Here is a 255,912-nt window from a genome sequence, read left to right as displayed (position 1 = left end):
AGAAAGAAAGAAAGAAAGAAAGAAAGAAAGAAAGAAAGAAAGAAAGAGAGACAGAAAGGAAGGAAGGGAGGAAAGGAGAGAGGGAAGAAAGGAGGAAAGGAAGGAGGGGAGGGAAGGAAAAAGAAAGAAAGATTTTTTAAAAATAAGAGAGAAAGGAAGAAGGAGGAGAAAGAGGGAAGAGGGAGGGGGAGGGGAGAGAGGGGTAGAGAGGAATTAGTCTTTCTCCAAAAGACGAAGTCTGGCAAAAAGCTGCTGGCAGCTTCATAAGACCACTGTGGCCTGTCGCAGACTGAACGCTTACCTGTGCCAGGATTTCACAGTGTCCCATTTGTACCTTTAAGATATCTTTCTGGATACATGTTACTGTATTATCATTCCTAATTTGTAAATAAGGAGGGAAGATAAGTTACATGGTCAAGGGCACAGAGCTGCCTAGGAGAAGTCAGGATTTGAAATCAGATCTGACTTCCAGACTGCGTGTATCCCTCTCAGATGGATTACAGTCCTGTAATGAGTAAACATGGGCCCCAGTCCTGATGGGAAATTCCTTTAACCTCCCTGCAGCTCACCTATGAAATGAAAGAATGTAAGTTGAGTCTGTACTTTCCTTTCCCATAAGTCAATGGTTTTATTATCACCAAAACATACTGTATTTCTTAGAACGTAAAACACCATTAATTCTAAGACACTCCATACTTCACGCATCACTAAAAAAGAAAAAAAAATGCTGGTAATTAAACTATAAAACAATGCTCTTTACCACTTAGAATTTTAAATATGTACTTATTGAAAGAGCATTTAAACAGCTAAGTATAGATTTTAACAGATATCACACTTGAAGATACATATATACACACACACATATATATATACACATATATATATATACACATATATATACACATATATATATATATGAAAATGTAAGTGACATTAATTGGGAAATATATTCCTAAAACTGGTACCATTCCTAAAGTGGTACCATTCTGAATAACTTTTCACCTCAGAGTCATCAGTGTTCTACGCCGTCAAGAGCATTGGTGTTGCATCATTTCGTTTCTTAAAAAGGTCTTCTATTGTCTCCTGGATGTTCTTCCAAGCTGCTTACCTTCATTCTTCAAGCTTCAATTCAGGCACTTTCTGGATTTTACCAGATGATGTCAACAGAAGATTTTGTAGACAGCCTCATGGAGCTATAACGTCAAAGGGTAGAATCGTGGTCCTTTGTCAGTTTGAGGGCTCGGGACCAATGGCCCTCCTATGTCGGGACCCCCCCACTCAGGACCACCTCTCCACTCCAAGTTACCTCACCATGGGAGACTGTCAGATAAATCTGGGTGCGGTGGGGCCTTCAGCTGAGCACATGGAGGACCCGTAACCAAATCCTGCCTTCCAGCCATCAGCCTCTCCAGAAGCTGAAGCCGAAGAGAGAAGCTTTATTTGTGATGATCTCCTTGTGTGTTCCACAGCCACAATGTCTAGACACTATTTATCGGCAACCCCCCTGGGGTTTGTAAGGAGTACACTCAAGTCTAATTAATCAATCTAAGAGCGTGCACGGTCATTAAAGAGTAACCACAGCTGTAATGAAGACAAAAGGGCACCAGATGTCACCTTTGATCGTAATTGGGGCTCTTTGCCTCACCCTTCCCTGTTCTTTCCTTTCCTTACCTGGCTGCTCCCAGACCTCACTCATTTTCTATCACCTCCCTATGTCTTTTCTCCTGTGATTTAGTGGCAAGCACAGAACTTCCAAGCTTCTGCTGATACTCAGTCCCATTCCTGAATCATCTGGATCAGGGGTCTCCAACCCCCAGGCCGTGGATCGCCAGCGGTGGTCCACGGCCTGTTAGGAGCCGGGCCGCACAGCAGGAGGTGAGGTGCAGGCCAGCGATCAAAGCTTCATCTGCCGCCCCCCATCGCTCGCATTACCGCCTGAACCATCCTCCCCCGCCCCTGCCCCTGCCCCCAACGGAAGAATTTTCTTCCACGAAACCAGTCCCTGGTGCCAAAAATGTTGAGGACCACTGATCTAGATGAGTCGCTGTGTAGGCTCGCTGAGGCCTCTGTTTCCTCATCTGTACTATGGGGGGAATGGTGTCTACCTCGCAGGGTTCTTGTGTGGATCTAACACAGTAAAGTATGTGGAAGTGCTGGGTTCACACTGAGTAGGTGCAGGTTACCCTCATTTCTTCTCTCCCTCTTACCTTTCTCAATCTTCCTTCTATTCTTCTAACCTCTTCCCTTTTATATCTTGTTATTTTCAAAGCCTTTTCCACCTCCCCTCCCTCTTTCCCTTCTGTCCTTCCTCCTTTCTTTCTTTCCTCCATTCTTTCCTTCCTTCCTCCTGTCCTTCCTTTCCCAGGCTTCCTCTTTTTTGCTCACCCTCTCCTTTCGCCACCTGAAGTCATCACATGCACCATAGATCTGAGACTTCTTTGGGTGTCTGGTAAGGCTGGCCAATTTGTAAAAGACTAAAACACAAGAATAGCTCTTGAAGTGGCAAAAATGGATAAAGGTGTTTGTTGTTTGTTATTACAGTAAGACTATCTTTCTCTCACTATCTTGGCTGGTGAGGAATGCACAGTGAAACAAAAGATTGAGGAGGTCAGGAGAAAAGAAAGGGAGCAGCCTCTCCTATTCAATGCCTCCTGTTTTGTACCTTGTGTTTATTCACGTTCACCACAGAGGAACAGATACAACTAACTGTATACTTGGAAAGTTTCAAATATTTGAGCACATTCAATTAGTTCTCAGTGACATGTATGATCTTTGAGCTACAGGCAAATCTAAATAGTGTTTGTTTGTTTGGGTTAGTTATTTATTTACTTTTGAGAGTTACTACAGCTACCTGGGAAGCAATCTCTTCTCTCTGCCTGAACTGTAATCCCAAGTGGTTTTCTGTTATCACAATGGTGGAGTCTGGAGGGGTGAACCAGTCATGTCAATCCCTTTCCTCACTTCCTCGGCCTCCCTTGCGGTTCATGTGACCATGTCGTCTAGTTCTGGCCAATGATATCTACGTAGAGTCTACTAAAGAGTGATGGTTTGAGCGAAAGCTCTTGATTTTCTTTAATAAAAAACAAAAAAAAAAGGTAGATGGAAGAGATTGACAGGCATAGCTCTGTCCTCCTCCTTTTCTTCCTGGCTTAAATGCAGATGTCATAACTGGACCTATAGTAGCCGTCTTATGACCGTAAAGGTCAGGATAATTTCTCTCCAAACATCTTTGAGATCCTGATTCAATGCTTGTAGCCACCTACCCTGAGAAAACTAACCCACCATCTATATACTTAAGCTAATTATTCATGTATTGTTATGGATAAATTATGTCCCCCTTAAATTCGTACGCTGGACCCTCAACACCCAATTGTTAGTATTTGGAGGTGAGGCCTTTGGGAGGTAATTAGGGTGAGATGGAGTCATGAGGGTGGGGCACACACAGCAATAAGGCAGCCTTCTGCACACCAGGAAGTGAGCCCGCACCAGGAACCGGATCAGCAGGTACCTTGATCTACAGTGAGGAATAAACATCTGTTGTTTAAGCCACCCAGCCTATGGTATTTTTTTAGGGTAGCCCTAGCAGACTACTCGAATACTTGTAGCTAAAAAATATAGCTAATCAATATCCTCCTGGCCTTTGGAAAGAAATAAGAGTCCCAACTCTTCCACAATCCAGATCTGAGTGGGAGAGTTATTCTGGACGCATGCAAATGCATTCAAACACCTTCCTGAGAAAATAGCACTAAGCCTGATATACAGTAGGTGCTCTAAACATCTGGTCTCATTTTTCCCGGAAAGTGAGAAGGTGCCCCAATTAGAACCCAGTGAAACATTCTCAGTGCACTAGGCTCTCCTTTCCTAATGTTGAGGTTTGTTCTGCTCCAGCTCATGAAAAACATAGATTCTTCTCCTAACCTGGCTATCTCTGCTTCTATTGCTTCTGTCAGAATCACTGGTCAGGAAGTTACGAGAAGTGGGTCATTTTTCACTCATTTCTTCAAAAACTGTTTGCTAAGCTTCTGCTACATGCCATGAACTGGGGAGAGAGTGGAGAGTAAGGCAGAGACTGGTCCTTGCCCTCAAAGAGCTTTCGTTCTAGTCAGAGAAGGCAAAAAACAAGTACACAAACATCTAAATACGATCGTTGCAGATGGTAAGGTGTCCTCTATGGGAAGTAAACAGATATTTGGGGTTGCAAAATTCTGGGAGCAAGTAGCTTAAGTGGAATGGTCAAGGACCACTCCTCTGAGGAAGTGACTTCTGAGTGAGGCCAGAATGAGGCAAGCAAGCAATGATCCAGAAAGCCCTCTTAACACAGGGAACGCCAAGCACTGGTGAAGAGCAGCTTGTCCTCTGTGCCTTTCCTTCCTGGCTAGTAACTGAGTTTCAGCACCTATTTGTCTTTCAAATCCTGATGCAAATGTCTTCTCCTGGTATCTCCACAATTTATATCCATTTGTCCATCAAGGAATGAATGAATGAATGAATTGCAAGAAGTGCAAAATATTCCAAGTACAACAGGAACCTAGTGAACAAGTTTAAATTAAGTGTTATTATCTCATTTATATGATGCTCCCTACCCCAAGTCACTCATGACCTTATGAAAATAAAAATGATCACTGGAACCATACAAGACTTCTCCTTCCTGTATCTTATGAATTAAATATAAAGAAATGCCTTTCTGTCATTCTGAGTAGTGTACAACTGAAGGCTGTATTCTTTGTTTTTATGGTTTTGTTTTGGTTTTTTTTGCTGTACGCGGGTCTCTCACTGTTGTGGCCCTTCCCGTTGCGGAGCACAGGCTCTGGACGTGCAGGCTCAGCCGCCATGGCTCATGGGCCCAGCCGCTCCGCTGCATGTGGGATCTTCCCGGACCGGGGTACGAACCTGTGTCCCCTGCATCGGCAGGTGGACTCTCAACCACTGCGCCACCAGGGAAGCCCTTGTTTTGGTTGTAGTTTTAAGAAACGTACAGCTTACAGGGGCCCTCAGATAGTGTATCAATTATCTATTGCTGCATAACAAATAACCCCAAAACTTAGGGACTTAAAACAATAAACATTTATTATCTCACAGTTTATGTGGATCACAAATGTAAAAGCAGCTTAACTGGGTGCTTCTGGCTTAGGGTCTCTCATGAGGGCTGGTGCAGCAGCATCTGAAGGCTTGACTCAGGCTGGAATGTTCACTTCCAATGTGGTTCTCTCGAATGGCTGCTGGAAGAGGCAACAGTTCCTTGCTCACTGTTGACAGGAGGCCTTAGCTTCTCCCCACATGGGCTTCTTTATCGGGCTCCCTGAGTGTCCTCACAACATGGTGGCTGGCTTCCCCAAGAGCAGACAAGGCAAGAGAGGGCACGACAGAATGATCTAGACTTAGGAAAGACATACCGCCCTTTCTGCTGCACTCTGTTGGTCACACCAACTGATTCTAACACAATAGTGGAGGAGATTGTGCAAGGGCATGAACACCAGGAGGTGGGCGGTTATTGGGGGTTATCTTGGAATCTGGTCACCACAGATGGGCAAAGAGGAGGTGACTGGATAGGGGTGAGATGTATAGTTGTATGTTTAGTTAGATGTATAGTTTGCTAAGGAGATGTATAGTTTGCTAAGGAAAGAGCTGAAAGGGCCTATACTACCATCTCTGTTACCTATCTGAGCTCCATTCCCCACATTCTTCTTTGTTTCAGACCCCTTGGTCACTGGGGGACCCCGGGTCCTGGCTTAGAGTTAAGCAAGCGATACAGTTCTGGCCAATGAGATATACGTGGAAGTTTTCTATCAAATTCCAGAAAGACTTTTTTCATCTCTGGTAAAAAGAAGGTACTGAGGAGAAACTCTGAGCAATGCTCCTACTTCTGCTTCTACCTTTCTATGTGGTAGAAGAGAATGAATGCTCAGAGATGCTATAACCACCTTGTGACTGGGAGGAAAAGGCACTCTTTGTGCTAGAGTGCCAGCACAAAGCCCCTGATAGAATTAACTTCCTGAACCAAAACAGCAAGTCTCTACAGCCCCGATTCTTGTTGTGAAAGAAAAACAAACTCCTATTTGCTTAAGCCATTCTGATTTGCATTTTGCCGTTATCTGTAGCCAAAAGCATTGCTAATTTGTAGAGGCAGCTAACCTAGACCTGGGAGGCCAGGAAAAGCTTCTTGAAGAAAGTGACACCCATGCCAACAGCAGAAGGATGAGTAGAAAGAGGGCTCCAGGCAAAGTGAATAGTAAGTCCATAGATTCAGAGCGAAGAGAGAGCAAGATACCTTTGAGGAGCTGACAGACTGACAGCAAGAGGAACAGCAGTAAGAGGGGGCCGGAGAGAGAGGCAATAGCCTCTCCTAGAGATGTTTGTCTTCCAGCTTAAGGCATATGAGGGCAAAGCAGAGTCATTGCAATGTTCTAAGAAAGACAGTGACGTGCTTGGCTTGGGGGAAGGGGCGGTGGGGAATTGCTGATCTCTGGGAGATATAACGTTTCAGTCACGTGGGATGGAGAGGGGACTTGGGAGATACCTCACATGAGGATGAGCATAGCGTTGACAATTTGTAAACTAGGAAACTGCTGGGAGGGTAAATTTCATGTGTTTTTTTCACAATAAAAAAGAGTGACATGATCATATTTTTAAATTTAGGATGATCGCAGCAGTTGGAGAAAGGAGGCAGACTACAATAAGAGAGACATGTTCATTCTATTGACATCATCTAGGTGAGAGAGGATGGTAGCCAGAAATAAGAAAACAGCAATGGAAGAGGAGGAAACAAAAGAAAGTTGTGATCTACTTGGTCAGTAGTGAACAGGTCTTGTTTGTGGAGTTGGTGGGGTCGGGTGAAGTCTTCTATACTGAGCATTTGCTATATGTGATGCACCGTCCCAGGTGCTTTATATGAATGACCTTTAACCTTCACAAAACCTGGCGAAGTTGTTATTTCCCCCCATATTATGAAAGTTCAAAAATGCTAAATAACTTGAGCAAGCTCACAGAGCTGGCACCTCGTAGAGTCACAACTCAAGAAGGAGTCTTCCTGACCACAAAAGCAACTCGTTTCACTAAACCACGACTTCGGGTAAACGTAATATTGAATAATTCCACTAAGGAGCTGAGGACTGGACCAATCACCTCCAAACATTTTTTTTACTTCAATTCGCATTACAAAATCCACTTTAAATGGTGCCCAGTGCATACCATGTGTGTGAGTATGTGTGTGTTTGTGTGTAGGTCATGCTCTTCAAATCTACTTGATTGCTAATTATATAATAAGAGTTGAAATATCAAATTGGATAGTGAGAAATGCCATATTAAACTGAACTTTGTTTTGTGAAGTTCAAATAATGTAATTCCAAGAGTTTGATAAGGTATTTTTCTGAAATTTCATCAATTTTTTTTCTGTTCTTAACTTCAGAGGAAGAATTTGGATGCAAAAGAAAGCCTTTGTATAGAGTAGCAAGATATAATTATCCTTATGATTCTATTCTACTCTTTTATTAATTTACTCTTTGAATGCTAATCGTGACCCACAAAGGTGATTTCACAACCCACGATTTGGTTGGAACTCACAGTGCAAGAAAACCACTGATCAGGTGGAGGGGTGAGTTTCATCCATTTTATATGTGTGGATCCTATGCTGAGATACGAATTGATGAGATTTGCTTTGGTGCACCCCCTTTTTCCCTTTCTTTCATGCAAGCCTTCTACAAATCACTTCCAGAAAGGATGAACAGAAAACAAAAGTAGTCTTTCCATCTTTTGTTTTTATAAAAAAAGAATTCCCAAAGAGAACAGGAAAAGTCAGATGGGCTTGGAAGAAACATAAAGTAAGGATTCTCACGAGGCTAAAGGAGATACTCCCACACTGGGTCAGAAGGAGAGAAAGGAAGAGACAGAAAGACAGAGAGACAGATAGGAACAGAGAGAGAGAGAGAGAGAGCTCTTGTGTGCTAAATAATGGCTTCCCAGGGGTGTCCTAAGAGGATCCAGCACCCTAAAGAGAAGGGGCAACGTGTTATGTCAAGCACATGGGCCCGTAAGCTGACCTGTGAAGGCTCTCCTGTCTTCGTTCAAAGGAAGCAACGCAGATGCTGCTGGTCCCATAGGGACCGTGTGATGTGGACAAAAGACGGACTGCCTCAGTGGTGACCTTTATGAATAGACAGCTAAAGACCAGAGGGCACGCATGTTTATGGATGCATACCCTCCTCCCTGCCACCCCCGCCCCCGCCACACACACACCTGGGTACTACACAAGGGCCTGGATATATGGCATCTTCCTGGGAGTAGGAGGGTACAGATGAAAGCCTCAAGAAGGATGCAAGTTAAATGTCTCACAGACTGGGTGAAAACAGGAATACATTGATTTTTGAAAGGGGAGGAGATACGTTTCTTTCACACTTAATCAATGGATTGAGATTCATATACACAGCTACACAAATGCATATAGATGTACTTATGTTATCTATAAACTTTTAGCCTAAATGTTCTACATAGATCCCAAAGATCTCCAGGAGGGTATGAGTAATGCAGTGAAATAGTTTAAAAAATAAGAAGTTTCTGGTGTTAAAATAAGAATCAGGTAGATTTTAAAAGAGAGAGAGAGAGAATAGGGGAAAATGATCTGCTTTGCTTCCCGCTGTCTGATCATTTTGCCCTAAGACTTCTTAAGTGTGTCAAATTAAAAAGCAGGTATTAAACCATGGCCAAAAGAAGGTTTGGTGATGGTGATACTTTTTGTTTTGTTACTACTTCTTTTAGGTCACTTCTTAATAGTTTCTCCAATGAGTTGTACGTGTGTGTGTTCTTATCATCATTTCAGTAAGTGAAGGCTTCACAAGTGATATCACAGTAAACTTATACTCTAGTTAAACCAGAGACAAGGGAATCATCTTTTAAGAAGAAAACAGTGTTTAAGTCTGTCTCCCTTGAAGATTTCTTCCTCTGACTTACCTAACTGATGAATTCCGCATATAAATACGTTGTCTCAGAATTGCTTTCCCATTGATGAGACTGTCTTCTTTCAGGCACCAGAATCCAATTTAAGCTAGTTCCCGCGAAGATCCAAAATGTATACAAAATTTTCCCTCTCTTACATTTTACAATGCAAAGAAAATACATGATGGGGGTAAAATAGACATTTCATTTTTTCTAGTGTATATTCTGCTGCATTCCAGATGAAGTGTGAGTGCAAAGGTTTTCATTCATAGACCATTTCCATGTATAAGCCTTATTTACTTTAGACATTGACTGTCCCTGGAGTTCCTTCAAAGCAGTCAATGCCTTTGATACTTGGTAAGAGCAGTGCTTCCAGGCAAGACAGGCATATCCTTTTCAACGCCCCCGCTCTCCCCGCAGCTTTGTGGAGGTATAATTGAAAATAAAAATTGTGTATATTTAAGATGTACAGCTTGATGTTTTGATATACGAGTTTATCACAATCAGTAATTAACATATGTATCACCACATATAGTTACCGTTTTCTTTGTTTTTTTCCTTCGTGTGTGTGTGTGTGTGTGTGTGTGTGTGTGTGTGTGTGTGTGTGTGTATGAGAGAGAGAGAGGACATTTAAGATCTATCTTCTTAGAAAATTTCATGTACTTTTCCTTTAAGGACTTCCAGCTTTGGAAGCTGCCTTGTCATAAACACCCTCCTTCCCTTTGGAAACAGGATCTCTCTGGTTTCAGGTCCCCTTCCTGAACTGAGTCCATCTTTTCTTTTACATGTGAATATTTTATATGTCTTCAGTGAGTGTTAGGGTTTCTATGGGTATTTTGCAAAGGCCAGAGCTCTTATAAAATTTAAATTCATGTATTAACACAGTTAGCCTAGAAAGTCAAAGAGGCTTTTGAGAGAAACGAACTTCCCTTCTTAAATATATCTACTATAAGTGTGGCCAATGGTATGCAGCAAGATCATAAAACAAATATGTTCTTTTCCAATGGGCCAAAAGGATGTTCTGCCACTTCCACCCTCAGCCAAATGAAGTAGAGGGCAACGATTAATTATTTTGGTTAAATACAATATGTGAAAAAATCTGCTTTTCCACAAACTAGAAATAATGTCAATGGCTTGAACTGAGCAAAACCTAACAGACCCTCTAACCAAACAAGAATTGGTTGTGCTACCTCATCCATTTGGAGTCATCCTACTAGACTTCTCAAAGCCCAAACGTCTTAGAAGTCTCTTATTTAATTTGCATTTGGAAAGTCAAAATATACTTCACATGTTCTTGTCTATCAGTCCTATTTAGGTGAAATGTGTTGACTGCCTGTGGTAACATTTTTATTGAGCACATGGAAGCCAGATTTATACAATCTAAATTTGATTGCTGGAATTTTGCTATCGATGAAATCCTGGGCAAGTTCCTTAACCACATGGAGCCTCAGTGCCCTAGTCAGTAAAATGGGAATAATAAAAGATAGAGAAGGCTCTAACTCAGAGAACTGATGGGATGATTAAATGAAATGGTTGTAAAGATGGTTGTAAAGGGAAAAGTATGCCATCAATTCTTGCTAATCTTATTATTATCTCTATGTACACTATAGTTGCTAGAAACTAAGGGATATGGACCCAGGGAAAATCAGTCTTCTCCTTCAATGAGCTCACCACTTCATGGGGAGAGGTGAGAGAAAAATGGGTAAGCCAATGGGGTAGAGCCAGTGCCTGTAGTAAGAGCCATACGGGAGGAACCAGAACAGACTTTTGAACAACAGAAAAGGAAACCATTAATTCTCACTGGGAATATCAGGAAAGCCTTCGCTCAGAGACAACATTGCTCAGGCTTTGAAGGATCAAGTGAGTAGTGTTTTGAGGGAGGGAAATGGGGGGAATAGAGGGAAATTCCAAGAGGAGGGAACTGTGTACAAAAAGACATTGAGTTGGCAAAATACTGTCTCTGGAACATAGTTAAGATCCAGCCATAATAAATATGCAAGGAATTAAGTGAACTTAATTCACTTAATTAAGGTCCATGAGAGCACCATGAATGAGAGGTCCATTATAGCCTCAAAGCAGTGTGTTGACTTCGCTTGTTTTAAGTGATAATCATTTGGTGGTTTGCAGATTCCCAAAAGCCTCTTGATATGTGTACTGAGCCAATGCTGTCATTCAAAAACAGAACTTGGGGGTGTCTGAACGGCACTGTGTCATTCCAACAAGAAGAATAACATTTGAATCTAATTGTGTCATCTATGCTCTTATTTTCAAATAACATGCCCTAACGGCCCTACAGCAAAGGAACTTTCAGAGGAGTCAGTACACCAGATGCAATGTTTTCTCCCTGATATGTTAGTGTCAACCTCTGAGTTCAGGAAATTCTTTGAGCGTCTTTCTGTAGCATGCTATGCTCATTCATCAGCCTGAGTCATTTTATCTGATTGGGTCCAATCTCCCCCTCCTTGGCAAGCCTCCTTTTGCTGCTGAATAAATCATCCTGGGATATGTCCAGGAGGAAGATTTTCATAGGAAAGTTCCATCTGCATTCAACCCCTCATTTATTCAGGCTGAGCTCTCAGGCTCCCAAGGAGAAAGAATTGAGAAAAAAAAAAGAGGTGTGTCTTCCACTGCCAAGTTTACTAATATGCTCATTAGCACAGATGACTTGGGGCTATGCCTGCAGATCAGGACACAGCTCTCCACACACATCCTGGCATAGGGTCTGCAGGAACCCGCCTCCCTCTCCCACCCAGCCCTCTGCCCTATTGGACTCCCTGCCTCAAGTCAAGATATTGATTACCCACCCTAGAGTTTCAGGAGAGCTGGCCAGGCAGAGTCCAAGGAATTTAGGAAGGGAGAAGCAAGTAGCATTTCTTTCTCGAGGATGTAATACCTGGGATTATTTCATTAAGGTCTAGATAACTGCAAAACCGAGTTTTGGGGGAAGCGCTTTGCCCTTAAGTTCCAGCCCCATGGAATAGTCCAGCTATTCCGGGATACCTTTACTTTGTTAACAAGTTAATTCATCTACAAACTGGGTTAAAGATGGAATCGACCTTCTTTCAATTCAAAATTGAGCACTTAATTTTGTTTCCTTTCTTGAGCGGTGTAGTTGTAGAGTGCAACTCTAAGGGATTAGGATTAAAGGAGTCTTTTCCAGGGTGTGTATGACATCCCAGAAATCTACTGTTAAGGGAGATGGGGGAAAATGTTGAGTCTTCTTTCTACTTTTGGGGGGATTCTATGTGCAAGGTAGTTGACCAGTTCTGGGTTTAAACTGAAACCCGTGTGTGTGGAAAAGAAAGACTTAAAAAGGAAATAATGCAATCTCGTGTTTCTGGGACACGGTGGACACAAATAACCCTGGAGATGGTGTGTGCCTCTGAGGAGGGAGATCGGGAAAGATATTCTTGCCCAGGGCAAGCAAACGGAGGGGAGTTTCTCCTAGGGAAAGCAGGGGAAATCGTCCGCCCAGGGGGGCCTGAGGGAACAGCGTGGAGGTCTTTGGTGCTTTCAAGGGAAGCCATGGGGAGCCGCGAAAGCGCCCAGGGTCTGACGTCATTGGCCATCAGCTGACTGTGCTCAGGGCCAGGGCTCCACCGGCTGAAGCCGCAGTTCCACCGTGGCTCCGCCACATGCAGCCGGGCTCGGGACTAAGGCGCTTCCGGCGGACCCGGCGCCCGGAGCCCCTGCTCGGCCCGGCGCGGGCGCAGACACCACGTGCCCACCGTGTCGCGCCTGGATCTGCCCCGAGCTCCGCCAGGGGCTTTGTCCGCAACTGCTCGCCGGAGCTCGGCGGGCGGGAAACCGGGCTCGAGAGGGCGGCTGGAAATGCCTTCCCCACGCCCTCCGTTCTCGACCCCTACTGTAAGCGGGGAGAAACTTGGCTCTCCGAGGGCCCTCGCATTCTAATGCCTCGCGCTCTCCATTCCTCTGGATTGGTGCAGTAAAGAGACTCCCTCAGGAAGCTGCCGGCCTCTGCAATTGCGGCTTCTTGGGGGTATTTTGCTTTTAGCCCGAAAGTTGGCTTTGCCAAAAGACGCCCCAGTGGGGAGAGCGTAAAGGAGACCCTCTATGCCTTCGCGCTGGGCTCTCGGAGTCCGTGGGCAAAGCGGCTTACGAGTCCTGGCTCCGCACCTGCACAGGACCAAAGCCAGTGCCTAAAAAAGAACAGCGTTGGAACCGGCCAGCTCGGCCAGCTGGAGCGCTGCATCTCCACGCCGGGGGCTTGTCGGGGGCGCCCGCCCCGCCCGACCCCCGAACCCCATCGTCCTCTCCCACGCGGGTCTGCCCGTGCCGTTGCCTTGAAGACCTGGGGCGTCCTGGCCAGATCTGGGCGCCAGGTCCACGCCACCACCGCCACTCCGCCCCCGCCCCGTTCCGGGGGCGTGGCTTGGCGTGGGGGCGGGTCTAAGTCTCCTCCGGTGTCCAACAGCTCAGACAGGTCTCCAAATTCTTCCCTGTCGCCCGGCGCCCGCAGCGCGCTTCAGAGCGCCAGGGTGGCACGCGGCGCTCCCCTGGATCCGGCGGCGACTCAGGCGACTTCCCCGCGGCCTCGGGCCTCCCTTCTCGCCCAAACCTCACACCCGCCGCACCCACCAAGCTACGGTTCTTAGCCTCAGCGACCTGCACCAGTGGCTTCTCCTCGCCCTCGGAGCTGTTGGCTTTGGAGCCCTCCCCACTTTTTTCCTGCCCTCGCCTCCTGCACCTCTCAGCTCCGGGCCAAAGGGATTCCAACGAGCGAAGTGAAGGGGGTGAGAATCTTGTGCTGCGACCCCTCAGAAACACAGCTGGAAAGGCTGACTTCGTCTTGTAGCCGCGACTGGGACCCTGAGGCCCTCCCCCTTCCCCGAGGGATGCGTCGGGCCAGAGCCAGCGCTGCGCTGTCAGTCTTCGCTCAGGAAGTGGAGACAGCCAGAAATGAACGCGGGAGGGAGCCTCAGCACACCCGCACTTCCAAATTAACTGTTTGGTGACTTGTTAGCGCTGAGGCTACCACCTCGCCAATCCTCCCGCTGGGCACCCGCCACCTCACTGTCCCCCACTCCTCCCCCTTCATTACCCCCGCCCCCAGCTCCGCCCCGGCTCCCCATCCCGGCGCAATGGAGTTCTCCGAAGGACTCTGTTCCAGCCAGAGCTGCTAACTTCGCACCCATCCGCGCTGCCGGTCACCCCCGACCAGCCCCCCCTGCAGCCGCCGAGTCGTGGGCGTCCCGAGCCCAGTGCCGCAGCCAGGACCCGCCCGGCGCGCAGCTGAAGCACGGAGCCCAGGCGCCTGGGCGCCTCTTGGAGAGCAAAGGCAACGCCAAGACGCTGAGTCGAGACCCAGCCAGGAAGCCAGAGGCCGGGAAGGGGGCTGCGTGGCTCAGAGCGCCGCGGCTTCTGCGGACAAATAGCCCCCGCTGCCACGCACCCAAGCTGCGCGGGCTGGCGGGAGGGCGACGCGCGAGGACGCAGGGGTCTGCGGCGGTCTTCCAGACGCCCTTTGGCCCGGGGCGCACTATGACCTGACGTGCGGGGACCTCCTGCCCAGGGCGGCTGGGGATAGAAGGGCTCGCCGCCAAGCTCCCACCAGGCCGCCTTTGGGTCTTTCGGGACCCCTTCCCACCGCGGCCTCCCGCAGGTTCTGCGCCTCCCTCCCAGCGGCCCGGCGCCATGGAGCTCTCCGATGTGCGCTGCCTTAGCGGCAGCGAGGAGCTCTACACCATCCACCCGACGCCCCCGGCCGGCGACGGCGGGAGCGGCTCCCGGCCGCAGCGGCTGCTGTGGCAAACGGCGGTGCGGCACATCACCGAGCAGCGCTTCGTTCACGGGCACCGGGGCAGCGGCGGCGGGAGCGGAAGCTCCAGCAAAGCCTCGGACCCTGTAGGCGGCGGCCCCAACCACCACGCGTCGCAGCTGGCCGGCGACTCGGCGCTTCCCCTCTACGCGCTGGGCCCCGGGGAGAGAGCGCACAGCCCCGGCTGCACCAAAGTCTTCCCGGAGCGCAGCGGCAGCGGCGGCGGCGGCGGCAGCGGGGGCGCGGGCGACCTGGGCTTCCTGCACCTCGACTGCGCCCCGAGCAACTCGGATTTCTTCCTCAAGGGGGGCTATAGCTACCGAGGGGTCATTTTCCCCACCCTGCGCAACTCCTTCAAGTCCCGGGATCTGGAGCGCCTCTACCAGCGCTATTTCCTGGGCCAGAGGCGCAAATCGGAGGTGGTGATGAACGTGCTGGACGTGCTGACCAAACTCACCCTCTTGGTTCTCCACTTGAGCCTGGCCTCGGCCCCCATGGACCCGCTCAAGGGCATCCTGCTGGGCTTCTTCACGGGCATAGAGGTGGTGATCTGCGCCTTGGTGGTGGTCAGGAAGGACACCACCTCGCACACCTACCTGCAGTACAGCGGCGTGGTCACCTGGGTGGCCATGACCACCCAGATCTTAGCAGCAGGTCTGGGCTATGGGCTCCTGGGAGACGGCATTGGCTACGTGCTCTTCACACTCTTCGCCACCTACAGCATGCTGCCGCTGCCGCTCACCTGGGCCATCCTGGCTGGCCTGGGCACGTCGTTACTGCAGGTGGTCCTCCAAGGGGTCATCCCCAGGCTGGCGGTCATTTCCATCAACCAGGTAACTCCCGCCTGCCTTGCTCGTCCCCTGACTCCCCGGGGTTCTTTCGAAATCGCTTTTCTAAGAGGCAGGTTTGCCTCTCTCCCTTTGAGTCCCCTCCCCCAGCCCGACACAGAGCCTTGCACCTAGGAGGTCCTGGGTGTTCGTGGGATGCCATTGCTCTAGAGGAACTGAAACTAAATGATCTCTAAAGTTTCTATCATCTCTACTCTTCTACTCTGATTCTGTGAGTAATTCTTTGACATCAGCTAAGAAGTAGTCTTCCTTTTGCCCCTCATACATCCCCCAGGAGCTGCCCTCAGTCTCTGGAGCAAAACACAGAAAGGGAGGGGAGCATCCCGATTTAGAAGGCGACCCACTCCTTAGCAGCTTTACTCATGAGAGTTACAGCAGGGTGTCCTAAGGGACTCTGAGATTCTGAGTTAGGTTTCTCTGTGTCTTTGCGCCACAAATCCTCAGTTCTCGAAGGAATCAACATTTGTTAAACGCATACTAAATAGCTGGTGCTGGGTACCTTACTTAAGCTATCTCACTAAGTCCTTCAGACAAGCCTGTGACGCTCGTTTTTTTTCTTTATTGCCTTGGGGATCTAAGGTGCTATCTTCTCTTGCTACAGGATCCAACCCCAGTGCTTTGAATAAATCAACCTCAGGACTTTTGGGGCTGGTGGAGAGGGGGAGCAAGCATGTCATTGGCAGAGAATGCAAGTTTTGCTTGATTGAAGGGGGTGTTTTGATGTAGATGGTTTGAAATATTTAGGTGGAACCTGACTCTTTAGGTCGCTTTCTCCTTTCTCCCCCTTTCTTCCTATCTTTCCCCATTAAAAATGGATGTGTTTCTGTGAACAAAGTTCTCATTGTCTGTGAATGAGGAGCTAGATGATGACTCTATTGTTTAAATTCCTTGAAATCAATTGATAATTAATGATCTGGCACTTTCTTGGCCAAATGTCTGGTAGGTAACAAGAGAGTGAATGGGGGTAACAGGAGAGTTTTATGGGAACTTCTCCATAAAAATGAGGGAAATGTATCAGCTGGAGTGTTTTCAAGTAAAAAGCTGATGAGAGGTGCTTGGACATCAGAGGCTCCTCTTGCAGTCTGGTTTGAATAGATGGTTCTTAGGATAAACAGGTACAACACCTATGAAAACTGCTCATGACTTTTAGGGCGCTGGTACCGTCAGAGTGCTTTACCCATCATTGACCTGCTGGACTCCTAGTTGATTTGGGATTCTATCTCTTCTCGGATGGCTCTATATCCATTTGCTTAGGTTACTTATCTGGTTGGCTGCTCTTACGGTGCTTTTTGAAGTCTCCCTGGGTAGAGCAAAGAGCATATGAAGTACATGGCTATGATCATCAGGCATGAAATGGGGGGATGAGAGCCTCTGTAAGTAAGGTCTGACCCGTTGAATTTTTCTTATTAAAAACAATAATGAGGGATTTCCCTGGTGGTGTAGTGGTTAAGAATCTGCCTGCCAATGCAGGGGACACGAGTTCGATCCCTGGTCCAGGAAGATCCCACATGCCGCCGCAGAGCAAATAAGCCTGTGCGCCACAACTACTGAGTCTGCGCTCTAGAGCCTGCGAGCCACAACTTTGGAAGCCCACACACCTAGAGCCCGTGCTCCTCAACGAGAGAAGCACCGCAGTGAGAAGCCCAGGCATGGCAACAAAGAGTTAGCCCCCTGCTGGCCGCAACTAGAGAAAGCCCGCGCGCACAGCGAAGACCCAATGCAGCCAAAAATAAATAAATAAATTTATAAAAGAAAAAAAGGATTACAAAAAAACATAATGTTTTCTCAGAATCATCATGAACCTTTAATACCCATATATGATAAAGTCTCAATTTGGGATTATATAAAATTATATTTCAACTGTGTTTCTGAATCTTGTTTACACGTGGATTTGAACCCGAGTGTCCTCTGAATCTCTCCCTTTCTTCCAATTTCTCTCCTTCTGTTTTGCATTTTCTTTATTATGTACCTAGACGTCAGCTGACCTCTCCTTGCTCCTGTTCCCTTTTTTCCCTTTCTCATCTTTTCTGTCTCCTTCTCCTTCTTCCTTCCCCTTCTCTTCTCTCACTATAAGTCGTTTTCATAATGCATCATAGCTATCTGACCATTTGCAGAAAATTCCATTTGTCATAACCCACTGCTTCTCATGCAGTAGCCTTCCTTGGTACACATTACTAAAAGACTTTGTCAAGTAACTTTGGAATAGTATTTAGAATAACATCCTAAGTAGCAAATTATGAATATTTTCAAAGTCCTAAGTATAGAGACACTTTTCTTGCCAAATGAATCCAGAAAGTAAATTTTGGCTCCATATTTGTTTTATGCTCCACTCAAATACTACCAGATGGGAGAAGATTAAAAATAACCCTCAAATGTCTTCCTACTCCCACCCCATCATAAACAATCCTTTAGCGTGAAAACCAGCGTCCTGGTGTATGTATACCAAGCTCATTCAACTTTCTGTTTGGGTAGCAAGTGTAGATGAACAGTCTTTTCATAAGGTGTCACCTTTTGCCAGACTCTGAAGGAAGGAGCAGAGCGCTCTCCTCTGATTTTAGGTGCTGAAAGAACCTTTGTGGCTTTGGTTTTCCTTTGGCGCCCTCTAGAGGTTTAAGTGTCTTTCCTAGACCTTGTAGGTGGATCAAGTAGAGAATTAATAATCGCTTTAAAAAAAAAAAAAGAATCTGTGATTTTTTTAAAATCAGTATTGTTTGGTTTTCCCTGTTTGGTGACATACAAGACATACTTAACACCTGCTAACGACCTCGGTTAGAAACTGGAATAAAATCCTGACTCCTTACCATGGCCTACTGGATCCTCTGTAAGTTGGTGCTACTTCTCTCGCTAATTATATTTCTGTCTCTTCTACTCCTCAGCCTCCAAATATACTCTCTATTTTCTTGTCTTTCAAATATCCCAAGCTCTTTCCCACTTCTTCACTTCTTAGGCTTTGTGACTGCTGCCTAGAACAATTTTTGCCAGGTCTTCACATGACTGACGCATTCTCAATATTCCAGACTCAGTTCAAATGCCACTCCCTAGTAGTGACATGTCTTATTTTCTCCAGAACACATATACCATCTGAAATTATCTGACTGGTCTATATTTATTGTGTTTTTTCCCCCAGCCCCACACCCTCACAAGAATTGTAAACACCGTGTAAGAGCAAAGACATTGTCTATGTGTTTATCCTTTTACCCTCAGCACCTAGAAAAATGCCAGGCACGTGGCAGGCACTTAATCACTGAATGAACAAGAGTACTCACTGCATAAACAATATTAGAAAATAGCCAAGTCCCCTGACGTTGTGTTGGTGAAAGCTTTCTACACACACACACGTAAATGTGTGTAAAGCAGTCTTTTACACGTAAACACCTTTGGAGAAATCAAAGCACAGTCAAAATTCTTTACATCTGTACAATATTTTACATGTAACCAAGAGCCTTTACATACACGATCACATCTAGTGATAACAAACGGATGGTATCATCCTTCACTTTTATTTCAGAGAAGAAATGACAGATTCTTAGAAACTTTAAAGGCACATCCCAATGATGATGAGCCTGACAGGCGGTGAGGTCAGGATTCAAATCCTAGCTCAGAGCCAGTCATTCTTCAGAAACCTTTCAGAGGGTATCCTTCTAAAAACATAAGCATTTGAAATGACTCAAGAGCGAGAGGTACCTGTTTCACTACTCAAGAGAGTAATACCCCGCATAGCCCACGAATTAACATTTAATGAAAAAGCCAAAGGGCAATCCTAAGGGGAAAGTGATTGAATTGCTGGGAACAGGCTCTGTGTAGCTAGCTCATCGTCTTGCTCAGTGGGATATAAATTTACCAACTGAAAGCCATAAACACTGGCGTATCTTCTTTCTCTACATGAATCTCGATTCCCATTAAGAGGATGGCTCATGTTTAACTTAACATTTTCAAGAAGCAGGAAGCTAGAATGAGGATACAGTAAACACACCTCGGCAGGCTGTTTCACTTCACTGAAAATGCCATTTTCAAAAGGAACAAATGAGCTGATAATTGCCTTCTCTAACCCAACCTTGAGAATCGGCTTCTCCTCTTTCCCTCTGGAAGAAAATGATATCTGTGGCTTGACCGGGTAACGACCAAGCTGCAGGTCTCTGCAGATGCCCTGTATGAAGAGAGAACGCCCTGTATTCGTTGATCTGTCGCGTACTTTCCACTGTGGTTACGAGGTAGAACCTTAAAAGGGCCAACCAGGAGGTCCCTTGCTATCAGCAAAGAAATGGTTTCTGTTTTCTCCACTCAGTGAACAGTTAGACGAAAGTCGTGAACTTCCCACCCAAAGAGGTTCTTGTCCAGGGCAGATGTGATCCCCGTGTATTTTCTAGGTCTAAGTGGCACTGGAAATACTGAGGAACCCTGAGAAGGTTCAAAGCCCAATTCAAAGGATTCCTTTTCCTTTCCCCCTGAGAAAGTTCAGCTACAGGTAGCAGTAGGGCTGTAGGTATTCCTTCCTTGGGGAGCCTCACTCATTTCAAGTTAAATCAGCTTCATTATGTGATTCAGGCCACAGACAGTAGTGCCTTTGTCCAGATTCTCTCTACGACACAGAATTTTCCACTTCTTAAACAAATTGTTTCTCTTGCCAGTTCAATTTACCCATCTAAAAATTCATTACTAAATGACATTATGAGTATAAAGAAAATATTAATGATAAGGTTGTATTTGGTAGGTTCTCTCACCAGGGAGATACATTCTAAGCTCTGTTGCTGTAGTTAGCATTCGATTCTGTCTTACCTGCTGGTGACAATAATACGAGCTACCTAACTTTTGAAATTCATCTCATTCTCATTCTTCAGCTCATTAGTGATAAGATGATGAAGATCATTTAGTTATTGGAAAACTGAGAGGCAGCAATATTTAACTACAAAGACTGCTGCATGATGCTTCCCTCTTGGGGATTCTAAAATGTCACAGCTAGTGGCTAATTAGCCCTCTGTACCTCTTGGTGAGGCATAGAAGCAGAAGTGTCAGAATGGAGGTGATTTCTCCAAGGTAGCTCTATGAGCAAAGGCAGCCAGGTATACAAATCCAGGTGAGTTCGTGCTCAAGGTCATGCTGTCAGATTTGAATTTCTCAAGCAGCAGCCTTTTCTTCCTTGTCTTACACACATCCAAACGAAACAGAAAAGACTAGAGCCAGAAGAATGCTAATTAAATCATGATCTTTAAACTTGATTAATAACGAGGGATTTTTAGCTTGCCATTTGGCCTTTAAAAAATCCTTTTGGGAAAAATGCATCGTTTATACCAGGTAAGAGAGTGGTGTATGGTATGAGCAGGTGGGGGTCAGGAGAGAAGTAGGCTTTGCATGTGCTTTAACATGCGTTTCTGATCATTTAAAGGAAGGGTTAACTTCACAGTAAAGTCAAAGTGAGTATAATGGAATTACCAAATCTCTCTCCCCATGTGTAAATTTAAACATATGCGTGTATTATATGTCCTTTGTCTATGTCTGCTAACTCGAATCAAATAAAAGGAATCTTACGACTATTTTTTTTTTTTTTTTTTTGGCGATACGCGGGCCTCTCACTGCTGTGGCCTCTCCCGCTGCGGAGCGCAGGCTCCGGACGCGCAGGCCCAGCGGCCACGGCTCACGGGCCCAGGCGCTCCGCGGCATGTGGGATCTTCCCGGACCGGGGCACGAACCCGTGTCCCCTGCATCGGCAGGCGGACTCTCAACCACTGCGCCACCGGGGAAGCCCCTTACGACTATTTAATGTACAGCAAATGACATGTAATTTAAATCATCTCAATTTGGTATTTGATATCAAGGTAGATACTTCAGGAAACACAAATGTCCATTAAATGGGTGTAACTGGGGTCCTATTTAGCACACCTCACTAGTTATGATGTGCATTTTTTAAAACGACAAATACCTCCATTTCTGTACGTTTTCCTTTGGCAAATTCATATAGGCTTTAAAAAAAAAATAATTGCAACATCCCAGCCTGTCAGAAAATGACTTTCAAAAGCAGATTTGTGTGTCAACATTCCCAAGGGGTTCCTCTGAATGCCCAGAAATGGAAATATTATTCTCTCTTACTTGTGAAAAATACCGAGAGACTGTCCTTTTTGGTTCTCTTTTCCTTCCTTCCTTTCCTTTCCCTTTTTTTTTTTTGTTTTTTTGTGATGGAGAGTAGGCTTTGCAAAGAATATTTTTAATGACATCTGAAATGACAAACTAAATCCCTTCAGCCCTGATCTGTAGACACCTTTGCCCTGGAGTTGCCAATAGGCTTGGCGTCTGTGTATTCAGAGGGAGTTGTAAAATGACGTGTGGTGTGGCCTTTGCAAGACTGCATAATGAATTTGTTTTTCCTCCTACCCGGTAATGTCACCTGACTGGTTTCAGCGGGTCGGAGCATAATTAGGTTGGAACTGGGAAGACTGGGAGGACTTTATTTCTGGAGCAGCTGTTGCTGTGTCATGCTAAGTAGGACAAATACGTTAGTCACATTTACACCTCGATGACTGATGGCATTTTAAGAGCTCATCAAAAATAAGTGAAACCAAGCATTAAAAGGAAAGATTAAAAAAAAAAAAAGTTGATCCCAAATTCAGTGCTGCTGGCAACGTATAATCAAAGGACACTACTACAGTCACGCTGCTGTGACACTTCACTGTTGTCTAAATATTTCTTAGGATGCTAATTTATTCATTTCGCAAGTGTGTCTATTTGAGTTGATGCTACATGTGTTTGTTTTCAGAACATAGGAGACACTTGCAACATTCATCTCAAACCTTTCCTCTCACCGACGAATGGGCACTATATTGATGCTCTGAGAGACCAGGAGGTCTAGAATATGCAGTTGGATGGCGTATCAGTTCCCTAGGCCTATTGCTTTGTAGCATGTTCTTTGCTTTCTGTGGAATGCAAGGTACCCAAAGCAGAATGTAGGCAAATTTCTGGGATATTTAGGTCTGACCCTCAGTTAGCAAGAGAATCAGTTCTGTAAATGATTTCTCCCGCAGCATTTTCTTGGGGCTGGAGTAGAAGAACGTTTGTCTACCCAGCCAGATAATCTTCCCTGTGCTTTCCCAGGAAACATAATTGGATTTATACACGCAAATTAGATCATGTGAGTTTGTTTATGAAGGACTATTTTAAGAAGTCAGGTCACTTAAGCAGTTACTTCAGAAGCCAGCTTTTCTCACTCCCAGATTTTTCACAGTCAGCTCTGCAGGGTACAGAAGAATGCAGGGTAGATTAATTAACCGTTGCTGTCCCAGACATTCCAGGGGAGGCCTGGCCATCTCCCAAGGGGAATAAAACCATTCTACCAGTGAATGCAACTGTGTGACCACCTTCTCAACCAATGAACTGGGATTATAGCTCCATGTGTTGTCAGATAAACCGCATTTCCTTGTTTCTTTGATATCTCTGCACTGGACTCTGGGCACGTTTGTGATTTAGTATTTGAATTGCATTCTCAGCTAGATCACGTCTTTTAATCTGTGTAATACCTTTTGCACATTCATTAGTCACTGGGGTTTTCTTTCCCTTCCACTCCACTTCCTGACTTATATGCCTAACTCGGTGTTATGAATTGCAAAATATCTTTGAAACACAAAATTCTCGTAAATCAGAAAATGATAAAAATGGACATGGTGAAGACGTGAGCTAAGTATGAAATTAAATCGTATTAATGTTTGGGGTTTTTTTAATGAGTAAATTTTTAAAACTGTCATCTTTATATAAAGAGCATACCAGTATAAAATGTTCACACGTAACAAGAATTATTTTGTTGAGCTGTCTTATAAACTACATCCTTGTCCTGTGTCAGCTGGTTTTCCAGTTGACTGGAGTAAACCATTTCAGAATCTTTTCTCCTTTTTCCTGTGTGATTATGTGCTGAATACCCATGATTGCTTATAAAATAGAGATGACTAAGGATTAGGGAATGCATCGTCAAAATGTATGTGTTCCTTTAACTCAGAACATGGGAATAAGAAATGCAGCAAAACAGAACAGGACCAAAAAAAGAAAAAGAAAAACGCTGCAAGGCCTAAGGCTAGAAGAGATATGGTTGGTGTCCTCAGATATTTGGGATACTGCCATGACAAAGAGAAACTGTTTATTTTATGTGTCCTCTAAGACAGAATAATGATCAATGGGTGGTCGTTATACCATGAGAGATTTGGTTCACCTAAAGCTAAGGCTTTGTAACAGATGGACCTGCCCAGGGAGCTGCTTTTTGAAGCGATGAGCTCCCTGGCATGGGGATTTTTCAAGGGAAAGCTGTACAGAAATCTATCAGGGACAGCCTAAAGGAGAATTCCATACAGGGAGGTCTTTTCCTCAAGGTCCTATGGAAACCACCGGTTGCATCTCTAAGCCATCACAGCCGCTTTGCAGGCAGGAAAAAAAAAAATAGGACAAGGAGCAAAGGGCAAGAAGCCAAGATGCCTAAAAGGCATTTGCCCGCTGAGTCGGCCGCCCTTTCGGGAGCTCCTCTGGGACCCCTGCCCAGTGATGTCTGCCTCTATTTTGGGGAGCAGAATTCCGATCCAAGGCCCCTCCATCAGCAAGAAAGGATGGCAAAAGTAGACTTGATTTTCCTGCTTCTCAGAAAATCAGGATTGCATTAGGAAGAAGGGGAGAATGAGGATCGAGTAGGAAGATTATTCAACAAATACTTGTTGACTGACTGTTGGGTTCTGGATTGACACGGCTGTGTACTCCACAGTCAGGGTTGTTGCTGTAATGAGGCTGGTACTTGAATGGATTTGGGGAGGGAGTTTGTGACTCTGATGCAGAGGTAGGAAGGTTTGTATTCCCAGATTCTCAGAACACGTCTGAAACACAGCATTCGGGGAATATTTTCACAAATGCAGGTCTTGGGCTCTTTTTACTCCAGACCTCTAAAGCGTGAAAAATCGAAGCTGCAGTGGATTTCTTTTAAGAGTTGCGTGAAAGGAAAGGTCAGACTTTAGAAAAAATTGTAAATGGGTGTGGATCTTCCTAGGGAGAATGTAAAGGGACCCTGGGGAAGAGTCAGGAGGTCAGTTATGTAAGCATCACCTTATCACAGACTGAAGGCATCCCGAGCCTGGTAACCAGAAGACATGGCACAAGAGAGCATCTGCCTCATGTTGAGAAGGTCGGGCTTGTCTGCAGCTCCAGGCTCTCCTAGTTGCTCTGTGTTCACAGTAACCCCAGCTAAAAACTGAGCAGCTGCCTTGGAGCCCCAGGCAGCCCATTCCCACACAAGGTGGGCAGACAAAGAGCTTAAGCAAGGCTCAATTCCCTCTCCTGGGTACATTGCTGCACTCTGCATTTTCAACTGTCAGAGCAACGTCGTAACATGTCACGTGCCCACCAGGCTGTGAGCCCCTTGAGGTCAAGGATTGTGCCCTTCTCGTCGTTGTGTTCTTAGCGCCTAGCATAGTACCCGGCACGTGGGCAGTTCTAAATATCGTACTCATAAATGAATGGAATGAATGAATATTACATGGCCCCCTCCTCCCCCTCCACCCCGCGCCAACACGCACAGTCAAACAGTCAGTGAAAAGCCAGTGAGAGAAAAGAAGTCAGTTTCTCTGGTCAATACAGGCAAAAGCACACCAAATGTCATCCCAGGAAGTGCTTTGGGCAGAAAGCCCCAAGCTGAGTGTTTGCTAGACCTGTGTTAAGGAAGTTATAGTAGATGACATGAAGAAAAATTCAAATCACTATCCGGATCATTTCCGTCAAAAAAGATAGAAAAGGAAAAAGGAAGTTAAAAAGTCATGGACCTAAATTATCCATACTTATTTGTCCATTCCTGAAACTTTTAAGTGGTCCGGTCCATCCATGCAAAATAGAGTCCAAGCATTAATGAGGGTCTCAGCCCCTCGTTGGCTTCCTTATTGGTCCTTTAGCGCCCTGGCCCTGAATCCCAGCACCGGCACCTCACTCAGGCCGTCTTTGCTTTGTGGTATACTACCCCAAATCATTTCTTTGGCCTGACCTCTCAGTGGCACCCCCTTCTGGTCACCTGTAGATGTTCACCCTCTGGCTTCATACTGGGGCAGTTGTGGGCAAGAGGTGCTCCCACCTTCCTACCTGCCTCCGGCACTCCTTGCCAGCCAGGCTGGTCTGCCTCACTCCTAGGAGGAGAACCAGTTGTCCTTGCTGAGCGTAGTAACTGGACAATTGCTTAGTCTGCCATTTCCCACAGCTTAAAACCTACCACCTAGAGACCAGTTTGTACCCTAACTGGACCAGTTTATCTGTAGACCGCCTAAAGGCAAAAATAAAGCCTGATTTTCCATATTGGAACCCAGTGCAAGTAACTAAAACAGTCTTCATGACATCCAAAAAGGTTATGAGTAAGTCGCCTGTTTTCAGTTCTGTGACGCATTATCCCCCTTAGTTCACTTTCCTGCTGCTGATTAGTTCAAGAAACAAAATCAAAATCAATCAGAGCCGGCTTATTTTCTTCTAAGTGCAGCATCAAACGTTCCCCATTACTTAATGAGTCTTCCTAGCCTACTGGTGACGGTCAGCTCATTTGCGGGTGGGATCATGGGACCAGACAGTCAGTGCCCAATGAACAGAGGGCCCCCTTCCCTATTTATGAGAGAGATATAGCCTTCGTCTCTTACCAAGTGAATAATGACATCATGTGCAGCTCTTGGGGCCCTGCCCAAGCCATTTCAGCCAGAGAGGAACTGTGAACTGTGCCAATGGACAGTGAGAGATATTTTTGAAACTATGTAAGTACGTTTCCTTAAAAACATAGAAACTACAAATTGTCATCATGTTTTTGCCATGAATTTTTCCCAGTGACATTGGCCAGATGGCTTTGGCTTCTCCAGGCACAAGTATCTTGATACCTAAAAGGGTTTTGTGAGTAGGGGGAAAATGCAGAATTATGAAGTTTTTCCTAGTACCCAGACCTAGTTAGATATTCCTCCTTCTTTGACCGCATTACCCCTACCTGCCTGTCCATCCTGCCACAGGCCGTACTGCTGTTTGTCTCCACGTCTCTCTCTCTCACCAGCCAGCCTGTGAGTTTCACAAAGGCAGGGGTTGTACCTGAGTCACTGGTGTGTCTCTACAACTGAGTCTAGTGCTGGTTACATACACTTTTCCTTCTCAAATGCTTTCAGGGCTTGCCCTTCAACTCTTAAATGTTGAGGCTTCTTAAATTCCCATCCCGTACATCTCCCCATCACCCTGGGCAATCACGTCCTCCTTTAGTTGACGACCATGCACCCATGTCCTACATCTGTATCTCCAACCCTGTTCTGTCTGCTATGCTGAAGACCAGCGTATTTCGTGACCTGCTGGACACCTCCAGGCAGCTCAGTCTCAACAAGTCAAAAATCAACTCCCAGTCTCCCAGCATCTCTGTGAAATCCTGATGGTTTCATCTCCCATCGCTGGGATCTGTCCAAATCTCTCCATCCTACTCATTTCATTCTAGGGCAGCATGCCCTCCCCAACGATTTCTCAATTTTTTCATCCCTCGTGCTCCTCCAAGCTGTCCCCACCCCGCAAGGGTGAGCTTCTCTCAAATGCTAGTATTCTCACCACCTCACACCACCGGGTAAGTTCCACAGTGGAATCCCATCACCGGTTTTCCTGGGTACCTCATGCTGGCTTATGCCTGAATGTTTTTCTGGAACAATTCTTCTGGCTCCTTCCTTCCTTGTCTGCCAGCTCAGGTGTCACCAGCTCCAGGAAACCTCCCCTGTGCCCCTTCGTCAAGACACATGCCAGCTTAGGAACAAATGGTCTGGGTGTAATTGTCTGTCTGTTTGAGAATCTGAACTCAGATTAGGTGTTTAATGGAGGAGGGGCAGGCAGATGTTACCAGATTTGACAAAAAGACAAGCAGGTCCTCGAGCAAGATGTTTTCAGTGGGAGAGTGTCGATGTTGAGCCTTGCCCTGCCCCAGACCTACACATCTCACGGGAGGAGCATCAGCGTGTGGAGATCACAGTGCAGGATGTGGATTCAGACCACCTGGGCTAGATCTGCCATTTATTAATTTCAGGACACCCTCAAGGGCCTTAAGCTTTCTGTACCTCACTTTCTTTAGCTGTAAAATGGGAAGAATCATCGCAAGCCAGAAGATCACTGAAGAGATGAAATAATACGCACAATTTAGTATTTAGAGTATTTAGTTCCGGGCCTGGTACAAAGAATCACACAATACCTTTTATGTTTTATTATAACTTAATTTTCAAAACAGTCCCCCTGTTTCCTGGAGTCCTCTGCCCTGAGTGGTCCTTTCCTGGGCTTCACTTGGCAAAACCCACAAACTTTAACGTGCTTTGGGATCACCTGGAGGTCTTGGTGAAACCTTTGGATTTAGGGGGAACCCAAGATTCTGCATTTCCAACAAGTGCCCGGGTGCTGGATACTGCTAGCCTGCCAATGACAATTCGAGGAGAAAGGCTCTGGAATTCAGCACAGACCCCACCTTCTCTGCAGTGGGTTTTCTGACGCTTTACCAAGTGGGTTTAAGTCCCTTAGCTTGCCTCATGCCCTTTACATCTCTCTGTTATTCATTAACTTATTCTTTCATTCAGTCCTTCATGCATAAATATTTATGGAGTACCGCCGCGTGCTGGGTGCAAACAGTAAGGATACTGTGGTGAGGAAAAGAATCCAGAATCCTACTATTAAAGGGATTATAATCTAGAGTAAGAGACACCCATCGATCAAATAGTGACCTAAACACGTGAAAAATTTCAAACTGAGTTAAGTGCTTTTAAGTCAGGTGACCTGGTTTAGTGCCAGGCAGTGACCAGGTTGAGGCTAGTAAGACACCCAGGGTGCAAAGCGTAAGAGGCACTCACTTCAGGTGCCGACTCTGCACTTGTACAACCCTGACAGGAAGTGCTTTCTTAAACTGTACACCCTAGGAACCCAGCTGGCCTTACCCTTGTCCTGGTCCTGGTCTCTGTTTAAAAGAAAAAAACCTGACTTGAACTGAGAGGAGGAAAGTATTCTTAATTAAGACCTGGAGGAGGAATAGAGGTTGGTAGGTGAGACTGGAATTATAGTTTCCTTATTTGTTTCTATTAGTAAACCATATGCACTTTGAGGACAGGCTCTGTCCTTTTGTCTGTCCCTGCAATGGACATTGGCACATCATGGGAAAAGCTTGTAGTGGAGGCTTCTTGAGTCAGTGCCTGGAGAATCATCTTAGCATCAGTATTTCTGCTTCCCTTTTTATAGCTGAGGGTGCTAAGCTCAAGAGTATTACATCATTTCCCTTTGGTCAGTCAGCTAATAAAGGATTTTAACCACATCTGTCTCATTTCAAAGCTGCCCCTCGATTTTATGTTCTTTTAAGGCCATTTTATCTCAGTGAACTCTGCTAGTTTCAGAGGCAATGAGTTAAAAGTAATAAAGGGAAAGAAAAATGAAATTTGTATTCCAAATCGTAGCACTGCGTATAACGATGTTATCGTTCTGTGGAGCCAGGGGGCTGGTACATGGCATTGAAAGTAGCACCTAAGAGTCATCAAAAGGTTGACCTCGGACTTTACATCCAAGACAGAGCAACTTTGTACAGACCACGCCACCTGTCTTGGCCTTGGAATGAATTCCTCGCAGCTCTAAAATTCTATCACTAGGAAATGACTTTTGAGATGGCTCCGCGCTCTACAGTTTGTATTCCTGTGAGTTACAGTGAATGTGTATGTGAGGAATTGTATGCTTTCCTGGTTTATTTTGCTCCCAAGATCAGATAATGACACAGCCCATATAGAAAACATAGCTGGCTGAGGTCTGTAACCCCTGAGAAGGAAGAGAAATCTGAGTAAGGGTATAGCAGACGCTGAGAGAATTACTTATTAGATGGTATTTAATTTCTCCTAGTGGTTTAGTTACATTGACACCGTGCATTGTAAAATTGTATGTGATTTTAGTCATTCAATTTGTTTCCAAGGGAATCGTAACTGAGATATTTAATTGACAGACAGTTGTTTCCTTTGAATATTTAATTAGTGATTTTGTGGAGCTTGTCAGAATTGCCCATCTAGCTTCTACAAAATGCGCATGTCAGCTGTGATCAACAAGCCGTTTTATGTCAGTGTTACCCAGGAGTGATGGAGCTGGGCATCCGTGCAGCCTGAATACCTACAACCTGGGGTCTGGCTTCTGTGGTTTCCTATTCTTTGTCTGCAGACCCCAGGAAACAGACCCCAGGACCTCGAGGAACTAACTTCATCCTGCTGTACGTTAGTCACATCACCTGTAACAAGATGAGGATGTAAGATACCTGCTGTCAAAACTTCACAGTTTATAGATATGAAAGGACTTGATGAATATGAACGATTGTTGAGATGATAAACAGGAGTAACCAAGCACTGGAAACCAGTAAAGCACTGGATAGCAGCAGCAGCAGCAGTAGTAGTAGTAATAGTAGTAGTATTTCTGTAACACAGATGGGCCTGATGTGGTTGGTTACACATTGCCAGGCTGCCTAGCTCTGAGATGGGGCTGGAACTGGCCAAACACAGGACAGCAGTCCATAGGCTGAGTGCCTGATGGCTTATATGTAGAATCTTAAAAAAAAAAATGATACAGGGGCTTCCCTGGAGGTCCAGTGGTTAAGATTCCACGCTTCCACTGCAGGGGACATGGGTTCAATCCCTGGTCGGGGAACTAAGATCCCACATGTCTCTGAGGTGCAGCCAAAAAGAAAGAAAAAAAAAAAGCAAAATAAAATGATATAAATGAACTTATTTACAAAACAGAAACAGACTCACAGACTTAGAAAACAAATTTATGGTTACCAAAGGGAAAAGGTGGGGGGAGAGGAATAAATTGGGAGTTTGGGATTGACATATACACACGACTATATTTAATCAACAAGGACCTACTGTATAGCACAGGGAACTCTGCTCAATCTTCTGTAATAACCTATAAGGGAAAAGAATCTGAAAAAGAATAGATAGGCGTGTATGTATAACTGAATCACTTTGCTGTACACCTGAAACTAACATAACATCGTAAATCAACTATAGTCCATTATAAAATGAAAATTAAAACGAAAACAGTGGGTGAAATGGCAATTCTGCCCTGGCCGTTTCCAGCAATAATAGTCATTTCCCACTAGAAGCAAAAACTGCACCTCAGGATGAGCGGATGTCCACTCAGTTTCAAGCTACACATTACTTAAGTGTTTCACGTACAAAAGTATCAGTCATCAGGAATCACCCCTTTGCCATGTACTTAGAACATTCTTGCAGGGAAGCAAAACCATTTTTTCACTTAAATGCTATTATGTCTCCACACAGATTACCACACTGATGTTTTTCCTCATGAAAAGTCCTTCCTAATTTTGTGGAAGGTGGAAACAAATTTTCACTTGATATCCTGCCCAAAATACCTTGGTTTGAGGTTATGTGGGTGTAAAAAAAGGCTGAAAAGATCATTTTTAAATCTAGTTGATAAACTTAATTTTTTTTCAGTCCCATCTCAGGCACGTGCACATAATTCAAACTGCGAACCTATCCCAATACTAAACAACCATTAAAGGGCAGCAAAATGAATCCATTGTCAATAAAATTAGCAGGGAAACTCATAGTGGGGTAAATATCAACTTCCCGCCAACAAAGAGGATAAACAGAAGAGGATTTAGAAGAGCAGCAGTGTTTTTTTCAAACTAGACTAAGCACTCAAATATAAAACTAATGAAAATGACACTGCAGGGTGGTAAGAGTGGAGGGAGACCCACTCTGCCTCTCTTTGTGCTGCATTACCATTCATCCTCTCTTACTGCTTTGCCGTTCTTCTGCCCAACCCGCCGAGGCACCCCCAAGGTTCCACTGAACACTGTTTGAGAACCACTTCTTTAAAAGACACCCCCCCTTCCAGACACCTGAGGAGGAATTTTATTGGGCTTGCTTTGCTACCACCTATTCCCTGTTGTCTTACTGGTTTACAGTCTTCTAACCAGCAGTGTAGATATCTGATAGCATCTAGGCTCTGGGATCAGTCAGTGGAACAATTTCTAATTTCCAGGATGCTCCGTGTACAACACATTCTTTGTACTGAAGTGCTTTCTTCAAATACTCCAAAATGCTGTCCTTTCCCTATCAGGTACAGTAAAATTCGTGTGACAACCTGATTCTCCAGTAAGTTATAAGGTCCCTAAGAGCAGAGACTATGTCATGTATGTTGAATAAATGAACAAATAAACCATAAAAAATAAATAAATACAAGACCCCCTTCCAAATCTTTGGGCTTTGAGACCTTAACTTAGATGTTCCAAAGGGAGAAGCAGGTAGAAGAGCTGAGCACACTCACATTTGGCAACGCCTCGCCGGTGTGTGTTTTGTGTGGTTCACATGCATCCTGTCCACTCTGAATGGTGTATCTGTGCAGTAGAATTTCAACCCTCATTTCAAAATGAAGAAATTGAAGATCAGAGATGAATTTGGCTACAGTCGTTCCGATTGGGTGTAGCCAAGTGAGGATTTAAACTCAAGTCTGTTTGGTACCAAACATACATGAGTTCCTGCTGCCTCCCCCCCATGCCCCTGCACATGCCAGACCGACATTGAAGTAAATGTATATTCACATTTAATAATGCATGTTCCTGTCACTTATCAACTGTCTACAATATGCTGAACTTGAGGAAGGCAAAGTCAAATAAATATTTCCTGCCCTCAAGGCATTTATATTACCAGAGGCAAGAAAGAAAATTTATCCATCGATGCCTGGGCCGCCTCCTATCGAGGCTCTAGGGAGAGCTGCAGTGGGTTTCATGCCGTGATGCTCTAAAGGTCTGAGACACAGTCTGCTCCTTTACCTGGCTTTCTGTGTGTGCCGCCCGCGCTCAAAGTAGAATTAACACTTAGACAAGAAACTGAGACTGAGAGAAGTCTAAAGTTCTGATGACTTCCTGGTTCCCCAGCCTTCTTCAAAACCAGATTAACGGATACACCAGAAGGAAACGGGAAAAGAATCATTACATAATTTATTAAAATATGCACACCAAGCCCTTATTTTAACCCACATACCTACTAGCAAAAATAAATCTCTTTCTTTCCTGCCTGTGTTTTGAGAGTAATCTAGACCTGAGTTACCCTAAATTGCTTCATATGCGTTAAAACGTTAAGCCATTTGAGGACATGCCTGTTTACCTGGGGCAAGTTTCTGCGCACAGACTGTGCTTCAGACACTGCTGGGTGGCTGCCGACAGGCACTCTTCTTACTTTCTTGCATATAGAACCAGCCTTGGGGAGGTAATGTGACCAGACGTGTGTGTGTGTGTGTGTGTGTGTGTGTGTGTGTGTGTGTATCTATCTCAGGGGTGTGTGTGTGTGAGTTTATATATATATATATATATATATATATATATCAGGTGTGTGTGAGTGTGTGTGTGTGCCTGTGTGCCTTCTTTGTAGCTTGGGGTAGCCAATAAGGTATAAGTGGTACTCATCACTGGAAGGTTTTGGATAGCTTTGAAAAGATGCCTGATTCTTCTGGGAAGTCTGCTTTTTTTACACCCACCCCACTCTAGTCATCTTTCTGCCTGGTAAGCAGATGTAATGGCACCTCCACCAGCCACCTCAGGCCATGAAAAGACCTTGAGGATGGAAGCCACACAGTGGGATGGTGGATCACAAAGAAATAAGGATTCTAATAAGAAGGAAGGAAGGAAAGAAAATGATAATTATGTGAGGTGATGGATATGTAAATTAGCTTGATGGTGGTAATCATTTCACAATGCATATGTGTATCAAAATATCAAGTTATAAATCTTAAATATATGCAGTTTTTATTTGTCAATTATACCTCAATAAAGCTGAATAAAAAACTTAAAAAAAGAAATAAGAATTTTAGGACACTGGTAATACTATTGAGGTCACCGTACCAGCCCTGGACGGCTCATCCCTAGAAATTTTTTTATAACACAAAATAGACTCCAAGTTTGTTTAATCCACTAGTATTTTACTTCTTCATTACCAACATCCAAATGAAAGTTCTAATCAATACTGGCTGCAAAACATATTCATGGTGTATTGACCGATAAATAAACATTGACTACTTCTTGAGATAACATTGCTACTCTTCTTTTGATGACCTGATCATCTAAGACAAACAGAGCCGTTTTCATTTTGTGATTTTTTTTTTTTGAGGTTTGGGGAACATAAAGAAAGACCCAGATCAGATGTTGTGTCATCTGATATGTTATTTATAGCCCTGGAATAAATGCCAGGCAATAATTATGGCTGGAGAAGACTTGTAGGGCTATGTCCCAAGGGAAGAAACTGATGGCTTCCTATTTATAACTCTTTGAAATTGCACTGGGCTTTGTGAGATTAAAAGGCATCCCTGGAGGTGTTTAGCAGAAGCCAGATGCCCATTGTCAGGGATTTGGGGCAAAAGGCAAAGGGTTGAACTAAATGATTTTTAAGATCCCTTCTAATTCGACGCGTATGACTCTGTGACTCTTGGTGTTATAAATAATTGGTTACATGTAGAATAATTGGACTCTAAAAAGAAGTCCAAGAAACCTCCTAAATCTCATAGAGGAAGGGGGGGACATTTACATCCTGCAGTTCCCCTAACTTTGTCCTCTTCCCGGATCTTGATCTCAGTGAATCCAGGGTTCTCTGGTCCATCCTTGCAGTTGCCCAAACCAGAAAGCCCAAGGCCATCTCTCAGTCCCCATGGCCAATCTATTGCAAGTTCCTGACAAGTTTCCCTCCTGAATATGCTCACATCCATCCACTTTATCTCCGCCCCTTTCACTTCAGTGCAGGAGACCCTGTTCCTCATCTGAATCACAGTCGCTGCCCTACACCCAATTTAGATCCTTTCCGATCTACTGTCCCCAGTGTCACCAGGGTGGAGTTTTTCTTATGGGGATGATTGCTGAGAGTCCTTCAGTAGATATCAGTAGCTTCCCATTGCTCTTAAGGCAAAGGCAGAACTCCCTCTTGAGACCCACGTTTTAGATCTGGCCTCTGTCTTCCTCAGGTAATTCCATTCTTCATCTCATTCTCACTCCTGAAGTCATGATGACTTTGGTTCAGTTCCTTGAAAGACCCATGTCTCTTTTTCCCTCTGAGCTGTCTGAGTTTCTGTTCCTCCTTTTCCTGAGAAACTCTTCCCTCATTCTCTGCACAAGGAGCCTTTATCAGGGAGGCTTCCTCTGCCCTTTCTTAGGTCACAACTTAATCACATTTTACATGCCCCCATACTTTTCTTAGATAACACATACCACTGTGCCTGTGTGTGTGTGTGTGTGTGTGTGTGTGTGTGAGAGAGAGAGAGAGAGAGAGAGAGACAGAGACAGAGACAGAGACAGAGACAGAGACAGAAAGACAGAGAGAGAGAGTATTTGTTCCATGTCTGTTTTTCCACCAGAGAGTAGGTATGATGTAATAGGGAATGGGTAAGATTTGCTAGCATACCTGAATACTCTCAGCAAATGTTTGAAAAATATTTATATAAGAATGAATAAATGAATGGGAATACCCAGGGCTGATGTTCAGGGCCAGATGGTAGTTCTGGCTTCTCTAGAGGATGTATTACAATAGATTTTAAGGTCCAAGATGGTGAACTAATTGTGGGTTAGACCAGGGTTCAGATTAGTGCTTCTAGTGGGCTTCTGGTCTCTTTCTTTCTGGTTCAGGTCCTGGGTTAGGCTAAAAATTGCAAATAAAATATTTTTGGTACCAGGAGATGAATAGGAATCATACCAAGGGAAGAGGACCTAATGAATTTGCCAAATTGTAACTCCAGTGATCCTACACAAAACCATCATGCAAGGGTGATGCTTTTCTTTTAAAAGTCCATGTTCTGGTAAAAAATACTCATGTCCTCCACAGTCTTTAAATAGATAGTATCATTAAAGAGGCAAACACCAATTTTATTAAACATAATTATTCTTATCGCTTTTTTCTTATGATGGATCTCAATAATGTTGAGTTATCAAATAAACATATAAGATCTGTTGACCTCATGAAGAGGAAGTTGACACAAATACTGGATTGGATGGCTAATTAGCTAGCTAGATACATGGATAAATAGGTAGGTAGATGAAAAGAAAACGTACATACTACTGGGGTTGATTTTTGAGTAATACAGGCATTTATTTGTCCTCCCAATTTTGGGAATGAGTCTGGGAAGAGTAATGAACATTATAAGTAGGATATAGATTACTACACTTAATCTATACATCTTCCACTGAATATTTATACCAATTCTGCTGGAATACCCCAATGACAGAGAACTCACTCCATCCCAAGAAGGTCTTTGCATTGTGTGACAACCTACTTGTAGAAAATACTGTTTGTTGTTGACATGGTATAGGCAGCTGCCGTATTTTTTGTGTTGCAAAGAGCCAGGACCACCTAAGATATCTCAGATCATTATTTTCATTAATCCCAACATTACCTTTATCTCCATCACCACCATCATCGTTCCTTTTCTCCTCCCTTTTCATCATCTCCACAAGAGCCCCTGACATTTCTGTCGTATTTTGAGCCAGAAGAAATTGTCATTAATTCTGACTGGGGACACAGGAAAATTTCACTGTGGTGGCAGGTGAACTAGGAATTCAAGGGTAAGATTTAGAGATACCAACAAAATGGCATGGTTATAAGGCGAGACCTCCACTGCTGGAAGATGAGATGCCCATATCCACGTCCTCCGCTACATTCTAGTTTTCAGGAAATGTACACTTCTGTATTTCCTCTCAAACAGAAGAAGGTGTTTTGGCAAAATGAGTGAGAAGAGATGCTCTGGAGCTAGAGTGCTTGGGTTTGAATCCTGACACCACCACTCATCAGCTTGTGACCTGGCAAGTTATTTAACCTCTTTAAGCCTCAGTTCCCTCATCTGTAAAATGGGGATAGTTATAGTATGTATCTTATAAGGGAGGTGTGTGCATTAACAGAGGTGATGTGGGTAAAGTCTTGGGACAGTGCTTAGGCCAAATGTGTTACCTGTTACTACGCGGTTTGCAGTGAAAGCCTAGTGAGGGCAGAGACCTTGATTCTTAATTCACCATCATATCTCCAGCAGCTAGAACAGCGCCTAGCACATAACTGATGCTCTGTAAGTAATTATTGAGTGAATGAACAGAGCAACTGGGGAGAGTGACATGGCCAAAATGAAACAGTTGGCAGAAGGCTCAGGCCAAAGCACTAGCGAATAGCCTGGTTAATGAAAATGTATGCCTCTGATATTTTTAACTGTTATTTCCAAACCATTTGATGGAAGGCTGAAAGAATATATTTAATACAAACATCACTTCTCCAAGATGGTGTGTTTTACCAAAAGGAAAAAAAAAGAACTGCCTCTCTTCCTTTGAGTGTTCTCTGTGACCTTTAAAAAATAATAATAGCTAAAGGATTCAGTACTGGAACTCTCTTGAGTCACTATTTTGATTAAATATTGAAGGAGAACATGTATTTCAAAGCCCACTTCTTTCCCATGAACCAGCTACTTCAAATGATCCACTCACTCATACCAAAAAAGTACTTGGCATTTGTAATACAATTTATATTTTAAAGTTTTCTGATATTTAATGTAGCAGATGGTATAATATCTTGGTTATAGAGTTACTAGCAAGTTACTAGCCCTGCTGCTTATCAGGCTTGGAAACTTGGGCTTGAAAGGTTTCTTAATATCCAGACACGGGGCAGGCTACCATCCTGGGGTGTTCATCTCCTAGTGGGATTTTTTTTCTCTGACTTGGTGTACTTCTCTGTCACCATTTCTAAAATTTTGATGGGCAGAGGAAATTAACTGCTAATAGGCTGTGATTGCTAATTGGCTCCGATGCCTGCTCCCAGTGGAGAGTGAGGTCAGAATTGCTGGGGGTCAAAAGTGAGAGCAGTGCCCTCCGGCAGCTGCCTCCAGAAGTTTCCAGGAGATGGTGTGTCTCTTCTAGCACCTGCTGCTTCCTGGTTTCCCATCCCAAACCCTAAAGAGCAATTATGCAAACATATGTCCTGTACTTCAATTCAAAAGCCTAGGCGGGGACTCCCCTGGTGGCTCAGTGGTTGGGAATCCTCCTGCCAATGCAGGGGACACGAGTTCAAGCCCTGGTCCGGGAGGATCCCACATGCCGTGGAGCAATTAAGCCTGTGCGCCACAACTACTGAGCCTGCACTCTAGACCTGCGAACCACAACTACTGAAGCTTGAGAGCCACAACTACTGAGCCCACCTGCCACAACTACTGAAGCCCGCGCACCCAGAGCCCGTGCTCCACAACAAGAGAAGCCACTGCAATGAGAAGCCCGCGCACTGCAACGAAGAGTGGCCCCCTCTCTCTGCAACTAGAGAAAGCTCACACACAGCAATGAAGACCCAACACAGCCAAAAATAAATAAATTAAATAAATTAATTAAAAAAAAAAAAGCCAAGGCGATTGTCTACAGAAGGACTTGGAGTGGGAGCAAGGAATTCCAGTCTGAATTCTTCCAGTCATCTAGCTTGGATTTCTACTGCACTTTATAATCACGGGCATTCCAAGTGTGAGGGGGTGCTCAGGACAACAAAGGTCCCTTCTAATCAAAGGAGGAGTCCTTTCTCCAATGTCCTGGATGGGTTGGGAGGATGACTCAGAGCTGAAGAAACTTTAGGAGAGCTCAGGAGGCCATTTTGTATTCTGTAGGTTCCAGCAGATGGACCAGTGGCTTTTCAGAGGATAACGCCTGGACCGAATGTGTCATCAACGCAGCCCCTCCTCTGCTGCAAACCTAGCATGCCTCCCCATTTCATGCTGGTCAAGCTGGTGTCCCTCAAGTGGTCCACACCACCCACTCTGACCGTCCACCTTCTGCCCTGGGTCCTACTACTCTCCCCCTTGCTCACCCTGCTCCAGCCTCAATCTCTCCTAGAAATTCTTTGAGTATACCCTCCTGGCCTTACCACTGGCTCTTCCTCTGCCTGGGATGTCCTTTGCCCAGAGATCCCTGTGATTCGCTCACCCTCCTCTTTCAAGTTTTGGCAGGAAAGCCACCTTCTTGGGATGAGAGCATCTACCCTGATGCTCTCATTTAAATTTGTAAAACTCTCTCCCACACGGCATCCCCACCCTCACCCCACATTCCTCTCCTTTTTATGGTGCTCTATTTTAAAAACACATTTTTTATACCTTCTACCTCTCCAGATAATTTACTTAATTGTATTATTTACCTCTGCCAGTAAGGCAGGCGTACAGATTTTTTAAAAATGATGTCCATCTTTCACTAATGTATCCCCAGAGTCTAAAACTGTGCCTGGCACGTAGTAGGCCCTCAGGAAATATTTGTTGAACGATGAAGGAAGGGATGGATTTCCATTATTAACTGTGTCTTCTTGTTTGCTCTTGTTCTCAGATGGACACAGGCTTCTTAATCTAGGTGTTAGGATTGAAAGCAAAGTCTTCAGGAAAGAGGCCGGACGCTTGAAATCTGCAGACTTGGATCTGCATTTCGGGCCCAGTCCCCACTACCTTGCCATGTACACGGACAAGGGTTTTCACCTCTCTGAGCCTCATGTCTCTCATCGAAAAATAGGTGTCTTAACCCCCATGCCGACCTATTGTGGTAAAGGAAAAAATATTTTTTATAAAGCACCACGCATCTCGGAGATCCTCAATAAATTTAACTATTATTTTTATAACGGTGACAGCTGGATAAAGCTATATGTTATGAATTATTTAAAGATCAAATAACCAAAATTATAGAGAAGGCAATAGGCATATATGAAATGAGTTTTTAAAGTCTCTGTAAAATGGATTAGCTTATATCTTGTCTGTCATCCTCTATTTTTTGCCTTTTGCATTTATCAAGGCAATTGCTGTGAATGTTTGTTGATAATGGAATATATACTCCACATTATTCCTTTGGATATCTGCATGGTTTGCTTACCTTTTGGGTGGGGGTAGGGTGTTCTGCTCCAATACAACTTAATCAGAGAAATCTTTATTTTTCTCCGTAGAGCTTTTCACCGATGCACAGGAAATGCTATGAACAATGTCCTTTGTTTATTGTCTGTGCCCCATAGGTTGATGAAGGGAGTTGGTCTATTTTGTTGACTGACGTATCCCCAGATCCTAGAGCTGTGCCTACACTTACTGAATTGAAGACACTACTCTTTATTAAGCAATTTCCCAGGAATATAGCTCGAAGGTTTATATAATTGGCCTGTGCCACACGTAGGATGACCATACGTCATAGTGTGCCCAGGACACTCCAGATTTGTGGCTACCCCCTTTCACTCTCAGAAATATCCCAGTTTGCAAAATAAATGATGTTGTCCTGGTAGCTATGGCATCCAAAAGAATTAAGCACGACAATAATCCTTCATTAAAAGAGCACATAGTCTAGATGAGAAAAGGAAAGAAATTACTATTGATAGTAACAACCGACATGTAGTGACTGGTCATCATATGTCAAGGGATCCATGTAATCACCTCTCTCAATCACAACAACCTATGAAGTATATACAGTTATTATCCCCATTTAACGCATGAGGATGCCTGAAACTTAGAGAGATTAAGTAAAAGTCCCATCTCCCCACAGTTAGTAAAAGGCAGAGCTGGGATTCAAATCCCAGAAGCATATCTTTGCCCTACTTGGCTAGAGTAGCAGACACCACGGTGGGGCTTGTCCATACATGAGCTCTTTTTCTCTTGAGGCAATCCTGGAAAGTTAATTGTCCCACTTTTTAAAGCTGGCAAAATAGGCTTAGTTGTGTTCAGTGGCAGAATTAAGAGCTAGACATAGGATAAGCGTAGTTATGAAAAATAATTGCGAACAGGATGGTGTTAGGTATGAGTCACCATGGGCTGAAGGCATTTGATGTTCCTGGCTTCCATAGTACTTTTACTATGTACTGTGTCACAAGGTATGTAACTCAGCCTTATAGACCAAAACACTTGGCACTCACTCATAACCACCATGGACTTAAATGGTAGAAGAACATTTTATTTGATTCAAACATTAAATAAGTAAACTTGAAAAAGTAAGGGTAAACTAAACCCTTGGTAACAGACTAGCCAATGTCTATTCCCTACTGCAGAGGTTGACCCATGTTTGTCCTTCAATAGATTGCCATTTTTCAACTGCTCTCTTCTCTATACTCATCTGAGAAAAGAAATGCTGGGAGACTGCTTTATCCCCCGACCCTGTAAAAATTGTATAGTTGAGAAACTTTATAAAGTTATTCCCTGTAAAGTTACCTTCTCTATGCATTGGACTCCTCAACTTGGATGTAATAAACCAGCTTTTTCATCTCTCCAAGTCTACGTGATACTCCTTTGTAACAAGAAACACACTTCTTTTGTAAAGTAAAGCAGACGATAATTTGACCTTCTTTGGAGGAGTCAGGATCAAGGTTTAGGTGACTTGAGAAAATACTCCAATTTTTGGTGCATACTGTACTTTATCAGAACAGCAGAGACATTTTAAGACAAAACAGGCTCTTAGTGAGGTACTAATTTTAGCTCAGTAACTAATGATGAATCAAAATGTTTCTTCAAACCCAATTACCCAATAAAAATTTCCATAGTAACCAGCACATTACACAACACATCCTTCATGCTCACACCAAAAACTTCCTTAGGAACTGCTGCTACCACCTCCTTGACTCCGCCATCTGCTATGTAGCGGGAAGGAGGAGGAGATGGTGGGGGAAGCTGGCGAGGAAAAGGTAGTTCTGATCTGTGCAAATCGTAGGGAAGAGAGAGTCTCGGGGCAGAGGTATACTGGATAGAAGAACCATCTTCTGTGGAACTCTATACTGGTTTTCACCGTGATCTAGAAATGGCTCAACCCAAGAGCGCCAGGCTGAAGCAAGATGAGAGCTTCAACAAGAAGCCCTCTCCCCTTTCCCTCCGCCTACCCCACATACTGTAGGGTCACCCTCTCTGCTTTTCCTCTGCCTGGAATAATTGTTGCCTGCCTCTTTTATTGGCCAACTCTTCCTCATTCTTCAGGTTTCATTTAAATATTCCATCCGCAGAGAGGTTTTCCCTGAACTACTTGATCTAAGTTAAGGTCCTCACAGAATGTCCCACAAGGAAGGGACCTTGGTTGTCTTATTTGCCATGGGAATCTAAAACAGACATGGAGGCAACCTAGATGTCCATCAACGGAGAAATGGATGGAGAAGATGTAGCACGCATATATGATGGAATGTTACTCAGCCATAGAAAAGAGTGAAATGATGCCATTTACAGCAACATGGATGGACCTAGAGATTTTCATGCTGGGTAAAGTGGGTCAGATAGAGAGGGACGGATATCACGTGATGTCACTTATATGTGGAATCTAATTAAAAAAACGATACAGATGAACTTGTTTATAGGACGGAAACAGACTCACAAGTCTCGAAATCAAGCTTGTGGTTACCGGAGGGGAAACATGGGGGGAAATGACAGATTGGGATTTTGAGACTGGCATATGCACACTACTGTATAGAGAGTGGATAAGTAATAAGGACCTACTATATAGCACAGGGAACTCTACTCAATATTCTGTGGTGGCCTATATGGGGAAAGAATCTGAAAAAAGAATGGATATATGTGTGTGTGTGTGTGTGTGTGTGTGTGTGTGTGTGCGCGCGCGTGTGTGGTTCACTTTGCTGTACACCTGAGGCTAACAGCATTGTGAATCAACTATACTCCAAAAAAATTTTTAATAAACTAAAATAAAACAGTGCCTAGGTCATTCTTTTGAGGCTCAATATATATTTATAAAATGAATGAAGAAAGAAGTGAAGTATCTAAGAGACTGTCATCCTCCTCCTCCATCTAACGGATGGTACAAATTATATTCATTAATTAAATCATTCCTTCAACAAATCTTGGAGGCTGACAACATCAGTGAGGGTTGTGAATGCGTCTTGGTTATTACAGTTTGGGTCCTCTGAGAAGCAGACTCTGAGAGGGAAGTTAGTGTGTCGGAAGTTTCTTAGGGGATGCTTTGGGGATCAGCAGCCTTGGTAGGGAAGAGGAGGAAGTAAAACTAGACAAAGGGACACACTGAGCTGTGATGCAGTTTCAACAGCAACCTCAGTAATCCCGTGGGGAGTTCTGAAGCTGGGATGATGTTTCTGAGCTGGAGTTACGAGCATTTATACCTCCATGTGGATTAGTCTTGGAGAATGACCTTGGGTGAGGAGTCCCTCTCAGCTGAGTTGATCCTCAAAGGATAACAGCCAAGGGCTGTCTGCCAGCAGTAATCCTAGGAGAATGCATCCCTGATTCCTGAAGGGAGACCTAATGGCTCATCCTAAGATACACCACAACTCACCCCTGGGCCACTAGGATCCACATGTACACACAAGTTCTGAGAGTTGTTTTTCTATGACCCTGGTGAGCCTCTCTTCTTTGGACGAGTTTAGAAGAGGACAGTAAATGAGATAAACTACAGTCCCCTTTGCTGAAGCTGGTCTTGGGGCCCCAAATGATATACATGGTCTCCCTCCTCTTCTCTTTGTTCCAGATTCCCCTCACCCCCGGCTAGCATCTCTGCAGGTTTTGGTGGTTTACCTGATGGCACGGTGCAGATTCTAACCCCTCAGGCATTTGGGCCTCTGATCACCATGCCTTTCCTAGGCCAGGGTATAACCCCTGCCTGAATGGTGACTCTTCTTGTCTCCGGCCCCTTGGCATAAGGAGCCCAACATGCCACATTTTTATAGTTCAGTGGGACTATTACTGTGTCGCTTGGTGGAAGTAGTCAACCTGTGGAAAGCTGGAACTCTGAAGCTATAGAATCCAGGGTTTCAGGCTCCCCGAGTGGGTCACTGGGAGTGATGGTAAGTAGGGCCACTCCTGCTTCCCCCCGCTTGTTTCCCAGACTCAGGCATCCCACCTACCAGGGCGTAACATCATACCTTTGATTTGTAGTGTCCCCTGCATCCTGGAGGGTGGTGTCCCATCTTTAGAGGATATTGATTTCAAAATGACACCAGGGTGCTCCCTTATTCCATCCTGGCCTCAGCTTCTAGGAGTGGGACAAGTGATGCAACCACTGGATCCTGCAGTCTTGTGCCCATTCCCACACCCCCTCTGCTACAGAGGACTTCCCCAGGTCTGACACGACACTACTGGAGACACCTATAGTATTCTCCCCAAGCCAGACTCCCCCGCCCCACACACACATTTATCTCCAAAGCTAGAGCAAAGCTACCCCAGGCTCATACCGTCACCTGCATTTTCAGATTTTTGAAGCTAACCCTGGAAGAAGAAGCAATCTTAAAGGTAGCTAAGGCAGGCTCTCAGCTCTCCCATGCCCTGGGTGTCAGGAATGGAGAATGTGGCAAAGGTGGAAATTTCATCAGTGACCTGCCAGTGACCTGACCAGGAGGGTCCATCCAGCAGGGGAGCAATTCACATGAGTCTCAGAGGCCCCGACTGGCCCTTTGCCTCCTTCCAGCCACATCCATAACGCACTTTAGATGCAATGCTTGACAGGCCCTCGATGGAGAGGGAAGAGAATTGAATCACTGTCCGCTTTGGTCTTCAAAACATATCTGATTTGCCTGCCTGTGAATATTTATAGACTTCATTTCCAACACAGCGTTGCCAAATGCCTGTGCCTTTTGCATCAAGAGCCTTTTCCGAAAGGACACCTGATTCTTTCCTGACAGCCAGCAGCAGATGGGTCATTAGTTCCTTTTCTCATTCAAAAAGCATTTATTATTCACCTGCCAGTGTTCCCTATACTGCGAGGGGTTGTGGCCATGAGACTGTGGCTTTTGCAATGTCTGCTTCTTTTGTTGACTTCTTTATTTTCTGTTATACGTGTCATAATGCAACACTTATGCTACTTAGGGGAAACCTACACTACTTTGGCATCACAACTTATACTGAGGTTAGGTTTTAAAAGCTAACAACTTAGTCAAAAGACAGGTTGTAAAATAAATCTCTTAAATGCCAAAAAAAAGTCAGCAAATGGTTGTATCATATCTCAATAACCCAACACAGCCAAGTTTTCCCCCGGAATGGTTGAGCTCCAGATGAAGTATTTGGCTTGTGTTTAGAGATCATGATGTGTGACGAAGATGTAACTTTAAACCTAGTGGCACATCCAGTTCGATGGGGATGGGCACCCTGCTGGAGGCCACAGGCTGAAGCAGGCTGTAAATCCTCAACTTCTCACTCCACGTGCCCATGAACCGACAGCATTGCTCAAACCATTTAGAGTGCTTTACCTCCCCTTCCTGCCCCTTCTTTATTTCTCTTCCCTTCCCCCACCTCTCTCCCTGTCTCCGTCTTTCTCTTTCTTCCTCTTTCTCACCCCCAACTTGTTATTGCAATACTCATAAACTAAATGCACAAATGAGAAAACTCCACTGTGCTATAATTTGTCACGCTGTCGAACTCAGGGTCCAATAGAGAAGCTTCCTCCGATACTCTGGGCACATTTGACAAAACTCTGAACCTGGACCTGGCTCTTGGTTTTCTTTGCAAAGGAACAGTCAAGTTGACCTATGTGGTAAAGCCTCTAGAAGAAGCATCTCTTCCTAAAACAAAATCCATTAATATTGATGTTAATAAGAATTCCTTGATGATGCTGTCTCTAGCTGGAATGTTTAAGGAAGTGTTTTGTGAGTCCTAAAATAAAGAGGGCCAAATATTCTGCAGGTAAGGATTGGACACAGTGACACGGAATGGATTTTGGCATCAGACGTACTCCCAGTTCCACTGTCAAATATTGATTCTGGGGGCAAGTTAGAGGAGCTAAGATTCTGTTTTCTTATTCATATAAAATGATGAAAGTCCTGCTTTGCAGGATGCGGATGAGGATTTGATGACATAGTGGTGCTAGTACGGAAAGCATTCAGCATATAGTAAATGCCTTACTCTCTTGGTCCTCTCCCTGCTTTCACTTCCACGTCTCTCCCCTCCAACCTTACCACCCTGCTTTCCCGCTTTTCTGGGCATTTTTCAGTTCCCCAAATGTTCCCTGCTTTTTCCTACCACTAGGCTTTTCCACATAACTACTTCTTCAAAACACTTTCCCCATTCTTTCCTTGTCTAACTTCCAGTCATTATTCAAGGTTTGGCTTAAATGTCACCTCCTCCAGGGAGTATTCCCAGACCCCCTACCCTCTATTAGACTCTACTGTGATGCACTGTCTTTACTGCACAGTGTCGTCAGTGCTCAAAAGCGTAGGTTCTGAGGACTGACTGGCTGGATTCCAAGAGAGTATCCTGTCAACAAACATTTACTGAGTGACAGCTATGTTTTAGGTATAGGATACAGCCATGGGTGACAGTAGCCACGGCCTTCAAGGAACACAGGGACAAGTCCCGGGAACTGACAGGATGTGCAAGGCAGTATACAGCCAGAGTCTGCTGGCGGGTGACATGAATGAGGGACTGCCTGAAAGATAGGGGACTTTCACGGCAGAGTCCCAAAGAGAAGATGCTGCCACTGCATCTTGAAGGATGCCAGGGAGGTAGGGGTGTGTGTGTGTGTGTGTGTGTGTGTGTGTGTGTGTGTGTTGGGAGAGGGGAGGGGGCAGGGAGACATTGTAGGAAATGGGAACCAATTATGCAGTGACCTGGAGATGTAAGAGGCTTGGTTCATGTATCATTCAGGTCTCAGCAGGAAACAGATAAAGTCTCCTAGGGGTAAGTGAAGTGAGCTCAAGCAAAGGTTTGGGACAGGATTGAGGGAACGAGAAGGCTTGATGAGGCACAGAGGAAGCTGTTTCCACCGCCAGGGGCCTGATGGAGCAAGGAGAGGGATGGTATTACCAGAACCTGGCAAGAGCTGTCATGTTATGGAGGAACAATAGCCATGGCCCAGACTGCTGCAGGATGAGGGATTGCCCCAATCTCTCGCTCTTCCCATCTTCCTGTCTCCTTCTTGAACTAGCCATGGCAGAACCCAAATGGAAGTTGAAGACATTGAGACCCGATGCAGTTCCAGAGACATCAGGCTTTCGGAGCACTGAGCGGGGCACAGAAGGGCAGCTCTTTAGGGGCAAGAAGAGAGTAACCAGCAAAGTTGATCCAGATAACCCCAAAGTATCCTATGTGACTAGAAGCCAGGGAGCACGTACGGGGGAAATAGTTAGAAGAGCAAGACAGAGAGAGAGAACCAAATCCCAAAGGCTCTTCCTTAGTCTCTGCCCACTGCCTTATTCTGGAGACAGCCTGTGTGAAGACCTCAGTAGCGGCTGCCACGTTGGGGCGTTTACTGTGTATCGGGTGGATGCTAAGTTCTTTATGTGTAGCAGTTATATCTCCTTTAACCCTTGTAACCACCCATGAAGGATCATCACCTATTGACCGCTAAGTTATAATAACTTCGATAGTGACTTTTGTGTGTTGTTTTATTTTATTATTGCAATAACCCTAGGTCATAGGGATTTCTTCCTTTTGCATGTGAAGAAATAGTTCACTAGAATATAAGCTTCAGGAGGAATAGACTTGTCCTGTATCCCTGGAGCCAGGTATAGTGCCTGGCACATGTATAATAGGCCATCAATAGTCCTTTCTATTAAAAACCAAAATAGACTGAGAGACTTTCATAGGTAGAGTGCTGGGGTTAAATTCAGACTCCCAAATTCTCAAATCCTAAACCACAGAACCTTCCTAGAATACTTAAGGGGGAACAACCGCGGACATACACTTTCCTTCTTCCCTTGGGTGTCCATGAGACTCTGCTTTAGGCGGTCCAGTGGTTAGGACTCTGCGCTTCCACTGCAGGGGGCACGGGTTCTGCTGGGGGCATAGCTTCAATCCCCGGTCGGGGAACTAAGATCCCACAAGCTGCACGGCACAGCCTAGAAAAAAAAGTCCTGAGAATCTCCTTTCACTGAGGCCTCCCTTAAGGGAAGGCAGCAAGCTGAAGAGCTCACATCCCTACCGTCTCTCCATCCGCAAGCTCGCTCATTCATTCAACAGATAGATCCTGAAGGCCTGCAGTATTAATGGTCTGTCCGTTTGATGAGGGCAGGACCTGTGTTTGTTTGGTCCACCTCCACATAGGCTAGCATGCTGCCTGACCTGTTGGAGGCACTCAGTAAATAACTGTTGACGCCAAGGATGAATGAGGAACAGGATAAGTGTGGGTGCTGTGCAAGGCCCTGGGGAGGTAGAGCTGACAGTGGATGAGATCTGTCACCAACATAAGGGCAATGATAGATGACTATATGAGATACAGTCCAAGAGAGAAGGAAGAAAAAGGGGGGTTGCTTCTACATGGGGAGGGGACCAAGCTGAGTCTTAAGCTCCATGAGTCGAGTAGATGATTGCCAGACAGATGGTGAGGAAGCTTTGGAAAGGGCACACTAAGAAAACTCCTCCTGGTTTTCCTGGGACCATCCAGGCTTTAAAAACAAAGTTCTCTGTTCCAGGCAAACCAGGACAGTTGGTTATCCTAGTACCACTTACTAGCTCTGTGGCCTTGGGTAATTTCTTAGGCTCTCTGAGTCTCATTTTTCTTTTCTATGAAATGGAGCCAATAAGACCAAGAAGGGTTGCTATTGGATTGCCATAGAATAGCATATGTAAAGACCAAAGCCAGGTACACAACTGGAGTGTGTAAACAGAAGCTCTCCTCACATCGCCTTGCAAAGAGGCAGGCGATTCTAAGTGGTAGAGTTACCTCAGCCTGGAAAACAGTCTTGGAGCAATTATTGGCTACTTGGTTTGTCCTGCTCTCTGAATAAAGTGGAATAGACGTTATAAATGTGTTAATATCTTAAGCCACTTTGCGTTAGCATAGTTTATCCTTAAATTTTGAGCTACCACCTGTTATACTTCTCATATTTTTTTAAAATTTAACTTCATCATCTTACCTCATCTATTTTTAAAGGGTTTAATCATTTATTTTTCCTCACCTCCAGTCCTTCCTATTTTTAGTCTTTAACATTTTTACTTTCTTCTTAATGTCAGAGTTTTTTTCAATCCATTTAAAAAAAATCTTACGCTCCTGTTCTCTTATTCTTTTCATTCTATTTTTCAAAATTCTCTCTTCTTGTTTTCTTCTGAAAAGACTGCCTTTTCCCCTCATTACTTTGTCATTTCTCAAGATATTATTCATTGAACCCAGGGTTTTTTATGTAGGTTTTCCATCATTGAGTTTTACTTGTTATCATATGCCCTCTGAGGTCAGCATGCCTGCATCATTTTTGTTTCCTTAGATATGCACTTAAGTTTACTACTTTAATGCTCTGTTACTTTTGTAAACTTCATTACGTACTATCTATAATTTCTTTTTCTAATTCAGCATGTACTACTTATAAAGGGCAAGCAGGAAGCAAGGTCACAGGCTGACAGCTGTGGGAAGAGCCCACGACCCTGGCAGAGATGCTGGTGGTACCTTGGTTCCTCCAGTTGCCCCTACTGAGCCTATGGATCCTCCTTATCGCCCCCACCCCAGTCTTACCTGAGTCCCTGAAGAGTGAGTTTAACCTGGGTGATAAATCTTCCTCGTGCTGTATTACTAGACATCTTTCTCAAACACCACCCTCACCAGGTTGCGTACTGCTCAGACCCTCCGGAGTCACTCTTATGACATAAAAGACAACAAAAGCAGTAATAACAGTCATAACCATACCGTAGTCAATACATATTGAGCAATGATTGTCTTACAGGCCTTTTGCTAATTACTTTTGTCAATTACCCAACAGCATTTTTAGGAAGGTATTCCTATTTTACAGGGGAGGAAATTTGAGGGCCAGAAAAATTAACTAACTGGGCCAAGTTCACATAGCATATAAATGGCATTATTGGGTTTAATGGCTCCCTGCCAGCATCCTCTGCCAGGATCACCCTACTACCTTCTCTATGGAGTAAACTATGAACATAACCATGCTCTGTAAATTTGCATAAAATACAAAAGGCGTTAATACTTCATGGTCCTCTGAGTTATTTCTCAACCTGGAGGAAGAAACTCTGTAATGCATCATTTATTCCAAAATAAAAAAAAATATACTACACCAAAATATATATGTATTGGAAAAAAAAGACGGCCTCATATTTAAATATATATCCAACATTTATTGGTTACCTGTTATCTGCTAGGCACATTCATATATATATTGTATCTATACATTATATAAATCTAGAGATCTAGATATGTAGAGAGATATACATACATGTAGTTCTATGAGGCAAAGCTTTATTCCCATTGTTCTGATGGGAAAGTTGAGGTTCAAAAAGGCAAAAAGTGTCTTGCTTAAGGTTGTATGCCTAGTAAGTGGAGGAGCTGAGGAATGCAGACCCGGGTGTCTGGTTACCGAAGCTCCAGCACTAAGTAGGTGTGAAGGGCCTTGACTGGTGTCTGCCCCACTCACTTTGTCAGGACCCCCAGTGCCCGAACGCCTCCTGGGGGTTGTGGAGAGTATCACAACCTCCCTATATAATTTTTCTAATTCTCCCCTGGGTTCATGCTCCCCTCCTTCTGCAGTCCCTCCCTCTGCTCCATGTGCAGCCCTAAGGCCTAAGTCCAAACGCAGAGAGGCCTACACATGGGCACATTTCTGCAATTGTAAGAATGCCTTATGAAAACACACGGCAGCTTGCCAAGAGCACGGGCTTTGGTGTTAAAGAGCCTGGTGTCAGTCAGCCCAGGCTGTTTAGCTTTGGGCAAGTTACTCTCAGGGTCTTGGTTTTACTATTTATAGACAGAGGCGCACAGCCCTCCCAAAGCTCCTTTCCCTTTACCAGGCTCAAGAACTGAGCCATCCAGTGGCCACATCCTGTAGTCTGTCATGCATGTGCTGAATCCACATTTACTGCTTGAGTGAACTTTCATTGCACTAGTACATCAGGGTACATCGGGGTACATCGGGGGTGAGGTTGGAGAGCACAGTAGTTCTCAGTTCAGGCTCTGGCTCCCATGACCAGGGTTCAAACCCAGCTCTACCACTCGCTCCATTAGTTATCTTGAGCAAATGGTCAAACTTTGAGCTTCAGCCCCCTCCTCTAGACAATGCCCATCTTAGTAGTACCTACTTCATTGGGTTATTGTGAGGACTAAATGAATTAGCACATGCCAGGCCCTTAGAATGAGTCCTGGCATATATTAAGTGCTCAATAAATGCTAGCTGTCTCCTAGAGGATGACACCAGACCCTCTCCAGCTGGATTCATTCACCTAGAGATACGAGTGCTTTACCCACATCTTTCATATATTTCATATACCCATTACATGCTGGCAAAATATTCAACCTTCCTAATGCATTGTCCTGTGTTTATTTACTCAATATACCCTTGTCTCCTGACTGGGTTCCATTTCCTCTGCATCAAAGGTCTCCTTCAGGTCTTGGCCAGCTTCCGCTTGGATCCTGCAAAGTCACACTTCCTGTGTTCAAATCCTTGCCCTCCCACAGTGAGGGCTGTTTAACCATAGACAAGTTACTTAACCTCTCTGAACCTCAGCTTCCTCGTATGGATATGATAATTTTTCCTGCCTCATTGAGATTCTATGAGAACACCCATGGAAATCACTTAGTAAGATGGCCTGCACTTAACGTGAGCTTTAAAAAGTAAGTTATGATTGCTACTGTTTAGTCTCCCAATTTCAGTTTGAGCATCCTCCAAAATTTATGTTGGGTCCTAAAGACAAATCAGGGTACAAATCCTTAAGAAAATAGTTTTCAACATTTTATATAAATTAAGCTTGATGGTATTACCTTTCAAATTCCTGGTTTCCATTAAAATACTGGAAAATACCCAAATGCAAAGTGATCGTATGGATTGCAACAGATCTTTTCTTTATTTTCTTACTAAATTTAAAAAATAAAACTATCTTCAGGGACAGGTCCAATAGTCACTTTCCCAGAGCTAGTCTTTCCATACACACAATAGCACTTGAGTGGATGCTTCCAGAGACCCAGAAATCAATGGAAGGAGAGTCTTTTCCTGCTCTTAATAAAGCAGGGCTCTTCTAGCCTTCAACAGCTTCGACTGTAGACTGTGGAGATGTTCCCTGTACAAAGCCAGCTGCAGAGTAAATGTGCACATCCCTGTGGCATATACTTTGAGTGCAGAGGGGAGGGGAGGTCCCCAGGGAGCCAGTCCTCTCTCCCACCTCCAGTCTGGCCGATTGGCAATGAACAGCAGAGGCTCTTGCTGCAATGACAGAAATGCAAATCCTGTGTCAAATAGGGGAGCTGACTGTGCGAGCCTTTCCCGCTCCAAATAGGGGAGCTGACTGTGCGAGCCTTTCCTGCTCTGAACTCCCTGGCTTTGGCCACAGTGTGGGCACTGTGGCCACTGTCCCAGGAAAGGAAGGGGCAGCCTGGCCCACGTAGAGAACCTTCCATCTCCAGGGCTTGGAGGAAGAGATGGGGGAAGGTGAGGAGGGACTCACCCTGCCCTGGATGACTTTGTGGAGGTCTTCCCACTCAGAGGGACAACTTCCCTCTTCCCAGTCATCACAAAACTACACCAAAGAGGTGGGTCACTGGAATTCACTCATGTGACTGTCAGGTTAATTAGATTTGACAAGTGTTTGTTGAGTATTACAATGCCAGGCCCTGTGCTAAGAGACGAGATACAATGGATGTGGTGTCTGCCCTGCGCCAGCTCAGAATTTAGTAATGTTAGCGAACGCGAGTTCCTGTGGCCGGGGCACAGAGAGGCTGAACAATACCGAAACGTCCGAGTTGGGAGCAGAGAAAGGTTTACTGCAGGGCCATGCGAGGAGATGGGTGGCTTCCGCCCCAGAAAAACCCCAAACTCCCTGAAGGGTTTCCGCAAAGCATTTTTGAGGTAGGGAGGGGCAATGTTGGGTGTTGCAGACTTCATGGTGCAGGAATCCTTTGTCCACTTAGGTCAGGTCACAATGTTACTGTAAAACTCCAACCAAACAAACAGTTATTTTCTGTTCTGCAACTTTTTATCTCTATATGAATGGAAAAGTGTTACACTCTTAAAGGTCAGAGCCTTGAGAATGGGCTGTCCTGTACATTTCAGGCTATAGGCAACATTCTTACCTCCAAGCAAAAGCAACAGAATACAAAGGTTAAAGTAAATGAAACAGACCTAATATGGGGTCAGCTTTGTTCTTCCCTATAGGCTGATATCCCTACAGGCTGATGCACACATATAAAGGAGGTCAAAAGGTGGTGTTATCTGTGATCTTCAGACCATTTTCATGAACGCGTGATTCCCTATGGCAGCCCATGGACCCACTGCAGTAGACGACTCTGGCAGCTTTCTAGAAATAAAGATTCCCAGGCGGCCTCATCCCTGGATATTTTTATTCAGAAGGTCTGAATAGGGCCCGGGGAAATCTGCATCCTTTTAACTCTCCCAGATGATTGGCCTGTGGAGTCAGAATGATTAATTTTCTGGAGGTCACACTCAACTCCTCTCTTTTATCATCTACACAAAATTTATCAGTGAATCTTGTCTTTACCTTTGAAATATATTCAGGGTCTGACCAGATCTCACCAGCTGCACAGTTGCCACCCAGGTCCAAGCCCACAATCTCTTTCCAACGGTATTTTCCTAAAAACCTTCTAGCTTTTCTCCCTGACTCCATCCTGGCACCCCCTAGAGTCTGTTCTCCTCATAGCCGCCAGTGCATGACCCTTAAAACAGAAGGTGGGGCATGCCTCCCGGTACTCAGGATTCTCCCATGCCTTAAAAGCCAATATTCTTATCATGTGCAAGACCATACACAGTCTGACTGCTTGTTACCTTTCAGGGCTCATCTCCTAAAGGTGCCTGCATCCTCCAGTATCCCTCTCTGCTCCAGCCATGGTGGACTTTGAGTGGGCTTCTTGCTTCTCCTGCCTCAGAGCCTTTGCACTTTCTGTTCTCTCTGCCAGAACTGCTCTTCCCAAATATCCCATGACTCACTCCCTCACTTCCTTCAGGTCTTGTTCAAGTATCTTCTTATCAGAGGGTCCTTCTCTGAACTCCCTGTAAAGGAGCAGCCCCATCCCTACTGTATCACTTTCTATCCTCCTTATGCTGCTATATTTGTCTTCTTAGTATCTATCACACACACCGCCACCATGTGTTAAATAGTCCTTCATTTATTCGTTTATTGCCTGTCTCCCACCACTGGAATGAGAGCTGAACTTTATCTCCTTTGCACGTTGCCAGTTCATAAAACCATACCTGACACATAGAACTTGCTCCATACATCATTTTGAACGGATAAATTATTTAGTAGTGAAGGGTTAGGAAGACTTGTTAATGGCAGTTTACAGATATGTAAGGGTAGAAAAATAAAGCATTGATCGACAAATGTTTCGTAAGCGTCTCACGTTCAGAATCTTAGCTCTGGGGCAGAGGTGGCTTACAGGTGGGGCTTACAGGGGTCTAGAGAGAGTTGTAGGTTGGAGGGATTATATAATAGAACCAATCTGAGGCAGTCATAACAATGTCCCCCCACCCCTTTCATGGAACCACTGATCTGCAGCTGCTATAATGGAATAGCATCTCCTTCATAAAATTTACTTTAAAAAAGCAATAATCACAATTTAGGTATTTTTAGGTATTTATTTGATACTAAAATGCAGCAGTAAAGATATTTGTGAAGTCAATTACTGACTAAGGATCAAGTTCCTACATGAGTGGCTGTTTTTGGACTCTCTTCTCCTCCAACGTCTCCACTTTGCCTCCCCTCAGCTTTTGTTCCCCTGGTTCCTGAGTCTTGAACTCTGCTCTGCTTCTGAGACTCTCAGTCACCTCCTTTGGAATTTGCAGATGCCCTTAGGAAGAAAGAGCTCCAGATGCTAGGCTCACCTGTTTGGGTGTAATTCTTCTCGATCTTGACTCCTTATGTTTTGTTTTTTTGTTGATTTGTTTTGTTTTCTGCCTTGTTAGATCTTCACAAGTAAGTTTGTCTGAGTAACCTATTCCTCCTATTTCAATACACACACGCACGCACACGCACACGCACACTTATGCATGGACATATACATGCAAATATATGTATATATTTATTTCCTTTTATTTTAAGCATTAAGATCACACGGAAATTACAGACTAGTGTTTTAATACAGTTTTAAATATTACAGCTTACTTAACGTATCATAAAGGTTTGCTCACGTCATTAAATATTTTTAATGCAATTTTACATTCCCTTGTATACGCCTCAATTATTCAGCCATTTCCCCTGCTGTTAAAAATATGCAGTTTCTACTTATTTTTAAAAACTTTCATTAATAAAGCTTCAATGAACATCCCTTAACAGAAATTTCAGATCCTGTATTTGATTGTTTCCTTTAGATAGATAACTAGAAGTTGGGTCACTGGGTCAAAAGAAATGAGTAAATTTTGCAACATGTTGCCAGTTTGTTTTCCAGAAATACCTAGGAAAGTCCCTCCACATCAGCAATGTATCAGATTGATTTAAGTGTTTTAAAAAAAACTACTGGGACTTCCCTGGTGGTCCAGTGGTTAAGAATCCGCCTTCCAATGCAGGGAACGCACGTTCGATCCCTGTCCGGGGACTAAGATCCCACATGCAACGGAGCAACTAAGCCTGCGCGCCACAACTACTGAGCCTGCGCGCTCTAAAGTCCACGCACCACAACTAGAGAGCCCAACTAGATAGCAGCCCACGCACTGCAACTACTGAGCCTGTGCACTCTAGAGCCCCTGCGCTACAACCAGAGAATCCCGCGCGCCACAACAAAGAGCCCACGCACTGCAACGAAGACCCAGCGCAGCCAAAAATAAAAATAAATAAATAAATACCTTCAAAGAAAAAACAACGCTACTTACCTTTAATTTGAGCCTCGGCTCAAGCTTTTCTGCTTAAATTAGAGCAATATTCCCTTTTATTTTCTTTTCCCTTTTTGGTAGTCTCATTTCCCACATTTAAGTCTTTATTCCATTGGCATTTATTTTGACATATACTATGAGGGGACTCTAAGCCATTTTTTCCAATAAATGACAAATCAGCCTGTTACTGACAATTATTTTTTCCACTGAATCGTTGAGCTGTCTGGATCATATGCAAACTCGTTATGTTTTCTATTTTATTCCACTAATTCTTCAGTTGAGGTTTTCACTATTGCCACAGAGTTTTAATTATTGTCACATGATGGTATACATTACCTTCTGGCTGTGCAAGGACCCTCTGTAATCGCTTTTGTAAGAATTTCTTTAGTATTCTAATTCATGTATTCTTTCAGATACACTTTTAAGTCATCTTCCAAGTTCCAAAGGAAAATTTCACTTGGGATTTTGATTGTTAATCATGTTAAAGCCATAAAGCAATTTGGGTAGTATTTACATAGTTAATAGCTAGCATCCCTTTACTAGAAATGCTTCCCTCCTTTATCTTTTATAAAGTCGTATGCTTTAGCTCCCACATATTTATTAGTGTTGTCAAGGATATTTTTGGTGTTTTACATTATTATTGCTATTTTAAGATCATTAGTCCATCATATCTTGTAAATAACGATGGAAGCATAGGAAAGCTATTAACCCATTCCTTTACTCATTCAGCAAATATCCAGCACTTATTAGGTGCTCAACAGTTAACAGGCACTGTGCTGAGCACTTAGCCACTGTGCTAGGTACTAGGTGTCAATCAAGGGCTAAAATAAATGTCATCCCTGCATTATTAGAAGTAATAATCCAATGTGACAGATAGGCACCAGACAACCAAGTGTGCAAATAAATATATAATTACAAGTTGTGGTAAGTGCACAGAGTGCCGGGATAAAGAATGGCAGGGAAATCCTACTTTGATATAGTGACCAGGGAGTACCTCTCTGAGGAAACTAATAAAGCCAAGAACAGAAGGATAAGAGGAATCAGCAAGGCAAGAAGTGTGAGGAAGAATGTCCCAGGCAGAAGGAACAGCTTTTGCAATGGACCAGAGAGAGGAAATACTTAGAGGAGGAATAGAAAGTAAACCCGATTGGTTGCAACAAAACAAGTAAGAGGAGAAATGGTATGAAATGAGTTTGAAGATCAAGCAGGCTTTATTGTCATGATGAGAAGTTTGCATTTTTCTCTTTTCTAACAGTACATTTATCAATCTATTTATTTAAAAATCTATGTATTGGAATAGGTACCACACTTACGTGTAAAACTATAAACGGTAGAGATGATAAATTTAGGCTTCAGTTTCTGTCTCCAGAATTATCCAGTACCTTAAGGAAAGAGTCTATGCATAGAAAAAGGATAGGAAGTATTAGTCCTTTATTTTTTTCCCCCACTTAATAGTATATATTGGAATGTTCTGTGTTAGTATACAGAAAATTCCCATGTTTGTATCTACATACATATTCAGTTGTATGGCTTTATAATTTAACCAGTCCTCTATTTATGGCCGTCTAGATTCTTTCCAATTGTGTGCTTTTACAAAGAATGCTGGGATAGCCTTTGATCTTTGCACCTGGAGCTCCACCAAAATGGAGTTACTGAGCTGATGAGTATGAATTGATGAGTGTCAATTTTGATATATATTGCCAAACTCACGCATTCACCAAATAGGTATAAGAGTGACTATTTCCCCTGCAGCCTAGCCAGAGTAATGTGTTATCAAATTGTTTATCTTTGACAATTTGACGGGTAAAAAGTGGAGTCATGTGCTGTCTCATATATTCACAAACAACGTATTACTTTAGTTTACTTGTTTTTGAACTTATTGTCATTAGGATCACACTTTTTTCAATATTGTTTTCTCTTCTTATCTATTTTGATTCATACAATAATTTATTGTCACCGCTGAGGAGTATTTAATTATTTCAATACATCCTAAAATATCCATTCTACTATTGGTGGACATTCAGATTATTTCCAGTTTCAAGCCCTTGTAGAAAATGCTGTTCTTAACATTCTTGGGCATATTTGCAAAGATGGCTCTGGGTATGGAGGGGGAACGTGCAGTTTAGCAATGTACAAATTAAACATTGTGCAGAGTCTAAGTAGCAGTGCCAATTCACATTGCCAACAGCATCCTTGCTGATTTGATAACACCCTACTATTTTTTTTTTCTTTCTGGAGCCAACCAGGTAGATGTGGAATGGGTATGGATTTTAACTTAGAGTTCCTAGATTGTTACACTTATTTTCATATTGATAGTCTCTTGTCTTGGAAATACCTGCTTATTTTTTGCCCTGTATTCTATCGGATTGTTTTTATTTTTTATAGATTTATACAAATTCTTCATATGAGCTGAAAATTAATTTTTGCTAGTTATAAATGTTGCAAATATCTCTTCTTATAGTTTTTTCCATTTTATTTATGTTGTCTTTCAATGAATAGAAATGCTTAATTTTATCAAATGTATTCATCTATTTTTATGGTTTGTATTCTTTGCGTTTTATTTTAAAAATCCATTACAGTAGTAAAAGTATTCTCCTAGATTGTCTTCTAAGATTTCATATTTGTTCCTTTCATAGTTAAGACTTTAATCCACCTGCAGTGTATTTCTCTGTATTGGATTAGGCAGGGATTTACTTTTACTTTGTTTCCCAAGTGAATAACAAACTGTTCTAACACCCTTTGTTCACAAGTCCCTCTTTTCTCCTTATAACTACAAAGCACGATTATCAAATTTGTGTGTTTATGTTTCTGGGCTCTCTATTCACATCCACTGGTCAATTTGTGTATCCCCGTGTAAATACCATGAGGTCTTAATCACTGCAATGTTATAACAAGTCTGTTACCTGGTACTGCAAGTCTCCCATTTTGTTCTTCTTTAAGAATATCTTAGTATTCTTTTTTTTCTAAACATTTGTATTGGAGTATAATTGCTTTACATTGTTGTGTTAGTTTCTGCTGTATAATGAAGTGAATCAGTTATACGTATACATATAATCCCCATAAGAATATCTTATGTATTCTTGACTCTTTGATCTTCTATACAAATTTTAGAATCATCTTGAATTCCACTGGGGGTAAAAATACCTACCAAGTTTTGAAATCTTTACTATAGCAATTCTTTCATCTTACAGCATAACATGGTGTACAACCCTCCATCTGGGTCTTATTTGATTATTTTAAATTCAATTTCATTATTTTCTCTGTTAAATTAATTTTCTATCTGTTTATCATGGTTGCATTAGAAATGCAATTAGCGTTTTAATTTGACTTTATATCCAACATCTTTGTTAAATTCTTATTAATCCTAGTAATTTTTCTGTAGAGACTTTCAGATATTCCACATAGATAATTATCTGCAAAAATGAAAGTGTATTTCTTCCTTTCCAAGTTTTATCACCTTTATTTTGTTTCTGTTTTTGTCTTACTGAGATCGCTGGAATTTGAGAATGATGTTGAATACATTTGGAGATAACTATCATCCTGGCCTTTAAGCAAATGTTTTTAACCTTTTATCATTGAGTAAGTTGTTCATTTTAGGTGTTTTTGTCTTTGTTTCTGTAGATATTCTACATAGTGATTAAGAAAGTTTACTCCTAATCGCCACATTTTTTTAAATGAAAGAATATTGAATTTCATCAATGCTGTTTCATCTCAGTGGGATGATTATATGGTTTTTTTTAAAGCTGTAAATGTGGTGAATTGCATTAGTTGACTGGATAATGTTAAACTATCCTCAGATTCCTGGGATAAATTTAATGTAGTCAAACTGAATTATTTTTTCTATGTATTGATGGATTTGATTTAGTAATATTATGTGTAGGAATTTTCTTTCATGTTCATGAGTGAGATTTATCTGTTAATTACCTTTGTGCACCAACTTTATTGGTTATGGTAGCAGGATGCTGCTAGCCTTATAACCTGAGTTGGAGAATATTCCCTATTTTCCTACTCTCTGGACGAGATTATGAAATATTTAAGTTATTTCTTCAACATGTGTTTGTAGAATGCTTTGATGAAGCCATCTGGGCCTGTTGCTTTCCTTGTGGAAAGATATTTGATTATGACTGCATTTATTTAATTTTTCTCTTGTCTTCTTGAGTCAGTTTTGATAAAGATATATTTTAAGAAATATGTAATTCCATTTATGATTTTCATTAGCATTGAACTTCATAATATATTTTTATTATCTATTAATTTCTGCCATATATTTAAATTCTAATTTTCTATTCTTAATATTGCTTGTTTGAACCTTTTCCCTTTTTTTCTTTATTAAGCTTGTAAGAAGTGCTACTGTTTTATTAGTCCTTTCAGAAAAAAGACTTTTGACTTTATTGAACCTCTGTATTTTATATTTGGTTTTTATTTCATTAATTTCGGCTCCTTTCTTATTTTTTTCCTTTTACATACTTTGGATTTATCTGTTTTTTGGGTTTTGCTAAACCTTTAAGTTGAATGGCTAGCACATTCATTTTCAGCCTTTCTTTTTCTTTCTTTAAAAATTTTTATTAGAGTATAGTTGATTTACAATGTTTTGTTGGTTTCAGGTGTACAGCAAACTGAATCAGTTATATATATACTTTTCTTTTTCTAATGAAGCATTTATTATTATATATTCCTTGGTGAGGACTACTAAGTTTTTTTCAGTAGTATTTTCATTATTCTTTAGCTATACATATTTTCCATTATGATATATTTTTAGATCCATGAGTTATTTAGAAGTATTTTAAATTTCTAAACACATGGTATTCTTTTAGTTATCTTTTAAATTGCTTTGTAACTTGATTTTATTGTAGTCATGGACTGTGGTTACATGATACTAGTTCTTTGAAATTTGCTGAGGCTAAGCTAACTTCAGGTCCTATCATAAAATCTTATTTTACAAATATTCAATATGTGCCTAAAAAAGAATTTGTACTATTAAACTTGCATACCATGTTCCATTTCAAGGTTGTTAATTGTATGAGCTTTTCAAGTTGTTTCTATCTTTGTTGACTTTTTAAAAATCTTTATTAACTGCTGAAAATTGTGTTAAAATAGACCATTATAATTGTAGATTTATAAATAATTCCATAGATTTATATCTTACTTTGTATTGGGTGTTTTGAGGCTATATTGTTAAATGTGTCCAAGTTCATACTTCTTATATCTTCCTGAGGAATTAAAACTTTTATACTTACATAGTGACCCTATTTATCTCTAATGATTTTCCTTAAATTCTCTTTAATATGTATTTACACAGCAAAACCAGCTTTATTTTGTTTTGATTTGCAAACTTTTTATATCATTATGTTTTAGCGATGCATTTCTTTTATCTAACTGAAAATCATTATCATAACTGGAGAGTATGTCCCTTATATATAACATTTTACTCTGACTGCTCTTCATATTGTCTTTGGTTTGTTGATATAGCTTCAAGCTTATTGACTCTTTTTTCTGTCATCTAAATTCTGCTGTTAATATCATTCAGTAAAATTTTAATTTCAGGTATTGTGTTTTTCAGTTCTAGAATTTCCATTTTGTGTGTGTGGTTTCTATTTCTCTGCTGATATTTCCTATCTTTGCACTAATTACTAGCATATTTACCCTTATATCATTGAGCAAAGTTGTAAGAGCTACTATGATTTTTGTTTGCTACTTCCAACACCCAGGTCAGATCAGAACAGGTCTATGTGATTATCTTTTCCCTTGAGAAGGGGTCACATTTTTCTGTATATGCCCATGCCACGTAATTTCATGTTATGTTCAGGACATTGTGGATGTTATGTGGTTAAGACTCTGGATTCTCTTACATTCTTCTGGAAACTGTGATTTTTGTTTTGCTGTGCTGTGTTTTAGAAAGTGGTTAACTTGGTTGGCATCAAATGACAATCTTTGTCTTTTGAAATGCAGTTCAAATCTCAGTTCAATTCTTTTATCATCAACTCAATCCTTTGCTGTCTGCCCTGTGCATATGTGGTTCAGGGAAGAGTTTATATAGGAATTTAAGGTTCCCCCTCATTGGTTCTCTTCTTCGGGGGCTTTTCCTCTCACTTTTCAGCAGCCATAGTTGTTCTGAACTCTGTTCTTTGCTTCTTCAGGCCACCGGGGTTTTCTGTTGGAGTTTTTCTCCCCTACACTATACTGAGTGTTACCTGCCCACAAGCTAAAGCCATAAAAAGCAAGAAATCCACACTGTGCTGTTTCTTTCTTCCAAGTGTTGACTCCCTTCCAGAATCTGCCTGCTTTTCTTCACTAGAGAGAAGTTTGGAAGGGGGCAAATGTGAAAGTACAACGTTTAATTTAAGAGTCCAGCCAGGAGATTTTGGAGCCTAGGAGATGGGTAATGGCAATGGAGATGGAAAGCAGTAGACAAATACGACATCTTCTCTTCAGTTAGGAACATCAGGACCTACATGCTACTCAAGAAGAACTGGGTACCAAAGTCAACATACAGTAGTACCATTCAGCTAACGCCTTTCCTGTTTTTTATTCATCTCTTTCTCTTCTTCTCACCTGGTTCCCCAACCCCTTAAGAAGAGGAAGAGAGAAGAAGCTGCCCTATGTTACTTGAGGTTTCCAATCCGAGTTCAAATTCAGACGTGGAGCGAGAGAAGCTTTAAATTGGATAGAGTGGTTGAGGGAGGTCTGAGGAGATGAGTTGACCCCAAGACCTGAATGAAGGTTCTACTAACCTGCTACTTAACATTTGGATTACTACCTTAAGATTTAGATTGGAAATTTTTATTTATTTACTTTTTCTCTTTGCCTGCAAACAGCTCTTGTTTTAACCACCTGACCAGGCTATGTCTGTATTTCTGTTTTAGGTTGTGGCCCAGGCAGTGTTATTCATGTGTATGAACACGGCTGGAATCTTTATCAGTTACCTGTCAGACCGGGCCCAGCGCCAAGCCTTCCTGGAGACACGGAGGTGTGTGGAAGCCAGGCTGCGCCTAGAGACGGAAAACCAAAGACAGGTACCAACTGGAAGGGCCATATGCCCTGGTTGTCACCTAGCCAGTCTCTGAATTACGTGGAGCTTTTTTCTCCCCAGACACATCCTGACTTGCAAGTGTTCTTTCAGAGTTTCTGTCATGGGATTCCAGAGTCTAAAATATTGGGTTGGCCAAAAAGTTTGTTCGGGTTTTTCCATACGTCTTATGGAAATAGTTCTGTTAGACTCACGGGTCAAAGTGAGTTAGGTTTATTCACCACTCTCAATTCATTGTTCCCCACAAGAAATAAAATGATTCTAGACATAAAGTGATTTTCTGACGCTTTTCGCTGACATCTGTGTTTGTGGACAAGGCCACGGTTTCTGAAAACCATTAGCATTCTCATCTTTGACTCTCCTTTTTTCAAACTATAAATTGCTGTTTCAAATAAATTTTTTACCACATAGCAATTCAAATTATAGGAAGCTCAGAGGAAAATCTTTTACATGTGTAGTTCCTAATACTTCATCCTGATTTTCAGAAGACATCATTGAACACAATAAATTTTATGGAACATGATACCAATCCCAGGATAGGGGATGCAGAAAAGAAAGCAAGTTGGTTCAAGGTGGAGACCATGAGTTTTAGTTGGAGGAGGTTAAGATAAAGGAGTTTCTTGGACATCCTGACTGGGTGGATGTTATAAGGTTTTACAAAATAGCTTTGGCCTCAAATGATATGTTTCCCCAAAATAAAATTAGCTTTCAAAAAAATAAAGATTTGCTCCTATTAAAATTATTCATATATTTACAATTAATGCATATCTTTGCCTCTGAAAGTAATGTTCAAATAGGAGTAACAGGAATGTGTTAAAATTGGTTATAGGATGAGCATATTTTATGTTCAACATGTCTATATGCTCATGGGAATCCTATGCTCAATAGATTTATTAGTTCTACCGTACCAGGCTCTTTTTTAAAGTTACGTCTATGGACATATGGTTGTTATTTTAAGCTTTATGCCGTAATGGTTTGAGACATTATAAAGAAATTAGCTTCAAAAAGTGCAACATTTTTTTTCATTTTAACCTGATCGAATCATCAGTAAAACGTGGATCTTTAAAATGAGCAAAGCCAGGTCTGTGTGATAATGAAGGAGGTGGACAGGTAGGATGCAACCTGACAAAACTCAACTCCCACTGCCTTATGTTATTGCCAGGGGCACAGAGGAAACTACTGAATTTCCAGAACCTACATGGATTTCATAGGATTCAGAATTAGGACGTTTCTAAGTTGAAGCCTAAAACGATTATGGAACCTCCTAATAGATTTATTGTAGTTGCCCTGAACATCACTATAAAATAATTTAGAAAAATAACTTTAAGAAAGAAATCACCTTGTACAATAAACATCTCCCAGCATCTTCCAGGTTATATATACATATACATTGTGTTCTTCTGCAAAACAGAGCAGTTGCCACTGGCATGTCACTCTTTCCATGGGATCTATGCCAATTCAGACAGTGCTGCTGTATTAATAATTCATCAACTGTTCTTGATGCTCTGTCACAACCAGAACTGCAGTTGTGGATAAGCTGTCTGGGAAACTCAGTCTTTTATTTAATGTATATGAAATATTGGAGACGCTGAAAATGATTGCCTTATCATACCCATAAGGCTTTTCTTCTTTTCCCATTCTCCAAGTTCAGTGTCTCAGAGTCACTATGATGTAGTAATCTAACACAGTGAAGGGAGCTTCCTCCATCCTCCCTAATCTTTATTTTTTTTTAAGTTGATGGAAGGAAGAAGAAAGTAACACACAGAGGTGAGAACAAGTGACAACTCGAATGTGGTGAAAAGTTCGCTAGAATTCGTTCCGCAGCCGTATTACCTCCTAGTTGGCCACCTAAACCACTTAACTGTCAGTCCTAGGTTCCTCGTCCATACTTGGGACAATATCTTTTATTTCAGCATTGTGTTTGCCTCAAATAAGGTGACATATATAAAGCAATACAAAACTATCAATCAGCCTCATTTTTTTAATAGATGAAATACAAGAAGAGGCTCTTTTGGTGGAAGGTTCTTTGCTCTGAGGATTAAGTAGAATACGCTTTTGGTTTGTTATAGCCCTGTGTGTACAATTCTGATAAAGTATTTGTGGTCTATTGGCCACCCTCTTTCCCTCCCGGGCTAGTATGTAAGCTAGCTGGCTCTGTATCATTCAGTGCTAAAATTACTTTCCATTGATATTGATCTCTGATTCAGGTTTCCATTATCCCTGAGAACTTCCTCAGTGGTAGATGGGCGGAGAAGGCACAGGCTTTCAAATGAGACTGCCCAGGATTTGAAATCTTTCCTTAGTTGCTTACTATCCTAGTGAACGTGAGCAAGCTCTGAGTCTTAGCTGTTCCACCTGTAGCATGGGGATAATAATACCCTTCCTGAAGAGGCTCCTTAATGGTTAAAAGTATTGTGTGCAGAGCCCTTGCAGCTCAGTGGAGTTTTTACTAGCGTGATGGTGTATGATTAATATGAATCAGCCAGCATAGCTCAATCCCAAGGGGACTTGTTTGAGCACATGTTACGGATTGGCTCGTCTCAGGTGAAACCCCGCTTGAAAGTTATTCACACAGAAGGAAATCAGGACGGTGGTTCTCCTCGGGTGTACGGTGATCAGAACTCAGCATTAGGCTCTCGATATTTTAAATGTCAGTCACACATCCAACCCCATTGACATTTTCAGAGCTAATTATAATACCGCAACTGTTAGAAATTCTATAGCATGTGAAGGAAAACATGGCAAGTGCCTAAGTGACAGCAGATCCTTTTTCCTTAGGAAATTATCTCAAGGGTGACTAAACTGCATTTTGTTTTTGCACTTGCATACAGAACCAAGAGGTCTTATTCTACAGAAATGTTCAAGTTTTGTAGGATTTTTTTTCAAGAACTGGCTTTCTCTTGTGGTAGAATACAAAGGAAATATTTAAGTGACTTAATAGGTTCATCAATGAATTAATTCATTTATTGAGGATCTGTTATGTGCCATGAACTTTGCTGGACCCTGGGACTATAATGGTGACTAGCAATCAATTCCTGGTCTTACACAGTTTATGGACAGAGATGGACAACTACACAGACACCTATCTGGTGTTTGGGTTCTACCTAAACGGAAGGTTGATAGAAGGTTAGCTAAAAGAAATGATGCCTGAGTTGACTTGTGAATAGGATTTAAAACTCAGTAGAGAAGCAGTAAAGAGTATGGCATGAAGGTCTCACACAACACATATAAACATCTTGAAGGAAGAGAGAACACTGTCAGGGTACTTACAAGCACTCCCATGATCATTCATTTATTTATTCATCCACCCATTCATGGTGGAATTACAGAGACAAGTAACACTCAGTCTCTCCTCTGGATTGGATGAATAGAATTTTAATTATTGGAAGAGAAGGAAGAAAGAATTAGCAAAGGTACTGATGACAAGGTATATATGATCTGATGAAGGCTGGCAACATTGGGAAGCAGGTTTCCTCTGATACCTCGCAGCAAAGTTGTGTACTTTCTTGAGTACACTGCACTTTTCCACTCAGGGAAGATATCTACTTACTGAGTGTTAACCTGTGCAGTAGGCATTGTTCAATGTGCTCTGTATGTCAAAATGAACAAAATCTGTTACAGATCTCTCTTACAGCATGCCACACTGGATCCGAATCACTGCATGCCTGTTTGTTAGGATAAACTGTCCCTTAAGAGTGACCTATGGTAGCAGTTTCTGAAAACCAGTGAGGAATAAATGGTTCTGAAATGACTGAGATTGTCAATATTTAATAATAATGTTTAATAATGGTTACTAATCATTTTTCCAAAGAAAAATTGCCAAGCAATAGCTAAAGGATAAGTGGCACATGAGCCATGCTTCCTTTTGCTTGGTGGGTCCCACACCATGATGAGATACTTGAAGTCCTGAGAATCAGGCTTTTTCCTTGGATAACCTGAAGTTGCAGGCATTGTTCTTAAGGTCGAGAGCAAGCAGACAGGAGGAACCAGCAAATGCTAAAACTCTTTGCTCAAGGTCTCTTCTAAACTAGGTTTTTTAACAAAGTTCCTTGAAGGTGACTCTCAACTTTACCATAACCCTGTTCCCTCCCATAACACCTGGCACAATACCAGGAAGAAACTACTGAATGGGCCCAAATGTTGACATTTTTAATTTAGATGATCGGCTTCAAGAAGTTGAGCACATGTTGGCTCTTTTTTTCTGGGAGGCAAGGACTTGGTCTTTTTCTTTTTTTTTTTTTAACAATTTTGTCATCAGTTGCAACTAGCACAGAGCATACTAAGCATCCCTTACCTGTCTGGTCTCTTGGTCTCCATCCCCAAAGCCTGGTCTGGTTCAGAACCAGTACACCGTAGGTGTCAAAAGCAAAACCTTCAATGTCTGGAAGATCTGGCTTCCAGTCCTACTTCCTGTGCTTCCTGGCTGTAGGGACTTAGGCAAACTACTCTCCTCTAAAGACCTTGATTTTGTGGGCGTAAGATGATCATAATGGTCCTACCTTCCTCCAAGGCTGTGGTGAGATTAAGGATGAACTGTTCTCAGCCCAAGGCGGAGGATATGCTCAAGGCATATTAGAGAGGATGCTGTGATGACAATGACATTGATGTCACTCCTCTCTGCGGGAAAACCCTTCAATGGTAACATTCCCTCCAAGATAAAATTCAACCCCCCATGCGTGACCCAACAGGTCCTCCAGGATCCACCCCTTTTACTCTCTCCTCACATCCCTTTCCGCCTCCTTGCCACACACATGAAACCAAATGACCAAATCAGCTCCCTGAACTGCTATTTCCCTGCTCTGTGTCATGTGGTTCTTGCAGCCTAGAAAGCCACGTCCCTCTCATTACTTTCAGAGTAATGTCTCTTGCCTGGATATACCGTTCCAGCACCCCTTCCTCAGTGAGGCTTGCTTGTTGAGTTGAAATGTTTTCCTTATACTTCCAACATGCCTTAAAGTTAACTGTATCATAGAACCTGTCATACTTTATAATGTTTACTAGTCTGCATTTCTCTTTTTCCATGGCCAATAAGGACTACTTAAAGGCAGCTCTTCTACATGATTCATCTGATTCTCTGGTATTTATCCAGCACGATGGCTGAAATATAAGATCTTCTGATTAACATTTATTTAACTGAGTTATGTTGAATTCAAATTTTGGCTCCTTTCACCTCCACCTAAACCAGGGTCATGTTGTAATAATTCTTCTGTATAAAAGTAAAGAGACTTGGTACTTCTCTGGTGGTCTAGTGGTTAAGACTCCACACTTCCACTGCAGGGGGTTCCGGGTTGATCCCTGGTCAGGGAACTAAGATCCCACATGCCACATGGCATGGCCAAAAAAAAAAAAATAGTAAAGAGACTTGTGCCCACCGTGATCCCCATTAAAAATTTGGAGGAGGACTCATCTAATTCAGGAGAGCCTTGGACAGGCTGAGAACATGTCTTATACAGACCTGTGAAAGGAATTTTCCATCTGGAAGTTACGTCTTACAACATCTCTCTTTGGGGAGTTAGATTCTAATTATTGTAGTTTTTGTAATCCCACCTCTCTTGCAAATGATCCAAATGGCCCATATTTGTTTTAAATATTAAAATGAATTAATAGTTTTTCTTTCATCTTTGAGAATTGCCGAAACCTACTTATGGTAATCATGGCATTTTGAGGTACCTCCGAAGCTCTGAGGGCCCCGGAATAAAGTTTCTGATGATGCCATATGTTGCAACAGCAGGAAGATTATTATTAAATGCAGCAGATGTTTTAGCTGTATTAAAGCAATTTTGTTTAACTTAAACATCTTTGTCAGACAATATTGGTGTAAGCTAATGGTTTGCACAATAGATTGGGTGAGAAAGTTGGGTTTCTTACAGAGTTTTGAGTTGGTTGTTTGAATGCATGTTGGTGCCCAATAGCATCTAGGGAAGTGTTTTTTCAAGCTCTAGATAACTGTTACCTAGTAAGGCAGAGCCTTGACATTCATTCATTCAAGGAAGAATCAAAGTTGACCTGGAATTTGCAGAACCTCAGAATGTTTGTTTTTTCTGCTCCAGTTAGATAGGTCTTTTCATTATGCGCCAGAAAAACCTTTTTGTGCTATTCTCCTCTTACATTTAAGACCACCCATGTGCCAGGAACAAGACCATCATGTTCATCCTTATCTGATATTAATATATTTCATATTAACTATTCTCTAGTTTATAGTGGAACATTCTCAGTTTCCTGAATATTCTTCTTATCTTACTACACTCGTGCCTTTGCTTATGCTTTTCCCCTACCCTGGTATAAATTCCTTTCATCCCTAAACCTTATCCACGCTTCAAAACTCAGCTGAAAGTTCACCTCCTCCACCAAGACCCTCTCTCTTCCACCTAGCTGTGACCTCCTTGAGTGTTTCACTTGTATATTTCTTTGGGGAATTAATCTCCTTCTACATTCTGCTATGCTCTTGCTGTATTTTTCCTTCTACACTGTAAACTCTTTGAGGATTGGATACATGTTTCATTTGTGCTCTTCACAATAACTGTGGATCCAAGAGGGGGAAAACTCAAGCTAGGAAGAAAAGCAGAGACAATCAACATTTAATGGGTGCTATAATTGTGTTTGCTAAATGTCCGTTCACTCAAAAATAGATGTGAATAAATAGATTTGGGAAACACTCTCCTCCCATGATGTGATTGTTGGGTCCTTGTCCTCCAACCCAGGACTCTGATCTTTCCTTGACAATTAACAACGTTAACTTCCTCCATCTACCAGTCCAAGTTCACTTGTCTCTTATTCCTTTACATAGATGACTTCAGCCTAGGTAGAGTTCCGCCTAAGCAACATTTTAAAAGCTATATTTTGCCTGGAGGCATCTTCTCGATCATCTTACTCCTTGAAAGCTTCTCTGCCTCTGTGCGCCACTTCTTTCGTAGTTTCGTTTCTTTTCTTTCAGGTGTGTTGGGGAGAAAAAGTAAAGTGTTCTTCCAATCACCATCCTCAGCCAATATATAATACTCCACAACTGTACTGTCCAATAGAATTTCCTGTGATGACTGGAAATATTCTGTATCTTTGTTTTCCAAATACCATTAACCACATATAACTATTTAGCAGCACATGAAATATAGTCAGTGTGACTGAGGAGTTGGTTTTTTATTTTAATTCTTTTAAATTAAAGAACCATTAACTAGCCATTTTATCTCTTGTTTCTCTTTTGGGGATTTATCATGACTTCAACCATCACTTCTGGATGGTTCCATGTCAGTATCTCTAACACCATGTTATTTTCTGAGCTCCAGATGCCCAGCATCAACATCCTGCCGGACAGCTTCAGCTGCATCTCCCACAGGTACCACTGGCTCAGCCTGTCCTTGATTCTCTCATCCCCCCAAAATGCATTTTCTTTCTAATAGCACTTCCTTGTACCTGATTCACCCACATCAACTGTGGTACCAGTTCCTGTTGATGCCATAATTCCCTGTATTTACTAACTGTCCCTATATTTCTTTTTCTAACACTATTTAAGTCCTCCCACAGAATAGCTTCCTAACTGGCGCTAACCAGTTTCTAACCAGTGTGAACTGCTCTAACCACCTGGAGTCACTCCACCCTAAAATGATTCTGGAAAAAGAAGCTGTATTTCGCTTCTTCCCATTTTCTTTCTGATCTGTGACATGGGAGACTCTACACATATGTGAGACCTCATGAGAATGTATGGAGCACGAGCTCCTGTTTTCTCTGCATCTATACTTGTCCCTCTCCATCTCACAGAGAGTAAGAATCCCGTGTAATGTATTCGTGTCCAGGCCTTATGTGGGGTAAGAATGCGGATCCTCCTCTCTCCACCGGGAGCCTGCCCACGGAGGCTGCTTTCCTCCCCATAGGGAACCCACTGATTCAGTGAGCCCTACAGTGGCCCAGATGCTCCGTCTCTGGCTGAGGAGCTGTAGGTAGTACAAAAAGAAGGCCTAGGACCCACACTGTTCACTCACTTTGCAGCCACGGCCCCCATCTTTTTTTTTTTTTTTTTTTGCGGTACGCGGGCCTCTCACTACTGTGGCCTCTCCCGTTGCGGAGCACAGACTCCGGATGCACAGGCTCAGCGGCCATGGCTCACGGGCCCAGCCGCTCCGCGGCATGTGGGATCTTCCCGGACCGGGGCACGAATCCGCGTCCCCTGCATCGGCGCCACCAGGGAAGCCCGGTCCCCATCTTTTTTGCTAGTAATAAAGTGTCTTGATTCCTGTCTGCCTCTTGTATCTGTTTCTCAGCAGGTTCATTTGAGAGGTGAGGGATGAAACTCACTCACATCTCAAAACCCCAACAGAGTGTAATGCCTGTCAGGATCATCTTCTTGTGCCCAATTTTGATTATAGAAGATTTCACACTAAAGCCCCCCACGGATTGCTACCGCCTGTAGACTCAAAACCAATCTCGTTTGCGCTGTATCACAACCCATCCACTACTTGGCTCCTGCCTGACTTTTCAATCGTGTCACTTGCTACCACTGTCCTTGTACTGTTACTCTCCATCCAACCCAGTAAGCATGCCGCACACTTCTGTGCCTTTGATTTCTTGCCCTCCAGGTCCAGGCTGTATCCTTCTCTGCCTTTCTCTGCCTCAGGAAGCTAACCTTTGTGGATGCGTCTGCTGGCTCGCTACCTCTAACTGCTCGTCGGGTTTGGACAAGGAGAGGCACTGGCTGGAGACTTGAGGGTGGGAAGGCGAAGAGGCCATGGATTTATCTCCTCACTGTCTACCTGGCTGGATGGTGCACTAACAGTGCTTCCATCTCTCTACCAAAGGCCACAGTTTCTCTCAGGCAGCCAGTTCCTAAGGCTACAGGTTTTTCCAGGTTCCAGGAGTGTTTGTAGCTCTACTCTTCCTAGTTTTGGGGTGCTTGAGCACCCATTCTTGGGTTCCTTAACTCCGTATTGAACTCTTTCATTACACGTTTTGAGGTACCAACTGCATCCCTCCACGATTACCTGCTCCTACTGTTCCCTTTGCATGAGATGCCCATCTCCTTCCATCTGTATTTGTGAGACAGTTTAGCAGAACAGAAAGACAAGGAATCAGAAAAACTCTGCTCCGTCCAATCTAGTAGCCACCAGCCACGTGTGCATACTGAGCCCCTGAAATGTGCCTAGTCTAAATTGAGATGTGCTGGGAGCATAAAATACACACCAGATTTTGCAGACAATGCCAAGAAAAAAAAAGGAATGCAAATTATCTCATTGATAACTTTTTACATATTGGTTACATGCTGATTACACATGGAAATGATATATTTGGGGTATACAAGATTAAATAGAATATACCATTGACATGAATTTCAACTGTTTCTTTTTCCTTTTTTATGTGTGCACCGGCTCATATTCTATTTCTACTGGACAGTGCCAGCTTAGATGCTCATCCCATGTCAATTTCCAACTTGCTCTTGTGACTTTGAACAACTTGTCGAAACCCTTTGTGCATGTTTCCTCATCTCTCAATTAGACATGATAATGCATACCCGAACCCACGGGGGCATTCTGAGAGACAAATAACTTATGTTATTTGCCTGAAAAAGTGTTATTTCAAAGAACTCCACAAATGTTAGGGCTATTTCTTTGAAAATCTCGCCAACACCCCAAACCGATGCTGAGACGTCCTCCCTTTCGAAAGCCTCCTCTGCTGTTTCCAGTCATGAACTACTTCTTTTTCCTTGGCACTTAGATATTTTTACTTAACACGGGTTCTTACCACGCCGCCTAGTGTTGCAGTTAGCACCGTGATCCCCTCTGTCAGTAAGACTTTGAACAGTGAGCAGACACACAGTGCTAATGGCCGTTGAGCCTCCTGGCAGCTGACTTCACGCAAAGGATTTGTGTTTACCCCCTTGCAACTCTTGCAACCCTCTGGCTGCCTAGTTCTTTGCAATCTTTCTAGCACATGATTTGCATCTTCTGGCATGGCAGGAAGAGTGAAAGCTTTGCAGAAGAACAAACCTGGATTTGATCGCTAGTTACTCCACGTCTGGGTGACCTTGGGTGCACAACTTAAACTCTCTGAACGTTGGATCCTTCATCTGTCAAAAATGATAATCTCTCAAGGTTACTGTGAGGAAATCAAGCAATATAGATGAGAGCTGGGCATTATAGTTGGTCCTTGAACTGTTGGACCACCTGGGCCACAGCCTGAGTTTTAAAACAGAACATCCTCCGATTCTAGTAACTATAGTTTTTCTTCTTGCTATTTGTGTTCTTATATCTGGCATCCCCGTGCAGTACTAATTTAAAACACTCTCCTTGATCCCAAGAGAGGCCATCATTATGCACTCATTTGCATACTATTAACATTTACAGAGGCAGTTCAGATAGAAGAACTCAATCACCATCATGGCTCTCAACACCTTTGATCCAGCCGGGAGAAGCTGAAGAGCAGCTGATTAGCCATGTGGGGACCTTTTATCTCATAAATCCTTCTGGGGAATTTTGACTAAAGAAATTGGAATTGGACACTTAACACAACCTAATAACTTTAATGCTGAAGGGAAGGTATGATTTGTAGCCTGGAGATAGTTGAAGGCACATTTCAAAAATGGTAGTAGAATAAACGAGGAGAAAATAAAATATGTATTTTTTAAAAATAATCCATGCTTAAAATATTTTATTTCAGCTGGATGTGAGTATGGGTCCATTGAAGGGAATTCTATACTCTCTATTTTGCATAAGCCACACTCAAAATGGATTGACCATAAAAGAGGGCAAATAATTTAAAAATACTTTTAGAGCAATCTGAGAGCCATTGTAGAATTTTCTTTGTTTCCCGTCTTTTGCAAATTTCATGCCCACACCTAATTTAAAAGCATTTTTTAAGAAGGAAACTGAGAATTTCTTTAAAGATGATACAAATAGATGGAGAGATATACCATGTTCTTGGATTGGAAGAATCAACATTGTGAAAATGACTATACTACCCAAAGCAATCTACAGATTCAATGCAATCCCCATCAAACTACCACTGGCATTTTTCACAGAACTAGAACAAAAATTTTCACAATTTGTATGGAAACACAAAAGACCCCGAATAGCCAAAGCAATCTTGAGAAAGAAAAACGGAGCTGGAGGAATCAGGCTCCCTGACTTCAGACTATACTACAAAGCTACAGTAATCAAGGCAGTATGGTACTGGCAAAAAAACAGAAATATAGATCAACGGAACAGGATAGAAAGCCCAGAGATAAATCCATGCACATATGGTCATCTTATCTTTGATAAAGGAGGCAAGAATATACAGTGGAGAAAAGACAGTCTCTTCAATAAGTGGTGCTGGGAAAACTGGACAGCTACATGTAAAAGAATGAAATTAGAACACTCCCTAACACCATACACAAAAATAAACTCAAAATGGATTAAAGATCTAAATGTAAGGCCGGACACCATCAAACTCTTAGAGGAAAACGTAGGCAGAACACTATGACATAAATCACAGCAAGATCCTTTTTGACCCACCTCCTAGAGTAATGGAAATAAAATAAAAAATAAACAAATGGGACCTAATGAAACTTAAAAGCGTTTGCACAGCAAAGGAAACCATAAACAAGACGAAAAGACAACCCTCAGAATGGGAGAAAATATTTGCAAATGAAGCAACTGACAAAGGATTAATCTCCAAAACATACAAGCAGCTCATGCAGCTCAATATCAAAAAAACAAACAACCCAATCCAAAAATGGGCAGAAGACCTAAACAGAGATTTCTCCAAAGAAGATATACAGATTGCCAACAAGCACATGAAAGAATGCTCAACATCAGTAGTCATTAGAGAAATGCAAATCAAAACTACAATGAGATATCATCTCACACCTGTCAGAATGGCCATCAACAAAAAATCTACAAACAATAAATGCTGGAGAGGGTGTGGAGAAAAGGGAACCCTCTTGCACTGCTGGTGGGAATGTAAATTGATACAGCCACTGTGGAGAACAGTATGGAGGTTCCTTACAAAACTAAAAATAGAACTACCATACGACCCAGCAATCCCACTACTGGGCATATACCCTGAGAAAACCATAATTCAAAAAGAGTCATGTACCACAATGTTCATTGCAGCTCTATGTACAATAGCCAGGACATGGAAGCAACCTAAGTGTCCATTAACAGATGAATGGATAAAGGAGATGTGGCACATATATATAATGGAATATTGCTCAGCCATAAAAAGGAATGAAACTGAGTTATTTGTAGTGAGGTGGATGGACCTAGAGACTGTCATATGGAGTGAAGTAAGTCAGAAAGAGAAAAACAAATACCGTATGCTAACACATATATATGGAATCTAAAAAAGAAGAAAAGAAAAGAAAAGAAAATGGTCAGAAGAACCTAGGGGCAAGATGGGCAAGTTGGATCGTCTTCTTGGCCATCACTCGTATTTTTCTCCACCTTTCTAACCCTACTTCTTGTTCCATTTCTCTCCCGGATTGCGGTAACAGCCCCTTCACTCCCTACATGTTGTTCTCCATGCCACAGCCAGAGTGATCCTTATAAAATCAAAATCTGCTCAGGTCACCTCCATGACTTCTATACTGGATTGAATAGCGCCTGCCCCCCAATTCACGTCCACTCGAACCTCAGAATATGACCTTATTTGGAAGGAGGGCCTTTGCAGATGTAATCAAGTTAGGATGAATTTATACTGGATTAGGAGGAAGCTTAATTCAGTATGACTGGTGTTCTTATAAGACGAAGAGAGGACACACAGAAACACAGAGAGAAGAAACATACAGGGGAAAATACCATGTGAAAACAAAGGCAGAGATTGGCATGAGGCATCCCAGAGACTGCTGGTAACCACCGGAAGCAGGGAGAATGGACAGTTTCTTCTCTACGAGCCCGCACGAAGGAACCAACCTGCTTACACCTTGATTTCAGACTCCTGACCTCCAGAACTTTGAGAGAAGAAATTTCTGCTGTTTTAAGTCATCCAGTTTTGTGGTGACTTTTTCCAGCACTCCTAGGGACTTAATACAAGTTCCCACTGCCTTTAGAATGAAATCCAATTCATTTCTTACCTCTCCACCTAAAACATTAGCTGGATAGAAGTAGCAATAACTAGCCCACATATCGCATTTACTACGTGCTAGATGTTAGACGATACACTTTACGTGTATTACTTTATTTTATTTAATCCTCAGAGCAACCTTATGAGGTGGGTGGTATTCTAACCTCCATTTTATAGATGAGGAAACCAATAAACAGAGAGGTTATGTAATAGCTAGTAAGTTGCAGAGCTAGACCGTCTTGCTCCAGAGCCTGTATACCAACTGTTATGCCATGTGGGTTAATAAAGTCTCCTGGACATGCCACCCTGTTCACAATCTGTGCATCATCATATATCCCTCCCTCCTTTGGGAGGGCTCTTGCCCTCTCTTCCTCACTGGAGACTCTCCAACTAGTTTTGGTCTTAGCAGTAGGGAGAATGCATTGCCTCATGTTACTGAGTATCTAGGGGTAGGTGCACAGATGCCTCACCAGGACTATGGTGTAATCAATGGTAATAAACAGAGAGACTTGGGGAAATCAAATCCGTTTTCTTAAGTAGGGAAAAGTTATAGTGATTCTACCCAGAGAAGCGTCTAGTGGAGGTGCTAGCTTCCAATGAAACCTCCATGAAAGTTTCTCCTGCCAGTGATGGAGTCCAGGAGGCCCAAGAGTAGTGTAGGGTTTGGGGGCAGTTCCCTTTGCTTTTCTCACATGGGATTTTTATGCTCTCCTTTCTTCTCCCAGCTATTCCAAAGGCCCCAGCTTTGCACCTGCCTACTCACCGAGTGCAAGAAACTGATAACCACCGAAGATTATTTTACAAGGGGCACACGCCTCCCAAGCCAGCTTTAGACTCAGAGTTCCATTCCTAACGGGCTTCAGGCACAGCTTGATCCAGGGGCCGTTTAGTACACTTGGCTGATTTCCTTTCACTATTTAGGACTCAACTCAGTCAACAAAATCCAATCAGAATTCCACATTAACCACTTTTTTTCTCAGAGCCCTTTTCAGAGTTTTCATAATAGTAACAAATGTATTGCCAATAGCCAATCAAGTTAGTGCATTATGAAATATAGACCAAGCCCTGAGTTAGGTGCCAGAAATAAAAATAAGATTTTTTTAGATACAATTTTTCAGAATAAACTGGAGTTTGGTAAGTTTGGCACTTTGCAGCTTGACTTGTGTGGCGTGTCTTATATATATGTTGACACTGGGTTGCAAGCATCTTGATCCATGGAGGACTCATACCCGCCCCCCCTCATAATATCTGACTTGGTATTAGACATTCAGAAAGTAACATTGTATGAAATGAATGAAATAATGATTGAGTTAAGGAGCAGTTCCCATGAGGCCCCTTCCCCAAGTAGGAGGGTATTGTTGACAAACATTGAAGAATGCTCTCCCTTCCCCTGTAGTCAGTTGGGTGCTAGCTTCTGCAGAGGTTTACACATCCCACAGGGGGTGTTCCTGTTGAACCCTCCATGCCATCAACTCTTCTTTCTTCATTCCCATTGTCCAGAAGAGTTTGTGGTTTAGCTCTATCGAAGCCACCTCTTTTGTCTATTAATCACCAGGATGTAAATATTTCATCTCTTTTCATCTCTCCAACAGCTCAAAGCATTTCATTTTTCACATCTGTTATCCTGGTATCTCTTTGGAACAGGCAAGAGACAGGTGGTGCCCTGGGCTGACTTCTATCATAATGTCATTAATATTTTATTGCAGTCATTTTCGGTCTCTCTGTCAACTACGCTGCATGCACGGAGAAGGAGAACGCTCCCCTTTTTTAAATTTTAAGACACTGTAATATCAAGCTGGAATGTCTCATCCTCAATAAAGCCCCTCTGTGGAGCAGGTAGAGCAAGATTTAATGCCTGCTTTTATACCTGAAAACTCAGATTCAGAGATATTTATTATTTATTGTATTTATTTTTGGCTGCGTTGGGTCTTAGTTGCGGCATGCGGGCTTCCCTCTAGTTGTGGCGTGTGGGTTTTCTCTCTCTAGTTGTGGCACACGGGTTCCAGGGTACGAGGGCTCTGTAGCTTGTGGCACAGGGTCTCTCTCGTTGAGGCGCCCAAACTCAGTAGCTGCGGCACGTGGGCTTAGTTGCACCACGGCATGTGGGATGTTAGGTCTCCCACCAGGGATCGAACCCGCATCCCCTGCCTTGGAAGGCAGATTATTTACCGCTGGACCACCAGGGAAGTCCTAGATTCAAAGATACTACGTAACTTGCCCAAGATCAGAAAATTAGTAAGCACATGTGGAAAAAAAAAAGACTCAAATTCAGTTCTTCCGAATGTGATTTCCAACATACATATCAATGTCTTTTTAGTGAAAATAGCACGATGCTTAGTCGTGTTACCTGTGTCTGAAAAACGTAGTGAACCTCATGGGAAAGAGCCTTTTAGCACTCTCTAAAAAGACTTTGAAATCCTCAAGCCTTAAGAAGTGCTGAGATTTTCAAGAGGGGCTTCTTAGCAGCAGATTTAGTGCCTAATGTCTTCTGGGCTCACAAATGTGTTCTTTATTCCTCCCATTTGACTAAGTTCCTTTCAGGAGAGCTCAGCATCTTGCCCAAATGTCATATTGCCTTTGGTTTGTCATTTCTTTCCCAAAGAAAACAAAAGTACCTTCCTTTTTATTTCATCATGTTAGATAGAGTTGTTGATGCATCAGACTAGACCCTCAACCAAAGGTTACCATGGGTGTGCTGAGCCTTGGTTAGGGTGAGACGGATGACAGAAGTGTGCATTGCTACATCACGGGCCACTCTGCATTCAAAGAGCTAATTGCTCTATACTATAGAGTGTATTATATGCCAGGTTCTCTGCTAAGCAGTCATCTCGGGAGTGGAGAGGAGTATTTTATTGCTGACATTGTTTAAAACTGCTAATGAGTGGTGATAATAAAAGGCAGAACAACCTTAATCCTGTTATAATTGGGGTTTTTTGGCCATGCTGTGTGGCTTGTGGGATCTTGGTTCCCCAACCAGGGATTGAACTTGGGCCCTCAGCAGTGAAAGCAGGGAGTCATAGCCACTGGACTGCCAGGGAATTGCCCTGTTATAATTATTTTAAATTCTCTACAGACAAGAGACCCCCTTCCTGCCTGCACCCGGTACAGACCACCCCTACTTCCTCCTCTCCACTCCCAGGGTTGAAAAAACATGTCTCACTGGGTCCTGACAATAATCTGATAAGGGAGCTACTGTTATCATCTTACAGATGAAGGAACTGAGGCTTGGAGAGGTTGAGTAACCTGTCTAGGATCACACAGCTAAGTGACAGGATCTGAGTCACAGTCTGTGAAGGAGACACGGCCTCGGTTGGCCCTGTGCACTGGCATCTCCGGGCACAGAGAAGGAATTCAGCAATGACTGAGCAGATGAAAGAATGAGCCAAGAGTGTTGTCTCAAGGTTCCCAATTTGATATATCAGGGAACTACTAAATGAAGGGACCTGAGAAACTCTCAGCTCTTTGAAGAGATTAAGAAAAAGAAAAAAGTCCCCCAAATCTGAATTTTGTGATTCATCCTTTAAATTGCACTCATGGACTATAGACTATGGAGCAGTGCAGGCCACAGTCTATGACTTGACCACTGGGATGAATTAAAATACATCTGATGACTACTGCTATTTAATAAGCACCTACTGTATACCAGGATCTATAAAAGAGGCTTTGTGATTTAATATAAAAAACAATTTCTGAAAGACATGTATTATTATTCCCATTTTGTAGATGAAGAAACTGAAGCACAAAGGAGTTGCTCATGTAAGTTATCATAGTTACAGAACAAATCAGTTGTTGAACTCAGACAGGTTTCAACTCAAGCTTGCCTGATGCCAAAACCCATTAGTCGTTGCATTTCTGAACAGAACCAGAGTCCCGGGGATCTTAGACCACTAACAAGTAGACATGGGTGTTACCCAGACTTTTTTTAACCTCCTTGCTGAATCAGCCAAAAGTGCATGTACAGAGTATTCTTTGTATCTTTTAGGAGACAATTAAACAATAGCTTTTGCATGGCTGTGCTCGCACTTGGCTTTCAGAAACAATAACAGTTCTGGGTGAACATTCCATATAAGCCCTTTAAGATAAAAGTTCAAATGACAAAGTCAGAGTTCGATAAAATTTTTAACTTTTTAATTATTGAAAGTGCGACTGGAGGTTTTTCACCATGTAGCACGATTACCGTTTCACATACTGTCAGCCTTCCATATCCATGGGTTCCACATCCACAGATGCAACCAACCATGGATGGAAAATACTTGCAAGAAAAAATTTCCAGAAAGTTCCAAAAAGCAAAACTTGAATTTTCCCCACACCGACAGCTATTTACATAGCACTGACATTGTGTTAGGTGTTATAAGTAATCTAGAGCTGATTTAAGGTATACAGGAGGATATTCATAGGTTATGTGCAAATACTACAGCATTTTATATAAGGTGCATGAACATCCATGGATTTTGGTATCTGCGGGAGGTCCTGGGACCAATCCCCCTCGGATACCGAAGGACAATTGTATTCTGTCTATTCATTTTCCCCGTTATTTCCTGCGTAATGTCCCTCTATTCTAAAAGCTTTATATTTTAGCGCCCCTATACAATTAGAGTTCTAAAACAATGGCTAAAATACAGCATGCTTGCCAGTGAATTTAACAAACATTTGGCCTGTGGTTACAGTGTGCTAGACACTATCAAATTCTTTTACAAATATTTAAGCCTACACCAACCCTATGAAGTGATGCTAAGATTATCATCTCCAATTTACAGAGGGGAAACTGGAGTACAGAGAAGGTAAGTCACAGAGTCAGGAACGGGCGGAGTTAGGATTCAAACCCAGAGCCCAGCTCCAAGGCGATGCACGTAACTGCCTTTTCCTTCATTTACCTTTACTTCAGATTCCCTGCCCTCCATCCCTCCTGTGAGAGCTAGACCCTTGTTCAGATGCAGGCATCTTATCTATTATGCACCTCTTTCTTCCACAAACATACATTGGCTACCATATTGTACACATAGTTGTTTTGCCACCACGTACCCACTTTTCTGGGACTTCCTTCTCCTGTCTGCACCTAACCCACCCCTCTTATTGGTCACTCCATTAATGATGATGATGTTTATCCTGATCCTGCACCCTGACTAGATGTTGACCCAAGCAGAGCCCCTATGCAGACATGTTGAGTCTTGAACCTAGCATGAATCTTCTCAAAATGGCCAAAGATATAAGGCATAAGGACCAACAGCTCCCAGTGGCTTAGACGTGAGAGAGAAGGATGAAGCTGACCTACAGGAGAAGCAGAGACTCAAGTTTAGGGGCAAGAGTCATTATGGGTCCCTGGGTCCTTTTGTTTCCAAAGTCCAGCCTCGGTTCTGCCCTTAGATTCCTTGAGACACCCAGTATAGTTACGATAATGCCTGATTTTTTTTTTAAGCTTTGTTGAGTAGGGTATCTGTCTTGTCACCAAAGGAATCAGATAATATGGCAACTCTGGAGGTGGAGTAAACATCCTCTTGGCTCTCAGATACTTCACAGTTTAGGGAGGGTGACAGACACCCAAATAAGAATTGTAAAATCCCTTTAGCTGAGATCATCTGGATAGAAGGTTGCTCGGTTAATTGAAAAAGTACATTGAAATTGGGAATTATGAACAATTCAACTTAAATATTTTATTTGTAACTTAAATGTAAAATAATATGTTCATTATCTAGTCTCTTAAAATAATGCCAAGGCATTTTTTACGGAACTAGAACAAATCATCTTAAAATTTGTATGGAGACACAAAAGACCCCAAATAGCCAAAGCAGTCTTGAGGAAAGAAAATGGAGCTGGAGGAATCAGACTCCCTGACTTCAGACTATACTACAGAGCTACAGTAATCAAGACAATATGGTACTGGCACAAAAACAGAAACATAGATCAATGGAACAAGATAGAAAGCCCAGAGATAAACCCACACACATATGGTCAACTAATGTATGACAAAGGAGGCAAAGATATACAGTGGAGAAAAGACAGTCTCTTCAATAAGGGGTGCTGGGAAAACTGGACAGCTACATGTAAAAGAATGAAATTAGAACACTGCCTAACACCATACACAAAAATAAACTCAAAATGGATTCAAGACCTAAATATAAGACCGGACACTATAAAACTGTTAGAGGAAAACGTAGGAAGAACACTCTTTGACATCAATCACAGCAAGATCTTTTTTGATCCACCTCCTAGAGTAATGGAAATAAAAACAAAAATAAATGGGACCTAATGAAACTTGAAAGCTTTTGCACAGGAAACCATAAACAAGACGAAAAGACAACCCTCAGAATGGGAGAAAATATTTGCAAACGAATCAACGGACAAAGGATTAATCTCCAAAATATATAAACAGCTCATGCAGCTCAATATTAAAGAAAGAAACAACCCAATCCAAAAATGGGCAAAAGACCTAAATAGACATTTCTCCAAAGAAGACATACAGATGGCCAAGAAGCACATGAAAAGCTGCTCAACATCACTAATTATTAGAGAAATGCAAATCAAAACTACGATGAGGGCTTCCCTGGTGGCACAGTGGTTGGGGGTCCGCCTGCCGATGCAGGGGACACGGGTTCATGTCCCGGTCCGGGAGGATCCCGCGTGCTGTGGGGCGGCTGGGCCCGTGGGCCGTGGCCGCTGGGCCTGCGTGTCCGGAGCCTGCACATCCAGAGCCTGTGCTCCGCGACGGGAGAGGCCACAGTGGTGGGGGGCCTGCGTACCACAAAACAAACAAAAAAAACTACAATGAGGTATCACCTCACACCAGTTAGAATGGGCATCATCAGAAAATCTACAAACAACAAATGCTGGAGAGGGTGTGGAGAAAAGGGAACCCTCTTGCACTGTTGGTGGGAATGTAAATTGATACAGCCACTATGGAGAACAGTATGGAGGTTCCTTAAAAAACTAAAAATAGAATTACCATATGATCCAGCAATCCCACTACTGGGCATATGCCCAGAGAAAACCATAATTCAAAAAGACACATGCACCCCAATGATCATGGCAGCACTATTTACAATAGCCAGGTCATGGAAGAACCTAAATACCCATTGACAGATGAATGGATAAAGAAGTTGTGGTACATACATACAATGGAATATTACTCAGCCATAGAAAGGAATGAAATTGAGTCATTTGTTGAGACGTGGATGGACCTAGAGACTGTCATACGGAGTGAAGTAAGTCAGAAAGAGAGAAACAAATCTCGTATATTAACGCAGGTATGTGGCACCTAGAAAAATGGTACAGATGAACCAGTTTTCAGGGCAGAAGTTGAGACACAGATGTAGCGAACAAACGTATGTACACCAAGGGGGGAAAACCGCGGTGGGGTGGGGATGGTGGTGTGCTGAATTGGGCGATTGGGATTGACATGCATACACTGATGTGTATAAAATTGATGACTAATAAGAACCTGCAGTATAAACAAACAAACAAAAAACAAACAAAAAACTAATCGTAAACTTTCTTTGGGTTATTTGTATGGAAATATGTTAATATAAATGTTTCAGACATTACATGAAATTTCTAAAAATCTTATATGTTCTGGTATAATGTTATAAGTCATAATTCTAGTTATTACTTTAAAATGTATATCTCAGAAATAACTAAATTTCCTTGTCAACTGCATTATTATGAACTTTCATTAAATCTTTAACCATGGTCATTTTTAAGTCTTTTGTCATTTACAGACAGTTCTGGGTGTACTCTGATGCTTTTGCAAAAATGTTCCTATAAAAGGGTTTCATCTTCAAGGAATTCATGGAAAAGACTGACAAGTACAGGTTTCTGGTAACTGACTATACTGCTGAACTGAATGAATAAGCATTTTCAGAACTCTAATGGAAAACTGATGAATTCATAAAAGTGCTAACAAAAGATCAAGGTGAAAAAAAATTAATTACACAGGACTGAGTGAACTGATGAGGATGATTACAATTTTTGTGACTTTCTGTTTGAATAAAAAAAAATCCCACAAGGACTCAGAGGCAAAAAATATACAAATCAATTTTCACTGCAGAGTAAAGGAGCTGTTACCGTGGAGGATTACTGGACTGAATGTCAATATCATGACATAGTGTGAGTGTGTTTCGTGTTTGGTAATTGTAATCATTGTTGCTTTTGTTGTGGTCGTCCATTTACAATGCTTGGTGTCCGTCTATTTATCTCTTGTAAAAATAAAATACAGGGTGTGTGTGTGAAAAATAATAATAATAATAAGGCCAAGGTATTTTCCTGAGCAGAGATCTACTGCTTCTTACAGAGACCACAGCTAATAGTGCATCAGCCAGGATTTCTAGTTCTTTAAAATGCAGCCAAATATTTAAATGTACTCACAAAATTATCAGAATGACTTCTGGCTTTTTATTATTTTTCCCACTAATTTATATGGCTGGCTTGCCGACATCTAGGTTGTTTGCAATGTTCTAGCTACTCAGTATTACCAAGTCTTTCCAAAGCATTCGATTCCATTTTCATGTCAACGGCACCTCTTATTCTTACTCAGTATTTTTATTTACCATTCATTACCTCTAGAACATTAGCTCTACAAAGGTGAGTAGCATGTCTGGTTTTGTCTACTGCTGGTTCTCCATGTCCAGACTGCACCTGTCACGCAGCACCTGCTCCTTGACATGGTAAATCAGTGAATAAACGGATGAATTACAATCTGAGTTTTAAAGAAAAAAGAAATGGGCTTGAGTCCTCACTATGCACTTACCGAGTGCATGGCTCCAGGCTGCCTCATTTCACTTAAATTCTTTAAATCTCAGCATCTCATATATAATATGCGATGAAAATAGTAACCTACTACAATTAATGTGAGGTTTTGATTAGATACTGGATGCAAAGCACTGGACACGCTACATAATGAGCGATCACTTTAAAGTGAGACATTATCTATCAACCCAGGATGAGTCTCTCATCAGTGCCTGGACCTTTACTGCAGTTAACACTGCTTGGCCTGCAGTAGAGAGAGATAAATGGGAGGTCTCTCGGTTTGCAAGAGCCTGAGAGTGGCGAGTTCTTCCCTAAGCCATTCAGGATAACTGCCCAGAAGCGCTGCCTGCATCAGAGGACTGCCTCGCTCTCTTTCTCTTCTCCACGACAAGCATTTACATAAAGTGAAGATCCTGAACCCCTCACGGTTTTCACCTTGGCTTCCCCCTAAGGGTGCACTGTAGCAATTGTTGCCCATGAAGCCATTTTGATGACGTGAATAGAGTAAGTTAGAGGAGATGAGAGGAAAATCCAGGAGGAGCCACGGATGCACTTGAAATCAACCCAGGGTCCCTTTTCACGCAAACGCAGAAAACCCAGGGAGAAAACGATGTGCAGAACGTGAACACAAAGGCCACCCTGGGTCACAGTCTGGCTTCAGGAGAGATTCTTGTACTTCTGTCTCCAAAGCCAGAAAATGAGATGTTATGCCTCAGCAAGAGTTGGGAATTGTATTAAGGGGCAAACTTTCCCATTTTCTTTCACATTGTGTCTTCAGGGCATTTGAACGCTGTTTCTCAAGCAGTGAACAAATCCGAGGGAAGCAAAAGTGTGCTTTTATAAGCAGACTCCAGGCAATTTCCCATTGCCTGCCAGAAAATGCTTTACAGAGGCAGGACCTGGGGCAGTTGCCAGCAGCAGGGCTAGCCGGAGGCTGGCAAGCCTGGGTGCTGGAGAATTTTGCTATTAAAATTTTATTCTGAAAGTCTCCCATAAAGCATCTGTGTCATACTTGAAGATTGAATGTGCATTGCCAAAGAATCTATTTAACAAATAATTATCCTGTACCAGGGACCGTGGTGGCCATTGGAGGCGTTGCAGTCATGAGCTAGACACAGTCTCCACCTTCTCTGGGTTCACTCATTTGTTTAGGAAATATTTATTTAGCACCTACTGTTCTGAGGCTTCAGGTGCTTCAAAGCTGTGATGAGCACCGACTCCCACCCCTCAGGGATTGCAGGAACAGGGTCACAATTACCTGGGAAGTTGACAGACAGCATAATGAACATGAAATGGACATGAGGGAGACGCCTCTCAGCCCCACGATGGGACAGCTTTCAAGAGAGGAAAAAGCCTCATCGTGTGAAGCTCTGTGGACCCTTCATTAATAAAGCCCTTCCCATGAGGGCAGGGTTGAAGAGAGCAGAGAGGAAGCAGGAGGGAATAAACACCAGGCCCCTCACATATTTTATTTCATTGAATTTTCACGACAACCCTGTGAGGTAGATGTTATAGTTATTTGCCAAATTAGGGAACTAAGTTACAGAGAGGTGAGCCCAATGCTATGTTACTATTAAATGGATAGAGGCAGGACCCAAACTCCAGTCAGACTCAAAATCTGGGGCTTTTCTCATCTCACCACGAATCCCATCCAGAAAAAACGTGGTAAAGGACTGCATCCTGCCACTGCCACTTGGTAACTGTTCAGGTCATGCAGGTAATTTGACTTGACTCAGTCTGTCCGTTAAATAAAGATTATTATTTGTGCCCGCTTATTTTCAGGGTTTTGCAAGGAACAAATAAAAGAATAGATGCTGAAAATGCTTAGGGTCCATAAATATCTATGAAGATATGAGAAACTATGGTGGTTAAAATGTACCCATCTTACAGGGAGCGGTTTGGGGGAGGGATGGAGTGGGAGGTTGGGGTGGGCAGATATAAGCTATTGCATCAATATATAAAGAACAGGGTCCTACTGTATAGCACAGGGAACTGTATTCACTCCTCTGGTAAATCATGATGGAAAAGAATATTTTAAAAGAGAATGTGTATATATATATACATAGATGTACACATATATATGTATATATGTTTAACTGAATCACTTTGCTGTACAGCAAAAATTAACACAGCATTGTCAATCAACTACACCTAAATTTAAAAATTAATAATAATAAAATACACCTGTCTTAAACTCCATTCCACCCTAGAGCAAATTATAGGAAAAAAAAAAAAAAGAAGCAGATTCTTGCCTCATTTCCACAGCACAAGATCGTTTTAGGATTTAGTTCACGTTGCTAGTTAAACAGTTATTTTGTTTTTATCTGCTGTGTTGATCACCATGGAAAAATATTATTCTGTCAAGTGTTAGGTCCCTAATTTGTGGAGGTGTGTGTCTCATTTCCTCTCCTCTCCATAAAGAGTTAATGTCTCTGAGCCTGGTTCCTCTCCTGGGTGCCCTGTTTCAGTGAATGGAGCACAGGCTCCCCATCAACCAAACTCAAAACCTAGTCATCACCACGGTTATGCCCTCTTTCTCTCCTGCCATCCCTATTGGTTGCCAGTCCTATAGATCTTATTCCCCCATCACCTCTCCCCTGGACCACTGCAGGAGCTCCCCCAGCTGGTCTCTGCCCCTACCCTTGGCCCCCTTCTCATAATTCATTCTCCAAACCACAGCCAAGGGTGATCTTTTTTTCTTCTTAATAAATTTATTTATTTATTTATTTGTTTATTTTTGGCTGCATGGGTGTTCGTTGCTGCGCGCGGGCTTTCTCTAGTTGCAGCGAGCGGGGGCTACTCTTCGTCGCGTTGCACGGGGTTCTCATTGCGGTGGCTTCTCGTTACTGAGCACGGGCTCTAGGCGCACGGGCTCTAGAGCGCAGGCTCAGTAGTTGTGGTGCACGAGCTTAGCTGCTCCGCGACATGTGGGATCTTCCTGCACCAGGGCTTGAACCCACGTCCCCTGCACTGGCTGGCGGATTGTTAACCACTGCGCCACCAGGGAAGTCCAAGGGTGATCTTTTAAAACATCAATCAGGGGCTTCCCTGGTGGCGCAGTGGTTGAGAGTCCGCCTGCCGATGTCAGGGGACGTGGGTTCGTGCCCCGGTCCGGGAAGATCCCACATGCCGCGGAGCGGCTGGGCCCGTGAGCCATGGCCGCTGAGCCTGCGCGTCCGGAGCCTGTGCTCCGCAACGGGAGAGGCCACAACAGAGAGGCCTGTGTACTGCAAAAAACAAAACAAAAACAAAAAAACATCAATCAGCTTATGTCACTCCCCTGCTTAGTATCACGCGGTGCCTTCCAGCTTTAGCTGGAATTAAATGCTAACATCTCAGGCAGGCCTGACACATTTATCTACACCTCCAACCTCATTGACTGTCACCACACCCCTCTATCACCACCCTCCAGGCACACCATTGCTCTCTGTTTGTCTCAGGACATTTGCACCTGCTGTTTCCTCTTCCTGGAGCTCCCTTCTCCTTGTACCACACAGGGCTGGCTCATTCCAAACTTTCATGTATCTGTTTACATATCAGTTGCTCAGAAAAGTGATTCCTAACCCCCTATTTGAATCCTGTTATCAGCCATGATACTCTCTGATCACGACCTGTCCTTGCTTGGCACTTGTCACATTTTGTAAGCATGTGTCGGGATGTTTGGGTGTGTGTATTTAATGTCTGTATTCCTTATTAGAATGTAAGCTCCACAGTAGTAGGGCTGTCATTCATTTGGTTCACCGCTGTATACCCAACACTCAGCACAGTGCCTGGCAAATAACAAGTACTCCGTAGATATTTGTCATGTTCGTAGGATGGTACGAAATTAGCAATTCCTCGAGAAGTCAGCCAAGAGCCCCATCACTTCTACACGGTCCATCCACCCTTCTGAGACCCAGTGGTCAGCCTAACAAGACCGTTCCTCGTCAACTGAAGAAAAAATTCACAACCTGAAAGTTGAGAGTTACGTTTTATTCAGCAGACTTTGTGAGGACATCAAGCCCGGGACACAGCATCTCAGATAACGCTGAGAAAACTGTTCCAAAGAGGCAAGGTGGGTGGGAGGGAGCCGAGATATATAGGAGTTTTTGCAACAAAGGACCAGGTAGTTGGAACATCAAAGGATTACTGTTAATTAAAGAAAACCAGATATCTCAAGTTAAGCAGTTTAGCGCTTTTCTATGTATAGGAAGATACAGGAGTCTGGGCTCATTGAAATCATGCTTTTGATATGCAGCTCAGCTCTCTGGGGCCAGCATCCTGTGTTTTCTCATGCTGAGTTTCCTCAGGGTGCACCTCTGTGGGGGGCTGCAGCAGCTGACTGCTAGATGGGCTTGGCAGTGGGCGGGCCGTTTGTCTCCATCCTGGGTTCCCTTTGGGCTCACCGTCCAGGCGGCTGTAACGTAATGGCCTGATGGCTGCAACATCTCTTGTTTACCGATACGGCAGGCAATACTTTAGTTCTCACCCTTACATCTGTGTGTCCCAGGAGCGGCTTGTGCTGTCTGTGCTCCCCCGGTTTGTCGTCCTGGAGATGATCAATGACATGACCAACGTGGAAGACGAGCACCTGCAGCATCAATTCCACCGGATCTACATCCACCGCTACGAGAATGTCAGGTGAGAAACGGGACGCCTCGCCCAGGTCTCTGCGTGATCCCCGTGCTCCTGGCTGCGCTCACCTCATGGCCATGACTTCTGTCTGCCCGAATGTCAGCTCCTTTCTTCAGTTGGTTGAGTAGTTCATTAACTAGTGATTATTCATCAGAGAGTTCTACATTTCCAAATTGAGGCTCGAGAAGAGTGTCTGCAGCTAAATTTGCTGGTTGACTTACCACCTGGCTCCCCTGCAGTAGGCTTGCCTGCCTTTACGTTTTGAGTAGGAAAGGCAAAAGCCTTTTACGCTATGATGGGAAAAATAATTCCAGAATGTGATCTGGAGGCCTCAGGGGTGTTCTTTATATTCCGTGTAAGTGTCTTTAAAACAATACCAGAAAAAGAACTACAGCTTATTTTTCTTTTGCAAACATATTTTTGGTCACTCATTCACCCATCCATCCCTTCTGCATCCACTGGCCCTTCCATCCATTCACACACCCAACCATCCATCCCTTCATCCATCCACCCATCAGTGCCCTCTCTTTGCCCAGCACTGTGCCAGACAATATACCTCTTCAGTGAGACAGACCTGTTTAGAATCCCAATTCTACCTCTTCCTTGTGTATGACCTTGGGCAATTTACATACCTGACTCTCAGAATCCTTCTCTGTAAAATGGACGCTTTAATAGCCACCTTACAGGGGTTTATGTAGATGATGTGAGTGAAGATATATACAAAGCACAGGACTGGCATAAGCATATAGTAGAGCATTAAGCATGTTGTAGATTGTTTCAGACATATTTCCTCGTTGCAAGCAGAAAAAGAATCCAACCCCGGCTGATGTAAAAGAAATGTATTGGAGGGCTACATGGGGGCTCCCAGAGTCACTGGGGAAGGACGGAGAGGCGGGCTCAGGAAATGGGCCGGGAAGAAGAGGAAGGCACAGTCAAAATCACAGCAGGGCGCTAGGCCAGTGAGGACGCTGCTTCCACTGTACCTGAAGAATCTGTTCCCGAGGAATCCGTTCCCTGTGCTACCAGCCCTGTCCCAGACACAGCTGCCTCCTCTGCACCCAGAATTCCTCCGCAGCCCCCAGGATCTGGACTGGCTGCCTTTGTCCTGCCCCACTCTCTGACCCCGCTGCCTCTTTGCATCTCAAGTTAAGCCTGAGGCAGATGTGTCTGACTGGCTGAGCCCAGTCATTCCCCAGACGTGACTAGGACGCAAATATCTGACATTTTCAGCTTGTACAGGAGAACTGTATCTCCCTCCCACCAAACATCATAGGGTGGGAATTTCCCAAACATAGGGGAACATCTGTAGGTTGAACAGCTCTAAAAATGACCAGTGGTACCCCCTTAGTTCCTTTCCTCCTAACTTTGGTAGGAGGGAAGAACAACTTTTCCTTTTCACCGGCACCTCTGGGTGTTTTTCTGGTGTGGCAGGGCACTTATGTGAATGCAAGTCTAGCAGAAGTCTTGATTCTAATGCAACCTTTTAGCACATATATCAGTGTAGGTCATTCGGGATCTCATCCAAGAATTGAGCTACACTGGCTTAGATGCTTGAGTTTGCAAAGAGCCCCTTGTCAAACAGCAACTCTAATAAAAGACGCACTCCAGATCTAGGAATTTGTCCCACAGACAGTGGGAGCTCGTCAATACCAATTCTAGAACAACGGGCTCAAGCCAGTACTAGTCATTATATAGTACTTCTATTATTAAGTAAGCAAAGGACAGTAAGAGATCATAAAAAGAGGAAGACCCGGGGTGGGGATGGAGGTACGTAGAGAAACATTCCTAGAAGGGGTGATCCTTATTTGCCTTCTTTGAAATTGAGTCCGCCAAGTGAAAAAAATAAAGAAAGGAATCCTAGGCAGAGGAATCAGCACAAGTGAAGGCAGAACAGTGAGATAAAATTAAGAAAAATGCAAAATATATATCATATATTTGACATATATGACATATTATGAAATATGTATTGACATAGTATAATGATTCATATCTAATTATAATGGTATGTAATTTAATGAAGTATAATGAAATAAGACATATTATAAAATATATATGACATATTACAAAAGTGTCTGTCACCACGGAGAAAGAGGAGAAAAAAAAAAACGGCCCTTCATAAAGAAAAAAATAAACAAGCCTGCACACCCACGTCAACCTACTTGGGAGCCTTAAGTGCAATAAAAGGCATGTCTGGAGTTCTTCCTGCACTTATCAGTTTTCAGTGCTTCCCTTAGTGAAGAACAACTAAAGTTACTTCTGCACCCTGCACCCTGCCCGTTTATCTTAAATCATCGAACTGAGATTTTGTGCTCCAGACTCTTTTCCAGAGCTTCGCACTGCACTAAATTGAGATTGCGTTTGCTGCCCTGCATTCCCAGCGGTCTCAGCTCGCAGTGAAGGAGCCACTTCTAATGGGAGAAGAAAAGTGCAGAGGTCCTGGCAGCTGGAGGGGCCCCTCCCAGCCGTTCACAGAGGCAGTGGTGGCGAGATGCCCACAGCCCCGCTGGTCCTGGGAAGATGCACTCAACTGGGGGCGGTGGAGCCCCTCCTGCCCATTGCAAGGCTGCTGGGTGCTAAAATAGGACCAGAGATGAAAAATGCAGAAGAGGACGGGCCTTAGCCCGTGTCTGAGAGCAGAGTCGGGCCGGCTGCGACACCCTGTTCCCTAGCCCCCAGAGCACACCCACTGCAGGAAAGGGAGCATTTTTGAAATCATTTCCCATCCTGTCACTGTCTTTGAGGAAACCCACCTGGTTCATTCTTTTTTCTCTGTTGCTTTTTTGTTGGTATGGTTTTGTGACCTTTCCCTGAAAACAGTCTGCTATAAATGCCTAACTCAGTCATGTTTCATAGAGCTCGTTGCATCCTGTCCGGGTAAGGTGCAGTAAGAGGTGCCGCGCCTGGCGACATGAGTGGCCGAGGGTGGACTGGGGCGAGTGGATCAGGGTTTTCATCCCAGAACGCTTTGCATGAGTCCCCTGTGAGACTTCGGTTGCGTCATTTCATCTTTCCGGATCTCCGTTTCCTAATCCAAAACCCAAGCTGCTTGAAATGGACAAAACATTTGGACTGTCAAGTCGATTTCAGCTACAAACATATGAGCCTTCACCAGATTCATTCTGGAGCTCCACATGGCCACTCGGCTTTTTATGAGAAGCCATTTGGGCTTCCAATCCCATCTGCCCAATTCCGCTTCTCTTTCCTTATTCCCCATGTAGTTAAGGCATTTCTTGCGCTAGTTAGGGGAATGCTCTAACAAATAACCTCTCAATTTCAATGATGTAAACTCAATATAATCCATCCACACAACTCCCCCTGGCATATATTCCCTGCCAGTGGGTGATTCAGGGATAAAGCCCCCTGCATTTCATAGCTGTATCACCCCCTTGGGCTGCAAAGTTGTCGACATTCAGCTCTTGGAGAGAAAAGGGTAGAAAAGGCACACCTGCTTCTTTACCACCTCAGCCCAGAAACGGCATCTATCACTCTGCTCAGATTCCATTGATGGGACCTGATTTCATGGCTCCACCTCGATACAAGAGGGGCACAGAGCCCCTGCTAGTGGTCTTTGCTAGTGAGAGGCAGGCATGGATTTGGTGGACAGTTAGCTTCTCTACCAGAGCTCCCTGCCCCCGTTCCTTTTGCCCCCAAACCCCATGCCATGTACATTTGCACACATTTGCTGGCATAACTCAGGCTACTCACTTTCTTGAATGACTGGTTCTTCCCAGCCAGGCCTGTCAACATGTACAGTTATCACATTGAAGCCCAATCCGGCCTCTGTACCCTGACACCAAATTAAATCTCGGAGACAGAGTTTTGGGTGAAGTAGAAAAGAATAGCTTTATTGCTTTGCCAGGCAAAGGGGGCCACAGCGGGCTCCTGCCCTCAAAACTGTGTGTTCTGACCAACCTGGCGGGGGTAGTGAGGAGTTTTGTAGTAATGGCTCAAAGAGAGCGTGATCAGCTCGTGGACACTCTTCTGATTGGTTGGTGGGGAGGTAAGTTGGAGTCGGCATCATCAGCCTTCCCGTTCCACCCGGTCTGGGGTCTACGTGCTTGTGGGCAGCAGACAGTTAACTTCTCCCACCTGGTGGAGGTTTCAGTGTCTGCAAAACAGCTCAAAGATGTTGTTATGTGTATCCCTTGAGGGGGAACCAGGACCCAGCCCCAAGGCTGCACTATTGTTTCTGGACTGTTCCTCCCTTGTCTCTGCATCCCCTCCCTTCCCTGATTAGCAGCGGTTTGAACCTGCTAGTTGGAACTCAGGGAAGGTCATGGAGACTGAGTGAAGCCTATTTCCTGTAATCAAGAAATGGGGGACACAGAAAGGCTTTTGTGCCCAGGAGCCCCACAGGGTCCTGCTTGGTTTTAACATTGGCCTTGCAGACTACCGTTTCACATACAAGCAAAATGCAGTTGAGTGGAGCTAGAGAACTTGGCTTTGGAGGTCTGTTTTTGTGGCCATCTATTAAACACTCTCCGATTCCCAAACATTTCCACAAGGAGTTACATACTCTCCACTTATTGAGGACTATGCCGTGATTTACAAGTGATCTCCTTTCAGTAATCCTGCAGAGTAGCTTTAATGACCTCTGCTTTATTATAAAGAAAATGGAAGCTCAGAGTGATTAAATAACCTGCCCAAGAACACAAGTTAGGAATAAAAGTCTACACAGGGCTCATGTTCCTAATGAGTCTAGTGAATTCTCCTTGAGGACTCTGTTTTCAGAGTGACTAATACGTAACATAGCTTATTTTTAGCCAAATAAACAACTTATATAAGCAAATTAGATTTGACAATTAATATGGCCTCTTCGGTATAGTCATCTGGAAGATTACAAGTTTATACCTAGAGTCAAAAGAACTGACCGTGAGCCCAGCACCTGGGGGGAACAGAATGAACAAGAGAGAACCAGGGCCCTGGTTTCTGCTTCTTGTCTTTTGTTCAACAAACTCTTATTGCATAACAATGACTTAAACCAGGGCTTCTCCATCTTTAAGGTGCACACCAATCACCTAGGGCTCTTGTTAAATTCTTGTTAGATTCTGATCCAGTGGGTCTGGGCCAGGGCCTGAGATCTGCATTTCTAACCAGCTCCCAAGAGATGCCAGCAGTGGCCATAACCACACTCTGAGGAAGGAAGACTCAATTCTGAAGATTTCTGATGATTCAATTCAGGAAATATACCATGAGGCCCACCATGTGCTGGGGGATGAGATACGGAGGTAACTCTCTTCCTGTTCTTTAGCTCGTGGATGGAGCACACTTTGCACACATGATTGTGTTACCAAGTGATAAATGCCATGACAGAGGGGAGCACAGGCTGGGCGGGAGGCTAGAATAGGGGTGACAGGCTATGCTTAGGGAAATCTCCATAAAAGTAGAATCTTAGCATATGAGTGGGGTCTTAAAGGACAAGTAGGATTTTAATAGGTAGCAACAGGAAAGAAACTATGCCAGGGAGCAGGTATGTCATGTACAAACACCAGTGTATAAAGCACAGTGTGTTCAGAAGACCGCAAAAAAAAAAAAAATTCATGATTTTGGAACACTGAACACATCTGAAACTTTTATGCCCTTTGCTCTCAGGGAATCCCATCTCTTCTTTCAATAGACTGCATGTTTCATAAGGGCTGTGGTGGTACTTTCTGTTCTCCACTGTATCTCCAGTATCTGATATATATAGTAGGTATTCCATTTATTAGCTGTTGAATGAATTAATTAATGAAGCTGTCCTGCCACAGACAGATAGATATTAATAGTTTGGGGCAAATGGATCCATAAAGTGAGTAGTTGGACTAGATGATCCCTGGACCCTTCCACTTCCCACCTGCCATGATGATGGCTTACTTCAGAGGTGGTATTACTGTGGTGATAAACAGTGTAGATTCCAGAACCAGCCTGCCTGGTTCAAATCCTAGATTTTCATGTCTGTGGGAGAGTTACTCAGGCTTCAATTTCCTTATCTGTAAATGGAAATGATCATCCTAGGTCCTACCTTATAGGTTGTTATGAGGAATGAACGAGTTCATACGTGTAGAACTCTTAGAGCATATCAAGTCCACAGTTAACACTCTGTAAGTATTGCTGCTACTATTGTTTCAGGTTTCTGTCAACAGGAATTCTTTTAGCCACAAGTAACAAATAATCCAGTTAATGGTCAGACTCTCTTCCTTCTCTGTTACCTCTTTCTCTCTTCCCAACCATTCAATCATAGCGCACTTTTGTACAATAACGATGGAGAGAGCTAATGCATTTACGGAGCACTTACTATGCCAGGCACTGTGCTAAACACTTGCTACCCACTAGTGAGGTAGGTACTACAATCATTTTCAGTAGATAAAATAAAGTATTGGAGAAGTTCATAGTATTCATAAGTGGTGACCTGGGGTTTGAACCCCAGTCTGTCTAGACTCAAATCCTATGCATGTGACCAGCTACTATGCCACCAGAAAGCTGTAGAGGACAGTGGCAGTGTAGTGACCCTGCCAGAGGAAGCCTTATACATTAAAAATCTAAAGGTATCACTCCCACGCTTAAAACCCTTCACTAGCTTTCCATCATGTTTAGGGAAAAGTCTGTATTCATCAACCTGACTAATCAAGCCCTTCCATATTGTTCCTCTGCTCACTTCTCTGACCTCATCTCTCTCTCTCTCTCTTTCTCTTCCTTCCTCCCTCCTTCTTTCTCTCTTTTTTTTCTCTCCCTCTTCTCTCTTCTCTTCCCACCCTCCTTGCTCAATACTACCCTTTGACTAGGTGTCCTTGAATGCTTGCAGAACCCTGGTCCATTTGCTTGTTCTTCCACCAGACCCTAGTATGTGCTGATCTCTCGCTAAGAGCAGCCATTCATTTACTCACTTTACCCATCAAGTCCCCGAGGTCCTCCAAGACTCAGCCTGGACTTTGCTTCACTAGAAAACTCCTGATCCCCCAATGGCTGGTCATCCCCAGTGTGTGTCTTTTTATCACAGTAGTCATTGCCTATGTTGTTTCTGTCTTTCTCTTTGTCAACCCAACTCCCTTCCCCATACTCTGAGCATCCTGAGGACATGCACTGAGGCTTCTTCATCATTTAATACAACTTCCTAGCACAGTGCGTAGCTGGTCACATAGTAGATACATAAATATTTGCTAAAATAATTAAGGCATCATCTAATTAATTAAAGCAAGAGTTTTTAAACTGAGGTCTAAAAATTCTTAATGAGAATCTGAATGGGCTTCTGGGAAGGTACAGATCCCTTGAAATGAAGTGCAAAATTTTGAATACTTGTACGTTTTTTAGGAACGAGAATCCATAAAAATGGAGACAACTTTAAGAACCACTGAATACCAGGGGTGACCAAAGTAAGTCAATGCACATTCCACAGTGCCTTCCGGCTGATTCACCTGTTTCATTAAAACTAGTCACACCAATGGTAGGACACCATTATTTTATGTAACACTAAGAAAAATAATCAAAAAGTTTGACACACTGCAGAATGCCGTCAGTTTCAGAGATGATCAAACACGAGAATCAAGAAAATACAAATACACTTTTTGGTGTTCCATCCTCCCTCTCAGAGGTGTCCCTGTGATTGCGTCAGTCCCTGAGATGGTGTGTTTAGGTGGGTGAAGCAGTGCCCCACCGTGCAGTTCAGCCACGTGCACGATCCCGACTCTGCCCCGGGCTACTAGTAAATGTTGAGCAAGTTTCCCTCCTCTCTGAGGCTCACTTTCCTCATCTTCACAATGGAATGAAGAGTTTCTTCCCCACAGGGTAACTGGATGAATTAACAAGACAGTGTTCATTCAGTGCCTTGCGTTTATAAGGCTTTCAAGGACTGCCCCTTCCCTTCCACCTAGCCATATGCATAGTATCAGACCTCACTTAACTTAGTAAATGTGCGTTTCAGTTAATTAATTATTCTGCCTAAGGTCTCCCAGGCTTGCTACCTATTCCCATAATTTTTGGAAAATGCCTAACTCTGTTTGCCTGCCGTTTTGGGTAGAGGATATGTGTGGCATTGGGCTGAAGATAACGAGGTTTCGCATTCTTCTGTCGCCGTGTCCATTTTGCTCTGTGCTCATGCAGTCTGCTTTGCGGTTCATTGTGAAAATGTAGAGATAATTCATAGTGCTTCATTTTGCTTTCCACAATAAATTGATCTATTCCTAGTGAAAAATTCCCTTTTGTGTTGTTTGCGTTGCCCACACTCCACAGCCCTGCAGAGGAAGAAGGGCTTTCCGTTGCCTATCTTGTCCTTCCTGAACCCCTGGGTGGACTCTCTGCTGAGATGTTTGTTAAACACTGAGGCATTCCTTGAGACTCCCATGGCAAGGAGAGCTAAAATCTCAGACCACACTTGGTTTGTTTGAATCATGATGTGTCTCCCAGGATAGATTAAAATATTAATGTGCTTTTCTTCCCCACCCGATCCCTTCCCTGTTGTCCAGTATTCTTTTTGCAGATGTCAAAGGATTTACCAACCTCTCCACGACCTTGTCTGCCCAGGAGCTGGTCAGGATGCTCAACGAGCTCTTTGCTAGATTTGATCGACTGGCCCACGTGAGTTGAATTTAATTGCCCCCTAGTCTTTGCAGGAGTGAGGGACTGCATGCGGAACGAGGGAAGAGAGGGACTCAGCCTTCATCAGCAATGTCATTACCATTCCGCATCCTGACCCCAGACATGGATTCCTGACCCTCGCGCTTGCTGGGGACCGATGTTAGTTACTTACAGGTCTCGGACGGGAGGTTTGTCAGATTTTCCTAGCTGAGAGACAGCTGGTTGAGTGACAATTAAACCAAAGTCCTTTTTAATCTGCTTTCCATTTCCCCCTGCCTGTGGCCGGGCACCATCCAGCTGCAGCCTCAGGGTTGCTTCATGCAGGAATGACTGCCTGAAGTTTCCCAGCCAACCGCGGCCATCTGGAATGAATTAGTCTCTTCTCAAGGACCAGTGAGCTACTGGCCCATCCCGCCACCATTTTGTTTGACTTAAGAGCTGTGTTTTTAGCCGACCAGACACTACCTTTCTTTTTCTGCTGGCTTGGCCAGAGCTTAAATAGAGAAGAGGTTAAAGGGAATGAACGTTTGCCACCAAAACACAGATTCCTAGTCCTCAAGCCACTCACATGACAGAGGAATGTCACTGTCATGCTATATTTTAGAGTGGGTTTGGGGTTCAAACTGGCATGCCTTAACTTCCTACTTTGTAAAGGGTGTATACTAGTGTCCATTTCACAGGCTGTCGTGAGAGTTTAATGAGACCGCATCAGTGGGAGTTCATTGTTAGGTTATCAAAGTGTCCTATTTTAAGGCTGCCTCACTCCAACAGAGATCCATTCACACTTGCATCTGAGCACCTAGTAGGTGTTGTGTTGGTAATATGGGAATAACTAAAGCACACTTTCCCCCTTAGAGCTAAGTCTAGTCATGGATACCTAAAAAAGTCATCAATGTACAATGTGCTATATGCCATGATGAAGGGAAGTCTAGAGTGCTATGGGAACACAGAAACAACATATAACCCTTGGATCAGAGAAGACTTCCGGGGGAAAGTGATTCTTAGACTGGGTCTTAAAAAGGAGAAAACAAATAGAATACCGTTCATCAATAAAAAGGAATAAATCACCAATACCTGTATCAACATCAGTGAATCTCAGCTGCAATGTGACAAGTGAAAGAAGCCGGACACAAAAGGCTAGACACTTTATGATTTCATTTGTAAGACATTCTAGAAAAGACAAAAATTATAGGGACAGGAAAGAGATAAGTCATTGTCAGGAGGGATGAGGGGTGGAGGGAGTGGACTGATTGCACAGAAGCATAGGGTGAGGTGATTTGGGGAGTGATCCAGTTGCTCTATATGTGAGTGTGACTGTACACATTTACCAAAAAGGTAAATTTTGTTGTATAAAAATTATATACCGGGGCTTCCCTGGTGGCACAGTGGTTGAGCGTCCGCCTGCTGATGCAGGGGACATGGGTTCGTGCCCCGGTCAGGGAGGATACCACATGCCGCGGAGCGGCTGGGCCCGTGAGCCATGGCCGCTGAGCCTGCGCGTCCGGAGCCTGTGCTCCGCAACGGGAGAGGCCGCAACAATGAGAGGCCCGCGTACCGCAAAAAAAAAAAAAAATTATATGCCAATTAGGTGTAGAATTGAGGTGAAGAAGGCAGGGAAGGTCCTTGTATGCAGAGGGGAAAACAAAAATTAAGATGCTATATGTGTAGAGAACCAGAAGAGATTTAGCGCTGCTGAAAGGAGAATTCAAGGTGGGGAGTGGTAGAGGTGAGGCTAGGAAAGTAAGCAAGGACCTGCCAAGGACCCTGCGTTGGAATCTGTAGCTACTGGACAACTAGAGTAGGAGACTGACGTGCGCAGAAGAAGAGGTGGAAACTGAGGTCTCCTCCTGTTGGAAGGGTTGGATTAACCTGAAGGACTAGGAATTTGAAGGTGGGGAAGCATGTGCACCATTTCTTTTTATTGTTGCCTCAAGGGCGGTTGGTGCCAGTTACACATAGTTATTCTACGTTACTTCCTGGTTCTGAATATTTCTGCTCAGAGATACTAAGATGAACAAAAATGACCCTCCAGAGAGGAGTGAGAGACGTGATCAAGGTCCGTTTCTGGTGTCGCAGTAATCCCCATCGACTCAGAGAAAGGGTCGTTGTGTAAAATGTAATCTAAGTTGTTCGGCCAACACTTATTGTGTACCTACTAGGTGCCAGGAACCGTGCAGCGCTCTGGCGAGACAAAACCAGTCCCTGCCCTCAGCGTCTGCTAAGGGAGAAAGACAAGTCCGTAAAATTCACAGGACAGTGTGGTGCAAGCAATAGGCACAGAAGTCCTGGTGGACGGAAGAAGGAACAGTCGGTGCTTGGGGTGAGGAGGGCGGTAACGTAGCACCATGAAGAGAAGAGGCTATACGCAGCTGGGTGTGAGGGAGAGCGGGACCTTTCCCGGCATCAGATTAGACAATGAAGAGCCTTCCAGGCTGAGCCATGATGCAAAGGCAGGAAAGTGTGAAAATGTGGAAATGTGGCTGCTTATTTGGGGAGCTATAAGGAGCTCAAGATTGCTGGGGCACAAAGGGCATGGGAGACTGCAGTGAGAAGTGAGCTTGAAGAGGAAAGGGAAACAGGTCTGGAGGGCACCATGCGACCTTTTAAGGAACGTGGACTTGGTCCTGTAGCCCGGGCTCTTTGCCCTGGTTACAGTGTACATGGTGGGAGATGGGGGTGCACAGCTCATCGAGCCCCAGTGGGCGCAAGAAGCTATAGTCCATCTTCTGGAGAATGAGTCTTACTGAAAGATTTAAAGAAAAAAATCAAATTAAACACATACCAGTGAGGGAGTAAAATTATTATTAATTTTGATCATATTTAACATTCGTAAACTGCCTGGTGTACATTATGTACTAGACTGCGTATTTGCCCTGGATTGCCTAATTCAGTTCTTAAAACAAACCTACAAGAGAGGTTCTTTATTGTTCCCATTTTACAGAACAAGTGACTGAATCTCAAAGAAGTAAAATAATCGGCCCAGAACCCCTGGTAGGTGGTGCATCTGTGATTCAGACCATCTGAGACCAGGTGCTCACTCCTGACCACTGAGCAGTGCCCCAGGCACTTTAGGGGATGGAGCTAGACGTCAGAGATGTATTGCCGTCCATGCCAGCCAACTTGAAGGTTTAGATTTCTAGGGCTTCAGCTATGGGCTGGACTTCAATTAACTGTACAGATCCCCTCTCTGAGTCTCAGTTTTCCTATCAGAATTATAATGAAGGATAAATGAAACAATACACAGAGACTGGCTCAAAATAAGTACTCAGCACCCGTAAGTACTCCGTCACTCCCACTCTACCCCCTACCCCATCCCTACCCACCCTAGTGCATCAGTCTGTTCTACTCTAGGGGGCTTCTATGGAAAAGCTTGAGAAACTCTGCCAGTGAAAACAATTCTACTCACCCTGGAATGAGAAAACCTACTTTAAATGTTTTTGCCCCCAACCTTAGGCAAATCACTTAACCAAGTGGGTCACAGACTTTGCTTCTGTGTAAAAGGGGATTGGACTTGCCTTTTGCGATGTCGTTTAGCGTCAAAATTCTGTGGCTTTGTAATGATCTCTCTCTGCCTTGCCATAATTATTTGCTTTAGATTTTCACTATGTCGTACATCTGACAGAACCCACTTCCCATGTAAATATCATCCATTGCACCTTCCCATTTGTCCACTGCATTACTATGATGCAGGCAAAAACTTCAAAGCCTTCTATTAAAGATCCTCTTAGTGCGGTTGAATTCCTCAGTGCCCTTGTGGCTGCTCAAAGCAGAGTGTTTTTGACCCTTTCTAGTATCCTTGGCAAACTCTAGTAACTTTTGATCTTTGATCTTGTTTTAAAAAAATAAAGTAGTCCTGGACTTCCCTGGTGGTGCAGTGGTTAAGAATCCGCCTGCCAATGCAGGGGGCACGGGTTCAATCCCTGGTCCGGGAAGATCCCACATGCCGTGGAGCAACTAAGCCCACGAGCCACAACTACTGAGCCTGCGAGCCACAACTACTGAAGCCTGCGTGTCTAGAGCCCGTGCTCCGCAACAAGAGAAGCCACTGCAATGAGAAGCCCGTGCACCACAACGAAGAGGAACCCCCACTCACAGCAACTAGATAAAGCCCGCACACAGCAATGAAGACCCAAAAATAAATAAATTAAATAAATAAATTTATTAAAAAAATAAATAAGTAAATAAAGTAGTCCCTATCTACTCCTCTCCCTAACAAATTAGGAATGAAAAATATGTATGCTATTATCGCGGCTTTAAAATCAACATCATTACATCTTAAGCCTTGTTTCAGATTGCTGACAAAACGGGAAGCAACCTAAATTATTGTTACAAGGAACAATTCCAACACTATGGAAAACTAATCAATAGATTTTAAAGAATGAGATAGCTATTTCTGTACCAACATAGAAAGAATTTCAAGACATGTTGTTGCATGATAAAGCATGTCTCAGATCTATAAACATAGTATGATCCATTTATGGCTAAAGAGCATGAAAAATGGTGCATATATATAAACATAGAAATGTATATATTAATGCATAACAGCCTCTAAAGAGGGGAAAGGAGACCAGGTTTCCAGGGTGTGGTGTGTCTGAGGGGGAGAGGCTACTAAAGGAGACTTATCTACAGTTTCATTTTTACTAGGACAATATATTCATGTGTTAATTTGTATAATTACAATTAGATACAGTACTATAAAAAGTGTCATAATTTCTAATATAACTTTTTAAAGTGCATTCGTAGCACTAATGTTTTTGTTCTGAGAGTCTTTTTTCTTTTCATTTTTTTTTCTGATTACTAAAGCAATACTTGTCCATTATGTAAAATTCAAACATCAAAGCTAGAGACAATAGAGAAAGTATGTATCCCTGTAATCTTACCCCTCCTCAAAGATATAACCATCTTTGATAATTTGGTGCCTATATCTCCTCGGTGTTATGTGCATACATGGTTTCATAACTTCTCTGGATTTTTTTCCAAGATTTTTAATCATATCAAAGCCATCAAGATGGGAGGAAAAGGATTATATTAAGACTTACTCGATAAAATTTACAAGACCCTCACCCTACTTTATTTTTCTTTTTCAGTATCTTTTTTCAAAGCAACCTGGCTTTTTTAATGTGAGTTTTTCAAAGCAGTTTCTGGTAAAAAGAAGTTGCTTGGATATTACTGTCAAATCGTCTGACAGCTCACGGGAATTGATCAGAAAAATGTATCTGCAAATTGACAGAACTTGACAGACGAGAAGACAGGCCTTTCATATTTATATTTATATATACATACATGATTGGTATATATACACATATGCATATATACATACCATTTATATGGGGCCCACAGTTTTTCAAGGAGGCTGCCAGCTTCACCTTTTGTTTAGAAGAAAAATGAACCCTGGGTTACAAACATCTTCACTTTCCAAAGGGTAATGAACTATTTTACAGATCTCCTTCCAAAACACATTTTTGTCAGGAGATCTACCATTCTGGACTCTGCCATAATTTCTGCAGTTTTGTAAAGAAAGGGCATGGAGTCCCAAAGTCAAACAGACATGCTGTGAATTGCACTTCTGTCTCTCACTTGCTGTGTGACCTTCACTTCCTTAAGCCATCTGTGAAGTGGCACATGACTCAGAATGTGGTCGTAAAGACTAAACAAGATCAATATAATGCCTTTAACACACAGCCCGGCACATAGTATGTGCTCAATAAATACAACTGCCTTTCCCTAAAGTTTTCCAAAATGTTTTCACCTCTGTTTGCATGGAAAAATCACTGATTTGGAGCTTCTGAATATCATATATAATCCATATCCATTACTTTTTAGCCAGCTGCTCTGTGGCCCAGGAAGTTTTCCATCTGTCTTACACTGAAATTTTCATATCTAAAAACATGGTCTGCCACGTTCAGGGTCATTGTGAGACTCAAAGGAGGAAAGATAAGGCACAGCATTAAATGTGGAGAAGACTCTTTTCAGGTTAGCTGTCACTGGCATTGCTAGTTGATGACCATGCTTACTTAGTTATGTATTAAGGGCAAGGGGACCATTTTCACATGCGTCACATATAGGGAATTGAAACCCACTTATCAGTGGCTTCAGTGACTTATCGAAGGTCAAACAGCCGGTAAATTTGACTAGAATGCGGAGGTCTGATTCTTAGACCAAAGTATTTCCTGCTCTACCCTTTCCCTCCCCCTCCCCATTGTCAACAGGGAGGCAGATCTCTGTGCTGACCAGGCTACCAACAGCCCGAGTCACAGCACGCTCTGCCCCAGAGACCATCTGAAGGCAAAGTGTGGCTGACTGAAGTTGCCAACCCCTCCCTCCCAGCCTCAGTGTTCTCCGCTGCAGAGTCAGAATAAGGGATTTGCTCCTTTGCAAACAAATGTTAGGAAGTTTTAACTTGTGGCCACATGCGAGATACATATATGTATATGCATATAAAACTCGCTCCATCGCTGTAGGCTATGCACAACATATATATATACAGTATAGGTAGTATAAATATGTACAGCAATTGTGCGTGTGTGTATTTATATATATATATATACACACTTCAATGTATTGAGTTTTTATCATTCATTTCATTTAGTGCCAGGAACTTTCCTTTAGTCCAAGAATATGTCTTTTTACTTTTTTGGTGTTAAAAACGCCCTTTCTTTCATAAAGTGATGGGGATAGGTGGTAGTTTGGTTGTTATTTTTGTATGTTGATGGACTTTTCATACTTCCTTGGCAAAGCACAAAACTGAACTCTAGAGAAGCGCCTTGGACCTTCTGGGTTTTTGAAACTTGTCCCGTGGACTCCACAAATCTGGAAACTGCCAGGACCAGTGGGTCAGGTCTCCCTAGTTCCATGCTGGCCATAACAGTCTAGAGCGTCTTAGAAGAAACAAGTGAAGGTCTTGAGCTTCCCTTTTTGCTCTCTTACGAAATTAGTTGCATTGAAGCAGCCAATAGATAGGAACCACACACTCCTAAAAATAACCGCGGGATAGCTGTGCCTGCTATCAGCGTTCTGAAGATCGCATCTGTGCCCATTTGGGAAGGTTGGCAAGGCCCTGGAGATCTGATCCAGACAGGGAAACACCAGAGCCAGTTCTGATTCTCTTTTCCCTGTCTGATATTTGTTTTTTATTGGGAAAGTGATTTCACTTGTTACCCAAACATGATGTCCCAACGCCTGATCAGATTAGGAAACCAGCATGCTGCTTCGAACTTGGCAGTACCAGGGCATCCACTGTGCTGCTGGCATCTCAAGTAGGCCCCTTTCTGTCTGCAACTCCCCTCCTCATGCCCTTGGACTGTGGTTTCCCAAGGACAGCCCCTAACCCACAAAGCCATAGACCCACAGGCACCTAGGGCTTCAAATCTAGAAGACATCTCAGAGTCGTTCCGTCCCAACCATCTACCCAAGGAGACCTGGAGAGAATCTGCCTGTGTCACAGATAGAAATGTGAAAGAACGAGGACAGGAGTCCAAGTCATCATCATAGAGATGGGTGACATTAATTTAACGCCCCATCTGCTGGACCCTATGCTAAGCCTTCACATGCCTCATCTTCCTACATCTTTACAATCACACAATGAGGTCCTGTTCTTATCCCCATTTTATAGATGAGGCAATGGAGGCTCAGAGGTTAAGTAATTTACCTAAAAACACACAGTGAGGATGGGGTGGGGGGTCTAGGATTTGATCTGCAATGGGACTCCTCAGCCAGTGCTTTTAGCCCCTATGCTCTACCGCCCCAAGTTCTCTTTGCTCTGTAACCTGCAAAATCCAGCCTATTCCCATCCAATATGAAAGTATGCACCATTTCCTAGGTACCTGTTGCTCTTTGAAACTTTGTAAGGATCATGTCTTCAAGATTGTGAATCCACCAAACAAACAGGTGTGTCCTGCCTCTCACTGGTGAAGTGATCAGGATAAAAATTGTACCTACCTCCAGGTTCTTGCGAGGGTGCATTCTGTTTAATATATAATAGGGGTTGTTTTAATCATCTTTGTGTCAGGGACAATGCTTGCTTTATGATAGATGCACACCTGATGTTTATCAGTGAGCGAGCATGTGAATCAGTAAATGAATACAAGTATGTACAAGACACAGTCAGCCCCTCTTCTTAAGGTGCCAGTACCGTCGTTGGGAAAGGACTTTATGTAGAGTTGGAACAGTTGGCATCCCTAAGTGATTTATTTTTTAAGTGCTTATTGTTGAGCTAGCAACTGATATAAACTGTTAATCCAGAGACATGTCCCGAGAAGAGATACATCAGTGGGAGGAGGACTTAAGTGTTCAGTATTCCGCGGGGGATTAAGATCAGAAAGCTACCACAGGGCAGAGCTGGGATATGGCCCTGTATCTGTCAAACTCAAAATCCAGTGTTTTTCCACAACTCCGTTCCACCACTGAGCCCTTCAACTCCCCCCTCCAATTTCCTGGGAAGAAAATAGCGGCACATTTCAAAGGTAGAAGCCCCTGATCCCAAGGTGCAGGGCTGCTGACCCGGCTCCCCTCTTTCCCAAGGCTTTCGGAAGCACTTACCCATCTGTTGACTCAGTCCTTCCCTCTCCCCCCTTGTTCCTTCCAGGAGCATCACTGCCTTCGCATTAAAATCCTGGGAGACTGCTACTACTGCGTTTCGGGACTTCCTGAGCCCCGCCAGGACCACGCCCACTGCTGCGTTGAAATGGGCCTCAGCATGATCAAAACCATCAGGTAATTTGGGACCTTCTCCCTAATACCCGAGCCTTTGATGTGCTTGATGGGAAAGACCAAAACCACCCCATCTATCCTTTGCGGTCGATCACGTGTACGTTGAAAGGTGGAGCTCTTTGACTTACTTCATGAAGACCGTATACCCATTAGTTCTCCCATAGGAACCGCTAGCTTCATTATGTTCTAGTTACACCTCCCTTTCAACCCTTTGGGCAACACATTTGTATGACCAATGTCCTTGTGGGGATACAGCAGTGAACATGGTGAGCATAGTACTTGCCCTCAGGGAGATTACAGTGCGGTGGGAAAGATACCTGCATAGATGATTCCAGTACGGTACAATACGCTCTGAGACGAATCAAACCGGGGTGCTCGGGGGCGATAGAGAAGTAACAGTTAGTGCAATCTGGGGTGCTGGAGAAGACTTTCCAGAGTACACATGTCTAAGCTGTTACCTGAAAAGTAAGACATTAGATCCTGGAGGTGGAGTGGAGTGCTTGGAAGATAGGTGGCCATGGGCAGGATTCGGGCTGTGCTGTAGTGGCAGCTGGTGGAGCCTGGGGTGGAAATGGTGGTGACAGGTAGACGGCACCCTGGGAGCATGCAGAACCTGCAGGGCCTTCTAAGCCGTGCTAAGGGGGTGCATTTTATCCTAAGGCCAACAGGAATCACTGAAGGGCAACCTGGCCGTCTTCACGGGTGTGCGGCAAGTGCTTTTGGCTTCGGTGAGTGTAGCTGACAAATAGAGGCTGAATCAAAGGGGGATGAGCTATTGTGGTCAAGGACTTTGGAGCTAGGCTGTTTATGGCTTTGGGACAGAAGCTCAATATTGCCAAAGCTCCCCTCAAGGTTCCAGAATGTTTGCAGATCCTCCAAGCATCACATCTTCCCACGGCCACAGCAAAGGGAGTAAAGAGTGGACACATGGGCAGAAATCTCCGTGGATTATGTCTTCATCTTATAAGGGAAGAAGAGCATTGTTGGAGACAGACCAGAAGACTCTCCTCGTGCACTCACACCTGGGTTGTGTGGTCTGTCAGGCATCCGTGTGGTGCTCGGGAATGTCGGTCTGGATTCAGGTTCAGCCAGGACAACAACCCCTGCTCCGCACCCCCCAAACACACACCCTTCACTGTAGGCTCAGCTTGCCTGCTGGTTCCCAAGAGCAATCCAGGAACAGGCAAGAGGAATCGAAGGAGTTGGACGCTCCCCTTCTAGAACCCGGCCACAGCCAACACAGTGTGCCTGACCCTTCTACTTGCTGACGGATCCCTGACTTTATTCAGGTTTCAGGCAGAGTTCTGTGGACATTGGGAAATGCTGTGAAGTCCCCTAGTTAAGAAGAGGGTACAGAAGCCCTTTTCCTAAATATGATCCCGTTCTATTGACGTGACACTGGTCATTTCCATACTGAGCCTGAAATCACAGTCTGGGTGGGCAGATATGCCCCACGGGTGGGCCCTCAGGGTCCCACCTCTGGAACTTACCCACAACCAGGGCCTGATCAAGGCAGTGAGGTGCTTTGCCATGACGTAGAGGATGAAAATCCAACCATAACCATCCCTAAGACCAAGTAGGCAGGTGGAGAGAGACTGGAAATGTCCACTCTGCTGTTGCCCCCTCTTTCACAGACATGCAGATGTTGCCCCCAGTAGGGACCGTGGAAAAGTAGCCCACCACTCCCACCCAGAGTTTCCTTTTGATCAGCCTTTGGTAGATGGAAAAGGCTGCAGGGGCTTCTTGCTGTTAATTTGGACACTTCAGAGTCTTGCCCTGAAAACTAAGATGAATTGTAATATGTTGACTGGTTTCAAGGGAGGCAGTGGGACCGACACCCAGAAGCCCCAATGCCTTGTACCAACTCTACAGCTGATGAGGTGTGCAAACGCTATTCTGTCCGTAAATCGTCGTTCAACAAATAATTTGTTGAGTTCTACCATGTGTCAGACACTGTGTTAAGCCCTGGAAATACAGTGATGGACAGGTCACTCAGGGGTCCTTCCCTTGTCTGTAGGTGCCCATTAGAGATATTACTTGGAGGCTTGTCTATGAAATGAGGAAGTTGGACTAGACCTCTTCTGAAGCCTCTGAAAGTCTGTGATTTACCAACCATGTCAAAATCAAGTTCAAGCAGCAAAACTTTCCTTTCTTTTTCCTTTCTTTCTCTAAATTTTTAAGATATAATTGACAAAGTTGTATATATTTAAAGTGCATAATGTGGTAATTTGATATACTTAAACTTTTTTTTTTTCTTTTTGGCGGTACGTGGGCCTCTCACTGTTGTGGCCTCTCCCGTTGCGGAGCACAGGCTCCGGACGCGCAGGCTCAGCGGCCATGGCTCACGGGCCCAGCCGCTCCGCGGCATGTGGGATCTTCCCGGACCGGGGCACGAACCCGTGTCCCCTGCATCGGCAGGCGGACTCTCAACCACTGTGCCACCAGGGAAGCCCCTATACTTACTTACACATTTTTAAATGATTATCACAATCAAGTTAATGAACACATCCATCACCTCACGTAGTTATCTTTTTTGATGAGAATGCTTAAGACCTACTCTTGGCAAATTTCAAGTATACGATAAGTATTATTAACTATAGTTACATTACATGTTTACATTAGAACCTCAGAACCTATTCATCTTAAAATGAAAGTTTGTACCCCATGACCAACAGTTCCCCTTTTCCCTACCCCAATCCTGGCCCCTGATGACCACCTTTCTACTGTTTCTATCAGTGCAACTTTTTTTTTAGATTCCACATATAAGTGGTACCATAGAGTATTTGTCTTTCTCTGTCTGGCTTATTGCACTGAGCATAATGTTCTCCACATTCATCCATATTGCCGCCGATAGCAGGATTTCCTCTTTTTTAAGGCTGGATAATATTCCTGTGTGTGTGTGTGTGTGTGTAGAGAAAAAGAGAGGGAAAAGAAAGGAAGGAAGGAAGGAAGGAAGGGAGAATATCTTTTTTATCCGTTCATCCACAGACTTTCCATAAGAGTTCCCATCTTGAACTTAAGCAGAAGATATGCTGCAGAGATGGCATTGCAGAAGAAATAAACATTGATTATCAAAATGCTTTAAGGGGCTTCCCTGGGCACAGTGGTTGAGAGTCCGCCTGCCGATGCAGGGGACACGGGTTTGTGCCCCAGTCCGGGAAGATCCCACATGCCGTGGAGCGGCTGGGCCCGTGAGCCATGGCCGCTGAGCCTGCGCGTCCGGAGCCTGTGCTCCGCAATGGGAGAGGCCACAGCAGTGAGAGGCCCGCGTACCGCAAAAAAAAAAAAAAAACAAAAACGGACAGACAGAACCCTAGGACAAGAACAAGGGTTTTTGTTTTTGTCCTCTGTGCGGGAATCTCCCCACTTTGCCCTCCGCACCCCTGTTGCTGTGCTCTCCTCCGTGGCTCTGAAAGCTCTCCCCCGCCACCACCCCTCCCTCCACCAATGAAGGGGTGTCCTAGTGTGTGGAAACTTTTCCTCCTTCACGGCTCCCTCCCAGAGGGGCAGTTCCAGTCCCTCTTCTTTTGCCTCTGTTTTTTTTTTCTTTTGCCCTACCCAGGTACGTGGGGAGTTTCTTGCCTTTTGGGAGGTCTGAGGTCTTCTGCCAGTGTTCAGTAGGTGTTCTGTAGGAGCTGTTCCAGGTGTAGATGTATTTCTGATGTATCTGTGGGGAGGAAGGTGATCTCCACATCTTATTCCTCCGCCATCTTGAAGGTCCCTCCACGTTGGTCCTTTTGACTGAGATCCAAAGATTGTTTCCCTATACACACACATATATATATGTGGTGTGTATATGTGTGTACATATGTATACGTGTATGGTGTGTATGTGTGTTTGTGCGTGTGCTTGCGTGCAGATGTGTAGATATGCATCAGTATGTGAGCACCTATGTGTCTATACTTGTGTGTGCGTGTGTATGTTTGTGCATATATAGGTGTGTGTGTCAAGGATTTGAAGCAGGCCTTGGTGATGCCTACAATTCTAAACTCAGTCAATGGAGTTGGTGCACAGATAGTTGGTGACCTTGGAAGACATACTGGGGCTTCATTCCTCAGGCAGTGGGAAGTCACTGACACTTGAAGTGGGGAAGTGTCATGTTCTGATCTGGGCTTGAGGAGGGTAACCATGGAGATGGATAACTCTCTCTCCAGTTTACTCTGGATGAGAGAAATCAGAGGCCAAGGGGAATGAAACTGGCTGGGAGATATTTTTGTAACAGTCCAGTAAAGAAAACTAAGGACCTGAAATAGAGCAGTAGCTGTGAAATAGGAAAAGGTTATAATCCTCCAAAGCTGAGACCCCAAGTACCCCAAGACACCATATGTGACATAGAAGTTTAAATTAAATCAAATGTTTATCATTATAGTAAACTTACCTTATCAATTAGTAATACTCTAAGTATTTTGGACAGGGTTCCACTTTATTAAAGATAGAGTTTGTTGCTGGATGTGATCACAGCAATGGTTCCTTGAAAGAGTGACTATAGCACCATGAGATGACTTAAAGGGAACGTACTGACCTTGACCTGCAGTCAGCAGACATAACCTGGTTCCTGCTTCTTCCCATTATTAGGTGTGTGGCTGGGGATGAATGTGACTTAACTTCTCAGAGCCTACATGGCCTCTTCTGTGAAATGGGAATCATAAGATCCCAAATTCAGAGTGTTCTTTTGAAAATTTAAGTAGATAGTATGCATGTTATCACCCTAGAAACATTTTTTAATAGGATCTTGCCATTAGGGCTGAGACTGGACACTGGAAAATTTGACTCAGTTAAGTTACAGAAAGCTATTCTAGTAAAATAATAATAACAATAACTAGGGTTTAATGAACACCTACTACATGCCATCAACTGAGATAAGGGTTTTACATACGTTAGCTCATTTAGTCCTTATAACAATCCTGGGAGTTAGGCAGGGGTGGAGAGCAAAATATTGAACAACTAGTATGGCTAAAGCATGGACTAATCAGAAGAGGCCAGGGAAGCCAATCAGAATGGATGTTAACCATAAACAACCAGTATAGCTATATGGGTACATCCTGACTAAGCTCTGGAATTAGGCTCCTACTTTACCAATGAGGAAACTGGAGCTTACGGAGTTTGGGTAATTGCCTGAAATCACACAGCTGGTCGGTGGCAGAATAAGGGCACCAATCCAGAACCATCTGACGCCAAAGCCATTGGTCTTAACAATTACGGCATCCTACCTCCTAGCTCCAGATTTCTGCAGTTGTTTCTGATGCCTGAAATCTGCCATTGATACCCAAAGGATCAAAGTATAGTCTAGGAGGTCTCACATACATCCTTAATAAGTTAGCAGAACTGACATTGAGAGGGAAGAAAAGTCAGTAAACTTCTGACAGTAACAAGATCATAAGCCTTAATCAAGCCTCTTAGTAAGTTTATTCCATCAAAAAAAAAAAAACACTTGATTTTAGAAACATGATATTAGCTAGATGAATGGCAAAAAAAAGTGATTGAATATAACTTTATTTCTAATAAAGCATTTAATAGCATCTCATGGATGTCTGTTCATAAACTTTAATTAATTAAAATAGGCTTAGATAATAATTCCATTACGTAGATTGAAAAGGGGCTCCAGGTGGCTCCTGTTCACGCGCCCTGGCTCTATTTTGGAAAGACTTGATAGCTGAGGAGACACTAGAGCTGACGGTGGGCTGTGTTATACGCAGTATCTTTATTAATAATCTCCAAACGCTCCCTTGATGAATCTTAATGAAAATTACAGAGCCTGGTCTTTTCAGCACAGTTGCTAAAAAGGCATGGAATGACACCAGAATGTCAAGCAGGAACTGGCTCGTCCCTGATGCTTAAATGGAACAAAGGTCTTAATCCTTGTGACGGGGTTGCCCTGCCAAGCAACGTGGCAGGACGAGGAATGAAAAGCATTCCTCACTGGAGGCAAGAGTGCCCAAGCCCCCTGCATGCCTCGCGGCATCTGTTCCTCCTCCTCTCTCCCTCCTGTAGTTCTTTTTTGCTTTGGCTCCCTCTCTCCCTTACTTCTCTCTCTCTCTCTGTCTCTTTCCTCCTCAAACCCCCTTTCTCACCTTGTTCTGAAAAGTCCCTGACAACAGCATCCGTAAGGCTGCACTTCTCTTTGAAATGCATCAGCGTTGCCTTTAACATGAACAAGTATTCTTTTTGCAAAATTATTGACCATGGTGAAGACTGAAACTATCTGGTAACAATAGCTGATAAAGCTAATGTTGATTGAATGCTCGCCATGTGCCAGACACTATACGAAATAACCTTCCTGACTCACCTCACCTAATACTGACCACGGCCCTGAGAGGAAAATACTATTACTTTCCCCAATTTTCAGACGAGGAACTTGAAATTCTTATAGGATAAATAACTTCCGGCCAATGACACGCAGCCTAAGCAGCAGCGCAAAAACGCTGAGGCATGCTCATCTGACTCCCTAAATGTCTAAAGGCAGGGAAATGGTTAGATAAAGTTTTGCATATTACAAAATAGGGAAATGGGTAACCATTAAGTACCATGACTTACATTAATATTCAATGGCATAAGAAAATGCTTGTGAGTTTAAAGAAGTACGCATTGCAGAGTACGAACACACACACACACACACACACACACACACACACCATTTAGGGCAACCTTAGTTTTTTAAAAATCTACTTTTACAGAGAGAGAAAGACATAGAGCTCAGTGTGGGAAAGGGGTGGCTGGATTGCTTCTCTTGCTTTTCTCTCATGCAGTCCACACTGTTTTTGAACAGGAATCCTGCTCCAGGTTTTCCCATTACCTTTCCACCCCCAAAAGCAGGAGGGTGATGCCGAAGGGAGTGCAAGCAGCAGGAAGGTGTCCAAAGAGCTCTCAGCTTGCAGTCTGGCATTGAGAGGGCCGATCAGGACCCATTACTTCCTGACCTTGAGCGAGTGACTTAACCTCTCTCCGCTCCCGCCTCCTTAGCTGTAAAATGGGGGGAACCATCCTAATGCAATCTCCATAAATACAGGAACTGATTTTCTGATTTGTCTATTTCGTTCCCTGCTTATATCTGCAGAGGACTTCAAGAGATGCTTGTTGAACAAATGAACAAATGAGATAAATGGACTGTATATGTGGCATAGGGTGAGAATGAAACGACATCTTTTATGAAGATAAAAGGCCAACACAGAAGAGATAATATTTACATCAACTCTCTTGGAGCCTCAGTTCCCTCATCTGTAAAATGGAAATTTATAATGCTGATAGATATCTCCCTATCAGGACTGTTGTGGGCACCAGAATGAAGTACTTTGTGAAACTGCAGCTTCCACGCTAGGATAAGACACAGTAGCTTTCCAACTTTTTAGAAGCAGATGGGCCCCATGGTTTGTAAGGCAGGCTGACTCTGAAGTCCAGTAAAGGCTATAGGATAGATCATGGTTGAAGGCAAAGTCGGGCTCCATGGCCGCCATGCTGGCATCTCCCACCCCAACAGTGAGTGACCCCTGAGGTACCCTCAGTGAACTCTGGAATCTACAGAAGGGAGCTTGCTATAGTCTGCTGACTTTTGGAATTAGCTGGCAGAGACTGTGTCATCCATCTATTGGGCAGAGCCAGATCAAACCCCACTGGTTCATGTACCCCTAAGCATGGCTCCTTTTTCAACATAAACCATTCAGGGTAGAGGAAATGGACCACTACATTTAGGCTCACACACCTGGGGTGAAATTCCAACTATTCCACCTCTATATGTGTGACCTAAAGAAAGGAACTTCTTGGAACTCAGTTTCCTAATTTGTAAAATGGTACTGGTAATGGTACCCAGGGTTATTGTAAAGATAAGACTTGACACTTGCACAGAACACCCTGCACAGTGACCGTAGCTGACCTCCATAACTAACTCCCTTGTTTTTCCATTTTTCCCAGAATGTCCAAGGGCACTGTCATCTAGGGAGCTGAGGACCAATCACTCAGTTCTTACTACACTGTAAATTAGTTCATCCTTTTTGAACCAATATATGTCTAGGAACTGCCCAGTTGGTATATGAAATGGATTGGTTGAAGCTATTTAGATGTAAATAGAGCAAATGCAGGCACAATTTTAGCAGGAAAGGGTAGTGTGATCAATTCATAATTTTTTTTTGGTCTGATTCAACCTGTATATAGTTGTATAATTACAAATTGTTAATTTTGTTAATTACTAACAAAAATTAGTAGTAGCCACTATTTTTGAGTGTTCAAACTGCACCAGGTTAAGTGCTTTATATACATGATTTTATAAACTATCCTAACAACTCTGCAAAAATCTAGTTCTCTTTCCCGTTGCACCTAAGAAAACTGGGACTCAGAGACTAATGCAACTAGCGTGAGTCCCACAGGTAGTAAGTTGAGATACCTAACTTCACATCCAGGCCTGCTTTAATGCAGACTCCATGCCCCTTGGTGGTGTTGAGAGTCCTTGCTTTGAGAAGCCCATATCATTCCCATTTTACAGAGGAGAATTTACTTCCTTTGCTCCAGTTTCCACAGCCAACAAGGGGTAGATGCAGCATTAGAACTCCAGTCTCTGCTCCCAGAGCTGAGGAGTTGGATGTACTTCACCCACAGTACCAGTCTGCTACTCTGCTGAAGTTTGTCTCTCTATTCATCCATTTATTTAACGGTGGAGAAAGTCTAATCTACAGATCAATGATGTGTCATTTCTCCAGCACCATCGATGGATTGGTTAATTGGCTAAAAAATGAACCATTTGAAGCATTTCAACTGAAAGAACATTTCTAAGGTTCTTCGTCTTTTATCATATACCAAACACTCATCTTTAATAGTTCAATTAAAGGAAATGACATCATCGCTCTTATGCTGGTAAACTGTTGCATTATTGGTACCCAGCTTGATCTAGAGCTACAAAAAATAATAATAACTATTAAGTGGAGTCTTTATTGAAAATAAATCTTAGCTAGAAGCCCTCCATGAAAACAGATGAGAGCAAAGCTGCTTTAATTGAAAGGGAAAGATGTAGAGGGTCTCCCCACTCCCCAACTGGCAGGGCCAAACACACCTCCGTGGTTCCCCTGGGACTCTTAGAAGCATCTTGGGACAACAAGGGGCTGTAGAGCAAGAAAGGTTTTGAGCTTTGTCCATGAATTCAACAAATACTTCTGAGCACTACGTGCGAAGCGCTGTGCTAAGTGTGGGCACGTGGAAATGAAAGATGGTACCCCTGCCCTCCAGAAGCTCAGAGTTTGTGGAGAAAAAGAGCGGGTGCAGTTGTTTATAAGGCGAGTGATCTATAGGCATTTCTTTTTCTTTACTTGCGACTGACGAGGCACAGCAAAGCAACGGTGGGGCTCTACTTCGGAAAAATTGAAAAGGGACCCGTAACTCAGAGCAGAATTCCCTCCATTTTAGCATCAAGAATGCTCAAAGGCCCCCTCCCCCCTCAAGAACAGATCTTGAAACACATGGAATGTGTTTGTAGTTCTATGCAACCGCTGGGTAGCCTTTCCAAAGAGGATGGCTGTCTGTAAATTATTCATTACTTCTCCGTCATTTCATTCTTCTCTTTTATTAAGTCAAATCCCAGACACAACAAAAAGAAAAACAGTGCAATGAAAAAGTTTGTCTTCTTATGATATTTGTTTTGTAGAAGAAAATTAAAAATCTAAATGTCTTTTCATTAAGATGTTCCAGTGCGTTCCCTGTACAGTGCTAATTGCCTAATGGCATTAGCATGGTGTGCTGTTTAATAGACCCTCACAATTAGTTGGCAAAGCACTTTAACAGCCATTATCTCCTTTGGGGCTCACAAAGGCTCTGTGAGTGAAACAATCAGCTAGAGCTTTATTCTACAACCACTGAAACTCTGGATAAGATTAAGCTATTTGCCCAGAATCACACACCACTCCTTGTCTGTGTTGCAAGGAGTACGAGGTTTGAAAAACAGCAGCCCCAGTTTAGTCTTAGAATCATGCTTACCAGCTATGTGGCCACAAGAAAATAGGTTAACTTTCCTGCAGTTCCTTCATATGTGATAAGCAACCCAGTAGTCCTTAGTATGTGCCAGAGACCATTCTCAACTCTCTACATATCTTTATTCACTTAACCCTGACAATGCTATTATCGCTCCCATTTTATAGACAGAAGTTAGGTAACGTGCCTAAGGTCATGCAGCTAGTAAGTGGCAGAGCAAGATATAAACTCAGGTAGTCTGGCACTAGAGTCCATATTACACCCTCTACTATAGTGATGCTGGGCACACTTTAAAACTAAAATTGTTCGATATTTTTTTTTTTTTTTTTTGCGTTATGCGGGCCTCTCACTGCTGTGGCCTCCCCCGTTGCGGAGCACAGGCTCCGGACGCGCAGGCTCAGCGGCCATGGCTCACGGGCCCAGCCGCTCGGCAGCATGTGGGATCTTCCCGGACTGGGGCACGAACCCGTGTCCCCTGCATCGACAGGCGGACTCTCAACCACTGCGCCACCAGGGAAGCCCCTGTTTGAAATATTTTGAAAATGAAGAAGGAATGTGTGTGCCCAGAGGAAACTCCTGATGGTAGAAATCTTCCTGTTTTCTCAAGCTGCCTCCTCCCCCATGCTTACAGTCAGAGGTCAGTCTGACACAGACCCTGTAAGGTGGCTAAAGTCAACCCATATATCAAATTCTGGTAAAGATAAAACACAAAAGCTATGGATGGAAGTTGTATCACTGTCTTCCTGCTTCCCAGCCGTTGACCCAGCTCAGCCCTGGGATGTGAACTCCAGACACCACTGCTCTAAGGAGTCAGAAGGTCAGGAAGGAGCTTCAGACAAGGCAGTGATGGAGGGACAAGGCCACTTGTGTGTTTGTGATAGCCATGTAGAACATGATAGAACATGAGCTGGAAGGTGGTCAGGCTGAGGCAGGGACCCCAGGCTGAAGCCTGATGGTGGCCTGAACTAGAGTGTTGGTATGAGGAATGGAGAGAAGAAAATAGAATAAAAATTAAAATATTTAGGTTGGAAGTGGAGTGTGCAGTGAAGTGCAGAACCTATAATCTATCCCAGGTTTGTACAGTAGTGAGTAGAGAGAGAGATTGATGCCATTCCCTGAGACAGAAGTTATATAGGATGAGCAGGTTTGGGGAGAAGGGTGATAAGGGCCCTTACACGTTCAGATAAAAGACTAGTAGAGTTTGGAGGAGGAAGGGTATCTTTCTGTTATCAGGAAATCCAAGTAGGCTTCATGGAAGAGGTGGCATATGAATGGACAGGAGTTGAACTTATGGAGTAGGCAAGACCCAGGCTGCCACCCAGGCTAAGGGTGCCTACACTGGCCTTTTACATGTGTCTCTGCATTCACCTATGTCAACAGGTATGTGCGGTCAAGGACGAAGCATGATGTTGACATGCGGATTGGAATCCACTCGGGCTCAGTGCTATGTGGCGTGTTGGGTCTACGGAAGTGGCAGTTTGATGTCTGGTCTTGGGATGTGGATATTGCAAACAAACTTGAATCTGGAGGAATCCCTGGGTAAGCCAAAGAAAAACCCTCTTCTTGCTTAACACTTATCATTTGCTCACTTTGTGACGGTGGGTTTCCCATGTGCAGAATTCAGAAGTATATGTCCAAGAAGCAATTATTTTGGAAGTGACAGAACATTACAACATCATGGAAATATTGGCCTCAAAACTTCAGTGACATTTGTCATAGGCAATGAGGACGGTGAGATGACACTCAGGTGTTCAGGACCTAACCCTGCAAAGCATTGGTTTTCGGATTTGATTTTACATTGGAACCAGAAGAGGAGCATTTTAAAAATCCTGGTGTTCCTAAAAAAAAAAAAAAATCCTGGTTTTCCAGACCCCAGACCACTTCATGTAAAGCAAAATCTGTGCAGAATCTATTTTAAGTTCTTAAAGCAATTCTCATGGGCAGCCAGGGTTAAGACTTACAGACCTGCTATATGACCTTACCCTTCCTTTGAAAACTCAGACATATCTCTGAACTTTCCATGATTTGAAATTGTTTGGCTTTTTATTTTTCTGCTTTTTTAATGTCTGTTATTTCCCCTTCCTATCAATCGCTATTTGTAGGAAAAAAACTCAGCTTACTTTTCCTTTCAATGAGCGAGATAGCCCCCAATTCTAAACACATCTTGAGTAGTGCTAAATACCATGAATACATCATATCATTTGATCTCACAACACCCCACGTAGTAAATCGTGGCTTCCTTGTTTTAATGGGGAAACTGAGGCTCAAAGAAGTTAAATCTGTCACATAAACGCAGCTATTAAGTGCCTCGCTACCCGTCACTGTCTTCCATTGTTAATTTATCAGTCCAGTTTGTTCAAGATTGTCCTTTTATTATGAATCTCCAGTCCCTCTGTGTCCCCAGTGCCTAGCGTGCTGTATAGAACCTAGGAAGAAGGGGGGGAGGCGTCCAACGCCACGGCATAATGATCGATAGTCTGTAACCCGCAGTCATGCAGAACCCATACGTAGTTTGTTAAATCATCAGTAGCTACGCCCTACCCTCAGAGTTTCTGATCGCTGTGTCTGGGATGGGAACCGAGAATATGCCTCCCTAACAAGCTCCCAGGTGATGCTGACGCTGCTGGCCTTGGTACCTCATTTTGAGGATCACTGTTCTCAACCTTTAGTTAAATGAAACAATGTATATAAAGTCCTTTGCTCAGGAAATAGCTGTGGTTGTATTAATGACCCTATGATGTAGCTGTAGGGTCTTGGAAAGACTCTGAAAGTGAATGTTTTTGTCTCAATCCAGCACTGCCATCTACCGCTGATGGGACTTTGATCTAGTTACTTACTCACTGCCTCTGAGCCAGTTTCACTGTCAGCAAAGTGAGGGGAAAAAAAACGCCTTATCACCTATAGTTGTTGGAAGAATGGAAATTATATGAGATGATCCATGGATCAAAGCACATAGAATACATTTGGCTACAAAGTAACATTTACACAAAATAAGTGTTGCCCAACTGTTAGATCTTATTTACTGTCATGACTGTTACTGGTATATCCTGGCATTTAAAATTATCAGAAAGTGTCAGAGTTACCTGACATTCAATATAGGAGAATATTGTCTGAGAACTGACTCATTTCCTTAGAGGGAAATGTAATCCCCAGACTCTCAGCTGCAAATGTATTACTCCAAAGCTCAAGGTAGTAGCAAGGATGAAAATGAACACCTAAAATCCACTTTCTATCAAAGCATTTAAATATTGATTAGAACTTTAGCAGAAGGATCAGGAATAAGTAACGGCAAGGATGTCTTTCAATATGGAAAACATAATATTGATTTAGGATATGCAAATATTAGTCCCCCGAGCGTTGACAGCAGAATAATAAAATGTAGAATCTAGAGAAAATACCAAATGGGGTGGTATTTCACTTGATTATTTTAAAAGAAAATCAGCCATTAGACTTTACGAAACACGACCAGGAGTTTCATTTTGCCTGGGAGAAAAAGACAGCTTTCAAGCACGCAGCTCTGAGCTTGATCTGAGAAAGACTGGGACATCTATTCGTTTCATGGAAGGTCAAACATCTTTTCTATTCTCCTAGGTCAACGCTACTGAGTTCCTATGTATTGACAGAATTTATCATGAGAATATCTTGTAATTAGCACTTTTCTCAAGAGAGCTCAAAACATCTTTCACATGCTTTTATTTTTAATACAGGCGTACTTTGGAGATATTGCAGATTGTTCCAGACCACCACAATAAAGCAAATATTGCAATGAAGCGAGTCACACGAATTTTTGGTTTCCCAGTATGTATAAGTTATATTAACATTATACCATAGTCTATTACGTGTGCAATAACATTATGTCTAAAGAAATCAATATACATACCTCAATTAAAAAATACTTTATTGCTAGAAAATGCTAACCATCATCTGAGCCTTCAGCTAGTTGTAATCTTTTTGCAACAGTAACATCAAAAATCACTGATCACAGATCATCATAGCAAATATACTGAAAAAGTCTGAAATATTTTGAGAATTACCAAAATGTGACACAGGGACATGAAGTGAACAAACGCTCTTGGAAAGACAGACTCACTCAACTCAGGGTTGCCACAAACCTTCAATTTGGAAAAAACGAAGTATCTGTGCAGTACAAAAAAGGGAAGCACAGTAAAACGAGGTATGCCTGTATCTTACCTCACGTTTGAAATCAATGTCTATATACAAGGATACTTATTTGGAAAACATGCAGAATGTGCCTTAAATTAACAGAAATGCATTGTTTGTAGTTTCTGTTTCTTTACATGTCCTTTGCAGTGGATTATTCTCTCTGTAAGCAAGAACTTAGCAGGATGGGTAAGGGGGGTAACAGGAGAAGTCGAGGCAGCACTGAAGAAAATGCATTTGGAAACATCACTTTAAAAAAATTGTTTCCTCGGATATATTGTTTCTGGAATCCAAAAGCCAAGCAAAGTTTTAAGTATCTACCTTATTCATTCATTCAAAAAAGCACTAAAGTCAGCCTAGGGAAATGAATTTGTACTGAATCAGGGAGTAGGAAATTGTGTGGAAAACACAGCGTGAGCATTCTAGGCAGGAAGAATGGCTTGTTCTGAGTTTAGTAGGTGTGAAGTAGCACCTTGAATTTGACGACATGCCAATTACTTGATTAGCTGGAGAGCGTGTCAGAACATGAGCCTTGAAGTCGCAGGGCCCAGAGAGTGGAGGTCTTAGAGACCTTGTTCAGAATTTAAAGTGTACCCTGTAAGCCTTGAGGAGGCATGGAATAAACAACAGAAATAAGATAATGGCATTTTTTAAAATAATCCTAATAATTTAAGGGTTTGTTCTTGTAGCATGTGCAGTGTACCATGCACTGTTTTAACTACTTTACACGAATCAACTCTTACAACTCGTGAAGACCCTAAAAAATGGGTACTATTATTTTTCCCATTGTTATGGGTGAGATAACAGACTCATAGAAAGCTTAAATAACTTGCACAAGCTCTCTCAGCTAGTAAGTGGCAGAGCTAGGGTTTCAATCCAGGGAATCTGGCCGAAGCATCCATGCTTGTAATCACCAAGCTAGTCTTCCCAGACCACGGTGCACCACAATAAGTAGTCTGAGTTAGGCAGTTATGAGAACAGAAAAACTCTTGCCCAGAAGGATTTACCATGTGACATTCCCACAATTCACATCTGATTTTAAGGCTCTTGATGTCATCTGTTGTTTTGCTAAAAAAGAAACGTGACTCTTGAACTATGATGGCTGGTATGAGTCTCTTACCTTGTGAGTGAGCCTAGCCAGCTGCCAGCCTGCACGTATCCACAGCTGTGTTCTCTTCCGCTTTCCATATACACATTACAAGGGAAATGGCATCTTACAGTGGTTTTCCTAAAGGACCCTCCATGTAGCCCTGTGGACTTATAAGACCTGCCTTTGTTCTTCAGAAGATTATAGACAAGTTGAAGAAATAAGGCACAAATAGGTGAAAATTGGAAAGGTAGGAAAAGTTCCAAAACAGTAAGCACTACGTTTGCATGGTGATAGGACAAGAATTGCCATTGAGTTCAGAAACATTCATGGAACTTGTTTTTCCAAAATAATCAACATGACTGAAAAAATCACTGATTCTTAAAAGTTGCTGGGATCAGGCTGACAGTCAGAAGAAAAACCAAAGGAAGTGCTTAAATGTGGCTCAATGGGGCTACGATTTATCAGAGTCTACAGCGACCCTTGGGGTGAAGTTGGTGATAGATACCTGCTCATTGATTTATACTTATACTTTTGTTTTCTTTTATTCTTTCTACTTTTTCAGGGGAACAGATACTGTCCTTGAGGACACGTCCTCACAGCACCCATGCACAGCCCTGATGTTGGGTTTGCACAGGACCGAAAACAGAGATGGCCTTTGCAAGCCACGTCAGGTGTATAACAACCTATGCTTTGTCCACACAGGAGGATTCACATTTCCAAAGCCACACTGGACTGCCTCAACGGTGACTATAATGTGGAAGAGGGTCATGGTAAAGAGAGGAACGAATTCTTGAGGAAGCATAATATAGAGACCTATTTAATTAAGCAGCCTGAGGAGAGTCTGCTGTCTTTGCCTGAAGACATCGTCAAGGAATCTGTGAGCTCCTCAGACAGGAGAAACAGTGGGGCGACATTCACAGAAGGATCCTGGAGCCCCGAACTGCCCTTTGATAACATAGTGGGGAAACAGAACGTAAGTCCTGGCTTGCTTCTTCTGGTTTGCTGTGAATGCATGTGCACCTCCAACCCAGTTGCCTCAGAGAAGACCAATTCATCTTTAACCCTTTCTCTGCTGAGTGCCTTAATCGTAATTGATCAAATGTATCACCTCAGGACAGAATTAACCTACGTATGTCATTTCAGGAAATGCCAGAAATACCAGAGGGTTCCCACCACCCTCTCCTTTTTTTTTTTTTTTTTTGACCTAGCTAAAAATAAATGTCATGTGAAGCTGAATTATAATTTTACCAAAATTAATTACTCATGTTGGAAAGGATAAACCTCATTTTATTAAACTAACAACAAAGGGGGAAGGGCAAGTCCATGCGAATGTAATTTTTTTAGGTAGTTGGCCGGCTAGGAGTACCGAGGTGCCCTCTGAAATTTAAAATCAGGAGGGCATTGTTGATTTGGAAATATAAAAGATGCAAGCGAGGTAAGGATGAGGGCATTTGAGAGTAGTAAGCAATTTCAAAGCCACCCACATAATGCTATTCTTATGTAGTGTGGATTTGCATCTTCCATGAGGGATAAAGCAACAAAGTCAGTACATCAGGTGTAAGTTATTAATCATCAAATTATTTTTAAAAGTATATCTTCAAATACCAGAATCACACTAAACCCCATGAGCTGCTCTGACACTGAGAGGCACCAGAGAACTGAAGTTGATCAAGGGAGAACCAAAGTGGATTCAGAGATGCTCCCCTCTCCAGAATGCTTGTTCAGAGCATGGGCAAAATCACCTGCTCTAACAGGTTTTCCCTTCCCTTCCCTCAGGCCAGGCACATATAGTTGAACTCATGTAAGTTGTGTGACTTCATTGTGCTTTTTTAAAGAAACTAACCCAAGAAAAGCCACTATATAAGGCTTGTAAACAGCTTCTGACATTCTCCCGAGCCAAGGGAAAGCTGACAGTACTATGAAATAAATAGACCAAATTGATAGTGTCTGGGGCTTTATGAAGACATATATGTGTTCATTGTTCTAATCCACAGACCTGAACATTTCTCATTAACTTGTCGTTAAGAAAAATCTGTCTGCTTAAAGACATTTAAAATGGAAAAGGTTAAAATGCTGAAAGTCTTGCCTCTTTATTCTGCATTTGAAAGATTGATGGGGCGCTCTGAGGCCAGGTTAACCTTGGTTTCCTTCCAGCTCTGTGTGAAGGAGCTAAGGATCAATGCATGGACCCCGTTCACTGGTCAAAGATGCAGGTTGAACCCTTGAACCCAGCCCGCATGCCTTGCAAGAGCCTTTAATATTCTTTTGTGGGTGTTTACTTTCCCCCCAAATTATTATGCCTACACAAGTCATCACTGATTTCAATGCCTACCTCTTTCCATCCCTGAATTGGTATGCATGGTACAATTTGCTAGTATAGAATATTACGGTCTTAAATACTTCCTGGAGTTGGTGCATGCCCAGCTGAAAGTACCCTCTGTTTCCTCTGCCTATTGTTAGCTTGAGCCTGAAGGCTGCTTATTTTAAAAAGATGCATGCCTCACCCTGAACACTTCAATAATTCTGCATAAAGTTTTCTCTCTTGGTTTTTTGTTTTTCTTTTTCTTTTTGGTCTTTCCTTTTGAAAAACTCTGTCCGTTCAAGCTGATTGTGGAAATGGGGATAATTCCTAATTGTTCTCATCTCAGTGTGTACCTATCCTTGCTACTAGGAATTGAGAACCCAGAAGAGAGGTAGAGGTGCTCGGTTTTAAGTCATGATTGATTGATCTGGTAGAATTATATAGGAATACTGGAAATATTTATCTGCTGATTTCCTAAAGATATTTACTGATGTCATCAAATAGTTTTTATAAAAGACGTCATTATTAGTCAAAGATTCTTATTCTTGGTGTTTAACCATACCATATATTTCTTATGATGCCCGAGTTTTGCCTGTCTTTGCTATCTTCAACATGAATAATCTCAATTTTGTTTTATGTCTTCATACTTAAGAGCCAATGAATGTATGCTGATATTCATAAATAACCAAGTGGCACTAATAACATTTTGGAAATTATTGAGTCAATTAAAATGGTCACAAGCATCAGAATTGCACTTATGCTTAGCTCTGGAAGTCAGTGATTCATATGTGCAATTCAGAGACATAATGTGTGCCTGGAAGAGATCAAAACTGGTCTGGCTGAGCCTCTGCTCTGCCAAAACACCCAGTCAATACCACAGGAAGCCCAGACCATCTGGGTGTTTGCATAACACAGATAAAACATACTAATGCTTCACTGGGGATTTGCTAGCTAAATTGGCCAGATGTTTTAGTTTCTATTGATTCACAAAGTATGCTTTGAAATATTTTTAACGACATTGGTATGTCATGCCATAATCTGTGCTATATAGACAGCAGATGTTCAGATAGTTGCATTCTCATGTATTCATTCATTCAATAAAGATTAATTGAGCATCTGTTACATGCCAACTACTGCTAGTAATAAAAGAGGAAGGACAGAAGAAACACTTTGGAGATAAAGTCAGCCGGTAGTGTATATGCTTCATGAAGACAGGAATTGTATCTGTTTCCCTTATCACTATTTGGTCCATAATTAGAACAATACCTGGTAAGTAACAGGACTTGCTTGCAGTTTGCTGAATGAATTAATTAAATGATAGATGTGGGTGGTACAGGAGAAGACCCAGTCAAGTTTGACTTCCAGGTTTTTTGCTTGCATGTGACTGATTAGATGGTAGAACTGCCCACTGAAATAAAAAAATAGTGGAATGGAAGGAGATTGGGTGAGAAACACTAAGAATTTAGTTAAGGACGTGTTCAACTTGAAATGCCTAGGAGAGGTCCAGGGAGAGATATCCAAAAGGCTATTGAACACACACTTCTGAAGCTCAGGCATGAAAAAACTATGCAAGGGATGTGAGTCTGGAAGCATTTGAGTGCTAGATGAAGCCATGAGGATGAAAGAGAGAACTGCAAGGAATATGTAAAATAAAACACTAAGAAGGTACAAGACAGACCTCTAGGAACACCAGATGGAGGTGAAAGAGAGTCAGGATCCCGTGACAGAGACAGATAGGAAGCAAGGGGACCAGAAGAGGATTAGGCAATGTGGTATCATGGAAGCCTACAGAACGGAGCATTTTGAGAAGAACAGGGTGATCAACACTGTCCAATGTAGCCAAGAGGTGCAGGAAGATGAAGACTGGAAACTGCCAGTGGGAATTGGATTGGAAAACGTCATTGGCAAGAGACAGATTTGACATAGTGGTGACGTCAGAAGCCAAATTGTCCCAGTTGATAAGCGAGAGCTCTGGATTTCCAAGAACCCCAACTCTATCCCAGTCCCCTCTCAGCTCCCCATTTCAGGAGTCTGTCAGTGGTTTGCAGGAGCAAAAAAGTCACTTAGAATTATTTCTGGCCCCTATCTGAGTCTTCCAGTCCCTGTCTATGCCTGAAGGTAATCTCTTGTTTTTGATGGTGTGCATCTTCCCAGCCCTTATAATCTGTGTCCAGTTAAGCTAAAATTGTTGGTTCAGCCCACTCTTGGACGCCCTGAGCACTTATGCTTTGCATCCCTGACTCCTGACATGGGCCAGTGTTCTGCCCACTGATTTGGTATCCTGGATCCCTGAATCCTGGCTCAGATACCTGTCAGGCTTCCTATGCTCTGAGCCTCTGAATGGAATGAAATTAAGAAAACTAGAAGGCAAGAAGCTTATGATCACAGGTGGACTATTGAAATGTAAGGTTACAAAAGGAGAAGTAGGTAGTTGAAGTACACCAAAAGTGAACATTTTTGACATGGGGGAGGATGTCCAGAAATTTCAAGGCTAAGTTGTTGGAATGAGTCATCAAAATGGTCATTGAATCTCTCAGAATAAAGACAAAATTTGAGATGAAAATGAAGACTTAAGAAAAGGGTCCTCATATGAAAGATTGTATTTTCCCCTTCTGGTTGCATGCTACAACTAAAATCTGTTTGTAAGCTTGAGCTCTGGTTCATTCAATTATTTAACAGATGTTAGTATTCTAGATGCTGAGGATCGAGTAATGAGGGGACAGACTTGATTCCTGTCCTCCAAGAGTTACATTTTAAGGGAGTGGAGAATGCAGACAATTAACCAAAACACAAAAGTTCTGAGAAGGAAATAGAGATGAATATATGACTAGGGGGCAGACAGAATTACTGCAGATAGGGTCATCAAGAGACCTCTGAAAATGTGACTTGAGTGCCGAAAGGACCCTGCATTTGAATAATCAGGAAAAGAGCATTATAGATAGAGGAAACGGCTAGTGCAAAGGCCCTGGGGTGGGAAAAATTTGGTATGTTAGAGCAACAAGGCCCAAGTGGCTAGAGCATAGTGAGTAGGGAAAGAAGGAATACAAGAAGAAGTTAAAGGAGACAGACATTGATCTTGAAAACCTAGTCGACTTTGGATTTTATTCTAAGGGAAGTGATAGAGATATTTTAAGCTGGCCAGTGACATGATCGGATTTAGATGTTTAAGAGATCACTTTAGCTGCCTGTGGAGAATGGATTGTAGGGACCAAGAATGGACTCCTTAGACAAACAGCATCTTTACTTATGATTTACAAGAGGATACCAAAGGGTGAAGCTTTTGTGTTGCTATAAAGTGTATTGTGTAACGATATGAATCATTTTAACTTGATTTTTATGACAAGTGATAATGCCAAGAGAGGTGGAGCCACGCTTTTAGAAGCAAACCCCCTTTCAGAGCCCAGGCGCTGTCCCTCATATATTGAGAAATCATCACCATTGTCCCATCCATCCCCTTCACATTGGTCACAGCATCAGAACCCAGGCATTTTTCTATTACTCCTCCAGACCCTTTAAGAGAATCACCTGGGGGAAAGTACACATTTGGTACTTCCGTTTTCTATATTAGTTGTTTCTGCAGAGTAGAAGTCATTTGGTCATTATTGTTATCATGAAGTTCATATGTGTACTGCGAAGATTGAAAACACAAAAGAAATTTCTGTACAGGCAAACCTCAGAGATATCGCAGGTCTGGTTCCAGACCACCACCGTAAAGCAAATATCACAATAAAGCAAGTCACACTGATGGTTTGGTTTCCCAGTGCATATAAGTTATATTAACACTACACTGTAGTCTATTAAGTGTGCGACAGCATTATATCTAAAAAAACAATGTACGCAAGTGTAATTAAAAAACACTTTATTGCTAAAAAACGCTAACCGTCGTCTGAGCCTTCAGCAAGTCATAATAGTGACATCACAGATCACTGATCACAGGTCACCATAACAAATATAACTATTATGAAAAAGTTTGAAATATTGTGAGAATTACCAAAATCTGACACAGACACACCAAGTGAGCAAATACTGCTTTTAAAATGGCACCAATAGACTTGTTTGATGCAGGGTTGCCACAAACCTTCCACGTGTAAAGCTCGCAGTATCTGCAAAGCGCAATAAATTGAAGCGCGATAAAACAAGGTATGCCTGTGTTCTGCACAGCAAGACAGAAAGCAAATGTGTTTCATTGCCAGGAATATAGACGAATATCCACAGCATCATTAACGCTGATAGAAGTAGAGAGCTTGGGACCAGGTACCGTGTTGGGAGCATTGCTCACTCATATGCTTTGCATTTCATTCTCACATCAACCTTACTGGGTAAGTGTGACGTGCCTGTTTTACAAGTGACAAAATTGTGATTTGAGAGATCAGTTAGTTTTTTGAAGGATATACAGGGAATGAACAACAGAATTGGAATTAGAACCCAGTTATGTCTGACTCCAGAAAACCACATAGTCTCCGTCAGGCTGCATTGCCTCCCCTTTCGGTCCTGAAGATATATGCTGCGTTTCTACCTACTACCTTGTTTCCTGGTCAGTTAGTATTAAAAGGTTGTGTGCGTGTGTGTGAGTGTGTGTATTCACCCTCTGAAGCTAGGTCGCTCTCTCAACAGGGATATTTAGAAATTTTCTGTGAAAGCTCCAGGAAAGGACCAGCTTCTCCTCCAGGTGGCGTTAGCATCCCCCTAACGTCTCATACCCTGAGTGTCCTGATGTGATCATTGTTTGCATGGAAAGGGCTAAGCAGGGCAGTCGCTCAAGTCCACCTAGGAATGAAACAATCATCTGATTTAGTCACACTTAAGACTGCAGAATGTTGACACCAGAAGAAAAGGAAATGTGTAGGGAGTGGGGCTGGCCATGGTGGAAAGCAGGCTGTAAGAACAGATTTATGTTACTATGTTTTTATCAGTCCCAGCTGGGACTCTTCTTAGATCCTGTTTTCTGTATCCACTGGAAGAAAAAATTCTCATCTGATTGCCTTGCTGATCAAAACCATGTTGACCTGTTGCTGAGAGCCGTTTCCTCAGGGTAAACCAGTTAGTCCTGTAAGCTGTGAGTCTCATGATCTTGGGGCAAATCTCTGCAGGACCCAAAATTTACCCATATGATAGTGGGAAGGGCCAGAATGGAAACCCAAGAGAACTGAGTTATGGCCCTGATTTCTCCACTTACTATTGCAAGGCCTTAGGGAACCACGTCTCCCCTCCCAACCTCAGGGTTCCTATCCGTACAATGCCAGAACTGGACTGGATGATCCCATCACTTCCTTTCAGCTCCAACATTGCCCATTCAGTGTCTCAGCCTCAGACACATGCTGGGAGTCTGTTTCTACACTGGTGAGTTACCTACACTTCGGAATCCTGCCACCCAAAGCCCAGAGAACCAAATAATTCCCTGGAAAGTAATGGGGTTATCCAGTTTACAATTTTCCTAGTATAACAATTTAGCATAACTGTCATCCTAATGAACTGTCTTAAAGTATTAATACCAAATCGGAAGCAAGAGTTAAAGCAAAAAAAATTATTGAGGTAAAAATTTCACCTTACTAGGGGATGGAATTGGCCCTTTCTCTCAGCATTCTGGAAAACTGCATTTTGCACCAAACCAAACATCATTGTAAACATCATCACATTTTGCCATTTTTCAGAGTCCTGTTTTCAACATGATCATTATGTTCTCCTGTTGAGAAATATTGATCACTAGGGTTTGATTTCTTTCCTTCTGTTTCTGTCCCTAAAGGTGAGGTGCAAACTAAGTGGCTGACCCCTTCTTTTTGCATATAAAAGTCCAGAAGACAAAGAACACTCTTAGGGCTTCCCTGGTGGCTCAGTGGTTGAGAGTCCGCCTGCCGATGCAGGGGACATGGGTTCGTGCCCCGGTCCGGGAGGATCCCACATGCCGCGGAGCGGCTGGGCCCATGAGCCATGGCTGTTGAGCCTGCGCGTCCAGAGCCTGTGCTCCGCGACGGGAGAGGCCACAACAGTGAGAGGCCTGCGTACCGCAAAAAAAGAAAAAAAAAGAACACTCTTAATTCAAACTCATTTTACTTTTATCATTTGACTTGGGCAAGTCAGTCCCCCCAAGATGTTCATTTGTTTCCTCATTCATTCAGCCACTGATTATTCAACTACTTAATGAACTACAATTTCCCAAGCATTGTACTGGGTGACGAGGTTGGGAAAATGCAGAAGGAGGTGCAAAACTGTCGAGGAGCTCACAGGCTGGTGGTATTACTAACAGGGCAACAGGCTAAGTGGACATCGCTGTCTTTCTAGCAGGACTGAATATTGATCTCAGGTAATCAGGGAAGATCTTCCCAAGGAAATGACTGTTAAGCTGAGATCTATAGACAAGCAGGAGTGAGGCCAACAGTGAGGGAACACGACCCCAGGAGGAGGGAAGCAGTAAGGCCACCATCTCAGCCTGGGTTTTTGCTCCTCAAGACCAAACCACATGCTTCTCTTTCCCCTCAGAGAACTCTGACCTGAAATTTCTACCCCGAAAAATGCCTGAAATACTGGCTATTGGTCTTGTAGAGGAAGCTGTGTTTTCAGAGTTTGCTGCTTCAGTGATAAGCTGCTGAGTATCTAATTGCCGTGTTCAGTCTTGATATACAGGAAACCACAGGCAGATTTTTCTCCATAGGTAATTTCTTTTGAACCATTTTAACATCAGATGAAGTTCTGATGTGCATTGGGTGGGACATCTGTAGGCTTTCGGGGTAGAGACCATGAGGGACTCTGGACATTTCCCTGAAGCCCATCTGCACTCTAACGGTAACACGGCTTTTACAGACCACAGAACTCCCCAGCCTGCTTTTAGCCCTGACTCTGAAGACAGCAGCTGAGTTCAGCCAGGAAGAGTCATTAGAGGGACCTGGTTTTTCACTCTCTTCAGAAAGGCAAATGGATTTGAAGCCTTCCAGAGAGCGTTGAGTGGATTAAGTAGGCAATTTGATCCATTAACTTTGACACATCATCCCCCCTTTCTCTGAAGTTCCAGAGGTAGACTAGGGTGGAAAAGATAAAGGTAGAGAGAAGTTTGTGGCTCACGCGGAACTGCAGCTCTGGAAGCGAGCATTTAAGTTGGCACAAGACACAGCCTGTGGTTACCGCATAGCCAACAACTGGCTGAAACTTTGCTAAACTAGTTGGACTCTTCTTTTACCAGGGATTGACTAGTTGTTTGGGGAGCCGTAAACATCTGAGGAACTGGAACCAATGAATGCAACAGTATTTTAAATATGTGAAGATAAGTGTATAATATTCTAAATGTGTGAAGATAGGAAGAGAAGAGCAAAAATCTGGATTTTTTTCTGACTTATTTCCTCGCTTTGAAAAAATAGAACTGGGATTTAAGTTTTATTAAACTTAATGCCACTTGCTATGCGTGGGCTGAGAGGTGTCCTTGTAAAAGTTCTTCATTGAGCTATGTCAGGATTTTCCCATCTTTTCTCCACCAAGAAGACCTTTCATTTCTCTGCCGGTGCAATTCATATGCATTAAGGTTTTTCTTTCCAAAGAAAATTGCATTTGTATTCCCCTTTTTTAATATTAGTTGGCACGTGTGCCATGACCCACCGTTGCTGCTGCTCTGCACAAGGAAACGAATGGTACCACTGTAAGGTGATTCGGTTCCAGCCCAGAGCAGAGACACTTGATATTTCTGTTGGCATGACCAGCCTCATCTTGGCTTTTAGTGTATGTACTTATTTTTGCTTCGCTTAGGGTCTAAAAGGAGTTACAGTCCTAATCCCTTGGGTATTGATGGAACTTGAAAGCCCCTCACATCTCAAGGATCTCCAAACTACTACTGTGAATTCCAGGTTATGAACCACTAGATTCCATTGTGTCTTTCCCACTTTATGGCTTTTATATCACCTTTAGTCCCTTAAAGGATCTCTTCACACCTTGAGATGATAAGGGCTCTGTATACGTCTTACGTGGTAGCCCCCACTCAGGAGTCCATGTCTTCAGAGTACTTAGATACAGGACTGTTCTTAAGTGATAAACTTAGAAACAAATATTTAGGAATAATGATAGCCAAGAAGAGCTACACTACTTAGATGAATCCAGTAGAAAAGTGTGTGGTAGAAAAGTTAGGATAAGAGGAAGTAGAGGCCACTGAGCAGTTTCTTCTTTTCCCAGTTTTGTCCTACCACTGTTACCCACCAGGGTTCTTGGCCTCCTTAATCAATAGAAATTGATCAGAGGCCAGACAAGAAATTCAGGCAAGGCTTTACTGGGGCCCCTGCTGCAGCAGCGGGGAGCGGGAACAAGTAACAGCTTCCCCTTGCTCGCTCACTCCTGGGGGCGGGGGGATGCGGGCCCGTGAGCTCGTTCCTTATATGGGGTGAGTGTAGGGGTGTGTCCAGGGGTCAGGCCGGGGGATAGCTTGGGTGGTTTGCCCACTCCTTAGGTGGTGTTGTGTGCAGGGGGCGTGGGCAGTACCCCGCTTTTGCTCCCAACCCCCTATTTTTGCTCCCTGCTCTTCAGAAGTGTCATGGGCTTTTTTTGGGTCTTTTTGTATCTTTTGTCCAGAACTTGCCTCAACTGCGGCAGGCGTGCAGTTATTTTTAGTCCCGTATAGTTTCTTTGTATTTTGTTGCTGGAGGAGAGGTTTGTCCAGGTGCAAGCATTGCAGCACTGCAGCAAAGGGTCTGAAGTCCCAGCCGATCTCACCATCCCTGGGGAAAGGTTAAGAGAGGCTGCATTCTTGAAGGTCAGTAAGGTGAGCTCCATTGAAGCCAAATCCGGGAAAGCATCAATCACTAAACTTTTAATTAGTAAATTGTATAGTAAGACCTATAGCCTTAAAGTACCAAATGGGAGCAATTTATCAGCAGTTCTTGATGTAATACGTATGTCGTAGTCCTAAAAGAAAAGAGTTACTTCAGAACCTAAAAAAAGATAAAAGTTCGGTAACTCTTCTATTTCAGTTTTCTCCACATTTCTGTTAAGTAAACAAAGACACACATATAAACATGCACACACATGCGTGTGCACACACACCCCCACCCTCACACATACAGTCATTTTCCCCGTGGCATTGACATTTCTGAAAAATCTACGTCTTTTCTTAAATTAATTTTTATTGGAATATTGCTTTCCAATGTTGTGTTTCTACTGCATAGCAAAATGAATCACTTATACATATACATACATCCCCTCCTTTTTGGATTTCCTTTGAAAAATCTACATTTTTGGTATTCACAAGGAAGCTGAGTCACTGAAGTCCTGACATATGTTCATTGATTTATTTCCTGAGCTGAAATTATCTGATTGCCAAGACAATCCATTGCCCGCTCAGGGGGGTCACTTGGTCAAGTGGGTTAGTAACCACCTCTCCAGACACAGCCTGTGACATTTTGGCCCAGTCATTTCAGTGCTGTGAGTACTTTGATTCTCACCTGTCCCGTGGCCCTGTAAACAAGTGACTGATGTGTCAGCCTCTCAACCCTGCCCCTCTGCCTAGGCCCACCCCGTCCCTCTCACCCACTCCCCCCAACCCTGAGATGAGATCAGTGCTGGCGTTTACACATCTGTTCCACACATTACTATGGATGTGATATTTTAAAAGCTAAAATTCAGTTTTGGCAACTTGCCTCAAACCATGCAACTTCAAAGAGGCCACATCTAACTGGATGTGCCAACTTCTGTTTCAGCCAGTTCTGCAGCAGTTTAGCGACGATGTTTTATTAAAAATGGCTCTAGCGTGTAATGACTAAAGTACAATCACATTCCCAAACTGAGATGAGCATCTTTCTGAGGAATTCAAAGGATAAAGTCAGAGTTAAGGGATCCTGAATTAGCTAATAGAGGACTGGTCAAACAGAGCCAGACAAGCTTCTGGAAGGACAGAATCAGTGTCAGACACCACTTGTCCTGGGCTAACCTGGCTCTGAGGTCCTTGGACCAGACCTTGGGGACAAAATCTGGAATGCTAGAAATTCCTTCTGTGGGCTCTGAGTCCCCTTATTTTGAGAGCTCGGCCCAGTCACCTGGAATTGTGGCTAGCCCGGAAGTTCAGCCACAACTGACCATTTGCCCACCCCTCATCCAAAGAGAACCGAGCCAGCGTGTCTGCGTCCAAAGCCAGTAGCCACTAGTAGGATGAACTGAAGCAAAGAGCAAGGCATTTAACGTCAGGGAAAGTACACTGGGAAAGGAGCCGAGCGCATCTGGGACCTAAACCCCCAAATAAATAAACTGCTTTCATGATCCACCTTATCAATATTAGTCAAAAGGTCAAGAGTAAAGTTGTGGGATTCAGATCAATAGCAAACTAATAAATGCTTATTGTGGGATCTGCCAGAACTCGGGGTACCTCCCCTGTCATTGTTTTGTTCTCTTAATCATAAACAGTTTGAAATTTCGGACCACACAGTGACAAAGGCCAATCAAAGGAGTTTATACATCCTTTATTCCCTATCCAATGCAGCACCCAGACTATATTTGCAAACTTCCAGTTCTGTGCCAAAGCAGGAAGCAGTGATTATCCAAATAGCCTGGGCCCCAGACATATTGTTTGCTCACAGTTGAGCATCGGGAACCAGGCTACAGAGGGGTGCTGGAATCCTGCAGCAGGCTGGCTGGAAATGTCTGGACCATTATTTCAGCAAACAGAGTGGACATTCTGACCCTTGTTATTTCATTTCCTGGAGCAGAAGCTATGAGCTTATTGTGAAAATTATTTAAACCTCTTCCTGTAGTTGTATTCCCTAGACCTCCTCCCACAGTGAGATCTCAAAAAATATTCTGTTGCTTTGTTTGGAAGATAGATTATGATGGCATAAATATCTAAAAAAGAAAAGATAAAGTAAGTAGTATCCCTAAACTAAAAAACCCATCAGGCATATCATTTGAATGTGATATCTCGTTTTCTCTCAGTACAGACAGGAACAGTTGTGACCATCTTGGCTAACACCTCTTGCTTATGAAGACTGGTCTAATTCACTAGCACCTCCATTTTTATAAGAAGGAAATATTGTGTGTGATGGGTTCTGGGGAGCCCTGTGTGGATATTTTCCCAGGGCCCACCCCCAACTCGGTGTTTGCCCAAAGACCCCTTAAAACCTTTTACCAGAAAAACATTACATGCACATCCCAGGAAATCTCTGCTCCCCCATCCCTAGATTTGAGGGAAAAAAATAATTGTGCCACTTTCAAACACAGCAAGCATCCTTTCTGAGACCCTGAATGCCAGTCATTGTGGACTAGATCACTTCAAATCTTTCCCAAGTGAGCTTTCATAAAAAGAGCACAAAAATAATTTTTTAAAAAAAGGAGGAGCCTTCTCTTCTGGGGGTTGGTTGGGGGTTTAGTAAACAGTAGAGAAAATAGAGCTCTAGTGTGTGCACTTGGGGGCCCTTATTCAGGCTTAGCTTTTGTTCCCGGCGATTTTTCTCAAGTCGGCCTATAGTTGTAGGACACAGGAAGTGGGTTAGGGACTGAAAGATAAAAATCCCTGCCTTTTCCACAACCCAAACCCTGCAGGCGACAAGTTTGAAATGGAGCCACAGAGGCCTCCAAAGGAGGCACGGGCAGATGGTGCCGTAGAGACAATGGAAGGATGCTCCGGAGTGAGTTGAGGAAGCCGCTGGCTCTACCTGCTTCTGACTGCAGACTCCAGCCTGAGACTGGAAGCAGGCAGAGTCTTGGGAGAGGATAAGCCATCTCGGCCTGAAAGATGGAGGCTGTTATGAGGCTCTGGGCATCTTCTCTGGGTCTTTCCCAAGCAGCAACAAGCTGGCCTGCAATGCAGGATCTCAGTCACAACTACCTATAGCTAAACTCAAAACTGCCACGTCCATCTCCCAGAGAAGCCAAAAGATGAGGCCCTTTCGCTGATGGCTTTAACCTTACGCTTTATGCTGGCTCGTGGGAAACACTCAAGTGGATGTTAACGCAGGCGCTGGTCCCAGAAAAGGCTGTAAGTTAGTGCTTTCCCATCTGTGACCTCTGGTACCCTAGCAGTCAGCACCAAGAGGTAGTAGTAGGGAGGCATTTTCTGGATTCCAGAAACCTGAGTGAAACCTCCTGTTGACACAGACCATAGGCTGCCTCTGCAGGCTCTCGCTCTTGGCTGGAATTCTCTTTTGGAGTTTGTAGTAATGCCTTTTATCCCCTGCTGGTCAAAAACTAGGCATTTGATTGAATAATAGGAAAACAAACTACTCTTATTTAATACATTCAATTTGGTAAGCAGAGTCTTCCTAAATTTGAAGTCCATTTGGGGGAGAACAGGAAAAACGTAACAGGACTTTTGGTAGCAAGAGATGGAAAACAATGCCCGAGGAAGAGTCTTCCATAGCCATTGAACTTTTCATTCATGCATTCATTCATTTATTCATTCCAAAAGTACTTGTTAAGAACCTACCAAATTTGCCAGTTGCTGGAGATTTTGTTATGGGTAAAATACAGTGCCTGACCCTCCAGGAGATCAGAGCCTAGAGGAACAGACAAATACACCAGAAGGCAGTTACAAGACATCACAGTAACTGCTGTGCTGAGGATACGTGCAGACTCAGAATAGGCTTCCTGGAGAAAGAGATGTCTGAATTGGTTTTTAAAGAAGCAGTAGGGCATGCAGCCTAGCTGCCACACGTTCAAATGCATGAAATGTAATAGACTAACTGTTTAATAGGTCATACTGTGTTAGGTGCCTTGGCTCCAACACAAGGTCAGATGTCGTTTGCACTGGGTCTGGTTCTGTACAGTAGTATACTCAGGGTATGGACAAACTGGAAAGGATTGTGCCATATGTGGAAACCATGTCACCTGTGAAGTGATTGGGAAAATTGAAGCATTAGCCCGTGGAAGAAAACTCTGGAGGGGGGTAAATAGATCTTATTCAGAGATCAGAAACAGATCCACTGGGTGAGAGTTGTGAACAAAATCAGGGAAGAACTTTAGAGTATTGTTTCCCAAGTGGTATTCCATGGAATGTGTAGAGGAGATCCGAGCAAAAACTGTTTTATGGTTATAAAAGTTCGGAAGGTGCAGAGTTTAAAAGTCTTACTTATGTAGAACTTATCAGTGCTTTTATTTCAGTAACGTGTACCGTGAGACTCCAATAGGAGGATATAAGAATTTTTTCATTCAACAAACGGGTACTGAGTGCTTACTTAGTGCCAGGCCCTGGCATAAGCACTCCAAACAAAAAGAGACAAAATCCCTTCTCTCTCAGAGAGTAGTGAGAACGGATGGCAGTAAACAAACAGTGGATCCACATTTCCTAAATCGACTGGTCCACAGAACCATTCTGTAAAGAAACATCCCTTCCTTCTTGTGTTCCTTGGAACAAAATTTTTGGGAAAGAGTTAATTAAGGGGATCTAGTGATGAAAGAGAGTGATGATATCCCCAGATTCCAGCACTGAAACTATGCAAGCTGAGTTACAGTGTCTACAGGGATGCTTTAGAGGGTGTTTTGATATTGGAATATGTGATCCAAAAGAGCTAAAGTGTTTTTGACTCAACAAAACTGGATGTTTCTAGAGAGTACACTTTCAGCCTGAAATCTTACTAGGAATAATTTATTTGCTGACCCAAACTGATTAAGGAATACAAAGGGTATTGCTATCCATGAAGCAATAGGACCTGTAAAAAAAAAAAAAAAAAAAAAAAAAAAAAGTAGGTTGTTAGTGTGTACATAAACTAAAAAAAAAAAAAAAGATTCCCAAAGGAAAGTCTTCTGGTCATAAACCAAATGATGAGCTTAAGAGGATTTATGATGTCCCCCACCCCATTCAAATGCAGTTTACAAACGGATATGTGGATGATAATTTTCACCAGAACCCCCAGACTCACAGGCAAGACCTTATGATCAGAAACTTGGGTTCAGAAGGGACTCTGGTTTTCATTTGGGCTTTGATCTGTGTTAAGCACCTGTGAGTAAGGAAGTAATTGAAATGCCTGAGGGGGGCATGGATCTCAGGATCAATCACCAGGCTGCAGTGTCTTTTTGTGAAGGGACTCAGACGTGAGAGGCCCCCTCAGCTGCAAACTTTGATTTTTCCCAACATTGCTGCTCTGATCTGACCTCCTAAATGTCTGAAAATGCCAGCTAAAGAAATGAATATACACATTGAGTATTGTATATTAAGTATTGTATTTAAATTGTTCATAAAATATATACGATACATATTTGAATATATGTTTCAATGTGTAATTGAATTGAATTATAATTACATTCATAATCATTGATATTCAATTATTCTCCGTCATTTCCCATTTCATCCATTATTTCCCCCATTCTCTTGCCAGTTGCTTAAGCTGTTTATGTGGAAGAACAATCTCAACATTTTGGGAGGTCAGTTTAAGACTGGAATCATATTTGAAAGCCTGTGCTACTTTTTAACATGACTCTGATCTCCCTCACACTAGTCCTGTAAGTCTTAAAGGGAGAAAACCATATTCTATTGAAAATAGCCTGTTGCATCATAGACTCTAAACAGGCAGATAAGATGTGTTACACGTTTGCCAAATACTGCTTACAAGTGAATCACTGTGCGGATATCAGCTTACGGATCTTTAGTGTTAGCATTATCTTACTGGAGGCCAGCACATGGTGAAGTCATCTCAGTGGCCATGACCAGTGGAGACGGAGTATCACAAATAATCTCAAATTAAGCATCCCCCAAAGCCATTCATACTTTTCAGGGGTGCACTGGGGGTAAATGAAAGCAGATGGTTTCTCTTCCTGATTCCAACCTGCTTGACTTACTGAGTTGATGCTGGTCTTCCCTTGAGCATGTATGTCCTGAAGGTGTGAGGTAGGCTGAGAGAGATTGCTTGTCAAACAGCAGGTATAATTGTCATATGTAATTGACAAATGATCAGGAAAGGAATGGCTGAGCATGGACTACCTGCATTAAAATACTAGGGATATAATTGCAAGGAGTAAAAGTAATTGCTTGGGCAAGAGAAGCATTCTTCATCTCAGCATCATTGACATTTTGATGCAAGGACTCCTTCCCAGCTCTTAATTGTAACCTGGTGGCAATGAGGAAAGAAAGAGAGGTGCTTCCAAGTTTATCTCTCACTTGAAGCAGCCCCACAGACAGTCAATAAGGGGCAGGGGAGCTCTGAAAGTAGGAAGTTTTACTGGTCTCTGCCTTACAAAAGTGGTCAATGGCACAGGCACTCAGGACGCAACATCTATTCCTGGTTTTCCAAAGGTCTCCCTACAGACTGCAGTCAATCCCTGATAACATTTTCACCAGCCCCCATCAATATGAGAAAAATGGGGACATTCATTAAGTTAAATGCATTCAGTGTAATGAACAGTCCTTTGTTTTGAGCTTATGTCATTCTTGTTGTAAAAAAACGTGCCCTTTGTTTTATGAAATGGTGGTCATATAGAGGGTTGTAGCTGTGGCAATCACTGCAGCTACTGCTATAATTTATATAAAGCAGTCCAAAAATATTTTTGAAACTCCCCTTCTCTGTGAAATCCAGAGGTCTAAGAGCCATTGAAGGCATGAGGGACTGGTAGAGTGGAAGGCTCAATTTAGTTCAAAGAAGGAAAACTGTAGGAAAATAAAAATTGCAAAGAGAGAGAGAGATTCCTAACTGTGGATCTATGTAGATAGTGAGCTGATTTCCTCTCCTTTCCTGTCATATCCCAGCTCTGAGCATTTTCCAGGAGAGCATTTTCGCATCTCTAAGCCAGAATGTATGTCCAGACGAGGGCAGCTTGAGTGTCTTTTCCACCTCCTCTCCAAGGTAGAAGACTACATTTTGTCATTTTCCAAACTATGTGGAGAGAATTTCTGCCCAAGAAACCAATAGGAGATCCACAGAGGGTGGGCTCCAGTCTCTTTCACCTTCTGAGATGCTGTTCTAACATCATTTAATCCCAGGGCTCAAGCCTTCTGGCCCTACATGGACCCTGCTGTTCAGTTTGCTGGAACATTGGTCCCTGTTTCCCTTTCTCTGCTCCAGCTCTTCTCTTCACCTCTCATCCTGCCATACCTCCCCCTAGCGTCTATCTTCTTCTCTGTGGTAGCCTCCTTCATACTCAGAGCTGAAATTAACTTCAGTGCCCTAAGAGCATATACTTTACTTTTGCGTGTTGGCACATGCAACTCCATCCTTTATCCTGGGGCTGGAGAAGAAGGTTTCCATAAATTCTACCAGTGATGAAGCCCTGCTCAAGAATTCTTTAGAGACTTTGAATTTAGCTTACGTTGAATATCTCCATGAAGCTTAAAAGGAAGAGTCCAACAGGAGGAATACTTATGGAATGGGCTAGAAGTCTCCATGAGAGCAAAGCCCCCGACTCTGGCTCTGGGATCAGAGGATCTGACCTGGCTGCAGAAAAGCTGATGGCTCGTGAGCGTGATTCTCTGAGGCTCTCAGGTACATGAAGGGTTCAGGCAGAAGGACCTCCAAGATGTTCTGTCAGCTCTCACAGGCTGCCATTTGATGATCACACCAACTTATCTCAGTCTAGCCTATGGTCTAACATTGGCCAAGGTGAGAGGCTGGCAGAGGGATGAAGATGCAGTGAGAGTGTACAGAAGCAGAGTTTTCTCTTCCCCTTTACAGATGTACAGCATCCTATACCTCTCCCCAAGGAAATCTTTTGAGGGAGGAGATGAGCATCATTGTCGTTATCTCTCTCCAGCTCCAATTCCCATGTTTTTGGTTGTCTTAAAAGAAGACATATAAAGACGTAAAGAAGACATATAAAGATATAAAGAAGTTGTCTTAAATTGGAGCTGTGAGTGAGCATTGCATTTGGCTAGATCCAGCCAGTTGATCTTGTCACCTGCAGCTAAATTGCCAGGAGACAGAGTCCTCCCTGCCAAATCTGGTGTGTCTTCATCAGCCAGAGCTGTTTCTGCATCCATGTGGCCACACCCAATGACCAACCACGGGGGCTGTGCCTTTCCCCAGCTCCTGCTGCTTAACCTGTGAGATGGTGAGAGGCTGAAACTGCTTTTGCATTTTTTTCCCTAAAGGAAATTAAACACATATATCTATGTGAAGATATAGATATATAATGGTCTGTGGGGGGAAAAACGTTCGTCTAGTGTAAAAATCTCACAATCGTTATCAAGTTTAAGGAGCAGATCCTGGCTCATTGGGCTGTCCGTGAGGAATGCTAAAAAAGGAAATGCAAGCCATTGGCCCCCAAGCCTCTCCACCACCATTAAAGGAAAGACCACATGGAAATGTGGAGTCTACCTGGTTGGAGAGGATCATTTCCATGGACTTTTCAGATCTGTTTTCCCTTCTGCTATTTGTATTGGTTTTCTTTCTCTCATGCCAGGGGTGTGCCTGGTTAGAGAAAGGGTCTTTTAACACGTCCAAGCCGACACCTCTCCAAATACCTGAACCAAGGGCATTCAGTGCACCTACGCAGAGGAAAGAGAAATAGCCCTCTTGATGTGCTATTTTTGCCAGGTTGTGTTTCTCTGAACCAAATGCTAACTTATCAACTTCTGTAGGTTTCACTGAATACAACTGCATGGATTGCTATTACTGTTTGCAATGCAACCTAATCTGAACACATTGCATTTCTTTTTAATCCAAAGGGGACTAGCAGGTTTATTGTGTTTGCATGTGCTTTCCCCCTAGACTCTGGCTGCCCTAACAAGAAATTCAATAAATCTACTTCCAAACCATCTTGCACAAGCTTTGCATGTCCAGTCTGGGCCTGAGGAAATTAACAAGAGAATAGAACATACCATCGACTTGCGGAGTGGCGATAAATTGAGAAGAGAGCATATCAAGCCATTCTCACTGATGTTTAAAGACTCCAGCCTGGAGCACAAGGTAGACCTGGGTCTCCATAGTGGCTCTTTTTTCTGGAATAAATTGTCGTAAATGTTCATGGGACTGGAGAGAGCCCAGGGGCTGTGGTTTTGGTTGGTGTGTTTGTTGTTTCTTTGGTTGGTTTGGTACTGTCTTTTTCTCTTTGAAAATGATGAGTAGACTGAAGGCCATGTAAGGAGATGCTGGTTAGATAAAGAGAGCCTCAGCTTTGCTTTTTAAGGAAAAGATGACGGAAAGAACAAAGGAGTACCTTCCACTTTGAGATTATTAACCCAAATGTCATTGGCACCCACGTGCCTTTGATTGTAGGTGAATCTGCCACACTTGTAACATAATATATGAGGGCACCTGACAACCTAATGCAAGCATTAATGATAAACACTGTCTTTCTTAGATTGGAGACACCTGTTTTCCCATTTTCCCAGTCGTCCACTGCTCAGACCCCCTGATGTAAGGCACAGTAGGTGGGTTGTGGATTCAGAGTTGGGTTCGAATTCCACCTCTGCCACTTCCTTGCTAGGTGACCGTCAGTAAGTGAAGGATTGTGTGAGCACGAAGTCCTCTCTGTACAATGAGGATGATGGACGTGCCTCCCTCTTAGGTTATGACAAAAGGCTCCAGGCAATGCGTTGATCAGATCAACTGTTCAATAGTAGCCCGCATTACCATACTGCTGATGACTTTTTTCCATGCCCCTTCTCCCAGCCCAGCTCCAAACTGCAGAGTGTAGTGGGGAGGTGGTGCTGTCCCTGCTTAACTGGGCTGCTCTTTTGCACGGATGGAGGCTGACAGACCTTCTTTGACTGAGCACAGGAGGTGCTTGGCATCTGCAGGAGCTTCCGGCAAGAACAGCAGGGAATTTGCAAGCAAATTTCAGGAGTTTGATTCTATACTGTGCAAAGCTCCAGTGAACAATTTTTTGTGAGTCTAATCAGCTGCCTGGGAGATTCTGCTTTCCTAGGCTTGGGGAATTCACACTTCTGTGCACATGCATTATTCCCAGCGAATCTCTTTGATAAACTCCCTGAAGGTTGCAAACTCCAAAGTACTATCTTCACCTGTGATTGACCATTTGAAATGTATCATGTCTATGTACTAACAAAACAAAAGGAAAAGAAACATTTTGCCTGTTCAACAGTCCCCCTCAAATAGCAGGTGGACTTTTCTTGTTAGTAATATAACTAAGGGCTTATCGTCCAAATTAAATGGATTTTCTTTCCTGCTTGCTACATCGAAGGAGCTAGGAAGAGCAGGGCGGTCTTGCAAAGAATCTTCTCAATGAGCCTGTGTAAATACCTGTGTCCAGAGCTATACAAAACCTTTTTATTCATTCTTGCTAAGGAGGTACTTGCTTCACTAATGACCTGACCCTTGCAGACTAGAGATAATTTCTAATGTGTTTTATTCAGTAGTGTCTGGCCCGCACCTGCCGGCACCTGGTGTCGGAGGGGGGATGGATCTAGGGGAAGCACAGTGTATCTGAGGTTGATTTCTGTGACCAGCTTCTAGGAGAAGCAGAGGGCAGCATCCTGGATGGACATGCAGGGATGTGGCCACTAGTCCAGCTTTGCATCACCTAGCGTGTGCTCTGCGTCGTGTAGGTGACGGGAGTGAAGGCAAGTGGGCACATCAGCTAATGTTCACTCCCCTCGTGTCACAGAGATGGCCCTCGTGACTCTTGCTCTGAGACCCTCTCCAGGGGCTGCGTTACTGCTGAGCAGAGGATATATCAAAAGTCATAGTCAGTGGGTATTTACCAAATACCAGGCACTATTCTAAGCTGTTTGCGCATATTGACTAACAGTGACAGTATGAAGTAGATGTTATTAGGAGGCTCGTTTTATATTTGCTGAAATGGAGACATGGAGAGATGATTAGGTAGCCACCCAAACTCGAACTGTCAGTAGAAGGGCTGCGATCTGAGCCCACGGTGACCCCAAAGCCAGTGCCCTTGTCTGTTCACGACACTGCCCCTCCCAGGAGCCCTGGGGACTTGCTCTCCCAGGCCCTTGTCCGAAGAAGACAATCCTATGCTAGCTTCATCCTCTTCTCCTTGAACTTTGGATGAGGTGGGAGGCACAGGACAGGGGTTTGGGAGAGAGATCGAGTAAGAAAGGGTCCTAGAAACCTTACCAAAGTAACAGGGTCTTCAAATCCATAGGACTCCAGAGTTAGCGAACAGCATCAGTGTGAATCTGCTCTGTGCCTGGTGTTTCTGTATATCGGTCTACTGCATCCTCAGGGAAACAGTACTATCTTGCTTCCAGAAGAGAAAACTGAGCCTCCTAGAGGTTAAGGAGAGGTCATAGCTCTCAGAACCTGGATGCCTATTTCATAGACTCTGGGGTACCATCAACTGTGAGGTGCTAGATTTTTCTATGCAGCACTAAGAAAAACCGCCCAATGAGCTGTGCTTACACCCTCAAGGTAAAAATGAACAGAAAAAAACCCACCCAGCAGACAGAGTCAGTGAGGAAATTCACATGCCTCTATCTGGGTATTGGTTAGATTAAAAAAAAAGAAGAAGAACTCTCCAAGAAGTTGAATCCAAAATGAAATCCCTGAGTTCACACACTCAATGTGATCTTAAAAAAAAAAAAAGTCAGGCAGAGAATTTAAAATGGTTCTGGATTCATATTGCCCCCTGGTGACCAGCAGGAGCAATCACAAACCTCCCTGGAAGTACTCATGTTTCAAGACTCCTTTGACAGTTAAGATGCTTTCTGATTTCAGAGGTGTTAAAAGGTGGGGTTAAAATTGTGCATCTTAGACTTGTTGAAATATTTACAGTATTTGTGACTCCAGTCTTTTCTCTTCCCACTGCCCTACCCTGCTTCTTGGGAGCAGGTTTGGACCATAAAAGTATGTTTTCTGAAAGGAAAAATGGAAATGGAAAGAATGACTTTACCTTGGAAATTCTGTAGGGAAGAAATTTTTGAAAATTTCTTTTCAAACAGAAAAGAAATTCTGTTTAAACAATATACAGATATAGGAACACGGGAAACTTCTCCACTCCACCTTTATTCGTGAATTGGAGAACACACAAAACTCTTGAAATGTCATCCAGACACTTCCTGGTTACATTAGTTTATAAAAATAAGCATATCTAGCAAGTGTTATGAGAAATGGGACTTTTATATGTCTCCTGGTGTTGCATAAATACTTGTTGAATGAATGAAGATTCAGGTTAAGGAGAATCCTTGAGGAGATTACCTCGCAGCTGGTCTCAGGATATTTTTTGTGAATTCTAAGAACCAAAAGACATGGGTTGGGTTTTTGTTTGTTTGTTTGTTTGTTTTAACATCTTTATTGGAGTATAATTGCTTTACAATTGTGTGTTAGTTTCTGCCTTATAACAAAGTGAATCAGTTATACATATACATATGTTCCCATATCTCTTCCCTCTTGCATCTCCCTCCTTCCCACCCTCCCCTATCCCACCCCTTTAGGTGGTCACAAAGCACCGAGCTGGTCTCCCTGTGCTATGCAGCTGCTTCCCATTAGCTATCCATTTTACGTTTGGTAGTGTATATATGTCCATGCCACTCTCTCACTTTGTCACAGCTTACCCTTTCCCCTCCCCATGTCCTCAAGTCAATGCTCTAGTAGGTCTGTGTCTTTATTCCCATCTTACCCCTAGGTTCTTCATGACCCCTTTTTTTTTTTCCTTAGATTCCATATATATATGTTAGCATACGGTATTTGTTTTTCTCTTTCTGACTTACTTCACTCTGTGTGACAGACTCTAGGTCCATCCACCTCACTACAAATAACTCAATTTCGTTTCTTTTTATGGCTGAGTGATATTCCATTGTGTATATGTACCACATCTTCTTTATCCATTCATCCGATGATGGACACTTAGGTTGCTTCCGTGTCCTGGCGATTGTAAATAGAGCTGCAATGAGCATTTTGATCTGACTCTTGGCAGTGGAGTTTCAGGAGAGACGATTGTCAGGTTCGCTCACTCCCTGCCGTGTCATTTCATGGCGGTTCACACACATACACACAGAGGAATCCTTAGAGTTAAGCTTCAGGAAAGTGTGCTCGTGCCTCATTTGTCTCAGCCAAGTTTGAGCAGCACATTTTCCTTCTGTGTTCCAGGGTTTTCGCATCTGTGAAATGAGATAGTTGGACAGCTCCTAATAGCTTTCAGCAGTCAGTGCTATGAGGCTGTGAATTCCCTAGGGTCATGAGGAACACATGTGCTAGTTTGCCTGGTTTACATCCATTTTCTGAGTGTAATTATAAACAGCACCTCCGTTCACTCAAAAATCACGTGGGTGACAAGTCATGTGACCCAAGGCTTAGACCTTGGCCAGGTTAGAATTAGTGGTTCTCAACATCTTCACTTCCCTGCAACCCCATGAGGTCTCTGGGAAGACCCCAGGATGGGGGACGGGCCCTAATCCCGTCCTCAAAGGTCCCCTCCAGTTCCTCCCAGATTTCACAGAAGAATCCTCCGCCCTTCTTTAGTTTCCAGCTAAAATTTCCTAAGGGAGCTGACAGATCTCAGGGGCAAACAAAGATTAGAACTATGGTAAAGAGATGTAGGAAACATGACCTGTCTGTCAAATACTATCAATCATATTGGAATTTTTTCTTTTATTATATATAATTCTTTTTCTCCCTAAAAAAAATTAATTCATTTTCACCAGCAAAAGCTTATACCAAGCATATAAGGCGAGAAGAAAATGACATCTCTTGTCATCTTACAACCCTGGATAACCATCGTTAACATTTGGGCATCTGTCATGAGTCTTTCATGAGTATGATTCTTTATACTTATCTATGCAATTTTTCTATTAAAACAGGACCATTTTGTACATCGTGCCTTGTAACATAGTGTTAAGCATTTTTGCTTGGGCTTTTCCCCACATTATTAAATGTTTAGTTACAAAATAATTTTTGTAACTGCATTCTAAACCAGTGCATGTTTTAACCATTTGGGGCTTTTTTTCTCTCGGTTTCTCACTATTATAAATTATAAATTGTGTTGCAATGACCATCATAGTTAAATCATACATCCATGTTTAATTATTTTCTCAGGATAAAATCGTAAGAGTGGGTATGAGATGCACATTTTAAAATACTTGACGTGCATTCTGAAATCATGCTCAAAACTTACGCCTATACTTTTTAAAACTTGCCAACTTGATAAGATACAAGCAGCATCTTCCTGCCATTTAAAAAAAATATATTATTGCGGTTGAATGTCTTTCTGTATGTCTTTTATGTTTTAGTCTTTATATTTCTTCTTTTGTGATTTGCACACTTGTCTTAATTGTGCAATCTGCCCATTTATCTTAATTGTGTAACTTAAACTTTTGTCTTAATTGTCATCTTTTATTGTGCTGCTCACCTCTGTCTTATGGATTTGTGTGTATTCTTTATATAGTGAAGAACTTAAGCCCAGAACACTTAACAAGAAGGTGATATTTCTCAGGCTCTGGCCCGTATTTCTCTTCTAGGACAAGACTCTGAATAAAGCTTAGTATGGGGGAAGGGAATTAGTTATAATTATTTATTAATGTTTCCAGGCCAGAGAAACCAACCCAAAACTTTCAGTGCCTTAAGAGAGCTTAATAACATGAAAACACTTATTTGGAGTGACCTCACTCAGCTTAGTGTTACAAAAACAGCGTGACAATCTCAGAATGAGGCAACTTCCTCATCTTGACTGAAGATTAAGATGTTTAATAAATGCTTCAAAATTGATTGAAAATTTATGTTTTGATGTGGGTATTCTAGTGGGATAAGGGTTAAAATCAAACCATATCAATGATGATTAGATTTCCTTCCTTCTTTCAATGCTGATATCTTTCTGTTAAATTCTGAATTTTTTTTCTTTGAGAAATCAGGCCTCCTTCGTCAATATTACAGATTTAGCAGTAAAAAGCCTCTTTGTCCTAGGATAATAGTTTTCAAACTTGAGGATCACCTGGGGCTCTTGTTTAAAGTGCAGGTGACTGCCCATCACCCTGCCCCCAAGAGTCTGATTTTGCAAGGGGACCTGTATTTTGAGAAAACCCTTCTGGGATTCCGTTGTCCTGAGTTGTCAGCCGCCTTTCTCTGTCCTTGGCGGCACATTAGGACTTGGGCTAGTCACTTGCTTCGTGCCTTCAGAGACCAGGTCACACCAGAAGTTACCGAGTCCATACTCAAGGCCAACATGGCCTCAGACAGGCCTAGAAGGAATGTCTCCATGAGCCCCCCAATGCTCCCAGGAGGTCAGGCTCGGGGGTCAAAGAGACCTTGGTTCAAATCCCACTTTGGAAATAGATGTGGGTGCAATGGATTAATTTACCGATCATTATTGGATACTGACAAGTTGGTAGCTTTCCATCACTCAGATGGACACCCTGGCACACGTGAAAAAGCTTCATTTATTTCACACGTGTTTGGTCTTTGCTAAAAGACAGAGGGAAGAACATATACTTGATTACTGAGTAGACATGACTTGAACCCAATTCCTGCGAGATACTGGCTGGGTGTTGAGGACAAGGTGTTTGATCTCAGTGAGATGACGGTGATCATACTACCTGCCCCTCGTTGGATTGTTCTGAAAATTAGATGACATAATACTCATATAATAGGTGTTTGAATAAATGCAATAGTTATTGTTTTCCCTTTCCTCCTAATGAATTCTGTGCCAATCCAATTCTGGGTGAGGCTACACCCTCACTTAAAATAAATCTTACACTTCTAGAGCTTCTTTAGAGAAACTACTTCGTTAAAAAGGGTGGGGGGGAGAGCAGTGTTAATGTGTTAGTATCCCAGGGTACCAGGGTCGTGACTTTCATAAATACAGATTTATATAAGTACCTAAAGGTGTGTCCTAAGCAAGTACACACCTATAGGCCATTGATAATGCTTGCTATGAACCAAGTTCGGTGCTGACAATTTTCAAAACATTCATTTAATATTACTTTTGTTCCATCGGTAGCCACATAAAAACAAGGATGTGTCACACAAGGAAACCTTGAGATAGTCCTTTGGCTGCGTACAAGTGGTTCTTATCTCTGTTCAGAATTTCACTCAGTTTTCTCTATCTTTAATAAAGAAAATCAAAGCTAAGTGGAGGCTTAAGAGATTTCAGGAAAAATGTATCACAGACTTTGAATTGTTTCTTCTTCCCATAAACTCCTATTGGAGTTACAGTGAGTAGACTAAAATAATTAAGGAGGAATTTCAGCAAAGCAAAGAAGGCTAGGCAAATGAATGAATAATCTGATGGATTAAGATGTTGGATTCTGAAATTAGATAATGAGAAAAATGCTTTTGTCTATTTTCGGAGACGTTCAAAATTTGTTGAAACACACCATTTCTTATTTAGATGCAGAGGAGAGGAACATGGAACACTGAACCAAGTGGTCTTTGGTGTTCTGTCTCATTTAACTGAATTAGACACTTCCTGCTCATTTTCATGATCTTATTTTTAAAAATTATTTTGAAGGAATTATTCTGTTATAGGATCAGGTTACTCTTGAGTTTTACTTCTCTAATAAGGCTCAGAATAATAAGAATATTTAGGCCACCTCCTTCAGGTAAGAAGGACAGATTTCAAAGAGACTTAGGGGAAAAAAAAAAAATCCATCCCTATTCAAACAGTAGCTAAGTGAGACTCCTTTACATTCTTGATATTACCTTGTAAAATTCCTGCTATTTCTACACCCTCTAGGTAGTCAAATGATATCAAGGGCCATTTCACTTGTATCTTTTTTATCAGACCAATTAGCTAGCTCCAGTCCCACAAAGGCAGCATTTTCAGAGTCAGGAGTACAAATTTCACCTATAATAATGTAGTGTAGGATGATAGAATTATGATGATTTCAACCTAAAGGTCATCAGCTCAGTCCTTAAAGTAATCCTAGTGTTTCATGTGTGGATATCACCATCACCTATAACCAGGGGCTTCTAGGCAAGGAATAAAGGAAGAGTTATCACTCTCACTGTTGGGGGACTGGGCCAGTCAAGAAAGGAAGAGTCTTTTCTCCCAAGGATGGGAGATTTGGAGGAGGGTGAGCTGGGAGAATGGTGGGTTGGAAACTTTATGAAGTTCTGCTTGGGAAGTCTCCTATGACAATCCATCCCCCTACCAAGGAAGACCATATATTGTCATTATCAAAAATATTTATGTAACATATTATCATTGAGTCTTCTGTCATCTCTGGGATGGCATCCTTCCAGCCTCATTCTTCTGAAGCTGTCCATCTTAAATACATGCTAGCATGACCTTGTGAGTTTACTAACTATGAGGAAATCTACTTTGTTCAAAGGTCAAGTTACTTGGGAAGACATATACCAGTGAGACATTCCTCAGATACACCTGTCACTCGTGGAGTTGTTCTTGAAGATGATTTGGTTAGATGCTAGACACCAGGATAGGGAATATATTCTATTTCAAAATATGAAATTATTGAAAATTAGTTCCTAGCTTTTTTATTGCAATTGCTTTTCACCCAAATGGTCTCATTTAAGGGAGCTCTAGCCAGTGCCATCCTCCATAATGCATGAATTCAACAGAACAGACGTTACATTCCTTCATTCACTCATGCAAAATGAGCAGATTGTCCCAGTTGAGATTCTTCTTTAACAAACATATTAATTTATATTAATGAGAGGTGTGCTAGAAAATTATCATTTTTCAAATTAGATTTATCCAAAGGTGGAATGGGCTCTCAAGTGAGGGGCTGATTTCCCCCATCACACTCAGGCAGGAGTTAATGGCTCATTTCTGAGAGGTTTTACTGAGTGAAATCAGCATTACTAAGAGCTGGACCAAGGTGACAAATAAAATCCATTCCACCTATAAAATTTTTCAATCCACATACACACTTGAAACGAAGACCAGACGAATCATTGTAGTTTGGACAATTAACTAGATTATTGCTATGGTTAGAAGCATCCTCTACATCTGGTAGGGATGTGAGAATTTAGTCAGTACCTTTTAGCTCATAGTCGAAGAAGAGGATCTAGCAGAGCGGGGTGATTTCCCTCCAGCCCACCTAGGAAGATTTTCCGGGCATGTCTCAGGCAAAGAAAGATAGCAAATTAGAAGCTCTGTTCATCACCTCTGCAAGCTAGCTTCCCTGGTCACACCTCTGGGGATGAACAGTCTAGAATGGGCTTTACCTTGTGTGATCACACTTGGGGTTCCAGGCTTCCTTTTGACAGATCTAGGAACCCACAGATCCTCCTGGCTCTGAGTTCATTTATGAATATGCCTTTCAAGAGCGTGCAGGGCCGACATCCCCAGACATGAACAAAATGGAACACAAGTCCTTCCTGTTCCCCTTCCTTAGAAGGGAACCCAAGTCTCAACCTGATCAAATCAAGTAGGAATATTCATTTTAAAAACAATTTTTCAATTATTCGAAGACGGTGGTCCCTCTTATTCTGTTGCATTTAATAAAATCCACTGTATCTCTTCTTTTCTTCCCTGTTATTTGTTCACTCCTCTAGGCCTTAAGGAAAGGGTTCTTTACATTGCATTCCTTTGTGCTGAGGAGCTATTCATTAGTCATGAAAATGCAGCAGTGTCAATTTACTAAACTAATTCATGGGCTGTTTATGAGGTCCATTCTTTGCCCAGATCATGTTTCACCTTCATTCTAATGAAGATTTACATAGACTCAAACTTTTAACCCATTTTCTTTCTTTGTATTGTAAACCACATCACTGAAATACAACAAGACACATGATCGTGCACCTTGTGAAGATGATTTTACCTTGAAAATAGCAAAGTTGCAGCAGTTAGTGCAGCCGGTGAGGCCTTGCACTCTCTGGATTCCGTCCTTACAATCTGTGAGGTCCTAACTGAGTTACTCAGTGATTCTAATCTTCAGATTCATTATCTGCAAAATGGCGATATGATCAATAGGATCTTCTTTAAAGTGCTGTCATGATAATTGAATGAGACCATCCACATAAAGCATGTAGCCTATTGCTCACCTTGCACTAGATATTACTCATTATTACTCAATTTGTTACACTAGATTTTGACCATTTCCTGAATCAACCAAAGCCTTACAGATTGAAAAGTAATAATACAGTTGTTCCTCTGTATCAGCAGGGCCTTGATTCCAGGACCCCCCCTACCCCTCGTAGATACCAAAATCCACAGACACTCAAATCCCTTATATAAAATGACATAGTATTTTGCATATAATCTACACACATCCTCTCCTATACTTCAAATAATCTCTAATTTACTTGTAATACCTAGTACAATATAAATGCTATGTTAATAGTTGCAAATGCAGTGTAAGTACTATGCAGATAGTTGGCAGTGACTGGGAAGTTCAAGTTTTGATTTGGGGAACTTTCTGGAGTTTTTTTTCACGAATATTTTTGATTTGTGGTTGGCTGAATCTGATGTGGAACCCCTGGATACAGAGGGCTGACTATAATCAAAATTCTAATCTAAGCTCTCAAAGGAAGCATTTGTAATTTGTTCCAAGTGGCACGGTCTTTTTAATTGGTATTAATCCCATTTATAGTTGGCTCAGTTACTGTCTTCAGGCATTTCCTGCCCAAAGACACTGATCTAGGAGCCAGGAGACGTGGCTTATCGTCTGAACTTTGCCACCAACCACCTAATTGACTTTGACCAGCTCTTTCCCCTATCTGATTCTCAAGTTCCTCATATGTAACATATAAAGTTGCCAAGTCCTCTTACAGACCAAGGACTCAATGAATTATAAGGGCCCAGTGGTCATTTCCAAGGACAGCTTTCCTAAAGTTCCCTGGAGAAAGGAGAATTCCACCCATTGATAGAGGATCTTTTAGGAAGAAAGGGAAGGAATAAGGACAAAGTCTTTTCCTAAAACAAAAGACTGCATATGAGGTTATAATTCCCCTTTGAAGAATCTTTTCTAACTTGATGGGCCAATCAGTCAGCAACGCTTTGGGGGACCCTACTGAGTACAAGGTATAATTTTGTACAGAGAAATAGAAGACAGCATTCTAGAAAGCAACACTGTGGTTGAAAAGTAGGCTTCAAAAAGGTAACAAGTATAGCAAAAAAATATGTATAATTAATTGATTATAGTAAACACTTATGTAAGGTTACCATGTGCTATAAGCATTGCTCTAAGCACTTTGCATATATTAACTCATTTCATCCTCCCAGCAACCCATACGAGATAGTTTTTATTATTATCCCCCTTTTCTGGATGAGGCAACTGTGGCACAGAAAACCTAGTAAATTTGTCCAAGGTACATAGCTAGGAAGTGTTGAAGCTGGTATTCACATCCGGGTAGTCCAGCTCTAGATGAGTCCATGCTCACCACTAAGGTAGAAAAGAATATGTGGCACCACGTGAGGACAGAGCAGAGACCAGATAAAGAGTCTGCCTATGGCAGGAAGGAGAATACGTGTAACTTAGTGTAGCTGTGAACCAGAGTGATCAGATCTTCGTAAGTCAAGAGGAAGTGAAATGAATTATCACTCAATCTCATCCTGAGCCAGTTAGGAACGTTCTTTCCATAGTTCTGTCTCCTTACATTTCCAAAGTACACTCCATTATGAAACCCAGTATTTTATATTTGATTGGTTTCATCTTCACAAATATTCCTTTCTGTGACTGTGCTAGGCACTGGAGTTCAAACCTGAAAATAAGAGAATTTATTATTAAATTCTAGCATAATAAAATACAGTAAAATGAAAGAGCACTGCAAAACCTGTGAATTGTATTCATTCCCCCGTTTGATAGTTAAGAAAAGTGAGGTTAAAAGGAATTGGCTTTGCTCACAGTGAAACACTGACAGAGTGGAAGATATGGAGGTTCAGCAGATACTTTGTCACCAACCAGCTTGACTTCTGAAGGAAATGAACAACATGAAACCAGATGCAACTTTAGTCTGGACAAATGATGATTATGTGACTTTTTTTTTTTGCTTTGCTATACGCGGACCTCTCACTGTTGTGGCCTCTCCCGTTGTGGAGCACAGGCTCCAGACGCACAGGCTCAGCGGCCATGGCTCACGGCCCAGCCGCTCCACGGCATGTGGGATCTTCCCGGGCTGGGGCACGAACCCGCGTCCCCTGCATCGGCAGGCGGACTCTCAACCACTGCGCCACCAGGGAAGCCCGACATTTTTTTTTTTAAGTCATCAGTTAAAACATTCAGGAAAGGAGTCAGGACTCAGGCTTGGGATCGATAGGAAAAAAACCTCCCCACAGTGAGAATGAGCCCAAAATGGGAAGGAATCCTTTTGCAAAGGAATGAGCTCTTAGGCGCTAGAAGGATTCAAGTTGAGGGTGTTTGAAACCCTAGGATGCCCTGCCCCAGGAGAAGAGAACCCCACTGCCACCAACAAAGCAGAAAAGGTCACATCTGATGATAATCAGCAGGCATTTGAGTAGCCCTCAGGGATATTACGGAAAGGATAGGCAACGGTCCATCATGACTCCAAGATGCTGTGATGATGGAAGTGAAGAGGATGATAAAGATGAAGATGATGAAAAGCAGCAAGAGAGAGATTCGGTACATGAAAAATTATTATTGTTGTTCTTAAAATCTTATTATTGAGCTTCCCTGGTGGCGCAGTGGTTGAGAGCCAGCCTGCCGATGCAGGGGACACGGGTTCGTGCCCCGGTCTGGGAAGACCCCACATGCCGCGGAGCGGCTGGGCCCGTGAGCCATGGCCGCTGAGCCTGCGCGTCCGGAGCCTGTGCTCCGCAACGAGAGAGGCCACAACAGTGAGAGGCCAGCGTACCGCAAAAAAAAACAAAAAAAAAAAACAAAAAAAACCTCATTATTAAATCTAAATAACCCAGCTGGTTTGAAAGCAGAAGCCAACAAAGAATAGTTAGATCTTGTGCAATCGGTTGTTAGAAGGAATTCAGACATTTATCTTTCTTTGAATTAACTGCTTTGTGGCTCCTTCATTTATCTTCAGGCTGGTATGTGTGGGTCTCTCTGGTGGTGCCCTGCTCTTAGGTAGGGCTCTTTGAAAACTATCAGTAACATGGATTTTCCGTAGCTTTATCAGGAGTGAAGATGGCTACAGTGATTGTTCAGGGGCTTGTTCCCCTCTAGATATGGAGCAGGTTGTCAGCAAACAGGCTGAAGCCTCCACACCAGGGAGCAGAAAAAGCATTGCCCTATGACAGCAGTGAATGTGCAGTTTCTGAGCAGCATTGTGCTTCCCCCATGGATCTCACCAGCTACCTGTCATTGCCACTGTCCAAATCACAGCCATGACATCGATCAGTGAGTTCAGTCTAAAACCCAGACCACGCCAAGAAGTAGGCAAGAGAATAACAATCATGTAACCATTGACTATGACTCCCATATCAACAAGTTGGACTAATTTTGTTTCACTGACCTGACCAAAGCCTTCTCTTGGTATTAGGGACATAGACCCGGAGATGCTGGGATAGCTCTGTTTACTGGCTTCCTTTATAAAATAACCGTGAAATTCAAATCAGGGATCATATAGTTCCAAAGCCGTGCTTTGCTTTCTGTTCTCACCCCCAAAAATGCTCTGTGCTGTGTGATCTATGGCAAGTTACTAGACCTCTCTGGCATTAAAGTAAAAAGAAGGACTTGGTTTAGGTTAATTTTAAGATCTTTTTCAGCTTTAAAAATCCTTTCTTCTTCTGAAGGAATTGAATTATTCCTCAGTGACTAGAAGATGGTTCAGGAAACTAGGCAGGACTAAGGCAAGTATACGCACATTCAGTGCTGACCTTCCAGAAGCTTCTAAGGCTGGACAACAAAATTACTGAGTTCTCTGGATAATCAAAACAAAGTTAGCAGCATTCCCCGGGGCCACCTCGAGCAGACAACAGAAGGGCAGTCAAGCACATTGGTCGATCAGTTTGGGTTTCTCTTGTGCAAAATGAAACAGCTGCCCTTGCTGGAAATTTCTTTGGCTGTTTTCTATTCTAAGATTCCATGAATTTATTTTTTCAGTAGTTTTTATGAGAAGAGAGGCAGACTCTCTGGTCAAAAATTTCCCTGTGTCCACAAGAGCAAGATCCTTAAATGACTTAACGTTTACTCATGAAGAACGTCAATGTGAATTTGATTTGCTGTGTATATGGTTGTGTGCTCTTCTGTTTTGTTAAAATGATGTTATTTGGGAGGAAGGAGGAGAACTGGCTTATAAGTTTATGCAAAGTCCCTCTCACGTTCCCCTTTACTGTGAAGGGAATCGTATTCACCCCTGGGCTCTCACTGGAAGGTTGGTGGGAGGGATGGAGAAAATGCTCCGTGAAGGTTATATTAAGATATGGATGCCTCTTAATTTTAAAAATATACACATTTAAATGCCTTGTCTCTTCTTGATGTTTATCCCCAACTCCAAACACTAGTAAAACTTCACTCTTCCAAGTGCCCAACTCTACTGCGAAGTAATTCATTCTCCTTTTTTTTTTTTCATTACAGTATTCTCAAATGAGGGACGAAGTATTCAAATCAAACCTGGTCTGTGCGTTTATCGTTCTTCTATTTATCACGGCAATACAAAGTTTGCTTCCTTCTTCAAGGTAAATATGAAGGGACTAAGTTATCAGATGAAATGTCTTTGTGAGCTGATGGGCCCTCACCTGGAGCTAGCCGCTGACCTTTTCAAGGGATCAGAATTTACCATAACGGGATCCAGGATTCATAGCAAAATATTTGACAGTATCAGAGTCTGTTCTGGTTGTCTTATGCTGCATAGTAATCTCATTACTCTACCAAGACAAGGACTTTTTCCCAATCTTAATAAAAACAACCACCAAAATCAACGTAGGCCTCCCTTTTATTTGACATTGCACCCATGAATGCAGAAAGTAAGTATAAGTCCCTCCATCCCCATTAACTTGTCCCTTTGTTAATTACCTCTTTGTTGTTCATAGATACAGGATCATAGCTTCCAGGGTCAGCAGAATTGGCACTCTAATATTACTACAAACAAATATATGTGGCCAGTCCCTGATCCAAATTCTTTATATATAGTACACACCTAAATCTCATGGCAACCCTATGAGGTAGGTACTGTCATTATCCTCACTTGAAAGAGGAGAGAACTGAGGCCCAGAGTAATGAAATAAGTTGCCCAAGGTCTCACAGCTGAAAAATGTTACAGCCTGGATTCAAAATCAGGAAGTCTAGCTCCACAGCCTGGACTCTTAAGACTCTATTAGACACAGACTTTTATTATACAGGTTATAGGTGCCAGCGCCAGCATTTGAATCTAGTTCTGGATTAGTCCAATGACCATGTTTTTTCCTCTCTCCTGCACTGTAAGGTAACCCTTGCCTCTTTTCTCGGATATATTCCCTTCTCCCTAAACTAACCAGGAATTTCCCCCTTTCGTGTGCTTAAAAAATAACGTCAACAAATATTAGTTAAATGTCTAATACAGGCAAAGCAACTTGCTAGCCCTTGAGGATGGTATAATTTTTCCAGAGGAAGTCTGCATCTTCTAAGATATAATTTAGTGGGAGAGAGAGAGACGTTAATAATGGCTTCCAGTTACTGAGCATTTATTGTATGCCAGGAAAGTGCTAAATCCTTTGCACAGATTGTCTCAATAAAGCCTCAAAAATAACCAGTAAGTAAGGCAGCATTCTAATCCCCATCTATATAGTGACTGAGCTGGGATTTGAACACAGAGACAGTCTGTGCTTTTAATTACTTAACTGCTTTGTGCCAAAATCAGTGATTCATTCTGCCTAGGTGGTTTAAAGAAAGTTGGCACAAGGGGTGATGCTTTGAGCTGAGTAGGATGAGGGAGAAAGAGTGGAAGAGTGTCCACAGCTTAGGAAACAGTGCAGGCAAAAGCACAGAGATGTGAACAACCTCGTGTTTGTAGCACGGTGAGTAAATGGAAGACTTAAGGGTCAAGCATTTGTGCAAGGATGTGGTGGGTGCCATGGCTGAAAAGGGAGATAACCTGCAGGAGGGCAGCGTCCACATGCTCTGGTAAGGAATTTAGAATTGAATCTGGGAGCAGGAAGGAGACCCTGAAGGTTTTTGAGGAAGGTTGTAACATGATTCTTTGAAGGAAAGACGTTCAGGTTAACTAACAGTCAGGGAATGGCAATGCTTGACCTTTTCCAGATTGGCAGGGGTGTAAGGGGAAAAGGGATTCAGGGAAGATGGTGGTAGAAGTAGTCCATTTCTGAATTTCTCAGAATTCCCACATATCTGAGCAACTGCATAAAACCAAAAACCTCAAGGACCATACTTACAACAAAAATAGGTGATGTGGTAAACCCATAAATTTAAAAATGGGAATGACAATCTCCCAAGAGCCCCAAGATGGGGTGTGATATCAACATCCATGTGGGAGGAATTGGAAAGAAACAAGTAGGCATCTGTCATATCTGGGAGGAAAAGAGCCCCAGTATCGCCAACAGATACTCACTGGGAAGGGCCATGGGCCAAATTGCAAAAGCAGTTGAAAGTGGGAGGGGGTTTGCCCAATCCAACGTCAGGTGAGCGCAAAGGTCTGCAGTTAAGGTCCAAAGAGCTAGAATTGTCAGACACTATGAACTCCCAAAACTGACCAGTCAAATCTCCCTCCCAGGATAGGGCCCTGGAAGGAACTGTATGAATAGGATCAAAATTACTCACAATAGGGCTTCCCTGGTGGCGCAGTGGTTGAGAGTCCGCCTGCCGATGCAGGGGACACGGGTTCGTGCCCCGGTCCGGGAAGATCCCACATGCCGCAGAGCGGCTGGGCCCGTGAGCCATGGCCGCTGAGCCTGTGCATCCGGAGCCTGTGCTCCGCAACGGGAGAGGCCACAACAGTGAGAGGCCCACGTACCACACACACAAAAATAATTACTCACGATAGGGTTATAATGAAGAAGGGAGGGTCCAAGTAAAAGTGGAAAGGGAATCTAGCCATCATGTTTTGAATACTATGTGAAAACAACTAAAGAAGTCTCTATGGAGTTAAAAAATAAACTATCCCAAAAACACCTCTTTATAAATGTTCAACCAAGTTAATTTTACACAAAAATTAGCAACAAAATGTATTGATGACAATCCCATAGTAAGCTATTATAAGGAAAACAAGAATTAAAAATAGATTAATATCCTGATAGGCAATGAAAGCACTCCAAAAGGACATGCCTACAACATATAACAGAACATTAACCTACTATTTCAAAAAGAACTGAAACCCTTAATGTGACTTAAGACATCAAATGACAGCCTAAATCAAAATTAGAAAAAACTTAGCGATTTGGGAAGAGTGTTCAAAAAGGAAATAAAAATAAAAGAAAGATACATTTCAGAAATGAAGACTTAATACAAGGGAACATAGGGCACATGAACATAGCACATAATGCCTTAAGAGAAATAGAAGGTGGAAAGGAAGAATATTTTAAAGTCGAAAAGGAGATTTAAAGAATTGACAAAGCCCCATGCCCCACACCTGCTCCCCACACCAACAACCCAGTATATTATTTGCGGGCTGTGGCTGAAAGAATTGCAAGGCCCAGATTCTTTCTCAGTATTTAGGGGAGTTCGGTTCAAACACAAGGAAACAAGAAGAATCTGGAGTCACTGGTACATACAGGTACTGCAAACACCAAGCATAGCCCAACCTCTAGCCATAAATCCTCACAGTAAAGGTGTATTCACCTCAGTTTCTATTACCTGATACAATATAACCAGATTTCAACAGAAAATTACAAGTTGTGTCAAAAGGGAAGAAGAGACAAAGCAATCATCAGAACTAGACTACTCAAGTTATGACACAGCTGTTGAAATTATCAGAAAGAGAATTTGAAATAACTATTATTACCATATCAAGCATCCCAACGGGAAAAGTAGACACCACGCAAGAAAAGATGGGCAATATATTCCAACCCAATAGTTGGAAACTCTAAGGAAAAGTCAAAAAGAAATGCTAGAACTCAAAAACACCATAATAGAAATAACGAATGCCTTTGATGGGCACATCAATAGATTCAACAACACCAAGGAAAGAATCAGTGAGTTTGCATATAGGTCAATAGAAACTTCCCAAATTGAAATGCAAAGAGAAAAATGAAATTAAAAAAAATTAAAAATCACAGCATTCAAGAACTCTGGGACAATTCCAAAAGGTGTAACTTACGCGTAATTGGAATACCAGAAGGAGATAAAAGGAGAGCTGAGCAGAAAACATCTTTGAAGTAATAATGGCTGAAGACTTTCTAAAATTAATGACAGACACCAAAGCACAGAACCAGGAACCTCAGGGAACACTAGGCAGGATAAATACAATAAATAAATAACCAAACAAATAAATAACACACTTAAGTATGTCATATTCAAATTGCAGAAAACCAAAGACAAAGTCTTAATGGAAGACACAGTGCAGGGCCGTGTGGGGAGGGGGTTACTACTTACCTATAGAGGAAGAGGAAGAATTACACGGTGCTTCTCATCAGAAACTGTGCAAACAAGAAGAGAACGGAGCTGGAGCCACCAACCTAGAAGTCAAAAGCAAAAGAAAAATGAAGACTTTATCAGACAAATAAAAGTGGCATTTCCAGATGACCTTCCCTGCAAGAAATGTTAAAAAAAAAATAGTTCTTCAAACAGAAGGAAAATGATGTAGATCAGGAACTTGCTCTACGCAGAGAAAGGAAGAGTATCAGAGAAGGAATAACGAAGTTAAATAAAATGGTTTTTTCATATTCTTAATTGATCTAAAAGATAACTGTTTAAAGTAACAATAACGATGTATTTAGTGGTTATACATATGGATGAGTGAAATGAATGACAGCAGTGTCAATAAGGCATGTGAGGGAGGAATTGGGGATGCTTTGTTTTCAGGTACCCCCGTTACGCATGATGTGCTACAGTATAATTTGAAGGTAGACCTAGATTAATTTCAAAAGCGTATTGTAAACTCTAGGGCAAACACTAAAAAATTTTTAAAACAAATAAAATTGATATGCTAAGAAAGGAAACAAAATGGAATCATATGAAATGCTCAGTTAAAATCAGAGACCATGGGCTTCCCTGGTGGCGCAGTGGTTGAGAGTCCGCCTGCCGATGCAGGGGACACGGGTTCGTGCCCCGGTCCGGGAAGATCCCACATGCCGCGGAGCGGCTGGGCCCGTGAGCCATGGCCGCTGAGCCTGCGCGTCCGGAGCCTGTGCTCCGCAACAGGAGGGGGCACAACAGTGAGAGGCCCGCGTACCGCAAAAAAAAAAAAAAAAAAAGTCAGAGAGCATGCAAAGGGAAGGAGGATATTATTTGGGGAGTGAGGAGGAAAAGGATCATTGCATAGACGAAGCCCAGGAGATGTTTTTAGGGTAGTGAAACTATTCAGGATGACATTGTAATGGTCATGATACTATGACCATGCATTTGTAAAATCCCATAGAACTTTACAGCACAAAGAATGAAAACCTTAATGTATACAAATGTTTTAAAATTGTTTACGAGTTCAGGGAAACCCATGATGAAATCAGACTGCGATAAAAGAACATAACTGTATTAAAAATGTGAAACAACCTCACCAAAGGGGGTGGGGAGAAAAGGTGGTTCCTAAGTAGCTTTGGAGATGCGTGGACTCTTGAGGACTAAACGCAGAAAGAACTGTGCAGTAGCGCTGTGCGTTAGCTGATAAAGGTGTTTCTCATGGAGCTATGTGTGAACAACCTGAACCACAGTATATGTGCGCTATAATTTCAACAGTTAAGTAAATGGATGGAAGACTGCGGGAGTCAAGTTTCTCACTGTTGACGGAGAAGGTTACAGATAAGCAAGGAGAAAACGCTAGAATGATCCCTATGATAAAGGATTAGAGTTGGAGACATTAGTATGAATTTGTTTAGCTCACTGTAGTTATAGTTAGATATAGGCTGTCTGTATAAACACAGATATGTTTATCGATACAGATTAGAATACACATATGTGTGTCCTTGCTCTGTCAGCAGAGGACGCCCAGGAGCAATGACGCCTCAGTAGTAACACCACATCAAGCAATGAGCACAGCCCTGATCTTGATTTCTAATATCCATATCCAATATAAGGAACCAGGGCTCCTTGGGGAGCTGGCTGATTCTAAGTCTGGGCTAGTAAGTATACAGGAGGAGCCTGGAACATCATTTAGGGCCAGAAAAGAAGGAAATATTAAAACATACACACACATGGAAGTATGTCAAAGGGACACAGGGAAAGCTCCCTGGAAGCAGAGCTGGAACAACTTGAGCAAGAAAATAAATAAAGTAGTATTGGATTATAACCCAAAATATAAAATAAATATCCGTAGGTTCACTGACGTAAATAAATGGTTGAATGAATAAATAAAAGGTGAAGACCAGACAAATTTCCCATGGGGAAAAATCCAAGGGATTTATGTAGATGCTCTGTGCTCAGTGAGGTGGAACTGAAGCCCCTCTCCTCAAGTATGGCTATGCTGAAGGTGACTTCCACAGCGTGGATGGCGGGGTATACGGAGAATCCCGGTACACACTACCTCAGCCAGCTGATAATGGTTCACGTCAACAGTGATGTCATGTTGATGAGCTGTGATGAGAATGCCATGAGCTCTGTGGTCTTCCTCCCCAAAATCCATAACCTAATCACGAGGAAACATCAGACACATCCCAACTGAAAGACATTCTACAGCATATCTAACCAGTACTCCTCAAAACGGTCAAGGTCATTTAAAACAAAGGAAGTCAGAAAGAGAAAAACAAATACCCTATGCTAACACATATATATGGAATCTAAAAAAAAATGGTTCTGAAGAACCTAGGGGCAGGACAGGAATAAAGATGCAGACGTACAGAATTGACTTGAGGACACGAGGAGAGGGAAGGGTAAGCTGGGATGAAGTGAGAGTGGCATGGACATATATACACTACCAAATGTAAAATAGATAGCTAGTGGGAAGCAGCCGCATAGCACAGGGAGATCAGCTCGGTGCTTTGCGACCACCTAGAGGGGTGGGATAGGGAGGGTGGGAGGGAGACTCAAGAGGGAGGAGATATGGGGATATATGTATATGTATAGCTGACTCACTTTGTTATACAGCAGAAACAAACACACCATTGTAAAGCAATTATACTCCAATAAAGATGTTAAAAAATAAAGTAAAACAAAGGAAGTCTGAGAAACTTTCACAGCAAGAAGAGCTTAAGACATGAGAACTAGAAGGAAGATGGTATCCTGGATTGGAGATATAAATATGGGAAATCCTAGAAAGAATTTCCAACGCAGTCTAAGTATATGTGAGCATAACTAGGGGCCAGATTGTGGTCCGGAAGTAACATATCACAGTTGGTTTTTTTGTTTTTTTAATTTTGGAGATATGTTTGATTCTACGGCTGGGACAGGAAATGTGCAAGATAGGCCTGGAACCTCTTGTCCTACTAGAACGCGAAGAAGCCATCATGCTTCTTAGTTACCTCTAAAGGACTCAGAAACTGCATTGAAGAAGCTTCCATTGTCCAAAGATGGAATAATTTTAGCCCCAGTGTGGATCATTGTTAAAACAGTCGATCAAAAACCAGCAAATATTTTAAACTTTATCAGTTTATAATGACATTTTTAAGGGTTGATAACCTTTGGTGGATGATAGGGAACTGATCTGTTGTATTGCAAACTAGTGAAAAAAGGGAAAGAAACAATTTTTTTTCCTGTCTTTCCTGCATGAACTGCAAGATCAGGTGAGTGGAAACATCATAAAATCATTCAAGCTAATACAATTTAAAGAAATTATAGACTTAAAATATCACCATTTTCCAACTCTCAATGAATTAATGGATCTAGGAGTTAACAGCACAAAAAGGAAAGACAAATGTATCTTCTGGTGGAAGAACACAAGTCTGTAGTCTTATCAAAGGGGCCAAACCTGTGTGACCAGGAATCCAGTTCCCAATTTGCAGGAATCACAGGGGACAGAAGATATTGAATGAGTAGACAAAACCAAAATCCAGGATAAACAACAAGGTCCTACTATATAGCACAGGGAACTACAATCAATACCCTGTGATAAACCAAAATGGAAAAGAATATGAAAAGGTATATATATATACTTTTGTATATATATATATATACAGCAGAAATTAACACAACATTGTAAATCAACTATACTTCAAGAAAATAAATTAAAAGAAAAAAAAGTAAAATCCAGACAGTGGGAAAGACTACAGGTCAAGGGCACACACTCTTCAATAAATAAATTGTGAGGAACGAGATAAAGAGAGAACCTGTAGATTTTTTCTAAAGACTTAGAAGATAAATCAAACTTAGCAAAAAAATAGGCAAGACTAAACTGTAGTGTCTAAAAAGGATGATAAAACTATAAAGAAATGGAAAGTGTTAACGGGATGGGAGAGAGGATTATGCCTGGAACAGGGGACGTGGATGGACCTTCGGAATGCCCCACAAAGTTCTGTTTCGTGAACTGAGTGTCCTTTATTAAGGCAGACACTTTAAAATAACTAATTAAGTGATACTTATGTCGTTTTCTGTATTTATGGTTCATTTTACAATTTTTTTAAAAAAGTTTTAAATGAGAGAGAGAAGGAAGGACCAGGTACCTCTCCCAAATGGGGCTGGGGAAACCTTGCCTATTGTGAGCCAGATCTGTTCTAGATGCTGGGGTTATGTCACTGAACAAAAAATACAAAAAACAAGACAAAGACAAAACAAAACAAAAACAACAAGAACAAAAAAAAAACCCTTCCCTTCTGAGCCTTATAATCTAGTGGAAGGAGACAAAGAAATAATTAAAATATATGCATGTGTCTAGATGTATATATATGCTATAAATATAGCTACTTATATGCTATGTATGTAGATATGTCTATGGTATGCATGTAGATATGTCTATGCTATGCACGTAGATTTGTAAATGCTATGGCAATGAATAAATCAGGACAGGGTACCAGGGAATGCCACAGGAGAGTGGGTTTCCTGACCACCCAAGAGCCATGTGTGGACTAGGGTCCTGGGAAAAAGGATGGTCTCAGGGTGGTAAGCTGTGGGTGTTTGTAGGGTCTTTTGCCAGATCTACCGAAACTTCCTTGACTCCCCGCTTCACTCCTGCCAGTGAGGGTGAGGATGTGGTCATATCTGGTGCACGCTTCCCTCTGGACTCTGGGAGCACAGGGCGTTGACATTCCCAACAAACATCCTGTGAGCACTTGCTATGTGCCTGTCTGTGCTGGACCCTGGGGCCACACAGTCACAATCCCTGGCATCATACAGTTTACAGCCTACTTGGGGGGAAGAAATGAGTTGAACAACTATAATATAGTGCTACCACTGAGGATGGGGAAAGGGTGGCATGGGCTGTGTAGGAGTGCGGTGAGGTGGAGGGATCAGGGCAGCCTTCCCAGGGGAGGTGACACTGACACCTCAGCCGCGTCCTGAAGGATCCTCCCGGTTATGCGAGAGGACTGAGAAGGAGGGGAGTGGGAAGGGCTGGAAACTGGGTGTTTTGGAGGTGAGGGTTTTGTTAGCCTTGTGGAGGATTTGTGACTGGCTGGCAGAGAAGACTTCATTGAAGCCTTTTAATCCAGGAAGTGACATGATTGGATTTGTGTTTAGAAGCGCCTCACTGGATGATGATAGGAGGGGATCAGGTCTGGACCTGGGAAGACCATCTGGGAGGGGATTGCAAAACTCCAGGCAACAAATAATAGGGACAAGATAGTGGCAGTGAACCAGAGAGGACGAATGGGCTCGGTATTTAGGATGGAGGGTTGACAGTTCCCAGGACTGACCAGGTGCGGGGGATGAGACAGGAGGAGGAACCCAGGAAGGACCTGAGGATCTGGACTTGAGAAGGGGTCCCAGCCCCCTTCCCAGAAGGGGTGACCAAGGAAGATGAGCCGCCTTGATGCCCAATTCCTGGGTTCGGGGGAAGAGATCTGGAACCTCGCCTAGCAGCTGGCTTGATGGAGTCCCTCTGACTGTGGGGTACAAGCTGAAGCCAGGAGCTAAAATACCAGCCAGCACCCCAACCTCACTTGCTCAGTGAAGAGAAAAAACTGATAGTGAAGACAGCGTCAAAGCTGAGCTCTGACCACACAGCCCACATGTAGCGGGAACTGAGCAGCCTGTGGGCCCCAGACACAGCCCAAGCTTTCTTCACTGTGAGCTCATTTCCCCTCCAACTCACTTTGTTTCTGATTGATTCTCTGCGACTGAACAGATGGTAGGTGACTTTCACTCGCGTTTCTTCCGTCATGGACTTTGTAGCAGACGGGGCAATCTCTGCTCATATGACCACAGCTAATTCCCAGCCCCCAAAGCAAAAATTAATGGACCCTGGCAAAGAAAGACAGTGCTTGCCTAGCGCTTTCCTTTAATTTCCACATGCGTGCAGCTGTTCCTCTCCCAGAAGGGGAAACTGAGGAAAGGCCAGACAATACCTTTTGTAATTATAGAACAGTGTATCTAAGTCTGCATGCATGGTAATGACAGAGGGATGGAGGGAGGGAAGAGGTAGGAGGGAAAGGGAAAAAGAGAGAGGGAGGAAGCAAGAGAGGGCAGATAGAGAGGAAAGAAAGAGGCCCTGGATATTAATAGATCTACTTACTATGCATCTTACTGGCTACGTGTCTGTACTTGACCTCTCTGAAGCCTCAGTTTTCTCATCTGTAAAATGGGAATAACAATGCCAACTTCCCAGGGTTGCTGTAAGAATTAAATGAACCATACCTATTTTGATAAATCCTGGTTCCCCTTCCCTTCTTGAGTCACCATATCTTCACCTAATGAAGAGGCTAAAAATACTGACTTCTCAGGGTTGCTACAGGATCAAATGCACTATTGGACTCGCAGGCTCTTTGCAGATTCTCGAGGATAGTCCAGGGTCATCTTTCAGTCTGCATTTCTGTTTCCGAATGCACCACAAGCTGCTAGAGGCTACTCGCTCATCCCCCCAGATCCCTGCCTCCCCAGCAAACCTCCAGTCATGGTACCAACCCAGACCCTGCTTTAAAGACACACTGCAGAGGGTAAATTAGAACTTAACATCTAGAAATGATTTGGATAGAGCTGTTCGCAGATCCCTTGCCATTCTTTTTCAGATTTGATTTCAGAAATGAAAGGTTCCCTTGCCTCTTACGTACACCAACAATGCAAAAGCAAATTCAGAATCCCTGGTTGCCTGAGTAGCTCTATAATTAGATAAAAATTACAGTCCAATGTTATAATGTTTATGTGTGCAGAAATAAATGAACGCTGAAGAGCTGCTGCAGAGATTTCCAGAGGAATTTTATACATAGCGCCAGTACCTTGCTTAGAAAGTGTCTTGCAGTTCATACTCTTCCCAGACATCTTTAAGATGCCTTTAAGTTTCCTGATTTTCACCATGAATAGAGAAAGAAAATGAATGTTTCCTTGAGTTCTTATTATGTGCTAAGCATTACATTGCTTTATTACTTTAACCTCAGAGCCTCCTTTAAGAGGTGGACTTAAAAATCCCAGGTTTGCAGACTAAAATAAGATGCACCAAAAACTTTAAAAACTAAGATGCTCAGAAGAATGATACCTTGCCCAAGGCGCGTTACTGGTTATGTCTCAGAGCTACAGGTTCAAATCCACAGGGCTTGGCTCTTGCCTGACTTTCACTTCCTGCCCATCAGGACTTCCTGGGGCAACCTGAGCTTCCTTGCTTAAAGGAAGAGGTGGCCTGGTCAAGGGGAAGAGATGACCAAGCCTCTTCCCACAGGGAAGGTCAAGGAGGAAGAGACGACAAGCATCTGAACTTCCCATAAACACTGACCTTTAACAGCGACACTGCCCTCCAGCGAGAACCAGGTCCACTGAACACTCCAGATGCACTCCAAGCAGGAGGGTTGGCCCTTCTTCCTACTTGAAAAGGACGCAGCAGAAGGGCAGGCAGAGGGGCTGGGAGTGCAGATGGCAATACAGCCTAAGAAGGCTGGTGAGAAGAGAAACAGTCTTCTCTCCCCACAAAAAGGAAAAGTCAGTGAGTATTTATTGAGCACTTTCTATGTACTTAGCCTTATGCCAGGTGTCTTGGAAGAATCCAAAGAAAGACCGAGCCTTGAAGGATGACCAGGATGTTCCCCACCCCCCAGCCCCCGGAGAGTGAGAAAATACAGAGGTAGGAGTAGCACAGCATGTAGGGCATGTGCTTGAGGATTTGCCCATGGCGTACAAGAGGTGGAGAAAGAGAAAAGGCAGCAGTGAGAACCAGGGGCACCCTTCTAGGCCGGTGCGCCATGTGAAGGTCTGTAGGTTACCTGGATGGCGGCCGTGACCATGAGAGAGTTTGAGTCTCCTGCTGGGCGGCTTTCAGACTCAACCTTGGCCTGATTTGCTTCTTCCTTCGCTTTGGAACAAGATATTTGTGTTCTCAATGGCTGCTTCACAGTGTTGAGACACATCTCAGCCTTGGAATTGGCCCCTTCTCTCCTGGGAGTGCCTGACAAAGCAATCCACCTGCATTCTCTGTCATTTGCTTCCCCTGGGTGCCCAGGAATAATGGTGTGTTGTCAGGGAGTGTTTTTCCAGCTTGTGTGGGGGGAAGTTACCCATCTGCGTAGGGCCCTCTGGGAACCCACTGCTACACAGACCTTCTGTTCTTATCTAAAACACCTGCAGAGATTTCCTATCAAGGTGATCCATAAAATCAAAACTGTGCAAGCATTAACAACAACAACAACAACAAAAACCCTCCAACAATGATAGCTGGGCTGTAGGAGAAGTCACTTTCCAGCCTCCGTGATGCTTGACCACGCAGAGGAAATTGACAGTCTTGGTTACCCCGTCCTTTAAATGTCTTACACTCCAGCTTTCATGATGCCGTGCACTCCTGCTCTCCTGTGTACTGACTACATTTCCTAAATTCCCTTTGATGCCACCTCTTCTTCTGGCCCGTTGGCTTCTCCCGTAGCTTCACCTTTGGTCCTCTTATTTCTTACTCTGCACACTCTCTTTGGGCAGTTTTCTCCAATCTCAGATTTTTCAACCACCGCCTACATGCTCCGAACCCAGAGTGCTAGAACCATCCCTCTAGCTGCCTAGACGTCTAGACGTCTCCAGCTGGAGGATCCACAAGCACCCAAAATTCAACTGGCTCAAAATCAGATGTAACCCTTCACCTCTGTAGACTAGCTTTTCTTCCTGCACTTAACCCAGGTAAGATGGTGAAAGCATTCATGTTGCTCATAATGACTTACCTCTCCCAAAAGCCCCCCTACACACACATATAAAACACTTATTAAGATTATCTCCATAGGGATTTCCCTGGTGGCACAGTGGTTAAGAATCCATCTACCAATGCAGGGGACACGGGTTCGAGCCCTGGTCCCGGAAGATCCCACATGCCGCAGAGGAACGAAGCCCATGCGCCACAACTACTGAGCCTGCGCTCTAGAGCCCACGAGCCACAAATACTGAAACTCGCACGCCTAGAGCCTGTGCTCTGCAACAAGAGAAGCCACCTCAATGAGAAGCCCGTGCGCTGCAATGAAGAGCAGCCCCTGCTCACCACAACTTGAGAAAACCTTTGCGCAGCAACGAAGACCCAACACGGCCAAAAATAAATAAATAAATAAATAAATAAATAAAGATTACCTCCACATAGTTCCTTGAACGTCCCAATTATCAGTGCTGTTACCCTATGTCCCTTCCTCGTTAATTCAGGCCTCAACTATATAAACCTTCTAAATACTTTCTCTCCGCTTCAGTCCCACCACCTCCCACCACAGTTGTCTTTCACACTCACAGATATGATCATGTCCTTCCCTGATTAGACATCTTAAATATCAGTCCATTGCCCACAGGCAGAGCTCTCTCTCACAGCATTTATTGGACCACTTGTTCTCCAGTCCCAAAGCCTCACCACCTGGCTCACTGAAAAACTCTAAACACACTGGTCACTCCCATTCCTCTGTTACTTTGTTCACATTCCCCAGTCTTTCCTCCCAAAACTCCTTCTCTTCAACCTCCAAGACCTAACCCCAATGTCACCTCTTCTGTGAAGCCTTCCTTGATTTCCTTTCTTATTTTCTAAAAGATGTTTGTTTATAACCTTTTCTATATCATAACATAATATGTAATAGTTCATCATTTGTATATCCATATTCCCCTCTAGATTATGATCTCCTAGAAGATGGGCAAGATGTGTCTCTCATCCTGGTACCCCCTGATGCCTACCTAGGAAGAAAGCTTGTTGAACGAATAAATGTCACAATGAAACCACAGAAGCAAAAAAGATTACTGCAAATATGGGACATACATTACTCACCAAAATGATTAGAATAGCAGAGTGGACTTTAAATCCTAGCTCTAACACTTACCAACTCAGTAACCCCTGGGAAGTTACTCCTCTCTGAGCCTTAAATCTTCATGTGAAAAAAGAGATCAAAAGACCTCTTAGGTTTGTTCTGAGGAATGGAAATGAGGTATTGTATATGAAGTGCTTAGCATAGTGCCTAGCACGTAATCAGAGCTCAATACAGTACTTACGCTAGTATTATTAATAATAAGAAAATTCCGGCAAGAGGATAAGAAGAGGTAGCATTAGAAGAAGGTGGGTTCAACTTCATTCACTAAATGTACATTTATTGAGCTCCAGTCAACACATTAAAGCCAAATGAAGGAGCTTCACTTTTTAGAGGAAGGAACGGATATAAAATCTCCCACCGTGTCTGTTAAGGCACCATTTAACATGCAGCAGTTTGCTGGCTAAAATAGAGGTAGAGAAATGACAGGTGCCAGCCAAGGACACAAGTGGCTGGACAGAGACTAGAGAGCAAGGGATAGATTCCCAGGGAGAATCCTGGTGATAAGTTGGCTGATAAGGAGAGGAAGCAGATGCCTCCAGAGATGGGGTTTTAGATCACCGCCTGACACCCAACAGAGGTGCCCAATAGGCAGGAGCTACCACAGGACCGAGCTTTGAAGCCTGAGATGTAGAGTCGGTTGTGATGTTGAAGCCTTGGGCAAGTATGAGCTCTACATACCCATGTCCCACACGGCACATAGTATAGTCTTTGCAAACCGTGATGTCCACTAAGGAAACTGAGCAACGTGCAGAGGTGCCAAGTGCAGTTCTTGGCATCAGAGCGGCCAAGAGGGAAAATGCTTCCTAAAACCCACCTTGAAGGGGAAAGTGCGTGTGGGTCTCTCCCACAGCCAGAGTACTGAGATAGAATTCCAGTGGTGTGTTGCCTTGGCAGCAGGCCTAGTGAGAAAGAGGAATGAGACAAGAAGTGGGAAAAAATGGGCAGAAGCAATAGATCAAGCCAGATGTTTGATGCTCATTGCAAAGTTTCTCAATAGAATATTCTAGGGATGGATTTAATTGGTTTAAAAAGTCTTCTGTTAATAGCCCTTTTCTTGAACAAACAGAGCTTTAGAGGAATTACGGGGTGCAAGGAGTGGGAAAGGGCGATCATGAATGTGATTGCCAGAGTTGCTCATCGAGAGGGGATCACACGATTAATGCCACGTGACCCAACGTTCTGTGTTTCCCTGCAGGGTGATGCCAATGGCCATCCAGTTTTCCATCCTGATTATGCTGCACTCGGCTTTGGTCCTCATCACCACAGCGGAGGATTATAAGTGTTTGCCCCTGGTCCTCCGGAAAACTTGCTGTTGGATTAACGAGACCTATTTGGCCAGGAATGTCATCATCTTTGCGTCCATCTTGATTAATTTCCTGGGCGCCATCCTAAATATCGTAAGCATTCCAAGCCCTTTGGTATCTAGTGTGTAGTCAGGAATTAAGAGTTTACGGAACCTGCAGCTTCTTACCTTGCCTTCCTTGGTACTAGTTATCTTCATGTGCCTGGTCCAGCCCCAAGCTCAGGGTTAGAGAAGGAAGATGTGGCTAAACTGTCAGAACTGTGCATTTTCCTGGTGGAAAACTGTCTTTTTCCCAGTGGCGGAGGTTATTTGCTCTAAAGGAGCTCCAAACAGCCTTAAGTTTCTGTACTTTCAGTGGCCAGTGAATCATAATCGTAAATAAGAGTTACTGCTTATTAAGTTCCCACCTGCTATGTGCCATGCACTGAAGGAGGAGCTGTATGTGTTTTTCATGTTTAATCCTCACATAAACCCCGTGAGGTAAGTCTCATTATCCCCACTTTATGGCTGAGGAAACTGAGGCTCAGAGACATGAAATAACTTGCTACTAAGGTCTGTCTGACTCCATGACTCACACTCGTTCTCATATGCCAAATTGTATCTCTGGGAGTGGGAGTGGGGGAATGGGAATAAATAGCTGTCATTTATTTATTGAGCACCTACTGTGTGCCACAGGTAGGTATTATTGTTCCCATGTAACGGATGAGGAAACTGCATTTCAGGAAGGTTGAGCATCTTACCTATGACGTTCTAAGAGTTTATATTGGATGTGACACATTGAACTCGGATGAATCTCCAACTGCCGTATTTATCATTGTTTTAATTTGGTGATCCACGCTTTAATGATTTCATTTTCTCTCTAGAATGGTAACATAGTCGCTCTAGGCATTATCTGTGTCTATCCAAATAGTCCGTGTTTTCCATGATTTAGGGATCTAGATTTTAGGAGAGATTTATCTGATCCCAGGTTTTGAACATTGAGGGAGGCTAGTTGAGGCATCGTCTTGTGGCTGAAACCATCATTATGCCCTTTGGGCCTAAGGGAGGGTCTCCAAGTGTTCAGGGACCCAAACTGTGAACTCCACAATTGTCAGCCCCTGTGTTGGAGGTTTATACTGCCTGAAATCCATTGTCCAAATTGGCCCAATAATTACTTAGAGTATATGTCACTCAAGCTCTGCGGTTGGCCTTGTAGTAAAGGAGTCTATGAAGAAAGAGGGAAATCCCCAAAGAAAAGGGAAACCGTAATCTAATTACATTCATCATCTAATGAACATTTTATAGATTATGGCAATTGAAAATGGAAGTACTTAGGATCATTGATCACAGACTGCCAAGTCGTAGCCAGGATCTCAAGTCTTGATGAATCAGATGTTTCTGGGGTGCAGGATTTGGAAATAAGCCCAATGACTGTAGGTCAGGGTTACCTCTGGGGCCAACCGTGCCACAGTGGAGTGGAAGTTCAGAGGCTTTGGAGTCAGATAGACCTGCGTTCAAATCTCAGCTCCACCACTTACCAGCTTGGCAACCCTGGACAAGTTACTTTGCTTCTCGGAGTTTCATATTTTTCAGTTGTAAAATGGGGATAAAAGTAGTAGCTACGTCACAAGGTGGTCGTGAGGCCTTTTTGTACAAAGTCTCTGGCACGGCACGGGCGCTCGGCCACCGGGAGCTATGCTTTTCTGAGTGCCACAGAATCTCCTACAGCAATTTCTGGCCTAGGAAATGCCCACCTCCCCGACGCTAAGCGTCTTTCTGGAAAGCGTGCCCCCTTGGATCCCTCGAATCTGCCCAGCTGTTGACGTGGAGACAGGCCGTGAGTGTTCCCCAGACCTTTTCTCCTGCCACCTGGCTCTCTCTTCAAAGCCCCACTTCAGTGACCCTCTGGGAGGGGGTCAACAGAGCAGTCTTACCCAGGTTTCGTGACTGGCTTGCAAATGTTTTTTCTGAGCCAGTACTTTCTTTAAAATGAAAGGAAAAATCCCAGCTGGCACTGAATTCTGAAATCAAACCCCTCTAGGGCCTGGCCTGCTCCAGGCATTTGCCGAAACCCAAGAGCAGTAGCAGAGGACTCCGTCTCCAGCTTACACTGACTTTGTTGTTCCTGTGTTTTTTTTTTTTGTTTGTTTCTTGTTGTTCTTTTTTTTCTTAATCCGCAGCTGTGGTGTGATTTTGACAAGTCGATACCCTTGAAGAACCTGACTTTCAATTCCTCAGCTGTGTTTACAGATATCTGCTCCTACCCAGAGGTATTTATTCACGAGCTCCCCTTGGCGAGACTGGGGCTTAGGTATCTCCACAGCTCCAGAAGAACAGGACTGGCTGAGGGCCTTAGACATGCTAGCACTCCAGAGGCCCGTCTTCCCTCCGCTGCCTCTCCTGTATCTTCTGCTTCTCCCTCCGCCTCTTTCCTGCTCGCTCCTCTGCCTCTCCTTCCCGTTTCTCTCTTCCTTATTCTCCCTCCTCCTTTTCTTTCTTCTGCACTTTCCCCTCCATCCACTTTCCTCTTTCCCTTTTCCTTCTCTTCCCTTCTCATTTCCTGTAACTCGTCTTAAAGCCCTAGAGCAGAATGTGCTGTTATCTCCAACATAGGGCAGGGCACAGAGTTATCGCTCAACGTTCGCTGCACTGGAAAAGGAAGGATGGAAGGAAGAAAGAAAGGAAGGAGGGAAGGAGGGAAAAAGGAAGGAAGCAAGAGGAAATAGAAGGAAGGAAGGAAGCGCAGAAAACAACAGCTAAACATAAATCAAAGTGGTATAGAAAATGCCCAGAGCATCACAAACTCAGGAGGTATCCCAACAGGACACTCACCGTCATATTGTAAGTCTGACCCTCTCTTGGCTACACAGCTACTAGTCTGGCCCTGGGCCTTGGGGTCAGTTTAAGGGGTCAGGCAAAGGACAGTCTTTGGCTCTGTTAAGCCATGACCCAGATCTTCACATATTGGGATATAAGTTCTGGGTCAGGAGGGAAGACAGTTGGGACGTCCCAGTAGGCCCCAGCCAACCCTATACCTTGAAGACCTTGGGTAGGTTTTTATTCTCTGAGACCCCCTCCAATGTGTGGTGGAGGAAAGGCTCTCTGTTATCTCACCTTGGCCCCAGAATTGGTCTGAGAAATGTTCTGAAAAGGACAGAAAGCCTCACCTCTGACCCCAGATATAGAGCATCTACTTGATATGCATAACATCGTAAAATCTTCAGGATATGTGGAGGATGCTATGACCATTTCCATGTTGTAGGTAATGAAACTCAGGCTCAGAAAGTAGCTTGCTCAGTGCTACTCATGCCTGGCTTCCATTCTTTCTCATTTCTCTTCATTCTTCCTCCCTTTCTGTCCTTCCCTTATTAATTCAGTTATTAAGATTTAGTAACTGCAATTCAAACCGTATCTGGCTTATTCTTGAGCTCATACTTATGAATCCAGGCTCCGTCCCTAGGGAAGAACCAGGCTGTTCCTAAGGAAGCCCTGAGCAGGATGGGACTGGCTCTGGTTTCAGGGCTGTGTGGGGCAGACCATGTGCTCTGGGACTCTCCCACCAAGTAATGAGTGAGCTCCGATTTTGTAAACTCTGTGGGACACCAGCTCCCTGAGAACTTCGCAGTTTGGAGGGCATGAGGAGTGTCCCAAGAGGCAGTAAGTTGGCCAAGAATCAGACATTTAGAGTTAGGCAAACGCTGGATTTCACTCCCAGTTGAGCCCCTTTACTTGGTAGCAGTAGAATCTTGAATCAGTTCATCCTCTCTCTGAACCTCAGCTTCCTCATCTGTAAAGTGGGAAAAATAATACCTTCTTCACACGGTGATTGTGGAATTAAAGAATATCATGTTCTCGCAGTGCCTACCTAGATGAGGTGGCAAACGTTGAGTTTCTAACGTGTGGTCTGACGTGAAGTTGGTGTTTGTGAAGTACTAATCTGGACCTCTGAATCAACACTTGATATATACCCTTGGCCCCAAACTTGAACTCCCAAACTCAGGACCACAGCACGCATGGATTACCCCGTCCTGAGAAAGGGGTGGGGAAGCTTCTGGATCACATAGCTTCATCTCTGTGCCTCTGCAAAATAAGGATGAAAGTAATACCTTCTTGATCGGTTGTTGTGAGGATTGAGTGAATTCATCCATGTAAAGTGTTTAGAGCAACACCTACCACAAAGTATCTGCTGATTAAATGTCAGCTGTGACTTATTTACTAAGTAAAAAGGCTTAGAGCTTGTACCATCAATATGTATTTATCTATAAGTTACAAACCTATACCACTGTACTAACATACCATGTACATTATGAAACATACTCATAAAATAGAAATGTTAAAAAGTGAGATAAAACAAATGAGTCCAAGTTTTAATATTTTCCTCCCACAGACAAAGGATCATCTTGCCCAGGGGTCAGCAAACTATGGCCACAGGCCAATTGCCACCTGCCACCTGTTTTGTAAATAAAGTTTGATTGGGGCACAGACACACTCATGTGTTAGCAATGTCTGCAGCTGCTTGTATAATAATACAACGGTAGAGTTGAGTAGTTACAACAGAGGTGGTGTGGCCCACTAAGCCAAAACTGTTTGCTGTCTGGCCTGTTGACAAAGTCTGCCGACTCCCAACATCCCATCAGGGGCAGAAATCCCACTGGCCTAAAATGTGGGCATCTGGACTCTCTCCATCACCAGCTACCACAGCAACCTGGTTTAACTACCATTTGCCATCCTGACATATATGGCCGTGCTTCTCTCCCTAAGGATTTGTCTACCAAACTAGAAGGAATCAAACATTCAAACCTTCTGAAAGGCTTAATCTGCACAACCACGTCCCATCACTCACAAGTGTGTGTCCGCAGGCAAATCACTTCCTCTCTCTGAGCCTTGGTTTCCTTGTCTGTATACCGGACCTTTCCACCTCACCCGTGAGAAACGATTCTCAGGCCGGAAGCAGTTGATTAAGCTGGATGATGTGACATAAACATGAGAGGCTGTCATCATATATGGTATAAAGTATAGTTTATTTCTGAACTGGAGCTTGCCAATTACTAAAAAAGAGTGAAGATACAGGAAACGACCGTCAAGAAAGCCGTGTCCCAGCTACGATTTGAGAGGTGGTCTAAGAGGGGAGCGAAGAGACATAGGTTTGTAAAATGAATGACAGGCACGGGCACAGACCATTCCCATCATCTCAGACACCAGAATGCGGTTCTCGGGAGGCTCAATGGGAAGATCTTCATTTTACAATCGAGCCCCTTTAGTCTATGCTCTGGCGCATTTGAATGACTAGTCAACTGTACTTGCAAGAGCAATCAGTATGCTATGGTTTTAAAGGGTCCCTGAGAAGCAATTTTCCCTAGAAGTCTAATCATCTGCGTCTTTGTATCCTGGCACTTTCTGCCATTTCTCCCCCATGAATTCAGGTCCTAGCCAGCTGCAAGCCTCTCTTTTCCAAGTAGACCCAATCCCTTCGGATTACTTCCTGCCAGCTCACATATCCTTAAGGCATCATCTTAGTACCCTCACTCCATCCTTTCTATAATTTATTTATCTAACTAGGACATTTTTTTCAACCTTTCAAATTTATAAATTGCTTTAAGGAGAAAAGACAATATTGTATAATTTTCAACATTACCTTAAGGGCCCAGCACGGGACAGAGCCCACAGTCTATTTAATAGTTTTCCTTTAAAAAAGATGTATTTCCAGTGGAGTAGCAGAGACAAGATTTGCCTTGCCACCTGAAACAGCTTAAAAATAAATAAATAAATACGTGAAACAATAGTTTTCAAGACACTGGGCATCAGGTTTTGAAGGACAGCAATCCCTGAAAAACAAGAAGCAAATTAAGTCAGCCCTGTGATTGCCAGAGCTGTATCTTGTTCTTTTTTTTTTTTTTTTTTTAAATTTTGTGGCCACACCACGTGGCATGTGGGATCTTAGTTCCCTGACCAGGGATCGAACCCACACCCCTGCCGTGGAAGTGCTGAGTCTTAACCAGTGGACAGCCAGGAAAGTCCCATGTATCTTGCTTTAAGAGATCTTGTTTTCAGACTGGCTCAGGTTGGAAGAACACACATGGAACCCTGTGCAACTCCCGGATTTGAGGAGACAGAGCCGAGAATCTGGGGGGACCAAGGTGGCTAGAGTTTGTAGGACTCACTACCAGAGAGAAGAGAGTTGCAGAGACAGAGAAAAGCTCAGAGATCTGCAGAGGGTCCGATCAGTGCATGCATGTGAGGAAGCTAAGCAATGCTTGGGAAAGAACCATCTGAAAGGATTAGTGCCCAGCGCTCACACAGGGCTGGGAATAGTGTCTTTTCCCACCAACCAGACTGAAAAACATCATAATTCGTGGGGCATTAAGTAGAGCAATCGGATGAGTCCTGCTGCAGTAGCATACAATAATTATCCCTAGATTCTATGCTGCTCTAGTTCTTCCTAAAAAATCTTAAAAGACTGAAAGTCTAAGAAGACTTTTCTTCTTTCTGTTTAAGGTCAACCTGTTTGTGTGTGTGTGCGTGTGTGTGTGTATTACAAAAATGAAAATAAATCCAATCAGATAATGAAATAAACATATAGGGCAATCAGTCTTTAGGTAGGGATAAATTACTGTAAAAGAAATGAGTCCTACATAGTTTTCCCTTCAAGTCAAGCGTTTTGTTGCTTAATAAACTTCTTGTTTAAAGAAATAATGAGAAATATCTTATATTAGAAAATGTGAAGTTATATTTCTATATTGGAAAAGAATGTTCATATCAGTCTTCTTTGTGATAGCCAAAAACTGGAAACAACCCAAATGTCTATAAACAGATGAAAGGGTATAAAAAACTGTAGACTATCCATCCAGTGAACTACTGCTCATCAGTAGTAAGAAATGATCTATGGATATATGTGCAATAACATGGCTGAATCCTAAGATCATTATGCTGAAGGAAATAAGCCAAAAAAACAAAAGTGTGCATTTTCATGGTCCCACTGATCTAAAACTCTAGAAAATGCGAATTGATACGTAATAGCAGAAAGAAATCAGTGGTTTCCTGGCTTGGGATGTGGGAGGGAGGAATTATAAAGGGATACAATGAAACTCATGCAAGGGTTCATTTTCTTGACTGTGATGGTTTCACCGACTTAAGCAAATACTGAAGCTCATCAAATTGTGTACGTTAGATATATGCAGTTCATCGTAGGTCAATCATAACTCAATAAAGCCATTTAAAACGTTAAGTACAAAAGAGGAATCAGAAAGACAGACAGAGAAATACAAGAGGGAAGCAGAATTACAGAGAGTCTGTTAGAAACCTGTAGTCAGAACATTTTGGCTTAAATGGCAGCTCTGATGCTTATAACTGTGGTCTTGAGCAACTTACTGAAGCTCTTGGAGCCTCATTTCCACCCTGGGGGTAACAACTGTGCCTGCCTCACAGGGTTGTCAGGAGACTTAGGTTGATAGAACATATGTATACACTTACTATAGTTCCTGGTACAAAATAAATGCTCATTAAACATCAGTCATCTTGATGATGATGATGATGATGAAGATGAGGGAAGAAAGGGGGGAGTTAAAAGAGGAAGATAAAAGGGAGAAAAAGCAAAAAGGAGCAAAAAAGCAGGAAGAGAAACAATGAAAAGAGAAGAGAGAATCAGTGGTAATAAAGCAAATAAGCAGATTTTTTTTTAATTCCAAAAGCGACTGTACAAATTGGTGCTCCCCTAAACTCTTGCCTCCATTTCTCTGGTTAACTCCTCAGGTAGGAATCAGAACCTTAAGTGATTCTGAAGGAAAATGTATTCATTGTGGTCTAAAATCCCCAGCAAGTAAGTATTCAGGATAAAATTAGATTTTCCCAAGCTTCCACAGTGGCAGTCCCACCAAATAATTCAAACACAGGATAAGTGTCAAAGAGCTCCACTGCAATTTCAGAACTTTTCATAGTTGAACAGAGGGATCTTATATAAGCTCATTTTGCTTCTACACTGAGCCAGTTTTAGGTTATGGCTAAAGACACAGAGGAGGTCATTTTGTTTTTTCCCAAATAATTAATTTTTGGAATTGCCTTTCCCCACAAAGTGCCAAAAGCCGTAATAACACAGCATGATCCAAAAAGCCATTCCCATCTCACTGAAGCTTAGATTCCAAGGCTCTAAGGACATTAATTGTGCCTGGGAAACAGAATAGGCTTGAATGACAGAGGCTGTGTGGTGACATAGAGTGAGCAAGCACTCTTCTTTTGCCATTTACTAGCTGTGTAGCCTTGGGCAAGTCACCTAACCTCTCTGAGCCTCAGTTTCCTCATCTGTATAATGGGATTATTAACAATACTACCTATCTTATAAGATTGGTTGGGTGACAAATAGAGATAATATACATAAAACATTCATTGCATGTTAGCTTCTTCTCTCCCTCTCTTTCTTGAAGACTTTGGTAACTAAGAGTGAATAGTGCCTGCCCAAGAAGAGATTTGAATTTAAGGAAGAAGATAAGGATGTAACAATTTTTTTTTAAATGCGCAAGACTTTATGCTCTAAACATGAGATTATCTACGTAATCATGTGTACACCATGTGACTAAAAATCCGAACAGGCCACAGTTTCATAGCAATACCAATCTCCTGTCAATTATTTACAAAATGGTGACCACCATGAGTTGGATCATTCTCAAAAATCCGAACAGGCCACAGTTTCATAGCAATACCAATCTCCTATCAATTATTTACAAAATGGTGACCACCATGAGTTGGATCATTCTCAGGGAGCCAGACCCTTCCAGACCCTCACTTGTTGCCTAGGCCAAGGGAGTGGCCTTGGAGAGCAGGCACATACTCAGACAATGCCACCATCGTCCTCTTTGCTGATTGTTCTTAGCTGAAAGCGCATGCTTCCTAGGTACGTTCAACAATGTCAAGTCGTTATCCTCTGGGAACAAATTTAATTTGTGAAAGTCACCAAGATGAGTGATCTGGCTGGACATCACTGTTTAGGAATCAAATACAGAGAGATGCATTTTTGGTGTTTTTCAAAAATGGACTCTGAAGATAATTCACAGAGATCTGAGCTCAGTCATCAAAGATGCGTGGTCAGGATAAGCACATAGTCCCCCAAGGTGACGACGTTGAATTGACCAATAACAATCATCAGGAGAAGCATCATTCTTATATTAAAAAAAAATTAGGTAGTGATGTCTTTCCATAAGAAATAGCTATTCGCCTGCTCATTGATTCAGTTTTGCCTCATAGTTATACTGAGTCCTCATTTGTGGACATCATTAACATAGCGGTGTCCTTCTGTGCATTATTATGAGGTAAAAAGAGTGACTGGAGCTGCAGTCCCTTCTAGGAAGTAACCAGAAGAGTACACCCTCAACCCAAGTCAGACACAGACATCAGCACATCTGCTCGTGGAATTTAAATGCAGTTTCAGCAGATCTAAGTTAGTAACTCTAAGGTGCTAGAGAACATTCATCATTCTTCCTCTAGTATTGGGGAGGAAAGGGGAGGTCAACCATGGAAACCAGGATCTAGAACAAGCCAAAACAGAGTAAGATTGTACCAGAGCACCACACACACACACAATTCCCTTTCCCCTGCCTAATACAACCAGGAAACAGCTTGGAGGGTCAGGTCATTTATCTCCACTCAGCACCCGGGGTGGCCCCAGGTTCATGCCAGCCTCACTCCTGGGCTACGAGAGGGGTCAGAGCTCAGGGAGAGGCAGAGAAGCCCTGTCGTTGGCCCATGTGCCCTTCACTGTTCTGCTTGTACCCAGACTTGCAGTTGCAAAGAGTTAGATTTTGTGTGAATCAGGAAGTTGGAATCTTTTCTTTGAATGACAGTGACTCCCCCAAATTATCTGCTCTCTTTCCTTCTTGTTCCGTGAATTCATGATGCCACGGGATTTTGGCAGCAACCAAATGGGTACAGACACTCCAGTATATAGTACGCGTGTGGGCGGATGCTCGAGCCCTTCGTTGAGTTATTGTGCAAAATTCTTCTTCCTCCTTCTCCTCTGAGAGGAAAATGTGCACATAGAGCTAAGGTAATTTACGATGCATTAAGACAATGTCCTGGCATTAGGATGGTGCCTTCCAGCCTGGAACAATTCTTGCTGCCCGGCAGGTCCTCAATCAACCGAATGTAGAAAACCGAATGCGTGGTTTAGTTTGTTAAATGCTCACTTCAAGGAAACAGGCTATTGCTCCCCTTAGCACTTTGTCAAGACGTGGGACTCCAATTTTCTTCAGTACAGACTTAGAAGAAATTCTTAATTTGTAATTTCCCAACTCAATATATCATCTGAGAGAAGAAAACCTTGAGTATTAAGAAGCAGAGAAGTGTTACAGTACTTCATCCGTCTTCTGTAAAATGGGCATAAGAATAGCACCTGTCCTTGGGTCTTTTTAAGAATTAAAAGAACACATGCCCAACAAAATGCTTAGTTATTGTCATTGCATCTGTCTTCCACTAACTTATCCCGAAGCATAGGCATCCTCACTGCCAGTTGATCCCCCATCTTACCTAGAGTTCATCTAATATAAGAACCTCTAACCACGTAACATCTTCACTGAAGATGTTAGTCCATCTTCTTCTACCTACATTTCAACCTAGTTACCAAAATGCCTGTGACCTCTTTTTCTTATTGAGGTACAGTTGATTTACAATATTATATTAGTTTCAGGTATACAACATAGTGATTCAAAATCTAATCCAATTAACATTATTATAAAATATTGGCTATATTCTCTGTGCTGTACAATATACCCTTGTAGCTTATTTAGTTTATATATAGTAGTTTGTATCTCTTAATCCCCTACCCCTATCTTTTTTTAAATTACTTTTTGTTGGAGTAGAGTTTCTTTACAATGTTGTGTTAGCTTCTACTGCACAGCAAAATAAATCAGCCATACATGTACATATATCCCCTCCCTTTAGGATTTCCCTTGCACTTAGGACACCACAGAGCATGAAGTAGAGTTCCCTGTGCTATACAGTTATGTTCCCGTCAGTTGTCTATTTATGCATAGTATCTTTCTCCTAACTTGGGCACCTTTTTTTTCCTAACTAGGGTACCAAAGTGCTGATACCCATTACAGCATCCAATCTTTTTATATTTCTGATCAAAAAAAGAAGTGTCAATATTGGGTGTCTTCTTGCCTCAGAATACATAGCTTATCTGTTCCTTTTCTTAAAAGATTGCTGGAAACTTTGCCCAGTATCTAACATTTCTCATATAAATCCTGGCATTATTATTTTTCATCATTAAAAGATCTAGGAAGAAGCAGAGAACCCCATTACTAAATGGGATACAGAGTCCTTGGGAATACATTTGAATATATTTGATACGGCGTGTTACAATCAGATCAAAGGACATTACAGAGAGCCGTAGTTCAGTTGAATGCTGTGTCATATCTGTGTACATATTTTGTATTGTTGTAATTAGAGTATATATAAAATTCTGTGTCCTTCTTTCCAGTTGTAAATTATTTTGAAAATATTTTCTCTCTTACCGTTTAAATGCTCTTCTCAAAACCTTTGTCTGTGGGGATTTTTTTCTTTGGACTGTATGTTTTTTCACTACTATCTCCTAATTCCCCTCCTCACGCCCCCAACAGTCCCTAATCGATGTCCTTACTTCTCTTCTTCCACAGCCCCTCAAACATGATAGTCTCTAAATTTTAGTCTCTCTTCTGTCTTTATTCTTTTTTTGGTTTTTTTGCGGTACGCGGGCCTCTCACTGTTGTGGCCTCTCCCGTTGCGGAGCACAGGCTCCGGACGCGCAGGCTCAGCGGCCATGGCTCACGGGCCCAGCCGCTCCGCGGCATGTGGGATCTTCCCGGACCGGGGCACGAACCCGTGTCCCCTGCATCGTCAGGCGGACTCTCAACCACTGCGCCACCAGGGAAGCCCAGCTTTTCTCCTTTAATTACAATCCATCTTGTACTCTTCCCTTCCGCAACCTATTTCTAAAGCACTGAGCTAATGAATCCTCTACAAACATGAAACCCATTCATGTCTCCTTGTGGAATAAAGTACACTTCTCAGTGAAACATGCAAGAGTTTTTGCAATGTGGCTTTGCCTCCTATTCCTGCCTTATCACACCTATGAACCCCTATACCTAGGGTCCATTCAAGGGACACTCTAGGAGCTGTGGACCTTCTAAGTTCCTGGGGTAACTTAAAAGAACACAGAAACTATTTGTTGTTTAACAGAAACTTGGGAATTGCATTGAATCCAGCACCCTCCCAAGTTATAGGAAGCATGGGATTGATGGGTCCAGACCCAGCTGAAAGAGAAGGGTTTTCACAAAGCCTTCACAAAGTCCTAACACTTCTGTTCTTCTCCCATTTCCTGGTCCCACCCACACTATTCATTCAAGGCACAAAAGAAACAGATGAGAAGCTCCTAATGGTATTTTTCTAGGGGCCGCATTCCTTTGATGTCTTGTGGTTTACAGCATCACGGGAAGGTTCAGCTCTATACTTTAAAGTAGAAAGTTGCCTAAACCGTGCAAGGCAGGGAGTGGGGTGGTTCCTTTCAATGGATTGGCAAGAGCACACTAACTAATTGGTTGAGGCCCAAAAAGAGAAAGGTCCGTTCAACCATTGTGCAAGTGTGTGACTGTGTTTAGCTATTACACTTTCAGAAGTCTTGCTAGAGAAAGGAGGGCAACACATTTGAAACCTGCCTGCCTGTGTTACTAGCTCTACTTAGGATCAATTTTATGATTCTCTAATGTACCCAAGGAATTCATTCTCCTATAGCTTTGTTCCTTTATACCTTTCAGTTCCCTCCATTCTGTCCTCCCAGAATGTTCTTCCTGTTCCATTTTCTGTCATGTAAAATCGAATCCATCCTTGAGATCCTTTTCAAACTCAGCTCTCCTATAAAGCCTTCTCCGAACTTGCTTCCTCCAGACAGAATGTACTCCTTCTGCCTCTGTATTCCCATCACATTGGATCACATTCCTGAAAGATCGTTTTCCACAGGATGCTACCATTGGCATTTTTGTCTGTTTCACATTTTAGACCATGAGTTCCTTTAGACCTGGGCCATCTCTTTGAATTCCCAGCGCCTAGCACCATGCCGTGATTATGACATGCATGCAATAAATGCTGGTTACATTTTTTAAATGTCACTGTGGTGCCCTCATAAGTTTTTGCTCAAGAGCACAATCATTTCAGTGACTTTTGACCTAATAAGTGATTCCTAATTTGCATCGACAAAGCCATGCATGACCGTTTGTTTTGATGCAGGTAACAACGAAACAGGACCCCTCAGATCTATTCCTCTTTCCTCCATTTGTTTAAATGGGAGATCTTGGGAGTTTCTCTGGATGGAAAAAATAGACTCTGAGCAATGAACTTATTATTGCCTGCTCACTTCACTCACAGCTTCCTTCACAGAGGCATCAAGATGAGTTAACCTAAAAATCTTGCCAAGGGAAGATCTTAAAGGAGAGTTGAAGAAAGCTTATCATCCTATTGGAGACAAGGACATAATTGGATTTATTAGGAAAGGAAGAGACAAAAGTAAAGGACTCCCCAAACACTGGGCCCCTTAAGGGCAGGGCAGTGCCTTATTCATTTCTGAGTCCACCCCGTGCACCACAAAGGCGCTGGTCCTTTGCCCTCAGGGGGGAACTTATTCAGGGTGTTGTCCATAGTTGTTGATATCACTGTTTGTTGAAAGTAGACCTGAGTGAGTCAGCTTGACTTAAAAAGTCAGCAATCATGCCTTCAGTAGTTGCTCTGGGATTTCCAGAAATTCTTCTGCCTCTGCCCATACAGAAATTGTCTCTTAGTGTAATAGGAGAGGGAAGACAACCAGTTGCTGGAAAGAACCATGCATAACAAGGCTGGAATGGGTTTTAGAAATTATTAGGCCCAGTATGCCCACTAGAGTTATGTTTACATGCACAGGTTGTACCCAGATATCCTAGGTGCCACTTTCTAGTTATGAGAACTTGAACAATTTACTTAAGCCGTATGAGGCTCAGTTTCTTCACTTGTAAAATGGAAATTATGATTCCCATCTTGACCAGTTACTTTGAAAATTAGAAGAGAAGACAGTGTGTATAAAAATCGAAGTACCGCCACCAAGTGGGCCTTTGATAATGCAAGTCTTATTCTTTTTTCCTACTGGATACTCAGAATCCAAATCTACCATCCAGAATGATACATGGGATACTTCTATAAGGGAAATGGGTTGAGACACTTCCTACAGAAGGCTGAAATCTAGCTGGGCAGATTGACACCTGAGGGCCACTCCAATATTATAGTCCTTGAGTGGTTCCCAACTGGCCTATTGAGCAGCTACTTCTAATAAGGAGTGGCAGGACTTCCCCCGTGGTCCAGTAGTTGACTCTGCACTTCCACCACACAGGGGACTGGTTTGATCCCTGGTCGGGCAAGTTCCACATGCCGTGCAGGGTGGCCCCCCCAAAAAAAATATGGAGTGGCAGATATTATGCTGGGCTGTGAAGTATGCTATGGAGGAATGAGGCCGTATCCAGAAGCACCTGGAGACATGCATGAAGGCTTCTCAGAGGAGAGGACACCTGAGCTAATGCTTGTGAGAGAAGTAAGGTTTAGTCACATGGATGAAACTTGAGAAACAGGGCACTGGAGATGCAAAGAACTGAGGCACGGGAGAGCAGGGAAAGACGTATGGGGGAGAGCCGATAGTGAGGCTGGAACATATGTTGGGATTTGAAAAGTGAAAGGAAATCTGATATATGATGGTCTTGAGAGTTTTGCCATGCAGGAAGGAGAATATAATTTGTGGGAATGGAGAGCAATTAAAAGACTTCAAATTAAGGAGTAACATGATCAGATCTGTATTGTGGAAATACTGGATGGAGAATAATAGTGTGTATTCAGTAGGGATTGGGAGCTAGAAGCTGACAGAGCTGCCAGAAAACTGTTGCAAACTGTAGGTGAGAGCTGAAACAGAAAAGGGTAGAAGGAGCAAAGTGGATGGATGTGCAGTCTATTAAGGAAGTAGAATCTACAGACTTAGGATGACCTGGCTGTGGAATGTGGGGGAAAAGAAAGGCAACAAAGATGAGAGACCAAGGTTTCTGGCTTGAGGAATGGTGCAAATGGCTCCCCCAAGAATAGGGAACAGAGGTTTGGGCGGTGGTGAGGAAGTGATGAGTTCAACCTGGGACCTGTTGAATTTGAGGATGGCCTGAGACCTCCAAATGGAGATGCTCAGCAAACATCTGTATAAAGAGACCCACTGGAATCCATGACTAGGAGAGTGAGCCTCCCACAGTCCTGTTGAATCTGACCACCTACCTTCTCTGTTTTCAGTACTTCGTCTTCACGGGGGTGTTGGCCATGGTGACCTGTGCGGTTTTCCTCCGACTTAACTCTGTCCTGAAGCTGGCTGTGCTGCTGATTATGATTGCCATCTATGCCCTGCTGACCGAGACCATCTATGCAGGACTCTTTCTGCGCTATGACAACCTGAATCACAGTGGAGAGTAAGTGCCCATCACTGTGTTCAAAAAGTGCTCAACTTTCGGTGGGAAATGGAACCATTGGGAAAATGATCAAGGTAGAGTTATCAAAATTTGGGGACTTAAGGAGTATCAACATGTTTCTTGTTGTGTACACTCTCTGGATTACCAGTTTAGACAAAATTCCTAGTTTTCCATTTTATCCTGTATATTCATTACAGATTAATTAATGAATTAAAGTTTGGACTAAACCATAGCTCAGGTCTCCCCAGATCTAATAGTTGATGACTCCTTCAACTTTAATAGCTCTAAGATTTGTAGGGTCTGATTATAATTTTGCTGTAGCACTATTAGTAATAGCAGACATTGTGCATTGAGCATTTACTATACTCCTTGCATTTTGTTATTTTTGAAATACAGAAAAATACCAAAAAATAACTTAGCCTAGATTCCTTAGAGAACAGAGCCTGAGGCAAGCATGAAGTGCTAATGCAAACCCAGGGCAGCAAAACTGAGGGAAAAGAGACGTGAAGAAGAAAAGGATGGGAAGCAAATACAAGCAAATGCCATGTTGTGCTGACCCCATGAATTGCGAAGCTGGTGCCTTGGGAGTTGCATTCATTTGGCCAATTGAAGTGTCTCTGGGTAGGTGATGAGGTAGGGAAGTGTCACAAACAGAGGAGGGGAGAGGAATCTACTGGCTGCTGCCCTCCTCTTTCTCCCATTAGTCTCAGTTCATCTCTGGATATACTTGCTGGTGACATCACCTGGCCATTTCCACAGCCCTTGGGGAAACCAGATCCCACAACTGCCTTATGGAGCTTCATGGGAGCTAGAAGTGATGGAAAGAGCCAGAGACTGAACATGTTGCTGATTGGCCTTGGGGGTGGGAAGCACGTTGGTCTCACTGAGACCAGAGCAAGTGGCCAACAGGCTGAGAGAAAGATGAGGCCAAGTTAGTTCAAGAAGGGACTTCCCTGGAGGTCCAGTGGTGAAGACTCTGTGCTTCCACTGCAGGGGGTGCGGGTACCATCTCTGGTCAGGGAACTAAGATCCCGCATGCCACGCGGTGCAACCAAAAGTATTTTTAAAAATTAAAAAATGCAGATGAAAAAACAAGCTAAGATAGTTCAAGAAGCCTCAGAAAATGCGCCTGATGCTAATAATGTGAACATCTATGAACCAACCCCTGGAAATAAACAATTAGTCATGTTTCTTTCTGCATTTTTAAAAGGATAACGTTATTTCAGATATTGTTGAAGTTCCCTTTCCCAGCATTGTTCTTTTATCCTCCTCCCAAGAGTCAACTTCTAATGCACTTAATATATATGCTTCCCATCCATGTGTTTTATATATATTTAGTTTTGTCTGTATTATAAATTATATATAAAATTCTTGTGTTGCCAGGCAATATAGTATTTTTTAGATCCATCCAGCTTCATATCTACAGATCTGATTCATTTTCTTTTTGAATTTTATTTTATTTTTTATGCAGTCATCCATTTTATACACATAAGGGTATACATGTCAATCCCAATCTCCCAATTCATCCCACCACCACCCCCCACCCCCCACTTTCCCCCAAAATATGTTTATCCTTTGACCTATTAAAAGGTTATCAGTACTTCAGTGATCATCATTGAAAATGTCTCCTGGGGTTTAGATCTAAAAGCACACTAGCTGGAGTATAGGGTATCTGCATTTTCCACATTTTAAAATATTGCCAAATGGCTCTCCAACAAGATTGGAACAATTTCTCTCTTACAGGCAGCGGTCCTTGTAATTCTTATTGAATTCCTGAGTGAGAATTTTATCTCATTATTTTCAATAGTAGTTCCTTGATCATGAGTAAATTTGTGCATCTTTTTTGTTGTTGTTTATTGACCATTTTCGGTAAACTTCCAGGTCATGTCTTTTGCCTGGTTTTTTATTAGGTGGTTTGCGTTTTTCTTACTAGATTTGTAAAGGTTCTTTATAAATTCTAGGTACTAATTTGTGTCTGTTACACATCTACATCATCCACTTTATATCCGCTACCCTATTTAACCCTCACGGCAACCATCTGAGGAACACAGGCTCAGAGAGGTTCAACAATTACCCAGTTGCACATGGCCAGTAGGTAACAGATCCGGATTCAAACTCAGGTCTTTCTGGCTCCAAAGTCCATGTTTGTAAATAATGTGTACATCTCTCTTAAATCAAGATGACGAATCTCTCACCATATGCCCAGGGTTCAAAGAAAGTCAAAACAGTTTCAAATTAGGTAAAATAGTTAGTGCCAAGAGATGTCCCATGGCCAAGCAGAAGCCAGCACAAAAGACGGCCGAGAGATGTTTAACCAAAGAGGCCACGTTGGTAGTAGAAATAAAAATTAAACCATCTAAAATCTATTCATTCAGAGGAAAACACAGCATTAATGGAACAAGCCAGGGCTTTGGCTTCAGATCCAGACTCTGTTGCATTGGAAAGTCTCTTCCCAGCTCTGGACCTCACTTTACCCATCAGTGAAGTGGCGTAACTGCACTCTGGTACGGGACTGCGTGAGGCTGTGATGTGCCTGGCACATAGTATGTGATCAGTATCTGTTCATTCCTGTCCCCTCCTTCATTTTTAGGAGAACGGTTTAGTTCTGAATTCTGTTTTGAGGTCTTAAGGAAAAACTGGTAGTTAAATTGTTAAGTAGGGTTGTAAGAGTAAAGCAGAATCCCAAATTCATTGCTACTGACTTTCAAGTGCTTTTCTCAGCTTCTTCCTGATTCAAGGTCAATTATCGGTTAGTCTAGTATTCACTCACACTCTGCTATCAACAGAATTAAATGAATAAGGAACGGAAGAGTTCGTTCAGCCTTCCCTCTCAGCTGCGTTATAAGTCAACGGGTCAGAAGTCAAACTGCGGATCCGTTTGGCAGCCTCAGTCTGCTCATGCTGTTGGAATTTAACCAAGCCTGTAGGAGTTCACGTTGGTTCAGGGCATTTCTGCTGGTTGTTCCTGAGGGTCAGGTGCCTGGGAAAGTACAGAGAACCTTGCACAGGGCAGCCCGGCTGCATCCACACTGAGATGACCCCAAATACTCAGACTCTCTATCGTCTCACGAGGCCCCTCCCTGACAACCCCCTGTCTCCGCGGATGACACTGAGCCCAAAACAGGGGAGGCACCCAGTGTCTTATCAGTGTCCCTAAAGATTCATCCTCCTCAGCATCCCTTCCAGGGACGACTACATCATGACATTTGTGAGTACAAGTTTAGGAGCTAAACCACCTGTGTTCAAATGCCATCTCCACCATCAACCAACTGTGTGATCTTGAGCAAATTAATTAAAAGTGACGACGTCTCTAAGCCCTGCTTTTCTCATCTGTAAAGTGAGGATGATAATAGTTCCTATGTTGTAGGAATATACGAGACATCTAATGTGATCATGGAAACTTAGCACAAGGTCTGGCATAGCATAAGCACTTGATGAATACTAACGATTATTATCAGACGTGACCCCTTCTATACCACAAATACTGCTGTTCTAGAAATATCCCTACTACCAGCTCTGGACTGCTGTACGCTACCTGATCCCCCAGCCTGCACTCTCAATCCATCCTCCTCAAAGCCATCAAAGCCATGTGGTCAACACATTATCCTTCTTAAAATCCGTAAGGGTCTCCCTATTGCCTCTAAGGAACAAAAAGTTCAACCTGCTTGTCAAGAACGTCCAAGCTCTCCCTGGAGTCCCCTCAACTCCTCCAACCTTATCTCCTGCAGCTCCACAGGTCACCATTTATATAGCCCGTAATCTAGCCACAGGAAACCACGTGCCGGTTACCAGATTCTGCACACACCTCCCCCACCAACCCATCATACTCAAGGCCCTCCCCGCTCAGGGAAGCCCACTCTGATCATTCCTCATTTTCTAATCTGTGCACATAATTTTTTATCATTTTTTGCACTTATCTCTGTCTGTTCCAATCTTTAATTGCCATGTCTTCCTCTTCCATTAGAATAGGAGTTTTGAGGGCAAGGGCCATTACTCATGTTCATATTTTTGGCACTTAGTGGAGTATCTGGCAGCAGGTGTCCAAATAAATGTTTGTTGAATGAAATATGAGATGAATGAGTGACTGATGGAAATATTATTTCATTTAGAATCATATTACACCATTAGTTCACAGTAAGCTAAGTGTCATCTATCTACAACCCTATGATTTTTGCTCACCGTTACCCGTAAACCTCGTGTTCCCCATCCTGTAAGCACAATTTGCTTTCGGACTTAAGTGTCATACCTTTGTTGTTGTGGGCTTTTGTAGGCCCTGCAGATTCACAGATGAATAAGACACTTAAGGAGCTTAGAGGCAAGTATTTATAAGTAAGTGCATGTAGGAGGGCATGATAGCTACAGAAAAAGCCTCGTTGAGATCTGGATTGATAGCCAGTCTTCACCATTCACTAGATCTGTGAGTTGCAGTGTGTCGTTTAACATCTGAGTCTCAGTTTCTGCTTTACTAGAATAGCGATAATAATATTTTAAGTGTTGCTATGACAATTAAAGTAGGCAATGTATGCAAAGTGTTATTAGAGGTATGACAAAATCAGCGCTAAGCAAATGCGGTCATTAGTATGACAACAGAATAAAAGATAAATTCAAACTGGCTGGTTTATCTTGGGTTTCATGAGGGGAAATGGGAGCTAATCGCTACATTAAAATTTGACTTCAGGTGCTCAGTCGCTAATGCTCCGAACTTGGTGCCTGAGATGTGAATTCTCATCCTGGCTGGGACGCAAATCAGCTGTGTGACCTTAAGCAAGTGCCTTCTTCTCTCTGGGCCTCAGTTTTCAACCAATAAATTAAAAGGCTTGCCAGGACTATTATATTATGTATGGTACACATAATATGGAATTGGATGAATCCATTAAATTCACATTGTAAAGTATTTAATTACACGGAATTCTTTTCATAATACCTACTAAGTGCAAAAGTAGGTTACAAAACAGTACGCACCATACAGTTCTAAATTTGTAAACATAAATATATTTTTGCATAAAGGAAAAGGAAATGACACTGAGGTGATTCCAAAATATTAACCATTGTTTTCTCTGGGTGGTAGGCTGAAGGATAATTTTTATTTTTATTTTTTTATTTGTGAATTTGCATTAGCTTCCAAATTCACTACAACTAGAATGAGTACTTCTATAATGATTAACACTCAAATTAAATATGAATTTTTATAAGACATCAGATAAGATGATCTCTAAAGATCGTGGTATCCTTGAGAATCACATTATTCTACATGTGTTTTCACTTGGTATGTCCTTTTCTATGAGCATAGGGAGAGGATAGTATTAATTTAGCAATTTTGTTAATACAAATAAATTAGTTCAAAATGTCCTGGGTTTTATGTCTCTGCCACACAATAGCTAGAAGATATTGTACAGATTTCAGCCATTTGGCTCTCTTTGGAATTTCTTCAACTAGTCATAGAAGCTACAAAAAAAGAAAAAGAAAAGATCTCTTCTAAATTCAAACCCCAGCTCTTTCTGGATGTTCCTTGGTCAGGGTGACTTACTGCGCATATTTTGTAGTCTCTACTCAGGTCATATTTTTTTCCATCTGAAATACATCCTGAAGACTCAAAGACCATTCATAATTTTCCTTTACTTCTCTTCCGAATTTGATCCAGCCATCTCTCTATTTTTAGTCAACCCCTGCTTTCAAAATGATTCAAGAGGTGTTTATGTTTTCTCTTGAAAGTGTGTTTTAAGTGATAAATTGCTAAGCTTTAAAAAGTCTTCTGCATCACAAAGAAAAGGATATCAGAAGTGCCAGTCAGAGCAGGAGTTTATTCACGAGGAGCTAAACACAGGACATCGCCCATTCAGACTAAGGCGTGTGAACGAGTGATTTTGTAAAATGCCGCCACCAGGGCCAAGATGATGCGCTGGGAGCTTTAGGGGGTAAAGAGAGGGAGACATGGGCCACACCTCATGCCAAACACGTTGCCAAGATTTGGTCAATTAATTCTCACAATTAGGGAGGTAAACGCAGTTACAGTCTTTCACAGGGCCACGAACCGAGGCTCAGAGATATTAAGTGGCTTGTCCAAGGTCAAACCACTGGTCAGCAGCAGACCTGAGATGGGAAGCTGGGTCTGCCTGACTACAAAACTCATGACTTTTTATTATTTTTTCAGGAGTCCACAAACTTCAGGGACCAGATAATTAATTGACATGAAGGAAAGGGTGGTACTGGAATGTGCCTATTCCCCAAAACAAGCACTATGGTGACTGTGACTGAATGAATGAATGAGTGAGTCCTAGCGCCTAAAATTCTGGATTGACAATATATGGCTCACAGTCCAACACTCTTCACTTCAGCGCTGGTGGTGGACAGCTCTAACAGATCTGAGTCTGCGTGTGGCCTCACTTGATATGTGATATTTACTCATCCCCCTACACTAGAGGCTTGTTAACCAGCTAGCTAAGCAAGATATATATATGTCTCATACCTATAGAATGCATCCCACCTTTTCCTCCCAAAGTCTTATCGACCTTTCATATTCAGCTCTTGAGTCTTCCCTGAATATCCAGCCTGGGTTACCTTCTCTTCCCATATATTCCCATGGTAACAAGAGTGTATCCTTACTAGGCAGTGTATCATGTTATGAAATTATCTGTCTGTTTGGTTCTTTCCTTTTCTGAACTGTTTTGAGGGCAAAGACAATGTGCCTTCTTCAGTTCTGTATCCTAGCATGTGCCTGGTGCACAGTAGATGCTCAATAATTATATGCCTCCCTGGAGCTACAGAAAAGAAATATAATAGTGAGTTTTATCTTTTATTAGCATCTTATCTCCAAGGAAAAGCAGATGGAGCTAGGAATTCACAAATCTGAATCTTGTTTCAGCCCAGAGTTCCTTGGTCCCCTGGGTCCCCACGTGCACAATACGTCCCCAAGAGAAAGCACATTTCCATTCCTAAGTCCCTGTTCTACCTAGAGAGCTGGACTGGGGCTGGCCCTGTGTAAGCTGGGAGGGTCTTTTAGCATAAAGCTAGGTGAGAAGCTGGCCTTGGCAGCCGGGATCATGCTCCCATTTCCCTAAGCCCCATGCTACTCATGCTGGTGTCCAGTGAGAGTAGAAAAGGGAAAGCTGGAGATTGCCTGGGGGCAGCCATATTAGTGCCCTTTCTACTCTCTCTGAGCACTGTGTCTCATCCGTGAGGGCCCCACTGTGTCCTTAACCACATCAGAGTCAAGTTACCTCTGAGTGAGTTCTGAGCATATGTATGCTTGTGATTGGGAAGCTATAAAACAAAAGAGTAATGTGATCTGGCTTTAGTGATAAAAAATATTCTAGCAGCCACGTAGAAGAGAGATCAAAGAGGGTAACAACAGTGCCCAAAATTGAAATAGGAATTTATATAAAAACCTAAGTGTGGTTCTTATAGCACTTAGACCAGGGGCTGCCACATAGCAAGTACCTTGCCTGCCTCTTAAATAGGCTAACATCTAAAGAAAAAGAGGGGATGTTTGTCTTTACATGGATTTTTGTGACAAGAAAGTATCAGAGCTCTTTGAAATCTAGAAAAAGTGTTTTGCAAATAGAAGACATCGTTATTAATGTAAGTTCATTGTCTAGATGCTGGATTCTAGAGTCTCCCAGCAGGTGTGATCTGTGTGACCTCATGCCCTTGGGGATCAACTGAGTTCTGAATTAGCCTGTATGAAAGCCTTATAGAGAAGCCCCTATCATATAGTGGGAGCTCAAGAAACAACTGCTTCTCTCTTTTTATCCCACTCCAGTCTGAACCTCAGTTTCCTAATGGGCCTCCTTGAAGTCCCTCCATGGTTGTCAATAACCATGCCACCATTTGCATTTCTTCTTCCAACAGAGATTTCCTGGGGACCAAGGAGGCGTCACTGCTGCTGATGGCCATGTTCCTCCTCGCTGTCTTCTACCATGGACAGCAGGTAACCTGACATTTTCCTCTAACTGCCTTTGATTACTTGGCATTTCGCATTGCCATAAAGTTCACCTGAGAGGTGAACTTCATCTCTGCAATAAATGACTTCTAGTTGCTTGCAGCAAGTGTTGATTCTTTTTTTTTTTCTTCTTCTTTTTTTTTTGTTTTTTTTTCCTTTGGCCTCACTGCGTGGCTTGCAGGATCTTAGTGTCCTGACCAGGGGTTGAACTCGGGCCCCAGCAGTGAAGGCGCCAAGTCCTAAGCACTGAACCTCCAGGGAATTCCCAGCAAGTGATTCTTAAAGAATCAATTCCTAGCACGCACCACTTAATAAAAAACTAAGATGGAGATAATTTGGAGAGCAATATGGTTTTCATTCCCTTTAGGTATATCTCTTTCAATAAAACTATTGCTAAAAAAAAAAGAGAGCTTTTTCAATTTCTGCCTGAGGCAAACTGGGACCCCTCCCAGTTCTATTACTATAGGAGTTGTGTAAACTAGGTAAACATTCAGGTTTGGGATTTTTTTGTTTTAATTTTTATTTTATACTGAAGTATAGTTGATTAACAATGCTGTGTTAGTTTCAGGTGTACAGCAAAGTGATTCAGTTACACATATACCTGTATCTATTCTCTTTCAAATTCTTTTCCCATTTAGGTTATTCCAGAGTACTGAGCAGAGTTCCCTGTGCTATACTGTAGGTCCTTGTTGGTTATCTCTTTTAAATATAGTAGTGTGTACATGTCCATCCCAAACTCCCAATCAGGTTTGAGGATAATCCAGGCCAAGGTTCCAATCCTGCCCTGCCTCCCAGAAATTTGTGGCCTTGGGCAAGTAACTTATCTCCCTGAGCCCCTGTTTCCTCCTCTCTAAAATAAGATGGTAACACCTGACTAGGGCTGTTTTGAAGCATCATTTGAGACGATTGTATGCAGTATTTTGAGCACTGCCTTACAGAAACAGAGGAAGCGCTTCATCACTGATTTGTCCTGAGTAGATAAAGTGCCTACCGTATCGATGCCACGTCCCCATCTGCCAGGATCTAGGGTGGGCACCATGGATAGCACTGTGCAAAATCCCATCCCCGGCCCCAAGGGCTCCTATCTCCTGGAGGAGAGCGGACCCTAAATAATGCAATGGGGGATGTGCAATGTGTGGACCAGACTTGTTCAAGAACTTCAAGAGTCAAAGAAGCAGGAAATTATTCTGCACGGGAGCATCGTAACAGGCTTCACCCAAGAGGTGTCACCTGCTCTCCACGTCCGGTACGATTTCTCCATGCAGACTCAGACCATGAATTCGGTAACATTCCTCACCTGGGGAGATTCTCACTTCCTGGTAGAGCCAGGCCCTGTCTGCTTCACTGCTGCGCTGTGGATCCCAGTCTCTCTCTCTTTGTGTGTGCTTTGAAAAAGTAACCAGGAAAGGAAAAAAACAAAACAGGAAGACTCTCAGCCAGAGCAGAAATAGAAACATACCACTGAGAAATCACCATGGAGACAGGGAGGTAACGCATCCTGAGAAGCCAGGGATGAAACAGCTAAAAACCTGGAAGCTAGAGACACATACATAAGTTATTTGTAATAAAGCGAGATGGTAAGATGTAGTCAAGGGGAAAAGAGAGTAAATAACACTTGGCAATCAAAGAAAAGGGGGTAAGAGTTAATATGTGTCCAGCTCCTACTATGTGCCTGGCACTCCGCCTGTGTTACATCATTGGATCCTCTCAACAGCCCTAATAGTCGTTATTACGGATCCTGTTTTACAGATGAAGAGAGTCAGGCTACTCAGCTAGTAAGTGAGAGAACTAGAATTCAAACCCAGATCTGTCTCCAAAGCCCACCTTTCCACTTTCTAGATTGGGGAAAGACAGAAAGAATTGTCTGCGTATCTTCACAATGCCAAGGGCATTCAATCCTGCAATATGACCTTACCTTGCTTTTCAGTTTTAGCTGAATTTATGGTGAAACAATAAGCCAAATGTCAAAGTCTGGCCATTTGCAGAATTCCTATATTTAGGTCTTTCTGGTTTTCTATGAGAGCTGGGGTCATGTCCTCCACATCTTAATGGCTTCTAGTTACAGGAGAGGACTCCTTAGTCTGACATGCAAATGACAGCCCATCTGAGGGCCGTGAAGACGGAGTCAGACGAGGCAATCCTATAGAAAAACACGCGTACACTCCATCACACAGGTTTTAAACTGACAATGAGAAATTCTCAGAGATAGCTAAGAGAGAGCAAGTTCAGAGTAGGGGTCTTCGTTCCGTAATAAGAAGGATGTTTCTATCTTCTCTGGCACCTTAAGGAATTACTTTGTCCCCTCTCAGTACTCCCTTCCGCAAAACCTTTCTAACATTCTGATTCCGTTTATTCTACTCTCCATTTGTCCTGGGAAAGCAGATAAGCTCCTCACACGAAGATGGGTATGAAGTAAGAACGTATAAGTGAATAGTGAGGGCCTGAGTGCTCAAGCGATATCTGATTTCTTTTTTCTTTCTAACTTTCAAAAGGTTTTGAAATTATGTGACTACATCCCATAACTGTAGCAGTTACAGATGTAAGCCTGGGAGTGGGGTAGGTAATATTCAAACGCCAACTCCGCCACTCAGGAAATATGTGACCTTCAGTAATTGACTTAATTTTCTGTCTCAGTTTTCTCGCCTATAAAATGGATATGATAATAACAGGTTTTATAAGTTTGTTATATACTATTACATGAGAATATGATTATAATATACCTCTCCCAGTGATCTGCACGTAGAATAAGTGCTCAAAAGTTGTGAGCTATTAATATTTTACTCTGAAAGCAAGAGTCTGAGACAAACAGGGAATTCCCTGGAGCTCCAGTGGTTAGGACTCTGTGCTTTCACCGCTGAGGGCCCGGGTTCAATTCCTGGTCGGAGAACTAAAATCCCACAAGCCGTGCAGCACAGCCAAACAAACAAACAAACAATGACAACAACAACACAACAAAGAAGAGAACACAGCAAACAGAGAAAGTATTATTATCCATTTGGTCCCAAGGCAGGAGCAGAGACTCAAGTCACTTGAGGTCACAAAGACAATAAGGAGGACCAGACAGAAACAGGAATCCAAATGCTTGAACTCCTAGGTCCATTCACTTTCCACCGTGTTCCGCTGCCTGTCTGCTAGAGGATGCTTTCCGCAGGAGTGCGTCACCTCGAGTGTCATTTCATAATATCCATCAGAGTCCTGTTCATCCGGATCAAGTCCGTCTGCTCCTGGGTTTGCTACCAGCTTCCACCGTTTTCCCTCGTGACTCAGAGGCCCTCTTTTTTTATTAAAGGCTGAATAACCCCCATTGATGCCTGGTACGTAGCAGCCTCCCAGTGGGAGCGTGTGTAATTTTACATCTCCAGAGTGACAGAGGCAGTTATGTAACTGCATACTTGGGAAGGCTCATCCTGCACATATGTGGAGAGATATGCCAAACACCTGCTCCTCTGAGGCAGGTGAACATCCGGAACGTGGGACAGAAGAGAGCAGACAGGTGCCTCCTACCTCGTGCCTGATTCACGTGCAGCCCTGAGATTTGGGCTTTGCCTCAGCATCTCTCTTTAGAGCAGAGGAAGTCACACCTGCGCACGGAGACAGAGATTAATGAGGTCAGGTCTCCAGTCACTTACTTCTAGGTCTGATAAAGACAGGCACTGGAATTGTGCAGCTTAGAAAGAAAGACCCAAGCCTTGGAACGAAATTCTTAAGTTTGCATCCCAGCAGTGCTGCTGGGAGAACAGGTGACCTTGAGATGCTCAACAGCCCAGACCTGCCATTTCTTTACCTGCAAAATGAAAAGTCTAATAGTTATCTATTGAGAGTTGGAGAACAGCTGAATGAGGTAATAGACGTAGATTATAGGGCTTCAGAGCCACAGCTTGGAGCCAAAATGCCCCGAGTTCAAATCCCAGCCTCTATTTGTGAGTCCTTGGGCACCTGACTTCACCTGACCATGCCTCCATTTCCTCAGCTGTGAAATGGGTATAATAAAGTACCTACCTCGTTGAACTGTTGTGTGATTAAATGACCTTCAGTACTTACGGAGTGCTCAGAACAGTGCCTGGTCCAAGGCAAGAACCCGGCCAGTGTTAGTTATCTTTCTGTGATAAGAGCCTGGCACAAAACATATGAACAATGTGTATTAGTTCCCTTGGTACTCTTTTCATGTAGCCGGTTCCTAAATGGTTTGGTAAAAATTAGGAGAGTGCACTTCCAAATCAATTGACATTTCTTGAGCAAATGCTGAAGAATGGTCACTTTTAAAAACTCAGTGCTTTGATTTGCTTTGCTTTGCTTTGCTTTGCTCTTCATGTCTGCTCTGACCACACTGTGTTGAAATGATCTCTTTCTTTTTTGTGCTCTCCTATCACCACTCAGCTGACAAAGAGACTGTTTTGCTTATCTCCATATGCCCAGCCCCTAGCACATAGTAGGTACTCAGTAAACTGAAACGGAATACTTTCCTTCCATGGACGTCTAAAAAATATGTGACACATGCCTTCACGAGACTGGCTTTGTGAAGAGATAGGACTGTACTTGGACTAAAATATCTCTTTATGAACATGCCTTAGATGCAGTGACCTGCAGTCAAAATGTAAAGTATGTTCTTGTCTCGCAACTGGAAAATTCTTGCTTAAGTCAACTTCTGAACTCCAGATTTCCCTACTCACAGCTCTGATTTAAATTTAGTCGGATGAGAGTATTTCAACAGGAAAGAAATTTTAAAAATGATCTCTTGCTTTAACTAACACTGCATTTTTTAAGGGTGGAAATGAAACATTTCATTTGGAAAAAATTGTGGATAAAATCCTGTCCTGCAACTTGACAAATCAAAAATCGATGCTCTTAAGTCTGGAGGGAAAAAAAAATTGAAAGCATAATTTCGATCAGATTTCATCCACAGACACCTTAAAGTCATAGTAATACTCGATAAATCTACATTTTAGACATTTCCGAATTCTTTTGCATACATCATGCCTTTTGGTCCATACGATAGACCGTATGATAATCCATGTCTCGCATTAAACGAGATGAAGGCAATTATCCTCATTTTTTAGAAGGGGAACCAAAATACAAGAAGTTGAATGAATTTCCCACAGTCACACAGCAACATGGTAGAACAGGACTAGCATTCTTTTATACAACCTGCAGCCACCGCTTACGTTTTTAAAAATTTATTCTTATGCAAAATTTCAAACATATACGAAAGTATGTAAAATAGTATAATGAACTCACAGCTTCGACAGTCACCAGCTCATGTGCAGTCTTTTTTCATCTACATCCCTATTTATTTTGCTCACTGCTCCTTCCCAGTTATTTTGCGGCAAATTCCAAATGTCCTATCATTTCATCTGTAAATAATTCAATATGCATCTAAAAGAGAATTTCAGCCTAATCACAATACTATTAACACACTTTAAAAAATAAAACAGTAATTCTTTCATATGTTCAAGACTTTAGGCAATGTTTCAATTTCCTAATTAGTTTATATTTTTTTAAATTTTGTTTCAGTTGGGATCCAACTTAAGTCCATATATCGCCATTGATTGATATGTCTCTCATTTCTTTTTACTCTAAAGAACCACCCTCCATTTTTTTTTTTTTTTTTTTTTGCAATATTTTGTGAGAGCCACTGACCTCTAGAATGTCTCTCAGTCTAGAGTTTGTTGATTGCACCCTTTATAGGGGTATTTAACACATCCCTCTGTCCTTTGTTTTTCCTATATTGGTAGTTATATCTAGAAACTTGGTGAGATTCAAGTTCAATTTTTTTCTGCAAAAAGATTTAATTGGTTAATTTTGTGAACTACTATTAAGAGGCATATAATGTCTGCTTATCTCTCTTTTGTGATATTAGCAGCTCTTGACAATAATAACCTACATTCATTTATATTCTAGGTAGTGATATTCCAATTCTATCAATATTTCATAATTTGCTAGCTGGAATACAGTTTTAAAGAGAACCTTCTCGGGCTCCCCTGGTGGCGCAGTGGTTGGGAGTCCGCCTGCCGATGCAGGGGACACGGGTTCGTGCCCGGGTCCGGGAAGATCCCACATGCCGCAGAGCGGCTGGGCCCGTGAACCATGGCCGCAGAGCCTGCACGTCCGGAGCCTGTGCTCCGCAAAGGGAGAGGCCACAACAGTGAGAGGCCCGCGTACCGCAAAAAATGAGAACCTTCTGCTCGCCAACTAGTTGTTACCTTCAAGTACAGCTCATAAAGCAAAGGCGGGGTAAACGCTTAATTCACCTATAAATTTTTTCCAAGTTTCCCAATAAGCTAGTTCCTGAGCATCATCACGATGCGATCGATGAGGTTCTATGTCTTAAGTGTCACTATGAACGTTTGCATTTGTCTTTCATTTCGATCCATTGCAATTATTATTCTTATTAAAGTTCAACTTGCCATATATTTGACAGTGGGGTGGTCTACTCCTTTCAACATAACCCCAGTTTCTCTTGACTACTTGCTTTCTGGTACCAAAAAATGTTCCAAGCTTGTACATTTTCCTCCCTAAATTTCAGCCTTTTCTGCAAAGAGTACAAGGTCCCTTTTGTAGGAATTGATATTTTGAAACCACAATCTGGACACTGGGATGATTCATTGCTACTAGGTTTTCATTGTTTCTAGACCTTGATTTCAGTAGGCAGAGCCAGGAGATACATATAGATCATAAGTTCATAGGGATACCTTCCAGTTTTCATAGGACGCTAGGCTTTGGACTTAACCTCATCAATCTTATATCCGCATCTCCTAATTAACTTGCTTTATCCTATAATTCAGATACCATAATCTAACAATAATACTACAAACGCCACCACCTACAAGGTGATTGTTATAAACGCTTTTAAGATTCTTGTTGCACTCTTTCTAGCCTCAGAGTATTTCTCCCTACGAATGTACCATCAAATTATTGTGTTAAAAGGCATTTGGAATAGTTCCTCTCTGTGTGGTTGTGCCTGTAGCTTCATTTGTTTGTTTGTTTGTTTTCACAGAGCTTTTAAAAAATCCATTTAGTTTTATAATTAAGTAAAACATTTCCATGATTCAAAAGTCATGTTTATAAAACAAGATACCATTTTAAAAGTTTAAATTCTATCCCTATTTCCCCTTCCTAGGCTTCCCTTCCTCATCTCATCGGTAATGATTTTTTATGGGTTTTTTACACCTCAATGTTTTAATAAATAAATTAAGAAATATATATATATGGAGAGAGAGATGTAGATATGTCCTTTCCCTAGATCAATAATGGCAAACTCTGCATGCATTTCTCCGCTTCAGAGGCAGCCCATCAAAGTACGTACAGAGAAATATTCTTTGTTTCTTTTTATAGCTGTATATAATAGTTTATTCAACCAACAAAATGAACACTTGGATTGTTTCCAGCTTTTGCTATTACAAATTCTGCTGAATGAATAACCTTGCACCTCTGTTTTCTCATACTTTTGCCATCCACTGAGATTTACACGTAAGAGAAAGAAAAGAGCTAGCTGAATTTCCTTAAGCCCTTGAATTCAGGGCATCTAACCATGTGTTTAATGGTGCAGAATACTGTTCATTTTAATAGTTAAAGTCTTTGAAATAATGACATTGCCCAAAGCTGTGGTAAGTATAGTTTGTGAAATTCTTTAGAAAGGAAGCTCTCCACTTTCCAATGAAAAGGGATGCTAGGACAAGAGGGAACTAATGGTTATTAAATACCTACTATGAGTCCCATGCTCTACCTATAACTTTCTAAATAATTCCTATTCCAAGCTTGCCTGGTCATGAGTGTTCATCCCAATTTTAGAGATGAGGAAACAGAGATGTAGGTACTAGGCCAGGTTACAGTGGTTGAATGTGGGACCAGGACTCTAGGCCATGTTGGTCTCACAACTAAATCCACTATCCTTCCATTATTAGCTCATACATTTCTTCCTTGTTGCCTCAACTGAGCTCAGACTCTAGAATTGGACTCTGGGGTTAAACTCAAATCCTGGCTTCCCCACTAATAAGTGTGTGACTTTGGTCAAGTGACTTCACCAGTTTGCTTCAGTTTTCTCATCTGTAAAATAAGGATCTATAATAATACCTTCCTATGAGGTTTGCTGTATGGATGAAAGGAGTTAATACGTGTATATTCCGTAGAATAGTGCCTGGTACCATCCAAAAAGCACCATCTAAGTGTTAGCTGTCTTTATTATTGTAACTTATTTGTTGAGTCAACAAATAGTGACGGAACGCCTTCCCTGTGTCAGGCACACTGCTACACGGTAAGGACGTGATGCTCAGCTGGTGAGAGGACCCCTGACCTCATAGCACTTACAGTACAGTGGAGGCCACAAACAATTACAGAATCATAGGTGCCGTAATCCTAGGAAGGGGAGGTACACGGCTCTGTGAAATCTATCACATTCTGATCTCTTCATGTCAGGCAAGAGGCCTCCCGGAATGTTCAGCTCAGGCTCTATTTCGTCTGTCAGGGGTTCTGGAGAAGCCTTGTCCGCCTCCCACGTGTGTGTGCCTGAAAGCTTTCCTTCCCCTTCTGTCCCCTGAACCGCAGCTGGAGTACACAGCACGCCTGGACTTCCTCTGGCGAGTTCAGGCCAAAGAGGAGATCAACGAGATGAAGGAGCTGAGGGAACACAATGAGAACATGCTCCGGAACATCCTGCCCAGTCACGTGGCCCGCCACTTCCTGGAGAAGGACCGCGACAATGAGGTGAGCCCAGGCTGGCGTGGACCCGGAGGAAGGGTTGCCGCGGGAGGGCTGCAACTGGACACACTGGTCACTCATCCCAAGCTCGGGGAGGATTTCCCTGTCCTCCTGTGAGCCCGTGAGCATGGAGGCCAGGCCAAGCACGTGGCGCCAGGCCACCCAAACTGTCCAGCATGGTGAGATGCACACACGGCCTCCCCAGCATCCGGTACCTCACGTGTAGGATGGATGTAGTAAGACCTCCAGGGCAAGACTGAACTGGCATTTTAAAGTTTTATGCGTGTGTGTGTGTGTGTGTGTGTGTGTGTGTGTGTAAAACAATTCCAGTTCGGGGTTATATAACCAAAAGGATTGAAAGTAGGGTCGCAAGGAGATATTTGCACATTCATAGTCATAGCAACACTATTTAAAACAGCCAAAAGTTGAAAGTGCCCAAGGGACAAATGGATAAGCAAAATGTGGTCTATACATAGAGTGGAATGTTATTCAGTCTTTAAAAAGAAGTAGAGACTTCCCTGGTGGCGCAGTGGTTAAGAATCCGCCTGCCAATGCAGGGGGACATGGGTTCGAGCCCTGGTCCGGGAAGATCCCACATGCCGTGGAGCAACTAAGCCTGTGCGCCACAACTACTGAGTCTGCGCTCTAGACCCCGTGAGCCACAACTACTGAGCCCACGAGCCACAACTACTGAAGCCCGTGCGCCTAGAGCCCATGCTTCGCGACAAGAGAAGCCACTGCGATGAGAAGCCCGCGCGCCGCAACGAAGAGTAGCCCCCGCTCGCCACAACTAGAGGAAGCCCGCATGCAGCAACAAAGACCCAACACAGCCAAAAAAATAAATAATTAATTAATTTTAAAAAAAGAAAGAAGTAAATTCTGACACATGCTACAACATGGATGAAGATTGAGGACACTAAAATAAGTGAGATATGGCTTAGCCTTTGACCACAAAAGGGCAGCTTTCTCTGAGCAAAGCAAACTAAACCTTCCAGGAATCTGAGTCACAACAAACATTCAAAAAATATTTATGAGGCACAGACTGTGGTATAGGCACCATGCCAGCCCCCTAAAAGGCTCTGGGACTCTCGTGGTGAATTAAATACACAAGGACTTGCCGTCATGTAGCTTATATTCAAGCGGGGGCAGACAGATAACAAGCTAGTTCAGAAACACGTCGTGAGGGCACCTCACATTATGACGGGTGCTCTGATGGGTGAACAAAGACCACCTGCTGGTAGCAACTGGCCAGGGCAGGTGTGGTCGGGGGAGCCGCTCAGAGAAGGCCACGTCTGATCTGTGGCTGAATGATAGGAAGGACCAAGTCATACCAAGAGAGTGGGGAAGAGGCAGGACCGTCCAGGAAAGAGAGGACAGCACAAGCAGAGGCACAGGGCGAGGATGGGCTTGGGGTGAACAGGAAGGCCAGGGTAAGAAACTGTACCGGTTTCCCAAGGCTGTTACAGCAAGTACCACAAACTGCATGGTGAAAAGCAGCAGAAGTGCATTCTCTCACAGTTCTGGAGAACAGAAGTCTGAAATCAAGGTGCCAACAGCAAGCTCCCTCTGAAGTCTCTAGGGAAGAATCCTTCCTCCTCTTCCAGCTTCTGGTGGCCCCCAGGTGCTCCTTGGCTTGTGGCCCCATCACTCTAATCTCTGCGTTGGTCACATGGCCTTCTCCCTCCTTATAAGGACATGTGTCCTCTCGTCTTATGAGGGCACTAATCATTAGATTTAGGGCTCTCTCTATGATAACATTTGCAAAGACCCTGTTTCCAAATAAGGGCACATTCTGAGGTTCTGGGTGGACATGAATTTGAGGGGTACACTATTTGACCCATTCCAAGGATGAAGCGTAGTGAGTGATATGAGGAAAGTCTGGGCCAGGGCCTGGCAGTCAGGTCTTATGGACTATAGCAGGGTTGGGGGCACCCTTTTAAGTGCTACGGGAACCTTTGGAAAATTCAAGTGTTCCCTAATCTGACTGGTTGCTGATAGAGTATGGATAAAAGGGTCACAAGACCGGAAGCCAGTTAGCAGACCCTAAAAGAGCCCAGGAAAGGGCCTGCTGAGGAGGCCTAGGATTTGGCAGTAAAATGGAGAGAAGTGGATGAATTCCAGGTACCTTTGCAAGTTGGAGTCAATAGGGCTCCATAACGGAGTGGATGTGGGAGATGAGAAATGAAAAAAAAAAAAAATCAAACCATGGGCTTCCCTGGTGGCGCAGTGGTTGAGAGTCCACCTGCCGATGCAGGGGACACGGGTTCATGCCCCGGTCCGGGAAGATCCCACATGCCGCGGAGCGGCTGGGCCCATGAGCCATGGCCGCTGAGCCTGCGCGTCCAGAGCCTGTGCCCCGCAACGGGAGAGGCCACAACAGTGAGAGGCCCGCGTACCGCAAAAAAAAAAAAAAAAAAATCAAACCATTTGGCTCACACTTTAACCACCTAGAAAAAGGTAACTCAAGAGGGAAGTGAAAGATGCCTTTAAATGCCTGAACAGTTATCCCAGGAGAGGGACTGGCCTTACGCAATGAGACTCCAGAGGGCAAACAGACAGTCCACAGGGGATATCTCTGTGCTCTGCACTATGAGGAACCTTGCGATGATGGAGACCCGCAAGGGCGGGGGCCACATCAGCCTTGGTCACCGCTGGTCCTCACGGCACAGTTTACCTCCCCTGTGGTCCTGCACGTTAAAGATTTGTGGAAGAACTGGAATGGTGAGTTCCCTTGCTGAAACTTTCAAGTGGTGAGAGGAGAGCCCTTGCCCAGGATGCTACAAAGGCAAAGTCGGTTGTCTGGGAGACTGCACTAGGACCACCCTTCCAATATGGATTTTCAAACTAAGCTAAACAGGGGATGCAAAACCCACAGGACAGAGGTCACACACTGGCTGCCTCTGAGACGATCTGATCAGCAAGCCAGCAGCTGGTTGGTTGGTTGGCTTGCATATTTGTTTTAATTGGTAGATCTGTTGCCTTTAGGCGTGGAATGGGCTCTCCAATGTATCCATCCTTATCCTGACACTTATGTTACCTGCTGGTCCCCTGAAGACATTTGGGTTTGTGACCTTTGCCTTAGGGTAGAGCTGGCGGAGACCTGCAGCATTCATCTCCCATCCAAGCATCTGCAGGAAGACCAGTGGGAGAGGAGCCAAGGGCATGAGTCATGTGCTGCTTGAACAATCAGCTCTTGATGAACTCGGGCCCTTGAGAGTCTCTTGGATGCAGACGAAGGCACCAAACACCCTCAGCAGATGGAGTTCTCTGGAGCTGGGTTCAGGCCTGGTTTCCTTAAGGCCCCCTAAGGTCAGGGGATTTGTTACAAGAGCTTCTTAACAAAGCCAGGAAAGCAGAGAGAGTGTCGTTGGACATCAACCATGACCAGCAGACGGGGCAGATGAAACACTGGAGCCCTCAGAGGGAAGCCCCGAGAAGGCACGAGAGGAAAGCTCCTTTCAATCAAGACACCAAAACAAAGAGATATTTGGAACCAGTGGGGAAGAGCAAGAATGCACTGGCTTCATCCTGAAAGGAAGGAAACCAACCAGAGACGCCAAGACCCCAAGTCATCAGCTGTTATTCGGGCCAAACCCCCTGGAGCAAAATAAGTGTCAGGTTCAGCCTTAATCCCATGTATAAGACATTTTCAGTAGAAAGTCTTGTCAGGCTTATATGTGGCTTTGTAAATATTTAAACAGTTCATACTCGGCTAGGCTTAAACAGAGAAAAATTTCACATTGCCTGGAGAATGTACACATTATGATGTAATACCATTTTCTGAACACCTACTGTGTGCCAGGTACTAAGACAGGCAATGGATGAAAATGATCTTTCATTCTATTCACAACCATAAGAGGAGCGTTCTGTCATCCCCACGTTAGCGATGAAGAAACTGGGGTTCAGAGAGGTCCGTGATGTACCTCTATTTAAGCTATGGCTCTGATCCAGTCCCTCAGATTTCTTCCATCTGTGCCACGTTACCCCGTTACTGTGCTGCTACCCATGCTGCCCCTGGGAGTCTGTCCCGATGAGGGAGTGTGTGCGTGTGTGTATGATGGTTATGGGAGGTGTCTGTGTGGCAGGACTTGTACTGTGTAGGTGTTCAGAAGCATTGAGATGTGTGTAAATAGGCATGTATGAGTGGAAAACGTCAGTGTTTGTATGTGTCTGTGTGTGTGTGTAGGAGACACAGGCAGAGTAGTGTAAGATGTGAAGGGGTGACAGGCAGAGGCAGGACAGCTGTAGCCTGCAAGAACTCCCAATTTTGTGCTCTGTTTCCATAAGAGGCATTTTTATCTTCTCCTCTTGCTACAAACCTGAACTGTGATACAAACCTCTGAATATCTGATTAGGGGACATTTGTGAGTTTGGGTTCCAGCTTTCATGGGGCAACAGCAGTGTCCGTGGATGCAGGCAATAAGGACATAAGAATGATTATCCCTATTTCATCGATGAAGAAGCTGAGGCTCAGAGAAGTAAAGGAACTTGCCCAAGGTCACAAAGCTAGTGCGTAGTGAGCTGGGATTCAAGGCCAGGTATGTGTAGCTTCAAAGCCGAATTTTGGGTTTTTTTCCCTCCACCTTGCTGTTAGGGCGTGAGTGGCAGAGAAGGGGGAGCAGTGACAAGAGGTGGCTCAAAGCATCCAAGCACAGGGCAGTGGACAGAGCCTCGCCCTCCGGAGCATCCTGTCTGAGTCTGTTCCAGGGCCAACCTCTGTGTCACCCACACAGAGGTTCTGGCAGCTTCTGCGGTACCACTGGACTTTTGGCTTAGAATAGCACTCACCACCCCAGGCAGGGACTTTCTTGCTGATCAGGCCAGCTGGGCTGGGTCATCCGTGTCAGGCAGGCTCTCGCTGAGTCCCAGGAAACCTGCTCACTCATCCTGGCTTATTAGACCTGCTGAAAGGACACTGACAAGGGCAGCTGTCTAAAGTGCTGGACAGTCCGCACAGCACAAATTCCATCTCTGCCACTAACCAGCTGTGTGACTTGGGGCGGCTTACCCAACCTCTCTGAGTCCATTTTGTCATCCAGCTGATGAGGAAATGATACCAACCTTGCTGAGTTGGTGTGAGAATTCAGCTGGGTAAGAGCACGGGAAGTGTCCAATGCAGCCGGCTGTGAGGGGGGCTCAGTAGAGAAAAGTCATTCGGTGCACTTGAAAGTCTGGTGTTTTGCATTCCGTCCTGGCTCTTCCTCTCACTATTTTGTGACCGTGAACAAGTGGTGAACCTCTCCGGACCTCATTTTCCTCATCTCCAAAGTAACAGTACTTCCCAACTGTATGTTACAACCTTTACATGTGTTATTGTGCGTAAAGGGCTCAAGTGGGGTTTGGCACATTTGACGAGCATCCCGGTTGTTGCTATTATTATTTCTGACAATTATGAGCCATCATTACTTTTTCTACTTTTTCCCACTCCCAGCCCCACCTCTCATGCACTCATTCAGTCATTCGTCCAGCAAGGATTTCTTGAGGGCCAACCATGTGCCAGTTAATTCTAGATCCCGGGGTTTAAACGGTGAAAAAAAAGACAAAGTCCTTTCTGTTATGAGGCACATGTTTTCCTGGGAAAACGACGCATAAATATGTAACATAGAGCCTGGTAGTGCTAAGTTCTGCGAGGGTAGAAGAAGCTAAATAAGGGAACAGCATGTGTGAAGAGGGGGCATTTGCACTGGGGGGTCATGGAAGGTCTCTCTGAGGACATGACGTTTGAGTGGAGACCTGAGGATGCAATGAGGACAACAAGTCTCAGAGATGGTTCCTCCCCTGCAGAGAGGTGGCTTAACTTAGTATAAGACACACAGGGCTTGGAATCAGCCAGGCTTGGGCCGGTGAAGGACTGGACTCTGCTTCCCTGTGCAAAGAGGAGACCAAAGTCTTCACCTTGGCTTCTGAGTGGGGGGCGGAGGGGGAAGCGTTCATACACTCAGAATCCTCTGCGAAGCCCAAACCTGTACATCCAGCCAGAGGCGGATGACGATAAAACAATAATAGCCTTCTATACTCATCAATCCCTCCCCAGTTTACAGTGTTTTTATCTTCTTTGAACCAAAAATAGAAAGAAACAGATGGCACACTCAGAGTGGTTGATTGGAGCAAGTCCACTGATGGGCACATCTTTAAAGGTGTGGGCAGGTGGCTGGAGCTCTCCCATGTGCCCCTCCAAGTCCCCCCACCCCCTTCTCCCTGCTGGCTTGGAGGGGGCGAGGCCGACCTGCATGGGCCACGTCAACGACCTTGCAAGCCCTCTGACACCCAGCTGGGGGTCATCAACGGGGGACACTGGGTAGAAGATCCGAGGGAGGGGGAAGGAGAATGAGGTCGTCTAATGTGCCTGGTGCCCTTACGAGAAGAGGAAATTAGGACACAGACACACATCGAAGAGACACCATATGAAGGTACAGGGAGAAGAAGGCCACGTGCAAGCATGGGGAGCACCCTCCGGAGGAACCAACCCTGCCAACACCTTGATCTTAGACTTCCAAGACCCCAGAGCTGTGAGAAAATAAACTGGTGATATTTAAGCCACCCAGTCTGTGGCACTTCGTTACGGCAGCTTGAGCAAACTAATACAATAGGAAACTGAGTAAACAGAGGGTTTTTTTCCCACTATATCACAGCCATTTGGAGGATGCGGTTCTGTAGGTTTGCTTATGCAGGTTCTTCCACCCATACAGCAGACAGACTCCTCCTGCAGTATCACTCCATTGTTCAAGGCCAAGGTGAATGGCCCAGCCTCAGAAAGCCATGTACCATTGTTCTGCTCCTAGGCTACAATCCGCAGTGCCCCGCAACCCAACCCAATCCAGCTGGTCACCAGCCACCTCTGCTCTTTTGTGGGTTTTTTGTTTGTTTTTTTGTTTTTTGGCGGTACGCGGGCCTCTGACTGCTGTGGCCTCTCCCGTTGCGGAGCACAGGCTCCAGACGCGCAGGCTCAGCGGCCATGGCTCACGGGCCCAGCCGCTCCGCGGCTTGTGGGATCCTCCCGGACCGGGGCACAAACCCGCGTCCCCTGCATCGGCAGGCGGACTCTCAACCACTGCGCCACCAGGGAAGTCCCTCACCTCTGCTCTTTTGAACAAGGACGAATGAAAGCATCTGTTCAGATCCATCTACACTTAAGCTCAAGTCAACTGATCGTGAATCAGGGACACCATCTTTCACCCAGGAATGCAGAGTGAGGAAGACCCTGGACGTCTTTAGCTCCCTCTCTTCCGCTACCAACAGCATGATCCCAATGTCTTAACTCCTCCCCGTTCATCTTCCTTATCTGTAGAGTGGGTATAATCATCGTACCTACTTCACAGGGTAATTGCAAGGGCTAAAGCATTGAATTCATATGAAAGTGCTTCGTAAGCCTTAATGTTTCCTACACAGGCGAAGGAGTCATTAACTCAACAAAACGTTGAATGTTTACCTCGTACTAGACCCTGTATAGGGCACGCATTACATTGCAGGCGCCAAGGCATACTAATTGGATGATTTGAAAGAACTAAGATGTAAATGGCATGGAGTCTTTGCCCTCGCAGACTCCACACATAAAGGAAGAGATGGACATTTTAAAGGCAATAATGCAGGTGGTGAGGGCTCTGTGTAGAGCTACCCAGGTGCTGCCACAGCCCGAGTCAGCCTCCTGCCCCCATCGGTGAGTCTGGGAAGGTCTGTAGGAAGACAGGGTACCTAGGTGGCTAGTAAAGGCAGAAAACAAGAGTTAGCCTGGTTGGGGATGCTATTGCAAGGAAGGAAGGACATACCCCATCCAGGGACAGATGGTAAAAAATGAAAGCATTGAAGCGTGCACGTCTTCGTTTCGCTTCTTCCGGAAGCATACCTTCAGACAAAGATTCGAGTGCAAGTAATTTGCTTGCAAGTGGTCCCAGGAAGCCCACCCAGGTAGACAGGAGAGTAAGAAGGAAGGTCAGGAAAGGAAAGTAACCCGTTAATGAGGCATTATCAGACTAGTTACCTCTGTGGGCGACTGGAGCTGAATCCCAGTGGAGAATTCGGACAGTGGTGTAGAAAGCATCCCTCAGAGTTATCTGGCCCAAGGCGTGAAGTTGCTGAGGACTCTACACCTGTTCCCATCAGTCATTTGTTAAGAGCAGCTCCTGAGGGGGGCATTGATTTCCCGGAGCTTTCAGCCTGCAGCTCACGTGGGCAGAGTGCCCTCCAGTGGCCACAGGAAAACTCCATGCAAAGAAACGCAAGGGCTGGCTGACTGCCGGACCTTGGAAGAGAGAAAGCAGACCGGGCACGTACAGCATCCGCTACAGTGGGCACAAAAAGCACAAATGCTTCGGTGTTTCTGGGACACAAGGTCCCACACAGGGAATTGCAGGCAATGAAGCTGAAGAGACAGGAGGAGGGGAGTGCCGGAATATGTGAATATATGTCGTGGTCATGTGTCCCGGGGGCTTTGTCCCGAGGGCAGTTGGAGGGCTTTAAGAACAGGAGAGCCATGGTCAATATTGTGTCATTGAAATATCACTCTGGCTGCCATATGGAACATGCCTTTGGATGAGATAAGACCAGTCCTGAACCCAGGGCTAGGCTCTCACATTAATAGTCAAGGAGGAAAACAGGAAGGGCCTGATAGAAAGAAATGATGGGAGGGTTAGAAAAAAATATTTAGGCGACACAAAGAAACCCAGGCAGCCTTGGTCAGTTGTTGAATCTGAATATGATGGGGAGGAAAGAGTCAAGGTTGACTCTGAGGGTTTCTAACTTTGATGACTTGTCAATGCTAGTGCCACCAACTGAGTCAGAGAATGAAGTATCAGGAACAGTTCTAGGTGGAGAGGAGATGCATTCAGGCGCAGCATTTATGATCTGAGGAGTGCAAGGGCAGCCCAGCACGAGACACAGGAGCTTGAAGCCCAAGGAGAACCGACTTAGAAATAGGATTTTAGGGACTCACACGTGAAAGGCTGAGAGTGAACGAGATAGCCCAGGGAAGGATGTCAACTTTGAACCACGCAGTGAGTCAAGGACAGAACCGTAGCAATCACCAACATTTAAGACAGTAGATAAGCAAAAAATAAATCCTTGAAGGGGCCAGGCACAAGGAAAACAGATGCGGTATAACTAGAAGGTCAGGAGACTGATGAACTTGGCTGTGATCACCACACCAATCTGCAAGAGCGTCCAGGAAGACTTGGACAGGGCTTCGTGTAGAGGTTTTCCCATTTTGTCTGGCAGTCTGACCTGCTCCAGTTTCATTTCGTTTCAGCCTGAGATGTGAATGGACATGGAGAAAAGTAGGAACAGGCAGTGGAGAAAACTAGTTTGAGAAGTATGGATGAGAATGAAGAGAGATAGGCTGGTAGTCAAGTGTCTGCAGGCTCCAGGGCACCTTGTACTTTTTCTTATAGGAGACACTTACAGGAAGTGGAGGAGGAGAGGAGAAAGAAAGAAGAAAGAAAAGGATCCACTGTAGGAGGACGTTGCTGAAGAAGTTAGAGGGGGATCGAGAGATGAGGAAGAAGCATTGATCTTCATCAGGAGAAGGGAAAATGCATTGTCTCGAGTTGAAGCAGAGGAGATGAAAATACAGTGAACTACCTGATTGTATGAGTTTGGAACGTGAGAGCCTCAGAGACAAGATCATCTTCTGAGGGGAATCAAGCGGACAGTGAAGTTAAGGAGAGTGGTGTGTGTTGGGACTAGCCACCGGGGAGAACAGAAAAGGAAGCTGACCGAGGACAAAATGATGGGCAGGTGGAACTCTGGGCCCAACTGAGGCCGGAGACCATGAATTTTCAATGGCCGCAGCCCACATGGTGACGACGCTAAGGTGTCGATGAGATGATGTCAGAGCCCCCATTCTCTGTCCTCTCTGTGGGTACCTGTGCATGCCTTCAGGGGCAGGTACACACGGGGAGCGTCACTGCAGACCCTCACCTCTGATGACTGTTTCTGACTCCCTCTGTGTGTCTCTCTGTCCAGGAGCTGTATTCTCAATCCTATGATGCCGTTGGGGTGATGTTTGCCTCCATCCCAGGGTTTGCAGACTTCTACTCTCAGACTGAAATGAACAACCAAGGAGTGGAATGCCTGCGCCTGCTGAATGAGATCATTGCCGACTTCGATGAGGTAAACAGAAGCCTGAGAAATTTACAATCACAAATAAGCATCATGTTGTCGTAGCATTGTGTTGTTCATTGTGACCGATTTCTGCACTTAAAGAATTCCAGACTGCATTGTAAACACAAACAGGTATCATCTAATTTAGTTAACACAATTATCACACAAGATAAACCCTGTCGTCGCTCCTGGAGGATCAGGAATGTGAGCTTCAAAGAGACTAGAAACTTAAGCCAATGTCACATAACTAGCAAATGGCAAAACCAGGACTTGATCAGAGGCCAGTGCTGTACAGGCACCGGCATCACAGAGACTGGGCACTGATGGGGACATTTCTCCATCTGCTCAAATTACGATAAAACCATCAATTAGCATTTGGTCAGAGACCTAATCAAAATATAAACATACCCCAGATGGTACTTTCTTCTTCCAGTTTCCAGGAACAAGGGGGATACTCATGCTGAACTTTATTTACATCAATAGACTTAGCAGGAGTGGGTCTCTTCCCCTCTTCACACCCCAGCTTGAAGTAGGACACCTGTGTCCATCCACGTGCCTAAACCTGAGATGGGAGGTTAGTGAGTGATTGAGAAAATGCCAGGGAAGAAGCCAAGCAAAAGGGTGGGTTCAGCTAACGTCTAGCATCCTCAGCCTGATTTCCCAGGGAGCGCAGGAGTATAAGTGGTACCACAGAGTGGTTGCCACTGAGTCAAGCCTTTTGTACACCTGTATTGGTCAGCCATTGGCCATGGGCTGCCCTGGTGGGTAGGTGTGATCTCCCAGGCATCGCCAGCCAGGGGGCTTCCAGGGTTCCTCCTGAAGAATGGGCACAGCAATACGTTGTCAGCAGCCAGCCCTGACGGCACCCTGGAGGATGACCCCATAAAGGAGAGCTGAGTTGGGTACCAACGGCATCTACTCCATCACCCTAGACAAAGCTCTCTCCCGTAATCCCCACCTTCCATCTAGACAGTCCTGTGGAGTCCCCTCACCACCTCACAGTCAAAGCTGCCCTTATCTTGCTTTAGGCCATATCGTTTCTCACCTGCATGACCACAGTCGTCTTACCATTCACCCTCCTGCATCCGACCATCACCAACCACCAAAAGCTGGAGTACTTTGTCACATTCCTCTGAAACCCAAAACCCATTGGTGTCTCCCTTTGCCAGTTCCTCAGAAGGCCACCGAGGCTTTGCACTTACTGCTCCTGTATCCTCTCCAGCCTTACCTCCCGCCATATGCCACCTGGTCCACCATCCGACACCATCTCCCTACTTAGAAGCCATCACAAGCCCACCTGGCAGTTTCACATACTGCTCTTTCCGCCTAGAAATGATGCCACCTTCACCGTACCCCGTCCTCTCTCCCTGGCTCCACAGCCAGCAGAAAACCTAGTACTCATTTAACAGTCCATTCAAACATCATCTCTACTGTGAGGCCTCTTCTAATCCCCCCTCTACCCAGGTAAACGTTGTCACCCTTTTTTCAATGAAAAACTTACACTCTGAAAACTCTTCCATCATAGAGCATGAAACCCTTCAGTTTACAAATCTGCCTCTTAGTTCTGGGGCAGAGACCCCTCTTACTAATCTCCACAGGTATCTACCACATGTTGACTTTTTCCATATATAACATTTAGTTGTTGTTTATCCCTCACACCAAATCCACAGGGTAGGAATTATTAGACTTCATTTTATAAATAAGCAAAGCTGAGATTCAGAGACACCAAGAGGGCCCACTGTCACACACCACTAAGTGGCAAAGCCAAGTTTTGAACCCAGGTCCGCCATACTGTTTGGATTTTTAATCACCATGTGCATTGATCTTCACTTAACTGGCATTTCATGGTGCTGGTTTTGGAGTCATAAACTCAACAATGGCCGTTTTAGTTGTCCTAGGAATGAGGATGGGAGTCAAGATAAATAAGACACAGTCACTTCTTGCCTTTCATGGATTCACAGTCCAGTGAGAGACAGAGTGACTATGAGTTCCCTTTACACAAGGAGTCAGTGGTAAGTACACGTGTATAGAGGGCCTTTCAATGTGGAGAATGGAGGGTGATTCTGTGGTAATGGTACCTTTATCCCATTCTCTGTGCTAAGCCATTAACTCGTGAAGATAAAAATTATACTCTTGGGCTTCCCTGGTGGCGCAGTGGTTGAGAGTCCACCTGCTGATGCAAGGGACACGGGTTCGTGTCCCGGTCCGGGAAGATCCCACATGCCGCGGAGTGGCTGGGCCCGTGAGCCATGGCCGCTGAGCCTGTGCGTCCAGAGCCTGTTCTCCACAACAGGAGGGGCCACAACAGTGAGAGGCCCACGTACCGCAAAGAACAAAAAAAAATTATACTCTTATGTATTCTGTTAAGTCCCCAGGCCCTCCTACTGTGCCTAGAACATAAGAGATGCTTATAACAGATGCTCACTAAAGTGACTAGTCAACTAATTAACTCATAGGAGAAAGAAACCATCTGGCAAATAGTAAGGTGATGGTGGACTAGTTCGATCCAAAACATACTTCCAAATTTTTTTTTTTTTTTTTTTTTTTTTTTTGTGCGGGCGTCTCACTGCTGTGGCCTCCCCCATTGCGGAGCACAGGCTCCGGACGCGCAGGCTCAGTGGCCATGGCTCACGGGCCCAGCCGCTCCGCGGCACGTGCGATCTTCCCAGACCGGGGCACGAACCCGTGTCCCCTGCATCGGCAGGCGAACTCTCAACCACTGCGCCACAAGGGAAGCCCCCCCAAATTTTTTTTTTAAATAACTCTAGTAAAAAGCTCAATCTGACTGCAGGTTGAGACGTCAAGCTCTGTTTTATTTTAAAATCTATAGCACCGCATATCCCCAAAATTCTCACTTCCATGTTTTTAAACTGAAATAAATAAATGTGAAGTAAGTCTGTATCTTGGTGGCCCAAACTGTATCGATAGATACCCTGGAGTCTTCCCAATAAAGCGATGGGGGAGAGCGCCCCTAGTGGTAGAGATGGGTGTTTGCAGAGGGAAGTAGGAGAGGCTTAGAGAAGGAATTGGTCCAGGAAGCTGAGCTCTAGACCAGGAGGAGGAAAAAGGAGAGATGGGAAGAGCTGAAAGAGGAGAGAGAGGAGAAGCAGGGACGAGAAGGAGGAAGAAAAAGAAGAGGGGCAAAGGGGAGGAAGAAGAAGAGAGGAAGCAGAGGAGAAGGAAGAAAGAAGAGAATGTAATCAACAGGAAGGGGAAAAAAAAAGGCTTTCCCTGGCTTGCCAACCCCAAGCACTGTCAGCCTTTCTCACGTGGGTCCTTGGGTCACCCAGACCTGCCTTCTTTCTTTGGGTCAAAAGAGACCCTCTAGATTCTGCCCTCACTAAGCTCCAGCCACACCCCCTTCAGTAACCATACTGCTCTTCTTGCTGATGCAATTGCCACAGGAACTTGGCTCCGAGGAAGGCTGAACATTGCCCAGAGCACATGCTCCAGGACTGGGTCTGCAACAGCCCAGCACCAGGGCTCCTCAACCCCCACCCCCGCCCCGGCCTCTTCGAAGGCTGAAGAGCCCTCTCACATCTCGGGTCTCCACACGGACTAGAGGATGAGCAAGGGGCTGATTAGAAGCCCCACTATGACTCCAGAGGCTTTTAGCTAGAGAGTGGATAAAGTTGCCGTGTGGTTAGTCAATGAAATAGCGAAGCCTCTTGCTGCCTCCTGATCAACTTCTGAAGAGGAGGTAGCTTTGCCTGGACCTGAAACTGGCCCTCACCCAAGTAGTTCCAAAGAGGAGAGGAAGGAAGAGTTTCCCCTTCCCCCAGGACCCTGGGGAAGTGCAGCTGTAAGCGGGCATAGGGAGGCAGGTGGGCAGCCAAAGGCATGTCTGGATGCCCCTTCCAGCCCTTTCCGTGCTCCCCACCTCCTACTACACAAGCTCCACTGCTAGAAAACCCCCCCTCACTCTTCACAACTGAAATTGGAAATCACTCACTCAGGGAAGCGGTCCCAGGTGCTCCAGATTTTATCAAAATCATCCATCCTCTTTATTCCTACTCCTGGTATGTTTCCACCATAAACTTTACTAAAACTGAGCTAGGACACCTGTTAGTGTGATGATTTATCTAACATCGGACACCCCTGCCTGGGCTGTTGGTTCCGTGATGGCTAGGACCTCATGTGTCTTGTTCATCAGACATTGTAGAAGCTCAGCCAGTAGTTGCTGAATTAGCTTCCCACGGCTGCTGTAACAAATGACCACAAAGTTAGTGGCTGGAAATAACAGCAATTCATCCTCTTATAGATTCGAGGTCAGAATCCAGAATGGATCTCACAGGGCTAATCAAGGTGTCAGCAGGGCAGTGTTGCTTCCGGAAGCTCCAGGGGAGAATTCTTTCTTTGCCTTTTCCAGCTTCTAAAGGCCCCCATCCTGCTTGGCTTGTGGCACCTTTCTCTGTCTTTAAAGCCAGCAATCATATCACTCTGACTTCTGCTTGCTCCGTCACATCTTCTCTGCCTCCTGCCTTCCTCTTTCACTTACAAGAACCCTTGTGATTACCTTGAGCCCGTTACTGAGTCCAAGCTCATGCTGCTTGCCACACGACAGGCCAATAAATGGAGAGACGAGTTGCTGGGACAAGAAATAGCAACTTTATTCAGAAAGCCAGCAGACAGAGAAGGTGGTGGACTAGTGTCCTAAAGAACCATCTTGCCTGGGTTTGGGTGCTAGTTTCTTTTATAGAAGAAAGAGGGGGAAGTAAGGAGGCAAAGTAAAAAGAAAAGAAAGCAGTACGTTGTTACATATGTCCTGGTTCCCGCCAGACTCCGGAGGGGATGTGTTAATTTCCTCTTTCCTGCAGCCGTTCATAGGTGGGCCTGGTCAGGATGTTTCCTGTGAGCTTAAAGTAAGGTATTTTAGCTTAACCCTCAGGCATGAGAGGCAGTGTTCCTGGAGATGGGCCATTATGTATACTTTAAGCCTATAGGCAGCATCACTTTAGTGATTAACTTATAGCAAAAGCAATAGAATACAAAGGTCATAAAAGAAACGGATCTGATATGGAGTCATATTTGTTCTTCCCTATCATAAGCCCACACAGATAACCCAGGAAGTTGCCCCATCACAAAATCATTCACTTAATCACATCTGCAATGTCCTTTTTACTACGTAAGGTAACATATCCATAGGTTCCAGGGACTAAGACATGGACTTTTGAGGTGGGGGGACAAGCAGAGAGAGCATTATTCTCTTAGCACAGTTGCTAAATAAGAGACCAAGGTTTCCCTTCCTTGGCATTAAAATCCAAACTGCAGGTGAGGATGGAGGAAATGGCAAGGATGGTACCCGTTCTTCCATACAGGTATTCATCCATCCCTACTGTGTGCTAGGCTCTGTCTAGGTGCTGAGTAGTAAATACGACAGGCAAAAATACCTGCCTCCAGGAATTTTACAGTTTAGTAGGAAAGATGACAATATATAAACACAGTCAGGGATAAGTGCTAAGGAGAGAAGATAAAGCAGGAAGAAGATGAGAATATGTATGTGGGGACAGGATATTGTGTTCGGTTTTGCATGGGGTGATCAGCAAGACCCCACTGGGATGACACTTGAGGAAAGACCTGGAAGAGGTGAGGGATGAGCCATGTAGTTGTCTGAAGGAAGAGCGTCCCAACAGGGGAACAGCAGATGCAAAGGTCCTGAGGCAGAAACAGGCTTGGCTTGTTAGGATCAGGAAGGAGGTCAGTGTGCCTGGAACAGGGTGAGCGAAGGGGACAGGGTATGGCAGGTCTTTCAGGGCATGGTGAAAACTCTGGCTTTGACCCTGAGTAGAACGGGAAGCCACAGAGCAAGGACATGGTCTGACTTCCATTTAAACAGGATCACTCTGGCTGCCATGCTGGGAGTGTGGAGGTAAAGACTGGGATTAGGTACGTTATTGCAATACAATAACCAGGTGTAAACTAATGGTGGCTTAGACCAGGGTACTGGCAGGAAATGCTAAGATTTTTACATGCATGCTGAGAGTAAAGCCAAAAGGATGTGTTGATGGATTTGGGAATATTGGCAATTTTTCCTTTAAACTAATAAGATAGCTTTGTTTATTTCAAAGATTCTTAGAAACAGATCTAAGAGTATCTGGTCACACCCATCTCGGCACTTGGCACTTAGCAGGTGCTCAATAGATATCTGTTGAGAGCCTGAATGTTTGATTCTCAGAGAGAAAAGTGGCTACCTCAAGGATGCTAAACCATTCCGAGGGGGTCCTCACTGTGAGCCAGGGGCCTGTTTCCAGGAGCCCCAGGCTGCCGGGAGCACAAATACCAGGACTGACACTGTTGCCTGAATCTGTTTCAGCTGCTTGGTGAAGACCGGTTTCAAGACATTGAAAAGATTAAGACCATTGGCAGCACCTACATGGCCGTGTCAGGCCTGTCACCTGAAAAACAGGTAAAGGAATGCTTTGGACTCAGCCACAGCCTATGGCAGGGACCTTACTCTGGTCAGGTTGCTGAAGGTGGTGGAGCTGTCATCACCAGGAAACCTGAGGACAGGTAGGGAGAAAATCCGATGAAGTGGATATTCTAGGCGTGTGCAGTACCTGTACTCCTGAGGTAAGCGGGGTCTGCTGGGTGTACTGATGCTTCAGTATGATTGAGAAGCCTCTAGTCTTCATTCTGAACCTCGCTGTTCACTAGATGAACAAAATCAGGACCAAGAAATACCCTGGTATGATTTAATTGTAGGTGTTACTAAACCCCTGATCCCAGCCTGTTTTATTCTTACTTTTGTTTTCTCCTCCAAAAGTAATAATAATAATAGCTCTGCTTTTTTGAGAGGTGACTGTGCCAGACACTAGTGTTAAGTGGGAAACTAGCATCCACCTTCCAGGGCCCATGGCTGAATTACCTAAGATAGAGTCATGCTGGCCACACAAAGTCTTGCACCTGGTAGGTCCTCCATAAATGCTCTATGGAAATGGGCATAAGCGGCCACGGAGAGGAATCCTCATTCCTCCTCATTCTTCTTTGCTCACTTTACAACCAAAAACCTAGAACTATTCCAAGACTATCTGAGAAGAAACCCTTTATAGTCATTAGGTACATGTGCACATCACTCTGCCACAGGGGTCCAGAAACACATCCCCCAGGCCAAATCCAGCCCACCATCTGTTTTTTTGTTTGTTTGTTTTTTGTTGTTGTCAACATGCAGTTTTATTTTCTGAGGCAAATCACTTAACCTCTTTAAATTTAAACATTCTTATGAAATGCAAGGGTTGTCTAGTTGAACTCTATAGGTGTGCCAGTAACTCAGGACCCAAAGATGAATAAATCATATTTTGCCCTTATATTATTCACAGCCTAGGGACTGGCAGAGATGTAAATTAACAGTTGCAGGCCAGTGTGCAGTCTAAGCTAAAAAATGTAAGCAAAGAGTTGGGAGAGCAAAGAAGTATAATAATACAGAGAGAGTGACCTAAGTGCTTCCAAATTACAAAAAGGATTGGTGATATTTTTGCCTCTAATAACAAATTTCATTGCAAATTGCTACACATTTCAAATCCTATACCAAGAAAATTTGAAATATCTCTTTTCAGCAATGGTCCTCTCAAATAGACACACTAATATTCTACGTATTACCATTATGCCATATCTTTACAGGCACAGCATGTGTAGTACTATCTATTGAAGACTTGGTTCGTCCTGCTTAGTAAATGTTTAACAGTTAGGGAGAGTTAAATCATTACACAACAAGTTCATTAAAATGACTTTATTATTATGGTAAAGAATCTGAGCTTTGTCAAATATTTCCAGTGTTAAAAATATACAAATAGGTTTATATTTTACAATAAAATACTATCAAAAAGTAATGACAGTTAAATCAGTTCTTAAATGGTGGGCATGGTTAGAATTTGTAGAAAGGAAGTGAAATGTGATCAAAAAGGGAATTGTGGAGGACATTCAAGATGGTGGAGGAGTAAGACGTGGAGATCACCTTCCTCTCCACAAATACATCAAAAATACATTTACATGTGGAACAACTACTGCAGAACACCTACTGAACGCTGGCAGAAGACCTCAGACTTCCCAAAAGGCAAGAAACTCCCCACGTACCTAGCCATGTGGCTGACAGGTTCTTGGTGCTCCGGCCGGGTGTCAGGCCTGAGCCTCTGAGGTGGGAGAGCTGAGTTCAGGACATTGGACCACCAGACACCTTCCAGCTCCACGTAACATCAATTGGCGAGAGCTCACCCAGAGATCTCTCTCTAAATGCTAAGACCCAGCTCCGCTCAACAAACAGCAAGCCACAGTGCTGGAGAACCCTATGCCAAACAACTAGCAAGACAGGAAGACAACCCCACCCATTAGCAGAGAGGCTTCCTAAAATCATAAGTTCACAGACACCCTAAAACACACCACTGGACGTGGTCCTGCCCACCAAAAAGACAAGATCCAGCCTCATCCACCAGAACACAGGCACCAGACCCCTCCACCAGGAAGCCTACACAACCCACTGAACCAACCTTACTCACTGGGGTCGATAGCAAAAACAATGGGAACTATGAACCTGCAGCCTGTGAAAAGGAGACCCCAAACACACTAAGTAAAGCAAAATGAGAAGACAGAGAAATACACAGCAGATGAAGGAGCAAGGTAAAAACCCACCAGACCAAACAAATGAAGAGGAAATAGTCAGTCTATCTGAAAAAGAATTCAGAGTAATGATAGTAAAGATGATCCAAAATCTTGGAAATAGAATGGGGAGAATACAAGAAACGTTTAACAAGGACCTAGAAGAACTAAAGAGCAAACAAACAATGATGAACAGCACAATAAATGAAATTTAAAATTCTCTAGAAGGAATCAATAGCAGAATAACTGAGGCAGAAGAACGGATAAGTGACCTGGAAGATAAAATAGTGGAAATAACTACCACAGAGCAGAATAAAGAAAAAAGAATGAAAAGAATTGAGGACAGTCTCAGAGACCTCTAGGACAACATTAAACACACCAACATTCGAATTATAGGGGTTCCAGAAGAAGAAGAGAAAAAGAAAGGGACTGAGAAAATATTGGAAGAGATTATAGTTGAAAAATTCCCTAATATGGGAAAGGAAATAGTCAAGTCCAGGAAGTGCAGTGAGTCCCATACAGGATAAATCCAAGAAGAAACACGCCATGACACATATTAATCAAACTATGAAAAATTAAATACAAAGAAAAAATATTAAAAGCAGCAAGGGAAAAGCAACAAATAACATACAAGGGAATCACCATAAGGTTAACAGCTGATCTTTCAGCAGAAACTCAGCAAGCTAGAAGGGAGGGGCAGGACATATTTAAAGTGGTGAAAGGGAAAAACCTACAACCAAGATGACTCTACCCAGCAAGGATCTCATTCAGATTCGACAAAGAAATTAAATCCTTTACAGATAAGCAAAAGCTAAGAGAATTCAGCACCACCAAACCAGCTTTACAACAAATGCTAAAGGAACTTCTCTAGGCAGGAAACACAAGAGAAGGAAAAGACCTACAATAACAAACCCAAAACAATTAAGAAAATGGTAATAGGAACATACATATCGATAATTACCTTAAATGTAAATGGATTACGTGCTCCAACCCAAAGACATAGACTGGATGAATGGATACAAAGACAAGACCTGGATATATGCTGTCTACAAGAGACCCACTTTAGACCTAGGGGCACAAACAGACTGAAAGTGAGGGGATGGAAAAAGATATTCCATGCAAATGGAAATCAAAAGAAAGCTGGCATAATAATTCTCATATCAGACAAAATAGACTTTAAAATAAAGACTATTACAAGAGACAAAGAAGGACACCACATAATGATCAAGGGATCAATCCAAGAAGATATAACAATTGTAAATATTTATGCACCCAACATAGGAGCACCTCAATAAATAAGGCAAATGCTAACAGCCACAAAAGGGGAAATTGATGGTAACACGATAATAGTAGGAGACTTTAACACCCCACTTTCACCAGTGGACAGTTCAACCAAAATGAAAATAAATAAGGAAACACAAGTTTTAAATGACACATTAAACAAGATGGATTTAACTGATATTTATAAGACAGTCCTTCCAAAGACAACAGAATACACTTTCTTCTCAAGTGCTCATGGAACATTTTCCAGGATAGATCATATCTTCGGTCACAAATCAAGCCTTGGTAAATTTAAGAAAATTGAAATCGTATCAAGTATCTTTTCCAACCACAATGCTATGAGACTAGATATCAATTACAGGGAAAAAATCTGTAAAAAATACAAACACATGGAGGCTTAACAATACCCTACTAGATAACCAAGAGATCACTGAAGAAATCAAATAGGAAATCAAAAAATACCTAGAAACAAATGACAATGAAAACATGACAACCCAAAACCTATGGGATGCAGCAAAAGCAGTTCTAAGAGGGAAGTTTATAGCAATACAATCCTACCTCAGAAAACGAGAAAAATCTCAAATAAACAACATAACCTTATACCTAAAGCAATCAGGGGAAGAAGAACAAGAAAACCCCAAAGTTAACAGAAGGAAAGAAATCATAGAGATCAGATCAGAAATAAATGAAAAAGAAATGAAACATCGCAAAGATCAATAAAACTAAAAGCTGGTTCTTTGAGAAGATAAACAAAATTGATAAACCATTAACCAGACTCATCAAGAAAAAACGGGAGAAGACTCAAATCAACAGAATTAGAAATGAAAAAGGAGAAGTAACAACTGAAACTGCAAAAATACAAAGGATCATGAGAGATTACTACAAGCAAATATATTCCAATAAAATGGACAACCTGGAAGAAAAGGACAAATTCTTAGAAAAGCACAGCCTTCCGAGACTGAACCAGGAAGAAGTGGAAAATATCAACAGACCAATCACAAGCACTGAAATTGAGACTGTGATTAAAAATTTCCAACAAACAAAAGCCCAGGACCAGATGGCTTCACAGGCAAATTCTATCAAACATTTAGAGAAGAGCTAACACCTATCCTTCTCAAACTCTTCCAAAATATAGAAGAGGAAGGAACACTCCCAAACTCATTCTATGAGGCCACCATCACCCTGATACCAAAACCAGACAAAGATGTCACAAAAAAGATAACTACAGGCCAATATCACTGATGAACTTAGATGCAAAAATCCTCAAGAAAATACTAGCATACAGAATCCAACAGCACATTTAAAGGATCATAGACCATGATCAAGTGGGGTTTATCCCAGGAATGCAAGGATTCTTCAATATACACAAATCAATCAATGTGATACACCATATTAACAAACTGAGGGATAAAAACCATATGATAATCTCAGTAGATGCCGAAAAAGCTTTCAACAAAATTCAACACCTATTTATGATAAAAACTCTCCAGAAAGCAGGCATAGAGGGAACTTAACCTCAACAAAATAAAGACCATCTATGACAAACCCACAGCCAATATTGTTCTCAATGGTGAAAAACTGAAACCATTTCCACTAAGATCAGGAGCAAGACAAGGTTGCCCACTCTCACCACTATTATTCAACTTAGTTTTGGAAGTTTTAGCCACAGCAATCAGAGACGAAAAAGAAATAAAAGGAATCCAAATCAGAAGAGAAGAAGTAAAACTGTCACTGTTTGCAGATGACATGATACTATACATAGAGAATCCTAAAGGTGCTACCAGAAAACTACTAAAGCTAATCAATGAATTTGGTAAAGTAGCAGGATACAAAATTAATGCACAGAAATCGCTTGCATTCCTATACACTAGTGATGAAAAATCTAAAGGAGAAATTAAGGAAACCCTCCCAGTTACCATTGCAACAAAAAGAATAAAATACCTAGGAATAAACCTACCTAAGGAAACAAAAGACCTGTATGCAAAAAACTATAAGACACTGATGAAAGAAGTTAAAGATGATACAAATAGATGGAGAGATATACCATGTTCTTGGATTGGAAGAATCAACATTGTGAAAATGACTATAGTACCCAAAGCAACCTACAGATTCAATGCAACCCCTACTGTACTACCAATGGCATTTTTCCCAGAACTAGAACAAAAAATTTCATAATTTGTATGGAAACACAAGAGACCCCGAATAACCAAAGCAATCTTGAGAAAGAAAAATGGAGCTGGAGGAATCAGGCTCCCTGACTTCAGACTATACTACAAAGCTACAGTCATCAAGACAGTATGGTACTGGAACAGAAACAGAAATATAGGTCAATGGAACAAGAGAGAAAGCCCAGAGATAAACCCACACACATATTGTCACCTTATTTTTGATAAAGGAGGCAAGAATATACAGTGGAGAAAAGGCAGCCTCTTCAATAAGTGGTGCTGGGAAAACTGGACAGCTACATGTAAAAGAATGAAATTAGAACACTCCCTAACACCATACACAAAAATAAACTCAAAATGGATTAAAGACCTAAATGGAAGGCCAAACACTATCAAACTCTTAGAGGAAAAAATAGGCAGAACACTCTATGACATAAATCACAGCAAGATCCTTTTTGACCCACCTCCTAGAGAAATGGAAACAAAAATAAATGGACCTCATGAAACTTAAAAGCTTTTGCACAGCAAAGGAAACCATAAACAAGACGAAAAGACAACCCTCAGAATGGGAGAAAATATTTGCAAACAAAGCAACCGACAAAGGATTAATCTCCAAAATATACAAGCAGCTCATGCAGCTCAATATCAAAAAACAAACAGCCCAATCCCAAAATGGGTAGAAGACCTAAATAGACATTTCTCCAAAGAAGATATACAGATTGCCAACAAACACATGAAAGAATGCTCAACACCACTACTCATTAGAGAAATGCAAATCAAAACTACAATGAGGTATCACCTCACACCGATCAGAATGCCCATCATCAAAAAATCTAGGAACAATAAATGCTGGAGAGGGTGTGGAGAAAAGGGAACACTGTCGGTGGGAATGTAAATTGATACAGCCACTATGGAGAACAGTATGGAGGGTCCTTACAAAACTAATAATAGAACTACTACTATGACTACTATGACTACTACTATGACTCAGCAATCCCACTACTGGGCATATTCCCTGAGAAAACCGTAATTCAAAAAGAGTCATGTACCACAATGTTCACTGCAGCACTATTTACAATAGTCAGGACATGGAAGCAACGTAAATGCCCATCGACAGAGGAATGGATAAAGAAGATGTGGCACATATATACAATGGAATATTACTCAGCCACAAAAAGAAACGAAATTGAGTTATTTGTAGTGAAGTGGGTGGACCTAGAGTCTGTCATACAGAGTGAAGTAAGTCAGAAAGAGAAAAACAAATACCATATGCTAACACATATATATGGAACCCAAAAAAAAATGGTTCTGAAGAGCCTAGGAGCAGGATAGGAATAAAGACACAGATGCAGAGAATGGACTTAAGGACATAGGGAGGGGGAAGGGTAAGCTGGGATGAAGTGAGAGAGTGGCATGGACATATATACACTACCAAATGTAAAATAGATAGCTAGTGGGAAGCAGCCGCATAGCACAGGGAGATCAGCTCGGTGCTTTGTGACCACCTAGAGGGGTGGGATAGGGAGGGTGGGAGGGAGGGAGACGCAAGAGGGAGGGGATATGGGGATATATGTATATGTATAGCTGATTCACTTTGTTGTGCGGCAGAAACTAACAATAATGCAAAGCCATTATACTCCAATAAAGATGTTTAAAAGAACTTTTTTAATAAAATAAATTTTTTGAAAAAAGGAACTGTTAGGTACAGCTGGCAACAGTGTGGGTGAATATAGAAAACATGGATTTTGTACTGGGCCAGTAGCTGTCAGGGAATATATAAGTGAATCTTTGAAACCTAGATATGATTCTTTCATATAAATAATTTACTGAAGTATAATTAAACCAGAGTATATATTGTAGTTATAATTTAAAATTATCCCCCCAAAACACAAATACACAAACATATATCAAATATTGTACTTCAAGGCCTCATTGACTTAGGAGCTTCTAATGAAAATTTTAAGTATTTTCTCCCCAGCATCACCACCTCCAAAAACAAATTTAAATGTAAATAATTAACATTGTATAGGTTTTAGATTGATGTGGTGGCGATGGTAGAACGTGTAAACACTGGATGCTAGCATTAGAAGTATTGATTAAAAAATAACTTGAGTTTGGAAATACTGATAGACCATCATCCCAACTGCTATATTGGTGATCTGATGTATCTACCATCTGTTTTCGTAAATAAAGTTTTATTGGAACACAGCCACACGCATTCATTTATATTTTGCCTATGGCTCCTTTCTGGCTAAAATGGCAGTGTTGGGTAGTCATGACGAAGACCACACGGCCCACAAAGCCTAAAATACTTGCTATCCGGCCCTTTACTGACTGCCAACCTCTGCTCTAGAGGGGCACAGAATTCTTTCACATACACAATCCCATTCAGTCCTCATGAGGTAGGCAGGGCAACTATGCTTATCCCCATTATATGGATGAGGAAACTGAGGTTCAGAGAGCAAATGTCTATGTGAAACATCTATTAAACAGACACTGTGAGTACTTCAAAGGAAATAGACGTGGTTCCTAGATTGGAAACCTCACATATATGAACATAAGGGTGTGTACACACACACACACACACACAAGTGAACAGCATCAACTTGAACAGACAAGGGTAGGGGTGGGGAATGGAATCTGAGAGTCACACATATTACACTCTCTGAAACAAATTTCCTGGTACCCTGTGCTTCTGGACACTGACTTAGGTGTACAGAGCTCACACACCTGCTCACTTCCCTTGAAGGCATGTGTGGGTGAGGTAGGACACAGACCAGACCCCTGCTGCAGCAATGCTCCTGTTTGCCCCATCGAATGACCGCTTCTCTCATGTTTGCTACAGCAATGTGAAGATAAGTGGGAACATCTGTGTGCCCTGGCCGACTTCTCTCTCGCCCTGACCGAAAGCATACAGGAGATCAACAAGCATTCTTTCAACAATTTTGAGCTCCGGATTGGTGAGTAGCAGCCGGAAGTGTGGCACCTCGGGGACCCACCGAGCTGTCTGGCCTTGCTCTGTCGAGCCCTCCCGTGCCCTGGGCATCAAGCCAGGGGAGCTTTTTCCCGCAAAATGCAGCAAATTTAGTGTGACCTGGCCAAGGACAGGCCTGTCTGGGCTTCCTCTCACTCAAGATGCTGGAAGCAGCGGAAGGATTTTGGCCTGTGTGCAGAACACCAAGCAACTGATAGACGACAGCCACCTGTCCTCCAACTTGTCCAGAATCCCATCCACACAAGGCCCTGATTAGAGAGGTAGCTGTCTAATCAGTCGTTTCCTCCCGTCTTCTATGTCACCAGATACTGGAGGTCAATGCGTTACTCTCCCGTTCTCCTGGGTAACACCCTGAGCCAAAAGCAGGATTCTGGTCCTGGGGATGTCACGTGCTGACTTGAGCCAGGGACAGGCAGTTAGCCTTATAGCTCTTCACTCGGCCACACAGCTCATCCTCCTTCGGGCTTAGGTACTCCCTTGTGCAAAATGACAACAGTCACGGCTATGTAATAATAGTCATCTACAATTTGGATAACTTGTTAATTTCTTCAGCATCTCTGCGGAGTCTGGAGGGGGCCTCCTAAGGCATAGTCTGAAAGCCCCTGCTCTAGTCCACATTCACATTTTACAGATGGGAAAACTCAGGCCCAGAGAAGGGGAGTAACTAGCCTACAATCACACAACCAAATGGTCATCCTGGCAGCGACTCCAGGACTTCCTGACTGAGACCAGCGACATTCTGGCGGCCAGCGTGCGGCCTGAAACAAATGTTACGGCCGTCCTCATGTCTTAGGTGTCCTCTGGCTGGCATGCCCTTTTACTTTCTTGGTTCTCCCTTAGCAGCTTTCAAGTATAAAGGGTCAGGTAATACCCATGCCTGACTTGTCAGATCTAAGGAATGTCACATGCCTTTGTTCACTGGAATAAATAAGTGATATTTTTATATTTTGATCTATGGATGGGGTGCTCAGGGCTTGTTTCCAGATCTTCCAACAACCCTACATGTCCTTTCTGAAATCATTGAATACATGATTGAACTGGGAATAAAAAGCAGAACTATAACCCTGAACAAAGGCTGTGTAATTTCAGGAGGTGTTGCTGGAATTAAGGCCAACCCTTGGTGTGATACATTATTCTCCTGGTATAGTTTAGAGGTTAGAAAATCATGTTCCCAATGGGATTGGGCCTTTCACTTTGTGTTTTGGGTCTGCTGTAACCAGCTCTATGACTTTGGGCAAGTCGCTTAAACCCTCTGAGTGTCAGTTTCCTCATGTGTGAACTGGGAGTTATATTATTACCTCCCCTGCCTACCTCATAGTAGTAAGAAGAGATGTGAATGGGATAGTGGTTATGGAAGGGCTCTGCAAATTTTAGGGCAATGTCCATCCTTGTGATTCCCATGCATTCTGCAAGAATTGTTTCTCAAAGTTCACAGTCAGTTCTATCTTATACGTGTGTGTGTGTGTGTGTGTGTGTGTGTGTGTGTGTGTGTGTGTGTCTTGCTTTTCCCTCTGCCTGGAATGATCTAACCCAGATATCTGCATGGCTTTTATACTATCACTTTCTCTAGATCTCTGCTCAGAAAGGCCTTTCCTAACCACCCTACTCCAAAATACACCCTCCTCTATTTTTCTATCCCTTTAACCTGATTGGTTTTTCTTTATCACCTTTATCATTCACTGATACTATATTGCATTTTTTAAATTATTTTCTGTCTCTCCCCAGTAGCAGGTAAGCTCCATGAGGGCCGGGGCTATGTCTTTTTTCTTTCCCACCGTAGCCCCAATACCTGGAACAGTGTCTGCTTTATAGTAGATGCCTAGTCAATGTTTGCAGAATGAATGAGAAATCCTTAGTCTAGTAAAAGGAGACATATATGCCCATGAATGTGTTTAGTGGAATACTGTCATTCCTTTAAAAAAAAAAGTCTGTATTTCCTAAAGAAGGAGGTCTTGAAATTGTGATCTACCAAATAACCTGTGGGATTGGGGGTAAATGACAGTCCAAGCAGAGAGAAAGCCAGGAACAGAGGCACAGAGGTGGAAACGCCAGCAGATTAGGGGAACTCGAGCAGTGCAGTATGGAGATGGTGCAAAGGTGAGGGAGAGGGTGGTGACAAAAATGAGGCTGGCAAGTTAGGCAAGAGCCAGCTCTGAGAAGCCCTAGATTGTGAACCTGAGGAGCCGGGGCTTTACCCCATAGGCAAAAGGAGCTGTGGCAGGTGTTGAAGTGGGTGGTAACTTGATCAGACGTGCATCAGAGAGTCCCTCTGGTTCCAGCAGCAGCGTGGAGTCTGGTCTGCAGGAGGACAAGCAGGGATCCAGGGAGGCGTGTTAGGAGGCTGTGGCCACGGACCCAGAGAATGCTGCTGAGGACGTAGACTGAGACAGGGAAGGAAAAGGTGCTGCCCGAGCTCTCAGGGCACTGTGACCACAGAGGCAAGCGGCGATCCCAGCATCCCGACATCAGTGCCCTGTCCATCCCGCAGGCTGAGACAAGTCAGCATCCACGTGAGAGTAATCATTATTGTCTCTCGAGCACTCGCTGGTTGTCTGGTAATATACCAGTGGCTTTACCTATATCATCTCATACCAGCGTCCTTTCATTATTTCCACTTGACAGATGAGAGAAGTGAGGTCCAAATCTGTTACGTACCCAACCCAGATCACACACCTAATAAGTGACTGAGGCTGGATCTGTACCCTGCAGTTTATCCGCAGAGATCACATCCTTCGTTTAAGGGTCACTGTCCCAGGCAGGGAGCGGCCCCTTCCTTGACGTCCCTCTTCTCTCATCTCTTGTTTCTCTGGTTCACCCACAGGCATCAGTCACGGCTCAGTGGTAGCTGGCGTTATCGGCGCTAAGAAACCACAGTATGACATTTGGGGCAAAACCGTGAACCTGGCAAGTCGAATGGACAGCACGGGAGTCAGCGGCAGAATCCAGGTCCCAGAGGAGACCTATCTCATCCTGAAGGACCAGGGCTTTGCCTTTGACTACCGAGGGGAGATCTATGTGAAGGGCATCAGTGAACAGGAAGGAAAAATCAAAACGTACTTTCTCCTGGGGAGAGTCCAACCCAACCCATTCATCCTGCCGCCGAGAAGACTGCCCGGGCAGTACTCCTTGGCCGCGGTCGTCCTGGGCCTCGTCCAGTCCCTCAACAGGCAAAGGCAGAAGCAGCTGCTGAATGAGAACAACAACACGGGCATCATCAAGGGCCATTACAACCGGCGGACTTTGCTGACACCCAGTGGGCCTGAGCCGGGAGCCCAAGCCGAAGGCACCGACAAGTCCGAGTTGCCATAAACGTGTTTTCTTTGTGTTTCTTTTTTTGTATTTCTTTTATATATAAAATAAATATACTAATAAAAAGGTTTAATTTTTTTTAGAACAAGGATGGTTTCGTTGGTCTTTGGATGCACTAGATCGAAGACACGATTTGAGTTTCTCTCCCGTCACAGACATTTCTTGGTCATCTCTTCCATACAAGGTTTATCGGGAAGCAAAGATAAGTAAGACCTAGTCCTTGACCTTGGGAAAGAGGGACCTGTAAACAGAGACTCAATACAGTGGGCTAATCATTAAGCACTGCCGTTTACCGAGCGCTTGTCATGTACCTGGCACACAATAATACTAATGGATAATGTTAATAGATAATATTCCTATAAACCAATACATAAATACTCTGCATTCAGAGAGGGGTAGGTGCAATGAGAAATTGTGATGGGAAAGAACTGGAGGTCGAGGACGCTGCCTGAACTGGAGGCACCGTGTCTTTGAGGACATGTTGCAAAGGATTAGCCCTAAATGATGAGAAAGAACCCATGGAACCTGGGAGAAAAGTGACCCAAGCAGAAGGACTAACAAGTACAAACGCCCTGAGGTGGGACCAAGGCCACTTGATCTGCTGCAGCCACAGTTAGAAAGTCAGCAGGTGGGTCAGTTGGTGCAGGCGGGTACGCTGTTTCCTAGGAAGACTGCATCCCAAGCTCTTCTCATCTGACCGCAAAGCCTGCCAGGGAAGTTTCCTACGGATGAGAAAGCTCAGAACAATGAAAGGAATTGCCCAAGACCTTCTAGGTAGTTTTAGAACTAGGCTCAGCGCTGTACTGGTCAATAAAAGTGCTGTAACAAATAACTCCCATTCTTAGTGGTTAAAACAAAATAAGAGATTTAGCTGTCGTTTACGTCCTATTGCATGTGGGGCAGAGGCCTTCCAGGCAATGATCTCGGGACCTAGTCTTCTTGCACTTGGGACTTGGATGCCTCTGCTTGATCCTCTCTATCCAGCCAGCTGAAGAAAAGAGAGGGAAAGGAAGGGGGATCACTCAGGAGGTCTTGGGTACCAGGCCTGAAAGTCGCCTACGTTATTGCTCTGTCACCAGCCAGAACGCAGTCATTGGCCTCACTTTACCGGAAGGGAAGTTAGGGGATGGATTCTTCCTGTGTTCACTACTGAGAGGAAAGCACTGTCTCTTCCATAAGAATCGACACCTGTCTAAGCCCATGTGTGCCAACACGAAGCTATTCTGGTAAGTTCTGTGTTGGAAGGATGGACAAGATTTAAGTAATGGAAGAAGTATGACATCCTAATCATTATCTAAATTCTTGACTCTTAACAACAGCTCATTTAAAAGAGACTTAGCTTCAGGTAATGAATCCACAGTAGATACGTTCTGGAGGAAATACCCACCTGAGGCATCTCAGGTGAGACCCCCCTGATAGAAGGGAAACTACTCTTTCCTGAGAAGCACAAAGTACAGAAAGGGAGTTGACTTTTTTTTCTTTTTTTTTTTTGCGGCACGCAGGCCTCTCACTGTTGTGGCCTCTCCCGTTGTGGAGCACAGGCTCCGGCCGCGCAGGCTCAGCGGCCATGGCTCATGGGCCCAGCCGCTCCGCGGCATGTGGGATCTTCCCGGACTAGGGCACGAACCCGTGTCCCCTGCATCGGCAGGCGGACTCTCAACCACTGCGCCACCAGGGAAGCCCCTGGGGACTTGACTTTTGAGTGGCCATGTTTGCAATGCTTTTTGTTCTCATATCAAAGAAATACAGGAGGTCCCGGTGGAACGTGAAGAGGGTGTCAGGTGAAAGCCTCTGTAAACGAAGCCCTCAACCAGTGTCAGGGGTAACTATTATCTTCGGAGACTCGGAGAAAGCCTCGAGGTTGACTCAGCCCAACCTGCTGAGGACATTTAAACAAGGTAAAGCTCAGGGCATGCCGAGAGCTGCAGCCACAGGATAGAGGGGGAAGCTGAGCTCAGGTGGGTCGGGGACTCGGCAAACATCACGGCAGAGAGGCCAGCCTTGGTAGAGGCAGTCCGGCTGCAAAAGCACAGTATCCAACAGAGAAAACTTGATGTGCGGCGTCGGGCTTTGGTCTAATCCAGAGCATAGGGCCCTTCTGGAACCTGGGCCCAGTTCAGCAGAGGCTCCAGTAAGCAGACCAGCCCTGATGAGCTGGATCCTACCCCAGGGAGAGGGCTACCAGGGACAGAGGTTGTCCCTACACTCTGCGCTAGCACTCAGGATAAAGTCCCTGGACTAGAAGTAGAATGTGGTCCTAGGGTCCTGGGCTGGGCTGGGCACACCTCAAGGGAGGAAGCATCCGGCCAAACCCAGGTCCGTGGATGCTGCCATTGTGGGGGGAATGATGAGGCTGTTGCTGTGAAGCCTCACCCCGAACCCTGATTCAGGGATGCTGAGCCTTGGGGCGGGATGGATGGACATGATGGGGACCCCATCCTGAGTCTGGGAGGCGTGGTTTCATTCAGGGCTCCGTCAAGCAGAGGAGCAAGGGGGCAAGGCAGTGCCGAGAATCTCCATCAGATCACCAAGAACCCCACCGAGTGGGCATCCTCCCTCTGCTCCAGTACACCCAGCCCCAAAGCATTCAGCGCCTGCCCCCCAGCCCAGCCCATTTCGTGGCCCCAGTGGACGTGCAGAGTTTGCCTACAAAGGGTAAAGGGCAAGAGACAGGAGCAGGCAACTAGCCTGTGGTTGAATAGTCGAGAAGCACGCCTCTTCTTGGGCCTTGGATAAGGCTGGAGGGGGCAGGAAAGGGAGACAGTCTTCCTGCAATTAGAGAGATATTTTCTGTTCACTTACTTTTTAGTTTACTCCACTCATTTGTTCAAAGAACTCCAAATGTCAGGTGATTTCCAGGAACCCGGTGTAACTCAGAAACAAACCTGGCATAATATTCCAGCCAGGGGCTCCAACCTCACCTTTTCCCCTCTGAACTCTGCTTGTGACATTTTAGGTTTGATCTTAGAAACGTCAAGTATAAACTGGCAGAAGGTAGAGTGCCCCAAGGGTGAAATGCAAAGAGAAACACAGAATAGGGGGCTGGCTTAGTCTACGTGTGTTCAAGTCTAAGAGAGAGGCTTTCTCAACAGCTCTGTATTCTGGCCTAATGTTGACGTCTTCTAAGTGCTGATCGAGGTTGCTCCCACCTTCTGTTTTTCAGCCTGCACGGGTAATGCACAGTGTCCCATGAGACAAGCACAGCCCCTCTTAGAGCACAGGAAAGGGTGTCTACCTACTCATCCAGGGGCTGGATTTGAGGACCTGCTACCTCCCAATCCGCCATCCCATAAAGTCAGGAGGATCTTTTTTTTTTTTTTTGGCTGTGCCGCATGGCTGACGGGGTCTTAGTTCCCCGACCAGGGATTGAACACCAAGTCCTAACCACTGGACCGCCAGGAAATTCCCAGGAGGATCATCTTGAGCTCAGAGTCGCCCCCCCGCAACCAGTTCCACTGCTTTCCTCCTGCTTTAGGGACCATGGGAGTGTAGCTGCCCTCAGCTGGAAGTAAGTACGATGTTATCATCCCCATTCTACAGATGAGGGGACTGAGGCACAGAGAGCTTGAGCAACTTGCCCTGGAAAGTTCTTACAACCAGAAAATAGTGGCACTGGGATTGAAACCCAGGTATTCTGGTTCTAGGCTCCTGCCCTGAAGCATCACTGCCCAGCCCTGTGATGGGTGAATCCTATGCTTCAAATGAAAGTTGAAAGTCTGGGCAGACTCCCCGCCAGCGGGCTGCAGGCTGTGTCAACGGGTGAGGACTGCAGGACTCTGGTGCAGCAGCTGCCGTCGAGACAGCCTGCACCACTTGCCCTGGTCCCAAGCAGCCTCATCTTCTCCCCACAGTGGGTCAAACAACTGTTATCCTTCTCTGTGTATGTCGGGATATGGGAGAGGCTGAGAAGTACTGGGCTGAGCGTTACGAGGGCAGTTCCTTGAGGTGCGTGGACCTGGGTTTGAATCCTGTCTCTACTACTCGTCAGCTGTTTGATGTCAGACAAGTGGCATAAACTCTGCCCCTCAGATTCTTCACCGGCTACAGGGAGATAGCAAAGGAAGCAACTGTGATTGGGAATTCTGAAGTGTTCAGATTTGAGAAATATGGTAAACATGCCAAATACTAGAAAACATCCCAGAGGGGTCTGAGGCAGTGCTCAACAATTAAGCCCATTAATAATGTTGTAACAATACATGAATATTCACACCAAGTAGCATAACTAAAGGCTATAAGTAGGACTCGTTTCAGGTCATGTTTAGCCCCCAAATTAGTTATAAAACAAACTTCATCTTCTACGCCACTTTGGGTTTTGGAGTGTAGTTGCAAGATTGTCATCCATGCCACCAGGTAAGGCTGCCGTGAAGATAACAGATGCCATGAAGATGCATCTAAACCCCTCAGCATCCTGGCCCTCTGCTGCACTCCAGTGTTGCTTGTCGTTATTATTAAACATGCAGTGATTTTAGTGAAATAGTGGACATTTGCCATGTTACCTTGTCTTGACGTCATCTTGCTTGTCTATATTTGCAAAATTTTCTTTAATGAGTAGGTGTTCCTTTTAGAATGAAAAATGATAATTAAGAAAAAGTAAAGCATGTGGGTTTACTTAAAGGGCTGCAAAAGGTCTCACCGGACCTTTGGAGATTCAACCCTGAGTCAGAGGGTCTGGACCACTCCTGGGATGGACGTGGCCATCTTGCAGGGCAGTGGTGGGGTTGGTGGGGGGGCCGCCAGGCAGCATGCAGGAGCTCCCCCCATGGGTGGAATTTTTCCGGGGCCACAATAACTGCTGCTGACCGATTTCAGGGCTGTCCTTTCGGACGCAGTAAGAGAAGGGGTATTGGAAACTCATTTCTTTCCATGGCATTTTTATTCCAAACCCACAGGCTTTTCTGACACTCTGGCTCCCATGCCAACCAGCTTTTCCAAGTGAGAATGTTTCTCTCAGATTAGCTGTGGGCTCCACACAACTGAACCCAATATTTTATTGATGACTTACCAGGGGGCAGGGTGCCCTGCAGAATGACACCCTGTGCCTACTTCAATTATTAACTGCACGTCAGCCACCCTCCTGCCCGCTCCCACCCTGGGAAGATAACTTCGCCATTCTCTGAGCAAAGCATCCTAACTGTTCTGGATCGACTCTGTGCATTTGTCTTTACCTTTTATAAAACAGACAGTGTGACTGAAATGCAAACAGTTTCTGTTTGGAAATAATCATTTCAAACATAGTCTTTTTGTAATACACTAATCCCCTATCTTGACATTATCATAACCATAATGGTTATGAAAACTAATGTTTTCAGAGTACTTTACAGTTTGCAAAGTCCATTTCCAAATATGATTTGATTTGATCTTCATAAAAATGCTCAGGGAGAGATACTATTTTCCCAGTTCCTCAGGAAACCGAGGCTCATAAAAATTAATAAGAATAAATTTTTGAAAAACTCTATCTAAAAATTGAGTGTTAAGCTGAAAAGAGGTTAAACAGCATGGTCCCGAGTCTTGATTTTACAAATAAAAAACTAAAGCCAAAGAGGGGGACACATTTGGCCAAGATTCAGCAACCGGATGCAGAATTAGAGCTGGAATCCTGAGAAGATGATTCCTTGTCTCAGGCCCTTTCGACTCCATCTGGGTGCTCTGACCTCTATTCCTCTGCTCACTGTAAATAAGACCCCGCCCTATAACCGGGAGGTCACTTAGGTCCTCCCTGCCCCATGGGCCTGAATGCGATTGGCTCAAATCCCCACGGAAAGCCCACGCTGCCTGCCAACCACCAGGTCCCTCACTGGAACTCTGCTTCTGGCTCCCACTCTCCACATCCCATCTCCATTCTGCTGGGACCCAACCCAAAACACAGCCCCTTCTGAATTCTCAACACACACACACACACACACACACACACACACACGGAATCTGCCACTCCAAAGCACTGTGAGCGCACATTCATGCTTCCTTTTTAACCAAAAAAGTGGTCCTGGTTCCCAATCCAAAGAAACATTTCAACAATAGAAGAAAAATAAAGAAATGTTGTTCCTTGAAAAACCTTTCTTGTTGGTTGTCTTTATTCCTTCCCTCCTACACTCACATATAAAACTCATGGCTATTACAAATGGCAGCAGTGAACCTCAGACTTTCCCTAACAGTGTGTTACACGCGTAGGCAACCAGAGATCAGCTGATCAAAGGTCCTTCTGAGTGACAGCTTACTCTCCTGCAAAAATGACCATACTAACCCAAACAAAGAAACTATTGAAGTTGCCCAAGTTATCGACCCTTGAGACACCTTCCCTTGGACACCAGCCTCTGAGGGAAGTGCCCTCTCTTGGGGGCTGCAGGAAGGCTTCTGATGAGTGTGCGGACACAGCAAAGGAGACCCCGACTGTCCACAGAAGATGCCGCAAGCTGGGACTCCTCTCCCGGGACCCTTATCAAATTCCAGATGAAATAAGGTCTTTTGGTTCAAAGGAATAAATCCCATTTTGTTCAGATGACCTGTACTCGGGGTTGATAAATTGTTTTAACAAAGGCATGGGTGGGGAGAAGAGGGATCTAGGCACATACAGAGATTTGAAACAAATCCCTCAGCAGCCGGACCTCAAAGAGACTGGCTCCCCTCACCACGTCCTCTAGCCCTTGGCCGAACTCAGCGTCAAGGGCTTTCCCCTGAATGAGACGGACAACCACTCAAGGCTTTGGGGCAGAAGGGGCTCATGCTCAGACTTATATTTTTGCAGAAATGTCTGCCATGTTGTGATACAACGATGGGGAGGCAAGGGCAGAAGCTCACCATATTTGATGATGGATTGGATGCAAGGTATGGAAGAGAAGGGGCCAGGATGATTCCAGGTTTTGAGGTCTGAAGACCTGGATGGATTACTGATACTTTGATGACACTGGGAGAAGCGAGACTGGGGGAAGATCCCAGGTTTGCTTTGGGACAGGTCAAGTTGAGATGCCTGTGGCACCCCTGGATGTGTGAGTTGGAGGGCGGGGGAAAGATCCAAAGTGAAGATGCAGTCATAACGCTGGACCTTTCTGGAGTATGTGGCCCAGCCCACCACTCCCTCCTTCATGGGATGCTCACCTCCCTTGCTCTTCGTAGCTGCTTCCCTACTGGGTAAGACTTCAGTCAGTTTTCTGATGTCTCCATCTTAAGCTGCCTTCCTATACACAATCCGTTAGACTTCTTCCCATGACATCAGCCACCATCTCTGCTGATGATTCTAAAGGTAAGCCCAGACCTCTCTCCTGAACTGAGAAACCAAATATCTAACAGGTTCCAAGTCAACCCCACCTGGCTGTCCCATGAGCTAAAAGTCCAGTGTTCTCTGTAAAGAAGCTCATCTTCTCTTCCTCTACCTTCCTGTGGCCCCATCCAGGGTGAGAGCAACTCCTTAATTCCCAGCTTGGCCCAGGCACATCTAGCTGGTTCTCCAACCACCCTGCCCCCTTCTCCTTCTTCCTCCTTATCTCTAGCTCTTATCACCACAAGTCCACACATAGACATACACACAGGAACTACACAGTTATCCTTGATTGAGATCCTGCAGTGAATAGGCTGGTTTCTCCATACATAATAGCTCTCTGACCTTCAGCCCACTTGCCCAGAATCCAACAACACTACGTCATCCAGTGGTTAAGTGTGTGGCCTTTGGAGCCAGGTGCACTGCATTGCAAATCTAGCAACATGTTGTCCAAACAAAACTTGTGCACATGTTACAGCCACCTCGAGTCCTATATTTTTCCTTGAGTAGATGTAAAACCCCTCCAACCCATTGCACCTTGGAAAACTATAGCCCAGAACTACATGGGGAAGGGGATGCTAGGATGCAGTTCTTGGCTTCTCTGTGATTCGGAGGGGACCTAAATTAGGAGAGGGTGACAGTGATGCCAAGTTGACGATCGACAACCAGCATGCCAGTGCTGTCACCCCAGTTCCCCCACTGCACACTGTGTCTTGGTGCCCTGCCTCTCCCGCCCCCCCCCCCAGGAGTGTGCGCTCACACTTTACCACATTTTATAATAAACTACTAATTATCTATGACTTCCTCATATGCTAATTACAGATGAGATCACAGTTCCCGTTAATAGTTTAAAACGCGATGCCCTGAGCCCCTGTTGTTTAAATAGAAGGGATCTGTACCTCTTCCAGAGAATCCAACCTCCTAAAATATTGTTATTGGCCAACTTCAAGGCCAGTAGCATCCAGGCCTCCTAGAGGAACAGATTCAGTGAAGGAAAGAGATGCAGTGCCCAAATAATCAATTGATGGCATCTCAGGCTTCCGTGTCAGATGTGAACTCCCTGCATCAGGACCATGTCTCACTCTGGCTTCTAACGCTGTGGCTGATGTCATGACTAGCCATAGTAGGTCTTCAAAATCATTTGTTGAATGAATGAACCCCTAAGCGAACACAGGAAGGAAGATGTACACGAGCAGGGTCCAGGTCTGCCTGCTCAGAGACCCAAACTCCCCAGAAAGCCCTTCCACACTTGGCCCCTGACAGCTCTTTACCCACCTCTTTATCCAGCCCCGCCTCCTCTCTGGAAGTGTGTTCCACGCCATCCACCACAGTCTTCCATTGGTACAGGTAACAAAATGGACCCAAAAAGTCTTCCAAGAGGACATCCTGGGCAAGGGGGTGGGAGGGCTGTGAAAAGAATGTAGATACCATCCCCACCCCGGGCTCAGAGTCCTCCGTGACTGTCCTCCGGAAGCCGAATCCAGCCTCTGTACCCGACCCTGAATTAAATCTTGGAGACAGTTCTGGGTGAGGTAGAAAAGAATAGCTTTGTTGCTTTGTTGCAGGAAGGGGAAACCCCTTCCACGGCCCGAGAGTGGGCTCCTGTCTAACACTCAGAAATGAATTGTCCGAGGAGACACACGTGCTGACAGAGCAAGAGACTTTATTGGGAAGGGGCGCCTGGGGGTAGAGCAGGAGGGTGAGGGATGCCAGGAGGACGGCTCTGCCACGTGGCTCACAGTCTCGGGTTTTATGGTGATCGGGTGAGTTTACGGGTTGTCTCTGGCCAACCATTCTGATTGAGGGTCCTTTCTGGTGGCACGTGCATTGCTCACCCAAGATGGATTCCAGCGAGGAGGATGCTGGGAGGTTGGTAGTACATGTGGACTGGTGTCTCCTTTTGACTTTTCCCGAATTCTTCCGGTTGGTGGTGGCTTGTTAGTTCCATGTTCCTTACCAGGACCCCCTGTTGTAAGATAACTCATGCAAGTGGTTACTGTGGTGCCTGGCCAGGGCGGGTGGTTTCAGTCAGTGTTCTTCCCCTAACAGCTTTGCCAGGAAAAGGGGGCCACAGTGGGCTAATGCCCTCAAAACTGCGCGTCGGGACCTGGAGGGGGTAGTGAGAAGTTTTACGGTAATGGTTCAAAGAGGGCGTGATCAGCTCGTGGACACTCTTCTGATTGGTTGGTGGGGAGGTAGTGGGAGTCGGCATCATCAACCTTCCGGTTCCACCGAGTCTGGGGTCTGCGTGCTTGTGGGCAGCACACAGTTAACTTCTCCCACCTGGTGAGGGTTTCAGTATCTGCAAAACAGCTCAAAGGTGGTGTTGTGTGTATCCTTGAGGGGGAACCAGGACCCTGCCCCAAGGCTGCACTATTGTTTCTTGACTGTTCCTCCCTTGTCTCTGCATCCCCTCCCTTCCCTGATTACAAGGTTTGAACCTGCTAGTTGGAACTCAGGGAAGGTCATGGAGGCTGAGTGAAGCCTATTTCCCAGGAGCCCCACAGGGTCCTGCTCCGTTTCACTCCTTCAGAACCCACAGCCGCCACCGCCTTTAGATAAAATCTTGGATTTCAAAGATGGCCCCTGGCCTGTTACCCTTTGCTTTGCTGTTGGTCTTCTCTGTGGCTTAAAGATCCCACAGCTCCATTTAGCTCAAGCCTCCGTCTTGGATTCCAGTCCCTCTCCCGCTCACTAGGTTTCCTCCCCACTCACCTCATTTTCATTTATTTTCTCCGTCTGTTGCAGTGAGGGCAGGGCAGGCAGGCTGCAGAGAGCAGCATGGGGGCCGCCGGGCATACCTCCAAAGCCGGCAGAGGAAATGCCATTAGCCTCAAATGCAGTGCAGGAAGGGAGGCCGGGATTTGCCACCCAAGGCTAAGCTCCTGGAGGAGAGGAGGCGGGTGATCAGCAGGGAACAGGAAAGCCTGGGGCAGAGCCCTCGCCTTTTTACAGCATGTACGGCAGAATCCAGCCCTGCAGAAACTGGGCACCGGCACTGCTGAGCACTTCTGCAGAGCCCAGAACAAGCAGACAGAGAGACAGCAGGCAGCAGAGGGAGGCTATTTCAAGTACCCGTATAACCACCAGTTCCAGGGACTGTGGGGATCTTGATGCAGCTGCTTGCAAGACAAGGTGATCTGAATCCTCTCTGGAAGCCGATTGCAGATAAGAGGATTGAGTGAGGTTAAGAGACTCAGTAAAAGGAACTAAGAAGAGAGAGAGAACGAGCAGCAGAAGTCAAAATTCTCCTTCTCAGGTCATGTCTGCATTCAGAGGTAGAAGAGTTCCAAGTTCAAAGGCTGCCTCCACCTCTTCTAAGCTGCAATGCCTGGTGGGACAGTTATTTCATCTCTCTGAGCCTCGGTCTCCCCGACACGTAGAAAGGGCGTAGGTATCTGTCCCTCACGAGGCTGGCGTGTCAATTCAATGTGATCCTGGGTTGAAAGCCACCACTAAATGTTTTCTGGTCACCTCAGGTGCCAGGGACTGTGCAAGACACCAGGGACAGGGCACTGAACGTGGGATGTGGTCCTTCCCTCCTTGAGCTTGCAACCCCTGGGGAGCAGAACAAGAGACAAATCCCCCAAAAACTGTGTGATCCATGCATCATAGGAAAAGTTCAGGATGTCATGAGAGGGGCAGCTACACAGGGGGTGCAATTTGTTCCACGTTCATCAGTTCTTGTCTGAGCACTCGCCTGTATGCCAGGCATAGCTCCACTTCTAGAATCCCCTCTGACACTGTCCTAAACATCCTGGTGAGTGGAGAACCACAGGCACACAAAAGCAACTTACAAAATAGAGACAAAATTACTTCTGATGGCGGTAAGTGCTTTGAAAAAGTGTGATACAAAGTGGGGGCTACTTTCAATGAGGGGAAACATCTCCGAGAAGGAAATATGTGAGATATAACCTGAAGGCGCCAGCCATAACCATAACACGTCTCAAAATGAGATGACGGTGTAAAGATTCCTCATCAACTGTTGTTTAAGTGATGATACCTTTAGACATTCCCAATCCAGGCATCTAAGCCACACCCCACTCTGATTCCTCATCCCCCACCCCAATGCCCCAGGCGGCACCATTTAAGACTCAAGATCCAATCCAGTGCCCTTCTTTGTGGTTTACACAGCTCTGCTAGACCACAGTCGGAAAGCATCCCATGGAATGTGCTGTCCCTTCACACCTGAGCAGCAGCGGGCCACTTCAAAGGCGCTAAGTAATAGGGATCTGCACGGCCCACAGTCAGGGAAGCTCAGGAAGCAATGAGAGCCCTCCATGTCCTAATGCAGGGAGACCTGGTGTCTGGAAGTGTGTAGGAGTCCTGAGAACTGTGACAGCCTTGTCTTGGGACCCGCTCTCCTTTGCTGCCATCTTGTGGTCATATTTGGGAATAACAGCCTTAAGTATGGGGCACTGCATTCTTCAAGGCCCTGTTCTAGGCGCCAGTGCTGGACATCCAGTAGTGAAAAAAGCAGACAAAAGGCCCGGCCCTCACGGAGCTTACATTCTAGCTGATTGGCCCAGATACAGCTGGGTAAAGGCTGAATCACCCCCATTGGACAGAGGAGACAACGAGGTTCAAAGAGGTAAAACGTTTGCCCAGACCACACAATTTACAAGTGGAAAAGTAGGGTCTGAACTGAAAATCCCTTTGCACAGCACCCTCCTGCCTTCCCATAGTCTGTCAGGGGGACAGGAGGTTGGCCCTGAGTCAGGGGGCCAGACAACAAATCCTAAGAGGGCAGCATTGTGCTGAAAGGAAAGAGTCCCAGGCCAGGACCCTGGAGCCCCAAGTTTGAGTCTTGGCCCTCCCACTGTCTGGCTGTGTGACCTTACGTAAAACACTAAGCGTCTCTGATCATCTGCAAAATGGGAATAACAAGATGCACGTTCCCTAGCCCGTCTGAGGGTTCATTGCACTGTCAACCTTATTGAACACCTAGCATGGTGGGCATCGTGCTGGCCACACAGCTGGTTGAATCTTCACTCCCTCCAGGGCCCCCTCCTGTGCTGAGAAAGCCTCAGCACCCTCCCCCCGCAGCTCTCTAAAGCTTTCTCTCTCCTGCTCTTTAAGTCTGCTGGCCACTTTGGCCCCTCCAGTTTCTCCCGGTCTTGCTGCCTCCTCCCGTCCTTGAACTTCAGTTAGTCTCCATGGTCAGTGTAATGACTCCTAACCTTTCCGCCGACACATACCCCAGGCAGCAACCCTGATAGAGTATCACCAGCAAAACCATGCTGATGGCGACCTCCTGGTCTCCAAACTCCACAGACCCTTGTATTACCTACCATCTCCATCTGAAATGTGTCCTCCTGTCTCCATCCCGATTGCCACTGTCCCCTTAAGCTACTGACCACCATTCTTTGACCAGATTTTCCTCTGGCAGGAGGTGTTCACCCCCCATGGTCTCACCACCTCACTGCTGGCTTTCTGCAGGCTAACTCTGTCCTCACCTCCTACCATGTGCAAAGCCCTGTCGACGCTCTACATGCACGTAGCCCAGCCCAGCATGGCCAGCAGCATCTCGATGGCTTTTCCTCCCTTGGCTCTGGGCCCATCACGCTCCCTGCCTCTTAATATTCCACCTGGTTCACTGTCTGTAGGCAGAGTCTTATCACAGGGGCACTGCTGAGAAAGTCAGTGCCACTGCTGTTGGCTAAGTTGTCCCCTGCCTGCCACCCCACTGCCACGCCACTCCTTGGTCATGCGCTCTAAGACACTTCCAATCCACCCAGCATTTACTGGGTGCTGACTACACTCTAGGCGCTTGTCTGAGCACTTCCCTGAATTACCTCCTTTTCTCCTCTCCACAGTTCTATTAGGTGGATGATATTATCCCAGTTTAGGCTTATCCCAGATGAGGAGGAGCAGCTTAGCCAAGGTCACAAAGCTAATAGGCGCAACAGTCTATCTCCAAAGTTTCCTCTTACCCACGACACGCGTCCTCCGAAGTTCACTGACAGACGCCCCCCGAGAACTTCGGCTTCCCAACAAGTCATCCCTGAGAAGTCAGGATGTCACTTGAACACAGGTTCTTTGTGAAGTAGGAGATTGACTGGGGTCCTCAAGGGTATCAGAAGTAGTTTTCCTTCGTAGCTGTTATCACAGTTGTTCATAATACATTTACTTGTGTGGTCATGTTTTAATGGTTTTCCCACCCAGGTTGGCCTGGCTCTCAATAAACACTTGTCAAAGGAAGGGGTTCGGTTAGAGGGAGAGAGAAGGGGGAAGGCAAGGAGGAAGGAGAAAGGGGAATTTGAAACATGGATCGTGCAGCTGGGACCTGAAATGGCTTATCTGATCAATCTGTCCAGTGTCACACCTGCTTTTGGCCAAGAGGATTTGCCCACTTCTTCAGGTCACCATAACCAGAAGGCTTCAAGGTCCTTTGAAGGAGACAAATAGACTGGTTATTCATAGTTCTGTGGACTCTGTGTGTGTGTGTGTGCGCGTGCATGTGTGTGTATGTGTGCATGTGCTATTGTTTTAACCATCAATTAACAACACAGTTTATTCCATAGCATGAACCGATTCTTACAGCACCTATTTAAAAAGTCCAGAGTTTGGAGTAGAGTCAGGACTGTGATGGAGAAAGCTAGGACCATGGCCAATGTTTACTTCTGAGAGTCTGCTGTCCATCCAAGTGTCACTGTTGAGCAAACATCTGCGGGGCCCACAGATGAAGTGGGAATGAACTGGCCTTGAGGGTCTTCAGTCCCTGAATGTTGAGTTTGCACCTCTCTCCACTGTGTTCTACTGGCTGGTGCTTCAAAGGCCCTGATGGCCTGTGTTTCTTTATATATCCTTGGAGCTGGGTCACTACACCCAAGATTCATTCATTCATTCATTTAACAAATAACTATTGACTCTGTGCTAAGTTTTAAGAATGCAGAGGGGGAAAAAATTTCACAGTCTTTACCCTCCCCAAACCTATACCATTAGCAGAAAAGGCAAGTAATTATATTGAAATGCATTGAATGTCACAGTGAAAGAAGTGAAAGATGCAAAGCTATTTTCTGAAAGGAAGGAAGGAAGGAAGAGAAAGAAAGAAAAAGAAAGAAAGAAAGAAAGAAAGGGAAAGAAAGAAAGAAAAGGAAAGAAGGAAAGAGAAAGAAAGAAAAGGAAAGAAAGAAGAAAGAAAGAAAGAGAAAGAAAGAAAAGAAAAAGAAAGAGAAAGAAAAGGAAAGAAGGAAAGAGAAAGAAAGAAAAGGAAAGAAAGAAAGGAGGGAGGAAGAAAGAAAGAAAGAAGGAAAACAGAAAGAGGGGCAGGAAGAAGGCTAGCCTCCTCCGTGCTTGGGTTACTGTTAGGTATTGAGCTGGGATCAGCCATCCTTCCCATATCTGCCATGTAGCATTTATGTAATCTTGATGTTCTACCACTTCTTCTTCTTTTTTTTTTTTTACGGTACGCGGGCCTCTCACTGCTGTGGCCTCTCCCGTTGCGGAGCACAAGCTCCGGACGCGCAGGCTCAGCGGCCATGGCTCACGGACCCAGCCGCCCCGCGGCATGTGGGATCTTCCCGGACCGGGGCACGAACCCGTGTCCCCTGCATCGGCAGGCGGACTCTCAACCACTGCGCCACCAGGGAAGCCCTACCACTTCTTTTGATGCTGGATATTTCAAGGATGTTGTATAGCTCTGAGCAGTACCAGGACACTAAGAAATGAGAAACACCCTGGTCCAGCTTTCAAGTTCTGACTCTCCAAGTCCCGTGGAAATCACCAAATTCGACCCATGGCCGCAAACACCTCTGACCTGAAGAATGGATTATGCTGGCTCATTTCCCTGGTGTCTCCTGCCAAGGTGCCATCCACCTATAAAGAGATGTGGGTTGTTTGGGTGAGACTGGCAGGAAGTGGAGGGGAGGGAAGACGTTGCCATCTGGAGGGGACTTTGTTTCCGTGAGATTTTGTGAAGGTTGGTACACTGGAGGGCAGCCAAGCCCACCTGGAGATGCACTGCCTCTGGGCATCATGAAGTCAGGAAAATACCCCAAGATCTTGCAAAGCAGACTGTTTTCTGTCCTGTGTTATCCTGGGATGCCCAGGAAGACCTCAAATAATAGAACCGGGAGTGGAAGATTGTGGAGGGTGACCCTGGGTCCAGGACTCCTATCACCTAACAGCAGCTTATTCTAGGTCATGTGTTTTAAACTATCGGTGCCTAGTGGGTTTGCAAATCAAGCTAGCATTTTTTTAAGAAACTGAATGGAGGGAATTTCCTCGTGGTCCAGTGGTTAGGACTCCGTGCTTCCACTGCAGGGGGCACCGGTTCGATCCCTGGTCAGGGAACTAAGATCCTGCATGCCGCGTAGCGCGGCGAAAAGAAAAAAGAAATTGGACGGACGTATAAAAGGCAGTGAACATAGCAAAGACAGCTATAATTTTATGAAACTTTTGTTTGAGTTACGTATGCACATGTCCACAATGTATTACAGGATGACGATGTAGTGTCTATTTCTATCTGTGCATAGCAGTTTAGATTTTTTAAAACCAGTGCTTTCGGTTGTAGGATTATATATTTATATTCTTCAATTTTTTCTTTACCAAGTTTTTAATTTTACACAATAAAAATGTTTTACTTTTGTGGTAACTATAAAAAGTGGGAGTTTTTTCAATTTTTCATTATAGAGAATTCAATTGTACAGAAAAGTTGAAATAATAATACAGTGAATGCCTGTATACCCTTCTGCTAGGTTTACCAGTAAGAGCACTTGATCAAATTCGATATCATGGCCCTTTACCCCTAAGTTCTGACTCCTAAGATCTGGGACATAATCACAAAACAACCTGCTCAGGAAATTTAACATGGATATAGTGTTAGGTAATATACAGTCCACATTTAAATCTCCCTAACTGTCTTAATAATAATGTCTTAAAACTATGGTTTTCTTTTTGCTTTTTTGTTTAATCTATCAGTGAATCAATTATTGCACATTACATTTAGTTATTCTTAAAAGTGCAGATTTTTTCATTTTCAAAAACAGTAAGAAAGCAAGAGACGGCAGAGCAGGTAAAGGACCCCTTAACGCCATACTGCATATGGGGGTGTATGTTTCTGTTCACATTTGTGTTTGGGGTGGCCATTATTGCACAAGGCATTAGGGACCCAAGGTGTCCTACGGGTTCCCTTTAGCTCCTGATTGGGTGCAAGTAGTGATGTTGAACCCTTGGTAAAAGCCAGTGACAACAGAACAGAACTCACATCCCAGCTTCATTATTTACCCTCTGGGTGACCTTGGGTAGCTTATTCACCTCTCTATGCCTCGGTTTCTTACCTGTCCATGGAATCATCACAGTGTTCGCCTCCTATGGCTGTCATGAAGGATTAAAAAGTACAATTTATAGACAGCTGTCTCATCATTATTCCAAAAATATTAGCTATGGTTATTAATAACATTATCTTGATTATCGTCAAGGGATCTTAATTAAGACACGCCAAGGACCATCCCTCTAAGATGGCCCGACAGCTTGTGCATCAAAAATGAAGCTTCAATGCATCCACCGCGAAGTAGTGTGCAAGTGTGAAAAGAGTGGGGATGTGACATGCTGGGTAGAAGTCCCACATCACCGCTTCCTTTCATTTAGTCTCTGCCAGTCTCTGCTTTTGTTCCTCCAGGATATAGTAAGAACAGTAGCTAGTAGGTTCATTTCATTGGTGCAACAGGAAGTAAGTGACAAGATGAGACCAGAGTCCTATTTGGAATCCCAATTCCTCTGCTAACTTGCCCCTAAGATTTGGGCCACCATCTAACCTCTCTGGACCCGAATTTCCCTAACTGCCAAATTAGGAGTGCTGGCCAGGATACTCTCTTCCAACCCTAATGCTCCCTGTTTCTATAGGGAAACTATAGAACTAACAAACTAACTAAATAAGAACTAACAAAGCATTGATTTAGTGTTGTATATTCTTAGACATGATCAATATTCTTCTCCATGGGACCAGAAATAAAGCTAAAAGTCAGTCCAACAGGTACAGAGATAGAGACTCTGGGTCAGTCCTCTCAAGTCACTGACTCTCTCCTTGTTAGTTCTTCACAAAAGCACCCCAACCATGTCCAAAGTCAAACACACAAAGAAAATAGTCCAGAATTTTTCACTGATTTTCATATATTTTCCAAATAGTTTGGACTCTGAATATGAATTTGTAGATCCTGAAGTCTTTCAATTAATTTAACAACCACAAATCCCCTTTACAAGATCTTATCTTTCTATCATTCCACACCTGGTCAACCACATCCAGGCTGCAGCCCATCAGTAGTGACTCTGGAGCAGACAAAAGAAGAAGAGATCCACACCGCGGGCTCCTTTTCATGCAGGAGCACTCTGTTTCTTATGTTGGAAATACAGTGGGCAATTTTAAACCATCGACTCCGCCATTATGTTATCTGGCATCGTCTGTCGGAAAATCTCAGCAGAAAAATGTATTAACAACCACTGACAGGGAGGACAGATAGAGTCAGTCAATTCTACCTGCTCCAGGGCAGGGGGCCATTTTGATAGTTACATGTGATGGAGAAAGTATCCGTGTAGCTAAGATTTACGAAGTGATTTCTATTTGCCAAGTACTATGCTGACGCTTACGATGGAATCGCATCTCTCTGGATATGTGCCTTTCTCATCCAGAAGATGCAGGACAGCATCACAATCTGAGAGTTTACGAAGGAAATGAGTCACTAACACAAAATCCTGCGTAGCATCAGCACGGACCTGGGTTCCACTTGACAGCGTCAGTGGTAGATGACACAGGCTTTACGTAACTTACTTCTGCTCCCTGAACTTGCTCAAGCCTGATCCCACCCTCACTGTGTGATGATTCTTCCTGGGCCTGCTCAACCTTAGGACTGGATGGGCGTGGCAGAACCCGGTTCATGATAGGAAGCTCTGGCCACAGGAGAGGGGGATAGAAAGGCACTGCACAATTTAACAAATAAAATAATTATCCATTGATATCACTACTGTCTATTTAGGAGAGAAAAACGACCAGCTGGGGAAATTTAAAGCGTTTGGGGGGGGGGGGTAGGGCTGTTCATGTTATGAGTCACTAATCAAGGAATTGAAAAGAACAAAAGTTCTTATGTCTTAAGGAGGTTCTGCTTTTAAAATGGTGATTAGGGAAAACCTCTGTAGGAAGATGATTTAGGCTGAGACCCAAAGGATAAGAAGGAGGGAATTACGAGAGGAAGCATTGCAGGTGCAGAAACAAGCTAAAAGGAAACCAATATGGCTGGAGCTTAGTCAACAAAGAGGAGACAAGAGATGCATTTGAAGATGTGAGTACAAGACCATGCTCTGAAGTCCTAAGTAAGAAATGAGATTTCACCCAGTGTAATGGAAATCTGCTTTTGATGAAATGTCACATCTGATTTTAAGAGAACCACTCTGGCAACCATACGGAGAAAGGGTTGGAGGGGAATAGAGTGGAAGCAGGAGACTGATTAGAAGGCGACTGCAATAGTCCGTGTGAGCATGAAGTTCATCTTGGTTACTTACCCTCATTCCTCTCTCATATTAGAGCACACCAAACACCTAAAAAACCTGCAGGGCCCACCTGTTTCTAAATCCAGGGCAAGGGTATTCAAAAGAAAAGCCTCATAACCCAAGTGATCTATATTTCCTTCAACATCAGAACTTCTCTTTCCAAAGCCTTGGATAGTGACTAATAAAATGAATAACTCCAACCCCCCCACACCCAAATACTCTAAATTAAGAACTTAACACTCCATTTTTAGTGTTCTTTACCTGGAATAATTAACACCAGATGCAGAAGAATGGCAGTGATTAGTAATTTTCTCCCATGAGAGCCATTTTTAGGAAGGATACAGAATGTGTTCGTATTCCGCCACCTCCATTCCACCCCCTCCCAGCTGTTTCCTCAAGCTGGGTTCCCACTCACCTGACTGACAGCAGTGCTCACGGGGACAGAGCATCTTGATAAAGAGAGGGGTGAAAACCAAAAACTGCAATATGCAAAACTGTAGCTAAACAAAAATAGTAATAATAGCATAATGGCAATCATTTGTTGAGAGCTAGGGGTCAGGCACTATATTAAGAACTTAATATGCCTTTTAAAAGTCCTGAGATGACAAGTTATTATTTAGGATCTCACTGGAACCTTAGCAGGTGTCCCCAGCACAGCAAAATGCTACAGGTCACATATAGGAAAAACAATATGGTGGTTACTTGGTGTTTACAAGAATCCAGACTTTGACCTATTCAAACGTCATCTTACCTAATTATCTAGTTTCCAACCCTGAGTTTGAATCTCTGGGTCCTCTCCTGCCCTGCTGTCTCAACTTGCTGACTACTTAAAAGAATTTCTCATCTCCCCACCAGCCTGTACTAGTCCCCAGACTTCGATGAGCACCTGTGTCCTGGAGGCTAATTCCCTCATCACAGGCGTCCTGTAAAGGCCATCATGCAAGCTTGGGTGGGTGAAACCTGACTGTATGTCTCTCTGTCCTTCCCAGATTGGTTCCAGGGATTTAGAGAAGACTGTAGGAGAAGCATTGATAACACTTTCAGCAAATTAACTTTTATTTAATTAGGTGTTGTACAACCTTAATTTTTTTCAATTATCTAGCTTTTCTTCCTGCCCCATGTTCCCTACATAGACAGCCAACTTCAACCACACACATATGCGTGAGTCATCGTAGTCAACTGCAAAAATAGCCACCCCAGTTCTTCACTCCTCCCTGAATCTGGCCACTTTCCGGCATCACTTTGAGGCTCTTCCCATCAGAAGAAGGGAACCTATTTCACTGGTGCCTTTTATCTGGACCAGCCTCATGACCTGCTCAGGCCAATGGAATGTGGTGAGAGCAATGGGTTACCAGTTCCGAGTCAAGACCTCAGGAGCCCTTGCACAACTGTGCTCTCCCTTGGGAAACCCGTGACTGCTACGTGAACAAGCCCAGGCTAGCCTGCTGGAGGATGGGAGACCATGTGGAAGAAAACCAAGGAACACCAGCCAACCTCCACCTAGTGACCTTCAGCTGATTGCGGGCAGATGAGGAAGACTGCTGAAACCAGAACGACCCAGCTGAAGCATAGAGTCAGGAGCAATAGTAATTGGTGGCTACTTTAGGTCACAAAGTTTGGGGAAGTTTGTTATACATCAGCGGATAACTGATACAGTCAGGAACCTGAACAGCTATTTGAGAAAATCCAAATCACCATCCTCTTCTACTTGCCCATCAATCTCAGCTCTTACTTGTTCTGAACTCTTATGTCTTATACCTCTGACTTCTCCATCTATATCCTATATCTATGACTTATAACTATGACTTCTACCTTAAAGCTCCTTAGCCCTGCTGAAATTAAAATTTGTTAACTCTGATGTTTGAAACTCAGTGCTACCCAAAAGATTTTGTTTTGGAATATGATATACCAAAGTCTTTCTTATTAAAAAAAAAAAAGTAAACCTTAATTACGTATCTGTGTGGCAGACACACATTAAGGTGACCCTCAATTAGTCGTGTCTTAGTATAACCCCCTCTTCTTGAGTACAAGTGGAATCTGTGACCTGCATATAGCCAAGAGAATATGGCAAGGGTGATGGGATAGTCACTCCACGATCACATTACATTATATAAGACTCCATCTTAGCAGACTGGATCAAGAATTTCCCCTGCTGGGTTTCAAGAAATGAGCTGCCATGTTGTGAGAGGGTCACATGGCAAGAAATTGTAGTGGCTTCTAGGACCTGAGATCAGCCCCAGGCTGACAGACAGCAGGAAAGCAGGGACTTCAGCCTCACAACTTCAAGGAACTGGATTCAGCCAATAAGCACATGATCTTGGGAGAGGATCGTGCAATGCCCCACCCCCAAATTCACATGTTATAATCTTAATCCCCAATGGTATGGTATTGGGGTTGGAGCCTTTAGGAGGTAATTAGTTCATGAGCATGGAGCCCTCATGAATGGGATTAGTGCCCTTATAAAAGAGACCCCAGAGAGCTCCCTCACCCCTTTCACCATGTGAGGACATAGCGGTAATACAGCATCTATGAACCAGGAAGAGGGATCTCATGAGACACTGAATCTGCTGGCACCTTGATATTGGACCTTCCAGCCTCCAGAACTGTGAGAAATCAATTTCTGTTGTTATTAAGCCACCCAGTCTATGGTACATTGTTACAGCGCCTGAATTGACTAAAATGAACCCCAAGCTCCAGAAAGGAATGTTAAGTGCAGCCTTGAGAGATTCTAATCAGGACCCAACCAAGCCGTGGACTGGGCTGCCTTTATGAGCAGGGAGTTCTCATCCAAACAGCTGGCAACTTTCTGGCCAACTTCCTTCACGGAATGGAGGTCTGAACTGAGGCTCCTTAATGTCCCTTCCACCCCGAGGATTCTAAGATTCTTTGATTTCTACCTTTCTTAGTGAGCACAGCTGCTGTGCTCCCAAGAGCACCAAAGAAAGGGGCTCTCTCTCTAATCACTGTCTCTGCTAGCCTGATTTCAGCACTGAGTCAGTCGAAACACCTCCAGCTTCTCTTCCTGGTGAGCCAACGTGGCTGTTGGAATGTGGAGGGTAGTGTCGAGGGCCAGACTTGACCAGAGTGTTTTCAGCACGGTGTATTTCACCGGGATCCATGTCCTGCTTCCAAAGCACTGCAAGTAACTCCAAGCAGAGGGAGGAGGATCTTCTGGCGGCTTATCTGCAAAAAACTAATAAGAGAACCCAGCCCAGTGAGAAGAACACAGCATAGGGAGGTCACAGGAAAACCATTTATTGAGGCTTAAAGTACACACAACGCACTGCACACTTCTGTCATACGCTGTCCCAGCAGACCTCGGGGGTAGCCATCTTCGTCCTTTTATTTGCTCAAGTTCCCAGAGCTAGTGTCAAGGCAGAGATTCCAATACTTACACAGAGAGAGCTGCCTGCTCTGCCTTGCAACAAGCTGAGGTGACCTTTTAAATTATGCCCTGGCCTGTTTCTGAAGTTAGATTCTGGATGTTAGAAAGAGGCCCCAGAGGGGAAGTGTTTGTCTGTGTCCCCCCAGCATTGTCCTCAGAGAGAATGCTCTGCTTCCCGAGGAGAGTCCCAGGTCTTTAGAGAGAGATCATCGAAGCACAAATGTCAATGGTCACCCTATGGTATCACCCCAGGTGTTAATGGGGGGCACCTTTCTAGGGCGGGGTCCCCTCCTGTCTTCCTGAATGGGGTTCATACTTCCATCTCAGCACATGTCACATGCTAAGGTAAGAACCCCATGTCCTCAAAAGTAAGATGCACATATTCTTCCATACTGAAATATTTGTGAAGTTGAGATGTGTCTTAAAACCACTTGTACATTTCAGTAAGTCCCCTATACACAAACCTTCCAAGTTGCGAACTTTCCAAGATGCGATCATGCATTCTCATGTCCAATCACGTAAGTTAGTTCACGTATCTGGTGTACACTGTCACGTGCATGCATCCTCTACAAGTGGTTGTGCTTTTGTGTACTTTACGGTACAGTACTGTATAGAGTACAGTAGTATAGTATCTTTATTTCAAGCCCAGGATGTCCGGAATCGAGCATAAAAGCAGTGGTGATGTAGCTGGTACAGTGTAGCCGATTGTGTTAGTTGGGTACCTAGGCTAACTTTGTTGGACTTACGAACAAATTAGACTTATGAACGCACTCTTGGAAAGGAACTTGTTCGTATGTAGGGGACTTACTGTATAGTATTTCTTTTGTCCTCATAAACTATAACTCAGTTAACAGTGCAGCTTAAGGTCAATAGCATCTTAGGATAAAGGTGATCCGAATGTGCTAGTTTTCTCTTTCTCCATCTTCTCCACTAAACTGAAACGCTCTTAAGAACAGAGATGGAAATATATTCATTCCGGTATTGCCAGTTCCCAACACAGGGCAGGTTCAAGAGATATGGAATGAATAAATAAATGAACAAAAATGTCTCTAAATCAGGAAAGGAAATACATTTTCCAATGCCCCAGTGCACATCGCCTTTATAAAGAACCTCTCTATGTACAATTCTGTGCTCCCTAAACATCCTTCAGATCAGTGGTTTGCTCTCTGTAGGTGACATTTCTCCCTAGAGGAAGTGTTCTATGAACACTCGCTGTTCCGGTGCTCAAGTCATGTAAATATCACAGAGGAATTTATTAATTTGGGATGTCAGTCCATTCATCAGGCCCTTGGCAGTTCAGGTGGCAGGCAGCAGGCCCTGCGACTGGTTCCACCTGGATGCACTGATGGAATTGAGTTCTCAGGCTTACAAAGGTGCCACTGTGACCCTGGATAGCCAAGAACAATAGCTTCTGCTATTTCTTCCCCCTCCTCGGCTCTCTGACTAAACACATGTAATTAAAAATCAAAGGCCTCATGCCAGTGCTCTGATAGAGGTCTCTGGACATGAGAGAATTTCAGAAAAAGGAAAAAAAAGTGATACCCCCAGACGACTGAAAAAGTTAATTTCTGGACATCCCTGCAAAATAAAGGGGTATAACTGCATCCTTTTGGATGGTTAATCGAGCATTTCTAAGCATCTACTGTGCGTGAGGTGTTATGATAGGTGCTATGAACTGGGCTTCATAGAGCAATGATGCAGGAGGGAATTCAAAGGCACCAAGATTCAGTAGTTTTGACTATGTAACGTCTTTTGTATTCACTGCCTAACAGTAGCAATGATTAGTACAGAGAATTTGAGGGTTTACACTGTACTTGATTCAAAAATCAAAGCAATTCACATGAAAAGATGTTCAACATCACTAATAATTAGAGAAATGCAAATCAAAACTACAATGAGATATCATCTCACACCAGTCAGAATGGCCACATCAAAAAATCTAGAAACAATAAATGCTGGAGAGGGTGTGGAGAAAAGGGAACCCTCGCGCACTGATGGTGGGAATGTAAACTGGTGCAGCCACTACGGTAGACAGTATGGAGGTTCCTCAAAAAATTAAAAATAGAACTGCCATATGATCCAGAAATTTCACTACTGGCTATTTACCCAAAGAAAACAAAAACACTAATTTGAAAAGATACATGCACTCCAACGTTCACCACAGCATTATTTACAATAATTTACAATAGCCAATTATTTACAATAGCCAAGATACGGAAGCAACCTAAGTGTCCATCAATAGACGAATGGATAAAGAAGATGTGGTATCTACAGACAATGAAATACTACTCAGCCATTAAAAATATCTTCCCATTGCTAACAACATGGATGGATCTAGAGGGTATTATGCTAAGTGAAATAAATCAGAGAAAACAACTCATGATCTCACTTATATGTGGAACCTAAAAAACAAAACAAAACAAAAACAGACTCACAGGTACAAAGAATAAATGGGTGGTTGTCAGGGGGAATGGGTGAAATATGTGTAGGGAATTAAGAGGTACAAACATCCTGTTATATAATAAATAAGTCACAGGTATATAATATTCAGCATAAGAAA

At 43.6% G+C, this 255,912-nt stretch overlaps 1 protein-coding gene and 1 long non-coding RNA gene across 4 annotated transcripts in view; one reads left to right on the top strand and one right to left on the bottom strand.

Moving 5' to 3' along the window:
* The first annotated feature begins 12,545 nt into the window (after positions 1-12,545).
* Positions 12,546-231,319, top strand: ADCY8 (adenylate cyclase 8). Of its 2 annotated transcripts, XM_027132481.1 has the most exons (18): positions 12,546-15,540; positions 62,078-62,227; positions 88,496-88,626; positions 97,059-97,170; positions 105,755-105,882; positions 117,208-117,366; positions 121,781-122,051; positions 140,972-141,169; positions 155,569-155,669; positions 170,596-170,797; positions 172,863-172,952; positions 185,992-186,164; positions 194,013-194,091; positions 202,645-202,803; positions 212,755-212,901; positions 219,206-219,298; positions 227,773-227,887; positions 230,744-231,319. In XM_027132481.1, exons 1-18 carry the CDS (start codon positions 14,584-14,586, stop codon positions 231,229-231,231), a joined length of 3,753 nt encoding a protein of 1,250 aa, XP_026988282.1. In that variant the 5' UTR covers positions 12,546-14,583; the 3' UTR covers positions 231,232-231,319. The 2 variants fall into 2 exon arrangements, with proteins under 2 accessions (XP_026988282.1, XP_026988283.1); XM_027132482.1 differs by lacking the exons at positions 155,569-155,669; positions 170,596-170,797; positions 172,863-172,952 and having other exon boundaries at positions 14,584-15,540; positions 230,744-231,231.
* A 21,210-nt stretch (positions 231,320-252,529) lies between these two features.
* Positions 252,530-255,912, bottom strand: part of LOC113633842 (uncharacterized) — a 154,308-nt gene continuing 150,925 nt past the window's right edge. For both annotated transcript variants that reach the window (XR_003438373.1, XR_003438375.1), the window contains one exon: positions 252,530-253,160. This is a non-coding gene — a long non-coding RNA (uncharacterized LOC113633842). The remainder of the gene's footprint in view (positions 253,161-255,912) is intronic.

This window comes from Aethalodelphis obliquidens, unplaced genomic scaffold (assembly GCF_003676395.1).
Source record: "Aethalodelphis obliquidens isolate GAN/ISIS:26980383/991018 unplaced genomic scaffold, ASM367639v1 scaffold41, whole genome shotgun sequence".
Taxonomy (NCBI): Eukaryota; Metazoa; Chordata; class Mammalia; order Artiodactyla; family Delphinidae; genus Aethalodelphis; species Aethalodelphis obliquidens.
This window is presented reverse-complemented; position numbering and strand designations above follow the sequence as displayed.

Excerpts from the sequence above, each read along its gene's own strand:
- ADCY8 (XM_027132481.1), top strand. The coding sequence starts at position 14,584 with ATGGAGCTCTCCGATGTGCGCTGCCTTAGCGGCAGCGAGGAGCTCTAC. Across the intron at positions 15,541-62,077 it reads CGGTCATTTCCATCAACCAG|GTTGTGGCCCAGGCAGTGTT; the intron begins GTAACTCCCGCC and ends TTTCTGTTTTAG. Across the intron at positions 105,883-117,207 it reads AGCATGATCAAAACCATCAG|GTATGTGCGGTCAAGGACGA; the intron begins GTAATTTGGGAC and ends CTATGTCAACAG.